The sequence below is a fragment of the Lissotriton helveticus genome, chromosome 1_1 (assembly GCF_964261635.1).
Source record: "Lissotriton helveticus chromosome 1_1, aLisHel1.1, whole genome shotgun sequence".
NCBI classification, from domain to species: domain Eukaryota; kingdom Metazoa; phylum Chordata; class Amphibia; order Caudata; family Salamandridae; genus Lissotriton; species Lissotriton helveticus.
In genome coordinates this window covers 93,374,582-93,662,939 of record NC_136057.1, presented here as the reverse complement: position 1 = coordinate 93,662,939, position 288,358 = coordinate 93,374,582, and the positions used below count along the sequence as shown (strand labels likewise).

The 288,358-nt window shown below is 48.6% G+C and overlaps 2 protein-coding genes across 2 annotated transcripts; one reads left to right on the top strand and one right to left on the bottom strand.

Moving 5' to 3' along the window:
- Nucleotides 1–94,750: 94,750 nt before the first annotated feature.
- On the bottom strand, nt 94,751–177,190 carry LOC144767862 (uncharacterized). Its single transcript, XM_078651224.1, has 3 exons — nt 177,057–177,190; nt 158,173–159,788; nt 94,751–96,884 (listed from the first exon to the last, which is right to left on the bottom strand). Exons 2-3 carry the CDS (start codon nt 159,755–159,757, stop codon nt 95,617–95,619), a joined length of 2,853 nt encoding a protein of 950 aa, XP_078507350.1. The 5' UTR covers nt 159,758–159,788; nt 177,057–177,190; the 3' UTR covers nt 94,751–95,616.
- Nucleotides 177,191–177,355: 165 nt separating this feature from the next.
- LOC144767851 (uncharacterized) lies at nt 177,356–233,352 on the top strand. Its single transcript, XM_078651216.1, has 3 exons — nt 177,356–177,489; nt 212,118–213,398; nt 232,037–233,352. Exons 2-3 carry the CDS (start codon nt 212,150–212,152, stop codon nt 233,113–233,115), a joined length of 2,328 nt encoding a protein of 775 aa, XP_078507342.1. The 5' UTR covers nt 177,356–177,489; nt 212,118–212,149; the 3' UTR covers nt 233,116–233,352.
- Nucleotides 233,353–288,358: the final 55,006 nt, after the last annotated feature.

Sequence of the window (288,358 nt, the reverse complement as noted above, 5' to 3'; positions counted from 1 at the left end):
GGCCTTTTATTTAACAGTTTCTAACATCTTTTTGCAACAAATATCTAACAGTTTTTCCCCCACATGCATCATTGTGTCTTTTTGCATTTCTTAATTTGCGAAAAATAAGGAATCGCAAATTAAGAAATGCAAAATGATATGCATCAATATTTTCGGTATTCTTTTGGGATTCGGTAAAAATTGCGATTTTTACCGAATCCCAAAAGAATACCGATTTCTTAACTTAATTTTCGCAATTCCCATTGATTCCTATGGGCCAAAAGGCCCATAGGAGTCAATGGAAATTGCGAGTGGCACTTAGAAAATTTCATGGGTGCAGGGGGGGTCCAAAGGACCCCCCCATGCACCCCTGAAATGTATTTTTCGCATCATGTTGCACACACACATGTCCTAAGGACATGTGTGTCCGTAACATGAATGGTGAAAAAAAAACATTTTACACATTTTACACACTTTTTCCAAATTTACCGAGTGGTTCAACCACTCGGTAAATTTGGCACCCTATTTGCGAATTTTCACTTTTAAAAAAAATGATGCATTGCTTTTAAGAAATCGCACATCTGCGACTTCTTAAAAGCACCCGCAATTTTAGAATTCGCACACATGTTACGAATTCTAAAATTGCTTCATGCATCCCAAAAAGCACTTTTGCATTCGCAAACGGCCGATTTTAAGGAATCGCACCGTTTGCGACTACAAAAATGCTTGATGCATGTGGGGGTTTATGTTTATTTTTGCACAAGAGGTTTTAAGTTCATTCTTCATGTTTGCAAACATGTTAGCTGCTGCATATGTAGGAGCTACGCACCAAGGTTTGTGGGAAAGGTGATGGTGTGCCCATGTATTATACGAGATAAAGTACCACCTGGTGCATATAATAAGATTATTGCAAGTCACCTCAGAGTTCCAAAACCTTTGTGTATCTGTCTATCATGAGGTGGAGTGCACTTCTGGAGAACCCTGCAGTGACAACAACAGCCCTGGTCAGCCCTGCTGCTGAGGCCGAATACAGACTAGGATTTTTATATCAGGAACTGGAGACGACTGCGTTTTACCCAATGTAACTGTGCAACTGGAAACACAGTTCCTTCTCCAGACTGCACATGTCTGATATTCTCAATGAACACCACATCACTTGCATCCGACTATTACGTGCGATTCTGGCCAGTAAATCCTCACATGACTGGCGCTATTTCCAGTTCCTCAGCCTGGAATGGGGACGAACGACAAGAGCTACTGGCCTATTTGTCTCATGCAGAGTCCCATAACCAGACCTGTTTCTGCACAGGAAGGATGCCATCCTGTATGGAATCAGAGGAGGAGAATGCAGGGACACATCTGCACCCTGTGTACTCATACTCTGGGGTCAGTATGGCTCAGGGGGTTCCACCCAATCCCAAATGATCCCATTGGAGACTTTCTAAAATCTGTCCATACACATTTTGAAGAGGTTACATGTGTTAGTATGCACTCCGAGAGTCCATTTATAGTAAAACACATACCTGGGGTAGCTTCGAACAGCAATAAATGTGATTTTGTATTTCCTCTCTCCATTGAGTCTTCATCTGCAGTATTTGTATCCAGTCCTAAAAATGATGGAGGCGCACACTGACCCCGCTCATCAGGACAGAGCAGTTCTGCCTTGCAGTTCTGATGTTGATGCTGTAATTCAGGGTGCAGTTGTTCCACCGTGTTGTTCTGATCTGGTTTCTGTGCTTCAGGAAGCACCGACTCTAGCTCTTGGTCCTGTGCCGCAGTGTACAGTGGTTCTAGCTTGTAATTCTGATCTGAACTGTGTGCATCTGTACAGGCCGGTTCTAGATTGTCATTTTGATCTGGTTCCTGTGCTTCAGGGCGCATAGATTCTAGCTCATAGTTCACATTTGGATCCTGCGCATAAGGAAGTTCCTGCTTCAAGCATAGGTGTTGCTGGAGGCGCTGGGTTTGTTGTGACCCCAACTCATCCAAGGACAATAGCCCAGACTCTATGTGTTCGTCTGATGACATCTCTTCAGGTGACACGTGTTGTAGGCTGCGGTTCTCCTGGGGATCTTGGAAATCAAAACACATCAATCCTTCCTCTAAGGGATCATCATGTTCCTTCCCATTTGGTAGCGCAGGTTGTATACGGTGGTTTTGCTGTGGTTCATGTCCTTCAGGAAATACTGGGTGTGGGCAGAGGTTCTGTTGAGGTTCCCAGCTATTAGCAGACAACGGGGATGGCTCTGGCTTCAGGTGCCCATCTGGTTTTCTCTCTTCTGGGAACGCTGACTGTATGCTCTGGTCTTGCTCTGGTGCCTGGACAAGAACAAATTCTGAGTGAAGACACAGGTTTGCCTCCAGTGATCTGCCTGGAGGATCCATCTGAGAGCATCTGGATAGAGTACAATCCAGCTGTAGTCCATTTCCAGCTGGAAACCCAGATTGCAAGCACTGGTCCTCCCGTGGGTCACGTTGATCTGGAAACACTGGCTGTAGACAAAGGTTTGGCTCATATGGACGCACTTGAACATCGGTCGGAGAAGAGAGCGTACACTCCTGCTTTGGTGCATGCCCATCAGAAAACACTGTCTGAAGACACAAGCTCGGATCCCCTGGCCTATCAGGCTGAGGTGTCGCAGGAGACTGGCTAACAGTACAATATCTAATGCTCACTGGACAGACCATCTCCAAAGACACCTTATCATTATCTGGGTAACATTGATCCTTTTCTATCCAGATTTTCTTAATCAGCCCAGCGACTCTAGAAGGTACGTCCTCCACAGCATTCAGCAAGTTATCCAGTTTGGCTTCCAACTCCTCCAGCATGGATAAAAGGATAATGTGGGGGAGGTCATCCAGAAGCAGTTCCAGCTCCTGGTCCCTCTGAGCACCATTTCGGGATCCTGAAGTTGAGATGTCATGGAGAGATTCACGTGAACACTGCGCTGTCACTTTCTTTTCTGGAGCCCGTCTTCTGCCCATTCTGGTACTCTGATTTTCAAGTCTCAAGTGTCTACAGAGGAGAGGAAAAGAGAAAAGACAACACGTTATCACAGGACCACTAGGCCAAAATATTCCTTCCTGTCTCACCAACCCCAGTGTGATCAGAGGATATTGGGAATTTCTAAAGCCAGAAAAAAATTCAATCATTAAAATTTAACAATATCCATAACATAGTTCATATATTATGAAAGGCACTGATTTGAAATGCATTTCCAACACTATGTGTGTTCCTTGGTCTGCTCGAATTGCACACTTTTATGAAAATAATTTATACTGTAACAGCCTTGCAGCAATGAAAGGTTTATAATACCCTAGCAGACAAGACTGCTCTATCATTCTCACTTGCACTGTACACCTCTCTTTTGCAATATTCAGTTCAGTGACGGAAGCACGCACCAACATACCAAACCTCTACAGGATCTACAAAACACTTGTTATGTCATTACATGTAAAGAGAGCATGTTCAACCTGGGGTTTCTTGGAATTGAATCAGAAATATGCAAAATAGAAGACAACGAATCAGACCAGGGAAGAATGTGGTATGAGTAGGCTTGTGGACTGTTAGATTTCTGGGAAAACACTTGAAGTTAGATTCAAATGGATTTAGCCGGGAGAGAGCCCCATATGGAAGGAGCTTGTACCACAAAGCTGCGTCCACCTGATCTGATCTTCTGTAATTTCGGAATAGCAAGTAAATTCAAGTGAGATCGTAAGTTTTTTGCGGGTGTATCTTGCAATGAAGTGAGGGGCTAGACCTCTCAACCCATTAGGGCTCAGACAGAGGGTCGTAGACTGGATTTGTTATTTCAATATAGGTGTGACGTGTGCCCACCTCGGTATGTGATGTAGTAAACAAGCTGCGTCGCTGTGAATTACTTGTAGTCTATGAATGGTGTTATTGGGTAATCTTACATATACTCGGTTGGCATAATGCGATCTAGATAGGCCTGCGGCCACCACTATTGCTTTTCTTGTCTGAAGTGGGAGGAGTGGGGTTAGTTTCTGAAGCAGTTTCAGCATAAATCTGCATTTAGATCCTACTGCTCCAGCAGGCTGGTTCTTGCTAAGATTACTATTGATTATCACTCAGAGGCTTTTAGCTGTGGGTTTAGGCTCCGGTTCAATCTCATTTTTGTTGGTGAGTAAAGTTGTTTCCAAACGTTGGTCTTATTCTTTTGAATTGCAATCTCAGTTTTGTCCACATACGGTTTTAGCTGATTCAACCTCATCAAGTAATCATCAAATGGCATCATATTTTGAGACTGGAGTGGTGATGCGGACATTCCATTGATAAGAATTATCTGAGAGCTGGTGTAGTTATAAAGCCTGGAACCTCTTGAAGACAGTTCTCTGACCAATAGTTTTTGCAGGTTAAGGGAGCAGAGGTATTGCCCTATAATTCTTGGTTATATCCGGGACTTCTCCCTGGTTTTTCAGTATCGTGAGCTCTACAGAATTTTGAAACACACTTGGAACGAAAGCTTGAGCTGCTGAATTGATGAAAACGCTCTGCAGGGGATTGCTCAAGATCTCGCTTTTCGATGGAGACACAGCAGCCTCAGCGTCCAGATACCATTACGGGTACACTTTACAAATGTGATTGATTGATTGCTGAAGTCAGAGATTCCATGACTGCTGGAGGGCAAGGGTCATTGGTGACCCGGATTTGACCTTGATCATAAATTCATGAAGCCTGTTTATTTCTTCAAACAAGGATAAGGTGGTTGAGTTCTTTTAGACTTGACATCAGAAAAAAAGCCTTACATAAGAAAGTAAGAGATAAGGAGGAAAATAGGAAATGTAGGAAGCTGTACAATGAAGCTAGAAAAACTGGGATAAATGAAATGAAAGAGAAGGCTTGGGAGAACATTAAAGAAGCTTCAACGAGTAAAAACAGCTCCCTATTTTGGCAGGGCGTGAACGCACCTTTTTTTACTAACAAGCCCGATGCGCCTTCTATTGAGGTAGCTATTGATGAAAAAACTTGGGTGGACTTCTTTTTAAATGTTTACTCCCTACTGGATGCCACAGAGAGGGAAACAGACTGCATGCTAGTGCTCAGGGGGGGTAGGGGGGAGGGCAGGGGGCTGGGGACCACCAGGGTTTTCTGCCTATTGACTTTTATATCATGCTGGAAGATGTAACGATGGCCACAAATGCATACAAGAGTGGCAAGGCCCCAGGCCTGGATGGGGTACCAATTAATGTATTCAGGCCCGGACTGGCCGTTGTGGGCACCGGGCAATCCCCCGGTCGGCCGCAAGGGTGGGGGCCGTTTTTGTTGCAGAGCCGGTTTTGCAGCAGAGCTGCAAAATCGGCCCTGTAACAAAATCGGCTGAAAAGCGTCCCTGGCAAAGCGCTCGCCCCCCTCCTGCCCGGGGGGCGGGGGGCCGGCCAAACACTTTGCCAGGGCTGGTTTTGGTTCCCAGTCCGGCCCTGAATGTATTTAGGTCAATTCCGCAGCTGTGGTCCCCAATATTAACACAGGTTTATGAGCATGCTGTGCAAAAGGATTTATAGATACATGGTGCGAATCGATCATTGTCCCACAATTTTAAGAAGGGGGAATCGGGAAAATCGCGCCTGCTACCGCCCGATATCCTTATTAGAGTCACTTATGAAAGTAGCAGGAAGGATTGTTTTAGATCGGCTGCAAACACGGGCAGAAGAAAATAATATTATAAGTGATGTACACTATGGTTTTAGATCTGGTTTCAGAATCAACGAGTAGGCTCTTAATCTTAGTATTTTAATTGGAAATTACACTCAGGCTAAATCAGGGACATTTTATTTGGCATTCGTCAACCTTACTGCCGCATTTGACTGCATTATACACAGCAAACTGTGGGGCAGTCTTAGTGGTCTCAAGGTCGACCCAATACTAATCCAGTTTCTAAAACAGTAATACTCTGGTGCCACAGCTAAAGTTTGTTATGGACTTAAGGGAGAGTGTACCGCATTGTTCAAAGTGGAGAGAGGAGTGAGGCAAGGATGCGTTTTGGCACCACTCCTGTTCACTCTTTATACCAACGCATTGGAACAGGAGTAGGTGTCAAATGCTAGGGACCCGCCATATGTAAATAAGCGTCCGATAGTCTCCCTTCTCTACACGGATGATGCGTTACTTATGGCACATACACAGATTGGTTTACATGGGGGTCTTACTTTTTATACTAGTGTTATGGACAACCTGGGTTTGAAAATGAATGCAAAGAAAAGCTTTATAATGACTTGTGGGAGAGGGAAACAAAAGTGTAGAAGCTTTCAAACTTCAGGGAGCAGGGTGGAACCTATTAACTATTTTACATATCTGGGTGTCCTATTTAACCGTACTGGGTCTTGGGCTCAAGTGATCAAGAATAGGAGCCTTTTGTTTATGAAGTCTACTGCGGCCTGAATTAATTTTACGAAAAACTGGGCAAAAGGCGGTCCGAAATTCTCCTGAAAATCTACCAGGATAAATGCGTGAGCATAGCAACCTTTGGGATGGGAATATGGGGATTTCACGATTGTACACCAATCCAACATGTCGAAAACGCTTTAAGATTTATATTGACAGTTCCCACCAGCACCCCAGTTTGTAACTGCCACACGAGTTAGGTGTATCATACATCTCAGACTTAATCAAGGTACAACCTGTGCTGCTCTGGCATTGAATTTAGACCTCCACCAGCACAGGCCTAAATAAGGAAATCCTAACTGACGCATTAAAATTAGACCATGCCAGCAAGATTACTTGGCTAAAATACGTAAAAAACTTTATGCAGGATATTGAGCATCCAGAATACTTTTGCCTACCTGAAGCAATGAATTCCATATATCGGAAGGAATTCAAAAAAGCTTGTATGACTTTCCTGGAAGAGAACAGGTTAGCTCTGGAAATGAATAAACGTATGGTGGTTCAGCACCAAATAATTACTATAACGTATGTTAGAAATGGGATCTCTGGCTGACTAGGGCTCGCGCCAAAACCAGTCAGAGACCACCACTCTAAGTCAGGGCAAGGGAGTTACACGCCAAGATAACCCCTGCTCACCCCCTTGGCAAACACATTAGATAAAAACACACACTTTACAATGTGCCAACAGGCACAGGCAGAATTTACAGGGGAGATATGTACAGGACAGGGCCACATGGACCACTGTCAGGAATATGCACTTGTAGATTTAGAATACTTGTAGAAATATCACTTGGTACATAGAATAATAATCACTGTAGTACAAAAATAGAAAATAGGGCACACAACCAGTAGCTACCGGTAACAGGTAAGTACCTCCTACGCAACCCTAACCACCTTAGGAGAATATTACGCAGGGAACCAGGACTTCACTAGCAACACCTGTACTAGGAAGAACAACCACCTAAGTATCACTATACGTTTAGGGGTTTAGGCATGAACACATTACACATGATGCATCACAACATTCAGAGGTGTAGGGAAGAAAACACATGATTCATAAACATACATTCAGCGGTGTAGGGAAAAGCGCATGACGCATAAAAACACATTCAGAGGTGCAGCAAAGAACAATTGCGCGGAAATTACATATACCACAACCTGTGACTGTCCCCAGGTCAACTGACCTCTCTGGGGCTAGGACGCCCTGTGTCCCAAATGTCAGGGCAGGCTTGTGGGCTCGAACAACCACTGGGGCCTTAGGAGCTTCAGGGGCTCTAGAAACAAAATGGCGCCTTCAGGGGAGTCCCTCTCGGGGAACTCGAGTTAAACAAAAATGACCTGAGCCTCTCGTGGGCTCTTTAGAAATGCCTCAATGCCTCCTGAAGCCCTCGTGGGCTAAATCAAGAATGTGCCCGGAAGCCTTGTGGGCTTTCAAAAATAATGTCCCCCGGGATCCTCTCAGGGCTTGGAAGAACTGTCCCACACGTTGGAGTCCCGCTCGGGGGACTCTGAATCCAAAAATGCCCAAGAGCCTCTCCCGGGCTCTGAGTAAAGAATGCCCCCGAAGCTGCTGGGTTCAAGGGGGGGGGGGGGAGCCGCTGTCTTCCGGGGCCGCTCCAGGAATATGCCTGGTCCCCCACGGGGCCTTTTAGAACAATGCCCCCAACGTCAGAAGAGCCTCGACAGGCTCTGAATCACAAGTGCCCTCACACGGAGAGAGCACACTGGGGGGGGGGGGCAGGCAACGGCAATGTGTCCCGACGCCCCCCTCTGCAAATACCAATACTGGGCCCCACTCACCGGTCTTTCCTGGACTTTTCTCGTCCTGCGCCGGCTGTTCTCGGTGGGTGGACACGCGCAGAGCTCAACCGCCAATGCGGAAGCCCTGCCTCCTCTCTCCTTCGCCGGCTGACTTCCTCCTCTCCACACCGGAGCGCGGGGTGGGCTCCCGTCGACTTCCGGTTCTTAGAGGCAGTACTTCCGGGTCGCCGGGGGTAGCGCGGCGGCCCTTCCAGGCACAGCAGGCTTGGGGATCAATCCCTCGAGTTAAATAATAAACTGGGCCACACGAGGGGTAGGCTCCCTCTTTAATTTAAATATAAAGTGGGCTGGCCACCCGCTAGCTAAATTATGCCACGAGCGGCACAAATGCGAGGTGGGCACTCGCTTGGGGGCACAAAGAGGGATCCCCACGCCGGGGAATCCCTCGAGGTAGGGCTTTGCTGCTCCGGGCTACAGGAGCTAACAGCAGCGTTCCTGGGCAGGCAGAACCAAGCGTAGGTAGGAAGCAAAAGTACAGTGCTTCCAAGCGCTAGGGCAAAGTCCAGTAAGGTTTTTAGGGAGGCAGGGGATCACGCAGAGCTTCCTGCAGAGCGCCCCCAGGTGCTACAACTATAAGGAGGTAGGGGCACAGCGCACCCCAGTGCTAGGATGCCCCAAAGTCCAGCAACAAGTCCTTCAGGAGGTGGGGGCAAGACTGGGCCCAGGTGCCAGCTCACAGGGTCCTCCTAGGCAGGGAGGCAATCCCCAGTGGCGGTCCTCCTGGCACCCAGCAGCAGCAGCCCCCCTCTGGAAAAGATTCAAAAAGAGAACATTTTCATGGGGTCACAGCCCCTCTTTTATACACCTTTTCCCTTTGTCTTTATGTGCAGGGTAGGGGAAAAACCAGTCGCAGCTGGTTTTGGAGCACTTTGTTTTCCTCAGCCACCCTTTCCATACACTAGGCAGGCTAGGGTCAATAGACGCACCACAGGGGGCGGAGCCAGCATTGTGTGGGGAAAGCCCAGCCCTATTCAGGTCCCAGGTGTACTCCTCCCTCACATCACTCATGCTAATCTCAACACTCACCACCGTGGCAGACCCATCATGACTCGTGGAGCCAGGCTCACCAACCAGCTCCAACCAATCACAAGCCAGACACAAATTACACAACTTCTAGAAGTTATTTACAACAAGGGGTGGTGATGGACAGAGTCTCTGAATTAAGCAGAATACTCTCACCCAGTCAAGAGATCAGGGCTAGATCCAACACCGTTTTTTAGCTCATTGCACCATCCCAGTTTCAGAAACTGGCTGTATGCAAATTAGTCTGTCCCTGGCCCAGTGCATCATGGGAACAGGGCAGACCAGACTACACAAGCCAATTCTTACACTGGGAAGGAAACAAGCTTCCGGGGACCGGTTTCTGGCATTACAGCCGTCTTCGGCCCGGCTTGCTTGAATCCTGATGGTGCAATGAGCAAGGGACTCACATCTGAGTATACCCTTCCACGCTTAGGGTGGACAAAATTATTTACAACAAGGGGTGGTGATGGACAGAGTCTCTGAATTAAGCAGAATACTCTCACCCAGTAAAGAGATCAGGGCTAGATCCAACACCGTTTTTTAGCTCATTGCACCATCCCAGTTTCAGAACCTGGCTGTATGCAAATTAGTCTGTCCCTGGCCCAGTGCATCATGGGAACAGGGCAGACCAGACTACACAAGCCAATTCTTACATTGGGAAGGAAACAAGCTTCCGGGGACCGGTTTCTGGCATTACAGCCGTCTTCGGCCCGGCTTGCTTGAATCCTGATGGTGCAATGAGCAAGATACTCACATCTGAGTATACCCTTCCACGCTTAGGGTGGACAAAATTATTTACAACAAGGGGTGGTGATGGACAGAGTCTCTGAATTAAGCAGAATACTCTCACCCAGTCAAGAGATCAGGGCTAGATCCAACACCGTTTTTTAGCTCATTGCACCATCCCAGTTTCAGAACCTGGCTGTATGCAAATTAGTCTGTCCCTGGCCCAGTGCATCATGGGAACAGGGCAGACCAGACTACACAAGCCAATTCTTACACTGGGAAGGAAACAAGCTTCCGGGGACCGGTTTCTGGCATTACAGCCGTCTTCGGCCCGGCTTGCTTGAATCCTGATGGTGCAATGAGCAAGGGACTCACATCTGAGTATACCCTTCCACGCTTAGGGTGGACAAAATTATTTACAACAAGGGGTGGTGATGGACAGAGTCTCTGAATTAAGCAGAATACTCTCACCCAGTCAAGAGATCAGGGCTAGATCCAACACCGTTTTTTAGCTCATTGCACCATCCCAGTTTCAGAACCTGGCTGTATGCAAATTAGTCTGTCCCTGGCCCAGTGCATCATGGGAACAGGGCAGACCAGACTACACAAGCCAATTCTTACACTGGGAAGGAAACAAGCTTCCGGGGACCGGTTTCTGGCATTACAGCCGTCTTCGGCCCGGCTTGCTTGAATCCTGATGGTGCAATGAGCAAGGGACTCACATCTGAGTATACCCTTCCACGCTTAGGGTGGACAAAATTATTTACAACAAGGGGTGGTGATGGACAGAGTCTCTGAATTAAGCAGAATACTCTCACCCAGTCAAGAGATCAGGGCTAGATCCAACACCGTTTTTTAGCTCATTGCACCATCCCAGTTTCAGAACCTGGCTGTATGCAAATTAGTCTGTCCCTGGCCCAGTGCATCATGGGAACAGGGCAGACCAGACTACACAAGCCAATTCTTACACTGGGAAGGAAACAAGCTTCCGGGGACCGGTTTCTGGCATTACAGCCGTCTTCGGCCCGGCTTGCTTGAATCCTGATGGTGCAATGAGCAAGGGACTCACATCTGAGTATACCCTTCCACGCTTAGGGTGGACAAAATTATTTACAACAAGGGGTGGTGATGGACAGAGTCTCTGAATTAAGCAGAATACTCTCACCCAGTCAAGAGATCAGGGCTAGATCCAACACCGTTTTTTAGCTCATTGCACCATCCCAGTTTCAGAACCTGGCTGTATGCAAATTAGTCTGTCCCTGGCCCAGTGCATCATGGGAACAGGGCAGACCAGACTACACAAGCCAATTCTTACACTGGGAAGGAAACAAGCTTCCGTGGGCCGGTTTCTGGCATTACAGCCGTCTTCGGCCCGGCTTGCTTGAATCCTGATGGTGCAATGAGCAAGGGACTCACATCTGAGTATACCCTTCCACGCTTAGGGTGGACAAAATTATTTACAACAAGGGGTGGTGATGGACAGAGTCTCTGAATTAAGCAGAATACTCTCACCCAGTCAAGAGATCAGGGCTAGATCCAACACCGTTTTTTAGCTCATTGCACCATCCCAGTTTCAGAACCTGGCTGTATGCAAATTAGTCTGTCCCTGGCCCAGTGCATCATGGGAACAGGGCAGACCAGACTACACAAGCCAATTCTTACACTGGGAAGGAAACAAGCTTCCGGGGACCGGTTTCTGGCATTTTCTGAATTGTTTTTGGCCACTATAGGTGTGGCAGGGTATACTCAGACATGAGTCCCTTTCTCACTGCTCCATCAGGATTCAAGCAAGCCGGGCCGAAGAGGCTGAAATGCCAGAAACCGGTCCCCGGTAGCTTGTCTCCTTTCTGGTGAAGAATTGGCTTGGTAGTTTGGTCTGCCCTGTTCCCATGATGCACTGGGCCAGGGACAGACTAATTTGCATATAGCCAGGTTCTGAGCTGGGATGGGGCAGTGAGATAAATAACGGTGATGGATCAAGCCCTGATCTTTGGACTGGGTAAGAGTGGTCTGCTTAATTCAGACACTCTGTTCATCACCACCCCCTTTTCTGAATCGTTTTTGGCCACTATAGGTGTGGCAGGGTATACTCAGACATGAGTCCCTTTCTCACTGCTCCATCAGGATTCAAGCAAGCCGGGCCGAAGAGGCTGAAATGCCAGAAACCGGTCCCCGGTAGCTTGTCTCCTTTCTGGTGAAGAATTGGCTTGGTAGTTTGGTCTGCCCTGTTCCCATGATGCACTGGGCCAGGGACAGACTAATTTGCATATAGCCAGGTTCTGAGCTGGGATGGGGCAGTGAGATGAATAACGGTGATGGATCAAGCCCTGATCTTTGGACTGGGTAAGAGTGGTCTGCTTAATTCAGACACTCTGTTCATCACCACCCCCTTTTCTGAATCGTAACTTCTAGAAGTGGCACTTCCACACTAGACACAATCATGCCTCACACATCATTGCGCAGCATTTAATCACACGAGTCCGCACATAGCAAACTCGAGCCTGCACACCCCACGCATCAGGAACTACCAGGGACACATACATTCTCCATGCATTCCTATGGGAGGGCAGGCCAATGTCACCGCACGCACTCAGAGTGCGCACGCACTTTCCACTGGGACACAGTGAAAGTGTGCAGAAGCCAAAAATCACTAGCACCAAGTCACATATAATAAGCAAAAAGTTCATGGGTGAACCTGCCAGAAGGGCCAAGTCCAACAACGTATAACATCCAACCGTATTTTTTGTGCTGTATAGGGGGATACCATAGGAACGTGTTAACATGTTTTAGATTTGGGACCTTCCATCGTTTGATTAGTCACCCAGACATGAACAATTGGTCATGGGAATAATGCCCGTGCCCCTGCGATAATATCTCTCCATATACAACTATCCATGTAATCCTATTCTGTAAATTTTACCTAAATGAACGACGTAGATGGATTATACCTCTATTAAAACAGGGGGGATGGAGACAATGCCGTCCAGCTCTTTTGTATTTACAGATGTTGAATAACTATTATCGCATTGGAACAATGGTGGGTTTCCTAAAAAGCATACTGAGAGCAAGGAACATTTTAAATGCTAGGTGTCTGACAGAAAATATATGGGATGTGTTATTTATGTTCACTAACTAGAAATAGCTACAGTAAATGAACTGTTTTATGAACTTGTACATATTTATGTTTACCATTGTATTTTTAGAAGTGAGATGAGATGTTTTTAATTGACTGCTTTTATGATTTTACATTTGCTGCTTGTGGATCAAGTTAGAAAAATCTACCGGAATACGCTGATCAAATACTGATTGGACCATATGCAAGGAGAGATGATTATATTGGATTGATTCAAATTATACGCCCAGATCAGATCTAAGGGATTTTGTTTTATGTGAGCTGAGAATGTAATGTGTTGGTGTAAACTTAACATTATTCACTCAGCAAATTCATTATCTTTAGGGACCGAGTTGAAGTCATCAATTCCAAAATTGAGAAACGGAGCAGATCTACCCCTTCAGTTTGAGTAATTTGATTCAGAGATGTGCGGACCCACTGGTGAATATTTGCTGCTATCTCACCTCTTTCTCTGAGCTCGTTCTCTTTTGGTTATCTTCAGGTATGGCTTCTGGAGATCTGGAGTAGATTCCTCTGACAACCAGGTTTCAGTTAAGAACAGGATATCCGGCATAGGAGATTCTAATAATTTTAGTATTTCCACCTTCTCTTTGCCTAGGGAGGGTGGGTTTAGCTAAGCCGCTTTTAACAACTCCTCAATCTGAGGATGTAGAAGAGTCTTATTGTTTGTTTGTCCGCAGTGAGGGCTGTTGAGTACCAGATTACTCTATATATGTGGCTGGCATACGTGCCATTTGCTTCTATAGTTGAGACAAGCATGGGGGATACTAAAATCTTTGTACCTGAAAGACAATAGATCTCATGCTGAATATGCAACATTTTGAGTATACTACCCGACTCCTGGTCCGAGCGGATGTGGCTAGGAATGCCTGGGAGCAGACAGGCTTGTCTTTGGCAAAATGCTTGCAACACACACACAAAATGTTTGCAACACACACGCACACAAAAAAAATTGCTCTTTAAAAACTCCATTCAACTGTATGCTCACAGATGTGACACAAACTCCAACTCTTCTTGTACAGCCTCACACCTCATTTATAAATGGATTAATGTAACACACCAGATATCTCTCAAACACATAAAAAATCTTCAGTTCCACACAATGATGCACAAAGACATACAATTACACAGGCATTCAGCTCTGCCCTGCACACACATTTCATGAAACACAATTCATACACAGATTGTACCCCAGGCACAAAGACGTACACAGTAGAAAGAAGCAAATGTTTTTATCAGACTGATCAGTCGCTTTCAGACTCATATATTATTTATCCACCCAAGACAACCAGTCACACAAACAAACACATACACAAATCACTTCCATACATTTAGTCACGGAACATTAGGCTCATTTAAGCCATTCACAGCCATCACCTACTCCCAGAGATCTACACACAGGGCGGGCAGAAGGCGGGCACAGTTCTGCACAATGACATGCAACACCCCAAATAATCACGGCTCAATCTTCACACAAAGTTCTTGCAGCCTCTTCAACAGAGCTGTGACATCCCAGAGTCTCTGAGGCAATGTGGAATGCTGTTGAGGGAGTTGGAAGGTGTCAGTATCTGAGGAGGAAGCAGATCTGTGGATGGAGCATTCTGTAAGGAAATAAACTCCTCCTTTCTATCACCACCATGGACACGCGATACTTCATATATTAGCAACGCGCGGAAATATGGAAAAATGTACAGTGCTTCAATATAGCATTGTGAGAGTACTGAGGATCTGTGAATTTTATGTTAAAAAAGCCACCGAAGTGGGTGAGAACACAAAGAAACTTTGTCACTTCTTCAAACACTCCACACATTGCATGTGCGCTGCACTTCACAGTACAAACACAACCTGTGGATTGTGTAAGGATTACTTTATGTATAGTATTTTGTACTGGAATGGTGTGTTCCCAGTATGAATCCTATGCTGGACAGCACACACACCTGTGTCCTACGGTGTAAAGGTTTTGCGTGGCACTAGGTAGACTGTGTACTTGTGCTGGGGCAGTGAGCAGCAGCGTGCAGTATTTTATAAATCTGGCTCAGCGCTGCTTTCTCCCCCTCGCACATCATCGTGCTACAACTAATTGGTGCACTGTGTTGCACTAAAAAATAATAAATCTGCTCAGTAGTGTGCATGTTTGGTCTGCTCAGCCTTAACCCTCACATTTTCTAGTACATGCTTGGTCTGCCCAGCCTCAAACCTCACATTCTCTTGTACATGCGTGGTCTTCCTAGTCTCAACCCTCACATTCTCTTGTGCATGCTTGGTCTGCCCAGCCTCAACCCTCACATTCTCTTGTGCATGCTTGGTCTGCCCAGCCTCAACCCTCACATTCTCCTGTGCATGTGTGGTCTGCCCAGCCTCAACCCTCACATTCTCTTGTGCATGCTTGGTCTTCCCAGCCTCAACCCTCACATTCTCTTGTGCATGCTTGGTCTGTCCAGGCTCAACCCTCACATTCTCTAGTGCATGCTTGGTGTGCCCAGCCCTAACCCTCACATTCTCTTGTGCATGCTTGGTCTGCCCAGCTTCAACCCTCATATTCTCCTGTGCATGCGTGGTCTATGCAGCCTCAACCCTCACACTCTCTAGTGCATGCTTGGTGTGCCCAGCCCTAACCCTCACATTCCCGTGTGCATGCGTGGTCTGCCCAGACTTAACCCTCCCATTCTCTTGTGCATGCTTGGTATGCCCAGCCTTAACCCTCACATTCTCCAGTGCATGCTTGGTCTGCCCAGCCTCAAACCTCACATTCTCTAGTGCATGCTTGGTGTGCCCAGCCCGAACCCTCACATTCTCTTGTGCATGCGTGGTCTGCCCAGCCTTAACCATCACATTCTCTTGTGCATGGTTGATCTGCCCAGCCTCAACCCTCACATTCTCCTGTGCTTGCATGGTCTGCCCAGATTTAACCCTCACATTTTCTTGTGCATGCTTGGTCTGCCTAGTCTTAACCCTCACATTCTCCAGCAGCTAGTGACAATTGCAGTGAAATGAGTGTGTTTTATCACTCTCTCTGCACTTCACCTCACCGTCCCACTTAACATATCTATACTTCTCTGTGTACCTCCACCCTCTCTTTTATCTCTGAAATCTTTAGCTCAGCTTCATCTACCTCACCTCTCATCCAATATATGTCACTCTTTTCACCCTTTGTATACCTCTTTCTCATGCCCCTGCCTCTCTCTCTCTTTAGTCTCTGTACCTACATCTATATCATTCTTAATCCCCGCTCTCTTACTCAACTCCCTCTACCTCATCCCTATCTCTGTACCACACTTATTTTGTTTCTCTATTACATCCCTGTTTCTCTCATCCTTCCATTTCACTTCTCACTCAAACTCATCTCCAGCTTTACCTCACTTCCATCCTCTCTCCATGTCCTACTACATTACCTCCCTTGCCTTCTCTCTCATCCCTTTCCATGCCTCACCATTCTCCTCTGCTCTCTAGCTCATTTCTCTCTGCCTCACCTCTCTCTGCCTCACCAACCCCTCACTCACTGAATATATTTTAGATTTAACTAATTATTAATTTACTACCTAATCTCTCCAACTCCCTTTCTCACCCTCTACCTCTGTTCCATTTCCTTCACATCTCGAAATATCTTACTACTTGCTGGCTACCTCAATTGCTCTACCTCAACCAATAACTATTCTTTCTTTCTCTCTCCATCACTCGCTCTTTCACTCAAACACACATCATTCTCTGGACCTCCTTCTCCATTTCACCTCACCCCCTCCATCTCAACTATCTCTCTCAAACTTTATCTGTCCGGATCGCTCTACCTAACTGTCTCTTCCTCTTTAATTTTGCCACAACTCGATATCTCTATTTTAACATCACCTATCTTTCTCCAGTTCATATATGTTTTCAAATTCCTTGTTTCGCTCTACAGCGGATTCCTCTTTCTACACTTCACCCCTCTCTACTCTTGTAACCTGAAAAGTTGTGCTCTTTCCCTTCTCATTTTGCACTCTCTATTGTGCGTCGTTCACTTCTTGCTGCTTGTACTACTCTCTAATTCACCTTTTATCTACATTGCCTCTCTCTTCACCTCCCCCCCCCTTGGAAAACTGTCCTCTTCTGCCTCTCTACATTACCTTCTCCCTAAACTCTACCTATTTCTCTACCTCTCTTTCACATCTTCCCCTTTCTACCACTCTTCATCATTCCATCCGGCTACCTCACATTTTTCTATATACTTTTCCTCTCTCCACCTCCCATTTCTTTCTACATAATTTCAGTCTCTCGCTTCCACCTCTACTTCATGTCTCTCGCTCTACTGTTCTCTTCAGGGGCCAGATGTAGGTAGGCTTTTACCGGGTGGTAACGGCCGAATTCGGCCGTTACCACCCGGTAAAAGCAATTTGACATGTAGGTCCCTGTAATTTACAGACTCTGTAAATTTATCGGTAGGTAAATTTACCGAGTATGTAAAATACCGAGTCGGTATCATTACTGATTCCGGACAATTGGTATGTAGGTGGGACTCTTCTGAGTCCCACAAGCAGTACCACATCGGTATTTTACCATCAAATACTACTTGATGGTAAAATACCGTTTCTGGTGTGCATGCACATGTGTGCATGCACACCTATGCCATATGACAGGCAGACCTGCCCTTAGGGCAGGTATGCCTGCCACATGGCACCCGAGCCTCTTTTGGGGGTGCCAGAGGGTGTCAAAGTGACACCCCCTGCACCCTTGTGACAGTCGGTATTTTCCGATGTGGTAAATACCGACCGGTATATGCCCAATCAATCCTATGGGCCTCAAAGCCCATAGGAATGCATGGGCATTAACTGGTCGGTATTTACCACATCGGAAATTACCGACTGTTTCCGATTCGGTAATTGCACATCTGCAATTACCTACATCTCGGTATTTTTATTTTCCGACCTCTTAAATACCGAGTCGGTATGACTCGGTATTTAAGAGGTCGGTAAATAAAAATTACCTACATCTGGCCCTAAGTCTCTGTACATTTCCTGTGTCCTGGCCGGTCCCATTATCTTATTCAGCAGGGTCACAGGTAACTGTTTAGCTGGAGAGGTTTATACATATATAGAATTGAAGACGGACAAGGAAGGAGAAGACAAATAAAGGGATAGTTCTTAGATGGGACTGTGAAATCCTCAGAGCATTGCTTTGATTTTTCGTTGCTGTAGCAGGAATGCCAATGGTGAAAGGGGCTATATTTACAGTAACACATTTTCAGCAACTAAAGCTACAATTTCCTGTGCTATATGCATATGTCTTTTTATTGTAATATTATGCACTAGTCCACTAAACGTAGCAGGTTTCCCTGCAATGGGAATAACACGCTGGCTGGATATCCACTTAAAATGTTTTTGCAAGTAAAAGATCTAGACCCAAACTCAAAAATAAATATCTTTATCAATGTTTGTTCAAGCTTCTTTTGATAGTACTTGGCTGGCGGCGTATAGCCAGCTTGGACTTTTAGATGCTTGTGCCGGCCCGGGTTCTGAAGGTTTAACATGATTCAATCTTTTTTGGCATCACAGGGACTTCAATTGAGCCTAAAAGTGGTAATAAATTCAAATGTATTCCAAATAGGGAGCCCCAAATATGTGTTGCCCGGGGTTCTACGATCCCTTAATATCTCAATGAACTGTAAGTTACAGTTTCATATGCTAGTTTGAACAAGCGTCGCCAACTAAATGCAAAACGACTGCCTCAAACTCAACACAGAAAAAACAGAAGAACTGATCTTCGGGAACACCGACTCTTGGTGGTTTGCTGAACTAGGACCTTCACCCTCTCCTACAGACCATGCACGGAACCCCTACATCCTCCTGGACAAACTCACCAAAAAAAACACATCAACGCAGTCTCCTCCGCCTCCCTGTCCCTCACCTCCCTCCCACTCCTTCCTCCTCTGCTCCAGCCCCTCCTCCCTCCTCTGCTCTGGGCTCTCCTCCCACCTCAGCCCTGGGCCCCTCCTCCTTCCTCCCCCCTCCTTTGCCACTCCTCCCAATCCTCCCCCTCCTCTGCCTTCTTCCTCCCCTCATCTACCCCCCTCCTCTGTTCCCCCCTACCTCGGGTCCTCCTCTCCTCACCTTCCTCTGCCCCTCCCCAATCTGCCCCCTCCTCCTCCCTCTCCCCCCTCCTCCCTCCACATCTGCCCCTCCCCCCTCTACCCCCTCTCTGCCACCTCCTCCCCCATCTCTGTTCCCGCTCCCCCTCTGGCCCCCTCTTCCCTCCTCCTTGCCCCCTCCTCTCTCTCCTCCTCTGCCCCTCCCCCCTCTGCCCCCTCCTCCTCCCTCTGCCCCCCTCCTTCCCCCTCTACCCACCACCTCTGCCCCTCCCCCTCTGCCCCCCTTCTCTCCCCTATTGGCGCCCCTCCTCCCCCCTCTACTCCCCTTCTCCCAGCACCTCTGCCAATCCCCCCTCTGCCCCCTCCCCATCTATCCCCACTCCCCTTCCTCGCCCCCTCCTTGCCCCCTCCTCTCTCTCGTCCTCCTCTGCCCCTCCCCCTCTGCCCCCTCCTCCTCCCTCTGCCCCCACCTCCCTTGTCTGCCCCCCCTCCTCCCTCCACCTCTGCCCCTCTGCCCCCTTCTCCCCCCTATTGGTGCCCCTCCTCCCCCCTCTACTCCCCCCTCCCTGCACCCCTGCTAACCCCCCTCTGCCCCCACCTCATTTCCCCCTCCCCCTCTATCCCCACTCCCCTTCCTCACCCCCTCCTTGCCCCCTCCTCGCCCCCTCCTCTCTCTCCTCCTCCTCTGCCCCTCCCCCCTCTGCCCCCTCCTCCTCCCTCTGCCCCCTCCTCCCTCCTCTGCCCGCCCTCCACCCTCCACCTCTGCCCCTCCCCCCTCTTCCCCCCTCCTCTGTTCCCCCCTCCCTCGGGCCCTCCTCTCCTCACCTTCCTCTGCTGTAAGAAACTGAACAGTTTCCCTTCCGGGTCAGCACGCGCTGCTTCTCCCTGGCCTGAGAGTGTAGTAATCACTCCAGGCTTGTTGAGATGTTTCAAGAGTATTTATTGTAGAACAAGAGTTCATCAGTAATACAGCCCCACCAGGAGCAGCCAGCAAGGCGCTCAGCCCTTCTCCAACTGCGGTTTTCATACAACAACATTCCATGTTACATCATCCTTACATGTTCCGCTGGTAGAGAGATGGATGATACAATCTACAAGATAGCTAAAATGTAATCCATGTTACATCATCCTTACAGGGTTCCACTGGTGGAGAGATGGACGATACAAACTACAACATAGCTAAGATATAATCCATGTTACATCATCCTTACAGTGTTCCGCTGGTGGAAAGATGGACGATACAAACTACAACATAGCTAAAATATAATCCATGTGACATCATACTTACAGGGTTCCGCTGGTGGAGAGATGGACGATACAAACTACAACATAGCTAAATTATAATCCATGTGACATCATCCTTACATGGTTCCGCTGGTAGAGAGATGGATGATACAATCTACAAGATAGCTAAAATGTAATCCATGTTACATCATCCTTACAGGGTTCCACTGGTGGAGAGATGGACGATACAAACTACAACATAGCTAAGATATAATCCATGTTACATCATCCTTACAGTATTCCGCTGGTGGAAAGATGGACGATACAAACTACAACATAGCTAAAATATAATCCATGTGACATCATACTTACAGGGTTCCGCTGGTGGAGAGATGGACGATACAAACTACAACATAGCTAAATTATAATCCATGTGACATCATCCTTACATGGTTCCGCTGGTAGAGAGATGGATGATACAATCTACAAGATAGCTAAAATGTTATCCATGTTACATCATCCTTACAGGGTTCCACTGGTGGAGAGATGGACGATACAAACTACAACATAGCTAAAATATAATCCATGTTCATCATTGTAGGAGAGTAGGGTCTGCTATCCTATGGTCACCCCAAATTTTTGCTTTCTGCTTCACTGGTTTTCGACTACTGAGGCTGTGGGCCTGCTGATCAGACCCCCAGCCTGCTGTTCTCTCACTGACCCTGACTTTGTGGACCCTGGACAGATTGTACTAGGTGAAAGTTACCTAGTGACCAATGCAAGCAACTCCACTACTTCCCATAGTGTGGCAGTTGTGAACTTCTCCTGGGGAGGGGTAGATGGCCTAAAGAAAGTTGTTGTGAGTGCAGACCTCCCAGTAGACTGTCTGTTAGGCAATGATCTTGAAAGCTCAGTTTGGTCAGAAGTGGAGTACAGGACTCATGCAGAAATGCTAGGGATTTCAGCTCATGTCCTTGCAGTGACAAGGTCTCAGGCTAAGAAGTGCCTTCCTGAACCAGTGGTGGATCTTGGAACAATAGACCAACCACAACCCAAGAGAAGGAGCAAGAGAGGAAAGGCTGAGCCTTCCACCTTGCCCCAGGTTGAGGATCAAGTTTCAGAGGAAACTGATCCTGCAGTCCAAGAGGAGACTGTCTCTGAGGAACTTGAACCTGACCAGGTTGAGTTTCTGGGGACAGGGGGACCCTCAAGGGCAGACCTGAGGCAGGCTCAATTAGATTACCCTTCCCTTGAACCCCTCAGACAGCAGGCTGCTGCTGAGGCTGCTGGGGATGCCCAAGGTACCCATACTGTGTATTGGGATGATGGACTCCTTTACTCAGAGGCTAGAGACCCCAAGCCTGGTACAGCCAGGAGGTTGGTTATACCTCTGAAGTTTAGGGGCTTCCTCCTTACCTTGGCCCATGAAATTCCCCTTGCAGGACACTTAGGCCAGAACAAGACGTGGGACAGGCTTGTTTCACACTTTCACTGGCCTCATATGTCAGAAAATATCAAGGAGTTTTGTCGCTCCTGTGTCACTTGCCAAGCCAGTGGTAAGTCAGGTGGCACAACAAAGGCCCCCCTCATACCACTACCTGTGGTGGGGGTACCCTTTGAAAGAGTTGGAATAGATATTGTGGGTCCCATGGATCCTCCAACAGCATCTGGGAACAGATTTATACTGGTGGTAGTGGATCATGCCACCAGGTATCCAGAGGCTATTCCCCTGAGGACCACCACAGCACCTGTGGTGGCAAAAGCCCTCATTGCAGTTTTCTCAAGAGTGGGCTTTCCAAAGGAGGTACTATCAGATAGGGGCACACATTTTATGTCTAGCTATCTGAAGGCAATGTGGAAGGAGTGTGGAGTAAACTACAAGTTTACCACACCCTATCACCCACAGTGCAATGGGCTTGTGGAGAGATTCAACAAGACCCTGAAGGGAATGATAAAAGGATTACCAGAGAAGCTTAGGCGGAAATGGGACATTCTTTTACCCTGCTTGCTCTTTGCTTACAGAGAGGTCCCACAGAAGGGGGTTGGCTACAGCCCTTTTGAACTTTTGTTTGGCCACCCTGTGAGGGGTCCATTGTGTTTGGTGAAGGAAGGATGGGAGTTACCTCTCAAAAAGCCCAAACTAGACATTGTGGACTATGTACTTGGTCTCCGCTCCAGGATGGCTGAATACATGGAGAGAGCATCCAAAAACCTGGAGGCCAGCCAAGAATTACAAAAAGCTTGGCATGACCAAAAGGCTGTACTGGTAGAGTTCCAACCAGGACAGAAGGTGTGGGTACTGGAGCCAGTGGCCCCAGCAGCACTCCAGGACAAATGGAGTGGACGCTATCCTATCATTGAGAAAAAGGGAGAAGTCACCTATCTGGTTGACTTGGGAACCCCTAGGAGCCCTCACAGGGTAATCCATGTGAATCGTTTGAAAGCATTTGTGGACAGGGAGGACATGAGCTTGCTCATGGCCACAGGTGGGGATCAGGAGGAAGAGAGTGACCCTCTTCCAGACCTGCTTTCTCAGAACCCTGATGATGGTTCAGTTGATGGAGTAGCCTTGGCAGGCAGCCTCACTGACCAGCAACAGATGGACTGCAGACAAGTTTTGCAGGCCCACAGGCATTTGTTTTCACTCACACCCAGCCAGACTGACTGGTGCACCCATGTGGTGGACACTGGTGACAGTCTGCCTGTGAAGAATAAGATCTACAGGCAACCTGACCATGTCAGGGATTGCATCAAGGCTGAGGTGCAAAAGATGTTGGAGCTTGGAGTGATTGAGCCATCAGAGAGCCCATGGGCCAGCCCAGTAGTCCTTGTGCCAAAACCTCATACCCAAGATGGAAAGAGAGAAACGAGATTTTGCGTGGACTACAGGGGTCTCAATGCTGTCACTAGGACAGATGCTCACCCCATTCCAAGAGCAGATGAGCTCATTGACAGATTGGCTTCTGCCAAGTTTCTGAGCACATTTGATTTGACAGCTGGCTACTGGCAAATCAGACTAGCTGAGGAGTCAAAAGCCAAAACAGCATTCTCTACCCCTAGTGGACATTCTCAGTTTGTGGTAATGCCCTTTGGTTTGAAGAATGCACCTGCCACTTTCCAAAGGTTGGTGAACCAAGTCCTTGCTGGGTTGGATGACTTTTGTGCAGCATATCTAGATGATATTGCTGTCTTTAGCTCCACCTGGGAGGATCACCTGATCCACCTGAAGAAGGTTTTGGAGGCTCTGCAAAAGGCAGGCCTAACTATCAAGGCTACTAAGTGCCAGATAGGGCAGAGTAAGGTTGTGTACCTGGGCCACCTAGTAGGTGGGGGTCAGGTTCAACCACTGGAGAGCAAAATCCAGACCATACAGGACTGGGCTCCTCCAGTTACCCAGACACAAGTCAGAGCCTTCTTGGGCCTGACTGGGTATTACAGAAAGTTTGTGAAAAACTATGGGTCTATAGTGACACCATTAAATGACTTGACATCCAAGAAGATGCCAAAAAAGGTTCAGTGGACAGTTAGCTGTCAAAAGGCATTTGATGACCTGAAGAAGGCCATGTGCTCTGCACCTATCCTGAAGAGTCCTGACTACTCCAAATAGTTCATTGTACAGACAGATGCTTCTGAGTTGGGGGTGGGAGCTGTGCTCTCACAACTTAATCAAGATGGTCAAGACCAGCCCATTGCTTTTATTAGCAGAAGGCTGACCCCCAGAGAGAAACGTTGGTCAGCCATTGAGAGGGAGGCCTTTGCTGTGGTTTGGGCCCTGAAGAAGTTGAGGTCCTACTTGTTTGGAACTCACTTCCTAGTTCAGACAGACCATAAGCCCCTCTTGTGGCTCAATCAGATGAAGGGTGAAAATCCCAAACTGCTCAGGTGGTCCATTTCCCTACAGGGGATGGACTTTACAGTGGAGCACCGCCCAGGGACTGACCATGGTAATGCAGATGGTCTCTCCAGGTACTTCCACTTAGAACATGAAGACTTATCTGGTCAAGGTTAGTTTAATGTCCCTGCGTTTGGGGGGGTTGTGTAGGAGAGTAGGGTCTGCTATCCTATGGTCACCCCAAATTTTTGCTTTTTGCTTCACTGGTTTTCGACTACTGAGGCTGTGGGCCTGCTGATCAGACCCCCAGCCTGCTGTTCTCTCACTAAATTACTGATACATGTGCTATAGGCACATACCACAATTGGAAATGGACTCCTTGTCAGCCCCTGTATAATGCACTATAGGTGCCCAGGGCATAGGGGCCACCAAGGCCTACCAGGGGCTGCAGCATATCTTTTGCCACCCCTGGCTGGTTCTTAAATTGACACAACTTGCTGATCACTCAGCTGGGGTAAGGTGGTGTAATCACCCCTTACTTAGATATAGTATACCTATATCTAAACCTATATCTGGACACATATTAACCTGTGAGCCACTCCTATGGAAGGCCTCATCAATCCTGGAGGCAGAGTGCGTGGTTTAATGTGAGATGGAGCTCTAGCATGAGCTGAGCCTGTCTGCAGCTGTCGGGAACAACTCCCTAAGCTGTTTCAGGATAATGCCATACCATATACTCTTAAGTGCATTATAATCCTCGCGGTTATATAGCAACTTTGGTTTGGCTTTATCAAAACATGTCGTGTAAGGTGTCATACGATTTGGAATACTATCCCCTCGCCAGTTCTGGCGACGGGGATAGCATTCCACCCCTCTAGAGGGGTAAGACATGTTACTTTACTTAAATGCGGTTAATTTCTAAAAGGACCTTGGATCTCAAAATGGATGCCTCTGCCACAGACACGAGTCTGACCCTCTGAAGCTGACCGAAACTCAGCCAAATGGGGCCTGGACAAAGGGTTTCCTGTTGCAGGGAGGTGCTACACCCCCTCAGACAGGAGATAGTGGATTGTAGCGGGGAGGTTTGAAAGAAACCAGACACTGCCTGGGGAGCACAAGGCTGCCCCTTGCATAATCCGGCCAAACCGGTTCTAGGGCACTCCATCCCTCGTGCCAGGGCGGCCTGGATCAAAGGAAAGGGGTGTATCCACCCCCTTCCTGGGTCCCACCCATAGGAGGGGACCTAGCAGGTAATCCAGCCCCCCAGATTCGAATAAGAGTGGGAGCAGTGCCAATGCACTTCAGATTATCCTGACGAAACATAAGAAACGAAACTCTGGACCCTTCGACATCCTACTCGACGTAGAAGCCCGAAGAATCTCCCTTGTGGTCAAGGAGTGACCACCCTGTGCAAACAGGCACCATCCAGCCATCGACGTCTGCTTTGTCGCAGTTCCCGCCGGAACTCGAGCGACAGAGATCTACGAGATCAAGCTTGCCTGCCTTCCAACAGCCCGATCCACAGTCCCTGCAGAGCTGAGACCCGTGGAGGCGACCGGAAGCGTGGGGCACGCCATCTTGGAAAGACCACGAGACGCTGACCGTGCAGCCCACGAGTGACCCTCGAAGCTGTACACCGGGGTTTGAGAAGCCCCAACCCTGAGCCACACTTGCACCGAAGTTCAGCCCTCCACACTCGACGAGTGCTGCGTGGGGCCCTTCTGCTTCTTTTGGCTCAACGCGTTGGCCCGGTCACTTGCCAGCCGGCTAGTGGCCCCTGTGCCGACGAAACTTGAAATTCGACCTGCGAATCTGGTTGCTCCAGATCTGCACCAGCTCCCCTGAAAAGGAGCCCCCACTCTGACCCTCCTGGTTCGAGTGAGAAGCAATCTCCCGGTTCCCCGTGGATTGCTTTTGCCAAGTGTTGTTTGCTCCAATCTTGAAGCCGACAGCGCCGATGGCGAGAACCTGCGTGGGACAGATCGTGACCTGCTCCTGGACGTCGTAGATGCCCCAGAGCCCACGTGACAGCGGAGAGAAGCTCCTCGACGACCACCTGATTGCGCCCGACATTGCCTGGTTCCGTCCTGGTTCCACCCTGGTCACTGCTGAGTGACCCAGACTCTGTCCCCTCTGCTTTCAGGTACTTTTCGACTTGAGTCCACCCTTGGACTCCACCGGACACTTCTCTTTCACCCCGCCTGCAGCCCTTTCAGCTTCAAGCACCAAGAGCCTGCGTGACGAAACCCGACTCAACTTCGACCCTGTGCACCCGCTTCCTGTGGGTGAGGTAACTTTGCTCCGCCGGTGTTCCCACACTGGTACACATCTCTAGGGTCTGTGTCTTAAGTTTTGTTCCTCTAGGTTCAGCGGAAGTGTCCTTAAACTTTAACTTTACAACTTTTACGCACCATTGGTTAACATTGGTGCATGCTTGCGCTTTCCGCACTGCACCCGAATCCCGTGGGCCTCTCCCGACTTCAGCATTGCTTGTCCCGACTGCTCCCAGCGATTCCCTAGGCCCTAGGCCTAACCACTGTTCGATTGGTATCTCTTATACCACTTGTTTAGTATATGGTTTGAGTGGCCCCCCTCCCTCATCCATAATTGTGCAACTTTGTATGTTTAAACTGTGCTTTTGATTTAACGCTTGTGCCCCTTTATTCATAAAGAATACTGGGGATTGTTTTTAGTAATAAATACATATATTTTTATAATATATACTTGTGTGGTGTCCTTTCATTTGATATTACAGGATTGTATGTGGTAAAACAGCTCGCTTAACACGACCTCTTAAGTTAAGCCTTTAGGCTGCTTAGTCCATGCTACCCCTAGGATAGCTTGTCTAATAAGGTTGACTTACAACCAGACACCATAAGGGATTGTTTGGTCTGATAACAGGTGGTTCCAGAATTGGAAACATCACCTATGAGGCCAACTTCTCACATTGGTGAGCAGCGGTGCGGATTTGAGCTTGCTGTTGTTTTACCATTGCAATCTTTTATCAAATTGAAAGATCACATCAAGTACCTCTAGGTACATATAAAATCAAAAGCTTAGCATACTTAAGTTCTACTGAACTTAGTAGTTGTAGATTAAAGGGATTAGCACACCCTGACTACAACTCACTAGCAAGGTACAGTAGGGAAACAATTAGTGTAGGTAGGTGCATCACTTACACCACACTAGAGTCATGTCTGACACAGGAAAAGCCTCAGGGTCTGCTCCTGTGACAGTTGACCTTACCAAGGCAACTTTCAGCTATGACAAATTAACCCGAAAGGACTTGATTGCCTTGTGCATCTCAAGAGGGTTAAAAAGGGGCAGAAGTCCCACCAGTCCTATCCTGATAGCCATTCTAGAACAGGATGACTTAGAGAAGGCGAATGCAGTTCCCTTAGAGTCAGGAGATGGAGTGAACCCCCCTGTAACTGATACCCCTCCAGAGGAGGAAGAGGAGGAGGAGGAGGACTCAGATGTAGAGGACCCAGAGAATCAGGATCAGAGGGGTAGCCAGGTCCTAGTTGCCAGACTTAACCAGGCCAACTTAGACCTACTGGGAAATGGAGATGGCCAGCACCTCCCCAGATCCCACCATATCATTCTCCCAGGCAACAGAAGAGTGAGATCTCCCTCAGGGGACTCTCATATTTCTAGTGCCTCAAGAGAATCTCAGAGAGGTATGACTGCCTCTCAGAAGATAGAGCATAGGGCCAGAATGAGGGCTGTCAAACTCCAAATAGAGAGGGAGGAGGTAGCCTTGGCTCAAGCTAGACTTGCCTTGGCAAGAGAGCAGAAATTGTGTGGCTTAGATGCCACTGGTGGCAGCAATATTCCTAGAGAAAATGACAGGAGCTATGATAATAGAAACCTGACAAAAATCGTGGCCCCCTACAAGGAAGGGGATGACATCCACAAATGGATGACTGCTCTTGAGAGAGCCTGCATGGTACAGCAGGTTCCTCAGGATCAGTGGGCTGCAATTTTATGGTACTCCTTTTCTGAGAAAGGGAGGGACAGGCTCCTCACAGTTAGACCTGAGGATGCCAAAAACTACTCTGTCTTGAAGAGTGCTCTTATTGAAGGGTTTGGCCTAACCACTGAGCAATACTGGTTGTTGTTCAGAGACACCCAAAAAGCACAGACTCAAGACTGGACTGATTTCGTAGATTGTGCCACTAAGGCTCTGGAGGGTTGGTTGCAGGGAAGTAAAGTTTCAGACTATACAGGATTGTACAATCTTATCATGAGAGAACAGATCCTTAATAACTGTACAAACCAGCTGTTGCATCAATACCTTATTGACTCTGATCTGACCTCTCCCCAAGAATTGGGAAAGAAGGCAGACAAATGGGTCAGAACAAGGATTAAGCAGAAACCCCAGAACCAAGGTGGTGACCAGAAGAAAACAGACCAGAAGGGTGGAAATCAGAAAGATAAAGAAAAAGACCAGAAGTCTTCAGGCCCCCAAACTAATAGTAAGGAGGGTGGTTCCCAAAATGGAAACAAGAAAAAGAAGAATAATGGCCCAAAGAAGCCTTGGTGTAATACCTGCAAATCAGTTTCACACTGGGGCAGTGAATGCACCAAGACAAATCCAGTCCCCACCACTGCAGCTCCTAAAGCAACTGCACCCCCTAGTACAGTCAGCAGTGGTGGAACACAGCCAAAGGGTGTAGTAGGGTTGACCCTGGGTACTGAAGTAGGATCTGGCATAGTCAGAATCCCTACTCAGGCAGTTCTCCTATATGATGTGGACCTAGCTTTGTCCACTACAGTGAGTCCCAGTAACCTGGGCAAATATAGGCAGACGCCTTTAATTAATGAGAAACTGGCTCAGGCCTACAGGGACACATGTGCCAGTGTCACAATGGTGACACCTGACTTTGTGGACCCTGGACAGATTGTACTAGGTGAAAGTTACCTAGTGACCAATGCAAGCAACTCCACTACTTCCCATAGTGTGGCAGTTGTGAACTTCTCCTGGGGAGGGGTAGATGGCCTAAAGAAAGTTGTTGTGAGTGCAGACCTCCCAGTAGACTGTCTGTTAGGCAATGATCTTGAAAGCTCAGTTTGGTCAGAAGTGGAGTACAGGACTCATGCAGAAATGCTAGGGATTTCAGCTCATGTCCTTGCAGTGACAAGGTCTCAGGCTAAGAAGTGCCTTCCTGAACCAGTGGTGGATCTTGGAACAATAGACCAACCACAACCCAAGAGAAGGAGCAAGAGAGGAAAGGCTGAGCTTTCCACCTTGCCCCAGGTTGAGGATCAAGTTTCAGAGGAAACTGATCCTGCAGTCCAAGAGGAGACTGTCTCTGAGGAACTTGAACCTGACCAGGTTGAGTTTCTGGGGACAGGGGGACCCTCAAGGGCAGACCTGAGGCAGGCTCAATTAGATTGCCCTTCCCTTGAACCCCTCAGACAGCAGGCTGCTGCTGAGGCTGCTGGGGATGCCCATGGTACCCATACTGTGTATTGGGATGATGGACTCCTTTACTCAGAGGCTAGAGACCCCAAGCCTGGTACATCCAGGAGGTTGGTTATACCTCTGAAGTTTAGGGGCTTCCTCCTTACCTTGGCCCATGATATTCCCCTTGCAGGACACTTAGGCCAGAACAAGACGTGGGACAGGCTTGTTTCACACTTTCACTGGCCTCATATGTCAGAAAATGTCAAGGAGTTTTGTCGCTCCTGTGTCACTTGCCAAGCCAGTGGTAAGTCAGGTGGCACAACAAAGGCCCCCCTCATACCACTACCTGTGGTGGGGGTACCCTTTGAAAGAGTTGGAATAGATATTGTGGGTCCCATGGATCCTCCAACAGCATCTGGGAACAGATTTATACTGGTGGTAGTGGATCATGCCACCAGGTATCCAGAGGCTATTCCCCTGAGGACCACCACAGCACCTGTGGTGGCAAAAGCCCTCATTGCAGTTTTCTCAAGAGTGGGCTTTCCAAAGGAGGTACTATCAGATAGGGGCACACATTTTATGTCTAGCTATCTGAAGGCAATGTGGAAGGAGTGTGGAGTAAACTACAAGTTTACCACACCCTATCACCCACAGTGCAATGGGCTTGTGGAGAGATTCAACAAGACCCTGAAGGGAATGATAAAAGGATTACCAGAGAAGCTTAGGCGGAAATGGGACATTCTTTTACCCTGCTTGCTCTTTGCTTACAGAGAGGTCCCACAGAAGGGGGTTGGCTACAGCCCTTTTGAACTTTTGTTTGGCCACCCTGTGAGGGGTCCATTGTGTTTGGTGAAGGAAGGATGGGAGTTACCTCTCAAAAAGCCCAAACTAGACATTGTGGACTATGTACTTGGTCTCCGCTCCAGGATGGCTGAATACATGGAGAGAGCATCCAAAAACCTGGAGGCCAGCCAAGAATTACAAAAAGCTTGGCATGACCAAAAGGCTGTACTGGTAGAGTTCCAACCAGGACAGAAGGCGTGGGTACTGGAGCCAGTGGCCCCAGCAGCACTCCAGGACAAATGGAGTGGACCCTATCCTATCATTGAGAAAAAGGGAGAAGTCACCTATCTGGTTGACTTGGGAACCCCTAGGAGCCCTCACAGGGTAATCCATGTGAATCGTTTGAAAGCATTTGTGGACAGGGAGGACATGAGCTTGCTCATGGCCACAGGTGGGGATCAGGAGGAAGAGAGTGACCCTCTTCCAGACCTGCTTTCTCAGAACCCTGATGATGGTTCAGTTGATGGAGTAGCCTTGGCAGGCAGCCTCACTGACCAGCAACAGATGGACTGCAGACAGGTTTTGCAGGCCCACAGGCATTTGTTTTCACTCACACCCAGCCAGACTGACTGGTGCACCCATGTGGTGGACACTGGTGACAGTCTGCCTGTGAAGAATAAGATCTACAGGCAACCTGACCATGTCAGGGATTGCATCAAGGCTGAGGTGCAAAAGATGTTGGAGCTTGGAGTGATTGAGCCATCAGAGAGCCCATGGGCCAGCCCAGTAGTCCTTGTGCCAAAACCTCATACCCAAGATGGAAAGAGAGAAATGAGATTTTGCGTGGACTACAGGGGTCTCAATGCTGTCACTAGGACAGATGCTCACCCCATTCCAAGAGCAGATGAGCTCATTGACAGATTGGCTTCTGCCAAGTTTCTGAGCACATTTGATTTGACAGCTGGCTACTGGCAAATCAGACTAGCTGAGGAGTCAAAAGCCAAAACAGCATTCTCTACCCCTAGTGGACATTATCAGTTTGTGGTAATGCCCTTTGGTTTGAAGAATGCACCTGCCACTTTCCAAAGGTTGGTGAACCAAGTCCTTGCTGGGTTGGATGACTTTTGTGCAGCATATCTAGATGATATTGCTGTCTTTAGCTCCACCTGGGAGGATCACCTGATCCACCTGAAGAAGGTTTTGGAGGCTCTGCAAAAGGCAGGCCTAACTATCAAGGCTACTAAGTGCCAGATAGGGCAGAGTAAGGTTGTGTACCTGGGCCACCTAGTAGGTGGGGGTCAGGTTCAACCACTGGAGAGCAAAATCCAGACCATACAGGACTGGGCTCCTCCAGTTACCCAGACACAAGTCAGAGCCTTCTTGGGCCTGACTGGGTATTACAGAAAGTTTGTGAAAAACTATGGGTCTATAGTGACACCATTAAATGACTTGACATCCAAGAAGATGCCAAAAAAGGTTCAGTGGACAGTTAGCTGTCAAAAGGCATTTGATGACCTGAAGAAGGCCATGTGCTCTGCACCTATCCTGAAGAGTCATGACTACTCCAAACAGTTCATTGTACAGACAGATGCTTCTGAGTTGGGGGTGGGAGCTGTGCTCTCACAACTTAATCAAGATGGTCAAGACCAGCCCATTGCTTTTATTAGCAGAAGGCTGACCCCCAGAGAGAAACGTTGGTCAGCCATTGAGAGGGAGGCCTTTGCTGTGGTTTGGGCCCTGAAGAAGTTGAGGTCCTACTTGTTTGGAACTCACTTCCTAGTTCAGACAGACCATAAGCCCCTCTTGTGGCTCAATCAGATGAAGGGTGAAAATCCCAAACTGCTCAGGTGGTCCATTTCCCTACAGGGGATGGACTTTACAGTGGAGCACCGCCCAGGGACTGACCATGGTAATGCAGATGGTCTCTCCAGGTACTTCCACTTAGAACATGAAGACTTATCTGGTCAAGGTTAGTTTAATGTCCCTGCGTTTGGGGGGGGGGGGTGTGTAGGAGAGTAGGGTCTGCTATCCTATGGTCACCCCAAATTTTTGCTTTTTGCTTCACTGGTTTTCGACTACTGAGGCTGTGGGCCTGCTGATCAGACCCCCAGCCTGCTGTTCTCTCACTAAATTACTGATACATGTGCTATAGGCACATACCACAATTGGAAATGGACTCCTTGTCAGCCCCTGTATAATGCACTATAGGTGCCCAGGGCATAGGGGCCACCAAGGCCTACCAGGGGCTGCAGCATATCTTTTGCCACCCCTGGCTGGTTCTTAAATTGACACAACTGGCTGATCACTCAGCTGGGGTAAGGTGGTGTAATCACCCCTTACTTAGATATATTATACCTATATCTAAACCTATATCTGGACACATATTAACCTGTGAGCCACTCCTATGGAAGGCCTCATCAATCCTGGAGGCAGAGTGCGTGGTTTAATGTGAGATGGAGCTCTAGCATGAGCTGAGCCTGTCTGCAGCTGTCGGGAACAACTCCCTAAGCTGTTTCAGGATAATGCCATACCATATACTCTTAAGTGCATTATAATCCTCGCGGTTATATAGCAACTTTGGTTTGGCTTTATCAAAACATGTCGTGTAAGGTGTCATACGATTTGGAATACTATCCCCTCGCCAGTTCTGGCGACGGGGATAGCATTCCACCCCTCTAGAGGGGTAATACATGTTACTTTACTTAAATGCGGTTAATTTCTAAAAGGACCTTGGATCCACAAAATGGATGCCTCTGCCACAGACACGAGTCTGACCCCCTGAAGCTGACCGATACTCAGCCAAATGGGGCCTGGACAAAGGGTTTCCTGTCGCAGGGAGGTGCTACACCCCCTCAGACAGGAGATAGTGGATTGTAGCGGGGAGGTTTGAAAGAAACCAGACACTGCCTGGGGAGCACAAGGCTGCCCCTTGCATAATCCGGCCAAACCGGTTCTGGGGCACTCCAGCCCTCGTGCCAGGGCGGCCTGGATCAAAGGAAAGGGGTGTATCCACCCCCTTCCTGGGTCCCACCCATAGGAGGGGACCTAGCAGGTAATCCAGCCCCCCAGATTCGAATAAGAGTGGGAGCAGTGCCAATGCACTTCAGATTATCCTGACGAAACATAAGAAACGAAACTCTGGACCCTTCGACATCCTACTCGACGTAGAAGCCCGAAGAATCTCCCTTGTGGCCAAGGAGTGACCACCCTGTTCAAACAGGCACCATCCAGCCATCGACGTCTGCTTTGTCGCAGTTCCCGCCGGAACTCGAGCGACAGAGCTCGACGAGATCAAGCTTGCCTGCCTTCCAACAGCCCGATCCACAGTCCCTGCAGAGCTGAGACCCGTGGAGGCGACCGGAAGCGTGGGGCACGCCATCTTGGAAAGACCACGAGACGCTGACCGTGCAGCCCACGAGTGACCCTCGAAGCTGTACACCGGGGTTTAAGAAGCCCCAACCCTGAGCCACACTTGCACCGAAGTTCAGCCCTCCACACTCGACGAGTGCTGCGTGGGGCCCTCCTGCTTCTTTTGGCTCAACGCGTTGGCCCGGTCACTTGCCAGCCGGCTAGTGGCCCCTGTGCCGACGAAACTTGAAATTCGACCTGCGAATCTGGTTGCTCCAGATCTGCACCAGCTCCCCTGAAAAGGAGCCCCCACTCTGACCCTCCTGGTTCGAGTGAGAAGCAATCTCCCGGTTCCGCGTGGATTGCTTTTGCCAAGTGTTGTTTGCTCCAATCTTGAAGCCGACAGCGCCGACAGCGAGAGCATGCGTGGGACAGATCGTGACCTGCTCCTGGACGTCGTAGATGCCCCAGAGCCCACGTGACAGCGGAGAGAAGCTCCTCGACGACCACCTGATTGCGCCCGACATTGCCTGGTTCCGTCCTGGTTCCACCCTGGTCACTGCTGAGTGACCCAGACTCTGTCCCCTCTGCTTTCAGGTACTTTTCGACTTGAGTCCACCCTTGGACTCCACCGGACACTTCTCTTTCACCCCGCCTGCAGCCCTTTCAGCTTCAAGCACCAAGAGCCTGCGTGACGAAACCCGACTCAACTTCGACCCTGTGCACCCACTTCCTGTGGGTGAGGTAACTTTGCTCCGCCAGTGTTCCCACACTGGTACACATCTCTAGGGTCTGTGTCTTAAGTTTTGTTCCTCTAGGTTCAGCGGAAGTGTCCTTAAACTTTAACTTTACAACTTTTACGCACCATTGGTTAACATTGGTGCATGCGTGCGCTTTCCGCACTGCACCCGAATCCCGTGGGCCTCTCCCGACTTCAGCATTGCTTGTCCCGACTGCTCCCAGCGATTCCCTAGGCCCTAGGCCTAACCACTGTTCGATTGGTATCTCTTATACCACTTGTTTAGTATATGGTTTGAGTGGCCCCCCGCCCTCATCCATAATTGTGAACTTTGTATGTTTAAACTGTGCTTTTGATTTAACGCTTGTGCCCCTTTATTCATAAAGAATACTGGGGATTGTTTTTAGTAATAAATAGATATATTTTTATAATATATACTTGTGTGGTGTCCTTTCATTTGATATTACAGGATTGTATGTGGTAAAACAGCTCGCTTAACACGACCTCTTAAGTTAAGCCTTTAGGCTGCTTAGTCCATGCTACCCCTAGGATAGCTTGTCTAATAAGGTTGATTTACAACCAGACACCATAAGGGATTGATTGGTCTGATAACAGGTGGTTCCAGAATTGGAAACATCACCTATCAGGCCAACTTCTCACAATCATCCTTACAGGGTTCCGCTGGTGGAGAGATGGACGACACAAACTACAACATAGCTAAAATATAATCCATGTGACATCATCCTTACAGGGTTCCGCTGGTGGAGAGATGGACAATACAACCTACAACATAGCTACAATATAATCCATGTGACATCATCCTTACAGGGTTCCACTGGTGGAGAAATGGACAATACAGATTACAACATAGCTAAAATGTAATCCATGTTACATCATCCTTACAGGGTTCCACTGGTGGAGAGATGGACGATACAACCTACAACATAGCTAAAATATAATCCATGTGACGTCATCTTTACATGGTTGCCCTGGAGGAGAGATGGATGATACAAACTACAACATAGCTAAAATATAATCCATGTGACATCATCCTTACAGGGTTCCGCAGGTGGAGAGTTGGATGATACAAACTATAACATAGCTAAAATATAATCCATGTGACATCATCCTTACAGGGTTCCACTGGAGGAGAGATGGATGATACAAACTACAACATAGCTAAAATATAATCCATGTGACATCATCCTTACACGGTTCCACTGCTGGAGAGATGGATGATACAATCTACAACATCGCTAAAATATAATCCATGTTCATCATCCTTACAGGGTTCCACTGGTGGAGAGATGGATGATACACCTACAACATAGCTAAAATATAATCCATGTCACATCATCCTTACAGGGTTCCTCTGGTGGAGAGATGGACAATACAAACTACAACATAGCTAAAATATAATCCATGTGACATCATCCTTACAGGGTTCCACTGGAGGAGAGATGGATGATACAAACTACAACATAGCTAAAATATAATCCATGTGACATCATCCTTACTGGGTTCCACTGGAGGAGAGATGGATGATACAAACTACAACATCGCTAAGGTATAATCCATGATACATCATCCTTACAGGGTTCCATGGGAGAGATGGATGATACAAACTACAACATAGCTAAAATATAATCGATGTGACATCATCCATACAGGGTTCCACTGGTGGAGAGATGGATGATACAAACTACAACATCGCTAAGGTATAATCCATGTTACATCATCCTTACAGGGTTCCATGGGAGAGATGGATGATACAAACTACAACATAGCTAAAATATAATCGATGTGACATCATCCATACAGGGTTCCACTGGAGGAGAGATGGATGATACAAACTACAACATAGCTAAAATATAATCCATGTGACATCATCCTTACTGGGTTCCACTGGGGGAGAGATGGATGATACAAACTACAACATCGCTAAGGTATAATCCATGTTACATCATCCTTACAGGGTTCCATGGGAGAGATGGATGATACAAACTACAACATCGCTAAAATATAATCCATGTTCATCATCCTTACAGGGTTCCACAGGAGGAGAGATGGATGATACAAACTACAACATAGCTAATATATAATTCATGTTATATCATCCTTACAGGGTTCCACTGGTGGAGAGATGGATGATACAAATTACAACATTGCTAAAATATAACAGAGAGTAATAAAGACAGAGTCAGCACATGAAGAATTTCACTTCCAGGTCAGCGACGGCAGCGACAGATGAGCTCTCCTCAGGTCTGTGGGTGTGATAGTGTGGGGTAATTTGTGGCAGAGTCAGCACCAGCAGCGGAGGCTGAGCTCCTCTCTTCAAGTCAGTGTGATCGTGTCCGGGTCAGCGGGGGCAGAGTCAGCACCAGCAGTGAGTCATGGCCAGTCCCAGCCTCCTGCAGGGGGAGGGGCCTCTGAGGGTCTATGCCTCCTGCAGGGGGACGGGCCCCTGCGGGTCTGTGCCTCCTGCAGGGGGAGGGGTCCCTGAGGGTCTGTGCCTCCTGCAGGGGGGAGAGGGGCCCCTGATGGTCTGTGCCTCCTGCAGGGGGGAGCAGCCCCTGAGGGTCTGTGCCTCCTGCAGGGAAGAGGGGTCCCTGAGGGTCTGTGCCTCCTGCAGGGGGGAGAAGGGCCCCTTAGGGTCTGTGCCTCCTGCAGGAGGAGGGGCCACTGAGGGTCCTTGCACTTATCCTCATTTTCAGACCCTCACAGACCTCAGACCCCAGGGGGAGGAGAGGGTCTGTAAATGTCTGCTCAGGGAGGAGACTGTCAGCCCCTCCTCTTGAGTTTAAAGAAAAGACTGATTAATCCTTGAGAAAATCTATGAGTGCTGACCCCTGACCTCATGCCTTTGACCCCTAACCTCATGCCTTTGACCCCTGACCTCATGTCTTTGACCCCACTCTCTGTTGAACTGTGCTTAAAATGGCCGCTGAGACTCCATTTTGTGTTGCCATGCTCTCGGCAACCTGGTGATGGATGGATTTCTGTGTCCCTGTTAGAACTTGCTTAGCCCCGGTATATCCACAACTTGCCTCTCTTTCACTTCACTGACTCAAAAGCATATGTTTTAAAATGTATCTTTTTAATAAATGTTTAAACATATCTCCATATACAAGAAAAAGAACAAGAGAAACTAAAGAGTGGCAGTTCCATTTATAAATGTAAATATAAGGAGTGACAGCCAAAGTTGTAAGAAAGATATCCCACTTTCCATCACACTTAATACATCTGTCAGTTTCCCAAGTCAGCCTGCAGTATCAGGTTGGTAGTTTTCTTCTTTAGGGACAGGTGTGGTGCAGCGGCCAGGGCAGCTGACACCGGCGCACAGGGCTCACTGCTTGAGCCCCAGCATTGGCCGCAGCTCAGAATCATGTGACTCTGGGCAACAGCTCACTTCATCTCCCAGACGGCCCCAGCACCTGGATACCCTTAGGGGTGATCAGTCACACTATACAAATCTGCAATTTAGGGACATGCTTGAGTAAAAGGAGGAGTTTTCTGAATTCTTTCATGCTTATGTGCATTTATTTAATCTTGAGGGAAACAGCTTCTGTATTTAATGTTACTGGTGTTTCTTTTTCCTAGGCTGTTGTACTTTATAGGGCGTGGGGGCTGATGGCTTCTTCCACTTATCTTCTAGGGATCAGAGAGTCTGCCTTTCTGTATTTAAAGTAGGTGAAAGATATTCTTTGTTGATTCTGTTTTTCACTTTCGTTTTGAATTTAGGTGCAAGAGTTTTCATGATGTTCCACCAGGGAGGAGGCATTTTCAAGTATCGGCCGTGCCAAGTGCCGTGCCAAGTGCCACCCTAAACTACTCCCTCAGGGGTTAGTGTATCACACCTTTTTAGTATTTCTTGAGGCGTTTTGCTTTCATAGAGGCTTGAGTGCAGCCACCCTGTATTTGTTTAATCTTATTGCAGTCTTGGCTGGGCCAAGAGAGGGGACTGGGTTGTCATGGAAACGTCTTCTGGGCTCAGCTTATTACAACAAAAGGGCATTGTTTCTAGCGCACACGTCCAGAAACAGTAATGAAAGCGTCTCTGATCCTGAGCACATGATCTGTTCCTACCACCAGTCCAGGGATGGACCAACCTATAGGACACTGTGGCTGTGTCAGGACTGGTCCCACAGGTCAGTATGAGAGCCATTGTGTTGACCACTTGTGGGTCTGTTTCATGGACTGGTGGGAAATTTATGTACTGTAGACTTTCCTGATATTATCACATGGACTGCAATTTGTATAGCAACCAGAAGTCTGGTCACCAGCACATTACCTGTATCCATTGGGGTGTTTCAGCACCCCCTGCATGCCTTAATGATTGTGCACCCCTCCAATTTACAGACAGCGAAGAAGACCTACATTGGTCAAATCCAGAGGCTAACATTTCAGCCAACCAGGGCCTAGACACCGCTGGTGCTCCAGATTAAATCCCCCACCCTAAACTACTCCCTAAGGGTTTGTAACAGTCAAACTAAATCAGATACACCAGGGAAGCACACTATTAACCGACCAGGACACTCTTCTATCATAGAATACATCCTACTATGTATCAGCATGTGGCACCGGGTGGTGGAAGTTGCTGTTCTGACCCAACACAACAGCGACCACAATTGGAACTGCCATTTAACAAGGAAGTCTCTGGTCTAAACATACTGAAAGATGACAGATTACCCTAGACCAACAACAGAAGAAGAGTCCGGTGGTCAACCATACAGCAATCCCATGTTAGCATGGCATCCCTATACGACTTAGTGATTCTGTATCTAGTGGCAGCGGAACAGTCCATTCTCAGTGATGGTACATTCATCTCCTTCACTCGAGTTGCAGAGACCTATGAGGTGTTGATTTCCACTCTGGCTGATATATTTTTTCCCCCGTCATGTAAAAAGACCAAACACCCCTGGTTTAAGGACATGTTGTCAGATGGGCAAGTGAGCATTGATGAAGGCAATCAAAACCAGAGATAGACCCCTAATCAGAGAAAAGAGGCAGCTGTATAGAGCTAGCATCACTGAAGCAGAAAAACTGTGGGAGCTGGACAAGTGGGATACTTTGAAACAGGCCCTATCTACCCATGACATGAAGGCTTTCAGGTGTATAGTTAATACAGGTAGCAGGTAAAGGGAAGCAGGCCATCGAACCAAAAATTACAGCCAATGTCTGGAAACAACATATTGAGGCCCTGTATCTTAGGTTGGAGGATGAGGGTACTAGTAAAGTTAAAGATTTTTTTCCACCAAAGGACATCTACTCCGAGGCCCCTTTGATAACGCTTACAGAAGTTATCAATGCCTTAAGCAAAATTGCCTCTTCCAAACTGTTTTATTTTGGCAGTGATCGGTGTTAGAATTTAGCTGAAAACATCTTGTTTTTGACAGCCATCTTGCCTGCCATGTGCTCACCATGTGCTCTGTCCTTCCTTGCTGTCGTTTACTCTTGTACTCTGCTTACAGACAGACTATATTTAGGCTCTGCTACTCTGCACATGTGCAGAAGAAACTGTAACTGTTCATACACCTGTTCTAGTCTGTAAGTGGCAGGGTATGCTTCTTGGAGTCAGCAAACTGCTAGCTCCTCCCTACTGTGACTGTGCATTTCTGTATGACCTTTTATATATGTAAACCTTCTCTTCTTTACTTGTACAGCCTTCTTCTGAGCCCCTGTGTGGTTATAAAAGGACCATGTTCCTTCTGTTCAGTGTGCTACTTCATACACTACCGAAGGGTGTTGTGTGAATGTAGATCCACCTCATGAGGTTAATAAAAAGCTTTGCTTTATATTACAGTCTCCGTGCCAACTTCTATTCTTTTAGTCTGAGGACTTGTGTAGAGAAGGGCGAACCCCTAGCACTGGTAGGCCTAGCTGAGGCTCACATGGCAGACAAGATGGCAGCCAAAACAAGATGGCTTCAGCTAAATGCTAATACAGATCGCTGCCAAATTACAACAGATGACCCTTTTAGCATTAGCTGAAAACATTCATTCATTTAGGAAAGTCCGAATTCACATCTTGCACGTTTATTAGCATAATTTCGGTAATCTCTTTATTCAGCATGTGTTGGGCTTTTATTTCTGCAACATTTCGCTTAGTTGGTGTACAGGCAGTGATACAGATGGAGCAAAGTATTGGACCACATTGTATACATATACAGCATGTAAATAGGATTACAAGTATCACACCTAGGATGGTCAATAGCTTCCAGCCCCAAGTGACAAATAGTGTCCAAAACCAGCTGGCAAACGTCCAGGTGCTAGTCTCTGGGTGAATTTCAGACAAAATAGGTATTAGGTGAGGATATAAAACTGCTGTTATTGTCACCTTCAATAGTCAGAACCACAGTACACTCACTTCTTCCTACTAGAATTCTCCCAACACTGCCTATACACAAGTCTGCTTTTGCTTAAGTAACAAATCACAAATGGTCCATTGTTCTTAATAGTTCTCATATTTGGGAAAACATATGGTGTGGAAATATTTTCAGGTCGATACTCCTCCCATTCTTATTTAGACCCCTCAGCTCGAGGATAACCATCGTCATCTGGATAACACACTTTATTGAGGTGATAGTTAATTAATCTTACTGCCGTACCAGAGATGTTAGTCTTTCCAGAAGCAATTAAAAGCGCAAACTAAGCTTGGCAAGAACCATTGTGCGAGAAAGGAAAAGGAATAAAAGGTGTTCCTCCTTTCTTCTTTTGAGCAGGTATCATCCGACACACCAAACAGTCAGTAGTATTCGTGGCATTTTGAGTGTGATGCAACATCTGAATAAACGTATTGTTCAAATAGGATTGTCGATGCTTCTGCTCATGGTATGGAAGCGTAAAGTAATGATGTTCAGGTGGAACTGGGGTAGTGGCGATCAGCAGTTGCCTAGCAGGAGCCACTTTCTCAACAAACCTGGTTGTCACTGCTGCAACAGCCATAGCAACAACAAATCCTACAGCACAAATAGTCTTCTTGTTACAAATCTTAGCAACAGTTGATCTCCCTGCAGACATGATCACTTCGTCATTGAATCAATCGTTGGAGCTCTAAAGTCCTGGGCAGCCATTGGTTTCTTCACCGAGGGTCAAGACGGGTGTCACTATGTAGGACTGATCCCCCCCTTGCCACATCAGCTTCGTTTCACAAACCCAGGACGGTAGCTCAACCAGTCTTTTTCAACAATGCAGGCTCTTTCCGTGGTCTCAGTTGGTATCGGGATACTCCAGGGATCGTATGGTCCGCGAAGACTTCCTCAAGTTCGTCAGCTGATATAGCTTGGCCTTTCTCTGTATTCAGAATCTCTCGATAGTCAGCCAGCACAGAAGGTTCCACCAAAGTAGGCGACACTCTTTTACAATGAGTGCTGTGAAATCAGTTCTTCCTGTTCGTCACTCGAACCGCTGTCCTTGTAGCTAGGAGCACCTGTTCCGGTCCTCGCCACCTGGGGTCCAAGCTGTTCGACCTCTCGAAGACCTTGACCATTATGTGGTCACCGGGTCGGAGTTCATGGGCCTCACCTGTGGACCTGTCAGGAAGAGCTTCTCGAACCTGTTGATTAATAGAAATCAAACTGTCAGTCAACTGTGATAGGTAGTCACTCATCAAATCGCATGGTACATCATGTATGGGCGTGGCTTAGGGACTCCCCAAATGTTCATATGTCTCCCAAATACCACCTCATATGGTGTAAATCCAGATTGTGAATGTGGCACTGATCCAATGGACAACAATGCCAAGGGCAACGCATCAGGCCATTTCAAAGACGTGGAAGCCTGTATTTTCGCTAGTTTCAACTTTAGGGTAGCATTATACCTTTCCACTAGCCCTGCTGATTGTGGGTGGCAGACTGCATGGAACTTCTGTTTGATCCCTAATCCTTCCAGAACATACTCAACAACTTGCCCAATAAAATGAGGTTCGTTGTCACTCCCAAAAAATTAGCAAATACCAAATCTAGGGAAGAACTCTTTCAATAGAACCTTTGCTGTAGTAATAGCTGTATTATCCTTTGTAGGGTATGCCCCTATCCATTTACTAAAGGCACATACCACCACTAGAACATACTTCATGTTATTGCAACATTCAAGCTGAATATAATCCATTTACAAAACGTCAAAAGGGGCGGTTGGAGTGGCAAATCCTCCTCTAGGAGTCTGTGTCCCTTTACCAGGATTGTACTGCAAACAGATCAAACAGAATTGTACTATCCTTTGAGCTGTGCCGGCAATTTCTCGATGCTCCCAAACTTGCATAAGCAATTTAGTTATTGCTGAAGCTCCAACATGTGCCGGCCCATGTGCCATATGAACCACAGGCTGTAAATAGGCTATAGGCAGTTTCCATTTATCCATCGCGCCAACAGCCCTCATCGTCCCACATTCCCTCTTTAGACCAATGCTCAAGCTCCTCCACAGAAGCAGATCTCTGTATGTCTAGCACTTCTTGTCTAGCATCATGCCAACGCTCAGCTTGTGACTTCACTACGTAGATAGATGTAGTGCTTCGCTGCATCGCAGTCTTGTCAGTCACTTTCTTGTGTGCGCTACACTTGATAATAGCTATTTTCTTCGGATATGTCAGTGCAGTCAGAAGATTATGCACTAGTTCTCCATGCATTATCTGCATCCCGTGGGATGTAAGAAAGCCTCTTTCCTTCCAAAGTAGGCTAAAATCATGGCCTTCTCCAAAAGCAGAGCGGATATCTGTATAAATGTTCACACACAAGTCAGTGCTAAGCTCACACGCTTGTGTCAAAGCTATTAGCTCAGCTGCTTGAGCTGACTTCTGTGGTATACGAGCTGTCTCCACTACTGTCTGAAGTGTCGTAATTGCATATGAAGCTGAGGTCATGCCATCTGGTAACTTCAAACAAGACCCATCAACCCATAGTTCCCCATCTACATCTGAAGGGGGCATATGTTGCAAACCGACACAACCCTTTGTCTGTTCCTCAGTAAGGAATATACAATCATGAGACTCCTGTGACTGAGTCTGAGTCACTGGATACGGCAACAAAGTAGCTGGGTTCAGGGTCGCAAATCTCTTTAGGGTAATGTGAGGAGCTGACAGTGTCAACTCGTATCCTGTCAAACGAGCACTAGTCAAGTGTTGCGTCTTAGTCTGGTTCAAAAGGGCATAGGGTACTAGCACCAACAATTTATGTGACAAAACTATCCCTTCACTCTGACGTATAGATACAGCTGTTGCTGCAACTGAACAGAAACCCCCAGGCAAGGCACGAGCAACGGGATCAAGAACAGCTGAAAAATATGCACAGGGACGCTGCTTATCACCGTGTGTCTGTACTACGACTGACAAGGCACACCCATCTTTCTCGTGTACATAAAGTGTAAAAGCCTGCATGTAATCTGGAGTGCCTAGCACTGGTGCAGAGTAAAGAGCTTTATGTAACTGATGAAAAGCATTCTGGCATTTAGTCGTCCATGGAAGGGGCAATGGAGTATCTTGGGTCAAAAGCGCCAACAAGGGTTTAACAATGTGTGAAAAACCTAATATCCATTGCCTACAAAAAGAAGTAAGACCAATGAATGCACGGACATCTTTCTGAGTAGAAGGTACTGGTGTGTCTGAAATTGCTTGAATGTGATCTGACGTAAGTGCAAGTCCCTCCTTAGACAGAAGGTGACCTAAGTAGGTAGCCTTCAGTCTACAATATTGCAATTTCTTCCGTGACACTTTGTGGTGCTGTGAAGCAAGAAAGGAAAGCAAAGACAAAGTACATTTTTCACACTGTTCCGGCGTATCGGCTGCCAACAAGATGTCATTGACATATTGTATGAAAGCCACTCCCTCAGGCAAAGTGAAAGAATCAAGTTGTCTTTTCAATGCTTGACTGTAAATACGAGGAGTCTCAGTATACCTTTGAGGAATTCTACAAAATCTGTATGGTCAATTATTCAAAGTGAAACCAAACAAATATCGGCTATCAGGATGAATAGAAATCGAAAAGAAAGCATTCTTAAGGTCAATTACAGTAAAAGTAGTCGCTGTCGGAGGAACCAAAGTAAGAAGTGTCGTTATGTCAGAAACTACCGGGTATTGTGGTACTACAATCTTGTTAACTTCTCGTAAATCAATAATGAATCTGTAAATCCTAGTGTCAGTATCTTTTTCCAAAATAGGAAGAATAGGACTGTTGCAAATGTTATAAGGAACTTCTTCCACAACCCCCACTTCAATTGAATCATTAACAATGCGGAAAAGCGCCTCTTCGCCTTCTTGAGAAATGTATTGAGGCAAGTGTGGCAATACCGCGCCCTCCTTGACACTAATGTGTACTGGTGGAATAACCATTTGCCCTACATCGGTGTCTGAAGTAGCCCACAAAGTACTAGGGAGTGAAGCTAATTCAATGTCCTCTTTAACAAGACAAGATCTCTCATCATGGGGTAGTTGTCATTCAGAATAACACGAACACCTTCTGGAGAACATCGTATCGCAGCCCTTAAATACTTGAGCATATCAAGACCCACAATATTGTCCACGGTCTTTCCCCATGGTTGGCGGAAAAGAAAGGCAGGAAATGGATATTGTTGGGGCTACTTAGAGTTGTGCGTTCTTTACCATGATTCCCGTGATTGCTTTTGTTCAGGTGTCTTGTGGGTTCATGTGAGTGCTTGCTGGTCTTTCGGGCGGTGGGGGGGATCCGGGTATCGCCCAGCGCGTGATGGTTCTGAGGTAGGTCCCGACGTCCGGCAGAGCGGGCCCCACCGTCGATGCCTCAGAGCCACAATAAGGAAGGGGGTAGGCTAGTCCTTGGGATATGGCCACTTCATCCCGAAGTTTCACTAAATTATACGATACATGAAGTGCAGGGCCGATCGGGTGGCAGGGTAAAGACAAGGTCCTGGAAGAGCTCATGCCAGGGGTTGCCGCTGCCGCTGTTGTGTGTGTTTCTCTTCAGGGCTGAGCCTCCAGTGGCCTGGCCTGATGGGTATCGCCGGGGGGGTGGGGAGGGATTGGACCAATTCCACTCAACGTCGGGCCTTCTCCACTCGGCCACCCGGGCCACCCCCCGCCACCAGTCAGGGCCGTCCAGGTCAGTCTAGTGACAGCTGAACACCCGGCACAGGATTCAGCTGCTGGAAACCAGGTGCTCCCAGGTCCAAGTCAGGTGTTCGCCCCCAGTCCGCTTTCCTACAGACTGCTGCCTGTAGGATGCGGATGTAAGGGTTAAGGTCCACAGCCTGTAGGGCGTAGAAGGGATGTACTCGGTTCCCCTTAGGCATCCAGAGTTGGGTTGGGGGTTTCCCGGTTGGATAAATGGAGGGAATAGTGAGCGTTAGCCAGGTGAGGATGCCAGAATGTGGAATCTCTGGGAGGTGGGGGGGGCTCCGGCCATGTTGTCGCCGCGGGCTCAATGGGGAAGGGAGGTGGACAGAGGCCCACCGCTGCGTGAGTTCGCAGCCGAAGCCCTTACCTGGAGGCAGTCAGGTGTCGTCCCGCGTCGCTGCACAGTAGGATGACAAAGCACTGGCTCTCCATCCTAGGGCTCACCAGCCCCTCAGGCCCAGGGTGAGCTCCACCATGCCGGAGGCCCCCCAGTCAAGGAAGATGGACTCCCATCCGGATCCGAGCTCCCCGGAGCAGGAGGCGGCAGCTGTCGAGAAGTCCCAAGGAGACTCGACGGTCAGGACAGATAGAAGGGGGGTGTCTTCACCCGAGGCCTCACTGCACGACCATCGCAGCTGATCCTTGGCCTTCAATAGGTGCGGGTGGGTAAGTCTTCAGTCCCAATCTTCCTCAGGGTCAGCTGCGGTGCAAGATTGGGCACCAAGGGCTCGAATGCAGGCCGGTCTATATAGACCCTCAGATGTGATCGCTCCAGTTGTGACAAGCTCCGGCCAGGAGGGCCCCCTCCCTCTCTCCCTTAAGAGAACCGGGTGGGTGGCTCCTGCGTCACACCAGGCCCAGGACAAGGGCACCAGGCATGCCCACTGGGCGGAGCGTAAATCTGGGCCCACCTCGGGGGTCGGGGACTCAACCTCCATGTAGGTATGTCCAAGGTACTCCTGGGGCCTCTAATTACTGCTTATGTTTGATGCGGGGTCCTCAGGAATCTGTCCAGCCTCATCTACATCGCTGTGAGGCAGGAGGGCGATCGCTGACCTTTATGATTTGGTGTGGTAAGTGCCGGCCGCCATTTTGTCAGGAGTGCAGTCGAGAGGCCTGGGGGCGGATCCGACTGCTGCACCTCACGTGTCTTGGGTCTTCTCCACGCCAACATCCGCCCCTGGCTGCGGATAGATGGGTATCTCCGCTGGAAGGGGAGGACAGCTGCCGATGGTGGCCGATACTCGGAGCGGATGACATAGGGGTCCGGAGCATTCTCAGAGTGTGACCGCCATCTTGACACTCCAAACCACGTCCTCCGAGAAATTTTGTCTAAGAATAAATATCTCAAAAACAAAAATAGTACCTTTTGCCTGGAAATTAGGAGGCACTCCAGTAGATACAGCATCAACTTACATTTATTTAGGGAGAGTTTTCTTCCAGTCTATTGGAACTGCCTCGCATTTTCAACAGACAGAATTAAAAATAGTATCCCATGCTAGTGCTATAAAAAAGTTTTATTCCTCTACTGAGAGGCAACATTTTTCAGCCCTCTTGGAAATGTATCGAACAAAGATTCCCCCTATTTTAACGTATGGTTTAGAACATGGGTACTCACAAACTTTCTCTCGGGGGCCAAATTTACATTGTGGTTTGGGTCCGAGGGCTGCACCAGTGGGGGCGGGGTCAGTGGGGGAGGGGGCAGGGCTAGAGCAACAACAAAATACTGTGACCATGAGGTTGAACATATCTCTCTCTCTCTCTCTCTCTCTCTCTCTCTCTCTCTCCCTCCCTCCATCCCTCTCTCTCCCTTTCTCCCTGTCTCCTTCTGTCTCACCCACTCTGACTCTCTCTCTCTCTCTCTCTCTCTCTCTCTCTCTCTCTCTCCATCCCTCTCTCTCCCTTTCTCCCTGTCTCCTTCTGTCTCACCCACTCTGACTCTCTCTCCCTCACTCTGTCTCACTCCCTCTCCTTCCCTCTCTCCTCCCCTCTCCCCTCCCCTCTCCCTCACTCCCCTTCCTCCTCTCCCTCCCTCACTCCCCTCACTCCTCTTCCCTCACTCCCCTACCCCGCTCCCCTCACTCCCCTACCCCGCTCCCCTTTCCTCACTCCCCTACCCCGCTCCCCTTCCCTCACTCCCCTACCACGCTCCCCTTCCCTCACTCCCCTACCACGCTCCCCTTCCCTCACTCCCCTACCCCGCTCCCCTTCCCTCTGTCCCTCCCCACTCCCTTTCCCTCTCACCCCCACTCCCCTTCCCTCTCTCACTTCCCCTTACTCCCCTCCCCTCACTCCCTTCCCCTCACTCTCTCACTTCTGCTTCCCTCCCTCACTTCCGCCTCCCTCCCTCACTCCCCTCCCCGTCTCACTTCCGCCTCCCTCCCTCTGCCTCCCTCACTCCCTCCCTCCCTCCGCTTCTCTCACTCCCTCCCTAACTCCCCTTCCCTCACTCCCTCACTGCCCCTCCCTCACTGCCCCTCCCTCACTGCCCCTCCCTCACTCCCTCACTCCCATTCCCTCACTCCCTCACTCCCCTTCCCCCACTCCCTCACTCCCCTTCCCTCACTTCTGCTTCCCTCCCCCACCTCCCTCACTCCCCTTCTCTTACTCCCTCACTTCTGCTTCCCTCCCCCGCCTCCCTCACTCCCCTTCCCTCACTCCCTCACTTCTGCTTCCGTCCCCCGCCTCCCTCACTCCCCTCCCTCCCTCTGTCGCCCTCCTCCCTCTGTCTGTCTCCCTTTCTCTGCCTCCATTTCTCGGACTCCCTCCCTCCCTTTCCCTCCCTCTCCCTCTCCCTCCCTCTCCCTCTCCCTCTCCCTCTGTCTCCCTCCCTCCCTGTACCTCCCTCGATGTAAAGAGTTTCACTACCTTCAGAATGCTCTTGCCCCATGAATTCCTATTCAATAGGACTAATTCTCAGCAGTGGCTATTCTCGATTCACTTCACTTTCTGGAAGTAGCATCTCTTACGTGCCCTCCCTCCAGACAGAGTGCCACCAACCTTGTGAACCCTGAGGTGTTCCGAGACCCTTGTCACACTATGATGCATTCTATTCTAATGCTAAAATCATTGCATGTCTCTCCAAAAGCAGCGTAGATAAATGCTCTTCTTGGGCACTCCCAAGCAGGATGAAGAAGCGCATGACCCCCACCACCATATCGGAAACTGCCCTTGACTCGATACTGTAAGAACTAGCTGCATTACATTTAGAGCAGTGCATCTCTGTGGTAAAATGTCACCTTGAGTAGACTGCTAACATGACTGTATCTGCCAGGGCTGAGACAGCTTCCCGCTTCCAGTTGCACCCGAGCACTTTACAGGTGTTTAGAAAGACCAGCTTTGTGGAGCTTTGTTGATTTCACCTCTTCTTAGGCCCCTGCAGCTCCGCTCTGCCTATCACTGGAATTAATCACCCGGCCCCCACAGAGCGGAGCTGCAGGGGCCTAAGAAGAGGTGAAATCAACAAAGCTCCACTAACATGCAAATGGTTTTTCTAAACACCTGTAAAGTGCTTGGGTGCGGCTGTGTGTGTGAGAGAGACTCTGCTGCTCTGCCTATCACTGGAATGAATCACCCGGCCCCCACAGAGCAGCAGAGTCTCTCAGAGTCTCGCTGCTGCACACGGCAGTGTTTGCAGACACTTTAAAAATGTGTTCTTAAAACATAGGTACGATGTCTGCGAGGTCCGCGGGCCGCCAGGGCAGGCTTGCCGGGCCGCTGCCGGCCCGCGGGCCGTACTATGAGTACCCCTGGTTTAGAATATATTCCTATAAATCGATGTTTTTAAAAACAATCTCAAGGAGGGAAAACTCTTACATATGCTTACTACTACAAGTCAAGTAACCTTGGGCGCAAAATCCGTTCCGTTTGTGGAATTTGGGGATTTTTGGCAATTTTGCGGTCCGTGAATCCTGTGAGTTTGCCCAAAAATCCGTAAATTCGCAAGCTGGCGGATTTTTTTTGCTTTGTGCCCGCTTGAAAAATACAATATCGCGCGCGCGGCGTTGACTTACTGTGATTCTGTGTTCACCGAGTTGTTTTTCTCCCGGTTTGCGTGTGCTGCGCCATTTTGGATCTTGCTGCGGGATCGCGCGAGAGTTTTTTGACCACAATTACGTCATCGCTGCCCACCATCTTGCACAAATCAATGAACAGAAGAATGCCAGTGCTGTCACAACTAATTCTTTTTTAATTCATCAGACCATAAGAATTGTGCACTATGGTCGAATAACACGCAGGTGTCTGAATGAATCTTTTATTTTATTTTTTAATTTTTGAGCAAGGATTATTGGTTATTATTTCACCAATTCATTATAGATTACACGACCTCTCATCTATATACATATATTTACACAATATTCACAAAAAACACAATATTCACAAAAAACTTTTTTACAATATCAACAATGTCATCATTATTATCCAAACCAATTAGAATTTTGAAACAATCATACCCTCACACATTCTCATCCATACACAACGACAAATGTTATCACAAAACCTGGAATCAAAAATATTCACAGTAAGCCATATACAATAAATTTTCAATTATAAAACTTTTCATGGAAGTTTTTTTATTATTATCACTCCTTTGTTTAGATGGCAAAAAAGTTGTCTACGCGTTTCGAACTCACACTGTTCGCGGAGTTCTCATCAGGACAAAATAGCTCTAAAGTCTAATAGAGCTGTCTAGGGTTACGTGGATCACCCGTCGAAGACACCAGTTATCCAAATCAAACCATCAATTTTTATTTAAGATGGAGGTCGTGTGTGGAGCACGGAGTACGGCCGGTCTTGTCAGATGTATGACCGCTGTCCACAATGGCTAATCTCAGGACACGGGTACTCACTGGTTGACCAGACTTGTAAGTTTCCCCGCTGTGTTGGAAATCTCGGCACTGTAATCAATGGCAGCGCTCTTCCGTGAGATGATTTTCCTATCACCGCTAACCTCGAAGGAAATCACGAGGGGCTTGTAGTCTCCATGTGGTTCGAAGTTTCTTGCTGTCATCAGTCACAATAACGGGATTCACTCTCCGCCGCACTTCCGGTTCCGTGAAACTCCCAGGATCCTTTCACGGAACCGGAAGTGCGGCGGGGAGTGAATCCCGTTATTGTGACTGATGACAGCAAGAAACTTCGAACCAGACGGAGACTACAAGCCCCTCGTGATTTCCTTTGAGGTTAGCGGTGATAGGAAAATCATCTCACGGAAGAGCGCTGCCATTGATTACAGCGCCGAGATTTCCAACACAGCGGGGAAACTTACAAGTCTGGTCAACCAGTGAGTACCCGTGTCCTGAGATTAGCCATTGTGGACAGCGGTCATACATCTGACAAGACCGGTCGTACTCCGTGCTCCACACACGACCTCCATCTTAAATAAAAATTGATGGTTTGATTTGGATAACTGGTGTCTTCGACGGGTGATCCACGTAACCCTAGACAGCTCTATTAGACTTTAGAGCTATTTTGTCCTGATGCGAACTCCGCGAACAGTGTGAGTTCGAAACGCGTAGACAACTTTTTTGCCATCTAAACAAAGGAGTAATAATAAAAAAACTTCCATGAAAAGTTTTATCATTGAAAATGTATTGTATATGGCTTACTGTGAATATTTTTGATTCCAGGTTTTGTGATAACATTTGTCGTTGTGTATGGATGTGAATGTGTGAGGGTATGATTGTTTCAAAATTCTAATTGGTTTGGATAATAATGATGACATTGTTGATATTGTAAAAAAGTTTTTTGTGAATATTGTGTTTTTTGTGAATATTATGTAAATATATGTATATAGATAAGAGGTCGTGTAATGTATAATGAATTGGTGAAATAATAACCAATAATCCTTGCTCAAAAATTTAAAAATAAAATAAAAGATTCATTCAGACACCTGCGTGTTATTCGACCATAGTGCACAATTCTTATGGTCTGATGAATTAAAAAAGAATTAGTTGTGACAGCACTGGCATTCTTCTGTTCATTGATACTTTGTGGCTTAGCCTTGCTGTTGGGGGCCCAGACCCAGTGGTGGTTTTTGATTGGTTCACCATCTTGCACAGCTTTGACAACGCGAGTACGTCATAAGGGCCCGCGATCATGCATCGCGGGAGTAAACAATTGCGAACACGTAGATGCGGCGCGCAGCTGACTTCCTGCGGGAGATTTGAACAGCTCGCTTATCCGAACTTGCAAAAATTGCTATTCTGCACAAGAAATCCACCGCAGGAAGAATAAACCTTCTGAAAATGATGATTTTGATCAAAATAACTCCTCAGATTGACATTTGGCTGCACTTTTTTGTGCAAGGAGTCCATTTATTTGGGGGGGTGTGGGAGGAAGGAAGTGCCCCAGAGTCACCAACTTCCTGTTCCTGTCCAGCAGGCTCCTCCCCGGTGCTTTGTCCATGTCCTGGTCACGTTTGATTTGGATCTGGAGCTAGAAGGATTGCTTTTTGTGGCTGCTGCTGGATATTTGTATTTGAGGACTTTTGGGACTTTGGAGTTTGGATCACTTTTGGATTTGAGATTTTACAAGTAAGTTGGTGTTGTTTGTTTGGGGCACTGCAGTTGCTGCAACTACAATTTTAAAACTTTTTCACAACTTTAAAAAATATATATTGTGGGTAGCCACAGTATCCAGTAGGCCCAGGGCTAGTCATGGGTGCATGATACAACTGTTTCTGTGAGTTTTTTAACTTAAATCTCATTTATGTCATGGAATTTTAGCTCACTGTTATATGTGGATTTTTTAAAATTTAATTTTGGGGTGCCTGTAAAGCCTCACTAGCCAGTAGGCCCAGGGGTAGTGAGTGGTGCATGTACCAAGTCTTTCTGTGGGATGTCTTGACTTTAAACATCCTGCCTGGTATGCAGCCTGTGCCTCTCCTGTTAATAAGGGGGCAAAAATGAAAGGCCATTTATGTTCTGGCCACCCTGACGCTCGAACGGCCCGTACAAAATTTAGTAAAAAAGCGTCTGGGTCCTCTCTTGCACTATACTTCTGTAGGGGTATGGCCGGAAAAGCAGTTTGGGCTCCTGGTTTGTTGGGAACAAGTTTGTTGACATCATCCTCTTTGTCAGATACCCTATATACATTTTCTAGGTGTTGATTAATGGTTCTGCAGAATAGTTCCCTATCAGATTGGGCTGATGACATGTGTCTTTCTACAGCCCATTCTAATTTTTCCTGACATTGTATGAGTTTCTGGATGAGGTTCTCCATTACAGCAGTGTAATGGAATTATCCCACTTCTGACACCATGTGTTGATAATTATGAAAAAACTCGTACTATGAAGTGGTCAGAAAAAGGGTTTAATTAAGGGTATTCTCTAAATCCACACAAATAATATTTGATATCAATATGATGTGTAGGACATCTAACCTGGGCTTCTATTGGAATTCTATAACGCATATTAACAAGCCCATTATCGCCGTTTTAGCGGCAGTTTCCTGCCGCTAAAACAGCGATAATTTTAACAAAGGTCTTGCTAATATGCCCTCATAGTTCTCTCAGAAATATCACCAAGTCCGAGAACACTTTTGCCAGGCACTTATTTGGTCTACCCCTCAGCTCTCCCCTTACACCGCTTCGTTTGGACTTGGGGGTTAAGTCAATTGCAGACGAAATTGCCCTTAGACCCCTGATATATTGGCACCACGTATGGGTAAACCCAGAACTGGCTATGTATAGGGACGAGTTAAAGGAGATACTGGGCCTGCAGGGCGCAGGGAAACTACAGTGGCTAGCGTATGTCAGGAACTCATTTTTGGAGCTCGGCAGAGCGAGATTATGGCATAACTCTGAGGAAGCTTGTACTACAATCGCTAGAAAGGAACTGGTTTGGAGCTACAGGGAGGGCAAACTTGTCTGTTTATGGGGGCGTGGCTTAGCAAACCATCATGGCGGACGTGTGCTGAGCGAGCTCCATCTAGCCCGCTTTTCATCCTGCAATTATCCTGGTTCCTCTGACCCCCTAGTGATCCTGGAGGAGTCTCCACAGTGCTGACTAACCCTGGGCAAAGCACTACGCTACGCTCGCGTAGTTTGCGAAGTTTCCGCTACTTTGCACTATGCGAACTGCACATAGCACAGTGCAAACACACGTAGCGTAGTGAAGCAGTCATTTTGTTGCTTGCTCGCGGTCCTCAATGTCAAGTTGGCGACCGCGAGCAAGCAAAATGACATTCCGGCAAGACTTTTTCCTCGTTCGCGATCAACAACGTCAAGTTGCCGATCGCAAGCGTGGAAAATAAACCTCCCGGTGAGATTCTCAATGCGGGGATGTCAGGTTTCTGATTGCGAGTGGTCTCATATGCTCGGGACCGCTCGCGATGAGAAACTACCAGTCCGCGTTGAGAAAGCTGCTGATCGAGTAAAAACTCGAGCGGCAGAAAACTACAGCTTGCACTGAGCAAGATGCCATTTTCAATGATTGCACAGTGCCGGATGGTTGTATGCACTGTGCAGTCATTGAAAACGGCATCTTGCACAGTGCGAACAGGGTACTACGCAGTTAGCAGAGTGCTCCGCGTAGCTCGTGTAGTGCGAAGTCCACTTCACATAGCTACGGGTAGCGCTACTTCGCCCAGGGTTACTATGCATGCAGGCTGTTGGGTTGAGGATGAGACTGGTGGCTGAGTTTTGTACGGTCTGTGAGGTGTAACGTGTGATGCATGCAGGCTGGTAGGTTGAGGACGAGGCTGGTGGCTACGTTTTGTAAAGTCTGGAGGAGTAACGTGCTATGCATGCCGGCTGGTACGTTGAGGACGAGGCTGGTGGCTGAATTTTGTAAGGTCTGTGAGGTGCAACGTGCTATGCATGCAAGCTGGTGGGTTGAGCATGAGGCTGTTGGCTGAGTTTTGTAAGGTCTGTGAGGTGTACTGTGCTATGCAGGCAGGCTTGTAGGTTGAGGATGAGACTGGTGGCTGAGTTGTGTATGGTCTGCGAGGCATAAAATGCTATGCATGCAGGCTGGTAGGTTGAGGACGAGGCTGGTGGCTGAGTTTTGTGAGGTCTGTGAGGTGTAAAGTGCTATACATTACCCCTGGGCAAAGCACTATGCTACGCTCGCGTAGTTTGCGAAGTTTCCGCAAATTCGCACTATGCGAACTGCAAGTAGCACAGTGCAAACACCCGTAGCGTAGTGAAGCGGTCATTTTGTTGCTTGCTCGCGGTCCTCAACGTCAAGTTGGCGACCGCAGGCAAGCGAAATGACATTCCGGCAAGACTTTTTCCTCGTTCGTGATCAGCAACGTCAAGTTGCCGATCGCAAGCGTGAAAAATAAACCTCCCGGCGAGATTCTCAACGCGGGGATGTCAGGTTTCTGATTGCGAGTGGTCTCGTATGCTCGCGACGGCTCGCGATGAGAAACTACCAGTCCGCGTTGAGAAAGCCGCGGATCGAGTAAAAACTCGAGCGGCAGAAAACTTCAGCTCGCACTGTGCAAGATGCCATTTTCAATGATTGCACAGTGTCGGATGCCTGTACGCACTGTGCAGTCATTGAAAACGGCATCTTGCACAGTGCGACCAGGGTACTACGTAGTTCGCGTAGTGCTACGCGTAGCTCGTGTAGTGCGAAGTGCACTTCGCATAGCTACGCGTAGCGCTACTTCGTGAACTACGCCCAGGGTTAGTGCTGACTCACCCCTGAAGGACGCCCGGTGTGATTTTGAGGCGCCCACGCAGGCTACTGGCGGAGAGATTGCGCCGCATGAGGGACACGGCCTGGTTGCCGCCGGAGGAGCCGGAGCGTTGCGTGGTGATCTCCAGGGGGCGCTGAGTGCCATGTGACTATCTGGGTCCCACCCGCAGGCGGAGTCGACTATCATGCGGGCCTAAAGACATGGGGAGACGGCGGCGGTGGCGGGAAGATTGCCTGCCGTCCTGTGGCCGTGAAGTGAGGCTGGCAGCGAGACTACGGGGAGACGGACGGCGGCCGGATCGGGCCGCGCTGGTGAGGAGAGCTGTAGCGAGGCCAGACCAGCGGCTGTGGCCTGGACCCGATTATCGGAGCACTTTTCAGTGATGCGGGTGCTGGGGGCAGCCTGCAAGGATTCCCCCCCGCCTGGGGCCACAGTGCGGGATCGGCAGCACGGCCAGGCTGCATGGGGAAGGACTGAGTACTTACTTTTGGTCCCCCCTCCTCTCGAGCGCTTCCAGGCCGGGAGCGCACATGGCTGTGGCCTGTAGGATCTTGGCCCCTACCCGCGCATGTGGCGGATCACCCGGGAGACCCTGGACACATCGCAGCCTCTGGGATTGACTGCCACATCTCGGCTCTGTAGTGCGGCCTGAGTAGGACCGGAGAGAGAGGCACGCAGGTGAGTAGAGCGGGGAAGAAACGAGCGCTGTGGCCTGTGGTGGAGTCTTCTGGTGTGGGCGAAGAGACGGCTCGTCGCAGCAGTTCCCCCCCATACGTAGGGCTGCAGGAGGGGATCGGCGGCGTAGCCTCGCAGCGGGGGATCGACGGCACAGCCGCCACGTGGGGTGAGACTGGGTGCTCCGCAATCATGTCCGCAAAACACAAGGGCCCCCCCTCCCCCGTGACACCTACATCAGCGGCTAATCAGACCACAGGGCCCTGGAAATTGGTGGTTGCGGTGATCAATGGAGGCACATGGCCTGGGACGTGCTGGGCCCCCTCCATCTCCTCATAAGTGTACTAACATTGGCGGTTGGTCGAACCGCGCACACATTGCGGGGGCCCCTAGCAGACTCGAGCCCTGGTTCCGCAGCGACCCTCATAGGCACCGAACGGGGATTCAGATCGGACTGTGTGGCCTGCCCTGAAGAAGATCTTCGTGTTTGTGCCTGGCCCAGCTCTTCCCAGGTCTGCGACAGGACCCATGGGGCAGCTATGACAAGGGACAAGGGTGGCAGTGGCTCGACCAAGCATGGGCCCATTGAGAAATTCACCGGTCCGGGAGCGGCGGCTGGTACTGCTGGGGGGCCAACCGGAGGCCGTTCCGGACAACGCAGCCCTCATGGCGGCTATCACCCAATCCAGGGAAATGTTGGATGCTAAAATCGGGGCAGTAGGGTCAGATGTCATGCTGCTGTGACAGGACTTGCGTAATGCAGTGCCCAGTATTACCAAAACTGAGACTCGCATCTCGGAAGTGGAAGACGACGTCACGATCCTAAAGCAGAAAATGGCGAATATGGAGACGGCTCAGAAGGGTCTAGCACTCCGCGTTGAGGATGGGGGCCCGGCATACTAACCTGAGATTTGTGGGATATCCGGAGGGCTCCGAAGACGGCAATATGGAATGTTTCCACATGCAGTGGTTGGAAAGTTGGCTCCCTCCAGAAGCTATGTCACAGTGTTTTCTCGTGGAGCAGGCCCACAGAGCACTCATGCAGAGAACTCCGACGGGGGCTCTCCCAAGCCAGTGATAGCAAAGCTCCTGAACTATCTTGACCGCGATGCCATACTGAAGCAGGCCCGGGCCAAGGAACCTCTGCTCTATGACAATGTGCGCATTTTAATTTTTCCTGACTACACGCGGCAAGTGCAACAACAGCGTCAATCGTTCATGGCTGCAAAGGCCCGCATGAGAGACCTTAAGCTCCCATTCGCCCTCTTATTTCCTGCTCGCCTGCGGGTGGTATATCGTTCCCGCACCCACTTCTTTGACACCCCGAAGGAGGTCTTCAAATGGATGGACAAAACAGTACGAGTGAGGGCGCACATGCCACCCAGGAGAGAGTTGGATTCCTCCTCCTCCAGTGAAGTGGCCCGGAGGGGTCCCCGGGGACAGAAGCAGAGGGGCATTAGACGGTCGCGATCCTGGAGGCACTCCTTGTCCTGCGAGGCCTCCTCTAGGGGGACCCTACTCCTGGGCGCCAGACATTGGAACCCTGACATCCGGGGCTGATGTAGTGCTGTGGAGTTCTCTTTGGTTCAGCGTGTATTCTGATGTATAATTGTCAGGGGAATCTTAATGTGGGCTGGATCTATGCTAGTCTCGTGCTGGTCGGGGTCATGCCCGAAGAACATGGGCTGTAAGTTGGGGATCCATTGGCTGGGGCGGTACTCGTTCCCCCATTGGGAATCAGGACCTAGCCCTGCCGCAATAGATACTTCAGTGTTTTTGAGGTATAGGGTGGGGGGTTTGTTGGGGGGGGAGTTTTTTCAGGTTAAGCGTCGCACTTCCGTTATGGGTCCATTATTCTACACACACACGTCGCCACGGTCTTCTATCGGTGCTGCAGGAAGATTCCCTCCCCTATGGCTAACGCACTTCATAGAGATTGGGTAACCCCGGGTACTCTCCGCATTATAATCTGGAACGTGCGAGGGGCTCTGGACAAAATCAAACGTGGGGCTATACTTCATCAGGCAAAGAGGGCTTGGGCTGACATCCTTATGTTGCAGGAAACGCACCTCATGGGCATAAAGGCGCTCTGCTTGCAGCGTTAGGGGTTTCAGCAAGTGTTTCATGTTGGGTTCAGGAGGGGCTAAAGGGGAGTAGCGATTCTGGTACACCACAGGGTCCCATACATACACGTGCAACAGTGGACCGACACACAGGGACGATACCTGTTTATCCGTGGCAAGATTGGGGAGAACCCCCTGGTTCTAGGCTGTGTATATGCTCCCTCATTACAGTGGACTCTCGTGGAGATGTTACTTGCCCTATGGGCTGATATACCCGATGTGTTCTCCGTGGTGGGTGGGGACTGGAATGATGTTATGGATTTGGCCAGGGACAGATGTGGGGCTGGGGATGGCCCAGGGAGTGGACATCCCACGGAATTACACTCGCTGGTGACAGGCCTTGACTGGGTTGATGTGTGGCGGCATGTCCACGGTGACAGGCGGGAGTACACATACCTCTCAGTGGTTCATAGGTCCTTCTCCAGGCTCGACTAACTCTTTATTCCCAGGGCGATGGTTAGTAGAGTGGCATTGGCTGAGATTCTACCCCGCGCCCTCTCGGACCACTCCCCGGTGTCCCTTGAGCTCCATATGGGCAGGGGGCGACAACCCTTTAGGTGGCGCCTCTCGGTGTGGCACCTACAGAATGACGGGTATGAGACGCATATGAGGGAGGCTATTGCTCAATACCTAACCTCAAATGAGGGGTCGTTGTCCAGCACCGAGATTTTATGGGAGGCTCTGAAGCCCACTTTGCGGGGTGTAGACATATCATGGTGCACGGCGGACCGCAGGAATCGTAAAGAAGAGTGGACTTGGGTGGAGGCCGACATAGAGGCACTTGAGCGCCGGACTCAGGAGGAAGGGGGAGGACGGTATGTGAGACAACTGCTCCTAGCTCAACAGTCCTGTTCCGCTCTCCTGATGGATCAGGCACGGCAAGTTTGGCTAGCGATGTGCAGCAGGATATACCAATGGGGGGACAGGACTGGCAAGATGCTTCATCGACTTTGTCAGGGCAACTTTCACTCTCAGGCCCTTCCGGGTATTTTAGATGAGGTGGGAACACCGATTACTGACCCTACCACTCTAGCAGAGAACTTCGCTACATACTATGTGGATCTATATGCTACCCGAGAATGTCGGCCAGCGTTCACCGTTGATAAATTCTTAGCCAATCTACCGCCCAAATCGGTGTCGGATGAGGTGCTTGACCAATTAGAGCTACCCCTGACTGACGAGGAGCTGGGCACGGCCCTGGGGGAGCTCAATTCCAGAAAGGCGCCTGGACCCAATGGGTTCCCGAGTGAATTCTTCAGACTCTATAATACGCAGCTGGCCCCCTATTATCGGGCAGTGGTAGAGGAGGCCTGGGGAAAGGGCCTGCTCCCCCTGGATTGGAGGCACGCGGAGGTGGTGGTGTTCCTTAAGACCAGCCGGCCCCCGGAACAACAGGCCTAATATCGCCCCATCTCCCTCCTAACCGTAGAGGCTAAAATCTTGGCCAAGGTGTTGGCTAATCGCCTCCTGCCTCACATCTTGACGCTCATACACCCCGATCAGACTAGGTTCATGCCCCAGAGGGCGACCAGGCATAATTTAAGGTGGGCACATGTGGCGGTAGTGACTGTTCGACAGACAGGGGAATCAGCAGCACTCCTTTAGGCCGACATGGACAGGGCATTTGATTCCCTAAGTTGGGTATATTTATTTGCATTACTACGCAGACAACCTTGGCCCACGTTTCCATTCTTATCTAATGCTTCTATATACAGATCTGACGACAGTGGTACGGGTGGCAAGTGCGTTCTCTTCCACCTTCTCCATTCGGAGAAGCACACAGCAGGGATGCCCCCTGTCTCCATATTTATTCGCCCTAGCAATGGAGCCGTTGGCGGCATGGGTGCGCATTGATGCGCAGGTCGGGGTTTAGAGTGGGCTCCGGGTCTGTCCAACAGGATCGCACTATATGCAGATGATGTCCTGTTTTTCCTTATAGATTTGGACAAGAAGGGGCCGCGACTCCTGCGGGTCATTCATTCAGATCTTTGGAGAGATGTCGGGATTATATATGAACCCCCACAAATCTACACTGTGGGTCTGGGCGACAGGGCGACCAAGATCCAGTTGGCTGTTGGGGGTCTGAAATACTTAGGGGTGTTCCTCTCAAACGTGCCAGCCAATTCCTGGGAGCGGAAACTGGCCCCGGTATGGGAGCGAGTCCATGCTGATCTTAAGTCCTGGGCATGTATGCCCTTGACATTATACAGCACATCAGCAATTTTCAAGATGGTGGCGCATCCTTGGCCAGCTACAGAATCACCCATACCCGATCCCGCCCAGATAGATCCGGCTGGTGAATTCTGTGCTTTGGCACTCTCTATGGGAGGGGAGCAAAGTGCGTGTGGCTCTATGAACATGCTTTCTATCCACCTATTGTGGAGGACTCGCGTCCTCACACATTCGCTCGTATTACCAGGCCTCACACCTCCTTGTCCTCAATGAATGGTGGTACGGCGACAGGAGAGACCCGGCATATGCGGTGGAACGACGACTCATGGGGTCCAATACACTGCATACTATCTTGTACTCTGCGCCGCTAGGCGGGATGCCGTCAGCCGCGTGTGTGGTATTCCTGACCTGGAGGCGCCGCATGGGTTGGTGGGATACCCTGACTAGGGAGACCCCCTATTTGGAAAATGGGTGCCTGCCGAGCTGGCGGCCTTGCAGGGCTTCCGGGGATGGGATGATATTGGTATTTCAACTCTGGGGGATGTTATGAGGGGCACGACACTCAAGTCTTTCCGGGACCTACAGAGGGAATTTCTTATACCCCAGTCACAATTCTACTGATACCTCCAGTTTCGCCATGCTCTATCCCCTAGTCTGGAAGGTTTGGAATCTCTCCCTGAATTCAGCCCACTGGAGGCGAGAGTCTTTATGGGGCATATGGAAACCAAAAAGATCTCCCGGATCTATCAACCTCTAGTTACGCATTGTTCCGCCACACTTCAGAAGCTGCGGGGGGACTGGGAGAAAGATGTGGGCACACTGGAGGAGGAGGATTGGAGGGAGGCCCTGGCGGCCCCATGGGGAGCGGCCATAGCGATACGCCTTCGCCTCATCCAGATTAAATAATTTCACAGGGTCTATTTGACCCGGGCTCGACTGTGCCGAGCGGGTCTGATTGCCTGCCCCGGAGTGTCTTAGATGTGGTCGGGAGGAGGGCACGTTCATACATACTATCTGGTAGTGCCTTTCCCTGGATCGTTTCTGGAGGGGGGTGTTCTCCTGCCTGCTGGAGGTCCTGGGGGGGGGAACTCCCACGTACGCCGCTACTAGCTCTGCTCCACGTAATGGAAGGAATAGGGGGTAACATTTACAAACGACATCTCATGAAACTAGGCGTCATATTGGCAAAGCGAGATAGCGCCAAGGCGTTGAAGGCCGCATGGAAGAACGGCTTGGACTTTTGCATGGGGATAGAACAGCCTGTTTTTGTAGCCAGGGGATGTCCACGTAAACATTACAAAATATAGAAACGATGGGTGGATTATCGGGGTCTGTGGCTGGAGCCGCCAACTGTTGTAGAGGCTCATCCATTGGGATAATTTCTGATGTACAGAATTGATTGCCGTTGCACTCTAGACAGTGTGTACAATGTTAAGTAACACAATACAACCAAGCAAATAACAAAAGTGACAGAATTATCAAAACAAAGAACTCTCAATGAGTAGATCTTGGAGTCTTTAATGTTGCGAACAGCCAGCCGACACGTGTTTCATCGCATTCGCGATTCCTCAGGGCTAATTGGCTGAAATCCAGTCAGAAGGTCGCTCAGCTGGTGATACTTCCAACCCAGCCGGGCCCTTGACCACAGATACTTCGATCTAGTATCCGATGTGAGAACAGTTTTCTTCATTTAGCGCCAATACATATCCGATTGACGATCTCAAGTTTTAGGGGTTTCTTTATAGATGGCCCACGGCGAGTAGGGTAATGCTCTCTTGGTGTAAGGTATACTTGATTGCCGTGGAAGCTATCAGTGTGTAACGCGCTTCAAGCTCTATCAAGCGAAGAAGCGGCGTGTAAAGCGTCCGGATCCGACGGCCGTGTTCCTGTTTGGTCCAAACAGGAACACGGCCGTCGGATCCGGACGCTTTACACGCCGCTTCTTCGCTTGATAGAGCTTGAAGCGCGTTACACACTGATAGCTTCCACGGCAATCAAGTATACCTTACACCAAGAGAGCATTACCCTACTCGCCGTGGGCCATCTATAAAGAAACCCCTAAAACTTGAGATCGTCAATCGGATATGTATTGGCGCTAAATGAAGAAAACTGTTCTCACATCGGATACTAGATCGAAGTATCTGTGGTCAAGGGCCCGGCTGGGTTGGAAGTATCACCAGCTGAGCGACCTTCTGACTGGATTTCAGCCAATTAGCCCTGAGGAATCGCGAATGCGATGAAACACGTGTCGGCTGGCTGTTCGCAACATTAAAGACTCCAAGATCTACTCATTGAGAGTTCTTTGTTTTGATAATTCTGTCACTTTTGTTATTTGCTTGGTTGTATTGTGTTACTTAACATTGTACACACTGTCTAGAGTGCAACGGCAATCAATTCTGTTCGTGTAGGGGTAGTTTTCTTTCTACTCTATTGAGTGGTTCAAGGTCTTTCCACTCGCCGTCTTGCACCTTAATAGTCAGCAAGTTTAAACTGATGTGCGTCTATACGGGCTGTGCACCCGGTTCTCTTACTGATTAAAAGCCTCCCTCTCTTGTTAATTTCTGATGTACACATGGATGTGGTGGTGCAGGGCAGGGGGGATCCCGGGAGGTGTGTGCTATCGTGCTAAGACTCTGTTCTTCTGTATAAAGGCTGTGGCCAGGACTATGCGGACTCTGTGCGGCTTCAGGGGAAGGGAGAGGGGGGGGGGAGTTGGGGGGGCTTTGTCGTATTACTTTGTTTATTTTCATTATGTATCTTGATATCACTCACAAAAGTCGGTTGCTCCTGTGGTAATGTATACTTTGATTCTGCAGATGTATCTGGAGTGCAGAGCCCTGCGACGTATGTGCACTTGACAAATAAAATATGTTTTCAAAAAAATAAAAAACGTGCCCGTTTACAGGGGTGCGCAGCATCAGGTTCACTAACAGTTGCATTTCTGAGAATAAAAGACCAGTACATGTTAGAGTCTGCCCTGGATGAGATACAACCTGCGCTAGCGAGGAAACTGTGTATTCAGTTTAGACATGAGGTTCTCCCGCTGCGCGCTTTCTCTACAAATGGTCATGTACACTCTCTCCAGGTTGTCCGGCATGTAACAATGCAGTGGAGTCAGAGCTGCATGTATTCTTTTTCTGCCATGGCTAAAGAAAATCCAGAAGCCATTGGCTGATCCAAATATGTAGAAACCTCGGGACCAAACACTACGTTGAGGCTTTTAGATTGCTGAAATACAAAACTCTATCCTCAATTGTATTTGCGGTGTCACGGTTCCTACTATCTATGTGGTTTATGCACAAGTCACTTCTGAAAATTAATGCACAGGATTAAGCTGACAAGACTCTCTTTTTCTATTTTTAATCGGGCTCCCTCTATCCTTCTTAAAGTAATTTTTTTTTTTGTAAAATGTATTTTTACTCAAAAATTGCAGAAAGGGGAAAGGGAGGAGGAAGAGGAAAGAATAAAGAAAATCATACAGGCGACAATTCCGCCAAAAATCCCTCACAGGGGAAGCTGCAATAAGCACACAAGGATATAAGCGTGAAGTGGCCGGATGAGGTGGCAAGCATAATGACCGAGTCCAGATGCAAGTCAAGAGCGTGCTTGGGAGTTCCCAGGCCCAAATCCAAACTCAGCCCGAGGGCCGGTAGAAGGAGGGTGAAGTAAATAATACAGAAGCCCTGTATCCCCAAAAAGCTAAGTAGCGTCGCAACAGTTAACAAACCCTGTACCCAACTGGTTCCCCCCACCCCCACCCCCCCAGTGGTGACAACACAGACACTCTCGCTCCGTACTGAGCTTCATAGGCATGCAATCCGATTAAACTTGGAACAGGTGGAGTGCACGGAGCGTAGGCGGGCACACCTCGGACGGCAGGCCACTTGACCAGAAACGGACCAGTGGACCCCAACGGAACAGAAAGTTTTTAAAGTTGCCCATGAAGATGTCCGCCATTCTCTCCATGCTCAGTAAGCCCCAGAGTCTCGCATGCCACAATGATGTAGCTGGGGCATGAGGTTTCTTCCATGCTGCCGCCAACGTAAGCTTAGCTGCCCCTAAGCAAAGCCACAGAATGCGTTTATCAGCTTTAGTCTGATACTCCAATATCGGATCTCGGAGACCCAACAGGACATGAGCTATAGAGTCCGAGATCGGATACCCCAAGATATCCTTGATAAGGGAAAGAATTTCAGCCCAGAAAGGGCGAATGACCGGACAGTCCCACCAGATGTGGTGGAAGTCCCCCAATAGGCCACAACCCCTCCAGCATCTATCCGAAAAAGCTGGGAATATACGGTGGAGCTTGGACGGGTAAAGATACCAATCGTGCATGGTCTTCAAGTGGGCTTCCCTAAGGTTCACCGAGTGATTGTGCGTCACGATGTCACTCCAGAGGTGCTTCCATTCTTCGTCAGAGACGTCACGACCCAAAAGGACCTCCCACTGTTCCATATAGCGGGGGCGCGGGGAGACCGCAGGGGCCAGAAGCAGCCCGTACAAGAAGGAGATCGTCCCCCGCATTGTGGAGGTGCGGAGAAGAAAGGACTCGAAAGGGGAAAGTGGTCGGGTAGCGGCCTCACCGATCCCCGTCGACGTAGCCCAGTGGAGAAGCTGGGCATGGCGAAAGCGCTCAGCGACCGGAACCCCATAGTCACGCATGCAGTTGTGAAACGTGAGTGGAGCCACCCCGTGAAACAAATGCATAAGCGCCCTACAGCCTCCCTCCCGCCACAGCCTGAAAGGTCCCTCCTGCAAAGCCGGTGGAAAGGCCGGGTTGAAGTGAATGGGGGTGAAGGGAGACGGAAACTTGGTCCATCGGTCGTCGCCAGTGACTGTGTCCCACACCTTCAAAACCGTGCTAGTAGGAGTGCTAATGTAGGCATTTTTAGGCCGGTCCGCTCTGGGCTTTCAGATCAAGTCCCAAATCGACCTCCCAGCCACGCTCCTATCTATATGCAGCCAGTGTTTCTCTGAGAGCTGCTGGTACCATTCCACTATCACCCGTAGCTGCGCAGCCTTATAGTATAGGAGCATGTCAGGGAACCCCACTCCACCCTCCTTCCTCGGTCGTCGCAGCGTTGTGAAGGGGATACGAGCCCGTCCACCCTGCCAGACATATTTCAGCATCAAAGTCCGCAAGCGGCGAAAGAAGTCCATGTCTATAGGAATAGGGAGGGCCTGGAAAAGATAAAGAAACTTAGGCAGGAGGACCATTTTAAGGGCATGGATCCTGCCAAGCCATGAGAGGAATTTCGGTTTCCACCGGTCCAAGTCAGTCGGTACCGCAGCCAGCATAGGGGTAAAGTTGGCCGCGAATAAGGACCCAATAGTAGGCGTCAGGTGTATCCCCAGATATAATAAGGAGGTAGGAGCCCACGGCAAGGCCGTAAGCAAGCGCACTCGCTCCACTTCCGCCGGGGGGAGAGTTAGGTTTAGTATGTATGACTTGTCAAAGTTGACCTTGAACCCCGCCACTGCCTCAAAGCGGGAGAGCTCCTCGCAGACATGCGGCAAGGAGTGAGCCGGGTCTCCCAATGACAACAGCACATCGTCCGCAAAAAGGGATATTTTGTGCTGTTCCCCCGTAAAAGGAAGGCCCTTGATCTGTTCCCTCTCCCGTATCGCAAGGGCCCAGGTTTCGATACTCAAGGCAAAGAGGAGGGGGGATAGGGGGCATCCCTGCCTCGTACCCCGGGATTGAGGGAAGCAAGCAGATCGGTGTCCGTTAATCAGCACCTGCGAAGTAGGGCTATTATAATTAGCACGGATCATCGTGAGAAACTGGCGCGAAAAACCAAAGGCGGTTAGGGGGCGAAACAGGAATCCCCAATCGACGCGGTCGAACGCCTTCTCTGCATCCAGTCCCACTAGTACCGCCGGAATGCGGAATCTGGTGGCCTTCTCTATCAAGTGCAACGCCCGCCGCAAGTTGTCATGCGTTTGCCGCCCCTTAATGAATCCGGACTGGTCCGGATGTATAATGGCCGGCATCAGATCCTGTAGCCGGAGGGGAATGATAGAGGAATACAATTTAGCGTCCACATTCAAGAGGGCTATCGGGCGGTATGACGCGCATCTGGAGGGGTCCTTCCCCTGTTTGGGGATCACGGTGATCATGGCCTCGGCCATAGTACCAGAGGTCGCCTCAGTGGCCGCCATTTCGTTGAAGAGGGAGACCAAGCAGTCAGCCAGTTCAGACGCAAACGATTGGTAGAAATAAGCAGTATAGCCGTCCGGGCCGGGAGCCTTATTAGGCTTCAGGGCCTTAATCCCCTCTAGTACCTCCTCCCTGGAGAAGGGGGCCGTCAACTGTTCGTTTCGCTCTTTAGAGACCTGCGGGATGGGGAGGCCAGATAGAAATGCGTCCTGCGCACTCTGATCTAGGGGATCACCCTTATAGAGTGCCGCATAAAATCAGCCAAAGATGTCCGCCTTATCCTCATCCCGATGTCGCACGGAGCCCCCCGAGTCCTGAATCCCCCCTATATATTCTTTCTACCTTTTTTCACGAAGTTGACGGGCCAAATGCCGTCCCACCTTGTTCCCCTGCGAGTACGATACTCGTGGCAGTCTCAGGAGAGTGAACTCAGCACGATTGTTGTAATGGGCCTTCAACTTCCCCCTGACAGCCGTCAGCGGTCGGAGTGTCGTTCGAGAAGGGTTCAGCTTGTGCGCCCGCTCCAGGTCCACGAGCTCTGCCTCCAATTTCTCCCGTTCCTCCCTCCTCAATCGATTAAGAGCCGCATTAAGGGCTATGCAGGTTCCCCTCAAGGAAGCCTTACAGGCGTCCCAAGTATGGAACACAGACGTGTCCGAGGTCGGGTTGAGGATCAGGAACTCCCTGATGGCCTTCCTGAGTTCCCTACAGGAGGTATCATCTCGAACTAATGCCGCCGGGAAGTACCATTTCCGAAAGCCATCCCCCCTCACCGACCACCGTAGCATGAGTACTAAGAGGCTATGATCTGAGACAGAGAGCGGAAAGATCTTGGAATCGCGGACATCTCCCCTGAGCGCCTGGCTTAAAAAAATATGATCTATGCGGGAGTAGGTGTGGTGCACGTGGGAGAAGAATGTATAGTCTCGGGCCTGAGCGTGCACGGTGCGCCAGCCATCTAACAGCCCCAGTTCCCCCACCCGGTCCTTTGTTGCAGTGGAAAAGACGCCAGAGTCCGTCCTCTGGGCACGGGAGCTGTCTAAGGTTTTGTCCCACACCATATTGAAAACACCCATGGCAAACAGATGTCCCTCCACAAAGCTTCCCACCTTATCCAATAATCCCTGAAGAAAGCTATTCTGTTGGGCATTGGGTACATACACCACCACAAACGTACACAAACGGCCATATAGCAACCCTTTGACCATCAACCATCTGCCCTCTTTGTCACAACTCACTCCTGGAATTGGAGGGACGCCCGGAAAAGAAGAGCCAACCCCCTGTGCTTAGTAGAGGCAGAAGATCTATAGATGAGGGGGAATTGCCTTAGTCGGAGCCGGAGCTCATCCTTACGTGCTACGTGGGTCTCCTGGAGACCCACCACATCTAAATGATGGTCCAACAAATATTTCCATAACTTTTGGCGTTTCTGTGAGGAGTTGAGACCTTTCACGTTCCATGTGCCAATGCTAAGAGGCATGAGGAAACTGCAAAACCCACTGCTTCACAGCCGCTAAAGCAACACATCTCCACCCCTCCCACACCTCACACGTCCAACCCCCCCCTTCTCAATAGGCCCCCCCAGTGCACACCGGATCAGACCCTCCCCCCCGTCGTCCGTCCCCGCTCCCAGCCCCATGCATCCAACCCCCCGGGCCCCGATCACATATGGGGAGGATTCTATCAGATAACCACCCCTTGGAGCCCAATACGCAGAGAAAAACGCATTCAAGAGCCAGCAAGTCGTATCCCCCAGACGGGTAGTACCTAAAGCAAGCATCCAGCAGTCACCACCACCACACAACCCACCCCAACACCCGCCCCAACAAAACCTCCCCCCAACCCCCCCCTTGCCAATCCCCCTCCCCCTTCACCCCGACACACCAAGAATCCAAAAAACAAAGCAAAACAGTCCTGGATTAAACAAACCCTGAGAGTAACTTCCCAGGGGGCGGGGTCGGGAGCCCAACAAAGGATCTCCCAAGGCCGAAGACCGGGGTGTCTTCTCAGAAAGTACAAACATACCCCCGGTACCTGATTACACGTGTGCTTCTGGCACCATAGGGCCAGCCGCCCGGAGATCAGGCCGCCCCGGAGCTCTGCTAAGAAGACATCAGAGTCACAGAGGCAACGGATGCCACCGCGTTTCCTCTCTCCTGTAGGCTAGTCGTGCGATCAGGCCGTCTGCGACTCGCCTCTGAACCCACTCTGTGCCATGATGAGGATCGACGCCTCCTCCGCGGTGACGGGCTGCGAGGGTCAGGTGCAGGAGTCTCGTCGTCAATACCCAGAAGCTCCTTTGCCTCCCGAAGAGACCGAATCTGTGCCAGCCTATTTTGCCATCGAAAGACTATGCGAAAGGGATGACCCCACGAGTAGGAGATGTTGTGCTCTCGCAAGTAGGCTGTCACCGGACGGAATTCGCGCCTCTTCTGGAGTGTCGTGGCAGCCAGGTCTTGATAGAGTTGAGGACGATGTTCACGGAATTGCAAGGAAGGAATGTCCCGTGCCTTTCTAAGGATTCGCTCCTTGAGCTGGAAGTCATGCACGCACATAAGTATGTCAGGGGGAGGACCACCATTACGCCTGGGCAACCCCACCCTGTGGACCCTATCCATCCTGATTTCTTGCAGGTCCTCTTCGTCCAGTATCTGTAGAAAGAGCGCCTGCACATAGCCTCGGAGGTCCCCAGCTTCGCCATCCCACGGCACCGCCCGTATGCGGATGTTGTTCCTACGGGAACGATTCTCCAGATCCTCCGCGTGGGCCTGTAGGTCTATGATCTGTTCCATAAGACGGAGCAAGTCCTGCTGCAGTTGATGGACATCGTTGGCCATGCTTAGATCGTGATCTTCCAACGTGGCCACACGCTCTCCGATACCGTCGACGTCCCTCCGCAACTCACGGAGATCCGACGCAAGTTGGGCGCGGAGTTCCGAGATATCTTCCTTTATCGAGGCGAAGAGTTCCGTCATGAAGGCCTTGGTGGCCGGGGTCTCATCATCTTTTCTCCCGGGCGAGGCAGTAGGGCCAGGCGAGGCCGGCGGCTGGGAGCCTTTGGATGGAACCTCCTTACCAGGCTTCCCTTTGCGCTGCGAGGAGGCCATCACTGCTCCACCACTCCGTCCGGGGGGGAAGGCGGGAAAACACTGTGCAAGAGAGCGGAGCTCCGTCGGGCCCCTGTAGCTAGTCACAGCGGGGACGCTGCACCAGCGGCCACAGGTAGCCCAATGGGCCTGCGTTGGGCAAGGCAGATCCAGGCACTATAGGTCGGCACCACCCCTTGGCACCAGTACACAGACGAGTCGCGCCGAAGCAGTGGATTACGCGGTGGCTCACAAGGTCCTGACCCACTAGAGGCCAGCAGCGCAGGCCAAGCTCCACAGGGTCTGGAATCCAATCGAGGTGCCTCACGCTCTCCTTCCGCTGGGCCCGTAGCTAGACACCGACCAGTTCCCCTATGTGCAGCGCCTCGGCTCTCAAGTCCGTCCCCCTTCCCCGCTGGCGGGGGTCAAGGCTTGCCCCCAGATGTCGATGGAGTCCTGGCCGCTCAGCCGGGGAGTCTCTTGGAGGCCCCTCACGTCCCTAGCTGGACCGCCTCTGTGTGCCCCGTCGGGCTCTTCGTCGGCCCCGGCAGCCCTCCACATGGACAGGGGAATCCCAGCGGGTGCTCGTGTCTCCGGGCGCACCACTCCCACGCACCATGCGGGGTCCCAGGTCAGGCAGTGTTACAGCCACGCCGGCGATGCATGGGGCCCAGGCCTACGACCATCTGCGGCCCCTCCCGTTTTGCGACTCCTGGGAGCACCGGCCTGGGCAGAGCGTGAGTCCAGGTGCCTAGGCTTTCCGCTGCTCCGCCCCAGCCAGTGCCGCCAGCGCGATCACCAGCGGTCAGGTCCTCCAACCGCAGCTAGGCCGCAATCCCCGGACTTGCGTACCTCACAGGCCGGGTCGGGAGGCGCCGTCGCTTCGTCTCCAAGGCCCCGCCTCCGCTCCAATGTCGGCGGTCTCCACTGCGTCGGGCACAGCCGATGTGGCACCCCTCCGTCCGGCGGCCCGATCAGCTCACCTCAGGGCCCGCCGTGGCCCACAGCCTCCACAGCGCGGCCGGAGCACCCCACGGACGCTCAGTAGCGTGGGCCGGCCTCCCCGCTCGGCCGCTCTGGTCCCGACGGCGATTTCAGGCAGTTCTTCCCCTCGCTCGGTGCTAATCGCCGGCCACGACCCCCAGTGGATCCGGGGCCACCCAGAAAACCGTACAGGAGACCGGGGGTCAAGTGCTAAACAAGGCTGTGAGAGGCCCGGCGCCGGAGGGACAGTGAAACACGTCTTACTCCGCCGCCATCTTGGCCACGCCCCCTTAAAGTAATTTTTATTTGTGATTTTAAAGAGTGCTTTTTAATGTTTTATTATTCTGAGATGTATCAGATCTATTTCTGTGTATTAACTGTATATTTTATTAATAATGCACTACATCCCACCCCCTGCCCCATACTGGCCAGACTCCTGAACTATAGAGACAGAGACCTAATTTTGCAAACGGCCAGGGTGGCAACTCCAATACAGCTTGAAGACTCAGAGGTCAGCTTCTTTCCGGACTTTACCCAAGTGGTACAAAGACAGCGTAGATCATTTCTTGAGATCAAGAAGCGCCTGAGGGACAGAGGCCTAAAGTACGTCATGTTGTTCCCGGCGCTGCTTCGAGTGGAGGCCGGGGGAAAGACCAGGTTTTTTTGGCACTCCGGAGGACGCTGCTGGACGGATGGAGTAATCCGGCAGAACAGGGCTCCCAACGTGATTAGGAGGTACAGAGGCTCTGCTGATTGACTTTTGGGATCATTTGGTTCCGTCGGGGGTGTCTCCCAGTTGTACTCCATATGTAGAACGGGACAAACAGGGAAAAAAATGTAACCGAACGGTACAGGGTATCCATTTCATAATTACCATGGGAGGGGGGGAGAGATGAAAGAGAGTGTACCCCTGATTTTCTTCAGTTAGTCTAGGTTAAAGGGCGACAGGCACTCTGCATAGTTGGTAACATGGGCAGTTTGGAGCCCTGGGTGCAGGGGAGCAGGGAGGGGGCAGTTGGGCGGGGTTCATGTTTAGTTATTTGTTTTTAAGGAATCATCCAGACACCGCAATCCGGTGACTTAAACAGATAGGTGATACATGAATGTCAGGAATGGCGCAATGGGATAAAGGGTTCAGAATGATGAGCTGGAATGTCAACGGCTTAGGGGAAAAAGTCAACAGAACGGTGGTGCTACAACACATCAAAAGGCACGCCTACAAAACTCGCTAGATTTGGTTCCCACCAGCTATTTTAAGGAGATCGAAACCCTACAACGCCGTCTGCTATGGAATGAGAAACCGCGCATTGCGCTATCCAAACTCAACCTCACCTGATAGTACGGAGGGATCGCTCTCCCTGATCTCAAAAAGTACTATTGAGCTGCCCATCTGGCAGCTATCAACCATGGCACATATAGGCAAGCCGGCGACACGGGCTATTCAATGGATCGCTGGATACTACCGGGAGGGAACTATAACCGGGCGCTTTATTCAAAGACCGGGGGGCACCTTGTAACCGGGCGACTAAACAATCAGTACAGGTGTGGAGGGAAGCCTCCAGGAGCATGGGATGGGACAATAAAGTAACCCTTGCAACGACACTCTGGGACTCCGAAAGACTGGGGAACCTATGGTCCACTAAAGGATTTGACAAATGGGACCTCATAGGCATATCGAAAGTAGGCGACCTATGTGTGAATGGGGAGGTCAAGTCATTTTCCACATTACAACGAGAGTATGAGCTTGCCTCCACAGAACATTTTAGGTACATGCCCTGTACTCCTGTCTTCAGAGGGGAGATGCCCTGCCTGACGCGGCACCCCTCGAAGATAGGCTCCTTGATGGATACTTACTGACAAAGACAATCTCGCTCACATACAAAAAGCTTGTCAATCACACAGGAGACCCCTTAGTGAAATTGCAAGAGAAATGGGAAGGGAACGGCACAATTCTAGATGATGAGGACTGGGTGGCGGCACTGTCTTCACCACGAGAGGTAGCCATCGCAGCAAAGTTGAGGCTAGTACAACTTAAAATATTGCACCGCATCTATATCACGGGACCTGGGCTGGTGCTCATGGGTAGGGCAGCTGATGGTAAATGCAGAAGGGGTTGTGGAGGCGAAGGTACGTTCCTTCATATACTATGGGGCTGCCTGTACATCCAGAGGTAATGGAAGTCAATACAGGAGACTCTGAGTGAAGTGTTAGATCAGACACTGGAGGCCAAGAGATGTCTCCTGAACCTCTGGGAACCGACAGACCTGAACAACTCTCGTGTCACCTGGGTTACATTGGGGCTTAGGATCGCTAAACGTAACATAGCCCAGAAGTGGGGGGCAACGCGGACACCGGCTGTGGGTGATTGGAAAAAGGATATGGACTGGTGCATGTTTCGTGAGAAATATGTCTATGTGGCCAGGGGATGTCCCAGGAAGTGGTCCAGAATCTGGGAGGGCTGGAATGAATATAGGGGGAATCCCTGTACCTCGCCGCTGGTGCCAGCTTAAGATGAACCGTTGTAGATATGACATGTATCACCAATAACTACATTGGGTATTTGTATACTGCCTTGTGATTGATTCCTATGGTTAATAAAAAGAATAAAAAATAAATAAATAACGCTCTACGTATGTGTTGTTATGTACCTTACTTATTTATTGGGGTGCGGGATAATAACTTGCGATAGTAATTAAGGGCCATATGTATCAACAAACCCTTTTGCGATTCCTAAATAGCGATTTTTAAGAAATCGCTATTTAGAAATCGCAAAATGGAATGTATGAGGAAAATGGCTATTTTCTAGCGATTTCTTAATTTTCCTTATTTGCGAATTCGCAATTTGCGTATTCTCAAATAAGGAATATTTCCCATGCATTCCTATGGGCCATTAGGCCCATAGGTATGATTGTGAAATAATTCTCAAATTGCAAATTCGCAATTTGCTAATCGCAATTTGAGAATTATTTCAAGGGTGCAGGGGTGTCTCAAAGACACCCTGCTGCACCCCTGAAATTTACATGTGTGTGCATGTGGCACACATACATGCCCTATGGGCATGTATGTGCGTCACATGCCACACTCACAAATGCCAAATAGGGCATTTTTAAAAGAAATCGCAAATTACCATCAACTACTAGTTGGTGGTAATTTGCGATTTCTTAACCAAAATTCGCAATTTATTATTATTATTATTATTATTCTGAGTTTTAAAAATGCTACATACATAGCATTTAAGGAATCGCAAAATTGCGATTCCTTAAATGCTATGGCAAAATAAGGAATCGCAAATTTTTGCGATTCCTTAATTTGCGAATTTTTGATGCATGCCAAAACATGCAAAAAAAAAAACATTTGCGATTCGTAAAGGGTGGAAATTTCTCTTCCACCCCTATTGACTTTCTCTACTGATGAGGGAAGATATCCCGAAACCCGGGCCATGTCCCGGGTCTAGAGATCGTGGGAATAACAAGTATCTACTTGCACCTACATAGGTGAACCACTTACGAACTTTCAGTAATTCTTTGAACTTCAGGCACTGCTTATACCAGAGTGCTTTGGGACCACCCGGTGGAGGGGCTAGCGGTGTGCGGTCCATTGCTGTTTTTTCTATATAAGGGCTCCCTTGAGCCTCCCAAGCTAAAGAGCTTCTGGACGACGCACCCGCGTGCTGGGCAACGAAGCCCGTGACGGTTACGAGGCGGCCTTCTCTTCCACCCCTATTGACTTTCTCTACTGATGAGAGAAGATATCCCGAAACCCGGGCCATGTCCCGGGTCTAGAGATCGGGGGAATAACAAGTATCTACTTGCACCTACATAGGTGAACCACTTACGAACTTTCAGTAATTCTTCGAATTTAAGCTACTGCATATACCAGAGTGCTTAGGTGCGACCCGGAGGAGGGGCTAGCGGTGTGCGGTCCATTGCTGTTTTTTCTACATAAGGGCTCCCTTGAGCCTCCCAAGCTGACGAGCTTCTGGACGACGCACCTGCGTGCTGAGCAACGAGGCCTGTGACGGTTACGAGGCGGCCTTCTCTTCCACCCCTATTGACTTTCTCTACTGATGAGGGAAGATATCCCGAAACCCGGGCCATGTCCCGGGTCTAGAGATCGGGGGAATAACAAGTATCTACTTGCACCTACATAGGTGAACCACTCACGAACTTTCAGTAATTCTTCGAACTTCAGGCACTGCATATACCAGAGTGCTTAGGGGCGACCCGGAGGAGGGGCTAGCGGTGTGCGGTCCATTGCTGTTTTTTCTGGTCTCTATAACATGGTAGAGGAGAGGTATTAGTCAAAGCCAGCCCGAATATTTTGGAGCAGCGAGAATTTGAACCAAATTAACAAAAAAATGAACAGGATCATTGAGTTCCTGTCGCTTGAGCAAACCAACGAGAGAGCCCATCCAATCTCCTAGTTTGAAAGTACTACAATCTTGATAATAATAATAATAATAATAATAATAATAATAATAATAATAATAATAATAAAAATAATCCACATTTTGTAAAGCGCGAACCATCACCCGTAAGGGTCTCTAGGCGCTGGGGGCCGTCGGGAAGATTAAGCAAGCTATTGCCCAGAGTCACATGGTGCTGGGCTAATCTGCCGCCAGCCCCGGGGATCGAACCGTGATCCCCAGAGTCCGGAGTCAGTCACCCTGGCCGCGGCGCCACACCTCTCCCCTATCGAGTACTATGCGGAGGAAGTCTCTTCCCATTAAAAATAGTCCCTTAAAAAACAAAGGCTCGATAATTAACCTCCTTTCTAGGAAAGTAAATAAGCTAACCAGGCTGCAATTTACACATTTCTCTCCCGCCAGGAAGGCCAAAATTTCCACCCTGAAGGAAAGACGAAAAAGGCTCTGCATGAAAGAAAATAGATGAAGAATGGACAGATACTGGGAAGACCTGCAAGAAGCCATTTAACGTAACATAACATACACCTCCCTCTCCGAGTGGGGGTGGTAGTGGAGGTGATCGGGCATTTGAGGGCAGGTTCACGGCTCTGAGTCTGAGAGGGCTTTCTTTGGTCAGCCAGGTCCAAGTCAATTCCAGGGTGTCAAAGAAATATGTATTATTCTGAAAGACAATGCTTAGCCAAGCCGGGATGAGCCATCTATATTGTAGGTTAAGAGTGCACAACGTTTGCTTGACTTCCATGTACAAACGTCTTTGGGTCTGGACCTCCCTTTTGTAGTCTGGGAATATCATAATAGTATGGTTTTGGTAGGATAGGGTTTTCTGAATGAGGGCCTGTCATAAGATCGAGTCACTGTCTCTGAAATTGAGGATCCTCGCAATGATGGGCCAGTGCAGGGCACCCGGAGGGGTTTGATGCCAGGGAGCGGTGGGCCAGTTGATAAGATGATAAAGCGCCTTTGGGCATCCATGAGCTGATCCACTGCTGAACAAAGGACTCCACAGGGCCTTGTTCTTAGCCCTCTGGAAATTCCACCAGGTGCAGATTGTTGCATCCAGATCTGTACTCAGCCCGTTTATGTAGTTCCTTTGCTTCGGTTTGTAGTTGGGTCATCTGTCCTTTCAGTCTCTGGGCGTAGTCTTCAACCGAGGAGATGCGGGATTCAGTTTCAGTAATGCGGGCCGTCGCATTGCGGTGATCCTGTCGTGCTGTCGGAGCAGGACCTTATCCACCTGGACCTCCCGGATCTTATTGCCAACCGAGGCCGGGGAGGCGCTAATGGCTTGCACGATCGTATTAAGTTCGTATCCTGCCGGGGAGGGCCTCTCGGCGGTCTCGGATAGGGGCCTAGCATCGTTGCCAGTGTATTGGTCGATTTTGGTCTGCGTTGCAGGAGGTTTTGGACCGCAGTCTTTCCCCATGGTTCGCGGAAAAAGAAGGGCAGGCAATGGATATTGTTGAGGCTGCTTAGAGTCGGGCGGTCTTTACAGTGATTCCAGTGGTTGGTTTTGTCCAGAATTCTTGTGGGTTCATGTGAGTCCTTGCTGGTCTTTCGGGCGGAGGGGGGGATCCCGATATCGCCCAGGTGGGGCCGATTGGCGGTACTGAGGTAGGTCCCAACGTCAGGCAGAGCGGGTCCCCACCGTCGATGCCTCAGAGCCACAATAAGGATGGGGGTAGGCAAGTCCTTGGGATATGGCCACTTCAGCCCGAAGTTTCACTAGATTCTCCGATACTTGAAGTGCAGGGCTGATTGGGTTGGCTGGGGAAAGACAAGGTCCTGGGAGAGCTCGTGCCAGGGGTTGCCGCCGTCGTCGTAGTGTGCGTTTCTCTTCCGGGCTGAGCCTCCAGTGGCCGGGCCCGATGGGCATCGCCTGGGGTGGTGGTGGGGGGGAATTGGACCAATTTCACTCAATGTCGGGCCTTCCCCACTCAGCCCCCCATGCCTCCCCCACCGCCGGCAGTCAGAGCAGTCCAGATCAGTCTGGTGACAGCTGCACACCCGGCACAGGATGCTGTTACTGGAAACCATGTGCTCCCAGGGCCAAGTCAGGGGTTCGCCCCCCAGTCTGCTCTGCTTGGTGACTGCTGCCTGTAGGATGCGGGAGTAAGGGTTAAGGTCCACAGCCTGTAGGGCGCAGAAGGGATGTACTCTGTTCCCCTCGGGCATCCAGAGTTGGGTTGGGGTTTTCCGGTTGGATTAATGGAGGGGATAGTGAGCATTAGCCAGGTGAGGACACCAGAATGAGGAATCTTGGGAGTTTGGGGGGGGCTCTGGCCCTGTTGCTCAATAGGGAAGGGAGGGGGGACTGAGGTCCACAGCTGAATGAGCTAGCAGTCGATCTCCCTTACCTGGAGGCAGTCAGGTGTCATCCTGCGTCGCTGCACAATAGGATGACGAGGCTGACTCTTCTCCTCTGGCGGTGTCGAAGCCCCTCAGGCCCAGGGCGTGCGCCCCCTCCCGCGAGGCCCCCCAGTCAAGGAAGAGGGGCTCCCAACAGGATCCGAGCTTCCCAGAGCAGGGGCCGGCAGCAGCCGAGGAGTCCCAAGGAGATTTGACGGTCTGAGGCCCCACTGCGCTACCACCGCAGCCGATCCTTGGCCTTCATTAGGTGCGGGTGGGTAAGTCTTCAGTCCCAATCTCCCTCAGGGTCTTCTCCGGCGTATGATCGGGCACCAAGGGCTTGGAGGCAGGTGGTCTATACTGATCCTCAGATGTGATCGCTCCAGTCGTGACAGGCTCTGGCCAGGAGGGCCCCTGCTCCGGAATGTGTGTAGGGCACCATCACTCACAAGTCCGTAAGAGAGGTGGCTCCGGGTGAGGGGCTCCTGCGTCGCACCAGGCCGGGACCAGGACACGGGCATCTCCGCGGGGCAGAGTGCGCTTCTGGGCCCACCTCGCGGGTCGGAGGACTTAATCGTTGTGTCGTTTTGTCCCAGGTACTCCCGGGGCCTCCGATTGCTGCTTATGTTTGATGCGGGGGCCTCAGGAATGTGTTGGGCCACATCTACATCGCTGTGAGGCGGGAGGGTGATCTCTGGCCTTTATGATTTGGTGTGGTGAATGCCAGCTGCCATTTTGTCAAGGGTGCAGTCGGGAGGCCCGGGGCAGATCCGACTGCAGTACCTCGCGTTTCTTGGGTCTGCTCCATGCCAACATCCACTCCTGGCTGCGGTTAGATGGGTATCTCCGCTGGAAGGGGAGGACAGCAGCCGATGGTGGCGGATCCTCGGAGCGGATGACATAGGGGTCCGGAGCCCTCTCAGAATGCGACCGCCATCTTGACGCTCCGAGCCACACACTCCGAGAAATTTTGATCAAGAATAAATATCTTTAAAAAAAAAATAGTACTGTTTAATCTACTTACATTTATTTAGGGAGAGTTTTCTCCCAGTCTATTGGAACTGCCTTACATTGTCAATGAACTGAATTCAAAATAGTATCCATGCAAGTGCTATAAAAAAGTTGTATTCATCTACTGGGAGGCAACATTTTTCAGCCGTCTTGGAAATTTATCGAACAAAGATTATTCCTATTTTAATATATGGTTTAGAATATATTTCTATAAAATCTTTTTATTTTTTTTAAATCTCAAGGATGGAAAACTCTTACGTATGCTTACTACTACAAGTCAAGCCACTCCTGTTCACGTACTCCGACTGGAATTAGGTGTAGTGAGTGCATATACAAGAGCCTTGGCAAACCTTGTCAGGTGGGCTTATAACATATTGCATGCACCTGAAGATACGTTGAGAGCAATTATATGTCAAGAAACTTTAAGGCTGGGCCAGGAATAAATATGTTTAAAGGACATTTAGAGATTGATTTGGAGCACTCCCAGTGCTCAAAGAATCTTTTTCTAAAGTTTTTTCAGAAAAAATCTACTTGGAGATTGAGATATGAAATGGATAAACTTTATTGTCAACAGTTATCGCATTATAAGCAATCACTAGCCAGGGTGGAGTATAAAGAGATCCCAAAATATTTGAGTTTTACACTGGACCATAAGGTTAGGCGTTGCATCCTGATGCTAAGACTGAGGACATTACCACTAAAAGATATAACAAAAAATGGGGCAGTAATTTTGATAAAACCAGCCAATGTGATTTGTGTAGAGGAGAAATCCAAGATTTGGTACATGTCCTATTTGTCTGTCCAAATACCAGCGTGGCCGATGCCCACAATCAATTCTTAAAACCGATTTGCACAAATTATAATATTTTTAGAACAATGGATCTGCCTGAGCTTATAAGACCCCCACCAGATGAATTTGTATGTCACAAAGTTTAATTATTTGAACGTGTTTCTCCCGCTATTTTAGAGATGTTTAAATTAAGAAGAATAATCTCTTTTGTATATAATGTATTTCGTGATATATCGTGGTACTATGGAATTGGAAATATGTATAAACTATTTTAACATATTCTGGATCTCGGAAGAGGTTTATACCAATTAAATTAAATTTAATTTCACTAACACTCCCTAAACTCTCCTGATATTGTCACACCTCTTATACGATCCCACTCCATTCCCCTTCATTATTAGCGCTGGCCGCTCTCATACCACTGCTGGCCTGGACAACCCCATGAGCCTCTGCAGTCTCTTTACACCTTTGACCCACTTGGGCTTTAAAACTTCATGTTTATGCTCTTAACTTCATTTCTCAGAGATGACGTAAAAACCTTAACGTCCCCCAGGTCAGCAGAGCAGTCCCCGTTCACATGTCACATGCTTTCATCCATCTTGCGTTTCCTAAGAGAAAATCGTTTTTTCAGATGATGTGTTTCTGTGTCTTTATTTTCATACAACATATGTCTCTAATGTATTACAAATTGTGAGGTCGTCCCCCTCAGGTCTGGGTGAGCTCAGACTGTGGTTGGGTGTTTATGATGGGCACGATTGAGAATCCGGAGACTGAAGGCTCGACAGGTTTCTCACAGTGCCTGCCAATGGCGCATTCAGACTGAATGCAAAGTTTGTGAATGTATAGGGTGGGTGAGATCCATAACAGGATTGGTATTGTCTAATTTGTTTTGTTAGGTAGAAGTGTGTATGTTGACAATTTGGCTACTAGTAACAGCACACAAAGCACTGAGATCATGGAAGATACAAGACAAGGAATGATTGATGCACACACAAAGCCGCAGATTACACTCCTTACATGGAATGTTAGAGGGTTGAATGACCGTAAGAGAATACGGAAGGCGATAGAATATCTCAAATGCTACAGTGTAGATGGAGCAATATTACATGAGACGCACCAGGCCCCCAATCGTGATGAATTGACGCAACGTAGATTGCCAGGTCAATCAATCAATCAAAGTACTTTACTCAGCTTTTGTATAAAAAACATAAAAGTCCAAGTTAGATTGTAGCGGACGGATCCCGTCCATGAATATCATTGAATAAATAGTTTTAATTCATTATAAAGTACATGAAAAAAAAGCATTTACAATGCAATGGTTTCGCCTTTGGAAAAGTTAGAGCTATTGGCATTGTAAATGACAAAATTTGTATTTATGTGTTGGTTTTGAAAACAGATAAATAAATGGCATTGTCATTTACATTAGCTTAATCTCTGCAGTCACTCTGCAGTCCGTAGCACCCCGGGAATGGGGCAAGGGAGAAAGCCTGGACAGAGAGAGGCAAAGAGAGGGAAGGCACAGCGAGGGAGAGGTGCAGAGAGGCACGGAGAGAGGGAGAGGCACAGAGAGGCACGGAGAGGGAGAGAAACAGTGAAAAGGGCCGGGGAGGAAGAAACAGACGAGGGGGCAGAGGAAGAAAGGACAGCAAGGAGGGGAGAGAACGGGAAAGGCAGAGAAAGTAGGCATTTATGGGTCATTAAATTCAAAGGGGAGACTGGAGGAAACTCAGACAACACTGGATTTAAAGAAAGAGAGGGACGTGAGGTGGAGTGGAAAGAGAGAAATAGGCAGAGGGTGCACAGGGGACAGTTTGGAGAGGCAGAGAAAAGAGTCAGGGAGAGGCAGAGAACAGGGCAGGGGGAGACCGAGAAAGCGAGAGGCAGTAAACAGGCAGTGAGAGAGGAAAACAAGGGGTGTCTGCGGGGGGGCACAGAGAGTAGAGGGGGAGAGGACAGTGAAGAGTATAAGAGTGAGGCATGAGGAGGGAGAGGCACGTTACGGAGGGCGACAGGCAGGGAGACGGGGAGCAGAGAAATGAGGGCGAGGCACAGAAAAGAGAAGAAGGCAAAGCAGGGAGAGAGAGAAAGGGGCAAAGTGAGACAGCAACATCGGGAGGGCAATGGAATGGACGAGGGAAGGAAAGAACCGGCGAAAAAAACACACTAGTGAGAGAAATGTGGAGGGGGTCGAATGATGGAGGAAGAGAGAAGCAAAGAGAAGAATAAGAGAGACACACACCAGCAGTCTATTGAGACTGCGGACACACAGCCTGCTGCAGAGGGCCCCGGGGCCCCTCTCAGAATGCGCGGGAGGTGTCTGCAGTCTCAGCTGAGATGACACCATAAGGGACACACACACACCAGCAGTCTATTGATACTGGGGACACACCGCCTGCTGCAGAGGGCCTGCGAGGGTCCCGGGGCCCCTCTCAGAGTGACCGGGAGGTGCCTGCAGTATCAGCAGATTTTTGACAGCGTTACCCTATTCTGAGAAACTGTTTACAGGCCATTAAATGTTTGGACACACTTTAAAGTGGAATTGAGCCAGCTAATAAGTGAGTTTTTCTCAGGCAATGTAGGCTCAGTGGATATATTCGCTATGGTCTGGGAAACATTCAAAGTCTATATCGGGGGAATGGTTATATCAAAGCACTCAGGGGTACTGAAATCTCTCCGGAGTAGGTGAACACTCCTAGAAAAAGAAATATCAGAGCTAGAAACGAAACATCAATGGTTGGGAGATAAACAAATGTTAAGGTACATCTAGGTCAGTCTAGAAGAGTACAATGAAATAGCAGCCCTGAAGTTTCAGCATATGGGACAGTATGCGGTAGCCAGAGCATACGGAGAAGGGGAACACCCAGGGACCGTGCTAGGAGCATTGGTGCACCCTAGGAGAGAGGTAGAGACTCTGTTGTAAGAGTTAGATGAAGGTGACAAACCTCTACATGAGCAGCACTATATAGCCGAGAGATTTCGCAAATACTATGCTGAGTTATATAGGTCTTGAATAACCCCGGATGAATCAGCCATAAATGACTATTTGGAGCACATTAAAATGATGTGAGAGCATCTGGACTCGGAGGAGATCCGTGCAGCACTGGAGGGTATGCAATCAGGGAAAGTGTCGGGGATGGATGGCATAACTGTGGCTTTTTATAAAGCATATCAAGATGTCCTGATACCACACTTAGTCACACTCTGTGAATAAATGGTACAGACCGGAATAATGCCACCTTTGATGCGCGAGGCCCTCATATTTGGAATACCTAAACCTGGTAAATGTGTGCTTCTCCTGTGGGCCTTTATCATTATTAAATGGTGACGTGGAAATATATGCTACAGTACTTGCCAATAGGCTGGCATTGATATTTTACCAGGGGTGGTGGGGCCAGAGCAGTCAGGATTTGTCCCGGGTCGGAGTCTGCATACTAATCTTAGGACGCTGCAGGATGCACTACAGCTCCTGGATCCCAAAACAGAAGCGGCCGCAGTCTTTTTGGATGCTGAAAAGGCGTTTGACTCGAGTGGGTATTCATGAGAGCAAATCTTTTTATTGGATTTCAATCTAATACATGTCATACAGGAGACACACCGTTTCATGAGAACAAACTTGAGACGAATTGGAGTGGGAGGAGTATTTCAACAATTGGTTAGGACCCTGCACAACAATCTGGTGGCACGTATTCGTATTGGTGCAATAACCACGCCCCAAAGTTCGATTACAGGAGGCAATCGTTAGGGCCGCCCCCTATCGCCCCTGCTATACGCTCTCATAGTGGAGCTCCTGACGTACGCACTCCGAGAATATCATGGTCACAGAGGGCCGCGATCCCCGAGCTACAGACTAGTCATATCAGCATACGCTGACAACATGTTGCTGTATGTTCGGGAACCAGGGGAGAATCTTACGCTTATGTTAAGAGAAGTGGTACGATTTGGGGGTCTTTCAGGGCTAAAGGTTAACTGGGATGAGTCCATCATTTTTCCATTTACCCCACCCACAACGCCACCAGTATTGGAATTCCCCTTGCGCTAGACGACAGAAGCAGTATGATATTTGGGAATACAGATTCATACAGATCCAGCAATAGTCATACTTGAGAACTACGGTAAGGCAATACAAATGTTAGAAGAAGATGTGAACCGCTGGGTCAAATGACCACTCTCTCTCATTGGGCGCATAGCTCTTATGGAAATGGTAGTCCTCCCTAGGTTTCTGTTTCTGAACATACCTATTCTCCTGCCTAAAGCAATTTTTGCCACATTATGCAGTTTTCTGACAAAATTAGCATGGGCGGGAAAGCAGCCAAAGGTTCGGTGGGAGGTCCTCACTCTACCTTATGACATGGGGGGGTCTTAATGCGCCAGACCTAGAATTGTACTATAAAGTGGTGCAAAGCTCCTTCACCTACTACTGGATTCATGGCCCACACAATCTGCCTAATCAGTGCTTGGAGAGAGACGATGCACACCCCCCCACACTCCCACAGTAACCTTTGTGGCTCCAACCCGCCAAATTGGAGTCTTTGATCTACAGAACACTACATCACATGCACGGTGGAGCTTGTGAGATAAACAAGGGGCACACGCTTGTATTCTCACATGTTAAACTAGAGCGGTGCACCTGGCTCTCGTTAGTACTGGTAACAAATATGAGACCTGCCCTGTAAACGCAAGGGGTAACAAAGATGGGAGATCTTTTTGACAAAGTAAAGGTTGGGAATTGGAGGAATATCCCTGAGCAAATCACCCGCCATCAGCTCTGACTCTATCACTGCCATGAATTGAGAGAAGTATTAGGGCAAGACTTGCAAGAGCCACCAGATATGCCGGCACGTTCTGCCCTGAAACAGAAGAAGCCCCAGACAAGTTAGTAAGAGTGCTCTATGCTTACGCACAGGCAGGCGCAGACCCAGTGCGATTGAAGCAAGATCGGACTAGCCGAGAGACTTGGGTAGGCCCGTAGAAGATAAGATATGGCAGTCCTGCTGCGCTAGAATGAAGGAGGGATCTGTAAATGGGGACACCAGTTGATACACTTTAAGTACATAAACCGTGTGTATTATACGCTGGAAAGATTGTACCGATATGGCCTACGGGAATCTGCAAACTGCCTGCGATGCAGTGAGCAGGAAGAAGGGTTTATACATGCTGCTTGGTACTCTCCGGCGATACTTCAATTCTGGTAGGGAGTTTTCCAGGCATTGACGGCTAGAACAGCCTCACTATACAGATGGAACCAATGCTTTATTGGGATACGATAAGGACCTAGAAAAATCGGTCAGGGAGCTAGTAGCTATTGGACTACTATTAGCTAAGCACAGAGTAGCGATGCGCTGGGCAAGGGTCCCAGCTCCAAAATTGGGGGATCGGCACTCGGACATGGCATACTGTAATGAGTAGTTGGACACTTTTAATGAGCTTCAGTCTGTGCAGCACCCCCCTAGGGACTACTGGGCCCTTTATAAGGCATACTTAGCGGACAAAGGCGAAAATGCCGAGGAGGAAGGGCACGCAGAGGGGCGATGCTGGACACAGGATACTAAAAGAGGATTGCAGGGTGCAGCGTGGTGGGCTATGGAATGGGGCTGCGGTAACACCAGACCCCTGCAAAGGACGAACAAATGTATGCAGTTGAAGAATGTACGGACGACAGGTCCTCTGGGGCAGATTTGTGGGGAGAGGTCTATCGAATGAATGTCAGCAGCAGAAAGGTATACTGAAGAGCGCCACTTACCACTGAATGCTTTGTACTACTTTCTGTATCATACAAGAACTATGTTGTGCAGTGGGACTACAAGGTGTTCAAATGTGCATGTGTGATCTTTAAAATGTTAATAAAAATAAAAAAAAAATAAAAAAAAAAAACAGCAGAGAGGAGTTGGACAAGAAAAGAAAGGAATCCCCTGAGAGTGTGAAACATTTTTCTGGACTATACAGCTATTTCTGATATTTCAGGAATTGCCTTAAATAAATGGAAGATCCAAACTACCTGCTTGTGGAACGGTGGAGGATGAGTGGAGCCTGCAACCTGCAACCTGCAACCAATTCTCAATTGCATTTTGTATTTGTTGGACTGGTAATGGTGAGACGCAGCACAGTGAACATGAAATGCAAAGTGCCACAGAAAGAAAGTGCTTGTGTTACTAAAGAAAAAGGTTTAGGCGATCCTCTAAACCAGTGGTTCCCAGACTTTTTGGACCTGTGGCTCCCTTGACCTAATTGGCAGATGGCCGTGGCTCCCCACTGACTTTTTACTTGTGGGCAGGTTATTGGCCCTTATCTGACTTGCGGCCTGAATGCCAGGCATGAGTACATAAAAACGGTAAAAGACGTTTACTTGTCAATAGAGTTATTAGCCATACCTATTGTCAGTTGTAATATTGGCACACAGAAGCATCTGGGTTGACTTCTAGACATTGTCCCTTACACTTTCTGTAAGGAAACAGCCTCTGTTGATGGCATTTATTAGGTTGTTATGGACTGAATTTCAAGGAACGTAATTAAACGGACAGCATCCTCATACTGCACAGGACGTGAGGGAGCACAGCTGGTATCGAGAGGCACAAGGTTCAGGATTGAAGAAAAGATTACAAATTTGCTCATTTGAAATTCTAAGACACTGAGACACGAATTTAGAAAGACTGTGTGCCAGTGATTGTGTGAAGGGACGCTTTACAAATCAGCATATGCGTTTTATTATCCTAGCAAAATACCATGAAGCATGATAAAACAGGCAACATGAATCAAGTGACCTCATCACATTCACCGCAGCAAAGACTCACAGACAAATGACAACACTGAACCAAACACACACAAATGCTAACACCGGGCAGTGTGCAAGATGCCCTCCATCTCTAAATTACATACTTGGGGCCGCAAGAGCAAAAAGTATGGATGTTTTTTGTCAAAACGAAGCATATTACAAATGAACATCAACTGCCCTTTTAACTTACCTTAAGTGGGAAGACTGCAAGCTGTAGAGAATGGCGGGCACTGAAGACGGCGGGCTGCAGAGGACGGCGGGCACAGAAGACGGCACAAGTAACTTCCCCTGCAAAGGCCAGAGCTATGTATGGCAATCATATACTAGTAATGGAGACTACCTCCGACGCCTGTAAAAAGCACGTACGCATATACGTACGCACATATGGTGGCAATGGCAGCAGTGCGTCCTTGGGACAAACCATGTCCCCGGTTTTTGCAGGTGCGACGTGTTTTGGCGGAGGCTGCTTCACTTTTCCCTATTGTGGTCGCGGCGCCCCTGGCTCCTCATTACGGGGCACCGGGGCGCCGCGGCGCACAGTTTGGGAACCGCGGCTCTAAGCCAAAACGTTTGTTGATCCTCAGTTACAACAGACACACATACAGCATTGTTCCTGTGTCTTAGAAGCATGTAAGGTAGCGCAGATGGTTAAGGCATCCACTGCGGACATCTGCAGCATGCAGAGCACAGACTTGAAGCCTTTTAAGATGCAACACGTTCTCGACCCTTCTTTTATGAAGACGTCCCCTCCCTATGATGCGGAATGCTATACAACCCCTGGAGTGGAGTATAATGGACATAAGGTGTGGATATTCTTAAAAGGATTGATGCATGTGTGTGTCTGTTTGTATTTCTAAAACGCTTGCAGGTATAATCCTATGTGCTGTTCATCCCACTAAAATCTAACTTTGCCGCTGCATTTAGGAAGCAAACTGTGTTGTTAAATGAAACATATGGGAACCTTATTTTAGGCAGAATGAAGCCCCGCATGAACCAAGCAGAGGTAGATGAAGGGTTCCTGCCGCTCAGGCGTCGGCACCGCAGTCACTCGTAGTAATGATCATTTTATCTGAGCATGGTCCTGTGAGATCGACTCTCCTTCCAAAGCGTGCAGCCCTCCATCAGCGCTAGCAGTGACGCCCAGCTCGGGTTTATGCATGTTTGTGGAAAGTTCAGGGTGCCATGAGCTCAGGTGCAAGCAAAGGAAATCACCAATTTGACTGTTGTTGGGCTGCTAATATGCGGTAATTTTACAGGGTCAACGGGCTCCTCATAGCCCTGGGCCCCATGCCACTGCACCTGCTGCACCAATGGTAAAGTGCACAGAAGGATAAATAGTCAGAGGCTGTTTACAACGCTAGTTTTTGTGCCCATTTGGATTCTTTGCTGCCTGCCTGCCCACTCTCACGCGGCCCCCGCTTCGCGGGAGCCGCTCGAGGTAATTACCTTCCGGACTCCCTGACCTTGGAGAGGAGCCGTCGAGGGACGCCAACACCTTCTCGGGACTGCGAGGACCAGCGGGCGCTGCGTTCTGAGACTCGCCGCAGCTGGTCCTCTTCCCGCCCCCTCCCGCCTGGATCATAAGAACAGAGGGCTGGCTCTGCCTTGTGCTGTTGACAACACTAGTTTTTGTGCCCATTTGGATTCTTTGCTGCCTGCCTGCCCACTCCTCGCGGCCCCCGCTTCGCGGGAGCCGCTCGAGGTAATTACCTTCCGGACTCCCTGACCTTGGAGAGGAGCCGTCGAGGGACGCCAACACTTTATCGGGACTGCGAGGACCAGCGGGCGCTGCGTTCTGAGATGCGCCGCAGCTGGTCCTCTTCCCGCCCCCTCCCGCCTGGATCATAAGAACAGAGGGCTGGCTCTGCCTTGTGCCTGAGGAGACTGGACTGGGCACTAGATGCTGCCGCCCTTGGGACTTGGGACATTTTATAGCCAGGTACATTCTATGAAAACTACTGGTATACATATTTAGGACAAGGATTTGGGTGCTGAGTGCTGTAGCTCTGTTGTTTTGTTTTGTTATTATTATTCATTGTAACTATTTGTAATATTTTTTCGGAATCTGTACGATTTTAAGCCAGTAAAATGTCTAAGGAGAAATTAGATAAAGGGCCTATGGATAATTACTTAATTCAGAAAATTACCCAGATTAACTCTAATAGACGTGCCTCTCTAGGCCAGGGGAATCTTTCTCTGACCCAGGAGGAGGCGCTCCTAATTGACATATCTTCGCCTAAAAAACCTCCTATTTCCTGTGGAAAAGTAGTCACTGCGTTAGCACAGGTCCATGCTGTTAAACTTGCCGATCACCTAGATATCGTGGAAAAACAAAAACATGCATCACCAGTAAGAATATTCAAAAAGGCAAAAACACGAAAGAGAAGGGGGAAGCAAACTCACAAAGTACAAATAGCTAAAAAAAAAGCACACAAGCGCTTAATATGATATCTAAAAGTACTTGTGCGGGCTATATAGGGTCAGCCCCATCGGTACCTCATATACATAGCAGTGTGGAAGAAAATAGGTCATCCAACTTAGGAGACAGGGGGGATAAAGACAAAGTATCAGATTATTCTACCACTGAGATCTCCATCCTAACAACCCCTGCTAGTTTGAAACCACCCCACATGAGTCTATGTAGTACCTATGTTGATGAAGGGCTATCAAACTCCCCCAGATTTTCTCCGGCATCACTTACAAATACAACCCAGATGTCACCGCTGAAAACTACTACTAATATTACTAAAAAAAGAGGGGGTTGTCCCATGAAGACTAGGGAAGCTAAACTACAGAAGAGGAGTTTGACTCCAGTAGTGACTGATGCGGCTACCTTACCATCCCTTCCAATTTTACCTCAAACGATAACTCACCCTTGTTCTTTGGGTGAGACTGGTTCACTAGTAAAATTAGAAAGTCTGTTAAAAGCGTTAATTCAGCCCCTGTTAGAAAAAATTAATTTGTGTAATACCAGATTAGATCAGTTAGATAAAAAAGTAGGGAAAAATATGTTACTACTAGCTGACCTGGTACAGGAGATGAATCTCATGAAAGCTAGTGGTTCATCCATTCCAATGACGACTGCTCCCAAACCAGCCCCACCTTGCCCAGTACCCCCTACAAAAATTGCTCAAGATGGGATAAAATTGACTGGGCCAATACCAAAAAACGTTCCGTCTATATCTTCGTTAAAAAAGAAGCCTGACATTAAATCTGTGAGTACAGTAGGCGGCCAAGGCGGGGAAAAAATGATGGTAGAAGAAAGGCCACAGATACTCCAACCTAAGGCCACTAAGGAGAATGGTATAGCAAATTCTCATAACAAAAAATGGCATCAACAGAGAACTGTTGACCTACCGCCTGAAGCTGCACCTTACACAATAGTCATGGCGGGTGTCCCCGAGTTACTCACGAACGCTAGGGAAGATCACCGTGCATTAAGAAACAAAGTGACACACTGGCTACATAATAATAGACCCTTGCCAGCGCATATTAATGGAGAAATCCTGACTGCGAGGCGATCAGTTTGGGTGGGTTCTAGACCCAAAGACAAGAAAGGGGATGTTATCATTGTAAATTTTAAAGACCACAGAGCAGTCCGGCATATAGGAGATTGGTATGAGTCAAGAAGCAGCGACTCTATCACTACCCACTATCTTAGTTACTTTTATCCTTATTGTCCAGGGCAAAACCCTGGAGATAGGGATAGAGTAAGGCATCCTGTAGATTGGTCTTCCTCAAATCAACGTGGATATGGTATGATTTAATTATCCCAAACTCGGAGACAGTTTGGTTTCAATCAGAGGCAATTTTTCCAACAACCCCTGGATTAGATTATAGGAATAATAACCTTCTTTGGGAGAATAGAGATTTTTCCCTTCCAGCCTATAATCTACCAACCTATAATAGATTTGATGTCTTTTCGGACCTTGATTATGTCGATTGACAAAAAAAGATAGCCGATCGGACAAACACTCAGAGTTTAGGAGAAGCGGCTGTTCTTAAAAAGAACCGCATAAAGTTCACCTTAGGGGAGGGATGTCAAACAACCCTATCTTCAGAATCGACCCTAAATATAAATTACGGTGATGTTGAAGAGCCTCCTTCTAACATTGTCATTACTCAGAAGGTAGAGGTTGGGGATAACAGTGGAAGAGTTAGCCCTCAATGTAAGGAGATAGACTGTGATACCTCCACAGTAGAAGTGGAAGTAAGTAACAAAAAAGGAAATTCCTGTACATTCCTATCCTGGAATGTAGCAGGTTTAAAGAATAAGATAAATAACCCATCCTGGGAGATAATCCTAAATGAGCGGGATGTCGTGGTCCTTCAAGAAACTTGGACCACGGAACCGGTGTATTTAAGTGGGTATAGAACCTTCTTCCCTTCAGCTGAGGGGGGTCAACATGGACGTGCGAAGGGAGGCCTAATAACACTTTTTCTAATAAGCTTAAATATGAGAAAGTACGTTTTAAGTCTAATTCTAGTTATTATCAACTAATAACCCTAAGCATAAAGGGAATTATTGTAATCCTGATAAATTTCTACAATAATATCCCAAAAGACGAGATACTGAATCCCTTAAGAATACTTAGGGAAAATATACAACATGAAATAGATAAATCAAATAAGGAAATGGTAATTTTATGGGGGGGAGATTTTAATTGTCCACTCTGTACAAAGGGAAAAAAGGGGATTTGTGGCCTAATGTTAGAATAAGATATAAATCTAACACATTTTGATCATTCCTTGATCGGGGATCTACTTAATGAACTAGTATTTATGTATGATTTGGCTTTTGCAAATGAAATAGCTCAGAACCCTACTCCTTTTCAACCTACATTTATTGGCAGAGGAGCCATGTCCACTATTGATTTTATTCTTGTATCAAATAGTTATAGCTATAGGATCAATAGCTTAGAGATTTTGGAGTAACCCCACAAGTGATCATTTGCCCCTATCATTAGAGGTTGAGAACCCTTTTTATGGACATCTTGAACACACTCTTATTCCATATATCGCCTCTGATGTGAGTCTGGGAAGGCAAAATGGGTATACACTAAAATGGGGCAAGGTCATGCCAGAAATGTTTCTTGCAAAGCTGTTAAATACCTGTTCAGATAGCTTCTCTATTTGCCTAGGGGAGACGTCTCACTCTAATCAGATTTTAGAGCATTTTGATAGAATAGCTATCGAAATTAAGAAAAGTCTGTGGGTGGAGTTAAAAAATAATACTAGGCGTACTAAAAGCTGGTTTGATACCGCTTGTACCAGGGCACTAAGTGATCTGAAACATGCTATCCACAGGTCTCCACGGGATCACTTCGCAATAAGAGGGTTAAGGAAAACCTATAACAAGGCCCTGAAAAATAGGAAAAATGCCATAAAAAAGGAGGCCCTTGAAGCACTCTGCGAGGCTGCACAGTCAAAGGATGCATCTGCTTTTTGGAGGGCAGTTAACACTCCCTTCCTCTTTGACAGTCATAAGGCTCGTATAGAGACAGCGATTACCGAAGAAGAATGGGTGGAACACTTTTCAACTTTATATAGCTCGCAGGATGCTCCTTACACTACAAATGTTTTTAAATCTGTGAACGGTGCAATGGGTGAGGAAAAGTTGGTGATATCCCTGGAGGAAGTTTTAATCGGGTTGAAGGCAATGAAGGGTGGCAAGGCTGCCGGCCCTGACGGGATTCCTGCAGATTTATATAAAGCAAATATAGAGATTTGGGGTCCCATGTTGGTACAGCTTTTTAATGCCGCTCTTGCTAATGGCTTGCATTCATCCTGGTTTACCTCGATAATTGTGCCGATTTATAAGAAGGGTGAGAGACAAAATTGTGCTTGTTATAGGCCAATCTCCCTTCTTGATTCATCTGTAAAAATTCTCGGTAGAATAATCTTGGCAAGACTCCAGAATTGGGCGGAGGAAAATGAAATAATGAGCGACCTACAGTACGGTTTCCAGAAAGGTATGGGTACCGTTGAACAATGTTTAAACTTAATGATTATCCAACAAAAATATATAAGGGTTAAAGGTGAACGGTTATATCTTATGTTCGTTGATTTGTCTTCGGCATTTGATTGTGTATCACACACTAAATTGTGGGATATTTTGAAAGGGCTAGGCGTCGATGACGCCATAATTCGCTTTCTGAGAGACTTATACTCAGGAGCCACAGCCTCAGTTCGATATGGCCGTGGGGGAGAATGTACTAGAAGATTTGGGGTGGGACGCGGAGTACGCCAGGGGTGTGTTCTGGCCCCCTTCCTATTTCTTCTTTACATTAATGGACTTGAACATCGTCTCCTACAGGAGTGCAGGGATGTGCCTAGGGTGGGGAAGAGGTTGATCCCTGCGCTCATGTACGCGGACGATGCCATCCTAATGGCTCGTACCCCCTTGGCCTTACAGAAATTGTCATTATCCTTCGAAAAGTTCATGTTGAGCTTAGATCTGAAAATTAACTGTGGTAAAACATACTCCATGAACTGTGGTACAAAATCTGGAAAAAAGTTGAAAAGTATGTTTTTAAACAACGTTCCCTTGGAAAATATGTCTTTTTTCCCCTATTTGGGTATTTTATTTCATTTCATTTCAGGGATGGTTAAGTGCTATAAAGGCTAGAACTCTTTTGTTCCAAAAAACTATAATGGCCCTTAAGACTTTTTTGAAAAAGTTGGGAAATAAACCAATAAAAGAAATCTTGACCATATACAACGCCACATGTACATCCGTAGCCCTCTATGGTGCGGGACTTTGGGGCTTTTCTAATATTGACCCATTACAAACTGTTGAAAACAAATTCCTGCGGGATGTTTTAGCTGTACCGCAGAGTTCCAACTTATATTTGTCATATGGAGCTGGGTCAACCCCACGTATCAGACTTAATTAGAATACAGCCCATTCTCTTGTGGCACAGAGTATGGACTACTAATGAATCTGTAGTTAATCGGGCTGTGATACAGGATATATTGAATATGGAAAATACGGGCACTGTCAAATGGCTAGCATATATTAAGCAATTTATGTTGGATATTGGACACTGCGAATATTATGAGGACCCATCCTCTATGGGAACTGTACCCAGAAGATTTTTGAAAAAACTGAGTTTGGATTACCTCGAGGATAAAAGAAGAAGAGCAGAAGCCAGTAAAAAGACAGTTGCCTCGCATAATTTAATATTGACTGGTGTAAAAGTACAGCCCTATTTGACCCTGTTGGTGTCAAATTATGATTGATTTCTTTTAACCCGCTTCAGATTGAATCTTGTTTTTAGACTCCTGTCCTTCCCAAAAATGAACTTATGGTCGCGAAATTTACCAACCTGCCCCTGTGATGATTCCTCGTCCCAATCCGATATTCACATTTTATTCTTTTGTAAATTTTATACTATGCCTCGCCGAAAAGTCTTAATCCCCTTTCTTAAAGACATGAATTTAAACAGATGTCGTTTAGCTTTCCTAGAATGTCAGAGAATGGATACAGTTTTTACTGTTGTGGTACTTTTAAGCTATTTTAAATATGTTTTGAAATTACGGAAAACTATTACTGTAAATGATATATAATGATACTGTGTGTTTTAAGCTAGATTTGTATATAGTGTATTTTTCATGTTGTTACTTTCATGGTTAATGATTTTAACCGAATAAAGTACTTTCTGATTCTGATTCTGAGTCAGCAAGCACCAGCAGGAGTGTGTGATGAATGGACCAAGAACAGCAGTAGCATCTGCCGTCCGCTGGGAAAACACGAACATGGACTTCAAACAAAATATTATCTCCAAGCCTAAGGCTGAAAGAGATATCTTCAATCATGAGGGGCACAAATAAATGAATGCTTGTTGTGATTATTTAGGTTTTTTTATAACCTAAAGTGCCGGTGCTCATGCCACCACTGTTGCTGCACTCGTGCAAAGCTGGCGCGGCACCATTAGTTTAGTGCCCTATTGGCTAGTTCTCCTGCTGGGGGAGTAAATCATTAGGGGCCCCTTGTACAAAGCATTTTTGCAGTCGGAAACGTCGAACCGCAAAAATGCTTTCATAAATGTACCAAATACAAATTGTGATTCAGTAAAACGCTACCTACTTGCAATTAGTGTTTGCGATTTGGTATTTAAAAGGGGCGTATTTATGGCATTTCTTCCAATTACTGAATCTGAATGGGCTGTATGAAAGTTTTGCGACTGAATTAAGGTCAAGTTTTACTGACTCCCTGCAGGAGGTGGTAACCCATTTGCAAATAGGTACGGGACCTTTAAAGAATGGAAAACAAATATTTTTAAGAGCAGGCGGCTGTCCCTCGGACCCCACTGCCTACTCTTAAAAAATTAAACGAAAAAGCTTATTTTTTTTCTTTTTAAATGCATCCCATTATCCTTTAAGGAAAACGGGCTGTATTTAAAAAAAAATAAACAGACTGCTTTATTTAAAACCAATCATAGACATTGTGGTCTGCTGACCTCAGCAGGCTGCCATCTCTGTGATGGCTGTGATTCCTAATGGGTCTCAAATTGCGACCTACCACACTAATATGCACAAGGTAGGTCTATTTGTCACTCGCTAGCAATCGCTAATGAAACTCAAAAGAGTTTCATACATTAGGATTTCCAATTTCTAAATTGCGACTCAGAGAGAATCACAATTAGGAAAAAGGGTATTCTGTGATGTCCTGATGCTAGTACATCCTGCCCTACGTCATGTTGTATTTTGCATTCTTTGAATGAGGAAAGCAAAAAAGGGCTGGGATGAAAAAAAGAAATTAAAAATCTGTCTGGACACAGTACTTACTCCTTACAAGAGGTAAATCAAGTTATAGCTGGCGGCACTCATAGCTACGGGGCTGCTTGGTGGGTTAGCTGCTTTGCAGTTGGTTGCGGCAGCACTCTTCACTACCGAAGCCTGAGTGCTGTAGAGCTTACAGAGCGACACAAAAATAAATGTGCGCCCTGTAGGAGGGGATCTTAAATGCAAAGAATGCTGACTCGAACCCATTGCAATGCAAGATACAGCAGGATTTATTTAGGAAATGATGTCTACATACATCTGCAATAAACACAGTTCAACTACTAACTCTTAAACATATGTGATAAAAGGTATGATGGGAAGGGAAAAGAGCCCACGTTTTTTTCTGCAGCTCCAACGTTAATCACACACCACAAAGAGCGAGCAGCACCTGGGCTGAAGATGGAAGCAAGTCCGTTCCGAGAGGCGAGTACCTCTGCGCTGCAGAGGGGCATCGGGCTTCGATTTCTTAGGACTTTGGCATCTGCGAATAGGGGGCAGTGCTGAGAGCCCTCGCTGTGAGCTCAAAGTTGTGGTGACGTGTAAGTAGTAGTTTAGTGTGTGTTTTGTAAGGCGGTGTGAGAGCGTTGAGGCTGTGCCCTCATGTAATGCATGAGAGAGGTGGTAAATGAATCCTATATTCCGTTGGTACAATAGAATCAACTAGCAGTGAGAAACGCTCAGCACATTTATAAAGAAATTAGATTAGTTGTTGCGTTTGTAGATTTGCGTTTTGATTGAAGCTCTTCTCGCACACAGTGCAGCGAAAAGGTTTTTCTCCTGTGTGTGTTCTTTGATGCAGTACAAGGTGTGCCTTCTGAGAAAATGTTTTGGAACACTCTGTGCAGTGATAAGGTCTCTCTCCGGTGTGTATTAGTTCGTGCTGTAGTAGATGCCGCTTTTGATTGAAGCTCTTCTCGCACACAGTGCAGCGAAAAGGCTTTTCTCCTGTGTGTGTTTCCTTATAAGCAAAGCGCTGGGAACACTCAGTGCAGTGCTAAAGCTTCTTTCCTGTGTGTACGATTTGATGCCGTACAAGGGATCCCTTATCAGAAAAGCGCTTGGAACACAGAGAGCATTATTAAGGCCTCTCTCCTGTGTGTACACTTTGATGCAGAACAAGGGTCGCCTTACGAGAAAAGCGCTTTGAACACACAGTGCAATGATGAAGTGTCTCTCGTGTGTGTACAATTTGATGCCGTACGAGGCCTACCTTTTGAGAAAAGCGCTTTGAACACACAGTGCAATGATAAGGTCTCTCTCCGGTGTGTATTAGTTGGTGCGTGTGTAGATTTGACTTTTGATTGAAGCTCTTCTCACACATGGTGCAGCGATAAGGTCTCTCTCCGGTGTGTACACTTTGATGCTGTACAAGGATTTTCTTATGAGCAAAGCGCTTTGAACACACAGTGCAGTGATAAGGTCTCTCTCCGGTGTGTATTAGTTGGTGCGTTCGTAGATTTGGCTTTTGATTGAAGCTCTTCTCACACATAGTGCAGTGATAAGGTCTCTCTCCGGTGTGTATTAGTTTGTGCTTTAGTAGAGTTGCCTTTTGATTGAAGCTCTTCTCACACATGGTGCAGTGAAAAGGCTTTTCTCCTGTGTGTATGCGTTGATGCTCATGGAGAATTTGCTTTTGAGTGAAGCTCTTTGCACATACAGTACAGTGATAAGGCCTCTCTCCTGTGTGTACGCTTTGATGAGGCCTCTCTCCTGTGTGTAAGCTTTGATGAGGCCTCTCTCCTGTGTGTACACTTTGATGAGGCCTCTCTCCTGTGTGTACGCTTTGATGAGGCCTCTCTTCTGTGTGTACGCTTTGATGAGGCCTCTCTCCAGTGTGTACGCTTTGATGAGGCCTCTCTCCAGTGTGTAAACTTTGATGAGGCCTCTTTCCTGTGTGTACGCTTTGATGAGGCCTCTCTCCTGTGTGTACGCTTTGATGAGGCCTCTCTCCTGTGTGTACGCTTTGATGAGTCCTCTCTCCTGTGTGTACGCTTTGATGCCGTACAAGGCCTTTCTTATTAGCAAAGCGCTTGGAACACTCTGTGCAGTGATAAGGCCTCTCTCCAGTGTGTGTTCTTTGATGCTGTAAAAAAGTTGCCTTTTGAGTGAAACACTTTTTACACGTTTCGCAGGGATATGCCCTGAGGCTGCTGTGTCCTTTTTTGTGCCTCACAAGAAGTGTCTCATTGATAAATCCTTTGTCACACACATTACAAGCAAAGCTTCTCTCCCTCATGTGCATTCTGCGCTGTTGTTTTAAGTAGATATTTTGAGTAAAATTCATCTTTCCTCCGGAACCTTTATGGCTTTCTTTCCCATTCATACTTTCTAGATGTGATTGTTGTGCTGCAAAATAGAAAAAACATTGAAAATTACATGAAGAAAATATTATTGAAAAAGCTGCATTGTTATAATATGGAGAAGTGAACAGTTACAATTCAGGGGAAAAAGTGTATGTTCTAGGAAAAAGAGTCACACTTCCCTTTGAGACACAAATGGTGGCTAGTCCTCCTCCACAAAGTGTGGTGACCTGGTTCTCCAACAGGAGCATGCTGGGAAATCAAGTGATTCACAAGAACCACTGTTGGACATGGAGTTTCTGGTTGGCCAGGGTAGGCACCTAAGCCAGGCAGTATCCACCACTCTAGTCAGGGTAAGCCAGATACACACCTGAGATAATCTGCGCTCACCATCTGGTAGCTTGGCGCAGAGCAGTCAGGCTAGTTTAAAGAGGCAATGTGCAGAGCATTTGTGCAACACACTCGCGCAGCAACACAGTGAGTAAACCACAAAAGGGAATCCACGCAGGATTATGTAAAAATAGATTCTATATTGTACATCAAACGAGACCAAAATGACTTAAATCACAGTTAGTGCAAATAATGCATGTTTGACAGAGAAAAACACAAATTACTATGAAAACAGGTCACAGCGAACCTGTGCTCCTATTACACTTCATACGGTAACTGTAGTGAACGTGGTTGAAGTGATTGCATTTAGAAACCAAACGTACGGCGCAGGAGCACCTACTAAACGCTGAACAGTAATTGAGCTTGAGTCTTACACCAGTTCTCCTCTTTGGACGGCCCTGCGCCATTCTTGAGGTCATCTCCAGGGCAGAGACAATGCTGAACAAGAAATGCCCCTCACGCTCTTGCGAATTTGGAATCTGCCGGGGCCGCTTGAACCGCGTCTCTTTGCCCAAGGGAAACTAAGCCACCCGTGAAGGAGAGCAGGGCGGCTTTACCCTTCTTCTGGACCCAACCCGCCTCACAGTACCTTTGTGGGTGCAGGGTCACTGTCCTCAGGGCACCTGTAACTTGCTAACAATGTTGTCATGTCTCAGGAGTGGGACAAGACGTTGGAAGCCTCATGTAGTATACGCTTAAAAACCAGAGGGCAAGGCTGGCTGGAATGAGCCTCAGAATGCTGGCCGCCGCATGTTACAGAACAACGCTGTTCACAAACCATTGGAGAGCACTTCGGGGCGCAAAAGGAGGTGGCAGACAGCACATACAGTTAGGTTGCAAATTGGTAGTCCCTCCTGCAGCCCAGCAGCAGTAGGTCAACACAAAAAGGCAGTTAGTTGAAATGATGGTTGCTCCTGGCAGCACAGCAGTCCTCATGGCAATGAGCAGTTTGTAAAGCCAACAGTGTCTGGTTACAAGTCCAAAGGCAAGCCCGTCTGCGCCCGTCCGCGCCTGGGCGTCGCCTCTCGCCAAATCCGCTGGGCCAAAGTCGGGCGACCTTTGTTGCTACGGGAGAGATACTCTTATATCTTTAAATCCAGGTACTGGGGAGTGCAGTAAGCTCACGTCACATATGGGGGGTACAGATCTGAAATGTTTTATCTGCAATTTTTGCACACCTACCCCTGAGTTTGCTAGTGTAGCAGGGAATAGAACCCACCTAGTTCAGCTCAAAATATATCAACTTAACGTGAGGTCGCTGGTCAAACATCACATGGAAATCCATGATTTTATCTCTGAGGAGCTCCCGGATATTCTTTTTATATGCGAAACCTGGCTTAAGGATGACATGATAGCCGTGCCTAACCTTACCTCCCTGCGGGATATTCGATCACTACTATAAACCGGGACTCTAGGGGAGGTGGCATTGCGATAATATATAAATCGCAGTACCCCTGCTCTTTTATTAAGGAGAATATCAGAGATTGTGAATGCGCCCGTTTTAGGGTGGACATTAACGCGCATTTCACTTTCTCTGGATTGTATATTTACCGCCCACCAGGACCGGCTGCCAAGTTCATAGAGGCATTTTTGGATGTGACGTGTGAATTAGTAGGGGGTTCAGCCAACTTTACGATTCTGGGGGATCTTAACCTCCATTTTGATATGCCACAGGACAGTGCTATTGGTACTTTATTAGCGGATCTAGGGGCGCTGCAGATGGAGCAACGAGTGTCTGATGCCACACCCATAGCTGGTCATACACTAGATCCAATATTCTCTAACATCTCAGCCTTGAACATAGCTGTCCCTAAACCCATGGGATGGACTGACCATTTCCTGATAAAATAGGGTTATCTATCCCAGACGCTTATAGACTGGACACTGATAACAGGGTCCTGAAACGCCCATGGCACAAACTAAGATTAGAAGAGTTTCATGCTTACCTTTTGCCTAATCCTCCAGGAGTTATGACTCATCCTGAGGTGGCGTATACAGAGTTTTGCCATTGGATACTAAAGGCCTTAGATTCCCTTATCCCTGCAAAATGGACCAAGGGGCGTATGTCCAAATCGAGCCCTTGGTACAATGAGTCTTTGAGAACCCTAAGGAAAGCTTGCAAGAAAGCGGAACGGGTTTGGAGAAGGGAATACCTAGATGGAGAGAAAATTATCTATTTGTCAAAAGTCAAGCTTTAACATAAAGCAATTTGTGCTGTACGTGCGGCTTTTTATGCGAAGGAGATCAAGTTGAGCCCCAATCCAACTAAATGTATATTTAAAATCTTTAATGAGCTAAGGAGCATTAGAGCGGCCCGTTTGAGTGTTACATCTACACAACACTGTGAGGAACTTGCAACTTTCTTTGTGGAGAAAGTGCAAAAGATCTACCAATCCTTTCCACAAGGAGTCCCAGATACCATCCGCACTTCTGTTAGGGAGGAGATCCGTCCTACGTTATCAGTTATACCAGAGATTTCGGAGATGGAACTCACCAGACTGGGGGGTAGAATTAAATCGGGCTCCCCGTCTGATCCAATCAGGCCGCCACATTTTATAGAGTCATTGTCAATGCTTCGGCAGCCGCTATGTCAAATATTGAATCGGTTCTTTTCCATTGCTATAGTTCCAGCTGCTTGGAAAGAGGCCTATGTGTCCCCTATTATTAAGAAGCCTATGCTAGACGCTTCAAAACCTGAGAATTTCAGACCAATTTCTCTGCTTCCTTGGGCGTCCAAGATAGCTGAAGCCCACGTTAATAACACCTTGTCACAATTCTTGAGTACCCATAACATTCTTGACCGGTCACAGAACGGTTTTCGTCCGGGACATAGCACGGAATCGGCCCTGCTAGCCACCACGGAACACCTTCGGAATGTTTTGGATGCCGGTCAAAGTGCAGCGCTGATACTGTTAGACCTGAGCGCTGCCTTTGACACGGATTCACACCGCATCCTACTCCATCGTTTGGAGGCAGCAGGGGTCATCGGTACGGCCTTGGAATGGTTCAGGTCCTTCCTTATGGAGAGATCCTTCCGTGTGTCGGCCCCACCGTTCCTTTCTCAATCCCACTCTATCGGCCAGGGGGTACCACAGGGCTCAGCATTGAGCCCGTCACTGTTCAACCTTTATGTACAGCCTTAGGCTGCTGTTGCGGAAGGTTGGGACCTGACGATGGTGTCCTACGCGGATGACACCCAGCTTGTTATCACCTTAGCTGAGGGATCATCAGTAGCGGCTACCAGATTCAGAGAAGGGATGACAGCAGTGGCTCAATGGATGACAGAAAACTATTTACAACTGAACGCTAGCAAAACTGAAGTTCTGCTGGTGGGTAAGAAGGCTGCTCTATGAAATGAACACTGGTGGCCGGCGCCCCTTGGTCCTATGCCCAGGCCTAAGGCAGAGGTAAAGAACCTTGGAGTCTGGATGGATGCTACGCTTAGTTTTCAGACCCATACTAAGAGAGTTGCGGCCACCTGTATAGGACTACTAAGAGGTCTTAAACCCCTCTTGAAATTTTTTGACTCAGGAGTAAGTCAGCTCATCGTACAAGCTACCGTTCTGACTCGCTTAGGTTATGCCAGCTCTCTGCTTTTGGGGGCCAATAAAGCAGAGATACGGCGACTACAACAAGCTCAGAATTCGGCAGCCAGGATCTTGGTAGGTCTCCCTCGCCATTGCCCAGCTGGGGCTACAATTCAAGGGCTGCACTGGCTTCCGATTTATAAACGGATCCAGTTTAAAGCCCTCTGCCTATCTTTCAGGATCTTAAAGACGAGTAGCCCAGCGCTTCTGTGTGACTTTTTGATCCCGTATGTCCCTCACCGCCAGTTGCGCTCCTTGGGTCAGCAACTGGTGACTGTCCCGCGGTTCAAACGTAGCAGGGCTGGAGGGCGTTCATTTCGCCATCTGGCTGCCAAGCTATGGAATTCTCTACCGTTATCTATCCGCGGTATGGAGAACTTGCTGGCATTTCGAAAAGCTATTAAAACCTTCCTGTTTGCATCAGTATAGACTATAGGTTTGGGTTTGTCAGCGCTGTGCTGGGTGTTTTTTTTTTTCTTTCTCTTTGGTGTATGTAAATCTGATAGCGCCGGGACGCCCCTTTGCTGGGGCAGCTGCACGCTTTAGTAAATGTCTAACATAACATAACATAACATAACATAACATCTAAAAACATGGGATCAGAACTCCAGTACATATACTCAAAAATGTCTTTGATGAACAGGTTACTTCAAATGAACCCTCAGAAGTGTGCAACAATCCCTTGCAGCCCATTCCTGGCTCCAGACGATCAGTAGGGGGTCAATCAGCCCTTTGAGGGATGGCAGGACACAACCTATTCAAATGAAAGTGTGAATCACCTCTCTCCCAACCGAAGAAGCCTATCAGCGTGCAGATGTATCCCCGGTCACACCCAGCCTCTTCCATTGGGAAAGCTTGGTTGTCATGACTCTTCCAAACATGATAGTTGCAGGGGTTTCCACTGTGGTGAGTGAGGGGGTCAAATGCTAACCTCAAAGAATAGTGTTCAAAACACCTTCGAGGTCGAGCTTCCCCAATGCAGAATGCTGAACAACTTTCTTTAGAGTACTCATGAGGCCTGGGGTCAAAGGGGAGTGCTTTTTTGATGCTTTTTATTGAGGTGTTTTAAAACATTTTTGAATTCTTGACTATTAAAAGGCGGGTCATTGTCAGATTTTAAGATTGCAGGTACAAGTCATGACACAAAGATGCCATCTAGTTTTTGAATAACCCTGCTCATGTGTAGTGGATGAAAGGTCTTCTACCAATGGAAAATGGGAGTATTGATCAACAATAACTAGAAGATAATGTCCATTATCCAGAGGGCCATAAAAAAAATCAATAGCAATTCTCTCCCAAGCATGATGTGGCAATTCTGACATAATCAAAGGTTGCTGACAAACTTGAGATGAAAGACAGTTGCATATGTGACAAGTCTTCAATTCTTTTTTGACCCTTTTGTCAAGATACAGAAACCAGACTCGATCACGGAGAGATCTCTTAGTGGCAACTATTCCTCGATCTCCTTCTTGGTCAAATTCGACTACTTGTTGTCAGAGACTTTGTTGAATAACAATCCATGTACCTTGCAGAATGAGGCCTTCCTGCGTTACTGAAAGTTTATCTCTTACATTTCTGAACTTCATATACTCGCTGTCATTAGTGAGAGGTCTAGAATACTGGTTCCACAACTTTCAATCTTGACATGCCACTACCTTGGCTTGTGGCAGTGACAATTTGCTCTAAAGACATGGCAGTTGGTGTCCTCGATTTCACAATAAATTTGATGTAATCCTCCACTGTCTTAGATGGGGTACCAGGGCATAATCAGCCAGTTTCTGATCTTTCCCTGGACGATGAAGAATCGTTTAGTTGTAATTCTTGTGACCTCAATCCCCAATGCTCAATTCGAGGAGGCATTTTTGCTGTGGGATTGCCAAATACCATCAACAATGCTTGGGGATCAGCCACTAATGTGACGGGCTTTCCATACACAAACACATGGAAATTATTCACAAGCCCAAACCAGTGCCACACTTTCTTTCTCAGGGTGCGAGTAAGCACATTCAGTTTGTGACTGGCTCTTACGGGCATGTACCATGATATGTCGCGGGGAATTTGGCGGTCCCTTGTGCTGTGCAAGGATTGCGTCTAACCTTGAAGGGCTAGCATCAACTACAACCTCTGTATGGAGTTTGGGATCAAAGTCGGGCATTTCAATGGCACTCTCAAAGGCTTGCTTGATTTTTTGGACGCTCTGTTGGCCTTCCGCAAGCTCCTGAAAACCCCTCTCTTCAAGGCATCGCTCTAACATTGCTGTTCCTCTGCCGCTCGGTCCGTAAACACTAGGAGGCCTCAGGGTAGCTACGCGCCATATCAAATTAAATGCATTCATTCATTCTTCTCACACTCATGTGACCAATGAAAAGACATATACTTTTTGGTTAGTTCTGGTGCAATGACCATAGCAAAGTATTGTATAATAATAAAGAAGCTTGTAGAGCGCCTGGTAACGCCATCCCGGCGTGTCCCCGCGCTGTGGAGAGCATCGGTCTACCCATAGAATGAGGAAAGCCCCCGATTTCTGCTTGGCATTACATAGTAAACAGGTGTGTTTTTAGTTGGCTCCTAAATCTGAACTCCGAGGGCTCCAGCCTGAGAAAAAGCGGGAGATTGTTCCAGTATTGAGCCGCCAGGACCCTGAAGGAGCGTCCGTCCATCCTGGCTTTATGAAACCTGGGGACAGCCAGCTGTCCTGACCCCACCGATCTCAGGGCGCTACCTGGTACATATCTGGAGACCAAATCTCCTAATTAGGAGGGAGCCTTATAACAAATGATACGATGGCATATAAGAAGGGATTTAAATAGAATTCGCTTCTTAACAGGGAGCCAATGTAGAGCCGTCAGCGTGGGCTTAGAAGGCACTCTTCTAGGTAGTCTCAACACTAGCCTTGCTGCCGCGTTTTGTAAGACTTGCAGGTGGCCTAAGATCTTTTCCGACGCTCCCAAGTATAAAACGTTCCTGTAATCTAAACAGGACGTAATGAGCGCCTGAGTCATCGTCTGCCTAGCCTCTAGAGGGAGCAGGTCCAGTATTTTGTTTAATGTCTTTAACACACCAAAGCATTTCCCTACCAGCTGCCTTATCTGGCCCTCATAGGAAAGGGCAGAATCCACCCAGATCCCCAGGTTCTTTGCCTCCTTACAGGGGATAGGGGTGGGGCCCAGGCAAGGCGGCCACCAGGCATCCGTCCAGCTAAAAGTGTTGCTCCCCACCACCAGCACCTCGGTTTTGCCTCCATTTAACTTTAGGCAGTTCTTACTCATCCAGGAGGCCAGCTCCTGCATGCATGCCCTAAAGTTGGCGGCCTCAACCGAGGGAGACTGGGATAGGGATATCAGAAGCTGAGTGTCGTCAGCATAAGATACTAACTCCACTCCAAATGCCTGCACCACCTCAGCCAGAGGGGCCATGTACAGGTTGAACAGGGTGGGACTCAGGGCAGAGCCCTGAGGCACCCCCTGTTCTAGCGCGATCTCAATAGATTGAAAGGAGCCCCGCTGGACCTGGAAGCTCCGTCCTGTCAGGAAGGATTTCAGCCATCCCAGAGCGCCACCCGACACACCTCCCTTGTTCAGACACTGCAGCAAGGTTTGTATGTATGTATCTAGAACAGTAATTGACCGTTCCAATAAATAATCATAAGATAGTAATGCCTTGTGGGGGATTTGCAGTAGACAATGCTTGTACTCTAGATGGATCAGGTTTCATACCCCCATCACAAAAGACATGGCTGTAGAATTTCAAGTTTTTCTTGTGGAATTCACATTTGTCAGCATTCAGAGTTAAGGCTGCATCATTCAGCAAACGACATACCTGCATGAGAGTTTTGTAATGCTCTTCTGTGCAGCCCCACAATACCAATATATCACTACAGTTAAATGCATTTACTAAAGGCTATAAGATAAGTCAAATGACGTCTTGGAAAATTCTGCAGCAGAGGATATACCAAAACTCAATCGCTTTTAGCAAAACAAACCAATATGTGTAGAAAAGGTTGCAACGTGTCTGGATTTTTCTTTGAGTTCCAATTGGTGAGATCCTTTATTTAGGTTGAGTCGAGAGAAGAACTCTGCGCCATTCAATTGAGTTATTATATCAGCAATGTGCGGACTGTGAGGTTTCTGTCGCTCAGTTGCCTGGTTGGCCTGACGCATGTCAACACTTATGCGCACAGGTCCTTCACTTTCTCTTTTAGGTACTGTTACAATGGGAGAAAGCCATGGTGTCGGACCACTGGAGCGTTCAATGATGCCATGTATAAGTAACAAGCATTTGCAATGCAATAGGTCTCGCATTAGGAAAGTTTGAGCTATTGGTATTGTAAATGACAAATTTTGTATTTATGTGTTTGTTTTGAAAATAACAAAATTAATACCTTTGTCATTTACAATGCCAATACGTTTAACTTTCGCAAATGTGACACCTATAGCATTTGTAATGTAATATGTGTTGTATTTACGTGACTTAGATGTATTGATATCACAAATAACAATGCCTTCTTTTCTTTTTTTTAAATAATTAATACTTAAATTAAAGTTATTGTAATTTATAATGACAATAGCTTAAACTTTTGTAAATAACTTTTGTGAAGATTATGTTCAGTGTATTTTATTGTGATGATAATCCAAGAACAGAAGTGAAATATTAACATCTTTTTGTGACATTTGTAATAAAGCTTGAAACATTGAGAGAACATATTTGAACCAGTTGTTGTTGAATGGTTGCACAGACTGATGCTGTGGTGGCGCGGAGTGATGTTGTGGTGGCGGCGAGTGATTCTGTGGTGTTCAGTGATGCTGTGGTAGCGCATAGTGATGTTGTGGTGCCCCTGCGTGATGCTGTGGTGGTGCTGAGTGATACTGTGGTGATGCGATAGATAGAGTGAGTGCGATAGATAGATAAAGTAAGGGCGATAGATAGAGGGAGGGCGATAGATAGATAGAGTGATGGTGATAGATAGATAGCTAGATAGAGTGAGGGCAATTGATAAACAGATAGATAGAGTGAGGGCGATAGATAGATAGATAGATAGATAGATAGATAGATAGATAGATAGATAGATAGATAGATAGATAGATAGATAGATAGATAGATAGATAGATAGATAGATAGATAGATAGATAGGTTTAGATAGATAGAGTGATGGCGATAGATGTTAGGGATCCATAAGTAATATGCAATACCACAGCACGGCACAAAGTTATGTTTTCTCGTTCTCTCTCCCGCTTACCTTTCCGGTTCCATCCTTCCACCTTTTGACTTTTTATTCCATCACAGCTGCCAACAATATCCATGAAGTAGCTTTTTGTGCTCTTTAAGAAACTGGCACCAGTTGGATGAGAAGCAGCACAAAGGCAACATTATACCCATACATTATTTGCATTGCGACTGCCAAAATTAGAACAGCACTGAAAAATAGTACCATAACCTCTCTGGCACGCACCAAAAACCTTAAGTGGTAGGGACAACATGTTACCCTACTAGTCACTAAGCTGGCAGACAGTTCTTTAGATAGCACAGCAGAACTCTTACATTTCCAATGACCATGTGTGGGTAGCTCATGAAAGCTTGCTTTTTCCTTTGTATACTGAGAATCATATTTCTATCTGTATAATGTGATAAAACAGGACTTGTCTCATAAAGCATAGTAAAAAAAAACGTGAAGTGAATAACCAACTCATGCATGAACCTGGAAAACTTGGGAGCTCTGTGGAAGGTGGAGGTGGGGTGGGGTGGGAGAGGGTGCTGCTTTAAGAAAGTGGCTTCACTTGTGTACTCGCTGGTAAGTGATGAACTGCACTTTGAAATGGTTTCCCAGCAGTATACGCACATTGACAAAAACTGTGCTCAAACAAACGCACTGTGAAACCACACACTCAGACATATATATTTTGGAACCTTGTTTCATCAAACGGAGTCTGTAGAATGCCCTCAACGTAAATCAGTGCCATTTAACGCAGTTTCTCGCAGCGATGGCGATTTCCAGGTGTGAACGAGACTCCTGTCAAGGAGCTCCAAAGAAAATGGTCAAAGTTGCGGGCTTTGCAGACAAAATGTGAGACTTGTAGGTGTGATGGACTATACAAAAAAGTAGCACACAAAAATATAAAGTTCACGTTTTACTTGGTAAAGACCGTTTTTAAAGTCCTGCAAGATTGGGACGGAGGTAAGGGAGATTATGGCTCAGAGGCCACAGATGGCGAACGGCACTCTGGTAGCAGTGCAGCAGGCAGTGTACAAACACACCCTGCGTATGTGTGGTGGACGTCCGTTTTCGATATCGCCCAAGTCACACATGTGCAGAGTGTGTCTGTGAAGCTGTAGTGAGGGCAAGCAGACGCTACCTGAAGCAGCTGGTTTTCCAGGACTTCGGTCGGATTTTCGGCTCGCCCGGATCTCTGACGTTGCTAAATTCAGAACAGTCTTCTAGTTCTAGGATCCCGCCTCCTCCTCTGACTGGATGACTGTTGATACAGTCACCCTATGACAATCGGAGGCGGGATTTCAAATACTGCTTCCTGCGCCCTCCTTCCTTGAACCAGCTTCAACCCGGTCCAAAATAGAAACCGCGTGATGAAGCTGATAGCTGGAAACAGTGAGTACTTTAATGTGCTTTTCATTTTTTTGCTGATTTATATAGCGCGATCTCGACCTGTAGGTATTGGAGAGCTTTACACGAACGCCAGTTATGTAGCACAAGGACACATTCATTTTTGGTATGCACGGGGAGATAAGTGAATTGCCCAGACTCAGGATGCTGAGCCCACGCGAGGATCGAACCCGGCTCCCCAGCGCACTAAGCTCACAACACCACAAACCTCTGTAGATGATGGTAATTGTCTGTGCAAAAGAGTGCCCCACAGGTAGTAACGTGCAGATAACAGGCACAACCCCACCTGCACATGTTATTCCCCAGTTGTTTGAATGCATGCACCTTCGGTGTTTGTGTGGCCTTTTGTATCCGTACCTGTATCTTCCGACTCTTCTCCCTAGCACTTGTCCTGGTTTTACTCCAGCCCATTTCCTGCATCTGCCACTCCCTCCTTGTTCCTGCTTCAGTGTCTCTGCTCTCAGTGAAGAAGAACTTTTAGTTATAAAAAAAAGAGCCAGGCCTATTGGCATCGGCAGCGCTTGTTCCTCGGGTTGTCATGAAAACGGCAATTAGAGTGTTAAAAGCCGGTCACTGACAGCGTTACATCTCACTGCTTCCCATTTTAAAGTACTGCCTCGGCCTGGACAGCATCGGATCGCTGTGTGAGAGACTAGAAATCAATTCTTTCAGCAGCCAACCGGGCATCGGAGCGCTTTACACGAAAGCCAGTTACGTAGCACAAGGACACATTCATGTTTGGTATGCACGGGGAGATAAGTGAATTGCCCAGAATCAGGATGCTGAGCCCTCACGAGGATCGAACTCGGCTCCCCGGCGCTCTAAGCTCACAACACCACAAACCTCTGTCCCGGACCTTAAGCGGACTTCGACTGCCTCCGCCTGGACCACTGACAGGTATGCCAGCGCACGCAGTGGACTGCTCCTCGGCCCCCCACCCTCCTTGCATCGGGCTGCTCTTTGGCGGTGAAGTGCAGGGTGCATGACGCGCGAGGGTGGGGTGGGTCACTTGTAAGTGCTGCACCCGGCTCACCACTTTAAAAAGTTGCCAACCGCTACTGGTGGGTATCATGCCCCCACAGTCGTCTCCCTGGCAGTGCATGCACGGGGGATGTCAGTCAGCGGTACCTGAGCACGCGCCGCCTGGTTGATAGCATTGTTGATTGGCGCAAATCCGCGGCAGACAGGGCAGGAAGCATGGCGAGGCACCACCCACCGGCAGTAGAAGTCTAGCCGGGCAGAGGCGGCCGGATAGTGACGGGTGCTGCACGAGGACACCAGGGCTGGCGCGCGTGGGACTCCAGGACACCCCGCACCACTGACTGACAGCGGGACTCTGCGGGGCTCATTACAATGCGTCCCCGTCTTCGAACAGGCGGGAGTCACGACGAAAGAGCCAGGTGAGTGGGGGGGGCTGTGTGCGTGCGTGTGTGTGTGCGTGTGTGTGTGTGCGTGTGTGTGTGTGTGTGTGTGTACGTGTGCATGTGCGTGTGCATGCGTGAGTGTTTGCGCACTTCAGGGAATCGGAGGCTGGGGAAGTGCAAGGCGCCGGCCTGGGCATGCGCGTCCACAGAAACCAATCGCCGCTCGTGCCCGACCCCTGTCTCAGATTCCCAGGAGACGGGCAACATTAGTTGTCGAGCTGGACGCAATGCTTCGCATTGCTTTTCTCCAGCTCGACCTAAAAAATGAAGTTCCTTTTCAACAGCTTCTTGTAAGTGAAACACAACTCGTCTGTGTCTTTGATGAAAATTCTCATTTATGTGTAACCTTACTTTCATTGTTTGACTTTTCCCGACCCATGAAATAATGAAGGAAATCGACTTACAATTTCATGATGAGCATTCATAGTGTAGTTCACTGATATCAGTCCCATATCAGCAGCACTATGGAAACTCAGCAAACGCTTGAAGCTGTTCCTTGAAATACATGAATAGGCGCATTCACCACAGTTTTCTTATGTTTCAACGTGGCTACAAATTTTTTATTTGACTTTTGAAGGGAGTTACGGCAGCCCAGGAGTATACTTTAGTCTTTGAATTCGTAAGTTGTGGTACCGGAGATAATTCGTGATACATCTCCAGCGGCATAATATTTATCGACGCACAGCTGTCTTCATGTTGATTTGCCTACACTTTGGATTTTTTCTCACATTTGACTAGCTCCATATGTACATGCCTTTTTGTAGTAAACTTCAATATTGCACAATTGTCCTTGTCCCTTTCATTGTAAACAGACACAAAGGAATTCTTTCTTGACGATTTAGACGATTATCAACTTCATTTTGAGTCGATTTGCCTCAATTGGTGTGACAGCTAAGCCTTGTGGCAGTACGTTGAATGTCACTGATGTAGCGTTTGGTCGGCCATTTTGTCTTCACGCTGCAACGCACCTACTTTTATCTTCGCGTTGCAAGTCATCACAAAATGATTCCCTTTACCACAGTCTATGCATATCTGTCCAAAGGCGGGATATTTACCTTTGTGTGGAAATAACAGTCCATATCTGTAACACATTTTCTTTTTCTGTGAAGACAGATACGTGTGACCCTCGGCCTTGTACCTTGGCTTACTTTTCATGTTTATGACCAACGCACTTTGGGTGCCTACGGCCTCCATGTCAGTCAGACGATAAGCCCGCTTGTCAGCGCAAGCAGCCTTGAGGACTTGATACAAGCTCAGTTTCCATCAGCATTCGTCATTGAAATGCATATGACAGACATCCATTGATTACTCCGAGGAGGGTAGCCTCCTCATCATAAATTAATTGAATTTACAGTGCTTTACCATACATCAAGTCTTTCAACAAACTCATCAATGGTCTTACCTGGTCTCTGGCATTCTTGGCTGAATATGTATCGTTTATAATTCACATTTGTCACTGGCTTAAACTTGACATTAAAGGCCTTTGTGATTTGATAATATGTCTTTTTACCTTCTTGTAAATGCTTTTTCATGGCTTCTTTCACTCCTTCACTGGCCATGTTTCTCAAGACACTTTATATTCTTTTTCATCTATTGCATCTATGAAGTCTTCAAAAGTCTCTATCCATCCATCTATCGCCAATATTCTGTTTTTTTGCACTATCAAATGCAGTTGGCGGTTTTAAGAATGCAGCAGCCGTGTATACATTGGAGGACAGTAGTGGTCTCTCAGGCACTCCCTGTGGAACTTGATCAGACAGAGCTTCTCTAGCGCCTCGCAATGTGCTGGCTTCGGGGTCAGCCTCAATGGCTTTTGGAGCTTGGATCTCGTCCTGGCTCTCCATCAGAGCTCTGTATGTTATGGCTGTCTAAGGAGTTGATCTGGGCACCTTATGCAGCAGCTTTGGTGGTGGGCCGCTTCGTCTGGGGAAACTCGACAAACCCAACCCCGACCCTCTTTCTGGGACTGCTCTCCAGCATGTTGTGAGACGATGATTTGTTGATGGTTTAGAGAAGGAGATACATCTTTGTACACTACAAGTACATGAAAGCAGATAACACTGGTCGATTTTGTGCTTAAATGTTTCTTCACAAACACCTGGTTAATCTCTGCTTCATAGCATGTGAATTTCAGTGTAATGTGTACTGAATTATTTCTGTGTGCTTTCCTTGTCCACCTTTAGTTTTCTTACTCCGCATAGCGTAATGGTATTAATTTGCATAAGGGCGCCATATATTCTATTAGAAGCTGTTTCGTTCAGTTCCTGTCCAGCGACAGGTAGACTTTCAGTGTCGCTTTCTTTATCTTTAAGAATTTTTTGCAGGCTGGCATTACGCTGAGACTCCACCAGTGCCAGCATCGATTCTGCACTCAACTGAGGCACATGTAGCACACACGAGCAGTGTGCTGGACCACGGCAAACTCTCTGGAAGAGCGCTTTCAGTGTACGGGCTTCGTATCCCCTATCTTGTCACCAGTTATAGCTTCCTTCCAGCCCAAATACTCGCCAATAACCAAGCCACACACGGAGAGTAGTTGAACACATCTTGATTACACTGCATGTACGTCAGAACTCAACATTCTACGCCGGCCTTTAACTCGTCTCTCCAGCGCTAACGTCCTTACCGATGATATACCTTGGAAGTCACTTATGAAGGATCGATGCTACTACTGCAAGAATAAGCTTGTTAGTTGCACTTGAAGAAAACAGCTATTGAATTTGTTAGACATGGCCCTCTCTAGAGGGTCACCCCCAAACTGGTGCCTTCACCCTTCCAATTTTTGCTGAATCGGTTTCTGTTGATCTTATGACACCCTCCCGTTCTACGCCACTGAGAACCCATGTGGTACCCTTTGTAAAAGCTCTCAGGACCAACTAGGCTACACCACTGGTACTCCCCAGCTGTCCGCGTCCAAGACCAGGCCCTGTGCCACCCAGATGCCACTGGTCCTTGCCCATGCACAGACTACCCTGGCAGATAGTAGCCATTCTCCACTCTTCCCCTCATCAGGGCAGTTCTAGACTGCCACTGATCCTCCAAACTAGGGTCTGCACCCTCAGGCTGACCAGAAGTCACGGCCGAGGCTCTCCTCCCCCTACCTCTCCTCCTAGGGTTCCGCACTCTGCTCCTTTAAGAGGTACCCTTAGAGCACAACTCTCCCACAAGTTCAGGACCTCTCTCCAGCAACTGGCCTCCCAACCTACGGTCTAAACCCTCAGGTTGCACCGGGATCAGAGGCGTGGGATTCCTCCCTCTGCTCCCCCCCCCAGAGTTCTGCACCCTCCCAACTGGAGCGGTACCCCTGAAAGCCAAACCTGTCACGACACTGGTTACAGATGTCCCTCCATCCAGGTCAGGCAGATCCTGAACCTGTCCTCCCAACCCAGGGACCAACCCCTGCGGTAGAACACTTGCCTGGTACGCCAGGACTTCTGGGGGCGCACACAGCCTCAACCCCATGAGGGTAACACATGACTCATGTGTCGTGTGAAAGTCAGCCTGGCGCAGATCTCCCGACCCCTGTTCATCTGACAGCACGCGAAGATCCCCCAGGACAGAAGTGGTGTCACCATTGCCATTCATCGGTGACTCAGCCCTTCTGGCTGGCCCCTGGTTCTTCCACTGGGGAACCCATCCACCTCTCACCCCTCAATCCGGACTTCTGCACCCTCCCATCTGGAGCGATACTGCCAGACACCAGAACCACTGGAGCTCCGTTTACAGATGCTCCAGGGTCTCCTAACATTAGGAGATCCCCCTCAAATGGCTTCCTAGTAAAGCCTAGGCCCTCAACCTGGTGTTCCCTTAGGGATCCCTCCAGGCCCCGAGACTGGGTTTCAGGCACCTGGGGACACACAGTCCCACACTAACTCCTACTCCACTGAGACAGGATGTGAGCCCCTACACCACTCCCACTACACTGGGACCTAGCTGGGCTACACTGAACCTCTTCCCCCACACAGGAAGGGAAGATACCAAAGCCACTACTTTTGGAATCACTCTCAAATGCCTTGGCAGAACTTCGGGCACTTAGCCAGAAGTCTGCCTCCTGTGCAAGTTCCCAAGGATTAAAGGACCCACACTCCAACAGGTGTTGGCACAAGCCCGGCAAACAACGACTGAGCATGTGCTCTTTGATAACCATCTTGATCAGTCCCTCAAAATCATGCTGCGGGTTAAAAGTCACCCAATCAACCAGTGCATCATAACATTCATCCGCAAACTCCCCCCAAGACTGGTGAGACAGTTTCTTACTGCCACTGAACTTCAACTGTACTCCTCTTCTTGGGAACAAGGTACCATACTTTGGGAACTGGGAATGGGACTTGCTGCACTGGACTCCATCTTGCTGCCACCACTGGACCCCACCCTCACGGGTGAATCCAGAAAACTACACCTGCAATCAGGGGATAATCTACCCTCCAGAGCTAATTTCTCCCTGGCGAAGGCCCTCTCACCCTCTGCCATCTTCTCCTGCGCTAAGACCCTTTCGGTCTCTAGCTTTTTCTCCTCCACCCTCAGCTGCGTTATCTCCTTGGCATGCTCTAACCTGAGCTTCTCCAAAGCCAGCTGATGCTCCCTTTCTTCCCTCCTATCTACCCACTCCTCTGGGGATAGGGAAAGGGATGGGGCACTGCACCCAGCTGGGGACTCCCTATCTCAGACCCTCCAGGATTTCGCGATTTCGCAATTTGAAAAAAAAATAGCGAAATCAGCAGTTTTGTAAAAAAGCCGCGATTTTTACAAAACTGCCTGCGAAATTTCTTTAATTTCCCAACTTTTGGGAAACTAGGACCTCTTGTGGCCATATCGTTATAGCGCTCACATTGATTGTCAGTCACAGACAATCAAAAATTTCTCAGCAGCCCCCTGACTCATGGAGTGAACCAGGACTTGCAAACCCGAAGGAAACAAAGTTCTCACCCGCGTAGCTAGGGGGGGGGGGCGGTCCGCCCCAGGCGGCACATTTGTGGGGTGGCCGAGCTGCACTCGAGGTCCGTTGCGGCGGCATTTATAATTTATTTGGGGACACTCAGTGACAGTAGTGTCAGTGTCCCCAATAAATTATAAATGCCGCCGCAACCAGTGTTGCCAGATTGGGTTTGTTTTTCCCCGCACAAATGGGAATAATGTCACCTATTTGTGCTGGGGAAAAACCCAAATTGTGGGTGGCTACTCTTTGGGCATTTATTGGCCCGTTATCATGTTGTGCTCATTTTTTGAAGCTGGGGCGGCGCCTCAGCAGTGTCTAAATCATCCTTGGCAGCCAGCCCTGAATAGTGGTTGGACACGAAGTGTGCTGCGCAACATAACTAAAGCCTCGAGTAGCCAGTTTGTGTAGCTACTGCATTGCGTGCACTGCCTGAACTTATTTTAAACGTTTTCTATACCTTCCTGTTTGGTTGGATCTCGGGCGTCTGGCTGGGGGCAGGTCGTGTGCGAGTAATACTTTCCCTTTCGATTTCCCTTGTGGTTCGTGCAGATTGCTAAGTGATTCAAGTAACAGCAGGTAAGTTTCCCCCCTAGTTTATACACTATTTGTGGAGGTGGCGGCACTTCTAAAAAGATAAAATGCGCATCACTCTGAGGGTGAGGTTAGGGAAAGAAGGACACAGCCCAGAATAGAAGTGTTTTTGGTGTCATGTGTAGAGAGACAGGGTGTTGCAAGGACAGGGGGACAAACCTTCACAGCTACAGGGGAAGTGTTTTAAATGGGCCTGCACATATTAATATTCTTCTCTTCGGTAGGTAATGGAACGTTATTTTACAGTTTTGTAGCAGTGTAGTTCGCCACTCAGCCGGTTCTTGGATTCCCTGTGAACAATGCGAGGGAGACCAGAGGCGGGCTGTAGACAGTTGGTGAGTGTAAAGTGCCCCTGGGTGTATGGGCGCCCTTCCATAACAGGCCACAGGCGCAGGAGCATGGACAGACACTGGACACCGCGTCCGGTTACGTGCAGTTGACCACGAGCCTTGGTCGTGTTAAAAAGAGAAACATTTGCAAACCTACCTGAAGAAAGAAAGATTAATTGCTCGTTTACTTAAAATCATTACAAAGGTTGAAAATTGGGCAAACGCACAATTACAATTAGTCGTGTATTTTGCTTACTAAAGTGGAATTGCAAACACCATCTAAAATCTTTAACAATTTATCTACAACAAATACCTCCTGCGCCACAGGATAGTGGCACCATGCGTACAAGTAACATTTATGGGAGCAGGGGAAAAAAGAAAAATAGGAGACAAAAAGGTAAACAAGAAAATAAAAGCTTGTGGGCAGCCGCAGCATTGGTCGGGTCTTCAATAGCTGATCCTAGACTACTTTGGATGAAGCCATGGAAACAAGACTCCACTCAGAGGTTTACTTAAAAAATTACATTTTAGAGGCTATGTTTGCTCAAGTCGTCCTATGAGGACTGGACCAAGTAAGCAGGAGGTGACCTCCCTTTGCAGTCTCTCTCACTTATTGGGATCAGTCACTACGATCCTGCATCCTCGGGAGCCTGAGGAAGAGGTGTCCTGCCTCACGGATCCAGGAGGAAGCGGTGCCCCGGCAGGGGTGCATTCATGGGCGCTAGAAAATCCCAAGGAGCTCCCTCCTATGAGGTTAGAACTGGAGATGTGCTTCTGCAGAGATACAGACACTTTAAACATGCCTAATTCAAAGTAGAATACTCTGCTAAATAGTTTCCATTGATTTCAAGCTGAAAATCAATGATTATGAGTAACATAAAGTGACGCAAAATTGCAGCTAAATTTCCATATTTGTGCCGCTAAATTTCCATATTTGTGCCGCTAAATTTGCTAATCCATGCCGCAATATCCTGGGGGGTCTGCTATCTATGGGGTCCTCACTATCTACTTGCGTCCCGGTCCTGTCATTTTCTTTCTCCACTTCAAACTCCACAGGGCCCCCTCAGACCCACCACCATCTTGGCATGCGTCCAGGGTCCTCATCTCCTCATTGCGCAAACGTTCCCATTCATCCTTCTGCCATTCGATCAGGTTTCCCCGAAGTTTTGACGTGGTGTCTGACCTACTCACTGCTATGTCTCTCTCCTCACATAACCCCACCAATTCCCACATACTGTATCCAAACAGACCATAGAAATTAAAGGCAGAATCCATTTTGGCAGGACGCTCAGGGACACGAGCAACACAAGAGACCTAGGTGCAAGAGCTGCAACAGGGGTACGTAATTAAAAATGACACTTTTAGGAGAAAAAATCAAATAAAACTCAGAAACAATAATCCCGAAACACGTGATTATCTAAATGCAGGGTTGTAGAGCAACCAGTTGTCGCTGTGGTACTGTACAAACGCAAGTCCTATCCTCATCGCTGACCACCAATGTTAGAAATGGGATCTCTGGTTGGCTAAGGCTTGTGCCAAAGCCAGGCAGAGACCACCACTCTAGTCAGGGCAAGGGAGTTACACGCCAAAGATAACCCTTGCTCACCCCCTTGGTAGCTTGGCACGAGCAGTCAGGCTGATCCCGGAGGCAATGTGTAAAGCGTTTGCGCAACACACACATACACAGGAGCAACACCCTAGGCACACCACAAAAGGAACTCCAAACAAGGTTATATAAAAAATAGCCTTTGTGTGGTCATAAACACATCAGAAACATAATCACATAATATGTATGTATTGCGACTTATATAGCGCATGTATCACCCGAAGGCATCAAGGCGCTTGCCTTGGGAACCCGTCCTGGCTTTTCCCTGTGAGATAACCCCTACTGGGTATCCCGAGGGTGAAAGCCAGGCATCCCGCAGCGGGTGGGCCACCGTAGTAGAGATTAAGCAACTATTGCCCAGAGTTGCAGCGTGGGACCCCATGGTCAGAGAGGCACCGAGGCGAGATTTATCGAGCCCGCTGACATTGTTTCCGTACCCTACCGCGTCGGGAATCGAACCCTGGTCCCGGGCCGACCTCTGCTTCTGGGTCTGCCGCCTCTAACCGGTGAGCCACACTTCTCCACACTTCTCCACTAGATTCTTCATGGATTCTCACTCCATTGCCTAGTGCCAACTGGCACTAGGCAATATTCACAGGGGATTATATAGAGAACCAGGCCGATCGGGCCCTGTTCATAACCATCAGAACAGGTAAGTAAAACACAAGTAATGAAACAACCAGTAACTACTGGTACCATAATGACCTCAGCATTATCACCTGTAATAAACACATTATGTCTGCATCACTTTGGGCATACACACATTACACTATCTCCTTAGGCATAAACACATTAGGATATTTATTTATTTATTTATTTTTCACATTTGTAAAGCGCACTGTTACCAAACTGTGTCCTGGCGCTGAATGACCACTGGTGTGCATGACAGAAGGATTAGTGTGTGAATAGCCATGTCTTCAGGGCCCTCCTAAAGGGCAGCAGGTCTGAAGTCTGCCTGAGGGCCAATGGCAGAGCGTTCCAGGCCTTAGCTGCTCCAAGAGAGAAACTCCTTCCCCCCCAGCGAGCCTTCCTGACTCTAGGGACTACGATCAGTCCTTGATCGGCAGACCTTAGTGATCTTGTCGGTTTGTACCACTGGAAGAGCGGGGTTATGCAGTGAGGGCCCAGCCCTTTTATAGCTTTGAAAACTACACAAGGTGTGTTAAAAGCTATTCTTTTGCGTACTGGCAGCCAGTGTAGCTTTACCAGATCTTGTGCTACCGAAGAAAATTTAGGTGTGCCCGTAATCAGGCGGGCAGCCGCGTTCTGTAAAATTTGAAGTTTGTTTAGCAGCCACTGTTGGGCATTTAAGAGCAGGCTATTACAGTAGTCTAGACGAGATATTACTAATCCCGTTACCACTGTCTTTCTATGTTCGTCGGGGAGAAAAGGCAAAACTTTTCGTATTGTTTTTAGGACATAGTGGATGGATGAGGACAGGGCGTTAACTTGAGGTCTAAAGGAGAGGGTATCGTCCATCAGAACCCCCAGGTTTTTTACCTTAGTGACTGGAGAGGGGACTATCCCCATTTCCTCAGGCCACCATCTTGGGGACCAGAAATTGTCTTTGGCCCCGAACAGCAGGACTTCAGTCTTTGTTGAATTCAATTTAAGACAGTTTTCTGCCATCCAGTTGCTGACCTCGCGCATGCAGTCCTTAAACCTGTCAGCAGTGTCTTCCACTCCACCCGGTAGCAGCGACACTACAATCTGCGGGTCGTCTGCGTATGATGTTAAGTTAAAGCCGAAAGATCTAATAACTGGCGCCAGGGTGGAGACGTACACATTAAAAAGAGTCGCACTCAAGGATGAACCCTGAGGGACTCCACAGGGGAGTGCAAAAGGGGCCTATTCAAAGTCTCCCAGTGCTACCACCTGAGTCCTGCTGGAAAGAAAGGCCTGCAAGATCTTGAGGGCCTTACCTTGAATTCCGCAGGACCCCAACCGGTCCACCAACAACCTGTGGTGGACTGTATCGAAGGCCGCGGACAGGTCTAGCAGGATGAGGGCGGCTCTGCCTCCTGCATCCATCACTTGTCTTATATTTTCGGCTGATTATATCAGGGTCGATTCTGTACTGTGCCCTGCCCGGAATCCATGCTGAGACGGATCCAGACATTGTTCTGCCCCCAGAAACGCGCTCAGCTGGGTATTCATTATACCTTCTATAATTTTAGCTGGTAATGGTAATCTGGCGATGGGCCGATAGTTGTTCAAATCGGCCGCATCTAGGTTAGATTTTTTTAGAAGGGGTAGAATCGATGCTTGTTTCAGCATGTTATTGAAGAGTGGGGTGAGTCCCGCTGCTATGATAGATGGGACTGTTTTTACAATGGTGGCTGGGCAGGGATCACCCGAAGAACCTGATTTAATCCTCTGTATCCGGTTCTTAACCTCCTCCTCGGTAATGGGGGAGAAGTTAAGTAACCTTTCCATGTACCTATCAGTCTCTGAGACCTCTGGGTTAGTAACTGGAGGATTGACCTTAACTAGGTGATCCAGAGAATAAAAAATCTTCTCGACCTTACCCTGGAAGACTTTGGCCAGATCTTCACATAGTTCCCGACTAGGGGGGGGGCTTCCACTGGTTTGGGGGCTGCTAGAGATGACACTGTGCGGAATAGTTCTTTGGAGGAATTACTAGCTTCCTGAATGCGATTGGTAAAAAAGGCCCTTGTGGCCGATCTGATCATCTCTTTGTAGACTCCCAACTCTGCATTTAGTAGCTTTTTTTCTTTCCAATTTTTTACATTTCACTGTATGATCCCTGATTTGTTCAGAGAACCATGGGGCTGATGGGCTAGAGCGCGTAGAGTGGTAAGTTTTTGGGGGTGCTAATAGCAGACATGCCGAGTCTAGCCAGTTTGTGTAAGTCGTTGCTGCTTCCTCAACAGTTCCTAAGGAGTGCGTCATCGAGGAATCCAGTAGGGTCCCGAGGGCCTCGCCGTCTATACTTTTCCATTTCCTAATCGTTCTGGGTGGGTTCATGACCTTACTGGACCTGGGGAGAGGGACTAGGGTAATACTAAAATGGATAGCGGCATGGTCCGACCAGGGGACAGGATCAACTGCCGTAACCACCAGGTTGGGATGGTTAGAATAAATGCCATCTAGGGTGTGTCCAGCCTAATACTCATAATCATAAATCACCCTAGGGCCTGGTGCCCTACAAACCTATTAGTCCCCCTTGCCAACTGGCCTTCTCAGGGGCTCTAATGCCCTATGTTCCAAATGTCAGGGCTGCTGCCAATGCAGCGGAATTCGCAGTGCGCTCTTGCGCTGGTCAGAGGAGTGCATCTCACTCCTACCTCATTCAGAGATTCCCCCAAAGGAGTGCTGGCCTAAACGTGGCAGCTTCCCTCTACTTGCTGGTCAGCTGTGAAATCCAAAAAGATGGGCACTGGCACCCTCGGTCCCCCACTGGGACTCTAACAAAATAAATGGGCCCAAAAGTTGCAGCTGCCTGCGCTTCGCAGGGCAGCTGTGGGAATGCACTGGCAGTCCTGCCACTCACTGTGCCTCTGGTGCCCAAAACAATGCCCCACAAGCAATGAGGACTGGCACAGTGCACATGGGAGTCCCGCCCTGGGACTCTGAAAATAAACTCTGCCCCAAATGTTGCAGTTGCCCACTGTCATGCGGGGCAACTGTAACGAAATCTTGCCAACAAGGGGAAGAGCACGGTCCTCTCGTTGAAGATTAGACTGGAGAAGGGCCCAAAATGTTGCAGCTGCCCACTTCTTTATTTTTTTCATTTTAAAGGTTTTATATAGCACTGGCTAGACCCGGAGGTATCAGAGCACTTTACATGAGCATCAGATCATAGTTACAGGTTACATCGTTACAAAGGTTACACAGTTTATTAGAGCATGGCAACATAGTTACTTGTAAGGTCAAGATAAACAATAAGCACAAATACGTAAGGGGAAAAGTAGGTGGGGAAAGATTCAGGGAAGGGGAAGGAGCTGGGGAAGTAGACAGGTAACAACATGTAGGGGGCCACTATGGAAGCCAGGGAGGGGACTGGACTGTACACTGGGACACTGGTGGCTATCCTAAGGTCAGGCATCAGGCAGTTAAAGTCAGTATCAGGACAGCAGCCGCCAGAGAATAACAAATGCAGCATGCACACACCATCACACGCACAGACATGCACAAGCACACACAAATTTGAGCAAACACCCTCATATGCGCACTGACGCACGCACACAAGCACATAGACAGAAAACGTCCAAGAACACAAGCACACATAAAATCCTGTGCTCTAATACAAAAACACCCAAATACATGCACACGCAAACATTGTCACATGCACAGACATGCACAAGTACACACAAATATGCTTGCACTCTCATACACGTAGACACGCACACATACACAAGCACACATACAGAAACTATCAAAAACACAAGCACACATACAATCACATGCTCCAGAACAAAAATACCCAAGGATGTACACAAATACATGCACACATCATCACACGCACAGACATGTACAAGCACACAGAAATGTGAACATAGTCTTTCATACCTGCACAGGCGCACACACACACACACGTGCGTCCGCACACACCCCCTCATACACGCACAGACGCACACACAAAAGCACTCCCATGATACATTTCTCCAGGACTACCGCAGCATTGACGGCAAACAATGGCAGGTTTGGACAGACTAATGAAAGAAGGCTAGTTGTACACGCAGGAATCGGTCGAGGCCAACAAGATGGTGGGCCCAATGACTATGTTATTTAGCACCTGACGGAGCGTTGGAGATTATTGCTGATCTATGCTCCTGACTCTATTGTGTCCAGCAACACACAAGCCCTCTCCATGGCGAGCTTCTGGGGCACTGAGGTGGCATTGTCAGTAGGGCGTCATTTTATGCAGGAACCCAGCGCCCAGTTCAAAAGAGCCATGTCTGAACTGGGGTGGCTGAGTGAGCTAAAGAATGGTGTTGGATTAAACCCAGATCAGTTGACTGGGGGTGAGTGTTTGATTTGCTCAAACACTCCGTCCATCTTTCCCTTTTGTATCGCTTTGTTCGCCCTTAGTTGGCATGGTATCCTCAGACGTGAGTCCCTTGCTCACTTGGCCACTGGATTCAAGATAGCCTGGCTGATGAGGATTATGAATCCAAAACCAGTCCCAGGATGCTTGTTTCCGGTCCAGGGAAGACATGGCTTGGCAGTTCGGGCTGGACTGTTCCCATGAGGCACAGGGTCAGACTGATTTGCATATGGCCATGTCTGAACTGGGGTGGCTGAGTGAGCTAAAGAATGGTGATGGATTAAACCCAGATCAGTTTACTGGGGGTGAGTGTTTGATTTGCTCAAACGCTCCATCCATCATTCCCTTTTGTATCGCTTTGTTCGCCCTAAGTTGGCAGGGTATGCTCAGACGTGAGTCCCTTGCTCACTTGGCCACTGGATTCAAGATAGCCTGGCTGATGAGGATTATGAATCCGAAACTGGTCCCAGGATGCTTGTTTCCGGTCCAGGGAAGACATGGCTAGGCAGTTCGGGCTGGACTGTTCCCATGAGGCACAGGGTCAGATTGATTTGCATATGGCCATGTCTGAACTGGGGTGGCTGAGTGAGCTAAAGAATGGTGATGGATTAAACCCAGATCAGTTGACTGGAGGTGAGTGTTTGATTTGCTCAAACACTCCGTCCATCATTCCCTTTTGTATCGCTCAGTTCAAAAGAGCAGCAGGCCACCAGACATCCACACCGCCGCTGGATAAGGGAGCGCTCATCCAGTCTGTAGCACCAGCGGGGGTGGTAGCTTCACGGCTGAGTTCCCTGTTATCCAGCCATATCATCAAGATTCAGGGCAGCAGTCACAGCGGATTCAGATCTGCACCCCATCCTGACCGAGGGGTCCTCTCACCATCAGGTCAGAGGCACTTCGCCTCCAAGCGCCGTCGTCCGCAGGGCACTGAAGACCGGGATCACGTTTCAGGCGATTCTCACCGCAGGAGCGCAGCAGTCGTCCCCGTTTCACTCTCACTGTAGTCTGTAACCTTCGTTGTGGCTTGCGGGGTCACAGCGCTGCTCGTACCTTGGACACAAGATGCATCACACCGCACTCCGGCCCGCTCAGGACTCTAGCTTTCAGCAGTTCCCCATGGCCGCCATGTTTCCACCTCTTTTCTCCTTTTGTTTATTTGCTCCCCAGGCTGCTGTGCAGAGACTCTTCTCTGCAGCCGCACGGGGTTCCAATGCGACGCCCTGCAGGGGCTCCCTCAGCATACGGGAGCCCTGCAGAAACACACCCTGCCTCTCCACTTCACCTGGGTCCCCTCCTGGCACCCGGGACTTCCATTGATACAGTGGGGCTCTCCCTTCTTCATGGGAGCCCTTTAATACCACGAATTACCACGAACACACATGTCCCCCATGCATTCCTGTGGGAGGGCAGGCCAATCTCACCACAGCACTCAGAGAGCGCAGGCACTCTACACTGGGCCACAGCGCTAAAGTGCCCAGAGTTCTAAAATCAATGCCACCATGTCAGAGCTTAAGGCAAAAAGTTCAGGGGTGAACCTGCCAAAAGGGCCCAGTCCAACACCGGTGAAAAGTGGGTGGAGTCTAGGGAAGAGCGAGCACCGCACTCAGCTTTAAAGTTACACATGAACCTTAAACGGCACGGCTGAAGCGGTGAAAGGAGAGGGGGTTGTTTGTAGTGTTGCTTCTGGTATATGCAGCAGAAGGGGGGTAGGGTTGATGTAGCAATAAGATAAAAATGTAAGTAGACTGACAGCAACATACTGGTTACCTTGGACTTCTGTGCATTATATACTAGTATCCCCAAATCTGGGGAGATTGCCGCCAAACAGCATTTTTTTAAAATCGGAGACGCCACTCTACTTGAGCATTCTGGAATGCTAATAGATTTGATTACTGTTGTTTTGGCTAACAATGACTTTATCGGGAGTAGTATGATTTTACAGCAAGTTGCAATAACTTAGCATGGCCAGATTATCAGGCACAATCTGTTTTAGGATCTCACCCGATGCACTTGGCTCTTCACAGGGTATCCTTCAGGACCACAACGGTGTTCTTCTTGTTCTATCTGGTGGTGGTGACTTAACAGCTGCATTTCTTATCCCTATGTCATTGTTACAATTGTGTAAGATACTTTGTATATCCTCTTGCAGCCTTGAAAAAGTCTCTATGACGAAACACTTGACGGCTGCCTGTCTGTAATGGATTTTACGTCTCCAACGCAAGAAAGTGAATAATTGTGGAAACAATAAATCACAACAAACATCTTTGATCTTCCAGTACTTCTTTACGAGCCACAAGGCATGGCCATTGGACTACGCTGAGTGCTTCAGTATTCCTCTGCTCATTTGAAAGTGAGGTGCTGGCAGGATAGGTCTCTTTGACTTAACGAGGGGGAGCAGCTGTCACTTATCACAGTTGCACATCACAAAGGCTCTGCATGAGCACTCTCACAAAGGAGTTATCACTGGTCTTATGTGACTCCAGGCAAGCTGGACCCAGGGCAAGGAGGAACCAGATGCCTGGCACGTCATGGTGGTGGAAGTCTCTAGAAACTCCTACTAGTGGGCGCCAGGTATAAATATTGGACTCCAGACCGCAAAAGAATAAACGAGGTCCCAGTGCCACCCACTGTCCCTTCTAATACTTCATGCCAGTAAAAACAACTCTCAACAAAGTCCCACAAAATTATAGTGTCAGAGACAATTTACATCAATGACACCTAGTGACCCCTCCCAACATATCTCCCCATTAAAATGAATTTTCAACTAAGTTCCACAATGCTAAAGTGCAAGATGTTCTCTTGCGAGTATAATGTGTCTTTATATCTACACTGTTATTCTAAGCCTACATGGGGATTGTTTTGCCCATCTTATTCCAATATTATCTCGTGCATATACTGTTATCTCAAGTTTATGCTGCTTCCTATCCTACCATGTGCCTATAGCAGTGACCCATCCTTTGTGATGTCTACTAGTCTATGCTGATATTGATATACTACCTATGATGTGGGTGTATAACTTGTATATATGCCCTCGAATATAAAGGACGTTTCTGCAGACTGACCAATAAACTCCATCACAACCTCCAGCTCCAAGATACCATGGCCACTAAGAACCCAGTGACATCAACAGGCCCTAGGCGCTTTTCGGCATTCAAGGCCCCCTTTTCCTCAAAGGGATCCTACTAGATCGCTTTGGTGCCCTTTTTCACATGCCTCTGACACTCGCATCCCACTCTTCCAAAGAAGTGCCCACCAACCATTGAAAGGGCCCAATCTCAGCTGTTGGAGGCTGCCTCTTGACCACTATGCACAGCTCTGAATGCTTCTCCTGAAGTCTAACTTTGGTTATCCCCAGAAACAACTTCTGAGTATCACTTCAACTTCGGCAGCGTGGAAAGATACGCCCCCAACTCATTTCTGCAAAACCTCTCCAAACACGCTGCTAAAAAGTACAAACACAAAATCCTTAAAGAACACCCAGAGACACTAATAACAGACATCTTGTACAATCCAACACACGGAAGTCTTAAAATGGACTTCATCTTCTACACTACGAAACCCGCCAAAAGGAGAGAAAACGTCATTCAACACCTTCATGTAACTAATGCTACCAATGTCCCTTATGGATCTAAATAAACTATATCCCTATTCCAGAACTTTAGCGGAGATCGGTCCATAACTATATACAGAAATGGGAACATCCTAATCCAAGCCACTGAACAAAATTATCTATTTTCCACTTTCCGGCTCTCTGTGCCGCATTGCCATTCGCTCCCACCACCACCCCTCCACCCTCTCCCATGCACGCCCTCATCTACTAGCTGAACCTTCTACTTCCAAACCCACTTGCACTGCCCCCACCTCTACCTCCCCTACAGCCTCTCTGATCCCCAGACGCACTGAAGCTTTTGTTTCGATACCAAAACTACTTGCCCCCTCTGCATGGCACACCTCCACTGCCCAGCTTGACTTATCTATCCCACCGGAATCCTCTCAGTCCTCCAACCACAGCAGGCTGGATACTACATTAGCCCAGGAGCGGCCTGTGCAGGTAAGAGCAGTGGGGGGCCGGGGGAATGCGAGAGATGACGACAAGGGAAAATTAAATAAATCAATCCCCCCATCCGGCCCCACCGATCTCTCTCATCGAGTGAGAGAGAAAGAAAGAAAGAGAAACAGAGAAAGAGTGACAGAGAGAGAGAAGGAGAGAGAGAGAGAGAGACAAAGATAGAGAGAAAGAGAGAAGGATAGAAAGAAAGAGAAACAGAGAAAGAGAGGGGGAGAGAGAGAGAGAGAGACACCATGGTTTAAGTGAGTTGCAAATCATTTTTAAAAATAAATTAAGATGTTGAAAGCAATCCTAATAATAAACTTCAACGTGACCTTTGTGCTTTTGATCCAAGGCTACCAGACAGCGCTAAAGACATCTTGGGGATATTCAGGAAGCGTGATAAGCGCTGTTTCCCTCGGGAGCAGCGTCCCTTCAGTGCACTTGGAAGAACGCGTTCTTTAATTGCTTTAATAAAAATTTCTTGAAATCAATTCTTGTGTAATCTTTTTATTCTTTTTCTTTGTTTTTCATATTCCACATTATTCATTCATAATGTAATCTCTCTTGTCAGCCTAATGCATTTCGGGCGTTCGCCCTTCGTCAGGGGACTTAATTCTGAAAGCAACCAAGCGAGGCACACATTTAATATGTACAAGTACATATGCTTATAATTGCAAATTAACATCATGCATTAAATCATGTTTATCGATTTTATCATGCATAAAACGAATATCGGGTTGGATTTTAGTTAACAAATGAATCTCAGTGGAAAGAAACAAAAGAGGAAATGTTAGAATGAAGGAAATTGAAGGAGGGAAAAGGTAGCCAGTTCACTGAAAGAGTGCAGAATGAGAACATAGTTATCCCGGCTAGATGCACCTAGGTGTATGTGAACGTTATACGCTGTGATTGTCAAAAACATGTGACTCATGCGTATGCATATGGAGTAGACCAAGTGAATCCCTTGGGTCTGACCTGTTGCTGTTGCGTAAGGATAAGTTCAATGCTGTATGTGGTTCGTAGATGGAGTCTATAAAAGATGTAAAATCGTGATAAGACTAATACAATGAAATAAGCTGATCGCAGGGGTCGGGTGTTTTAACGCGTGGAGCGGCTTTGGTGCTTACCGCGGGTTCTTGACGATGTGGCGTTTAATCCTCTCCGCACGAATGTGTGAAGACGGAGTGTTAAACGGCTGACGCTGTAATGTAAGTGACTCCGACATGTGTGTTGGATTCTGATTGGGTCAGCGCTCGGTCATGTGACAAGAGAAATGCGTAATCCTTTCCGATAGGCGGAAAAGCGGTCAGAAGGGCTGTTGCTATGGTGATTGCGTTTTTTTGAGCGTGAAACTTTATTATTCAGAAATGAAGATGTGGGATCACATGTTAGAACAGGATGTGTGCAGGAATACTGTAGAAGAGTAGGGTCTGCTATCCTATGGTCACCCCAAATTGTTGCTTTTTGCTTCACTGGTTTTCGACTACTGAGGCTGTGGGCCTGCTGATCAGACCCCCAGCCTGCTGTTCTCTCACTAAATTAATGATACATGTGCTATAGGCACATACCACAATTGGAAATGGACTCCTTGTCAGCCCCTGTATAATGCACTATAGGTGCCCAGGGCATAGGGGCCACCAAGGCCTACCAGGGGCTGCAGCATATCTTTTGCCACCCCTGGCTGGTTCTTAAATTGACACAACTGGCTGATCACTCAGCTGGGGTAAGGGGGTGTAATCACCCCTTACTTAGATATAGTATACCTATATCTAAACCTATATCTGGACACATATTAACCTGTGAGCCACTCCTATGGAAGGCCTCATCAATCCTGGGGGCAGAGTGCGTGGTTTAATGTGAGATGGAGCTCTAGCATGAGCTGAGCCTGTCTGCAGCTGTCGGGAACAACTCCCTAAGCTGTTTCAGGATAATGCCATACCATATACTCTTAAGTGCATTATAATCCTCGCGGTTATATAGCAACTTTGGTTTGGCTTTATCAAAACATGTCGTGTAAGGTGTCATACGATTTGGAATACTATCCCCTCACCAGTTCTGGCGACGGGGATAGCATTCAACCCCTCTAGAGGGGTAAGACATGTTACTTTACTTAAATGCGGTTAATTTCTAAAAGGACCTTGGATCCACAAAATGGATGCCTCTGCCACAGACACGAGTCTGACCCCCTGAAGCTGACCGAAACTCAGCCAAAAGGGGCCTGGACAAAGGGTTTCCTGTCGCAGGGAGGTGCTACACCCCCTCAGACAGGAGATAGTGGATTGTAGCGGGGAGGTTTGAAAGAAACCAGACACTGCCTGGGGAGCACAAGGCTGCCCCTTGCATAATCCGGCCAAACCGGTTCTGGGGCACTCCAGCCCTCGTGCCAGGGCGGCCTGGATCAAAGGAAAGGGGTGTATCCACCCCCTTCCTGGGTCCCACCCATAGGAGGGGACCTAGCAGGTAATCCAGCCCCCCAGATTCGAATAAGAGTGGGAGCAGTGCCAATGCACTTCAGATTATCCTGATGAAACATAAGAAACGAAACTCTGGACCCTTCGACATCCTACTCGACGTAGAAGCCCGAAGAATCTCCCTTGTGGTCAAGGAGTGACCACCCTGTGCAAACAGGCACCATCCAGCCATCGCCGTCTGCTTTGTCGCAGTTCCTGCCGGAACTCGAGCGACAGAGATCGACGAGATCAAGCTTGCCTGCCTTCCAACAGCCCGATCCACAGTCCATGCAGAGCTGAGACCCGTGGAGGCGACCGGAAGCGTGGGGCACGCCATCTTGGAAAGACCACGAGACGCTGACCGTGCAGCCCACGAGTGACCCTCAAAGCTGTACACCGGGGTTTGAGAAGCCCCAAGCCTGAGCCACACTTGCACCGAAGTTCAGCCCTCCACACTCGACGAGTGCTGCGTGGGGCCCTTCTGCTTCTTTTGGCTCAACGCGTTGGCCCGGTCACTTGCCAGCCGGCTAGTGGCCCCTGTGCCGACGAGACTTGAAATTCGACCTGCGAATCTGGTTGCTCCAGATCTGCACCAGCTCCCCTGAAAAGGAGCCCCCACTCTGACCCTCCTGGTTCGAGTGAGAAGCAATCTCCCGGTTCCGCGTGGATTGCTTTTGCCAAGTGTTGTTTGCTCCAATCTTGAAGCCGACAGCGCCGACGGCGAGAGCCTGCGTGGGACAGATCATGACCTGCTCCTGGACATCGTAGATGCCCCAGAGCCCACGTGACAGCGGAGAGAAGCTCCTCGACGACGACCTGATTGCGCCCGACATTGCCTGGTTCCGTCCTGGGTCCACCCTGGTCACTGCTGAGTGACCCAGACTCTGTCCCCTCTGCTTTCAGGTACTTTTCGACTTGAGTCCACCCTTGGACTCCACCGCACACTTCTCTTTCACCCCGCCTGCAGCCCCTTTCAGCTTCAAGCACCAAGAGCCTGCGTGACGAAACCCGACTCAACTTCGACCCTGTGCACCCGCTTCCTGTGGGTGAGGTAACTTTGCTCCGCCGGTGTTCCCACACTGGTACACATCTCTAGGGTCTGTGTCTTAAGTTTTGTTCCTCTAGGTTCAGCGGAAGTGTCCTTAAACTTTAACTTTACAACTTTTACGCACCATTGGTTAACCTTGGTGCATGCGTGCGCTTTCCGCACTGCACACGAATACCGTGGGCCTCTCCCGACTTCAGCATTGCTTGTCCCGACTGCTCCCAGCGATTCCCTAGGCCCTAGGCCTAACCACTGTTCGATTGGTATCTCTTATACCACTTGTTTAGTATATGGTTTGAGTGGCCCCCCGCCCTCATCCATAATTGTGCAACTTTGTATGTTTAAACTGTGCTTTTGATTTAACGCTTGTGCCCCTTTATTCATAAAGAATACTGGGGATTGTTTTTAGTAATAAATACATATATTTTTATAATATATACTTGTGTGGTGTCCTTTCATTTGATATTACAGGATTGTATGTGGTAAAACAGCTCGCTTAACACGACCTCTTAAGTTAAGCCTTTAGGCTGCTTAGTCCATGCTACCCCTAGGATAGCTTGTCTAACAAGGTTGACTTCCAACCAGACACCATAAGGGATTGTTTGGTCTGATAACCGGTGGTTCCAGAATTGGAAACATCACCTATCAGGCCAACTTCTCACATTGGTGGCAGCGGTGGGATTTGAGCTTGCTGTTGTTTTACCATTGCAATCTTTTATCAAATTGAAAGATCACATCAAGTACCTCTAGGTACATATAAAATCAAAAGCTTAGCATACTTAAGTTCTACTGAATTTAGTAGTTATAGATTAAAGGGATTAGCACACCCTGACTACAACTCACTAGCAAGGTACAGTAGGGAAACACTTAGTGTAGGTAGGTGCATCACTTACACCACACTAGAGTCATGTCTGACACAGGAAAAGCCTCAGGGTCTGCTCCTGTGACAGTTGACCTTACAGAGGCAACTTCCAGCTATGACAAATTAACCCGAAAGGACTTGATTGCCTTGTGCATCTCAAGAGGGTTAAAAAGGGGCAGAAGTCCCACCAGTCCTATCCCGATAGCCATTCTAGAACAGGATGACTTAGAGAAGGCGAATGCAGTTCCCTTAAAGTCAGGAGAAGGAGTGAACCCCCCTGTAACTGATACCCCTCCAGAGGGAGAAGAAGAAGAGGAGGAAGAGGAGGAGGAGGAGGTCTCAGATGTAGAGGACCCAGAGAATCAGGATCAGAGGGGAAGCCAGGTCCTAGTTGCCAGGCTTAACCAGGCCAACTTAGACCTACTGGGAAATGGAGAGGGCCAGCACCTCCCCAGATCCCACCATATCATTCTCCCAGGCAACAGAAGAGTGAGATCTCCCTCAGGGGACTCTCATATTTCTAGTGCCTCAAGAGAATCTCAGAGAGGTATGACTGCCTCTCAGAAGATAGAGCATAGGGCCAGAATGAGGGCTGTCAAACTCCAAATAGAGAGGGAGGAGATAGCCTTGGCTCAAGCTAGACTTGCCTTGGCAAGAGAGCAGAAATTGTGTGGCTTAGATGCCACTGGTGGCAGCAATATTCCTAGAGAAAACGACAGGAGCTATGATAATAGAAACCTGACAAAAATTGTGGCCCCCTACAAGGAAGGGGATGACATCCACAAATGGATGACTGCTCTTGAGAGAGCCTGCATGGTACAGCAGGTTCCTCAGGATCAGTGGGCTGCAATTTTATGGTACTCCTTTTCAGAGAAAGGGAGGGACAGGCTCCTCACAGTTAGACCTGAGGATGCCAAAAACTACTCTGTCTTGAAGAGTGCTCTTATTGAAGGGTTTGGCCTAACCACTGAGCAATACAGGTTGTTGTTCAGAGACACCCAAAAAGAACAGACTCAAGACTGATTTTGTAGATTGTGCCACTAAGGCTCTGGAGGGTTGGTTGCAGGGAAGTAAAGTTTCAGAGTATACAGGATTGTACAATCTTATCATGAGAGAACAGATCCTTAATAACTGTACAAACCAGCTGTTGCATCAATACCTTATTGACTCTGATCTGACCTCTCCCCAAGAATTGGGAAAGAAGGCAGACAAATGGGTCAGAACAAGGATTAAGCAGAAACCCCAGAACCAAGGTGGTGACCAGAAGAAAACAGACCAGAAGGGTGGAAATCAGAAAGATAAAGAAAAAGACCAGAAGTCTTCAGGCCCCCAAACTAATAGTAAGGTGGGTGGTTCCCAAAATGGAAACAAAAAGAAGAAGAATAATGGCCCAAAGAAGCCTTGGTATAATTACTGCAAATCAGTTTCACACTGGGGCAGTGAATGCACCAAGACAAATCCAGTCCCCACCACTGCAGCTCCTAAAGCAACTGCACCCCTGTTGGACAGGCCTCGTGGCTAGGCCGTCCCCTCTCCGCCCAACGGGGCCCGGACCCCGGCTCTCCCTGAATCCCCAGCAAGAGCCACCCCGGCAACCCCCCGAGGCAACCCACAACCCGTCCACAACGGGACGCCAGCTCCTGAACCCTCTGGCCCTGGTCCCCGTCAGCACCGTGGCCCCGGCCCAGCCGCCATCTTTGGACACTACAGCACGAGGCCGCGTGGCCTCGACTCGACCCCGACCCTGGGCCTGGCCAGGCCCCGACATCGAGGCACCGACCTCCACACAGGGGGTAAAGAGACCACTTGGCAGGTCAATGGAAGAAGGAGTCGTCAACGGCTCTCCTCCGCCAGGTGTCGATCACCCCCTGCCTCCCTGGCCGCTGGCTCCACCCCCCTGCTGGGTGTCTGGACTCCCTCATTCCGGACCTCCCGACCTCCAGGCGTGAGGGTCCGGACATCAAAGGGGACCAGACCTATAACTGGGGCAGCTCCAGACCAGGAAGGCAGTTGTATCCTGGAGTCGAGAGACACCGAGAAGAACTCATCCTTGACGGACTGCCCGCGCTGCCGCAGCCTTGCCCTGTGAACCCTTCGTCTTGGCCTGCTGGCGCTGCCGCGGCCTACCCTCGTGAAACCACCGCCTTGGCCTGCTGGCGCTGCCGCGGCCCTCCACCTCGTGCAACCATCATCTTGGCCTGCCGGCGCTGCCGCGGCCTTCTGCCACGTGAACTATCACCTTGGCCTGCTGGCGCTGCCGCGGCCCTCTGCAACGGGAACCATCGCCTTGGCCTGCTGGCGCTGCCGCGGCCCCTTCATTGTAGACCTCCATCCTAGCCGGCTGGCGCTGCCGCGGCCCGACCTTGCAGACTCCTAAGCTCGAGGATTGTGAGCTTCCCTCTTGCCACCCCCGGTGCCGATCCGGTACCCAGACTGTCCCGCTACCCCCTTTTCCTACAGAGACTAGAATTGAGGGGACCCTCGAGTCCTGAATCTCCTGTATCGCTGATAACCTTGCCGCAAGAACCCTATATAAAGAGTGTTGATCTCATCCTGGTGTGGTGTCTATCCTTGGGGGGAGAAGTGACTTGTCTGTACGATCGCCGGAGACGGCCCTCATCGGAGGCCTCTCCCCCAGTACTCGGCCGACCCTCCGGGTCCCCGTCTAACATTGGTGGCCAGCGGCGCGATCCGAACCAATGCATAATCGTACAGAGGGTAACTCGCCCCACGACACACAACCACCATGACAACAAAAGAGAGCGGAACAACGGAAAAATTCCAGATGGAAAAGCTAGAAGAATACAACCACAGAGAACTGAAGCAATTCTGCATAGAACTAGGCATTTCAACCAAAGGACTGAGCACGAAAGAGGACTTCAAACAAGCCCTGGAATCGTGGGCGGAGATGGGTACGACCGTACCCCAAACACGAAGCCACGAGACACCCGAAACAAGCCCCACGCCGACGGAAGAAAGAAGATCGGGTCTCTCCCCAGAGGAGGACCGAGAACGGGAAAAAAGCAGGCTCCATGAATTAGAACTGGCGCGACTTCGCTTAGATGGAGAGCTCAAATTGGCGGAACAAAAAATAACATTGGAACACTTACGGCTCCGAGAGGAGCGAGAAGAGAAACAAAGGCAGAGAGAGCTAGAAGAGAAGAAGCTAGCCTACGAACATGAGCGCAACCTCTAAGAACTAGAGATTCGGAAGCAGAACAAGGAGCTCGGGACCCCCGAGCGCACGAACACCCCTGCCACTACAGACCCCAAGGTCCACATCCCCAAAGATGTCGTCAGAGAGTACTACAAGAACGATGATATCCAGCAATGGTTCAAAGCGTACGAGGTAGCCATGACCTCCCACCGGATTCCCCGGAGCGACTGGGGAGCCGGGTTATGGGGGAGGTTTGTCAACGAAGGGCGAGACGCCCTGCTGCAACTCCCGGACCATCTGATGACATCCTACGACCACATGAAAGCCGCCCTCCTCACTCGATACGGACTCACACCCGAGATGTACCGCCAGCGGTTCCGCGACTGCAAACGGATCCCGGGTACAACTTGGGTGGAGTACGTGAACTTCTTTAGCCGGGCCTTCGAGGGGTGGATCAAGGGCAGCAAAGTGACCACCTACGAGCAACTCTTTGACCTTATTGTGTGGGAGCACCTTTCTAACAACTGCTTCATCGAACTCAGGCAGCACCTCCTGGACAGTAAACTAACGGAACCTCGGCAACTTGCCGCCGAAGCTGACCGATGGGAAAGCACCCGAGTTGGCCGAAACGGGCCCAGCAAACCGAACAGAACTGCCCAAGGGCTCCATCGCCCCCGTGGGGGAGGAGGAGGCCAGGGTCGGGGTAGAGACACCGGCCCGGTGACTCCCGCAAGCAACCCCCCGCCCCCGGCCAGCAGGGGAAACCCCCCGATGCGACCAGGCTTCCGAGCCAACATTACTTGCCACCGATGCCAGCGACCCGGCCACTACGCCAATGATCCCCACTGCCCAAAGAACCCGAACACTATACCCCGCCAGGTCGCTGCTGCCGCCCTGGGGGAAGAGCAAACCCCGGAAGACCAAGAAGAGTACGAGACCGACCAGCCGGAATGGGAACCGGCCGCCATGTCCCTGGTTTGCTTAGGGGAACGGGACCTGATCCCTCGGGCCCCCCTTCCCGCCAACACGCAGAAGTACAGCCAGTGGGTCAACATTAATGGCCACCGGGCTGAGGCCCTCCGCGACACAGGGGCCAGTGTGACTGCAGTCCGCTGTCATCTGGTGGCCCCGGACCAGATCTTGCCGAACATTCTTTGCCCTGTCCGGTCGGCCGACAACTCAGAAAGTCTATGTCAAATGGCCTACGTCCCCTTCGAATGGGGAGGAGTATCCGGGATGCTGAAAGTGACTGTCCGCGATGATGCCCCTGTGGATTGCCTCCTGGGGAACGATCTCGAAAGTTCTCCCTGGGCAGCAGTCGAACGGAGAGAGCACCTGGGGATGCTGGGCCTCCCCGAATGGGTCTGTGTCACGACCCGGTCCCTGACCGCCCGTGCCGTCCCCCGTCCAGAGGAACCCGAGTGGCCGGAGCCTCCTCCCGCGATTGCCCCAGAGGAGGCCACCCCAGAAGCAAGTCCTCCGGCCCGGACCGAAGAAGGACTCGGTCGGCTCCAGGACCTCCCCGACCTGGCCCAGTGGCGTCAAGAGGGGGGTCCCACCCAGGAACAGTTCCGACAAGAACAAAGAACCTGTCCCTCCCTGGAGGGACTCCGGCAGCAAGCCCTTACCCAGAGCGCAGGGGACACCTCGGGACCCACTGGATCTACTGGGACAATGACCTGCTCTACAGTGAGCAAAGGATTGCAGAACTGGGGGCCAGTCGGGTGCTGGTGGTGCCCCTTCGCTTCTGAGATTTCCTCTTGAACTTAGCCCACGATGTACCCCTTGCCGGACACCTGGGACAGGACAAAACGTACGACCGCCTGGTGACCCACTTTTACTGGCCCCGAATGCGAAAAGACGTCACCGACCACTGCAGGGCCTGCCCCACCTGCCAGGCCAGCGGAAAAAGTGGCCGAAAAACCAAAGCACCCTTACAGCCCTTTCCCGTCGTCACCACCCCGTTCGAACGGGTGGGAATAGACATTGTGGGGCCCCTGGACCCCCGGACAGCCCAAGGACACCGGTTCATCCTGGTCCTGGTGGACCACGCCACCCGCTATCCCGAGGCCATCCCTCTTCGGACCGTGACGGCACCCGTGGTAGGCCGAGCCCTGATGGGGATCTTCTCCCGGGTGGGCTTCCCCCGGGAGGTCGTCAGCGACAGGGGCACGAACTTCATCTCGAAATACATGAAGTCTCTCTGGCAACAGTGCGGGGTCACCTACAAATTCACGACCCCCTATCACCCGCAGGGAAATGGATTGGTCGAGCGGTTTAACCGCACTCTCAAAGGAATGATCATGGGCCTAGAAGAACCCCTCCGTCGCCAGTGGGACGTGCTACTCCCGTGCCTCCTGTTCGCCTACCGAGAAGTCCCTCAAAAATCCCTAGGCTTCAGCCCATTTGAACTCCTGTACGGACACCCCGTCCGGGGTCCCCTCAGCCTAGTCAAAGAAGGTTGGGAGAGGCCCCCCCAGAAAACTCCCCCTGATATATACAAGTATCTCTTGGCCCTTCGCAACCAGACCCGGCGATTCAGGGAGATCACCCCCTGGTGCCTGCACGATGTGGACACCGGGGACAGCCCCCCTATTGGACACAGGGCGTACCGCGTACCAGATCGGGTGCGCGCCTGCATCCAGACCGAGGTATCCAAGATGCTGGCCCTGGGAGTGATCCAACCCTCTGACAGCCCCTGGGCCAGCCCAGTCGTCCTGGTCCCTAAGGCTGCCGCCCCGGGCGTTGCCCCTGAGCTCCGGTTCTGTGTGGACTACCGGGGACTGAATGCCGTTACCAGGACCGACGCTCACCCTATCCCCCGGGCAGATGAGCTAATTGACCGTATGGGGGCCGCCCGCTACCTGAGCATCTTCGATTTAACAGCGGGCTACTGGCAAATCGGCCTCACCCCCAGGGCCCAAGAGCGATCCGCCTTCTCTACCCCGGACGGTCACTACCACTTCAAGGTGATGCCATTCGGCATGAAAAACGCTCCGGCAACATTTCAACGACTCGTGAACCAGGTACTGGCGGGCCTCGAAGAATTCAGCGCCGCCTACCTGGATGACATCGCTGTGTACAGTCACCATTGGACCGACCACCTCCGCCACCTGCGGGAAGTTCTACACGCCCTCCGGCAGGCCGGGCTCACCGTCAAGGCCAGCAAATGTCAGGTTGGCCAAGGGTCCGTGACCTACCTAGGACACCAAGTGGGAAGCGGTCTGGTGGCCCCCCTCCAGCTCAAGATCGCTGCCATCCAGGCCTGGCAACCCCCTACGACCCAAACCGAGGTCCGGGCCTTCCTGGGACTCACCGGGTACTACCGGCGGTTTGTGAAGGACTATGGCAGCATCGTGGGGCCCCTCACGGAGCTCACCTCCAAGAAGAACCCCAAAACAGTCAACTGGACTCCGGACTGCCAATCGGCCTTCGAGAAGCTGAAGGCCGCCATGTGCACTGCCCCCGTGCTCCAGGCTCCCGACTACGGCCGGGAATTCATTGTACAGACGGACGCCTCCGATCAGGGCGTGGGGGCCGTCCTCTCCCAACTCAACACCGAGGGAGTCGATCAGCCAGTGGCATTCATCAGCTGACACCTGCTGGCCCGGGAACAGCGCTGGAGCACCATCGAGAGGGAGGCCTTCGCCGTAGTATGGGCCCTCAAGAAGCTCCGGCCCTACCTCTTCGGCACCCCCTTTAGGGTACAGACAGACCACCGACCCCTGCAATGGCTGATGCAGATGCGGGGGGAAAACCCGAAACTGTTGCGCTGGTCCATCTCCCTGCAGGGGATGGACTTCACTGTGGAGCATCGTCCAGGCCAGGACCACGCCAACGCAGACGGCCTGTCACGCTTCTTCCGCCTCGGCGGGGAGAGTCCCCAAGAGGATGGCTGACTCTTCCTGCCTTCAGCTGGGGGGACGCATGTTGGACAGGCCTCGTGGCTGGGCCGTCCCCCCTCCGCCCAACGGGGCCCGGACCCCGGCTCTCCCTGAATCCCCAGCAAGAGCCACCCCGGCAACCCCCCGAGGCAACCCACAACCCGTCCACAACGGGACGCCAGCTCCTGAACCCTCCCGTACCGGCTGGCCCTGGTCCCCGTCAGCACCGTGGCCCCGGCCCAGCCGCCATCTTTGGACACTACAGCACGAGGCCGCGTGGCCTCGACTCGACCCCGACCCTGGGCCTGGCCAGGCCCCGACATCGAGGCACCGACCTCCACACAGGGGGTAAAGAGACCACTTGGCAGGTCAATGGAAGAAGGAGTCGTCAACGGCTCTCCTCCGCCAGGTGTCGATCACCCCCGGCCTCCCTGGCCGCTGGCTCCACCCCCCTGCTGGGTGTCTGGACTCCCTCATTCCGGACCTCCCGACCTCCAGGCGCGAGGGTCCGGACATCAAAGGGGACCAGACCTATAACTGGGGCAGCTCCAGACCAGGAAGGCAGTTGTATCCTGGAGTCGAGAGACACCGAGAAGAACTCATCCTTGACGGACTGCCGGCGCTGCCGCAGCCTTGCCCTGTGAACCCTTCGTCTTGGCCTGCTGGCGCTGCCGCGGCCTACCCTCGTGAAACCACCGCCTTGGCCTGCTGGCGCTGCCGCGGCCCTCCACCTCGTGCAACCATTATCTTGGCCTGCCGGCGCTGCCGCGGCCTTCTGCCACGTGAACTATCGCCTTGGCCTGCTGGCGCTGCCGCGGCCCTCTGCAACGGGAACCATCGCCTTGGCCTGCTGGCGCTGCCGCGGCCCCTTCGTTGTAGACCTCCATCCTAGCCGGCTGGCGCTGCCGCGGCCCGACCTTGCAGAATCCTAAGCTCGAGGATTGTGAGCTTCCCTCTTGCCACCCCCGGTGCCGATCCGGTACCCAGACTGTCCCACTACCCCCTTTTCCTACAGAGACTAGAATTGAGGGGACCCTCGAGTCCTGAATCTCCTGTATCGCTGATAACCTTGCCGCAAGAACCCTATATAAAGAGTGTTGATCTCATCCTGGTGTGGTGTCTATCCTTGGGGGGAGAAGTGACTTGTCTGTACGATCGCCGGAGACGGCCCTCATCGGAGGCCTCTCCCCCAGTACTCAGCCGACCCTCCGGGTCCCCGTCTAACAACCCCCTAGTACAGTCAGCAGTGGTGGAACACAGCCAAAGGGTGTAGTAGGGTTGACCCTGGGTACTGAAGTAGGATCTGGCCTAGTCAGAATCCCTACTCAGGCAGTTCTCCTATATGATGTGGACCTAGCTTTTTCCACTACAGTGAGTCCCAGTAACCTGGGCAAATATAGGCAGACGCCTTTAATTAATGAGAAACTGGCTCAGGCCTACAGGGACACATGTGCCAGTGTCACAATGGTGACACCTGACTTTGTGGACCCTGGACAGATTGTACTAGGTGAAAGTTACCTAGTGACCAATGCAAACAACTCCACTACTTCCCATAGTGTGGCAGTTGTGAACTTCTCCTGGGGAGGGGTAGATGGCCTAAAGAAAGTTGTTGTGAGTGCAGACCTCCCAGTAGACTGTCTGTTAGGCAATGATCTTGAAAGCTCAGTTTGGTCAGAAGTGGAGTACAGGACTCATGCAGAAATGCTAGGGATTTCAGCTCATGTCCTTGCAGTGACAAGGTCTCAGGCTAAGAAGTGCCTTCCTGAACCAGTGGTGGATCTTGGAACAATAGACCAACCACAACCCAAGAGAAGGAGCAAGAGAGGAAAGGCTGAGCCTTCCACCTTGCCCCAGGTTGAGGATCAAGTTTCAGAGGAAACTGATTCTGCAGTCCAAGAGGAGACTGTCTCTGAGGAACTTGAACCTGACCAGGTTGAGTTTCTGGGGACAGGGGGACCCTCAAGGGCAGACCTGAGGCAGGCTCAATTAGATTGCCCTTCCCTTGAACCCCTCAGACAGCAGGCTGCTGCTGAGGCTGCTGGGGATGCCCAAGGTACCCATACTGTGTATTGGGATGATGGACTCCTTTACTCAGAGGCTAGAGACCCCAAGCCTGGTACAGCCAGGAGGTTGGTTATACCTCTGAAGTTTAGGGGCTTCCTCCTTACCTTGGCCCATGATATTCCCCTTGCAGGACACTTAGGCCAGAACAAGACGTGGGACAGGCTTGTTTCACACTTTCACTGGCCTCATATGTCAGAAAATGTCAAGGAGTTTTGTCGCTCCTGTGTCACTTGCCAAGCCAGTGGTAAGTCAGGTGGCACAACAAAGGCCCCCCTCATACCACTACCTGTGGTGGGGGTACCCTTTGAAAGAGTTGGAATAGATATTGTGGGTCCCATGGATCCTCAAACAGCATCTGGAAACAGATTTATACTGGTGGTAGTGGATCATGCCACCAGGTATCCAGAGGCTATTCCCCTGAGGACCACCACAGCACCTGTGGTGGCAAAAGCCCTCATTGCAGTTTTCTCAAGAGTGGGCTTTCCAAAGGAGGTACTCTCAGATAGAGGCACAAACTTTATGTCTAGCTATCTGAAGGCAATGTGGAAGGAGTGTGGAGTAAACTACAAGTTTACCACACCCTATCACCCACAGTGCAATGGGCTTGTGGAGAGATTCAACAAGACCCTGAAGGGAATGATAAAAGGATTACCAGAGAAGCTTAGGCGGAAATGGGACATTCTTTTACCCTGCTTGCTCTTTGCTTACAGAGAGGTCCCACAGAAGGGGGTTGGCTACAGCCCTTTTGAACTTTTGTTTGGCCACCCTGTGAGGGGTCCATTGTGTTTGGTGAAGGAAGGATGGGAGTTACCTCTCAAAAAGCCCAAACTAGACATTGTGGACTATGTACTTGGTCTCCGCTCCAGGATGGCTGAATACATGGAGAGAGCATCCAAAAACCTGGAGGCCAGCCAAGAATTACAAAAAGCTTGGCATAACCAAAAGGCTGTACTGGTAGAGTTCCAACCAGGACAGAAGGTGTGGGTACTGGAGCCAGTGGCCCCAGCAGCACTCCAGGACAAATGGAGTGGACCCTATCCTATCATTGAGAAAAAGGGAGAAGTCACCTATCTGGTTGACTTGGGAACCCCTAGGAGCCCTCACAGGGTAATCCATGTGAATCGTTTGAAAGCATTTGTGGACAGGGAGGACATGAGCTTGCTCATGGCCACAGATGGGGATCAGGAGGTAGAGAGTGACCCTCTCCCAGACCTGCTTTCTCAGAACCCTGATGATGGTTCAGTTGATGGAGTAACCTTGGCAGGCAGCCTCACTGACCAGCAACAGATGGACTGCAGACAAGTTTTGCAGGCCCACAGGTATTTGTTTTCACTCACACCCAGCCAGACTGACTGGTGCACCCATGTGGTGGACACTGGTGACAGTCTGCCTGTGAAGAATAAGATCTACAGGCAACCTGACCATGTCAGGGATTGCATCAAGGCTGAGGTGCAAAAGATGTTGGAGCTTGGAGTGATTGAGCCATCAGAGAGCCCATGGGCCAGCCCAGTAGTCCTTGTGCCAAAACCTCATACCCAAGATGGAAAGAGAGAAATTAGATTTTGCGTGGACTACAGGGGTCTCAATGCTGTCACTAGGACAGATGCTCACCCCATTCCAAGAGCAGATGAGCTCATTGACAGATTGGCTTCTGCCAAGTTTCTGAGCACATTTGATCTGACAGCTGGCTACTGGCAAATCAGACTAGCTGAGGAGTCAAAAGCCAAAACAGCATTCTCTACCCCTAGTGGACATTATCAGTTTGTGGTAATGCCCTTTGGTTTGAAGAATGCACCTGCCACTTTCCAAAGGTTGGTGAACCAAGTCCTTGTTGGGTTGGATGACTTTTGTGCAGCATATCTAGATGATATTGCTGTCTTTAGCTCCACCTGGGAGGATCACCTGATCCACCTGAATAAGCTTTTGGGGGCTCTGCAAAAGGCAGGCCTAACTATCAAGGCTACTAATTGCCAGATAGGGCAGAGTAAGGTTGTGTACCTGGGCCACCTAGTAGGTGGGGGTCAGGTTCAACCACTGGAGAGCAAAATCCAGACCATACAGGACTGGGCTCCTCCAGTTACCCAGACACAAGTCAGAGACTTCTTGGGCCTGACTGGGTATTACAGAAAGCTTGTGAAAAACTATGGGTCTATAGTGACACCATTAAATGACTTGACATCCAAGAAGATGCCAAAAAAGGTTCAGTGGACAGTTAGCTGTCAAAAGGCATTTGATTTCCTGAAGAAGGCCATGTGCTCTGCACCTATCCTGAAGAGTCCTGACTACTCCAAACAGTTCATTGTACAGACAGATGCTTCTGAGTTGGGGGTGGGAGCTGTGCTCTCACAACTTAATCAAGATGGTCAAGACCAGCCCATTGCTTTTATTAGCAGAAGGCTGACCCCCAGAGAGAAACGTTGGTCAGCCATTGAGAGGGAGGCCTTTGCTGTGGTTTGGGCCCTGAAGAAGTTGAGGTCCTACTTGTTTGGAACTCACTTCCTAGTTCAGACAGACCATAAGCCCCTCTTGTGGCTCAATCAGATGAAGGGTGAAAATCCCAAACTGCTCAGGTGGTCCATTTCCCTACAGGGGATGGACTTTACAGTGGAGCACCGCCCAGGGACTGACCATGGTAATGCAGATGGTCTCTCCAGGTGCTTCCACTTAGAACATGAAGACTTATCTGGTCAAGGTTAGTTTAATGTCCCTGCGTTTGGGGGGGGGGGTTGTGTAGGAGAGTAGGGTCTGCTATCCTATGGTCACCCCAAATTTTTGCTTTTTGCTTCACTGGTTTTCGACTACTGAGGCTGTGGGCCTGCTGATCAGACCCCCAGCCTGCTGTTCTCTCACTAAATTAATGATACATGTGCTATAGGCACATACCACAATTGGAAATGGACTCCTTGTCAGCCCCTGTATAATGCACTATAGGTGCCCAGGGCATAGGGGCCACCAAGGCCTACCAGGGGCTGCAGCATATCTTTTGCCACCCCTGGCTGGTTCTAAATTGACACAACTGGCTGATCACTCAGCTGGGGTAAGGGGGTGTAATCACCCCTTACTTAGATATAGTATACCTATATCTAAACCTATATCTGGACACATATTAACCTGTGAGCCACTCCTATGGAAGGCCTCATCAATCCTGGGGGCAGAGTGAGTGGTTTAATGTGAGATGGAGCTCTAGCATGAGCTGAGCCGGTCTGCAGCTGTCGGGAACAACTCCCTAAGCTGTTTCAGGATAATGCCATACCATATACTCTTAAGTGCATTATAATCCTCGCGGTTATATAGCAACTTTGGTTTGGCTTTATCAAAACATGTCGTGTAAGGTGTCATACGATTTGGAATACTATCCCCTCGGCAGTTCTGGCGACGGGGATAGCATTCCACCCCTCTAGAGGGGTAAGACATGTTACTTTACTTAAATGCAGTTAATTTCTAAAAGGACCTTGGATCCACAAAATGGATGCCTCTGCCACAGACACGAGTCTGACCCCCTGAAGCTGACCGAAACTCAGCCAAATGGGGCCTGGACAAAGGGTTTCCTGTCGCAGGGAGGTGCTACACCCCCTCAGACAGGAGATAGTGGATTGTAGCGGGGAGGTTTGAAAGAAACCAGACACTGCCTGGGGAGCACAAGGCTGCCCCTTGCATAATCCGGCCAAACCGGTTCTGGGGCACTCCAGCCCTCGTGCCAGGGCGGCCTGGATCAAAGGAAAGGGGTGTATCCACCCCCTTCCTGGGTCCCACCCATAGGAGGGGACCTAGCAGGTAATCCAGCCCCCCAGATTCGAATAAGAGTGGGAGCAGTGCCAATGCACTTCAGATTATCCTGATGAAACATAAGAAACGAAACTCTGGACCCTTCGACATCCTACTCGACGTAGAAGCCCGAAGAATCTCCCTTGTGGTCAAGGAGTGACCACCCTGTGCAAACAGGCACCATCCAGTCATCGACGTCTGCTTTGTCGCAGTTCCCGCCGGAACTCGAGCGACAGAGATCGACGAGATTAAGCTTGCCTGCCTTCCAACAGCCCGATCCACAGTCCCTGCAGAGCTGAGACCCGTGGAGGCGACCGGAAGCGTGGGGCACGCCATCTTGGAAAGACCACGAGACGCTGACCGTGCAGCCCACGAGTGACCCTCGAAGCTGTACACCGGGGTTTGAGAAGCCCCAACCCTGAGCCACACTTGCACCGAAGTTCAGCCCTCCACACTCGACGAGTGCTGCGTGGGGCCCTTCTGCTTCTTTTGGCTCAACGCGTTGGCCCGGTCACTTGCCAGCCAGCTAGTGGCCCCTGTGCCAACGAGACTTGAAATTCGACCTGCGAATCTGGTTGCTCCAGATCTGCACCAGCTCCCCTGAAAAGGAGCCCCCACTCTGACCCTCCTGGTTCGAGTGAGAAGCAATCTCCCGGTTCCGCGTGGATTGCTTTTGCCAAGTGTTGTTTGCTCCAATCTTGAAGCCGACAGCGCCGCCGGCGAGAGCCTGCGTGGGACAGATCGTGACCTGCTCCTGGACATCGTAGATGCCCCAGAGCCCAAGTGACAGCGGAGAGAAGCTCCTCGACGACGACCTGATTGCGCCCGACATTGCCTGGTTCCGTCCTGGTTCCACCCTGGTCACTGCTGAGTGACCCAGACTCTGTCCCCTCTGCTTTCAGGTACTTTTCGACTTGAGACCACCCTTGGACTCCACCGGACACTTCTCTTTCACCCCGCCTGCAGCCCCTTTCAGCTTCAAGCACCAAGAGCCTGCGTGACGAAACCCGACTCAACTTCGACCCTGTGCACCCGCTTCCTGTGGGTGAGGTAACTTTGCTCCGCCGTTGTTCCCACACTGGTACACATCTCTAGGGTCTGTGTCTTAAGTTTTGTTCCTCTAGGTTCAGCGGAAGTGTCCTTAAACTTTAACTTTACAACTTTTACGCACCATTGGTTAACCTTGGTGCATGCGTGCGCTTTCCGCACTGCACCCGAATCCCGTGGGCCTCTCCCGACTTCAGCATTGCTTGTCCCGACTGCTCCCAGCGATTCCCTAGGCCCTAGGCCTAACCACTGTTCGATTGGTATCTCTTATACCACTTGTTTAGTATATGGTTTGAGTGGCCCCCCGCCCTCATCCATAATTGTGCAACTTTGTATGTTTAAACTGTGCTTTTGATTTAACGCTTGTGCCCCTTTATTCATAAAGAATACTGGGGATGTTTTTAGTAATAAATACATATATTTTTATAATATATACTTGTGTGGTGTCCTTTCATTTGATATTACAGGATTGTATGTGGTAAAACAGCTCGCTTAACACGACCTCTTAAGTTAAGCCTTTAGGCTGCTTAGTCCATGCTACCCCTAGGATAGCTTGTCTAACAAGGTTGACTTCCAACCAGACACCATAAGGGATTGTTTGGTCTGATAACCGGTGGTTCCAGAATTGGAAACATCACCTATCAGGCCAACTTCTCACAAATACAAAGAGGGAAAAAGTGGTAGTCGAATGTAATGGGAACGGTAAAGGCAAAAGACTTAAAAGTGAACACCAAGGGCAATAAACATGGTTGTAAACACAATTGGATGAAAACAAATTAAATAAAGACAAGTTTGATGAAAACACTATAGTTCAATAACTGCTAACTCCGGAGTTCATTTATAAATGGCAACTAAATTCCAAACGTTCATTGAGTCCTTTAGGCTGTACTGAAGACAACCGGTGTATCCAGTACAGTTCTCTTCTGAGTAGGTACTGGCTATTGTCACTTCCAGGTAATATTAGTACCATTTCTAGGATGCAATAACGTAGTTGACTGGGGTTGTGATTGTATTCATTAAAATGGGCGGCCACTGTGGATTTTGTTGATTTTAAACGAATGTTACTTTTATGTTCCACTATTCGTGTTTTTATTTTTCTTGCGTTTTTTCCCACGTTATGAGGCCACACGGGCATTTTAACATATACACCAAGTTGGTGCTATCACATGTTCCATTCGTATTGAGTTTGATTTTGGTCCCATGTAGTGGGTGAGTAATTTCATTGCCTTTAATGATGGAATTGCAATTACCACAGTTATGACACGGTAATGTTCCTTTAAATTCTTTCGCGGGAACATTAATCGTATAGTTTGATAGTTCCTTGATGTTTTTAGTTCTTTCATAGGCAAATCTTGGGTTTAATGAAAATATGCCATTGAAGTCTTCCTCCGATGCTAGTAATGGCCAATGTTTTAGAATTGCTTTTTTGATGTATTGGCTTCTGGTGGAGTATTTGGATACAAATACAGCCCTCTGTTCGTCCTTTGCATGGGATGGTCGTAGCAGTTGATCTCTATGTATTCCCTGTGTTCTGTCAATGGCCTGATGCAACGTGGTTTCAGGATACCCTCTGTCTTTGAATTTTTGAATGGTGGTAATTTTCTGTTGTTCATAGATTTCTTGAGAGGAGGCGATTCGCTAGATTCGAAGTAATTGGGAAAACGGTAAATGTTTTTTGAGTGATGGAGGATGGAAACTGTGAAAATGAAGGAGGTTATTTCTGTCGGTTGGTTTCTGGTATACGCTGGTTTGTAATAGGCCCTGGTTGTTGGTGACCAGGACATCCAAGAAAGATAGCTGTGGGTCACTGATGTTGGATGTAAATTGAATTCGGTCATTGACATTGTTGAGATTTTGAATTGCTGTTTGTAACTCGACGGTTGATCCCTTCCATAAGATGAAAATGTTGTCGATTTAACGTTTATATAGGATGAGGTTGTCTTACCACTCCGTGTGCTTAGTATATGTTCAGTTTCGAATTGGTGCATGAAAATATTGGCTGACGATGGGGCCGCACAATTTCCCATGGATGTACCTGAACATTGAGCGTAGAATTGATTTTCCCATTGGAGGTAGCTGTGAAACAGCGTGAAGTGCATCAGTTCCATCAGTAATAATTTCAGGTTTTCCTCCTTGTCGCTGTTAAGCAGTGCATTTTCAATCGCTGTTAGACCCAGATTGTGAGGGATGGAGGTGTATAATGCCTTGACATCAATGGTGCTTAAGATCATATTGGTGGTGAATGATGTTTTATGTTCTTCCAGAATGTTAAAAAACTGGGCGGTATCTTTAATGTAGGTGGGTATCTTTTGGACTAATGGTTGTAAGTGCTTATAGATGAATTTGCCCACCGGTTCATGGATGGAATTGATGGTAGACACGATTGGATGGAATGGAGGAGTGGTTGGATTTTTGTGGATTTTAGGGATCATATAAATATATGGAATGGATGGGTTTTGTTTCACCAAGAATTCTTTGTCCTTGCTGGTAATGACGCCTGTGTCGATGGCGGTGTCGATGATTTTGGTTAGGCTTTTAACTAATTCCTTGGTCGGATCGTTCTCCAATCGCATGTAAGAATCCTTGTCATTGATGTGTTCCATTACATTTTTCTCGTAAAACTCGGTGTCCATGATTATTAGGGCGCCGCCCTTGTCTGCTTGGCGTATCGTGATGTCTTTATTGTTCGCTAGGGTTTGAATTACCTGTCTCTCTTTTTGTATCATGTTGGTGTTTTTGTTTCTTGTAGATTTAAAGATCTTGATGATATCCTGGCCTACTACTGTTTCAAATGCATCAAGTACTTTATGACTGACGGGGGGTTGAAATCTGCTCAGATTTCTGAGTCCCATAAGTATATCCGGTTTCTTTGTTTCCTCTTGGTTCGGTCTCTCAATGATGTTAGTAAAAAAAAGTCTGAGGCGCAAACTCCTTAAGAATTTGTAAACGCAAACTTGTATCTCTAGGATGTTGGAATGATTCGTGGGGACAAAAGATGTTCCTTTTTGTAATGATTGTGTGTTTGGAATCTTGTTATTTCGTGTTTGGATATATTGATTTTTAAGTTCTGTGACTCCTCGTGTTTTTGGAGACTGGTTCTGTTGAGAGTCCTGTTTTTGCTCCTGTTCCTGCCCCTCCTGGTTCTTCCTGGGGTCCTCGGCCTCTCTCTAAAAAAGGTATCGTTGGTTGTTGTCTTCGATTCTCTTCCGTGAGTGTGCCACCCTGGGCCTGTGTTTCTTTTCTTTGAAATATGGGACCTTTTCTGTGATGCTATGAGTCATCGGAGGAAGTATCATCTGATGACCTGTCATGAGTTGGTCTCTGTTGTCGTCGGCGGGCATAAATGTCAGCCCAACTTTATACTTCTCCAGTGCGATAATCAGTGGTATCTCTCTTAAATTTCCTTAGTTTGCTCTCAAAGACATTAATACCCAATTGGACGCATACACTAAAGAAATCAACGAACGCAAACTAAGGAAATTTAAGAGAGATACCACTGATTATCGCACCGGAGAAGTATACAATTGGGCTGACATTTATGCCCGCCGACGACAACAGAGACCAAGCTTTATTTAATTTGTTTTCATCCAATTGTGTTTACAACCATGTTTATTACCCTTGGTGTTCACTTTTAAGTCTTTTGCCTCTACCGTTCCCATTACATTCGATTACCACTTTTTCCCTCTTTGTATTCCTGCACACATTAGGTTCTAACATGTGATCCCACATCTTCATTTCTGAATGATTTATTTATTTATTTACTTATTTATGCATTTTTATATAGCGCGGACTTTACCCGAAGGTGTCAGAGTGCTTCACAATAGGAACAGAACTGATACATGAGAACATTACAAGTGAACAAATTACAAAAGCAAAAGTTACATTACATGAGGCAAAAGAGACAATCGTGAGCCAACAAAATACAAGAGGTAGCAAACGGTGCAATCACAGGAGGAAAAAGTGACATGTGTGCAGGTTACAAAAGCGTCAATAAATGGAGGACACTCAAACAAAAAACAAACATTCAGTAGGCAATGGTGGCACTTGTGCAAGAATCGAAAGCAAACAAAATGTAAGAGGTAGCAAACAGTGTGATACAAGAGAAAAGTGATGTGTGCATGTTATAAACGAGTACCAAACATAGGTAGAAGGATAAAGTTTCACGCTCAAAAAACGCGGTCACCGTAGCAACAGCCCTTATGACCGCTTTTCCGCCTAGCGGAAAGGATTACGCATTTCTCTGGTCACATGACCGAGCGCTGCCCTAATCAGAATCCAACACACATGTCAGAGTCACTTACATTACAGCGTCGGCCGTTCAACACTCCGTCTTCACACATTCGTGCGGAGAGGATTAAACGCCACATCGTCAAGAACCCGCGGTAAGCACCAAAGCCGTTCCACGCGTTAAAACACCCGACCCCTGCGATCAGGTTATTTCATTGTATTATTCTTATCACGATTTTACATCTTTTATAGACTCCATCTACGCTCTACATACGGCATTGAACGTATCCTTACGCAACAGCAACAGGTCAGACCCAAGGGATTCACTTGGTCTACTCCATATGCATACGCATGAGTCACATTGTTTTGACAATCACAAGCGTATAACGTTCATATACACCTGGGTGTATCTAGCCGGGATAACTATGTTCTCATTCTGCACTCTTTCAGTGAACTGGCTACCTTATCCCTCCTTCAATTTCCTTCATTCTAACATTTCCTCTTTTGTTTCTTTCCACCGAGATTCATTTGTTAACTAAAATCCAACCTGATATTCGTTTTTTGCATGATAAAATCGATAAACATGATTTAATGCATGATGTTAATTTGCAATTATAAGCATATGTACTTGTACATATTAAATGTGTGCCTCACTTGGTTGCTTTCAGAATTAAGTCCCCTGACGAAGGGTGAACGCCCGAAATGCATTGGGCTGACAAGAGAGAATACATTATGAATGAATAATGTGGAATATGAAAAATATTGAAAAGCTAAGAAAAAGAATAAAAAGATTACACAAGAATTGATTTCAAGAAATTTTTATTAAAGCAATTAAAGAACGCGTTCTTCCAAGTGCACTGAAGGGACGCTGCTCCCGAGGGAAACATCGCTTATCACGCAATTCTCCAACCCTCAGCACAGGGGGTTTTACTTCTATGCACCACCCAACTTATGAACTGATTCCATCTTCATTTAACTCGTGTGCGATTTCCACACCCCATTTCTTGGATATGATATTCAGGAAGCATCAGTGGGAATACATTCCACCCATTCCTTACCATGGGATTTGTGGTTTGTAATTCACATCCGTCCCACAAACACGCTTTCTTTAAAAAGGCCGTTAAATCTTGTTTTTATCTGGTCACATTTGCTGTGCATTCAAAGACAGAGGTCAAATGTCAAGCTCTCTCTTTGAGAAAGCTTGGTGTTTACTTTTCTTCCAATGACTTCAAAATGAGAAAATGTATGTGACAATTCTGCTGAGTATCCACACAAGAGGAGAAGGTGTAAGATGGTTTTCCTAGCACACAACCAAAAAACAAGCACTGGCAAAGCCAATTGGTCTTGCCTTGCAAACCTACTGACTTTGCAAATGACTTTTAGCAGTGTCCCACACCATCAGTTGAAAAAGAAATATCCTACTGCATTTTGCCGGGTTACAAAGAGTTCAAATGTGGTGGATATGATTAATGAAAATAGAATGCCGGGAACAGAGAGTTATTACTGTGCCATCAATAAGCTCCTTAGGTGCTGCACCTAAAAATGCTGATATTACATTTTTTTCAGAACGCCGGGAAAGGGGACTAGTAGTCTGATAAGAAGCTACAAATGGTTGCTCTCTGTTTCAGGGAATCCCAGCCCACAATCAGAGCCTGAGAAGTCTCTCCCCAATGTGAGTAGGTTATTTTTGAAAAGTAGTTTGGCCTCGTCGCCGGTATTTGATTATTTTCCTGAAGATACCACTAGCAAAGTGCCCAATAATTTCCAAATCAGCCTACGGGCTTGCTGTCTTTCACAGTATTGGGTGTAAATGCCTGAGATGTCCTCTGGTTTTCTGCTTCAATATGGCCACCACGCAGGCAGCATCGAGGGTGCTGGCATTGCAGGGCATGAATGTAAATTTTCAGCCCTCACACACCTTCTTCACAGCAGGCACCAGGTGCGTGTGGGGGGGATCTCCCCGCACTCAGGTGTGTTATTTATTTATTAATTCAGTGTTTTATATAGCGCAAACGTGACCCAACTGGGTATCAGAGTGCTTCACAATTCTATAGCACTGTACTTCTGACATTGGGTTTGATTAGTCCATTAAACAAACTACCAAGTATATATATTCAATTTTAAGTGGAAAGCATTTCTACTTTACAAATAATACATGTCCTAAACATTACTAGAGATCAACTTGCATTACAATAGTATGTGTCCTAAATATTACAACAATTGACATTTTAGAAATACATGTACTAAGAATACCTCATATCATTTAGTACAGTGGATTGTACGCAGCAAGCAACTGGTTACAGAATATATAGCTATTATCCTATACTGCTTTCGGCCCGGACACGTTGTACAGATGGGGCAGGGTCGCGTCATGATGCTGCTGGTGAAAGCTGCCAGAAGATGCTTCAATGGCATGGCCCTCTGTACATGCCAATGTCCCCTCCACCACAAGCCGTCCTTCCAGTACCTTAGGTGCCAACTTTACAGCCGACAGTGAAGTTTCTGGTCGGCAGCAGTAGACATGAGCACTTTAGTTGAAAAGGCTGCTACCATTATGCGAAGGGGAGGTGGGGAAGACAAGAAAATGAAGTAATTTGCTTTTGTTAATAACAAGCAAGAAGGGGCAAGCAGCGATGAGTGAGATGGTGAGGAACTGGCTCTCTTACTTTGAAGTCAGAGAAAGAACAGGCATTTGAACTCGGTCTGTGAATGAACAGCAAATGTGACGAGATATGAACAAGAATTACAGCCGTTTACAAAAAAGCTTGGAGCGGGTAAAAAAAGTGCTCATATGAAGTGCTCTTAGACAAAGAAAAAAGAAAAAGTTCTAAAGCAGTTGATAATATGGGACCATTGCAAAGACACAAGTAACGGGACGGTGCTCCGTGGGAGGGAACAATCTACAAAAAGGAGGGACAAGTAGGAAAGATTAGCCATTGGGAAGCAAGGCTGTTTAAAGGAGATTCAAAGAAACAAATAAAAAGCAATGAGTGGGCAGTAAGCCCACAAAGTTAAGCGCTTTTGCGGCAAGACCTAAAGAAAAGAACTGTGCTGATGTTTCAGAATATATCAGAATTAGTACAAATGAAGCACATTATTTGAATAAGATTGAAACACATTAATACACTAGGGGATGACATTTGCAAACATTATCATTGATGTGCAGTAAAACCATATTTCGGTGTAAATGTAATGACCATTTCAATTGAAAATGTGTTGTCTGTAATGGCAGTGTGCTACCACACCAAGTATACTCCACACTACGCCACTCATCTCCACACCACTCCACTCCAATCTATGCCACTCACTCCATGAAACAACACTCCACTCCATGCTCCTCTATTCTATTAAATTCTATTAAAATTATTTGTACCGCGCGCTATCACCATAGGTTTCTTGGCGCTCAAAACAGTAACCAGTGACCTAGGGAGGGGAGTTAGTCGAAAGCAGCTTGAAAAAGCAGAGTTTTTAAAGATTTTTGAAACAGCTCATATTTAGGGCAGAAACGAAGAAAAGGCGGCAAGGAATTCCAGGTCGATGGGGCCAAGACCGAAAAACTCAGACCACCATGTTTTTTCCTTTTAAATCGGGGGACATCCAGAAGGTTGAGTGACGCAGAGCGGAGAGCTCGAGAAGGGATGTGACGAGACAGAGTTGAGGATATGAACAGAGGGGCTGCGTTCGAAAGTGCCTTAAAGGTGGTGCATGCTAGTTTGAAAGTGCAGCGCTTCGAAACGGGGAGCCAGTGAAGGGAACGGAGAAGGGGGGTGACATGTTCATATTTGGGCAGACGGAAGATCAGCTGGGCAGCCTGATTCTGCACCAGCTGAGGTCGGTGGAGGTGACAGGCGGGGATTCCAGCATACAGGCCATTAGCATAGTCAAGCCTGGAAGTTATGAGCGCGATGACAACTTGAATTAATGCTTCTTTAGTAAGGAAACGGCTGATCTTGCGAATTCGCCTGAGGTGAAAAAAACAGGCAGATGTCACCGCGTTAATGTGCGGCTTCATGGAGAGATCATTGGAGATGATCACCCCCAGGCTTTTGACAGAGCTCACCGGAGTGGGTGCTGACCCCAAAGTGGTGGGCCAGAAGGTGGCATTCCAAGGATGCGAGGGTCCTCCTACCAGGACAAGCTCTGTTTTTGTAGGATTTAACTTTAAATGACTGTGATACATCCACTCCGCAATGGACAGCATAGTGGACTGAAAATCGATGCGGGAAGACGGATGAGAAGTGATGGGGAAAATTAACTGAAGGTCATCAGCATAATTAAGGATTGTGACTGGGGCGTTTCGAAGGGAGGCTAAAAGTGGCTGGAGATACAAATTAAACAAGAGAGGGGAAAGAGCAGAACCCTGGGGTACACCACAGGGAAGGGAAGTGTAAGGAGCGGAAAAAGTGGAAAGATGAACAGATTGAGAACGCTGATGAAGGAAAGATCTGAGCCAGTCAAGGGCCACTCCCTGAATGCCAGCGTTATGGACACGGTCGATCAAAATAGTATGATCGACCGTGTCGAATGCCGCTGAGAGATCCAGTAGGACAAGGGCTTGAGAGATGTTGTTATCAGCACCCTTCCTGAGAGTGTCCATGACTGCTACTATGACCGCCTCGGTGGAGTGGAGGGGTCTAAAACCTGCTTGTTGAGGATCCAAGAAAGAGGATGTCTCTACAAACGAGCTCAAGCAGCGGGTGACATAAGTCTCCAAGATCTTTCCTAAATATGGAAGGAGGGAGATGGGTCTGTAATTACTAAGTAGGGTAGGGTCAGCATTTGTTTTTTTTAGAATCGGTAGGACTGCAGCTTGCTTGAAGGAAGATGGAACCTCCCCAGAGGCAAGAGAGTTGTTTAACAATGCTAGTGGGGGACCTGGGCATGCTAGAAAAGCCTCTTTCAAGACTTGCGGAGGACAGCAGTCACTGGGGGCGCCAGAGCTGACTTTGTGGAGGAGAGAGACAAACTCTTGATGCGAAATGGGTGGAAACTCCGTCAAGGTACTAGTGTTGGTAGGGGGGAGAGGGGGAGAAATGGAAGAGGCCGGAATCGGTATGTTGTTTTTGATTATTGTTATTTTCTCTGAAAAATAGGTGTTGAGCGAATCACAGAGTGTTTGGGTAGGTAAAGGTTGGGGGGTGACTCTGTCTGGGCGGGACAGCTCATTCACGATTGAAAAAATATCCTTCGATTTATTATTAGACTTTAAAAAATTTTGAGAGAAAAATGCCGTCTTGGCTGCTAGGATGGATACTTTATAGGTTTTTAGAGTCTCCATGTAAACGAGCTTAAGCTGAGGATCGTAATGGCGCCGCCATCGGCGCTCCGATTGCCTGAGCGCAAGTTTGGCTGCTTTAAGTTGGTCAGAAAACCAACATTGAGCATCATGGGGGCGCTTGGTTTTTATTTTCTTAAAAGGGGCTACTTTATCGCTGGCCTGGTGTAGCCAATCATTGAGATTATCAGCCTGATTCTCAAGTGAAGTATACAACTCCGGAGCAGTAGAGACCAGCGACTCGTGAAAGTCAAGCAGATTGGCCCTTTTCCAGTTGCGAGCTGACAGATTTTTAATGCGAAGTGGAGGGCACAAAGTGTGAAGGGGTAGCTGAAACGAAATGAAATAATGGTCTGACCAGGAGCAAGGAACAACTGAAGGAGGGGAGATGTCTAAGTTAGAGGTCCAGACTTGGTCAAGGATATGACCCAACCGATGAGTGGGGATATTGATGTGTTGAGAGAGGTTCATGGTTTTTAGAAGTTCGGAGAATTCAACTGACGTGTTGCTTTCATGGGCATCAAAAGGCCAATAATTAAAATCACCGATTACCAAAATGTTGGCATGGTTAATTACAAGCGGAGCGATGGCGTCGCTAAAGAGTTGGGGAAACAGAGGCATATGATGGGGGGGCCTATAAACAAGAACACAAATGAAGGACGATTTAGGGGAAATAAATTTTATTGCCAAATAGTCGATTTTAGGGATGGGAATTACCGTAATCTCGGAAAAGGTATATTCATAGCGGATTATTGCCGCTACCCCGCCACCTGACTTCCCAGCAGGTCGGTTAGCGTGAATGATGTAATATCCCGTGGGGATAGCTGCCAAGATGTCGGGGGCGTAATCTTCGTTAATCCAAGTTACAGTTAACAGAAGGACATCAATTGAACTCTGATGCAACAATTGAAAGAGCTCAAGCTGATGACGAATAAGGGAGCGGGTGTTGAGGTAATAAATCGATAGGGACGAGGATGTCTGGGGAGCCAGGGGGGAAGGGTCAAGGGAGCAGACCTGTTGCAGAGAATCTGATGGAGCCAGGATATCGCATGCCAGAGCCGCTTTAACGGCACGGGCAGGAATGGGTCCAAAAGATTTGAGTCTCATGAGATCGTCCGAGGAATAAGAATAAAAATGGGCATTACGACGAGGCCCTAGGCCCGGTCGGCCGCGCGCAGACGGGCTTGACTTAAGCGCGACTTCGGCGCAAAGTCGGCGCTCCCGCTGCGCTCGTCCGCTGCGCTTCCTCCATGCCGTCATTAAGTACTGAAGGGGGAGGGAGTACTAGACCGCTAACCTGCGGGGCTTCTGTGCAGGGCGGAAGTGGTGTCACGAACACAAAGTGACTGCTCCTCGGACTGACCCTCCGCGCAAACGGCACAAGCCGGGGCGGAACGGGGCCACGAGGGGAGAAGGAAACAGGTAAGAGTGACTGTGGCAGGCTACAAATGCAATGTGCAAAATACAATTTTTAAAATGAACTCTGCGTGCTATTAAAATCAGCAACAGAGTCAAAGTGCAAATATACAATTTTAAAAATGCAATAAAGTGCGTGCTATTTGGTCAGCAGCAAGATTTCCGACAGCCTGCTACCACAGCCTAGGTCGCCGTGTATGTAACTGAGGCCGGGAGCAAAGAGGAAGTTAAATAACAAAAGGGCTCGGCAGCACTAGACCGCTAACCTGCGGGGCTTCTGTGCAGGGCGGAAGTGGTGTCACGAACACAAAGTGACTGCTCCTCGGACTGACCCTCCGCGCAAACGGCACAAGCCGGGGCGGAACGGGGCCACGAGGGGAGAAGGAAACAGGTAAGAGTGACTGTGGCAGGCTACAAATGCAATGTGCAAAATACAATTTTTAAAATGAACTCTGCGTGCTATTAAAATCAGCAACAGAGTCAAAGTGCAAATATACAATTTTAAAAATGCAATAAAGGCTCCTCTACTCCACACCACTTACCCCACTCCAATCCACCCCACTCCACTCCAATCCACCCCACTCCACTCAAAAGTACCCCAATCCATCCCACTCCAATTCACCCCATTCCAATCTATCCATTCCCAATTTACCCACCGCAATCTACCCCACTCTAACTCAATCTACCCTATTCCACTCCAATCTACCCTAATACACTCAATTTAACCCAATCTACCCGACTCCACCCCAATCTACCGCACTCCACTCTGATTTACACCACTCTGCTCCAATATACCCCAGTCTACACCACTCCACTCAAATTTATCCCACTCTACTCCAAAGTACCCCAATCCATCCACCTCCAATTCAACCCATTCCAATCTATCCATTACCAATTTACCCACCGCAATCTACCCCACTCTAACTCAATCTACCCCATCCAGCTCAAAACTACCCCACTCCACTCAGATTTACCCCACTCTGCTCCAATATACCCCAGTCTACCCCACTCCACTTCAATCTACCCCAACTCTAATCTACTCCAATCTAACTGACTTCACCCCAATCTACCTCACTCTACTTCAGTCCAATTTACCCAACTCCATTTCAATTTATCCAACTGCAATCTATCCAACTCATCTACACTCCTACCACAATCTACCCACTCCAAACTACCACAATCTATCCAACTCCAATCTACCATAATCTACTGCACTCCACTGTAATCTACCCCACTCCACCCAATCTATCCCTCTCCACTTCATCCAATCTACCCCATTCCACTCCATCCTAATCTACCCCACAAAACTCCACTCCAATCTAACCAATTCTACTCCACCCAACTCTACCCAAACCTACCTCATTCCAGTCGAATCTAATCCACTCCACCCTACTCCAATCTACCCTACACCACTCCATCCTAAATTTACCTATCCCAATCTACCCCATCCAACATACCCCACTCAATTCTACTCCCATCAATTCCACCACACTCTACCCCACCCCAACCCAATCTACCCTAAACCATTCTATATAACTCCACTCCATTCTACTCCAGTCAAATGTACCGCAATCCAAACTACCCCAATATACTGCAGTCTAATCTACTCCACTCCAGTCTTCTCCACTCTACTCCAATCTACCTCATTCCACCCCACTCTTTCCCAATCTACCCCACTCCAATCCACCCCGATCCATCCTACTCCACCTCAATCTACTCCACTCCACCCAAATCTACCTCAATTCAATCTACCCCACTTGACTCCAATCTACCCCATTCCACTCTACCCCAATCTATCCCCCTTCTAACTACCCCACCAACCTCATGCCACTAACTTTTAGCCATGTCGAACAGCAGTCACACTGGTGTACATAATGGCTAAAACTCGTTGCCAAAGCCAATAGCTTTCGGATAGGAAACACCTATTTGTTTTGACAGTGCTTGTTTTCAGTGGGTGTTTTTTTCATCATATTCACATGCAACAGTTCCCTACAGCCAACTCCAAGCAGGCACAGGTGTTCAACTGTGCCTGGGCACAGCAGGGGATTCCCTAAAGGGCCTGGCTTATGTTTCTATATTTTTTATTTTTAAGGGTTCCCAGACACTTTCTTGGGGTTCTCGGACCCTTGCAAACGTGTGTATCCTTATTGGATATCGATAGGGTTTCAGACCGAGCAGCAGGTCTCCGAACATCACAAATGTCCACCAGGGTACAAGGACAATTACTGTGCCTGCTCAGACACCTGCCTAAGGTTTGCGGACCTCAAGGGTCATGATGTGGAATCCAACCTCTGTTCAAAATCAGCAATTTCTTTCTACATTTTAACATTAGGCAGCCCCTGTGCCAGGGAGAGACAGGACGGCACCACGGCTCTTTATGGCTTCTTTAGTATTTTTACAGAATCCGGGGAACAAGTCTCTTCATCATGTAATGGTTCAAGATGTAGCCAGCCAATCAGGGAGCTTCAGTTCCACAGACCCAACTTTGGGTTTACGTATCCGAAACGGATGGGTGAAAAAGCTCCCTCATCCAATCGGATCCAATATATTTTTACATTTGGGTCCACGAGTCCAGATGCACGGACCATTCATGGGCTAAAGGTCCAGCTAGCTCCATCTTAAATGACTAGTGGCTTAATTTGAAGACCACAAAAAAACACTGCATGAAACTAGCCATGCAAATCCCAAATAGTTTTGTGCAGATTCATTTAACTGTACCAAAGTTATTATATGTGTATATATATAATTATATTACATGGGATTCTGTAATCCCTGTATAAATGGCGGCCTCTAATTTCTTTACAATCAGGAATTTGTGATGCACCAAGTTAGTGATTATGAAGAAAAGACGTCAGAACTCAGCTTTTCTAAGTTATTACAGTCGAGTTCTGTGGGCACAATGCCTGCTGCCAGCGCCAGCAGCTGATGTGAAAAGAAGGTCAAGTCACGAAGCATAATTAAAGCAGCTGTTTAAAGCAACAAACAGAACTTTGCTTTTATTACTTCTGCTGTATGTTACTAGCTTACTATGAGAAGCAGAGGGAATATGTTTATTAGTTTCCTTAGATAAAGAAAGGGTGGAATCTTTCTGCATGTTTCTACACATTCCGAGCTACTGCAGCTTTTTTTTTTCAATGGACATTTATTGAACTGTTTCTAACATCTTTTTGCAACAAATATCTAACATTTTTTATTTTTACTTTTGCACAAGAGGTTTTAAGTTCATTCTTCATGTTTGCTGCATATATAGGAGCTACGCACCAAGGTTTGAGGGAAAGGTGATGGTGTGACCATGTATTATACGGGATAAAGTACCACCTGGTGCATATAATACGATTATTGCAAGTCACCTCAGAGTTCCAAAACCTTTGTGTATCTGTCTATCATGAGGTGGTGTGCACTCCTGGAGAACTCTGCAGTGACAACAACATCCCTGGTCAGCCCTGCTGTTGAGGCTGGGGGTCAGTATCGTTCAGTGGGTTCATTCCAAACCATAATCCTCCCTTCAGAGACTTTCTCAAATCTGCCCTCACGCATTTTGAAGAGGTTACATGTGTTAGTATGCACTCCGAGAGACCATTTATAGTGAAACACATACCTGGGGTAGCTTCGAACAGCAATAAATGTGATTTTGTATTTCCTCTCTCCATTGAGTCTTCATCTGCAGTATTTGTATCCAGTCCTAGGAATGATGGAGGCACACACTGACCCCGCTCATCAGGAAAGAGCAGTTCTGCCTTGCAGTTCTGATGTTGATGCTGTGATTCAGGGTGCAGTGGTTCGAGTATGTAGTTCTGATCTGAATCCTCTGCATCAGTACAGGGAGGTTCTAGCTTGTACTTTTGATCTGAACCATGTGCATCTGCACAGGTCTGTTCGAGCTCGTCGTTCTGATCTTGTTCCTGTGCTTCAGGAAGCACTGACTCTAGCTCTCGGTCCTGTGCCGCAGTGTGCATTGGTTCTAGCTTGTAATTCTGATCTGAACCATGTGCATCAGTATAGGCCGGGTCTAGATTGTCATGTTTGTCTGGTTCCTGTGCTTCAGGGCGCATAGATTCCAGCTCATAGTTCACGATTGGATCCTGCACATAAGGAAGTTCCTGCTTCAAGCATAGGTGTTGCTGTAGGCACTGGGTTTGTTGTGACCCCAAATCATCAAAGGACAATAGCCCAGACTCTAATTGTTCGTCTGATGACATCCCATCAGGTGACAGGGGTTGTAGGCACTGGTTCTCCTGGCGATCTTGGAAATCAGAACACATCAATTCTTCCTCCAAGGGATCATCAGGTACATTCCCATCTGGTAGCGTGGGTTGTATACAGTGGTTTTGCTGTGGTTTGTGTCCTTCAGGAAATAGTGGGTGTGGGCAGAGGTTCTGTTGTTGGTCCCAGCTATTATCACATAATGGAGATGGTTCTTGCTTCAGGGGCTCATCTGGCTCCAACTCTTCTGGGAACGCCATCTGTACGCTCTGTTCTTGCTCTGGTCTCTGCCCATCAACAGATTCCGAGTGAAGACACAGCTTTGCCTCCTGTGATCTGCATGGAGGATCTGTCTGAGGGCACCGGGATAGAGGACAATCCTGCTGCACTCCATTTCTATCTGGAAACCCAGGCTGCAAGCACTGGTCCTCCCGTGGGTCACGTCGATCTGGAAACACTGGCTGTAGACAAAGGTTTGGCTCCTCTGGACGCACTTGAACCTCAGTTGGCGAGGAGAGCGTACACTCCTGCTTTGGTGCATGCCCATCAGAGAACACCGGCTGAAGACACAAGCTCTGTTCCTCTGACCTGTCCAGTTGAGGTGTCGCAGGAGACCGGCTAACAGCACAATCTCTAATGCTCGCCGGACAGACCATCTCCAAAGACACTGCACCATTATCTAGATAACCTTGATACTTTTCTATCCAGATTTTCTTAATCAGCCCAGCGACTCTAGAAGGTACGTCCTCCACAGTATTCATCAAGTTATCCAGTTTTGCTTCCAACTCCTCCAGCATGGATAGAAGGATAATGTGGGGCAGGTCCTCCAAAAGCGGTTCCAACTCATTGTCCCTCTGAGTATCTTTTCGAGATCTTGAAGCTGAGACATCATGAAGACGTAAAGATGGGACTGTGGCTCTTACGGATTCACGTGAACACTGCGCTGTCACTTTCTTTCCTGGAGCCCGTCTTCTCCCCATTCCGGTTAATTGAAGTTCAAGTCTCAAGTGTCTGCAGAGGAGAGGAAAAGAGAAAAGACAACACATTATCACAGGACAGTTGGGTCAAAATACTCCTTCCTGTCTCACCAACCCCAGTGTGATCAGAGAACATCGCTCATTTCTAAAACCAGAAAAAAATGAATCATTAAAATGTCACAATACCCGCAACTTAGTTCATATATTATGAAAGGCAAGGATTTGAAATGTGTTGTCAACACTATGTCTGTTCCTTGGTCTGCTCAAATTGTGCACTGTGCAACCACAAAAAAGAGAATATTCTAACTGCCTTGCAGCAATGAAAGGTTTATAGCACCCTAGCAGACCAGAGTGCACTATCATTCTCACTTGCACTGTACAGTTCTCTTTTGCAATATTCACTTCAGTAACTGAAGCACGCGCCGACATACCAAACCACTACAGTATCTACAAAACGCTTGTTATGTCATTGCATATATAGAGAGCATGTTCAACCTGTGGTTTCTTGGAACTGAATCAGAAATACATTAAAGAGGAGATAACAAATCAGACCAGGGAAGAATCTAGTCTGAATAGGCTTGTGGGTTGTCAGCTTTCTGGATGAAAGGAGCATGTTCCAAAGCTGCGTCCACCTGATCTGATCCTCTGTAATTTTGGAATAGAAAGTAAATTCAAGCGAGGAGATCTCTGCTTTTGTTCGGGTGTATGCATTTCCACCTGGTTTGCAATGAAGTGAGGGGCTTGACCTCTCACCCCTTTAGAGCTGAGGCAGAGGGTCTTAGAGGGGATTTGTTATTTCAATATAGGTGTGGCGCGTGCCCACCTCTGAAGATGATGTAGTACACAAGCTGCGTCGCAGTGAATTACTTGTAGTCCATGAATGGTGATATTGGGTATTCTTACATACACGGTTGGCATTATGCGATCTAAATAGGACTACAGCCCCTGCTATTGACAAATACTAAATCTGGAGTGTTTAAGGATTACTCTATGTATAGGTTTTATACTGGAATGGTGTGTTTCCAGTACGAATCCTATGCTTGACAGCACACACACCTCTGGCTTACGGTGTAAAGGTTATGTGTGGGACTAGGTAGACTGTGTACTAGTGCAGGGGTAGTGAGCAGCAGCGTGCTGTATTTCATAAATCTGGCTCAGCGCGTCTTTCCCCCCCTCGCACATCACAGTGCTGCACCTAACTGCTGAACTATGCTGCACTAAAAAATAATAAATCTGCCCCGTAGTGTGCATGCGTGGTCTGTCCAGGCTCAACCCTCACATTCTCTTGTGCATGCGTGGTCTGCCCGGATTTAACCCTCACATTCTCCTGTGCATGCTTGGTCTGCCCAGCCTCAACCCTCACATTCAACTGTGTATGCGTGGTCTGCCCAGCCTCAACCCTCACATTCTCTTGTGCATGCTTGATCTGTGCAGCCTCAACCCTCACATTCTCCTGTGTATGCGTTGTCTACCCAGCCTCAACTCAGAGTTGAGTTCTGTGTAATTATAAGATAAACCATGTCATCTGTAATTCTACGCGCTTGGTCACCAGCACTAATGATTGAATGTGTTTTACACCAAGCGCGTAGAATTACAGATGACGTGGTTTATCTTATAATCACAGTGAACTTTCGCCAGCACTTATTTGGTTGGAAATAACAAGGTGCCGCACATGACGATGCAGAATTAATGCTTTTCGCAAAAGCACGTAAAAAACTCAAGAAAAATGTTTAGGTTAACAGCAATGACGTAATGTTTAATTTACATACTGCATGATGATTTTAATGCAATGTCTCACGATGTATCTCCCAACATTGACTAAACAAGTCTGTTTTTCCAGCTCCGAGGACAGTCAAACACCTTGAATCTGTTGTCACTGTCTATTACGTAGAGGTGTGTCACATGATATTGTATAAACACTGTGATTTGCATTGCACTCGTACTCGTGAACCAGGAGGTTTCCTCCGAAATGAGCAGAGTGACTTGGCTTAAATAAAAACATGCTGAAAAGGAACACTTGTGGCCCTGGCATAGTTTGTGGGATACCAGCAAAACGATTGTTGAGATTTGGGGTTCGCGACCCCGCCAAGGCCCGCCACTGAAAGCGGCTGGGGTTTCTGCGCGAACATTTAGCTGTAGGTTTACACATATATAGAAGTTGAGATGGACAAGGCAGGGGAAGAGAAATAAAGAGAAAGCTATTCTATTTTCACAAATGCGATGGCGAAAATCCTCAGAGCAGCGCTTTGATTTTTGGTTGCTGCAGCAGGAATGCCAATGGTGAAAGGGGATTTATTTGTAATTACAAATATTCAGCAACTAAAGCTACACTTTCAAGTGCTATATGTATGTCTTTTTATTGTAATGTTATGCACTAGTCCACTAAACTTAGAACACATTACGCATAACAGGATTTCCTGCAATGGGAGTAACAAGCTGACTGGACAGCCACAAGGAAAAAATCTAGACTCAAACGCAAAAAGAATATTTATCAATGTCTGTTCAAGCTGCTTTGATTGTACTTGGCTGGTGGACTATAGCAAGCTTGGGCTTTTAGATGCTTTTGCCGGCCCCGGTTTCTGAAGGTTTAACACGATTAAATATTTTTTGGGCATCACACGGCCTTCAATGACCTTAAACGCTGTAATAAATTCAAATGTATTCCAAATAGGGAGCCCCAAATATGTGTTGCCCGGGCCCCACAAATCATTAGGTATATCAATGAACTAGAAGTCAGCTTCATATGCTAGTTATGAATAAAACAACCACCTTACTTTAGGGAACAAATTCCGGATATCAAAGGGTTCAATGTACAGAACTGTGGACCAAGGCGCTTAATAAAGACATGTATTCTGAGAGAAGAAACTAATATTATTCTGTAAAAATATGCTTTTGTTTCCTCCTAGCATACCTCTTAATCCATTGCAGAGATAACCTCCCACTGAATACAAACATCAAAAAACAAGGTCTGAGCAGGTGTTCATGAAAATGAGTAACAACTCCAAACGGACCCATTCTGGACGAATGTATGACGTTACAACGCATTCATTTACAACGCATGCACTTACAACGCAGTGTTTACATCACAAAATCAACTACAACGCATTGCATTACATCGCATGACACTACATCGCATTTAAAAAAACTACCTTTATAACGCATTTCATTACATCGCATACTACCTTTACAACGCATATCATTACAACGCTTATCATTACATTGCATTTAAGGTAAGTATTGGATAGTATGGGTGTTAGACCCGTCTGCTTCTGAGAGTCCCCTCACCACTATGATTTCTTTTGTTCCCCTGTACCTCCCAAAATTTGTCGCTTTTTATTTGTCTACCAGGACTTTTTATGTGTTGTTTCATGGGGTTAGATGTTCCTTGACGCCCAGTTGCTCACAAGGTTTGTGGCACCTATTTACAAGGCGCCTGGCCCAAACCTGTGGCATTACAAGCTGGGGTAGACAACCTGTGTAAATTAACTTAAAATGGTGGACACCCTTTTTCCTCATGTGAAGTGACTCCCATTGGAGCCTTCACGAACCCTGGCCTTTTGAGGTTTTGGCGCCCTTTGGTTGGCACGCATTTCTGACAGGAATTCCTTTATTTTCCTCAGGTACACAAAATGGCTGCTCTAGAACCCCAGTACGGTGGCTGTGAGTGTCCTAAATACCCCTCAAGAGTGCCATGTCATTGTCACAGCCAGAGAAGGTTCTAGAACCTTCTGGCTCGTGCCAGTACCCCAGGGCACTGGCTATATAAGGCCCAGTCCCTGGCGGCCATTTTAGAGAAGATGATGAAGATGATGAAGTTCAGATTAGAGAAGAGATTCTAGACTTGACACCAGATTGACACCTGCCCTGTTGACCCCTAAGGTGGCTGGTAGCGCAGGCAGTAGAGCAGCAAAGGGTTGCTGGTGTTGTGTCTGACTGGCGTTCCAGTCAGCCACGTGAGAAGTGATCTAGCGCGTACAGCGCCTGCCCAGCGAGTACCTCATTGCCCCCAAAGACTGTGGCCAGATTCGTGTGCCTCTCCGCCCCCCCGGTGGTGAACTGTGATCGACTTATCGAGTCGCGAGGCGAGAGCAAGTTCGCCGCGACCGCGATCGTCAGCTGTGCCCCCTTCGCGTCAGGTGCCTCTAGAGGGGAGCTCGGACGTCTCCGAGCCCCACCAGCGTAGAGCGCTTCCTGCGCAGATAGAAGGTGAGGTGGTGCGCCGGGGCGGGGAAAGGCCGGCCTTCGTTGGGCGGGACTAGCGTCTCTGCCACTTCCCAGTGACCCGGGAGCTGTAGCTGTGGGCGGGAACCCCCCTGTATGCGGAAGTCGGAGGGAGGTCCGTGGAGCCCCTGAGAGCCCCGTCGCTAATGAGAGGAGTGCTGTGCCCGACTGAATCGTATCTTGACTGCAGCCGATGTGAGGTGGGCCCGTTTCCTCATAGTGAATGCAGCGTTGTGAAGGAACTGTGAACCGGCATTTATTTGACTGTGCGCGAAGGTTGTGTGACCTCTCCGGCAGCCCGTTCGTCAGTCTAATGACTTTGAACTGGTGCCGCCTGTGCTCAAGTGGTGCTAAAGCCCGTAGGCACGCATAGACTTCACCGGCAAAGCAGAGATCCTATCCCGGTGACCGCTGAGTGCAAATGATGTATTTACTGTGTTTCCTTGCCTTCTAGATATACGCGCATACGCCTTGAGTGATTATTAAAGAGTCCCAAACCTTATTTTGTGCTCAGAGAAGCCGTATACCTGGTCATTGAAAACAGCATAAACTGTAAGAGTTATCTTTCCCATTTGAAACGTATTGCAGATGTAATGATTCGAAAGTATTTAATTGGTGGCAGCGATACCAGAAGAAAAATGTGGTTGTTTATTTAAATGAACCAATATTTATTCTGATATTTATTCTGATATTTATTGTGATATTTATTGTGATACTCATTCCTGAAGTTATTCTATTTATTAATACTATTTATTACCAGAACTGTATGGAATGGAATGGAATGGAATGAGGATTTGTAGTGCGTGATGGCTACCCAGGGGCGTCCCAGCGCTGTAGGGAACTTGAGCTAATCCGGAGGGGTAGGAAGAGGGAGGCTAGGTTTGGTTTTAAACAGAGGTTTTGCTGAATAACCAGGTTTTGAGAGTTTTTCGGAAGGTGAGGAGGTTGGGTTCGGATCTGAGATTGAGAGGGAGGGAGTTCCAGATCGTGGCCAGGTTGTAGGAGAGCGAACGACCCCCACATCTGGCCTTCCTGATGCGTGGTACTGAGGCGAGGTAGGAGGTCGCAGATCTGAGAGAACGAGTGGGCTGGTAGGTTTTCACAAGGGGAGAGTTAATGGGGGGGCCTGTTCCCCAGTAAGAGCGTTGTGCAATGCACATGCTCTTAAACTCGATTCTAGATCTCACCGGGATCCAGTGAAGATCTCTCAGTCTGGCTCTTACTGACGTTCGGCGGGGAATATCCAGAAGAATTCTTGCTGCGCAATTTTGAATAACCTGGAGTCTGTTGATTGTGGATTTGGGTGCTCCAAGATATAAGGCATTTCCACAGTCGAGGCGGGAGAGGATCAGTCCTTGAACCACGATTCGTCTTGAGTGGAATGGAAGAAAAGGGAGAATTTTGCGGAGCAGTCTCATCAGGCCAAAACAGGTCGCAGCTAGCTTAGTGGCCTGATGGTTGATGGACAGAGTGTGGTCAAGCCAGATGCCCAGGCTCTTGATTTGCTCCTTGGGTTGCGGGGGGTTGCCTAAGCAGGAGGGCCAGATGGGGTCGATGGTTTTGGCGATGTTATTACCCAGGAGCATTATCTCAGTTTTTTCCCCATTAAGCCAAAGACAAGAGCTGGACATCCAGGTGGCGACTGCTTCCAGAAATCTGTGTAGGCTGTGTTGAGAGTTTAGGGGGGGGTCCAGAGATACCACTAGCTGCGTGTCGTCCGCATAGGAGACGATCTTTACACCAAATGGGCGGACGACATCAGCTAGGGGGCGCAGGTAGACATTAAAAAGGGGTGGGACTCAGGGACGAGCCCTGAGGCACTCCACAATTAAGTGACCAAAAGAAATGTATATGTGCTTTCCCAGACAACCCTATTTACAACAAAGAACTTTTATATAAAGGAATCGTATTTTTCTACAGCAGTGGTGTGGTGTCCTTCTTTTTGGTGTGGATGTACAAGGAGTTATTATTGGGTCAGAGCCGGCTTAACACTACAGCCTTCACTTGCCTTGTCACTTGAGCCAAGCTACCCCCTTTGTGCTGGGCTTGCCCATCGCAGGTCCAACATAAAATTGGTGCTCAGCGGGTGGGATTGCGAGCCGTGCTTGTTTTGAACCCCATAATAATTCAGTGTGCACCACAGGAACACACCCGGAGTTTTCTCCTAGCGGCCCTCAAATTCAACGTTTTGCTTTTTCCAAATTCTTTCCTGGAGGTGGGTGGAAGTGACCCTCAAAGTTCTTATCCTGGTCACCTACTTCGGGGTGGTGGTCCACACTTTTCACCGACAAGATGGAATTCGAAATGTCAGAGCTGGAGACCTATACTGTGGCACAGCTCAAGGATTTCTGTCAGGAGAGGGGAGTGTTTGTCAGGCGAGGGGCCAAAAGAGAGGAGCTCCGTACTAGTCTGCGAGCATGGGTGGAAGCACACACGGAGGGAACGGTGGAGGAGGAGGAATCGGACAGAGGTACTGTCATTGATAGGACTGCGGAATGTCCCCCGGGGGTGGGTGAGATGTCAATCAGCCCCAAGGCAACCTCACGGGAGGGCAGCAGTGTGTCATCGAGAGGGTTGTCAGAAACCGAGTTAGCTGACAGGAGAGAGGAAAGACTGTTAAGGTGGGAAATAGCAAAAATGGAGTTGGAAGAAAGAAGGGAGGGGAGGAGGCTGGAACACGAGTTCAAGCTACGAGAGCTCGAATTCCAGGCCCCTAACATCACTCCGAAGGGTGTCGAGTCAAAGGAATTTGCCAGGGAGCCCAGGCCCCATTTACCCAAGGACGTAGTCGCCAGTTATACCGCTGGAGATGACATAGCCAAGTGGCTGGCAGCCTATGAGGTCTCCTTAAGAGCCCATGGGATCCATGAGAAGCATTGGGGTGGTGGATTATACCGGTACATGCCTCCGACAGGTAGGGATGCCCTATTGGCCCTAGACCGGGAGGAACAGGTTAATTACCCCGCCATGAAGGTGGCGCTCATCAGGAAGTTTGGGTTGACCCCCGAGAAATACCCGCAAAGGTTTAGGGGCAGCCACAAGCTGAGCTCCCAGAATTGGGTTGACTTCCTGGATTTTGCCAAGAAAGCCCTGGATGGGTGGGTCCAAGGTAATGAGGTGGAGGACTATCGAGGGTTGTACGACCTGATACTCAAGGAACATCTACTTGAGAAATGTCTTCCCGAGCTGAGGCAACACCTGGTAGACAGCAAACTTACTTGCCCCCGTAAGCTTGCTGAGGAGGCGGACATTTGGGCAAGTACCCGAGTGTCCACGAAGGGGACGGGAGGAGATTCTCAGAAGTCCGGACAGGGCGCTCCCCAGAAGAAAGAGGGGGGAGATAACAAGAAGCAGGAGTTCTCCAAAGGCCCCCAAAATACCTTTAAGGGGAAAAGTTTCTTCTCCACTTCTAAGGCTAACCCGCAGAAAAACCCTAATCCTGGCCAGAGTCAGCAGCCAAGGGTTATCCATTGCTATGAGTGCGTTGGTATTGGACATTATAAGGGAGACATGAAATGCCCAAAGAGACCACCCCCTCCCACTGGAGGAAAGGCCCCGGGAGTCGCTAGTGTAGCGCTCGGGGAGGAGATGCCCTTAGTTAAGGGGGGGGAGTGGGCGGGTGTCACCTTTGTGTCCCTGGGTGATCGGGAGGTGGTTCCAAAGATCAAGGTGCCCTCAAATACTACCAAGTATGGGCAATGGGTCACCATCAATGGCCATAGAGGGGAAGCTCTGAGAGATACAGGAGCCAGTATGACTATGGTAAGGAGTCATCTGATGTCCTCAGAGCAGGTGATTCCAGGCGTACTTCATCCAGCCGCGATGGCTGACGGCAGAATGGGCCACTATCCTGTGGCCGAGGTTCCCTTTGAGTGGGGAGGGGTTGCAGGTTCACTTCGAGTTGCCGTAAGCCCCGCCGTGCCAGTCGATTGTCTGCTGGGCAATGATATGGAGCACAATGCTTGGAAGGAGGTGGAATACCGGACTCATACTGAGATGCTGGGTACACCTGATTGGGCCTGTGTGAGTACCAGGTCTGCGGCTGCTCGGGAGGAGAAGTCGCGTGGGTTGGAGCCTGGAACAATGGCCCACCCAGCTGCTGATGAGGGAACATTTCGAGGACAGGAGGAGCCTGCCTCGATGTCCATGCCCCGTGAGACGGATAGGCCACCTGTAGAGGTGGACCCGGAGTCCGCGGAGGAGGACATGGTTCCGTTGGAGGACTTGCCTATCCCCGCTGAGTGGCGAGTGGAAGGAGGACCATCCAGGGAGGAACTGAGCAAGGGACAAAGGGAATGTCCCACCCTCGAGGGTCTGAGGCAACAGGCTGAAGCCCAGGCAGCAGGTAACGAGTCTGGGAACTATCGTGTTTACTGGGAGGATGGTCTCCTCTACAGTGAACCCAGGGCGCCAGTGCACGGATTGTCACGGGCCCTGGTAGTCCCACAGTGTTACCGAGCCTTCCTATTAGAGTTGGCTCATGAGATTCCCTTGGCAGGACACTTGGGTCAGGACAAGACCTTTGCCCGGCTTGTCCCCCACTTTTATTGGCCTCGAATGAGGGTGACATCCGACACATACTGTCGGTCGTGCGTGTCATGCCAAGCCAGTGGGAAAACAGGGACGAAGCTGAAGGCTCCTCTGGAACCACTTCCCGTCGTTGGCACCCCCTTTGAAAGGGTGGGCATCGACATTGCTGGGCCCCTAGATCCACCTACATCATCCGGTCACAGGTTTATCCTGGTCCTGGTGGATCACGCCACAAGGTATCCAGAGGCAATTCCTCTGAGAACCATTACTGCACCAGTAGTGGCCAAGGCCCTGATGGGGATCTTTACCCGAGTGGGATTCCCCAAGGAAGTTGTGTCCGACAGGGGGACCAACTTCCTGTCAGCATATATGCGGGCCATGTGAAAGGAGTGTGGAGTGACTTACAGGTTCACCACTCCTTATCACCCACAGACGAATGGTCTTGTGGAAAGGTTCAACCAAACCTTGAAGGGTATGATCAGAAGTCTACCCGAAAGCCTGCGGAGGAAATGGGACGTCCTCCTACCCTGTTTGCTCTTTTCCTACAGGGAAGTGCCGCAAAAGGGAGTGGGCTTCAGCCCCTTCGAGCTTTTGTACGGGCACCCTGTACGTGGACCTCTCAGCCTGGTGAGGGACTCCTGGGAAAGGTCTCCCCGGAAAGTTCCCCAGGATGTGGTGAGCTACATGCTGGCCTTCCGAAGCCAAATGGCTAAGTTGTGGAAGCAAGCTTCTGACAACTTGGAAGCCAGTCAGGCAGTTATGAAAGCGTGGTATGACCACAACGCTCACCCAGTGGAGTTGGAGCCTGGCCAGAAGGTGTGGGTGATGGAGCCTGGAGAGCTGAGTGCCCTCCAGGATCGTTGGGCAGGCCCCTACGAGGTATTGGAGAAGAAGGGCAAGTCTACCTATCTGGTGGACGTAAAGACCCCTCGGCATCCGCATCGGGTGTTACATGCCAATCGCCTCAAGCCCCACTACGAGAGGCCCGAAGTCATGTTGGTTATGGTGACTGACGGATCGGAGGAAGAGGACACGGAGCCTCTCCCCGACCTTTTTGCATCTCAAGAAAAGGATGGGTCAGTGGACGGAGTGAAACTCTCGCCAACCCTGACTCCTGAGCAGCAGGAGGAATGTCGCCAGGTCTTGGGGTCATTCGCTCCTCTGTTCTCCCTTGTCCCGGGTAAGACCCACTTGTGTACCCATGACGTGGACACAGGGGACAGCCCACCTGTGAAGTCAAAGTCTTACCGTCTGTCTGACAAGGTGAAGGCCAGTATCCAAAGCGAAGTAGCTAAGATGCTGGAGCTAGGAGTCATCGAACCTTCAAGTAGCCCTTGGTCTAGCCCGGTGGTGTTAGTTCCTAAAGCTGCCCCACCTGGCACCACCCCAGAATTGAGATTCTGTGTGGACTACCGAGGACTAAATTCGGTAACCAAAACGGATGCTCATCCGATCCCTCGGGCGGATGAATTGATTGACCGGTTGGGAGCTGCCCAATATCTCAGTACCATTGACCTCACTGCAGGGTACTGGCAGATTCCCATGTCTAATGGAGCCAAGGAAAGGTCAGCCTTCTCCACACCTGATGGACACTACCAGTTTTGCGTCATGCCCTTTGGGCTCAAGAACGCTCCTGCCACTTTTCAGCGGCTGGTAAACACGATCCTCACCGGGATGGAGTCATTCTCTGCTGCTTACTTGGATGACATAGCTGTCTTCAGTAGCAGCTGGGAGGATCACTTGCAGCACTTGCAAGCCGTTCTCCAAACCTTGGAACGGGCTGGCTTGACGATCAAGGCCAGCAAATGTCAGATTGGACAGGGGTCGGTAGTGTACTTAGGACACTTGGTGGGCCGGGGAACGGTGCAGCCCCTTCAGGCGAAGATTGAGGCAATCATGGCCTGGAAACCCCCCAAGACCCAGACTGAGGTCCGAGCCTTCCTGGGCCTCACAGGTTACTACAGACGATTCGTGAAGGGGTATGGCACTATCGTGGCACCCCTTACAGAACTCACGGCCAAAAAGCAACCCAGGGGAGTCATTTGGACGGAGGCTTGCCAGCGAGCCTTCGACACTCTGAAACAAGCATTGTGTAAAGCTCCAGTCCTGAAGGCTCCAGATTTTTCAAAAGAGTTCATTGTCCAGACAGATGCAGCCGACATTGGCATTGGGGCGGTGCTATCGCAACTCAATGAAGAGGGTCTGGATCAGCCCGTGGTCTTTCTGTCACGAAGACTGCTTCCCCGGGAACAGAGGTGGAGCACCATCGAGCGGGAAGCCTTTGCGGTGGTCTGGGCACTGAAGAAGCTGCGACCATATTTGTTTGGTTCATACTTCCTTGTTCAGACAGACCACCGACCCCTTCGTTGGCTCATGCAAATAAAGGGGGAAAATCCCAAACTGTTGAGGTGGTCTATCTCCCTACAGGGAATGGACTTTCGGGTGGAACACCGGCCCGGAGTTGACCACGCCAATGCAGACGGTCTCTCCAGGTATTTCCGCCTTAGTGTTGAGGACTCCCAAGGGGTTGGGTAGCTCTCCCCACTTTCAGCTGGGGGGGACGCGTGTTAGACCGGTCTGCTTCTGAGAGTCCCCTCACCACTATGATTTCTTTTGTTCCCCTGTACCTCCCAAAATTTGTCGCTTTTTATTTGTCTACTAGGACTTTTTATGTGTTGTTTCATGGGGTTAGATGTTCCTTGACGCCCAGTTGCTCACAAGGTTTGTGGCACCTATTTACAAGGCGCCTGGCCCAAACCTGTGGCATTACAAGTTGGGGTAGACAACCTGTGTAAATTAACTTAAAATGGTGGACACCCTTTTTCCTCATGTGAAGTGACTCCCATTGGAGCCTTCACGAACCCTGGCCTTTTGAGGTTTTGGCGCCCTTTGGTTGGCACGCATTTCTGACAGGAATTCCTTTATTTTCCTCAGGTACACAAAATGGCTGCTCTAGAACCCCAGTACGGTGGCTGTGAGTGTCCTAAATACCCCTCAAGAGTGCCATGTCATTGTCACAGCCAGAGAAGGTTCTAGAACCTTCTGGCTCGTGCCAGTACCCCAGGGCACTGGCTATATAAGGCCCAGTCCCTGGCGGCCATTTTAGAGAAGATGATGAAGATGATGAAGTTCAGATTAGAGAAGAGATTCTAGACTTGACACCAGATTGACACCTGCCCTGTTGACCCCTAAGGTGGCTGGTAGCGCAGGCAGTAGAGCAGCAAAGGGTTGCTGGTGTTGTGTCTGACTGGCGTTCCAGTCAGCCACGTGAGAAGTGATCTAGCGCCTACAGCGCCTGCCCAGCGAGTACCTCATTGCCCCCAAAGACTGTGGCCAGATTCGTGTGCCTCTCCGCCCCCCCGGTGGTGAACTGTGATCGACTTATCGAGTCGCGAGGCGAGAGCAAGTTCGCCGCGACCGCGATCGTCAGCTGTGCCCCCTTCGCGTCAGGTGCCTCTAGAGGGGAGCTCGGACGTCTCCGAGCCCCACCAGCGTAGAGCGCTTCCTGCGCAGATAGAAGGTGAGGTGGTGCGCCGGGGCGGGGAAAGGCCGGCCTTCGTTGGGCGGGACTAGCGTCTCTGCCACTTCCCAGTGACCCGGGAGCTGTAGCTGTGGGCGGGAACCCCCCTGTATGCGGAAGTCGGAGGGAGGTCCGTGGAGCCCCTGAGAGCCCCTGAGAGCCCCGTCGCTAACGAGAGGAGTGCTGTGCCCGACTGAATGGTATCTTGACTGCAGCCGATGTGAGGTGGGCCCGTTTCCTCATAGTGAATGCAGCGTTGTGAAGGAACTGTGAACCGGCATTTATTTGACTGTGCGCGAAGGTTGTGTGACCTTTCCGGCAGCCCGTTCGTCAGTCTAATGACTTTGAACTGGTGCCGCCTGTGCTCAAGTGGTGCTAAAGCCCATAGGCGCGCATAGACTTCACCGGCAAAGCAGAGATCCTATCCCGGTGACCGCCGAGTGCAAATGATGTATTTACTGTGTTTCCTTGCCTTCTAGATATACGCGCATACGCCTTGAGTGATTATTAAAGAGTCCCAAACCTTATTTTGTGCTCAGAGAAGCCGTATACCTGGTCATTGAAAACAGCATAAACTGTAGGAGTTATCTTTCCCATTTGAAACGTATTGCAGATGTAATGATTCGAAAGTATTTAATTGGTGGCAGCGATACCAGAAGAAACATGTGGTTGTTTATTTAAATGAACCAATATTTATTCTGATATTTATTGTGATACTCATTCCTGAAGTTATTCTATTTATTAATACTATTTATTACCAGAACTGTATGACCAAAAGAAATGTATATGTGCTTTCCCAGACAATCCTATTTACAACAAAGAACTTTTATATAAAGGAATCGTATTTTTCTACAGCAGTGGTGTGGTGTCCTTCTTTTTGGTGTGGATGTACAAGGAGTTATTATTGGGTCAGAGCCGGCTTAACACTACAGCCTTCACTTGCCTTGTCACTTGAGCCAAGCTACCCCCTTTGTGCTGGGCTTGCCCTTCGCAGGTCCAACAATGGGGACACAAATTACTAATCTAACTACAGGGGGTGCAACAGTAGGGTAAGTTTTGGATAGTGTAGGGGTAAAAATTACTATTCCAACTCCAGAGGGTGTAACAGTAGGGTAAGTGTTGTATAGTGTAGGGGTAAAAATTACTATTCTAACTCCTATGGTATCGTTTGTAATGGTATGCGTTGTAATGCCTGTGAAGTAGTGAATTGCGATGTAGTATCATGCGTTGTAATGCCTGTGTTGTAGTGTCATGCCTTGTAAAGGATGTTGCGATGTAATGCCTGCGTTGTAAGTGTATACAGGAGTTAAGACCACACACTGAGACCACACTAAATCTTTGATGTATTATAACAAGGTGACAAAGTGACCCCCTTGCACAGTACGCCTCAAGTCCTAAATTTTAGCACGGATACATAGCATTCGGGGACATGTAGCTTGGATCTAAACACTGTTAATATGGGTGTTTACATTTCATAATGCAATGTTCTTTAAAGAGCCGTGGCTAAATGAAGGGATTCATTTATAACAGTGGGCCATGTAGTCTCACAATTATTAAACATTACACATACACCTGCCGGCTGCATCCCCTGATGATAGTGTGAGACCTGTACATCTTCCCCCTACATCCCCTGATGATGATGTGAGGTCAGTACACCTGCCCCGTCTCCCCTGATGATGGTGTGAGGTCAGTACACCTGCCCCCTCTCCCCTGATGATGGTGTGAGGTCAGTACACCTGCCCCCTCTCCCCTGATGATGGTGTGAGGTCAGTACACCTGCCCCCTCTCCCCTGATGATGGTGTGATGTCAGTACACCTGCCCCCTCTCCCCTGATGATGGTGTGAGGTCAGTACACCTGCCCCCTCTCCCCTGATGATGGTGTGAGGTCAGTACACCTGCCCCCTGCCCCCCCTGATGATGGTGTGAGGCCAGTACACCTGCCCCCTGCACCCAAGATGATGGTGTGAGGTCAGTACACCTGCCCCCCCCCCAATGATAGTGTGAGGTCAGTATACCTGCCCCCTGCACTCCCTGATGCTGGTGTGAGTTCAGTACACCTGCCGCCCGATGATGGTGTGAGGTCAGTACACTTGCCCCCCCCCCAATGATAGTGTGAGGTCAGTATACCTGCCCCCTGCACTCCCTGATGCTGGTGTGAGTTCAGTACACCTGCCGCCCGATGATGGTGTGAGGTCAGTACACTTGCCCCCTCCCCCCTGATGATGGTGTGAGGCCAGTACACCTGCCCCCTGCACATCCTGATGATGGTGTGAGGTCAGTACCCCTGCCCCCCAATGATGGTGTGAGGCCAGTACACCTGCCCTCTGCACCCCCTGATGATGGTGTGAGATCAGTACATCTGCCCCTTGCATCCCCCGATGGTGGTGTGAGGTCAGTACACCTGCACCCCCTGATGATTATGTGAGGCCAGTACACCTGCCCCCTGCACCCCCTGATGTTGGTGTGAGGTCAGCACACCTGCCCCCTGCACCCCTGATGATGGTGTGAGGTCTGTACACCTGCCCCCTCTCCCCTGATGATGGTGTGAGGCCAGTACACCTGCCCCCTGCACCCCTGATGATGGTGTGAGGCCAGTACACCTCCCCCCTGATGATGGTGTGAGGTCAGTACACCTGCCCCTGAACCCCCTGATGATTGTGTGAGGCCAGTACACCTGCAGGCTGCGCCCCCTGATGATGGTGTGAGGTCAGTACACCTGCCCCCTGCACCCCCTGATGATGGTGTGAGGTCAGTACACCTGCACCCCGATGATGGTGTGAGGTCAGTACACCTGTCCCATGCAGCCACTGATGATGGTGTGAGGTCAGTACACCTGTCCCATGCAGCCACTGATGATGGTGTGAGGTCAGTACACCTGCCCCCTGCATCCCCCGATGATGGTGTGAGGCCAGTACAACTGCCCTCTGCACCTCCTGATGATGGTGTGAGGTCAGTACACCTGCCCCCCAATGATGGTGTGAGGCCAGTACACCTGCCCTCTGCACCCCCTGATGATGGTGTGAGGTCAGTATACCCGCCCCCCACGATGATGGTGTGAGGCCAGTACATCTGCCCCTTGCATCCCCCGATGATGGTGTGAGGTCAGCACACCTGCCCCCTGCACCCCTGGTGATGGTGTGAGGTCAATACACTTGCCCCCTGCAGCCCTGATGATGGTGTGAGGTCAGTACACCTGCCCCCTGCACCCCCTGATGATGGTGTGAGGCTAGTACACCTGCCCCCTGCACCCCCTGATGATGGTGTATTGTATTGTATTGTATTGTATAGCCCACTTATAAAGCTCAGCTGTCACACATCTTTCATGGCCTGAACACAAGAAACATTACAATCAGCAGTCACTACAATGTCCTTGGAAAAAGATGAGTTTTTAATCCCTTTTCAAAGGAAGAAAGATCTTCCAGGCTTCGGAGAGACAGTGGCAACGCATTCCACAGCCAAGATGCTGCGTAGCCAAAAGAGCGGCCACCCATCCGAGTCCTCCGGATCTTGGGTACTACCACTAAATGAGCCGTCGCCGAGCGAAGAGGTCTGGTAGGGTTATACCGGAAGAACAATTCCCGCAGAGGAATCGGTCCCTGGCCATGAAGAGCCTGAAAGACCAGGCATAGAGCTTTAAATTCAACGCGCTGGGAGATGGGCAGCCAATGGAGATCTTTAAGTGCCGCTGCGGAAGAATCGAGACGTCGGCGAGAGAGCGCCAGTTTTGCGGCAAAATTCCGAACCCGCTGTAGTTTGCCCAGCAGGGTAATAGGGGCCCCCAGAAGCAGTGCGTTGCAGTAGTCAAGTCTGCTCAAGATGATACTCCACACCACTTCTGGTCTGGCATGGGTAGGGAGCAATGGGAGGATTTTCCGCAAAGAGCGCAGCAGCGCCATGCAAATGGACACTGTTTTGTTAACAAAACCCTCCAGTTGTAGATTGGGTTCCATCATCACGCCCAGGTTACGAACCGAGCCAGCTGCTGATGCCGTACCCTGAAAGATACGGGGCCCAAAATCTTGCGGAAGTGGACGCGGAATGCGATCTGCTGAGCAGTGAGGCCAGTACACCTGCCCCCTGGACCCCTGATGATGGTGTGAGGCCAGTACACATGCCCTGCACCTCCTGATGATTGCGTGAGGCCAGTACACCTGCCCCCCCAATGATGGTGTGTGGTCAGTACACCTGCCCCATGTACTCCCTGATGATGGTGTGAGGTCAGTACACCTGCCCCCCGATGATGGTGTGAGGCCAGTACACCTGTCCCCTGCACCCCCTGATGATGGTGTGAGGTCAGTACACCTGCCTCCCCCCCCCCCTAGATGATAGTGTGAAGCCAGTACACCTGCCCCCTGCATCCCCCGATGATTGTGTGAAGTCAGTACACCTGCCCCCTGCTGATGGTGTGACACCTGCAGGCCGCTCCCCCGATGATGGTTCTGAAGCCAGTACACCTGCCCCCTGCACCCTCCTGAAGATGGTATGAGGTCAGTACACCTGCCCTCTGCATCCCCCGATGATGGTGTGAGGTCAGTACACCTCAGGCTGCACCCCCTGCTGATGGTGTGAGGGCAGTACACCTGCCCCCTGCTGATGGTGTGAGGTCAGTACACCTGCCCCCTGCATCCCCCAATGATGGTGTGAGGTCAGAACACCTGCCCCTCCTGATGATGGTGTGAGGTCAGTACAGCCCCAGGCTGCACCCCCTGATGAGGGTGTGAGGCCAGTACACCTGCCCCCTGCACCCCCGGATGATGGTGTGAGGTCAGTACACCTACCCCCTGCACCTCCTGATGATGGTGTGAGGTCAGTACACCTACCCCCTGCACCTCCTGATGATGGTGTGAGGCCAGTACACCGGCCCCCTGCACCCCCTTATGATGGTGTGAGGTCAGTACACCTGCCCCCCTCTTACCCCCGATGATGGTGTGAGGCCAGTACACCTGCCCTCTGCACCCCCTGATGATGGTGTGAGGTCAGTAAACCTCAGGCTGTATTCACACCTCTTGGTTGTGAGAGGTCTCACTTACCCCTGATGAAACTGAAGGTAACTGCAGCCAGGGCTCCTCCTTCCACAGGACAGACAGATAGACCCTCAGGGATCCTCTCCTCTGCAGCAGGCTTGGGCTCACTGCTGGTGCTGACTCTGCCCCCGCTGACCCGGGGACTATCACACTCACAAGCCTGAGGAGAGCGCAGCAGCATCTGGTACTGCCGCTGACTTTGCCGCCCCTGACCCGGTAGCAGACATTACTGAGAGGGCGGGGACGGGGTAAAGGTATCCTGAGAGGAGGCTTCTTTCGGCCTCCGCTGCTGGTGCTGACGCTGCCCCCGGTGACCAGGATACTGTTCGCCTCACAGGCCTGAGGAGAGCTCCATCGGCTCCGTTGCTTCTGCGAAGTGAAACTGTCCATTAGTTTCCTACAGTGCAGGAGAAGAGACTCAGGAAAGAGGAGAGAGAGGGTGAGACTGGTGGGGGGGGGTGAGACCAGGGGGGGAGGGGAGGTGAGACCAGGGGTGTAGGGGGAGGTGAGTCCAAAGGTGTAGAGAGGAGGTGAGTCCAGGGGGTGAGAGGGGAGGTGAGTCCAGGGGGGAGGGGAGGGGAGGTGAGTCCATGAGAGAGGGGAGGTGAGTCCAGGGGGGGAGGGGAGGTGAGTCCAGGGGGGGAGAAGGGAGGTGAGTCCAGGGAGGGGGAGGGGAGGTGAGTCCAGGGAGGGGGAGGGGAGGTGAGTCCAGGGGGTGAGAGGGGAGGTGAGTCCAGGGAGGGGGAGGGGAGGGGAGGTGAGTCCAGGGGGGAGGGGAGGGGAGGTGAGTCCATGAGAGAGGGGAGGTGAGTCCAGGGGGGGAGGGGAGGTGAGTCCAGGGGGGGAGAAGGGAGGTGAGTCCAGGGAGGGGGAGGGGAGGTGAGTCCAGGGAGGGGGAGGGGAGGTGAGTCCAGGGGGTGAGAAGGGAGGTGAGTCCAGGGAGGGGGAGGGGAGGTGAGTCCAGGGGGGGAGGGGAGGTGAGTCCAGGGGAGTAGAGGGGAGGTGAGTCCATGAGAGAGGGGAGGTGAGTCCAGGGGGTGAGAAGGGAGGTGAGTCCAGGGAGGGGGAGGGGAGGTGAGTCCAGGGGGGGAGGGGAGGTGAGTCCAGGGGGGGAGGGAAGGTGAGTCCAGGGGTGTAGAGGGGAGGTGAGTCCAGGGGGTGAGAAGGGAGGTGAGTCCAGGGAGGGGGAGGGGAGGTGAGTCCAGGGGGGGAGGGGAGGTGAGTCCAGGGGGGAGGGAAGGTGAGTCCAGGGGTGTAGAGGGGAGGTGAGTCCAGGGGGTGAGAAGGGAGGTGAGTCCAGGGAGGGGGAGGGGAGGTGAGTCCAGGGGGGGAGGGGAGGTGAGTCCAGGGGAGTAGAGGGGAGGTGAGTCCAGGGGTGTACAGAGAAGGTGAGTCCAGGTGGGGAGAGGGGAGGTGAGTCCAGGGAGGGGGAGGGGAGGGGAGGTGAGTCCAGGGGAGTAGAGGGGAGGTGAGTCCAGGGGTGTACAGAGAAGGTGAGTCCAGGTGGGGAGAGGGGAGGTGAGTCCAGGGAGGGGGAGGGGAGGGGATGTGAGTCCAGGGGGGAGGGGAGGGGAGGTGAGTCCATGGGGGAGGGGAGGTGAGTCCATGGGTGTAGAGGGGAGGTGGGTCCAGGGGTGTAGAGGGGAGGTGAGTCCAGGGATGTAGAGGGGAGGTGAGTCCAGGGATGTAGAGGGGTGGTGAGTCCAGGGATGTAGAGGGGAGGTGAGTCCAGGGATGTAGAGGGGTGGTGAGTCCAGGGGTTTAGAGGGGATGTGAGTCCAGGGGTTTAGAGGGGATGTGAGTCCAGGGGTGTAGAGGGGAGGTGAGTCCATGGGGGAGGGGAGGTGAGTCCATGGGTGTAGAGGGGAGGTGGGTCCAGGGGTGTAGAGGGGAGATGAGTCCAGGGATGTAGAGGGGTGGTGAGTCCAGGGATGTAGAGGGGAGGTGAGTCCAGGGATGTAGAGGGGTGGTGAGTCCAGGGGTTTAGAGGGGAGGTGAGTCCAGGGGTGTAGAGGGGAGGTGAGTCCAGGGATGTAGAGGGGTGGTGAGTCCAGGGGTGTAGAGGGGAGGTGAGTCCAGGGGTGTAGAGGGGAGGTGAGTCCAGGGGGGAGAGGGGATGTGAGTCCAGGGGAGTAGAGGGGAGTTGAGGCTAGAGGGGAGCTCTATTGACTTAATTAACTAAAAGGCAGACGGGTTGAGAAAAGCCCAGATTGTGAAACAACTGTTGTTCCGACTGACGATGCTTGTATGCTGGATGTCATGTAGCAGATCTTTGGTTATAAGAGCTTAAGATCTAAGAGGTATTTTCGCCTGAAGGGATGTCTTTCCACATTTCTAGATAGAATATCACCTTTCCTAAATGTTTCATATTTAGGTTTTCCTAATGAGCCTACATTTTGTGTTGTACAATGTTTGAAAGCGTATGAGCTTTGCTCGATGGGATTCAAGCAAGATGCTGAAGGCCATTTGTTGATTGCCAAAAGCCATATGGTCCTGTCAGATCAGCTGATCTGGTCAGATGGGTTGGGCATTTTATGGCAGAAGACGGGGTTGACATGAGTAAATTTGGGCACACTCAGTCAGGGGCTCAGTGGTGTCCAAAAAATTTTTATTATGCGCCAGGTTAGATGATCTAATGATTGTATAGATTGGTCATCTGATTTTACTTTCAAGACATTTTATTATAAACCAATATCCAATGTGCCATCTGTGCTCGTTGACCAGCTTTAAACAAGCATAATCTCAGCCTCCGGTCCGGGCACAGGATGAGGATTATCCCAGTGTTAGTCAACATGTGCATTAGATGTGAATTAGGTCCTGAATATTATGTTGGTGCTGCGTATACTCCATCACAAAAGTGACAGAATATGCATACCGCCAACATTAGGGTCCATCTGCTTGATTTAAATGCAGGTGAGCTTTCAGTGTGTCCCTAATGAGACTACTTTGTCTCCGCCGTGGCATAACTTCTCCAACAGCCCTCAGGAGTAAGAGCCATTGGAGAAATGGATACATGCCCGTCCAGTTTAGATCCTGGACATGTAGTAATTGTATGCTGTTTCTTACTGCCAGAAGGAACAATAAAAGCATTATAATGCTCCACTCGCCATGGGAGAAGACTCTCATGGCGAAAGGAGCATTATATTTTTTGTTTACAAAAAGAAAATCTAGTTTCAGGATTTTCTTTTTGCAAACAATAAACAATTACTCCATGCTACAGGGCTGCGTCCTGCTGGCACAGCCCCGTAGAAGAGAGTAATACACATTGCCAGGAACCGCCGTCATATTTTGATAAATGACTGCCTGCTTGGTGGTCATTTATAAATCAGGTGGACGGCTCTCCACCATGGGTATGAAGTAATATATTCTGTTCCATTGGCAAAACTGCAGGCCATCCTCCAAGTAATAAATCAAGCCCTTAATCTTATATTCCATAATTGTGTCTTGTTTGAATATGTTCATTTGAAGTCCCTCTCTATTCTTTGAATGTTCTGTTTTGGGTTGGACCTTACCTTGTTTGATGTATTGAGCATTAGTGCAGGAAAGGCCTCTTTAGGAAGGGGCCAGGTCTTATAGGTATTGTGCCATTAACAGGTTGGATCTGTGATTCATCTAGAGTTGCTGTCTTTAGTGACAAAAGTTTCACTTCCATGACCTCCTGGAGGGTTCTGCTCTATAGTGGAAATCCGGATCGTTAAAATTCTGTTTGTTTACAGTGACTTTTTGTTCTTCTGGAAGTGAAGTTCCAAGTTGTTGATCTTTTGGTCAATTGAGCACAGAGAGAAGAATAGTTTTGGTGCCTCTGATTGATAAAGGGACATGTATGCTCTGATTAGTCACTGAATTGATGGTAAATGTAGTTTTTGTGTTTGACTGTCTTAATGGCTGCTGCGAATATTGCAGCAAAGATTGAGAAGCATAATCCTCACCTTTGTATAGTTAAGAGAATTGATAGTTCTTGACACAAAACTTGCTTAACATTTTATCCTTCAAAATCTTCTGTTACGTTGTACACTCCAGTGCACATGAACAGTTTCAACTCACAGAAAGCCCTTTAAATGTTCAATTATGGCATCCACTCCAGTGAGCGAGAACAGCTTCCGGTTTAAGATGCATGTATGATACCCCTCCATCTCTAGGACTCGCTGAGGCCACATGTCATGTGTTACTATGTACTGCAGGAGAGGGATTAGTTTATAATATTCTTCAGCCAGACAACCGTCATCGCAAATGTACTATAAAAAGTTCCCATGCTTCTCTGTTTTAAAAAAACATATTTTATTGATTTTTATGCTGAACAATCCAGCGAGACAGCGAATCATATGTAACAAAATACATATCAGAGTTTCCTACTGTAATCAGAGGGCGATCATTACAACGTACTTCTATTCTGTAAAGAGGTGTTACCACCGTAGAAGATGCAGTAACTGTGTTGTAACTCGTAGTAGCAGTACTGCTGTCACTGTTATATTCATTCATTCTACATCAACTTATCATACCCCCGCCTTACTGTAAATTACAACTAAACATTCCCATCCCCTTCCTTCCCTAGACTCTCTCCTGTCCTCCCATGGGCCGATAAATAAATGGTTTAGTCCCTGTTCGTATTTATATTTCCAATTAATTGGTTTACAGCTGTGCGTGTATCTGGTTAGTTCATGTCTGGGGGGATCTGTTTTTGGTTTTCTACGTTTTGTATTGGTGGGTGAGTATCTAAACTACAGCGTCTTAATGTAATGAAGCATCAGAGGATTTTAAAGAGTTCAAGCACTGCGGCCCATTCTAGTGAAATAGGGGTCTTTCTTAATCCCCTGGTTTCCTCCCTCCTTATTGCCATGCTTTCGGCCCTTCCCCATCTGACTACTTCTCCATGCCAGGTCAGCATTGCAGGGGGCAATGCGGATTCCCACCTCATAATAATTGAGGGGTTTTCCAATATTAGGGATAAGTTCGCAAATCAGGTTGCACTGTTTGTTTCTTGCGTTTACGGCGCAGTCCTAGTATACAGTATTCTGCGGTGTGTGTCCCTATTATGTTCGTAACAGTTCCATAGACCTTCATCACATTTGCCCAGAAGGGGAGCAATCGAGGACAAGCCCATAACATATGTAGCAGATCAGCAGTCTGTGCAAAGCATTGGGGACAGTGATCTCCCACCTCCGGGTACATCTTTTTTTAATTGGTGCGGTGTCAGGTAGGCCCTTTGTAACACCATGTGTTGAATACGTTTTAATTTGGCATTGCAGGATACTTTTTTGGGGTATTCTAATTTGATATCCCATTCCTTGTCAATTGTTTCTTTACCTATATCAGTGCTCCACTTTTCTCTGAGCGCCTCCAGTGAAACTGCTGTGTGGGAGCGAATTCCCTTGTTCAGCCATAGAAATTCCTTCCATTGCCCATAAGGTGTAATGTATGCACTAAATTGTGTGTGGGGGGCTCTGCTATCTAGTGCCCAGTTCCGTCTAATGTACCCACTGATGCTCGCATGTAGAATGTAAAGTGAATTTGGTACCTCTTGCTTTCCAACAAAGTTCTCATGGTCTAATAAAACACTGTCAGCGAACAGCATCCCAACAGTGTTCACACCTTCTCCTGTCCATCCGGAGATGCTTCTAGTTTTTATTACTCTTGTTTGTGTGGGGATCCCTAACCATGGAACATTAGGGGCGTAGGGGAGTAACCTCTTAGTGTATTGGATTGTTTTTTTCAATACCTGAGGGCTGTTTTCAGCAAAGGGGGAGCCGCTATTGGGGTCCTTCCTCCAGGGTATGGAGGGTCCTCTGCTCTGGTGTCTGTTGCGTCATCCCTGTCTCATGGAGGGTCCTCTGCTCTGGTGTCTGTTGCGTCATCCCTGTCTCATGGAGGGTCCTCTGCTCTGGTGTCTGTTGCGTCGTCCCTGTCTCATGGAGGGTCCTCTGCTCTGGTTGCTGTTGCGTCATCCCTGTCTTATGGAGGGTCCTCTGCTCTGGTGTCTGTTGCGTCATCCCTGTCTCATGGAGGGTCCTCTGCTCTGGTGTCTGTTGCGTCGTCCCTGTCTCATGGAGGGTCCTCTGCTCTGGTTGCTGTTGCGTCGTCCCTGTCTCATGGAGGGTCCTCTGCTCTGGTGTCTGTTGCGTCATCCCTGTCTCATGGAGGGTCCTCTGCTCTGGTGTCTTCTGTTGCGTCGTCCCTTTCTCATGGAGGGTCCTCTGCTCTGGTGTCTGTTGCGTCGTCTCTGTCTCATGGAGGGTCCTCTGCTCTGGTTGCTGTTGCGTCATCCCTGTCTCATGGAGGGTCCTCTGCTCTGGTGTCTGTTGCGTCGTCTCTGTCTCATGGAGGGTCCTCTGCTCTGGTTGCTGTTGCGTCATCCCTGTCTCATGGAGGGTCCTCTGCTCTGGTGTCTGGTGCGTCGTCCCTGTCTCATGGAGGGTCCTCTGCTCTGGTGTCTGTTGCATCATCCCTGTCTCATGGAGGGTCCTCTGCTCTGGTTGCTGTTGCGTCATCCCTGTCTCATGGAGGGTCCTCTGCTCTGGTGTCTGTTGCGTCATCCCTGTCTCATGGAGGGTCCTCTGCTCTGGTGTCTGTTGCGTCATCCCTGTCTCATGGAGGGTCCTCTGCTCTGGTGTCTTCTGTTGCGTCGTCCCTTTCTCATGGAGGGTCCTCTGCTCTGGTGTCTGTTGCGTCGTCCCTTTCTCATGGAGGGTCCTCTGCTCTGGTGTCTGTTGCGTCATCCATGTCTCATGGAGGGTCCTCTGCTCTGGTGTCTTCTGTTGCGTCGTCCCTTTCTCATGGAGGGTCCTCTGCTCTGGTGTCTGTTGCGTCGTCCCTGTCTCATGGAGGGTCCTCTGCTCTGGTTGCTGTTGCGTCATCCCTGTCTTATGGAGGGTCCTCTGCTCTGGTGTCTGTTGCGTCATCCCTGTCTCATGGAGGGTCCTCTGCTCTGGTGTCTGTTGCGTCGTCCCTGTCTCATGGAGGGTCCTCTGCTCTGGTTGCTGTTGCGTCGTCCCTGTCTCATGGAGGGTCCTCTGCTCTGGTTGCTGTTGCGTCATCCCTGTCTCATGGAGGGCCCTCTGCTCTGGTGTCTGTTGCGTCATCCCTGTCTCATGGAGGGTCCTCTGCTCTGGTGTCTGTTGCGTCATTCCTGTCTCATGGAGGGTCCTCTGGTCTTGTGTCTGTGGCGTCGTCCCTTTTTTTTCATGGAGGGTCTGCTGCTCTGGTGTCTGTTGCGTCGTCCCTGTCTCATGGAGGCTATGACCTGCAGTCCAGTATGATAGCCTTTAAAGTTTACCCGCATAGCAGTGTGCCACAAAGTCCGGGACCCCAAGCCTCCCTGGTTAGTACTCAGCTGAATTTTCAAGAGCCCCACTCTCCTGCGGCCCCACCCCATATTAATTCTAAAAGCAGCATGTTCAAGGTCTTGAAGCTGTTTTTTGGTACTACTACTATGGGCAGATTTGTGAAATAATATAGCAGTGTTGAGAGCTGTTGGACCCGGCCTCGTGGCGTGGTCCTACCCCTCCCGCATGGCGGACCCTGGACGACATCGGCCCTCCTTCGACCCGCTGTCGCCCCTCCGGACACCACCCTCAACGAACTCTCGACGAGAGCCGCCCCTGGCAAACCCCGGCTCTCCCCCTCTGGAACCCGGCGAACCCGGTTCGCCCCAACTCTGCAGGTCCGGTCACCACCCCGGGCCACCCTCTCAGGCCCGACTCCATCTTGGGCCCATCACGTCCCGAGCACGTGGCCTCGGCCCAACCCCGGCCACGGCCCAGCGAAGCCCCGACATCGTGGCACCAAGATCAACCCAGGTGGTAAAGTGGCCACTTGACGGATCCCGGAGGAGAGGAGTTTCGATGGCCCTCCAGTCGTCCCCGGACGCCTGGTATCGATCGCCCCCCGGCCTCCCTGGGCGCTGGCTCCACCCTCCTGCTGGGTGTCTGGACACCTTCATCCCGGCCCCTCTGACCCCCAGGCGAGAGGGTCCGGACATCAAAGGACTCCAGTCCTATATCTGGGCCAGCCCTGGATCAGGAAAGCAGTTGTATCTGGGAGTCGAAGCCCTGCTGACGCTGTGCGGCTCTACCAAGCTGAACCATCCGCCGAGCCCTGCTGACGCTGTCGCGGCTCTACCAAGCTGAACCATCTTCGGAGCCCTGCTGACGCTGTCGCGGCTCTACCAAGCTGAACCATCCGCCGAGCCCTGCTGACGCTGTCGCGGCTCTACCAAGTTGAACCATCCGCCGAGCCCTGCTGACGCTGTCGCGGCTCTACCAAGCTGAACCATCTTCGGAGCCCTGCTGACGCTGTCGCGGCTCTACCAAGCTGAACCATCTTCGGAGCCCTGCTGTCGCGGCTCCCGGCACCCCCCCAGCTCGAGGATTGAGAGCTGTGCGCAGGGTTGCCCAGTACCAGCTGGTACCAAGACTGTCCCGCTACCCCCTTCCCCGGACATTGAGACTTTGTTGGGATCCCACGATCCCCCTGTACATATTGCTGCGGAATCTTACCTTTATTCATTATATAAAGACTCTTAAACCTACTCTGGTGTAGTGTCTCTCTGTGGTGGTGTGATTGCTCGGCTGTTACAATAGTAGGAGAGGAGCCTCGCCAAGGAGGCCTCTCGACGGCGCTCGGCCAATTCCATACGGAAAGGTGGGTTTCGGGGCGGCAGTCAGACATCTTCTGTCTCCCCTGGAATCGCCTTTCTAACCTTGGTGGCAGGCGACGGGATCCGAGCCGACGCATATCGTACAGCGAGCAACTCGCCCACTACTAACAGAGACCACAGCAACCATGAGCGATAAAGAAGCCGGAACGACCGCAGAGTTGCAGAAGGAACTACTGGAGGATTACACACATAAAGAACTCAAACAGTTCTGCAAAAACTTAGGTATCGCTACCACCGGACTAAGTACCAAAGAAGACTTTAAGGAAGCGCTGTAAACATGGGTGGAGGCCCGAGAGACACCACCCCGACCGGAGGTGAACCGGTCCCAGACGTGCACCAGGGGACCTCAGCAGCCCCCGTAGAGGAAAGAAACACCAACCGAGATCCGGGCCTCTCCCACGAAGATGCCCGAGAACGAGAGAGAAGCCGGCTCCACGAGTTGGAGCTCGCCCGACTCCGGCTGGACGGAGAACTCCAGCTAGCGGAAAAGAAAATCGCCCTTGAGCAACTAAGGCTGCAAGGAGACCTAGAGGAAAGACGGAGACAGAGCGAACTAGAAGAAAAGAAACTCACGTTCGAACGCGAGCGTGGCCTCAAAGAGCTGGAGATCAAGGCCAAGAGCGAAGAAGCTGGTGCCGCGGTGCTCCGCAACCCCCCGCCTCCTGCCGACCCGAAGGTCCACATTCCCAAGGATGTCGTCAAAGAGTACTACAAAAATGACGACATCCAGCAGTGGTTTAAGGCCTACGAAGTCGCCATGGCCGCGCACCGCATACCCCGAAAAGATTGGGGTGCCGGCCTATGGGGGAGATTCGTCAGCGAAGGAAGAGACACCCTGCTGGACCTGGCCGACGACGTGATGTCCTCCTATGATCACATGAAGGACGCCCTGCTCACCCGGTATGGACTCACCCCTGAGATGTACCGGCAAAGATTCCGAGACTGTAAAAAGATCCCCGGTACTACGTGGGTGGAGTACGTGAACTTTTATAGCAGAGCGCTAGAAGGGTGGATAAAGGGCAGCAAAGTGACCACCTACGAGCAGCTGTTCGACCTCATCGTATGGGAGCACCTCTCCAACAACTGCTTTGTCGAGCTCCGACAGCATCTACTCGACAGCAAGCTAACCGAGCCACGGAAACTCGCCGTCGAGGCCGATCGATGGGTGAGCACCCGGGTCCCCCAGACCCCGATAGGAGAATCCGGACGGAACACGCAAGGGCACCCCCGCCAGCGAGGCGGCGGAGGAGGCCAGAACCGGAGCCGAGACTTCCCGCCGGTGCCGCCCCGGAGTCCCCCCCGGGGGTCGCCCCAGAACAACACTTCACCATCCCTGACCCGAAGAGGGGCATCCCCAGCACGACCGGGGCCCCACCCGAACCTTACCTGCCACAGATGCCAGCGGCCAGGTCACTTCGCCAGTGACCCCCAGTGCCCCATGAACCAGCGCACCGGCGTGGCCGGACCTCCAACCCGCCAAATCGCTGCCACAGCCCTGGGGGAAGGAGGAGAGGAAGAAGAAGAGGTCTACAACGAGGACCAGACCGAGTGGGAGCCAGCCGCCATGGCCCTAGTCTGTCTGGGCGAGAGAGACATGATTCCCCGGGCTCCACTCCCTAGCAACACCCAAAAGTACCGTCAGTGGGTCAACATTAATGGGCGCCGGACCGAAGCACTCCGTGACACTGGAGGCAGTGTGACAGCCATCCGCTGCCACCTGGTGACCCCCGAACAAATCCTACCGAATGTGCTGTGCCCCGTGCTGGCCGCCGACAATTCCGAGACCCTGTGCCAGATGGCCCACATCCCCTTCGAGTGAGGAGGGGTGTCGGGCATGCTAAAGGTGACCGTCAGGGACGACGCCCCTGTGGACTGCCTCCTCGGAAACGATCTCGAGAGTTCTCCCTGGGCCCAAGTCGAGCGGAGAGAGCATCTGGGGATGCTGGGGCTACCCGAGTGGGTTTGTGTGACAACCCGATCCATGGCAGCTCGGGCCCCGGCGCCGGCGGAGGCCGCCCGACCGAAGAACAGGAATGGCCCGCACCTCCGCCACCCACCATCGATGAAGAAACCAGCCTTGAGCCCGGGCCACCAGGGCCCACCCGCGAAGACCTCGCCGAACTCGGCGACATCCCGGAACTAAGCCAATGGCGCCAGGAAGGTGGTCCCACCCGAGAACAATTCCGGCAGGAACAGAAGACCTGTCCCTCCCTCGAGGGGACCAGGCAGCAAGCCGCCGCTCAAGCCGCCGGGGACACGTCGGGGTCCCACTGGGTCTACTGGGACCACAACCTCCTATACAGTGAACAGAAAAGTGCGGAACTGGGGGCCAGCCGAGTGTTGGTGGTCCCCCTACGATTCAGAGACTTCCTCTTAAACCTGGCACACGACGTGCCCCTCGCCGGGCACCTGGGGCAGGACAAAACTTACAGCCGCCTGGTGACCCACTTCTACTGGCCTAAGATGCGCAGCGATGTCAGCAATCACTGCAGGACCTGTCCGACCTGTCAAGCCAGCGGGAAGAGCGGGGGGAAAAGCCAAGGCCCCGCTCCAACCCTTTCCCGGGGTGACAACCCCCTTCGAGCGAGTAGGGATCGATATCGTGGGGCCCCTGGACCCCCGCACCTCACAAGGACACCGCTTCATCCTCGTCCTAGTGGACCATGCCACCCGCTACCCAGAAGCCATCCCCCTCCGGACCATAACGGCCCCCGTGGTGGGCCGAGCCCTAATGGGAATCTTCTCCCGAGTGGGATTGCCCCAAGAGGTCGTGAGTGATCGGGGCACGAACTTTATATCAAAATATATGCGGTCCCTGTGGCAACAATGCGGGGTCACATATAAGTTCACCACCCCGTATCACCCACAAGGGAATGGACTTGTGGAGCGGTTTAACAGAACACTCAAGGGGATGATCAAGGGCCTAGAAGAACCCCTCCGCCGCAAATGGGACGTCCTACTACCATGCCTCCTGTTTGCCTATCGGGAGGTACCTCAGAAGTCCCTGGGGTTCAGCCCCTTTGAACTATTGTATCGACACCCTGTCCGAGGTCCCCTCAGCCTGGTCAGAGAAGGCTGGGAGAATACAGTCCGAGATGCCCTGCCAGATGTCTACCGGTACCTCATGACCCTCCGGAACCAGACTCGGAAGTTCCGGGAACTTGTCGAGGCCAATCTAGAAGCCAGTCAGGAGGAGATGAAATGCTGGTATGACCAGAACGCCTCGTCCATCGAGTTCGAGCCGGGCCAACAAGTCTGGGTCATGTCCCCGGTCGAACCCTGTGCCCTCCAGGACAAATGGATGGGGCCCTTCAAAGTGGTGGAGCGCAAGAGCCCTGTCACCTATCTGGTGGACATGGAGTCCCCCAGGAACCCCCTCCGGATCCTGCACGCCAACCGGCTCAAGCCTCACTTTGCCCGCACGGAGCTGAGCCTGCTGCTAGCTACAGATGACGGGGCCGAAGACGACTCCGAGCCCCTGCCCGACCTCCTGAAGTACTCTGAAAAAGATGGCTCCGTCGAGGGAGTTCCCCTCTCCTCCGCCCTGACCCCCGAACAGCACCAGGACTGCCAAGAGCTGTTGGGGCAGTTTGCGGACCTATTTTCGCTTACTCCTGGGGTCACACAGTGGTGTGTCCACGATGTCGACACCGGGGACAGCCCGCCCGTGCGACACCGGGCCTACCGAGTTCCCGACCGAGTTCGGGCCTGCATCCAGTCCGAAGTTGCCAAGATGCTAGCCCTAGGGGTGGTCGAACCCTCAGACAGTCCCTGGGCCAGTCCAGTTGTCCTGGTCCCTAAAGCCGCTACCCCCGGCGCCCCCCCGGAACTCAGGTTTTGTGTCGACTACCGGGGGCTGAATGCCGTCACCAGGACCGACGCCCATCCCATCCCCCGGGCCGATGAACTGATCGATCGCCTGGGGGCCGCCAGATACCTCAGCACCTTCGACCTCACGGCCGGGTATTGGCAGATCGGCCTCACTCCTGGTGCCCAAGAGCGATCTGCCTTCTCGACCCCCGATGGCCACTTCCAATTCAAGGTGATGCCCTTCGTCATGAAAAACGCCCCCGCTACCTTCCAGAGACTAGTGAACAGAGTGCTGGCGGGGCTAGAAGAGTTCAGTGCCTGGACAATATTGCGGTGTACAGCCTCCACTGGAGCGAACACTTGAGACACCTCTGGGAGGTCCTGACGGCCCTCCGGTGGGCCGGACTAACAGTGAAAGCAAGCAAGTGCCAGATAGGCCAAGGGTCCGTGACCTATCTGGGGCACCAAGTGGGGAGCGGCCAGGTGGCTCCCCTCCAACCCAAAGTCGACGCCATCGTGGCCTGGGAGCCCCCGGTCACCCAGACAGCAGTCCGAGCCTTCCTGGGGCTCACTGGATATTATCGGCGCTTCATAAAGGACTACGGGAGCATTGTGGGGCTCCTCGCTGAACTGACCTCCAAAAGACTACCACAGAAGGTGCACTGGACCCCCGAGTGCCAAGCAGCCTTCGAGACTCTAAAGACTGCCATGTGCACCGCCCCTGTGCTCCAGGCCCCCGACTACAGCCGAGAGTTTGTGGTCCAAACCGACGCCTCGGAGCACGGCATCGGGGCGGTCCTGTCCCAAGTCAACCCCGAGGGGGTTGACCAACCTGTGGCCTTCATCAGCCGGCGGCTGCTGGCTCGAGAGCAACGATGGAGCACCATAGAAAGAGAAGCCTTCGCCGTCGTTTGGGCCCTAAAGAAACTCAGGCCCTACCTCTTCGGCACCCACTTCCGGGTCCAGACCGACCGCCGGCCCCTGCGGTGGCTGATGCAGATGCGTGGCGAGAACCCGAAGCTGCTGCAATGGTCCATCTCCCTGCAGGGGATGGACTTCACTGTGGAACATCGGCCTGGCAACGACCACGCCAACGCTGACGGCCTGTCCCGCTTCTTCCGCCTCGACGAGGAGAATCCCCAAGAAGATGGGTGACTCTCCCCGCCTTCAGCTGGAGGGGACGTGTGTTGGACCCGGCCTCGTGGCGTGGTCCTACCCCTCCCGCATGGCGGACCCTGGACGACATCGGCCCTCCTTCGACCCGCTGTCGCCCCTCCGGACACCACCCTCAACGAACTCTCGACGAGAGCCGCCCCTGGCAAACCCCGGCTCTCCCCCTCTGGAACCCGGCGAACCCGGTTCGCCCCAACTCTGCAGGTCCGGTCACCACCCCGGGCCACCCTCTCAGGCCCGACTCCATCTTGGGCCCATCACGTCCCGAGCACGTGGCCTCGGCCCAACCCCGGCCACGGCCCAGCGAAGCCCCGACATCGTGGCACCAAGATCAACCCAGGTGGTAAAGTGGCCACTTGACGGATCCCGGAGGAGAGGAGTTTCGATGGCCCTCCAGTCGTCCCCGGACCCCTGGTATCGATCGCCCCCTGGCCTCCCTGGGCGCTGGCTCCACCCTCCTGCTGGGTGTCTGGACACCTTCATCCCGGCCCCTCTGACCCCCAGGCGAGAGGGTCCGGACATCAAAGGACTCCAGTCCTATATCTGGGCCAGCACTGGATCAGGAAAGCAGTTGTATCTGGGAGTCGAAGCCCTGCTGACGCTGTCGCGGCTCTACCAAGCTGAACCATCCGCCGAGCCCTGCTGACGCGGCTCTACCAAGCTGAACCATCTTCGGAGCCCTGCTGACGCTGTCGCGGCTCTACCAAGCTGAACTATCCGCCGAGCCCTGCTGACGCTGTCGCGTCTCTACCAAGCTGAACCATCCGCCGAGCCCTGCTGACGCTGTCGCGGCTCTACCAAGCTGAACCATCTTCGGAGCCCTGCTGACGCTGTCGCGGCTCTACCAAGCTGAACCATCTTCGGAGCCCTGCTGACGCTGTCGCGGCTCCCGGCACGCCCCCAGCTCGAGGATTGAGAGCTGTGCGCAGGGTTGCCCAGTACCAGCTGGTACCAAGACTGTCCCGCTACCCCCTTCCCCGGACATTGAGACTTTGTTGGGATCCCACGATCCCCCTGTACATATTGCTGCGGAATCTTGCCTTTATTCGTTATATAAAGACTCTTAAACCTACTCTGGTGTAGTGTCTCTCTGTGGTGGTGTGATTGCTCGGCTGTTACGATAGTAGGAGAGGAGCCTCGCCAAGGAGGCCTCTCGACGGCGCTCGGCCAATTCCATACGGAAAGGTGGGTTTCGGGGCGGCAGTCAGACATCTTCTGTCTCCCCTGGAATCGCCTTTCTAACAAGAGCATATCCATTTTTGAAATGGCAGCTCTCCCCGCCACTGAAAGTGGTAATAAGGTCCAGAATGCGATCTGATTTTAAGTGCCTTGGTTGCACGTAATAGGTTACCGTCCAGTAGTTCCTGCGTTCCCCTATATATTTGTATGCCGAGTTATTTGAAAGTAGTAGGCTCAACTGGGAATGCCCAGGGGCCAAAGTGGATCGGCTCTACCCGTGCTGTGTCATTGAACTAGTAGGCATACGATTTGGGCTCATTCATGGAAAGGCCTGAAAGACTTTGGAAGGGAACAAATATACTTGAGATGGGCTCAAGATCACCCTGTAGGTTGTTTAAATAAAGAATAATATCATCTGCGTATGATGAGAGAATATGGTTGCTGTTTCCGATCCTAATACCCTTTTCTGTTGCAACGGAGCGTAGTTTGATGGCTAATGGTTCGAGTGCTAATATGAACAAAAGCGGAGACAGCGGGCATCCCTGACGCGTGCCACAGGCTACCGCATAAGCCTGTGAAATGTGGGCACCCGTGCGGGCCCGTGCAGTAGGTGCCGTGTATGATAAGTTAACCCATCTCACAAACTCCCTCTGGATAACAAATTTCAAAAGGGCAGTTAGCATGTATTTCCAGCTTAGTGTGTCAAAAGCTTTCCTCAGGTCTAGGGAGATTTAACCAACTTCAGTGTTATCCGCAGTTGTAGAAGTCAATATGCGGTATAGTCGCCTAATACTGAGGGAGGTGTTTTGGGCAGGCATGAAACAGCATTGATCTATGTTTAGTAGTTTTGGCAAATATTGAAGTAGTCTACGGGATAATATTTTTCTTAATATTTTATATTCGGTGTCTAATAAAGAGAGAGGTCGGTATCCGGACATGTCCCTGGGGTTCCTGCCTAGTTTTGGGAGGGAAGTGACCAGTGCCTGCCGTGAAGTAGGAGGGAGGGACCCTGTGTCTAGTGATTCCTGGTACAGGCGCCCTAATTGGGGGACCAGTACCGTGAGAATATCTCATAAAGCTCCACGGGAGGCCGTCCAGGCCCGGGGTTTTGTTTCTTGGGATGTTCTTTTATAGCTTCTGTAATTTACATTTTTGAAATGGGTTCTTGTTAGAAATGGGATTTTTGGTTGGCTAAGGCTTGCGCCAAAGTCAGGCAGAAACCATCATTCTAAGTCAGGGCAAGGAAGTCACCCGCCAAGATAACCCCTGCTCACCCTCTTGGTAGCTTGGCACGAGCAGTCCGGCTTATCTCAGAGACGATGTGTAAAGCATTTGCGCACGCACCCACCAGCAACAACATCCAAGGCCCCCCACAAAAGGAACTCCACACAAGGTTATATAAAAATAGCCTTTGTATTATCAAAACACATCAGAATTATAATCACAGGATGTACATTGTGCCAACTGGCACGGGCAAGATTTACAAGGGATTATATGTACACAGGACAGGGCCACACGGACCACTGTCAGGAATAAGCACTTGGTAGAACTAGAACATAGAACAAGCAGAAGCTTCACACATGATGCATAGAAACACATTCAGAGGTATAGGCTAGAAGCTTACACATGAAGCATGGAAACCCATTCAGAGGTATAGGCTAGAAGCTTTGCACATGATGCATAACAACACATTCAGAGGTGTAGGGAAAACACATGATGTATAAAAACACATTCAGCGTTGTCAGTGAAGACACATGACGCATAAAAACACATTCAGCGGTGTAGTGAAAACACATGACTTATAAAAACACATTCAGAAGTGTCAGTGAAGACACATGACGCTTAAAAACACATTCAGATGTACCAGAACACACGGTGCGCAAAACATACAACACATAGTACATTTCCTAGCACCCTACGAAGCACATAACTCACAACAAAGTCCAGGTTGCGCCACTGCGCCAAACACCTAAACGTAGCAGCTGCCCAGTACTTGCTGGGCAGCTGGGGACAGGGACAGAACACGGCCTAAATGCTGCAGCTGGCACTAAGTGCTGCGCAGCTGGGGAAGGCCAATGTAGGGATGAAGGTGTGCGACTCACTCCTGAGTCAAAGTACATGTCCCTAGAAAGAAAAGAACCTAAATCGAGCAGCTGCCCACAAAGTGCTGGGCAGCTGAGGTCAAAACTGCGTCAGGGGGCTCTCGCTAGCCCTTAGAAACAAATTGCGCCAACATTGGAGCCCTCTAGGCTCTAGAACACTACATGTGCCCTCTGGCTCCTCAAACACAAAGACTGCGCAAAACTGAGCCATCGGGCTCTCTAGATTACCGGGGCCTTGGAGCCACCGGGCTCTTTAAAGAAATACATGCCCCCAAGTTGAAGCGGCCCGCTGCCATTGGGCCGCTCTGAAAACGGGCACTGCGCTGGTATGGGCACGGGGGGGAGCGGGCACCGACAACGTGCCCGACACCACCACCCCCATAAAACAACCAAGTGTGGGCCCCTCTGGGCCCGAGTAGGCACTTGTACCAAATGATGGTGTTCTCAGGCTCTAAAACAAACATGGGGGCGGAGGAACTACCTCGGCTCCTCGAACAATCATGCCCGCAAACGTTGGAGCAGCCCTCTGCCAAGTGGGGCTGCTCTGAGGGAGTCACCGGCATGGTGCCTTCGTTTTGCTTACTCTCCCCCGGCTCTGAACACTCACCGGGCTGCTCTGTCCTTCTCCGGCGGCGGGGGCATCTACGCGCTGGCACTCTGCGGGGCTCTCTCAATCGGGACCCCGCCTCTGCAAGGCACCTGCTTCACTTTCCCTTGGTGGCGGCCCCAGGGCTCTCCATAACTCACCGGAGCCCCGGGCCGCGAGAAGCCCTCCCTCGGCCGGCTGCTTCTTCCTGGTGCCAGCGTCACTTCCATTCGGCGGCCCCGCCCACAACCAGGTGGGCCGCGGCGGGAAGACTCCGAAATGAGGGGTGGGCACCCTCGGTAGGCACATAAAATGTAGACGCGAGGTGGGCACTCGCTAAGGCACACCTAAACGGGGTGGCACCCGTGTTAATTTAAATAAGCACACGGGCAAGGAGAATAATATTGGCACGGCGGCCATCATGCAGGGTGGGCACCTGCGAAGGGCACAAAGAGGGGGGGGTCCCCAGACAGGGGGACTCCCTCACACACAACGCAGCCCAGCGCTGCAGGGTTCCCATGGCGTGCTCCCAGAGGGAAAAACCAAGCGCTCAACAGGCCAGCATTCCCAAAGGAAAATACAGCTCTCTCATGCTGCAAAAGGCTTGCAAAAGTCTAGTGGGCAAGAAAGAAAGTCAAAAAGGGGTCCAGGAGTAAGGAAAAGGAGCAGGCAGCTCCCAGCAAAGCAAGTCCCCCAGTTATCCAGCATCCAGGGGCTGGGCAGGGCCCAGGGAGGCAAGCCTTCCTCTGGGCCCCAGCAGCAGCATGCCCCTGGTAGATTCATGTAGGAACACAAGAATCTTTTACAAGAGGTCACAGCCTCTTTTTATACACAAAATCCCTTTGTCTCCAGGGTGTAGGATCTTAGCAAAACCAGACGCAGCTGGTTTGGGAGCACTCTGATGGGCTCGGCCCCTCTCACTATTCACTGGCCAGGCTAGGGTCATTAGATGCACCACAGGGGGCGGAGCCAGCATTGTGTGGGGAAAGCCCAGCCCTATTCAGGTCCCAGGTGCAGCCCCTCCCTGCCATCAACATGCAGATCTCCCCATTCACCACCAGGGCAGACCCACCCAGACTCCAGGAGCCTGGCACACCAGCCAGCTCCAGCCAATCACAAGTCAGCACATTCACTGCACAGACAGGCCAACTTCTAGAAGTGGCACTTCCACACTAGACACATGAACACCGCACACATAATCGCGCAGCATTTAATCACACGAGTCCGCACATACCAAACTCGCACCTGCACTCCCCACGCATCAGGAATTACCATGGACACTCGCATTCCCCATGTATTCCTATGGGAGGGCAAGCCATTCTCACACACGCACTCAGAGAGGGCACACACTTTACACTGCGCCACAGTGCTAAAGTGCGCAAAGACCAGAAATCATTCTAATTATGTAACACTAAAAGGCAAAAAGTTCAGGGGTGAACCTGCCAGAAGGGCCAAGTCCAACAGGTCTGCTAACTCTTTTTGGTGCGCTTCTAGTAATTGGGGTAATACGAGACCATATAGGAACGCCTCCAATGCATGTTCCTTGGGATCGCTAGGTGATGCATATCATTTCATAGTTTCATAATACTTCATAAATGCTGTATTTATGTCCGATTGCGTGTTTACTGTGGTTCCTTCAATCATATTGCTCTCTTGTATGGGGGTTGGAGCAGCTTTCAAAGTCCTGGCCTGGAGAGAGCCAGCCTGATCTGCCTCTGCATGTTGTTTTTGTGTATATGTTCGATAATCTATGACTCGTAGTCACTTTAAGAGACCAGCATGTGTGATGTGAGCCTCTTGTAGGGCCGGTTCCTTTGAGGTCTCAGTGATTGTTGTCTGCTCCAGTCTACTTTCTATTTCTTTTAGCTGTCTATTAATCGTTTGTCGGGCTCCCACTATTGTGCTGATAGCTACACCTCTAATAACTGTCTCAAATGCCTTCCCATTCTACTTGACGTGATTCTGTAGTATCTGCATTTTCTGAGAAATAATTCGAAATAGCTGTGGCTAGGGTGTTGCGAAATACAGAGTCTTCTAGTTTTTGGGGCTGCAGTTTCCATGTTGGGATTGAAGTAGGAATTTTCCCCCAGGAAAATGTAACCTCTAGGGGGTTGTGGTCCGACAGCGTTTTCGCGAAGTATGTGGTTTGGTCAATTTATGCAACTAGGTGCCAAGAGCAAAATATCCTATCTATTCGTGTATGTAACAAATGTGGGGGAGAGTAAAATGAATACTCCCGACCGCTCGGGTTTTTATTGCGCCAAGCATCAGTTAGTGTCCATCCCTTCGTCCATCTATGCAGAGAGGCTTCTTGTTTCTTGGCGCCTGCTCCCTGCAATGGTGGGTGAGAGCGATCGAGGTCTATATCAAGGATTGCATTGTAATCTCCTCCCAGAAGCCAGGGGTATTCTACCCAATCAGCTAGGATATTGTTACGTGTACCTAAGAATGTATCCTGCTCTGCAATTGTGGTGCATATGCTGCCAATCAGTATATGCATATCGTCTAGTGTACCGTGGATTAATACATATCTACCGTTCACATCCACTCTTTGGTCTAATGCAACAAAGGGAGTGCCGTTTCTGATCCATACAGCAGCTCCCCTTGCAAAGGCAGAGTATGTTGTATGGTATATTTGACCCCTCCATTTTTTCTGTAGCTTGGTGGCCTCTGAGTTAGTGAGGTGTGTCTCCTTCATTAAAACAATATGTGACTTCCACCTATTAAATTGAGCATATATTCTGTGACGCTTAATCAATCAATCAATCATGGCATTTATAAAGCGCACTACATAGCCGTGAGGGTCTCAAGACACTCGGGGTGGGGGACACTGCTACTGTTCGAAGAGCCAGGTCTTGAGGAGTCTCCTGAAGGATAGGAGGTCTTTGGTCTGCCACAGGTGGGTGGGGAGTGTGTTCCATGTCTTGGCGGCGAGGTGGGAGAATGGTCTGCCGCCGGCGGTCACTCTTTGAATGCGGTGGACGGTGGCGAGGGCGCGGTCTGCGGAGCGAGCTGGCAGGTTGGGGTGTAGGGGCTGAGTCGGCTGTTGAGGTACGCTGGTCCGGTGTTGTGGAGTGCCTTGTGTGCGTGGGTGAGGAGTTTGAAGGTTGTCCTCTTGCTGATGGAGAGCCAGTGCAGGTCTCTCAGGTGGGGTGTGATGTGGCTGCGGCGGGGAATGTCGAGGATCAGGCGTACAGAGGCGTTCTGGATGCGTTGGAGCCGCTTCAGGAGTTTGGCCCGGGGCTGCTGCGTAGTGTGCGTTGCCATAGTCCAGTCTACTGCTGACGAGGGCCTGGGTGACCGTCCTTCTAGTTTCGGTGGGGATCCACTTGAAGATCCTGCGAAGCATTCAAAGGGTGTTGAAGCAGGAAGTGGAGACAGCATTGACCTGCTTCGTCATGGAGAGGGTGGAGTTGAGGATGACCCCTAGGTTGCGTGCGTGGTTTGTGGGTGTGGGGGGTGCTCCTAGTGCAGTCGGCCACCAGGTCGAGAGGGTGGATCCGAGGATGAGGACCTCGTCTTGTCTGAGTTCAGCTTCAGTCGGCTGTTTCTCATCCAGTCAGCGACGGCCTTCATTTCTTCGTGGAGGTTGGTTTTGGCGGTGTGGGGTCTTGGGTGAAGGAGAGGATCAGCTGGGTGTCGTCGGCGTAGGAGATGATGTTGAGGTTGTGCTGTCGTGCGACGTGGGCGAGTGGTGCCATGTGGACGTTGAACCGTGTTGGGATGAGCCTTGGGGTACGCCGCAGATGATCTCGGTGGTTTCGAAGCGGAAGGGGGGGGAGGCGAACGCTCTGTGTTCTGCCGGAGAGGAAGGAGGTGGTCCAGTCCAGGGCCTTCTCTTTGATTCCGGCATCGTGGAGGCGTGTTCGTAGTGTGTGGTGGCTTATGCACAGATCCCTTTCATCTAACATTCCAGGTTGTTATTGTGTACTTTCCTAACGTAGCCATACTTTTGTGTGTTTTGTCTTACGACTTGTCATTCCTTGACAGCTTGTATACTTGGTGGACTTACCTAGGAGTGAGTCAACTGTATGAGCACCCTTAACATTACCCAATACAAGGTCTGTCCGAAGAACTATGGTGGACCAAACTACAAATAAAAGTTGACTATAGTACAATTTGAACTTTGGTGCAGTCACAATGGGGGAGATGGGTTCCATAGTCTGCCATGTTTCTATGGGCAGAGTTCTCTCAGCTGCCATACAGCTGGCTGGGCACAGGACTTTTGTAAGGTTGTGAATATATTGCAAGGCGAAGAGAGCATATAGCTCAGTGTCTCGTCTACCTTACGGTATTTTTCTAAGGCCTGATTGACCTCGAGTCAAGTTATTCATCCAAGGTAATCGTTTAAAAATTGTGGGGTGATGGACGGGAAAAGAGCCATACTGTTCTCAGAGTCTGAATGCAGGTTAGTATCTTCGGATGATTCGATTGACTCAGCCAGGGAGAGAGTATCTTGGTCGTCAAGTGCTGTTATTAGTGCTGATTTTAGGCTTTCTATTACTTGTTCTGGAGATGGGCTTGTCTTTTGTCTGTACAGAATGGTTTTCTGCGGCCTGATCTTTCTTAACGTGATTCATGTGACTTTTGTGATTTCTGTTTGTGGGACTGTGCCGACCCCTGCAATGTGTCAGGAGCCAGTGTGACCTACGTTCATTCCACAGTCGTCTCTGGGTTTTCAAAGAAATAAGAATTCTGTTCATATATCACTTTTAGTCGGGCCGGGAATAGGAGGACATATTTGAGATTGTGAGCTCTGAGCATCTTTTTGACCTCCTGGAAGGAGGCTCTTTGGTACTGAACTGCCAACGTAAAGTCTGGGTATAGCGAGATTTGTTTGTTCTCAAATTGAATTGAGGCCTTCTCCCTAGCAGCTCTAACTAAAGTGTCCCGATCTTTATAATTAAGTATTCGCACAATTATTGGCCTGGGTGGTGTCCCTCCTATCGGTGGTCTCTTGGGGATTCTGTGTGCCCTTTCCCCGCTGAAGGATTGGTTTAGTCGCTCCGGGCGATCGTGTCTTGTAGCCACTGTTCCACAAATTGCATTGGGTTTGTTCCTTCACTTCGTTCTGGAAGCCCCACTATTCTCACATTGTTCTGCCGTGAACGGCCTTCGGCATCGTCCACCCTATCTTGCAGGCTGGACACCTGGCACCGCAGTAGTTCTATCTGTTCTGCGCGGGCTTTGTGTTGTGGTACCATTTCAGTGAGGAGCATTTTATTGTTTTTCACAGTTGTAGCTCTTTTGTCATGATCCGCCATTAGGAGCTTGAAGCCTGTTGTTAGTGTGCTCATTTGTTGCTCAATCACCTTCCTTGATTCCCGGACTTCCTGTAGGATAATATCTAGTTTATCTTCAGGGTCTTCGGTGGCGGTTGGCGGAAGGCCTTCTGGATCAGGTACTTGGACTGCTACGTTCTGCTCATTATGTTCTGCTCCCCGATGAGAGTGGGTCTGGTTGTTTCCCCCTGTACGGCCCATCATTGGTTATGCAAGGGCGTGATTGAAGAGGTGATTATCTTTTACGTCACTGTCACCTTCTTTCACATGTAATTTTCAGCGTCTTTGCACCTTGCAAGCAGTGTGAGGTAACTTGCCGGATAGTCCCCATAAAAAAGCAACAAGGTCACTATAGGGTGGTGCGGCCTTACTCACGAGTCACCACTACTTTTGGAGTGCGCTGGTGCCAGTTCTATGGTGCATGCCATGGGTGTTCCTTGTATTTGTACCTGTATTTTATTGGGCAGATGCAGTTCTAGGTATGGGCTACTGGCGCAATACAGCCTTACAGACGCGCTGCACTCACTGCTTATCGGGGGTTTGATGAGGGGCAGGTGATGAGTGGCACTCGTTGCTTGTTCAGGGCCTGCTGGTTGCCAGACTCCAGGGCTAGCCCAGGCCTCTAGGGATCGAGTCTTCATGCTTGTTCGAGTTAGGTCTGTCCACCTGGTACCTGAGCGGAGAGGCCCGGAGCCCAGGGTGCACTCCACACTCACAGTTCTCTTATTTGCTCTGACTGTAAAGGGGTCTGAGTGGATTTGGGCCAACGTTAGATCGCGGCACAGCCAGGGCCCGGTGAGCCCGGCGCACCCGTTGTTGATCGAGGCCCCTTAGTTTTTCGATCACTTGATAATGACCAGGTGGAGACCATGCCACATAGGCCTGTTTACATCTAGACTGGATCACCTGTTCCTCTGTTTTTAAGCTGTAGACCGGACCCTTTAGCAGAGGCAACTGATGTGTTCTGTCAAGACTGGAGGCAGGCGCTTAGTTATGCATGTCCCCTGTTCTCCATGCCCGTGAAGCTTATGGCACAGGTCAGGAGACAGAAGATGAACCTGTTGTTATGGACACTGGGTTGGAGATTGCAAGCTCGGTTTCCAGTTCTTCTTGACCTTTCTTTGGATTCTCCAATCCATGTACCCCAGACTCAAAACATTCTAAGGGATGTCCACGGAAACTGCCACCTCTTGGTAGAGAAGGTCATTCTCCACTTCATGGCAAGGAAGGTTACAGGGGACGCATCCTCTGGTATGTAGACTTCTCAGAGAAATCAGACTTTCACTTCCTCCCAAACCTAGATATTCACAATTGTAGGACATGAATGTTGTTCTGCACTTTTTGGAATCTTGGCAGGACAACCAATTTATTTCCAGAAAGGAATTGTTGAATAAAATAGCTAGTTTGTTGTGTCTTATATCAGGTAAATGGGTCTCTGATGTCAGAACCCTGGATATTTCTTTCAGAGTGTACACCCTGGAAGGAGTTACCGTCACAGTGTTAAGAAATTCCAAATCGCATTGACAGGCAATCCTAAATTGTCCGTAACTTGTGCATGGTATGTTGTTTACGAGGTTATGAGACCATAACAGTGGAGGTGAGACTCCTTGGGACAAAACAGCTGCTCACTGCAATCAAGAAACCATTCAAGCCGGTTCCCCCAGCAACAAATGCACAATTGTTTCGGTGGATTATGACCAAGGATGGAATCGGTGTCTCCATCTTTTGGTTGCACTCGGTGAGGGGTTTGATGGCATCAAAAGCATATACCTTGGGTACCCGTCTTGAGGATAGTTTGAGGGCGGCAGCCTGATCCTTGGACTCCACCTTTTAAGAAATTCTGCTTCAAACCAGTGATGGTGGTGGCACCAGTGGTGGTTAATAAGCGTTAAACTTGCATAATCTGAGTCTACGGTGCTAACAAGGAAAGTATTTATTGCTCGCAGCATGTAATTGACAAGCAGGACTGCCCGGTTGCAGGAAGCTGTGCTGTTTTAACGTGTGTGTGTGTGACCTTGAGCGCTTTTTAAATCTTTGGCATCAGAGTCTGTGCTGTACCTGTATTTTCTCGCTGCCATAATCTGTGCACCATTGGCGTGGGTCTCCCTTCCATTTTTCGCTGTTGTCTCCTCTGTTTTTTCTGGTATCAGCTGCTCTGGGCGCTGTGCCACTGACATTCAGTGCCACAGCGCAAATGCTCCCTGTGTAAATATAACTGTGAATTGGTATATCCCTGATTGGCTTATTTGGTTTACCTGTTAGTCCCTAGTAGTGTGGCCTGTGTGTGCCCAGGGCTGGTAACCCAAATGCTGCTGGTGGGCATGCAGCGCTGGTTTGCGCCACCCACAAAAGCAGCTGGTAAAGTGTTCCTCAGACCTGCCACTGCAGTGTCTGCGTGCAGTCTAGAACTGCCATCTTGACTGTGAAGTGCCCACACTTCCCAGCCCCTGAACCTTCCCTTAGCAACATGTCAGTCACCCCTATGGTAGGTGCAGTGTGTGCATAAGGTAGGACATGGCTTGATATGTGTAGCATGTCCTGGTAGTGAATCACCCTCCATTTTGGTTTTCACTGCTGCAAGGCTACCTGTTTTCCATAGGCTAGAATGGGCAGACTGGCTATTACATCTTATAGTCCTATCTGACTCAGGGAACATGGTAGAAATTCGAGTTTAGTATGCCTGAGCTCAGAATAATAAAATACATCTTGTTGGACCTGGCCCTCCTTAAAGGATGACCCCTGAGCTTCTTGCTTCACATTTACATTTGTTTCTCTGACCTAGTAATGAATTACAGCCATTTTCGTTTTATCACTGTAAGCATACCTGCCTCCAATAGACCAGAATGGGCAGGTTTGATTATTACATCGGATGATCTATCTGACCCAGAGAACCTGGTAAAGATATAAGACTAGCAGCCCTGAAATCCGTATTTATTAATACCTTCTTTAGGATGGATGATTTCTAGAATTCTAAGTTGGAAGTATTACTTCTAGGTAGTGACTGTTTCCTCATCCAATCTTGCTGTGTGCTGCTGCTGGAATGTGTACCCGATCGGCCGGTACGCCTCGTACTGCCCACCCGCACAAGTTGTATGCAGCCTTGCCTTTCTACGTCGCCCCAGCTGAAGGGGCCTGGCCATTTGTTCAATGTCGCCCCAGCTGAAGGGGCTTGGCCTTTTGTTCAACGCTACCCCAGCTGAAGGGGCCTGGTCATTTGTTCAACGTCTCCCCGGCTGAAGGAACCTGGTCTTTGGTTCAACATCGCCCCAGCTGAGGGGGCCTGGTCATTTGGTTCAACGCCGCCCCAGCTGAAGGGGCCTGGTCATTTGTTCAACGTCGCACCAGCTGAAGGGGCCTGGTCATTTGTTCAACGTCACCCCAGTTGAAGGGACCTGGTCATTTGTTCAACGTCACCCCAGCTGAAGGGGCCTGGTTCTCCGTTATTTCCCAGTTATCTTGAGACACTGTGAGTACAAGTGGCGCTGCTTAAAGACTTACCCTACCCTGACGTGAACTAAACCAACCTAGGCATTTTTTTGTATATATATATATATATATATATATATATATATATATTAGTGGTGTGGCTCACTGGTTAGAGGCGGCAGACCCGGGAGCAGAAGTCGGCCCGGGACCAGGGTTCAATTCCCGACACGGCAGGGTCGTGGACCAGGGTCAGCGGACTCGACAATTCTCACCTCGGTGCTTACTCTAACCTGGGGTCCCACTCGGCAACTCTGGGCATTTAGCTTGCCTAATCTCCACAACGGCCCCATCAACGCCGGGGATGCCTGGCTCCACCTTGGGGATTCCCAGTAGGGACCATCCCACAGGGAAAGCCAGGACGGGTTCCCCAGCGGTATACAGCGCCGGGACGCCCCTTTGCTGGGGCAGCTGTGCGCTTTACAAGTATACGACATTTAACGACATTTATATGACTCAAACCCCTTTTTAATATTGTGGATTGACGTTAACGTGATTCGTCTTGTGATAAAGTTATATAAAGAAACAGATATTTTTACATAAAACCTTTGTAGTGTCCATCTGTAGTGGGTCTCTTGTATTACTGTATGTGGTCGTAAATGCTTTACACACTGCCTCTCAAGTAAGCCTGTCTGCTCGTGCTACGTTACCATAAGGGTGAGCAGGGGTTATTTCGGGAGGGTACCTCCCCCCTTTCCTTGGGAGTGGGGGTTCCTGCTTGGCTTCGGTGCAAACTCCATCCAACTGGGAATACCATTTCCAACACATCTTTTAGCAAAGTTGGTTTTAATATTCTGTGTTTGAAAATACCACTTTTAGAAAGTAGATATTTTCTTGCCTAAACCTGCTCTGCTGTTATGTGTATTGACTGTCTGAGTTTAGAGGAGCAAGGCAGGCTGAGTCAGACCTGGGTTGAATAGAGAAATCTGCATTGAGTACTGGGGAGGGGTAGCTCCTTGACCTGAATAGGGCTGTGCCTGGCAAGGTGAATGCTGGCTCCACCTTCTACTGTGCGTCTGATGGCAGACCCCCCTCTTCCTGAAAGGAAGGATGCAGCCTGGTAAACACATTGCTCCAGGTCTGAGAAGAATTGGTTCTGGCTGGGTTCAGCGACTAGAGACTTTTGAGAAAAAAGACTTTGGGGTATAAATATCTGTGCCCAAACCCCTGATTTTGGTATTGCTCCTGGATGTCAAGAGGAACCTCTGTTCGTGTTACTGAAGGAATCTGCAGGAGAGGACTGTCCTTGTGCTTGTGTGCTGTTTCTTGGATTGGCCTGCAGTAGTTCCCCTTGGACTTGGAAAAAGAGGGAAAAGGACTTTTGAGATACTTTTATTTTACTAAGCAATCACCCAAGGGCTAGAAGAGAGCTAGCCTCCTGCTGAAGTCGCAGGCCCATCTGACTCCCCCACCAGCCTCCTGATTCCTTCCAGCGAGGATTTCTATCTGCAGGTGAAGCTCCTGTGAGTTCCAGGGCCTCTAGTTCTACTACAGAGAAGAGAGTGCTGAAATTGTCGCTAAAGCCCGTTTGCGAGCCGCCGCAGCTGAAGAGCGTAAGAGAATTTATCTCGCTGCTGCCGCCGAGCGCTCGCAAGCCAATGATAATCGCATCGCTCGCTTGCGAGCCACAAAGTGCTCGCTAACCACAGAGATCATCGCATCGCACATTTGCGGGCTTTTCGAAGGCTCACTAACCCCGGATCATCGCACCGAGGTCATTGCATCACGACATCGCAGAGCGGGCGCCGTACGTCCGCCATTTTCCTCGCATCGCACCCGGATCGTCGCTCCCTCGCGGGGCGCCGTTTTCTTTCATCGTAACAAGACACACACAACAGGATCAGCGCATCATCCTCCCTTGCGGCGAGGATTCAACGCATCGTTGGCCTAGCGTGAAGAAGTCTGTCGCTTGGTCCCGCACACACCCGCAGACCGGCGCATCATCCTCCCTTGTGGCAAGGATTCAACACATTGCTGGCCAAGCGTGGGGAAAATCATCGCTACAGCTTGTTTGCGACATTTTGCTTGTTTTGCTATGAAATCCAGGTACTTTGTAAGTAAAAGGGTCGCAGAGACCCCTGCTTTGAACTGAACCCCTATTTGAACACTTTGAACTCTTTTTCCAGCTTTCCAAGAGTACCCCCATTTTTCAGTATTGTGGCTTTTTACCGTTATTGGTCTTGTGTTAAGTCTATATATAAAGATACTTATTTTTTATAACTACTTGTGTGGTGTCCCTTTGTAGTGCCCTTCACTGTGTTACTGTGTATGATCATAAATGCTTTACACACTGCCTCTGAGATAAGCCTAGCTGCTCGTGCTACGTTACCACAGGGTTGAGCAGGGGTTATTAAAGGGTGTAGCCCTCTTACTCTGACTTAGGAAGAAGGGTCCCTACTTGGACTGTGGCCAGCCACTGCCAACTAGAGACCCCATTTCTAACAATCTGTCTTTTAAAAACTTAGGCAAATTGCACAAATTACTCGCTGCTTTCTCCCTATCTGCACTCACCGTATCTGAGACTTGAAATCCACCAATCCCTCCCCGGTCCACCACCAGCCATTAGCGGGCTGTTTGTGTGGAGGGAGTTGAGAGTGGCGGATACCCACTTCAGGTGTGCCGCGATCCTCTGCCATTTTGGGTGAGGAGACGATCTAGTTGCTCAAAACTCGGCACCAGCCCAGTGAAAAGGGGCCGATGGTGCGGAAGCGCACAGCGGGTGCACCAAAGGCAAGTCCGTCTGCGCCCGTCCACGCCAGTTAGTTGCCAGACGCCAGGCATGCTGCCTCCCCCACTAGAGATAGGCTCTTCTATTCTCGGAATAACCTAAAAATCAGGAACTCGGTGAGCAATTGTAGACAGTCCAATGGGGACACAATTGAGGGCCTTTTCTGCTGTATACAATGCGGCATCATTACTGTACTAGCCCCATCCCATGCTGATGCTACCTCTCCCATCCCAGTAAGCATCTTAGAATCCTCAATCTGAACTGTCACTCCTTATCCAAACACTTCGCTGATATCCATGACATATTAGAGGACACCTCCCCTGATGTGCTCTTCCTTACCGAGACGTGGCTCTCTGATGCCATGATAGCCGAGCCAGGCCTTGCGCTTCCTTCTGGCTACTGCATCCTTACTTTAAATAGGGAGTCCAGAGGTGGAGGCATTGCGATCATTTTTAAATCTTGCTACACGTGTACTTTTGTAAAACAGGAGTCACCGGATGCGAATGTGCACACTTTAAGATCTCACTGAGCCCCAACTACATGATGTTGGGGCTCCTGGTATACCGGCCCCCTAGGCCATCCACTGACTTTAGGACTGCCCTCATGGAGACGGTCACCGTATTAGCAGTTAACGCCGCTAACTTTACAGTCTCTGGGGATTTTAACCTCCATCTGGATAATTATGATGACACAGACATAGCTACCTTTGTAGCCGATCTCGCGGCTTGTCAGCTTGTGCAATTGGTATCGGGTCCGACGCACATTGCCGGCCACCTGTTAGACCCAGTCTTCACGAACATACCCTCACTTACAGTGCACCCGCCCATCCCCATGGGATGGTCAGACCACTACCTAATCCGTATGTCACTCCAGGGTATAACCCCGGTACGTAGTACGGATCGTTCGGTCTCCCTCAAACGTCCATGGTACAAATTGAACTGGGAACAATTCGACGCATGCCTCTCGGTTACCTGCCCGAGGCTGCTGGTTGACGCCAACAAGGCATACAGGGTATTCTCCGACTGGATCAGGTTTCCGTTAGACAGCCTAATCCCTGAGAAATGGTCTATTAACCGCAAATCTAAAACTAGACCATGGTACAAAGGCTGTAAGCGGCTGGAGCGTATATGGAGAAGGGATTTCAATACCGCCACGAAGGACTTTTACCGGGCGGCGATTAAGAGGTACCACATGGCAATTCAGTTGGCCTGAGCGGCATTTTACAGCAATAAAATCTGCAAAGAGCGTGTTCTCAATACTCTCTAGCCTTCAATCCCAGCGGACTGCCGCTGAGCCAACCATCAAAGTCCAATGAGCAGTGTGAGGACCTTGCCACCTTAGTTAGGAAGGTGGATAACATCTGCAGGTCCTTCCCAACAACACATAGTAGCGAGCAAGCGGCAAGGGGCCCTCAAAAGGCGAATACTTTAGACATACTTCCGCCTATCCCTGCCGACCAGCTGCGAACACTGTGTCATAAAGTCAAGTCTGGATCTCCAGCAGACCCGCTCATACCAGACCAATTCAGGAAAGTGGTTCCTGCTATCTTATCCTCCATGGGTCAGGTGATAAAGGGATCACTTGCCACGGCCACCGTTCCCAGGGCATGGAAACAGGCCAAAGTGATACCCCTGCTTAAAAAACCTTCCCTCGACCATGCCAAGCAAGAGAACTATCGTCCTATTTCCTTGCTCCGCTGGGCGACAAAGATCACTGAGGCCTATGTTAACTCCCTCCTATCTGACTTTCTGACCAGGAATAACATGCTGGACCCCTCCCAGAACAGCCTCCGACCAGGTCACATCAAGAAGTCTCCTCTGCTGGCTGTGACAGAGCATCTCTGGTCCGCACGGGATGCCGGTAAAACATCGGCGCTGATCCTGCTGGATCGGAGCGCCGCGTTTGACACTGTGTCCCATGCCATACTGCTGTGCCGCCTGGAGGAGGCAGGAATCACTGGTCCGGCTCTGGAGTGGCTTGCCTCTTTTCTTCATGCGAGGTTGTTTGTGCGACCGGGTTCCTCCTCAGCCCCCTGATATTCAATCTTTACGTCCAACTCCTGGCCGCAGTAGCTAAGAGCAGAGGACTGACCATGGTCTCCTACGCCGATGATACACAGTTGGTGATGGCGCACTCGAATAACACTGAGCGGGACGCCCTCAAGTTTCAGGGTGACCTAGCAGCAGTTGCTGAATGGATGGCCACCAACTGTCTCCAGCTGAATGCCAGCAAGTCAGAGGTGCTGCTGGTGGGCAAGGCCATGGTCAGTGAAGTGTACGCTGGTGGCCTGCAAGCCTTGGTAGTGCCCCCTGCCCGCCAAGCAGGTTGTGAAAAATCTAGGGTTGTGGATAGACTCAAATCTCAACTTCCAAGCCCAAACCAAAAAAGTGGCAGGACACTACTTTGGATTACTTCGGGGGCTTCGAACCCTATTGGGTTTCTTCGATGCACCCACACGACAGATCATCATTCAGGCGTCTGTAATGTCAAGACTGGCCTATGCCTGCTCTCTGTATCTAGGGTCCAATAAGGCTGAAATTCTGAGGCTATAAAGGGCACAGAACGCAGCAGCAAGGACCCTGCTAGATCTGCGCAGGTCCTGCCCGGTTTCCAACGCCATCCTGCGCCTTCACTGGTTTCCTGAAGCCAGGCGAATTGAATTCAAGGCTTTATGCATCGCCTTCAAAGCCTTGAGACTGTCGTCCCCTAACATCTTGGCCAGCATCCTCTTGCCTTATGTTTCCTCACGCCGTCTTTGCTCACAGAGTCAACACCTGGTAGTGGTCCCCCGAACAGAGAAAGTCTGCGCTGGAGGCCGCTCTTTTCGCAGCAGAGCGACCCTCCTCTGGAATGCACTTCCAGCTCACATCCGTTGCCTTAACAACTATCTAGATTCAGGAAGGCCATTAAAACTCACCTTTTCCCTGCACCACAGTCCTTCCCTCAGTCCCACCCTTACATGTCAGTTGCTCTGCTGTCAGCGCCGGGACGCCCCTTCGCTGGGGCAGCTGTTGCGCTTTACAAGTTGTGGTAGCATAACAAAACCATATTTCCAAGCTGTCACGAAAGAAAATTAAACTCTATTAATGTCACGGAGGCGAGAATTTTCCCACCCTACGCACAACTAATACTGCACCCACTCAAGAAGGAGAATGGAAGCTCATTGAGGATAGGTACCTTTCTTTAGTATTGAGCGATCTTGACAAATCTGCTCCAATTCTATTGATGATTGTAAGAAATACTTTGAGCAATGTGGACGATTCTACGGTGGCACAGGGTCAACGAATGACGTGACTCACAAGGGGTTTTCCTTTCAAGTTCTGACCAGAAACATTATTACCAGTGGAGGAATGACAAAGCAGAGGGGATTTTGCACAAATAAAGAGGAAGTGCTTCGCCTTGTGCCTGTTTTACGTGGAAAGCAGGGGCTGTTTTTTTCTGAGCATGGGACCCATTGGATAATACGAAGAGAGAAATGCGTACTCCTTACATCTGTGTCCTTAATAGGATAGAAACCTTTCTGCACAATAGCTAAGAAATCTCAGGTCTTTCTATTAGGGTTCCATTAATAGGTCTTTTCCCCATGATGATAAGCAGTTGTCTCCAGCCGTTCATAGTGTCATAGCCTCGTCATTCCCAGGCCTTTTCATCTCTAGTCGAGGATTGTATGCAACATTTCTCTAACATGTTTACTTGTCTTCCCCTTCTTCGCGTATATATACTCCTCGATCCTGATATTATTCCTTTACTGAAATATTATATTTATTTTCCCCAACTAAGTTATATGACGGGGTTATTGTTCTAGCTCAGAGAATCTGTTTGTTTGTCGCCTCCTACAATGACTTCATCTTGTCATCCAACTCATCCGTGTCCCTTTGTATGTCAGCGTCACAGAAACGTTCAATTTATAATTCACTCTCACACTGTTGCACCAACTGTGCGACACAACAAAATTAAAACCTTAATGGGGAGATTGATTCACGTACCTTTCCCCGGTAGAGACCACTTCAGCACCTAGTATTATTTGACAACGGGAGCTCTCCTCTTTATACCCTGATACTTCTGCAACTTCCTTTTGGGGTGACTAAATCTGGTTAGCTAAACAATGTCAATCCTGTAACAAATTTCAAACAACTGAATCTCTCAGTTGGACCAGTACCTCTGCCATTACTCCCCACTTAGTTGTTATTGGTATGGTTCCTGCTGCTCTTAAAGACACCACAGCGAATCCCTTGTTCTGGAAGCCAGGAGCAGATTCCTTGTTTTTTAAAAAGTTATTACCGATATCGTTACTTTCTTTTGCTCTTAGCTGGTGGAAAGGTTTGTAGCAAAACGACTTTCTCAAGGACACTAGGGCAGGATTTCGGCCATCACACAATACAAAGACAGTGCCTCTACCAATTATGGATGAGCTGAAATGGGAGCAGGAGCCAATGCTTTGTTCTCATTAGATCTCTCTGCTGTCGTCCCACAGTTGAGTACTCCATCTTGGTGAACCATGTTGAGGCTTTGGGCATCGGGTGCTAGGCGCTAAAGAGGTTCATATCATTCTTTACAGGCTGAACATGTATCTCCAGATTGGGCAACTTTCCGTCCAACACATTGCATGCAATTTCAGAGTGACACGTGGGTCCTCAATCTCGCCCCATTTGTTCACCAGCTATGTAATCCCGCTTGCTGAAGCTTTACTTGAGAAAGGTGTTAGAGCATTTATGTGTTCTGACGACACCCAGATCTTGCTGTGTATAGACAGTTAACTCTCTTCTCGCCGCACATTCCACCAAACAATGCCTGTTCTATGGCAGAGGCTCGGTTGCAATAAACTAAAGTGAAATGTAGCGAAGACAGAAGTTCTGCGTGTTAATTGTCATAATGACTATTGGCTTGATGCCTACTAGCCTTCGGAGATGGGCACTCTTCCACTGTTTGCTCAAAACGTGTAGAGCTTGAAAGTAAAGATCAACAGTTCTTTCTCGGTCTGGCAAGTTCTGTCAGTTGTGTCATTGTGCATGTATCATATTAAACACCAGAAAGAGATTGCCTCTTATTTGACACTAGAAAGCAGGCACCTTGTAGCAGCTGCATAGATTGGGTCCAGTTTGGACTAGTAGAACATCCTCTACTTACAGTTTCCTACACTCCACAAGAGTGTTTATTTTGAGAGCCCAAAGGATGGCCAAGGCCTCCTTCTCAGTAGTGGAATGTCTACATTCAGCCTCCGGCAAAGCCCTAGATGCAAAGGCTTTCCGATCATGCCGCTGTTTCAGTTCCACTCCTGGCCCTTGTCTCTGGCGTCCGTAACAACACAATGGGGCAAAACTATGCAGACTGTGAGCATTCACAAGACTCTCCTTAACATCTGCAAATTCTTCTCGCATTCCCTACTCCACACATAGTCTGCACCCTTCCACAGCAGGGCTCACATGGCACAAGTAAATTAGGTACAAACTGAGAATAGAAAGTTTCTCACCAAAAACGTGAGTGCTTCTTCTTTCTTTATGGGTCTAGGTATTTCCTGTGTGGCTTTAATTGATTCATCTTTGGGCAGACCCCATCAACAGAGATTACGTGACCTAGGTAGCTCAATTCCTGACCAGAAAATGTGTATTTTTATCTGGGTTTTTAACTCTATTATTTCTCAAGGCTCAATTTCATAGGGAATATCTATTATGGTAATGCTTACCACATTTTAATAAAAAAAAAATAAAGAATGACAAAAACGTAATAAGTCTGTTAAGTTATAGGGTTAGGTTTGATAAGGACATACTGATACATTTTGAAGCTTAACAGATCAGCTCTGGATAGCGAGTCCTCTCTGGCAGGGCAGAGCGGACCTGCATGAAATCTCACCATATCACGTAAGGGCAGCACTGAGCGGGGTTTAGATGTGTAGGAGGGTAACTCCTGATGTCCTCAAGGACAGCCTGACCTTGAGCAGGGTAGATCCTCTCCAGCTCTTGAGACAATTTAGTTCTTTCGAGCCTTAGCTGTGGTGAGACAGGAAGGAGTATTTTGACATAATTGTCCTGTGATAATGTGTTGTCTTTTCTATTTTCTTCCCCCCTTCACAGACACCTAAGGACTTGAACATCAGAATTTCAGAATGGAGAAAAGGCAGGTTCCAAGACAAATAGGAGAAGTGCAGTGTTCACCTGAACCCTTAAGAGCCACACTCCCATCTTCTCCTATCCATACTGTGCCTTCTTCAAGATCCCAAACTGATGCTCAGAGGGACTGTGAGATGGAAGCCCCATCAGGGAACCCGCCTAACATGATCCTTTTATCTATGTTGGAGCAGTTGGAAGCCAAAGTGGATAACTTGCAGAATACCCTAGAAGACGTGCCGTCAAGAGTCGCTGGGCTAATGGAGCAAATCTGGAAAGCAAAGGGTCTAGATCACCTTGAAAATGGGGCATTGTTTTTGGAGAGGGTCAGTCCGGTGGTGGTTAGAGATTGTCCTCTCAGCAGGTCCCCTCCGATCAATCTTTCAGTCAGGGCCAAGGAGGTGAACCAATACCCTCAATCTACATCTTCACCTGGTCGTGAACCACAGCCGAATCAGTGTCTTCAACCTCTGTCTCCTCATGGTCATGAACCAAAGCAGAGCCAGTGCCCCCAAAATCTGACTCCGACTGGCCCTGGACCACGGCAGGACTGTACTGGCTCCAGGTGCCCTCCTCCAGATGCTCAAGTTATCCCAGGTCTTCCACCAGTGTTTTATGATGGCCATGAACCACAGCAAGACCACTGCATGCAACAAGAACCAGAGGAACACAGGAAGAAAGAACCATTGTATGCAGATAGTTGGGGCGCACAGCAGAACGTCTGCCTGCAGCCACTGTTTCACAAGGGACATGAGCTACAGCAAAACCAGTGCAGACATCCAGTGCTCCCTGGTGGAGAGGGACCAAGTGAACTCCTAAAGCAAGAGTTGTTGTGGTTTGATGGTGACGGTCAACGGCAAAACCTCTGCAGACAACCAGCATTTCAAGAAGACCAGAGTCTGCAGCTCAACACATGCCTGCAGCAGGTGCTCTCTGGTGCACATGAACCACATCAGAACTGCAAGACCGAACCAATGCACCTTGAGGCACTCAGTCCAGATCGCGGCTATAAGCGAGAACCACTGAGTCCTGAGGACTACGATCAGAACTACAAGCAAGAACCACTGCACCCTGAGAACCGAGATGAGAACTCTGACCTACAACCAACATGTGCTGATGCGCAGGGCCCATCTGGAGCCTCATCATTCCTGCCACAGAATGCTCCTGATACTGATGGAGCTATCACTAGAGACCCACTGGAGAGAGGAAATACAGACGCAGATGGATTGCTGCTCAACACCATCCCAGGTATTTGATTCGTACTGAATGACCATGCAGAATGGCGAGTAACTTGTACAGTTCTGAGGGAATGTAGCATAAAATATTTCCAAAGTGGATCTGCCCAGATTTTTAGTAAGACCTGCAGGGGGCCAAATCTGAGTTGTGTGGACTGGTATCTTTTGGGGCAGGGGCATTGAGTACACCAGAAGCAGTTATGTACCTGGTATCTCCTTTATTTTCGCAAAGGAGTTTCGCCTTCCCGTTCAGTGATAGGCTAAGAATTGGGACTCTGGAAAAATGACCTGAAATCTAGTCCGTGCATGAGACGCCCATTCCGGGCTCCGGACCTCTGAGGAATTATGTGGCAGAATCTGTGATTTCAATCGAAGCTCCGCGATACTCACCATCCCCTAAGTGTGAGATGAAAGTGAGGTGTTATTCACCGAGAGTAACAGTTCCCTTTTTTGTTACTAGTGCACACTAAAGCACTTTAGAGATGGGACTGGATCTATGTGATGTGTGAGTGCACAGAATAAGAAGATTTCTGGGTTAGTCAGGGTCTGCCGCTTAGGAGGAGAGGAAGGCAGTGTGAAGAGGAAAGGTGATCTGTAAGTCAGGTCTGTAGTGGTGGAATGGGTAGGGTAAGGTCCGCTGCACCCCAGAGCCTTCGGTAAGAAGCGGTCTTTTTTATGAAGTGTGTAGGTACTTGTACATAGAACTGTGGGGCCTGCAGGTCAGAGAGGGCCGGCTGTATTATAACATACTACAACATGTAGAACAACGTACAAGGTCAAGGGAGGTTCAAAATTAAGTGTTGTCTGTAGGGTTAGGTGCACAGTACAAGGTGTGGGGTGGCTGTCTGGTTAGAGGTGGCAGACCCGGGAGCAGAGGACGGCCCGGGACCAGGGTTCAATTCCCGACGCGGCAGGGTCTTGGACGAGGGTCAACGGACTCGATAATTCTCGCCTCGGTGCCTACTCTAACTAGGGATCACACTCGGCAACTCTGGGCATTAGCTTGCCTCATCTCCACAACGGCCCCCCACATATGCCGGGGATGCCTGGTTTCACCTTGGAGATACCCAGTAGGGACCATCTCACAGGGAAAGCCAGGACGGGTTCCCCAGCGGTCTACAGCGCAGAGATACTCCTTCGGGAGTCGATTCTAGCGCTTTAGAAACCCACAATCAATCAATCAATCAATCAAGGTGTTCTGAATATCAAGCTGGGTTAGTTGTATTACAGTATACATGATAGGGTGATATATTTTATTATGTTTATTTTATCTAATATGGGCCCCACTATAAGGCGTTAGCTATGTCTGCCATTATGTCTCCTATTACATTTCCCTCACTTTTCCTCCCTCCAAGTCAGCAATATCAGCGATAAAGGAAACTCTGCTGAAGGGTGGGTGAAGTAAATGGTGATTGCTCTGAGATATATGGAATTACTGTGGAAATTTGGTTCTGAGATATGTGGAATTACTGTGGAAATTCGGCATCTGATTCCCCCAGTCATTCCAGAGTACTGTGATTGCATAAGTTTATTATTGCCTCTGTGATCATGTTTATGCGAACAATAGCTTTACAATATCACAGGCATCTTTTGAAGGTCCATTCATCTTTCTTCCTTCTTTAGACAGCTATTGTGTCTTAGCCCCTCTTTAGACACTTCATTGCATATTACGAAGTCCAAATCATGTAGGTTTCTTCCTCTCTGCACAAAATGGTGCAGTGCTGTGTGTTGCTATAAGCTGTAAGCATAGCCCTGACAGCATCTTCCACTTTGATACCGCCCATGAAAAAACCCTGATTGACCAATCTGTTCATCCTCTCTACCTGGCCATTATTCTGTGGGTGATGAAGACTAGCACATTTATGCTTGATACCAGTTCCATCCAAACGCTGCTTCTTCTCCCTCAAGACCAATTATACACCATTATCCGAAACCAATTTACCCTGAAAACCCTCTCTGACACGTACAAACCGTACTTGCAACCAATTTGACATGTAGTCTTCAAGCACAATGGCAAATTTCTGATGCACAGGAAGCATCTGAAACAGACCTAAAACAATCATTACATTCATGGTCCCGTACTGTCAGGAAAAACCACTTCTGTCATAAGCAGAACTGTGTATATCAGTGTTTTATCATTTTGCAAACAACTGGTAACTCTCTCTAATGAATTTTTCCACATCCCTGTCGATGGCAGGTGACCAGTATTGCATTGTCAGTCGGTTGTTTTTCGATATCACAGCTAAATGTCTCACCTCTGACAGTATGAAAATTGCTATTGGTCTGCAGTTTTCACAACAAATCGTTTTTCTTTTGGCCATTCATTCCTCATGAAATGAATCACTTTCAATAAAGTAGAATCTTCATCCAATGTCTTTCTCTCCCTTTGCCTCCACACACACACACAGACAGACAGTCTTTACCCGGCCAAAAAATACTTGCTGCAGTATATTCCACATTCTCACAGTCATTCTCTTTGTTCTTATGTTCCACATCTTTCTGCCCTCAGGGCAGTCGGGGCAAGCAATCAGTATTTTTGTTTCTCTCTCCTTCAGTGTGTTCAACCTCAAAATTATGTTTCAAAAGTTTCAAACTTAACCTCACCAAGCTGGCAGTAGCCTGCTGGTTTTCGCATTAATACCATTCAAAAGAGGTTTATTATCTGTTCATATTCTGAACTTGGCCCCACATAAGGATGACTTGAACTTTTCAGTTGCCCACGTGCAGTCCAACATCCCACGCTCAATGGCCAAGTATTTACGTTCCCGTGGTTGCAGTGTGTGTGATGCCATTGCACATTCCTCATTTTCTTCGCCTTGAATCACTACAGCGCCAATGCCAATGCTACAAGTATCTTCAGTGATACAGCACTCATTGCTTGGTAGAAATAGACTCAGTAGTCCTGCATTTAGCAGTTTTCCCCTAATCTCTGCAAATGCACCTTCCTGTCCCCAAATCCCTCAAGCATTCCCTTTGAAAAGGTTGTGAAGTGGTTCAGCAATCACCGCAACATTTTCAGTACATTTTGAATAAAATTCATAAATTTCTGTGAGGAGGACCCCGAGAGTAGGGCCCTGAACCCCCGGTACCCATCCTGGAAACCAGAAATACCACGGAAAGCCGGGAGTTGCTCCCGACCTCCTCCTTGCAGGAAGGAGGAGGTGGCATTACGGAGAAGGACCAAGCAGGAAGGCCTACAAGAAAAGAAAAGGCGGAGACGGAAGACGCGGAGAGACCCAATGAGGAGGTGGCTTTACAGAGAAGGACCAATCAGGAAGGCCGACAAGAAAAGAAAAGGCGGAGACGGAAGACGCGGAGTGTGCATCGAGTTGTAGCAGCAGGATTCCAGAGGAGAGAGGAGGGAAGAAACGTTGAGAAAACGGGACGACGACGGCAATGATTACCCGGATGGAGGAGAGGAGTGGAGCAAGGATTGGTGGATCTCCACCTCCCCCAAGAGGTGCGAAAACGCCGCCGCAGCTCAGGAGAGCTGCAGCTATGACGGTGAGTGAACCGGGTGAAGTGAGGGCATCAAGCTAGCAGGGGAGAGCAAATTGAGGTACAGGGAGGCAGACAAGGGGTGGTTGTACTGCACCAAAGTAAGCCACATATTTTCTTTTCTTTCATGAGGATATTTCCTTGGTGTCTGCCTTTATTTTTCTTTCACCATTTACAGATGTCTTGGGCTAATACTCATCTCTGGTGATTCTCTTCCTATAACTCCTGAGTGACTCTGCTTGAATTACCTACACGGGGAGGAGGGCCACGTTAATTAGGCATTAACCCCCTCTTCATGCACAACGTGGTGTGGTGACGGACACAATCCCATGTCCTGACCTAAGACTTTTGCGAGAATCCGAGTCTCACCATCCTTTTTTGTTCTTTTCCTTTCAAGCCATCTGGGAGACGGACAGCAGAAGCTGATATCGGGAATTACCAGGAAACAGGAACACACACCAGAAGAGACCCTCCGACCACCCACCAGGACAGCAGCTCAAGAAGAACTCTTGATTTTCTCTACAAACTACAAATAAACTGGAACAATTGATAAACTCCTAAAGCCTCCTAGATTCTATTTCCGCCCATCCCTCCCACAATTTCCTTAAACTCAAGTTGTTGGCCACAGTGTTTTGGAACAGGTATTTCAGTGACTGTCAACAGGCCTGGCCATATTGAAATCTCTTTAGCTGAAACCACATGCCCAACATTTTCAACCAATCATACATGAATCTCTTTTTTTTTTTAAATCTCAATCCTCTTTTCAGGAAGGCTCTCAAGATATTCTAAGTGTACGCAAATGCTTATCTAAATCAAAAATCAAAGCATTGTTTTGGAAACCAAAACTTCAGAGAGACCATTCACCTCCTCTGCCATCCTCCTGTAGCAGGGTTTCTGTTCTCCCACAGAACTGTCCACAGAGGATTGGAACCTCGGCGAATTAGGGTGAACCAAAACTCACCTCAGTACCCAACAAACCCCTTACCGAGCTAGCTACAGTGTCTCATTGGTAATAACAAACTCCCAATGTTTAGACAAACCAGAACATGAACTTACAGTACCTCAGGATACGTGGAACACATGAGCACTCTTTCGTTATACAATCATTTCAAACCAGAACATGGAGTAAAGAAGAACACATGAGCATTTGAAATGTTTATTTACTAATGCCGTCTTCTCAAGCGCAGTATCTTAGATAATACAAGTAAACATATTATCAGAAGCAAAGTTACCAGCATAGTTACTAGTCCATAAAAAGCGAATGGTGACAGCATGTTAACATGCTGTAAATGAATAAGGGTTAACAACACTTATTTCTCACCCTCCCTAACACACATATTATATTATTAGCTAAGAAGGTCTCTTTGGGTTGTATTAGGGCGGGCCCATACCTCAGTGTCCTAGAATGAAGGGATCACATCAGCATACACCAGCTCTCTCTGCATGCGAACAGCATCAAGTGTGTTTTTGTGCCTCAAGCAAAGCAATATAAAACCCGCCTCAAGCCCAAAGTTGGCAGAAGCTGCACTTATGTTATGTCTATGAAGGCGCGAAGATCAGACCTCATAACAATTCTGTATCGTGTTGTTCCTGAAGCTTCAGCACTCTCTGTACAGACATAGTTTATTAAGCAAAGCTGATATCAGAGTAATAACATATTATTCTCATGTAAACCACAACGAACTACTAGGTTGAAAGCTAAATCAACAATTAAGTGTCGTGTGCAGAAGCAGCAAAAGGAAAAATGGCGTTTAAACATTTAATGAGCCTATGCTAACTTAACACATTATAAAGATATACAGTAGCTATATTACACTCCTTTGGAACATGGCTGCTGCAGGGGCGAGACCAGATGGCATCGTGTAAAACTGATCTACTACATCAGGAGCCACAAATGTCCTCATATGTCTTGACTCCTTCCTCAATAGCTCTTGATGATACCCTGAGGCCATATCCAATTTTGAGAAGATTTTTGCTCCAGCAGGTGTTGTCATTTCATCTTTTATGGGTAAAGGATGATGTACGACAGTGCCCTTTTTGTATGGCTCCACCCCACCCACACACTTTTTCCCCAGTGCTGATGGTTTTGACTCAGAAAGTGCACCGAGACCTGCTAACCAGACCCCTGAGCCAGTGCTCACTCCCAAAAACTGTGACATGTGAATTGGTAATCCCAGTTGGCAAGGACTTTAACCCGCTTATAAGTCACTGGTATGTGGTACCTGTGGTACCCAGGGCAGGGCTATTAAAGGGATCATTAGGGCCTGAAGCTCTGTTTGTGCCACCCTGAGTGACCCAACTAATCCGATGTTAGCAGGTCTGCCATTACAGACTGCGGAAGCAGTGCAAACCTCTCAAACTCGACTTTGTTTTCCATGGCATCTTTCTTTCTCTGTCTCTGTTGGTCTTTTCTGCCGTCTGCCTCTATCATTTCCACTAATTTTGCATCTCTCTCTTTTCCATAACTTGTCTCTGCCTCTCTCTGTGCCCCAGAATCTGTCTTTTTCACTGCGCCAGTGTCTGCCTCTTTTCTGCTTTTCCACTCTCTCTCTTCCACTGATGGTGTAATATAATGTAATGTAAATTAGAATTTCTTAAGCGCAAGCTGTCACTCCGCAAGGAGTATCCTGGCGCTGAGGAGTGAACGATGAGTGCGGGTCCTATCGCACACCAGCTTATGTTACTACTAGATTAGTGCAAAGCAGCGGGCATCGGTAATGTTGTATATCCAAGTCTTCAATGCCTTCCTGAATTGAGATTCAGTTTCTGTAGTCTTAAGTTGGTTGGACGGGCATTCCATGCTTTAGACCCCAGGATGGCGACAGTCTTCCCTCCTTTAGCAATCAATCTGAAGGAGGGAGGATTCAGAAGGTTGGCTGTGGATGACCTGAGATTCCTAGTAGTGAAATATGGTGAAAACCGCGCAGAAAGATACTTAGGGCCACGTTTAAGCATGGCTCTATCAGTGATTAGAAGAATTTTAAAAAGAATTATTTTATGAATCGGCAGCCAATGCAAAACTTCAAGCGCTGCTGATATGGACGCTCTGCGTGGAAGCCTCAGAACAAGGCGTGCTGCAGCATTCTGGATCACTTGTAATTTTTTTATCTTAGCTTTATTCGCTCCAGCAAGGAGGCTATTGCAGTAGTCCAAACATGAAAGGATCAGGGCCACTGCTATGGATTTCCTTGCAGGAAGCGGAATCAGACCAAAGAATTTCTTTATTAAGCTAAAACAGGTCCCTTCTGTAGCTAATGCATGCGGCAAAAAAGACAAAGCGGTATCAAATTGTACCCCTAGGTTTTTTTGCTTCTTTGACCGTGTCTGGTGAGCGTAGTTCCCTCTGCCCACCACACCTTTGGAGCGAAGGTTACATCTCTCCCAATGGGCAGAATTTCTGTTTTATCAGTATTACATTTCAGATGATTATCCCTCATCCACTGTATGATTTCTGAAAGACAGCGTTTGAACTTCACCTCGGCATCTGTATTGTTGTTATCAAGGGATACAATCATTTGAGTATTGTCTGCATAGGACGTTACTTTAATTCCAAAGGAACTTATGAGAGATATGAGAGGGGCCATATAAATATTGAACAACAAAGGGCTCAAATAAGAACCTTGCGAAACTCCTGTTGTTAAGGTTTTCTCTGTTGAGAGAAAGGTACCAAAGGTCAAAGCTTGTCTCCGATTAGAAAGGAATGATTTGATCCATTTTAGAACTGTGCCTGAGATGCCGCTGCGCTCGAGTCTCTTTAAAAGGATGTCATCGAACGCAGCTGACAAATCGAGTAGGATCAAAACTGCTTTCTTACCCTTGTCTGCTAAGTTTTCTAACGCTTCAGTAACCTGCCTGGTGTCTGCCTCTTTCAATGCCCCGGTCTTTGCCTCTCTCTTTATCTTTCATTTATGGCCGTGGCGTAGCCTGCCAGAACCAAAAACAAACCACATAAATATTTCCTTGCAGTTAAACAGCACTCCCATGCAACAACTTCACGTCGCACAAACGAAAACACGCTGGGGTTAGTTCCAGCAAACGAGAAGAATATCCTCTTGTCAAAATCAAGGCCTATTTATAATTCTTGGTTTGTGGATTTAGCACTTCATTTTGAAAATAATTAGGAAAGTAGCAATTTAGTGAAAATGCAATAAAAGCAGGGGGTGCAAAGTCAGATTTGCTTGCCTGAAAAAGAATTATTTTTAATAGCCCAAACAGCTGTGTCAAAGCTTTTCCTGTTGAGTGAAGAGAAAATAAAATGTGAAGATCAAATTTTTTTAAGTAGCTTTTTTTAGTCTATGCTGACCAGCATTAGTAAATCCTTTTGGTCCAAACCGCAAGGCCTATTGTCTGTGCCAGCGCTTGTTTTAATTGGGCTCTGGATCTGCGGATCTCCACTGATTCACGTGGGGAGTGCGCGCTCAGCGGCGTGGTGGATCCTCCTGTAGCAAAAGTACAAGTTTTTTTTGGACAATTAATTTCCCAAGAGGGGTCCCCCACAGACCTCTACATCTGCGCAACGTCAACAATCTCTCCCTCAAGACTGCGACCTTCCCAGAGAGCTGGAAACGCGCCGAGATCAACGCCCTACTCAAAAAACCCATGGCAGACCCTAGAGACCTCAAGAACTTCCAGCCCATCTCTCTGCTCTCGTTCGCCGGCCAAGGCCATCAAGAAGATCGTCAACAGACAGCTAACCCGATACCTCGAAGAAAACAGAATCCTGGACCCTTCCCAGTCCGGGTTCCGCAGCAACCACAGCACCGAAACCACCCTCCTCGCCGCCACTGATGACATCAGGACCATGCTGGGCAATGGTGAGATCGCAGCCCTCATCCTCCTCGACCTCTCCACCGCCTTCGACACCGTCTGCCACCGCACATTACACGCACGCCTCCACGCCGTAGGGATCCAAAACAAAGCCCTGGAATGGACAACCTCCTTTCTGTCCGGCAGAACCCAGAGCGTCCGCCTCCCCCCTTCCGCTCCAAAGCCTCTGAGATCATCTGCGGCGTACCCCAGGGATCCTCCCTCAGCCCGAAACTGTTCAACATTTACATGGTCCCGCTCGCACACGTAGCCCGACAGCACGACCTCATCATAATCTCCTATGCCGACGACACTCAGCTGATCGTCTCCCTCACCAAGGACACCATTATTGATTGATATAATATATGAGGTCATAAGCATTGCATGGCGGGGCTCAAGTTATAGTTTGGGTTATAGTTGGTAAATATTAGTGTCTGTTTTGGTTATTTAACATTAGTTTTTGTAGTATTTCAACACCTAATTATAATGTTACTTTGAACCTTAAGTCAAACGGGACTTGAGTTATTAGTGATACAAAAACACTCTTCCTGTGGATACTCTGACCCAACTATAACAACTGTCACTCCGCTGTGTGTGTGCAGACTCTTATATTTCCTCAACTCCCCACAAAAGAGGTCCAAGCCAGTACTCCTGGATGCCTAATTTTTGTTCAGCAAGTGTCGTAGTGATGTGTTGCCCCTTAACAACAAGCCTTTGTCTACCTCAAGTGAACTGCCCTAATCTCCATAGATCTGCATCTATTGGTCCGCGATATACAATCAATACTCATTGCCTGCTCCTTTTCACATCATCAATCACAATCATTTTTAGGATGCATTTTTTGTGCACCAATGCACCATACTAAAAACAGGTTCATTATAATCATCTTTGTTCATTCCTAGAGTGTTTAGAGCTTTACATTCATTTTCATGGTATTTGGTACCAACTTTGGTTCTGTCGTTAGTGAACATAGAAATGGGACTTAAACTCGACCTGTCACAAATGTATAATTAAATTATTGTTTCTATAGCATCCAGCAATTTGTTGTTACTATGTAAATGCATGTGGGTTCATCGGTTTATGTCATTCTTTTGTGGTGGATCATAATGAGTCCAAGCAATAGAGCCTGGCCCTTAGCAGCTAAGCAAACTAGAGGGGAAGGGGTGAAATGAGAACTATGGCAGGCAAGTATCACAATGTATTATTCGATGCTCTATTCCATTCCAGAAGAGTATAACCCTATCTATGAATATATTGCTTGGGACTCGACAGTGAGGGTATAATTATACAATGCAAGTCGTTGCGGTAATACCAGAGCGAGAACCCCAGTGGGCATATGATTTCCTACAATCACATATTCGCCCACATTTACACAGTATTCATACTGGATCAGATCCTCTGATATATTCAGTTTCACAGACCCAGTGGGCTCTATTCCCGAAAGCAGGCATTGCTCAATTAATACGGAGTTTGTATAGTGCAGCTACTCACCCCTGAGGGTCTTAAGGCACTGAGAGGAGTGGGGGAGGGGGGCTACTGATCCCTCTGGGCGTGGAGGTTCGATTGAAAAGCCGGGTCCTGAAGTCCTTCCTGAATTGGATCAGCAACGGGGATTGCCTGAGGTGGAGGGTGTTCCATCTCTGAGCGGTGAGGTAGGAGACGGCTCTTCCTCCGGTTTTGGTCATGTGGACCTGTGAGATGGTGGCCAGGGCATGTTGGGTGGAGTGAAGTCGTCTGGCGGGTACGTGTAATGTTAGACTGTGGTTCAGGTATGCTGGTCCTATGTCGTGGAGCACTGTGTAGGCATGTGTGAGGAGCTTGAAGGCGATTCTCTTGATGATTAGAAGCCAGTGGAGTTGTCTGATGTGGTGTTTTATGTGGCTGCAGCAGGGGATGTCCAGGACCAGTCTGGCTGTGGGGTTTCGGACGTTCTGTAGTTTCATGAGCTGTTTCTGGGTGACGCCGACGTAGAGTGTGTTGCCGTAGTCAAGTCTGCTGGTGATGAGTGCATGGGTGACGGTCTTTCTAGGTTCTGTGGGGATCCATCTGAATGTCTATTGAAGCAGGATGAGGATACAGCGTTGATTTGGCGTTTCTTTATGAGCGAGGAATCGAGTATGATGCAGAGGTTGTGTGCATGGTCTGTGGGGGTGGGAGGGGTTCCTAGTGTGGCGGGCCATCAAGAGTCGTCCCAGGCTGAGGGGACGGGTCACAAGAGGAGTACTCCGGTCTTCTCTGAGTTGATCTTGAGGCAGCTATCTTTCATCCAGGTGGCAACAACCTTCATTCCGCTATGAAAGTTGAATCAGGCGGCTGTAGGTTCGTTGAGGATGGAAATGATCAGCTGGATGTTGTCGGCTTAGGAGACGATGTGAAGTCTGTGGTTTTTGAAGATGGGGGGGACATGTAGACGTTGAAGAGGATGGGGCTCAGGTAGGAGCCCTGGGGCATTCTAAGGCTGATCTTTATAGGTTCTGAGAGGAACTGGATAGTTTGACACTCTGTGTTCGGCCAGTCAGGAAGGAGTGGATCCAGTCCAGTGCCTTGTCATTGATACTAGACTGTTCCCATTGGGCGCAGGGTCAAAACTAATTTGCATATGGCTGGGTCCAAACTGGAATGGCATGGCGAGCAAAAAAACAATGGATTTAGGCCCAGATCTCTGTACTGGAGTGAATGTATGATATTGTTCTGGAATCTGTCCATCAACTGTTGTTTTTGCATTTGTCACTCTGAGAGGGGTGGGTATGCCCAGACGTGGGTCCCATGCTCTCCAGGTCACTGGAGTCAAGCTATCCTGGATGATCAGGGGTGAAACCCCAAAACCAGTCCTAGGATGCTTGTTTCCAGTCCAGGGAGGACCTGGCCTGGCAGTTCCGGCTGGACTGTTCCCATTGGGCGCAGGGTCAAGGCTGATTTGCATATGGCTGGGTCCAAACTGGAATCGCATGGTGAACAAAAAAATTATGGATTTAGGCCAGACCACTGAACTGGGGTGAATGTATGACATTGTTCTGCATTCTGTCCATCAATTGTTCTTTCTGAATTTGTCTTGGATACCAGCGTCCTGGGATCTTGTGATTAGGTGCGGTGGGAGATGTTGTCGAAGGTGGCCGAGAGGTCCAGTAGGATGAGGGTGGGGGGTTCGCCCCAGTCGAGTAGGGCGCTGATGTCCTCGATGTCAAGGAGTCCGGGCTCGGTGCTATAATTGCCTTGGAAGACGGATTGGGAGTTGTTCAGGACATGGTTCGCTTCGATGAACTTGGAGGGTTGGGTGTTGATGGCCTTTTCGATGACCTTGGCAAGGGAGGGGTCGAAGCAGATAGGTCTGAGGTACTTGAGGTCTGTCGGTTCAGTAGGCGGCTTCTTCAGCAGGGGGTTGATCGTGGGGTGTTTTCAGGCGGCAGGGAAGGGGGCAGTTTTGATGGGGTAGTTGATGGTGCTTCGGCTGCTCAATGGAAGATGTGATAATGGCAAGGATCCTGTGGGGCTCTGGAGTGGATGCTCTTCATGGTCTTGAGTGTGTCATCTGTGGTGAGTAGAGTCCAGTTGAGCATGATATGTTGAGGTAAAGCCTTGTTGTGTGCGGTGGTGGCAGGCATTGTAGCAGGGTCTTGGGTGTCAAAACTGTCGTAGTTCTGCCTTGTGGTGAAGAATGTGCTTAGTTTGTTGCAGAGGTCTTAGGGAGGGTGAGACGTCTGTGGTCTCACTGTTGGGCCTAGCGAACTCCTTGACGATGGCAAAGACTTCTGTGCTGTTGTATGCATAGGCGCTGATTCTGTCCTTGATGGCCGTTTTCTTTGTGGTTTTAAGTAATAGGTGGTGTGCGTTGACAGTGGTTTTGAAGGTTGTGTGGGTTTCTGGGATTTTGTTATTCCTCTATCTCTTGTCGAGTTGCCTGCTGATACGTCTGGACTTGTGGAGGGCTGAAGTGAACCAGATGGCTTTCTTGAAGTTTTGCCTGCCTGGTGTCTTCTTGAGGGCTGCTCGTGTGTCGGCTCAGTTGGAGATCTATAGGTGAGGGTTGTGTGCTGCAGTGTTGGAGTCTGCTGGTGGTACGGTCATGCTGAGAAAGTTGACGAGAAGTTCTTTGGTGGCCTTGTTCCAGCTACAACAGATGGGGCAGAGGGGGGGGGGTAAGGGTGGTAGTGAACGTTGGGAATGGTGAAGTGTACACAGTGCAGGTTGGTCCAGAGGAGTACGTGGTGTGGCTGTAGGTGATGTTCCCGCTGACGGAGAAGACGAGGTCTAGCGTGTGTCTGACTGTATGGGTTGATGCGGTGACTAGCTGCTTGAGTCCGATGTTGGTGAGGTTTTCCAGTAGGGATTCAGTGTTTTGGTCACTAGGGTTGTCCAAGTGGAAGTTGAGGTCTCCGAGTGGGATGTAATCGGTGGATGCTAGAGCCTGGGGTGCGATTGGGTCTACAATGGCGTCATTTAAGGGTGGGGGCCGGGGGTCCTGTAAATTAGGGAGCCACGGAGGGTGGTGTTGGGGTTGCTCTGGATCTGGAAGGGGAGGTGTTCCATGGTAGTCGTTGAGTCATTCGAGTAAGGGGTCAGTTGGTGGGTGTTCTTGCGGATGATGGCTTTGCCTTCTCCTGGACGGTCAACGCTGTATTTGCGGGTGATTTTGTAGCCGCAGGGTCTCGCGGTGGCATCACTGATTTTAAGTCCAACTTTATGTGTCTTCAGTGGGCATTATCAATATAGTATGATTGTGAGGTATAGCCCCCTTACCCTAAGTAGTGCACTGAGAAATGTAAAGAAATTCTATATTTTTAATCTTGCAAGGAAATGATGGCTTTTTTAACATGTGTTCCAGAGAGTGTCAGTAGTGGGAAAGTGTGCAGATTCGACATCAGTAAGCATCCTATGTGCCCGTGTAATTCCTGATCTTTATTCAGGCCCTTGACTTCCTCGGTACCCAGCTCTGTATTAGATCTTAAATCCATTCTTTTCAATTTCTTCTCTTGATCACCTCCTCTGATATAAGGCCAAAGAAACCGAGCGCGTCTACAATGATATCATGGCATTTTACAAAATCTCCAGACGCTGGTGAATTTAAGTCAGCGTGTTTGATGCTTCTCATGTGCTCCATCGCTTGCTAATGGGGAAAATCAAGTTGGCCGCATATTGTTTTCTGTGTGTGCATTCTTTCACATAAATATACACAGAAATCTGTGCTACAGGTTATGAATTGATTGCTTTTCCTTCCTGTTATGTAGAATAACCTCTTTTATTTTGACACCAGATTTGCAAGTCATACATTTCCCTCATTTTCTGAAACCTTTTAGGTTAGATGGCCCCTTTCTCTCATTGGACTATCTATATAGCTATGGGCTTGTTTGTCCTTTAAGGATAGGGCTTTACGATACGTGATGGAGGGATGTGAGGTAATATCGTGTCCAATCACCTGATCAGCTTTTAATATTTTCCAATGTTTAGAATTTGTCTTGCTGCTGTGTACCTTGTATTGTATGTAGTGATGAACCTTACGGTAATATCAGGTCTCTCCTTTGGTGTCTCTGATTTAAAAGTAGTTTATTCATGTTCTGGGTTCTCGCTTGGCTGCTGGCCGCTTACTTTTTTCTTCCTTCTCGTACACTTCTTGGCTATCACATTTCTACGGGTCCGTAGCATTTCACCATAGGGGATACTTTTTATCAGTTTCTGTGGATGCACGCTATTTACAACTCCCTGCTTTTTCCTTTCTATGTAGGCTTTTGACCATATGTGCTTCTCTAGCTCAGTATGGATAGCCAGGTCATTTATAGATTTATTTCTTATCTAATGAGTGAATTTTTGGTTGAGATCCGTTTTTATCTGTCTCTGGATTAATCTTTTAGACATTTTCCTACTTCCATCCCACAGCAGGGAAAGGTCATCTATATCCCGATCCAAATCAGCGCATGTTATGTCATGTTTTCATTTTGTGATGTCCAGACCACCTGTTATGTGCCCGGGCTAGGGCCATGTAGCGATGTAGCTCATTTCATATATTGTCCTATTTTTTAGAGTAACATTTCTGCTGTGACCTTTTGCACATATTTGCATGCACGACAATGTTGAATTACTTTCTCTGAGACTACTTTGTTTACACATCTAGCTTCACACAACATTATCACGATGCCTCGAACACTAAGTACAAGGCCTCTTGACGCACTATGTACAAATGTCGTATCTTCATCCACAGGGTGACAGGGCTTTCTACATATCTATAACATTGTCTAATCTATACATACATCACAAAGATGGTATCTATTATAAATTGTGACCATACCAATAGATTAGTAGAGGAGGCGCTACAGCTGACACCGAGGGTCCGTGCAGGCTGAGACTTGACTATGCAGCAGTTTGGCATCTCCGTGGGGGGGGGTTCAGTTTGTAACCAATACAGGGCCTGCATTCTTTCCTGTCAGGTAATGGGGTGGGATCTTCCTTTAGTGGGGATTCTTGGCTTTACACCCACACACTCTAGGTACACACAGAGTAGGGAGTGCATAGTAGGAGTACGCTTGATTACTGCCTTGTTTATATGCCTGCATATATATATTGTTTTAGCACCATGGTAGAACTATATCTACTATTTACGTGCTTGTAATCACTTTCAGCTGCTTCGGTCTACTGATTATCGCAGCACATGTATTCTATACAAGAATAACGTTGGTTCAATAAATATATTGAAAACGTCCCACTGTGTATTCTCTGTATATTTTTCTGAGAGCAAGTAAGCTTGAGTGACTTGAGTGACTGAGCAAAAGGTTCTGTTTTGTTTCCAAGATCCCTGAGGGGTCAGGGTTGTCACGTTCAGAGGTTGCCAGAAACCATTCGCTTCCTGTTAAGGTCAGGGAGTCTTATGGTGGTACCGTGAGCTAGCTGGTCTCTAGGCCAACTCATCTCGAGTCTAGGCACCTCATCTAAAGTTTATGTTGTCCAACAAACGCGCAGGTCCTACGGATTAGTGGGAACTACACGACACACCTGTTCCTTCCATCAGACCACAAATACATTTGCATAGCTGGGAGAGTAGGTGCCCATTGCTGTTCCTGAGATTTGTCTGTAATATCTATCTTTAAATATGAAAATATTGTTATTTAGGCAAAAGTCATGGTCCTAAGCATCCATGTATAGTCATATAGAGATATTGGTCTATTGCAAAAGCGTGTTCGTATGCTCTTAGACCTTGCGTGTGTTTTGCACATAATTAGCAAGATCACATCCTAGGTAGTTGTCAAATATGATTGTCTCCTGTGTATATCTTTTGTAGAAAATTCTCTCTATCTATACAATATGATGGGAGGCTCTCCACAAGAATCAGCAATAAATGGTTTTAGTTTATTGCTGTGTTTTCCAGTAAACTATTGTTGGAGGGCACTATATGCCCCCCTTGTTCTTGCATACATTTGTTAGAAGGTAAAAGCATTGTACAGTAGAGGGTAGTGTTTTACACAAATGAAAATGTTGCCATTCCCATTTCACAACAATCCGTATTTAATAATTATTGAAAAGCCTTTTGTTCATAATTGCAAACAATCATTAAAACCACATTCTTGCCCGTTATCGGATGGCATTGGTACTTATGTTGTCATTACGTAATGTGTTAATGGCCTCCCTTTGTCAATTACTAAAGTTGGGTCTGATTCTTCCCTTCTTGCCTTGACTGGTGAACAATTTATTTGAACAAGTCTTTGGCGACCGAGTCACTAAAGACATCCAGATTATCATGAGGCAAGGAGGAGTTGTATGCAGCTTGCTTTTTTAAGTGAGTTAGGCTTCCCTGATCTATCTGTGCCCCCTTTCCGAGCAACGCTTCCCGCTCTTTCGTTGCACATATATTTCCATTATCCAGACCAGCCAATGTCATGAAGTATCAGCGTCTCTTGAACACAAGTCATGTTTTCTGTATTGGGCTTCCCTATTCTCATGTTCATTGGCTTGGGTCTGATTTTATGTTGATATCTTAGAAATGGAAATATGTCAGCTCTACATGAACTGTAATCTAAGTCCCTACTGGGGCAGAATTATTACCCAAGGTTATGGATATTTAGTTCATCCATTATCAGTTAATGTTGTGATGAGTTAATAATCATATCCCGCCTTGCTCTATCACATTTCTCTTCCTAAGGGATGAGTTATCTTTTTGTCTTCCATTTGCTCTTTCCTGTCTTTCTCTTCCTCTGTTTGTGCCTCTTGCTTTTGTTTTTCCTTTTTTATAATATTCTATTGTCCAAAAAGTGGCAAGTAGTTTTTTTTCTAGGTAGTTGCTAACAGAGCCATCTGAGTCACCTTCTGAGCTTGATTCCTCTGTCAGAACTTCATGTCGTCTTTGTGTCAATGGAATTTTGACTGCTCTCCTTACTTATTCGTATCATCTTACAAAGTTTAAGACTCTTCCAGTACAGTAGTCTTGCTTTTCCCTTTTGAATTTCCTCTTTTGTAGCTTTTACCTCTTTCTTACCACTTGTTTGTCATTCTCGTTGTCCTTAAGTTCAGCTCTTAGTTTCAAGTGTAACAAATGTGAGGTTGGAGAGCTCCATCGGACTGCAGACTTAGAACTGTAACAAAGAAAAAAAACAAGTTAGCAGGCCTTTGCAATCTATAAATTCATGATCTGGAACAACATTCCTGTATCCATCAGGACCGCCCGACATTGCTCCCGTTTAGGAAAGAGTTGAGGACTCACTTCTTTAAAAATAATGTATGCTCATCTTTGGCCCTAGCTTTAGGCTAGGTTTGTAGTATAGAAATAACATATTCATACATACATAAAGAAGCTGGCCTAGCCTACACTAAAGTTTGAATACTTTTGAAAAAACTCTTGTGAAAATGTTCATGGGAGAGTTGAGAATGGTTCTCACCAGAGCACCCCTGGCATCCAGTTAAGATTTTAATGTTGTCTTATCAAGAGTAACAAGTCCACCTTTTAAGCCACTACATCACTGCAAGCCTTAATGTAGATTGTTGTGTACCTAGTAGCAGTCACGTCCTCCAACAGTTAGCAAACTACACGCCCCATAAGTAGATGAACAGTTCCTGCAAGTTTACAAAGTTAAATATGCATCCAGTGTTAAACATGCACTCACGCTCTACATTATCAGAATTGAAAATGTATGAAAAATAAGACAGTTTTTTGCACCGGCACAATTTGGCATATGGTTTTCCACTCGTGCGGAGACTAGAGGTGGGCGGAATTTGCGTAGTCGTGTTACGCAAAGCTCAGCGTAAAAAATTTCCGTGAGCACGCAGAATTCTGCAAACACGCGGAATTGCTTCTTCCGCCCGTTCACAATGCTTTTTTCCTGTTCGCGAACGCTGTTTGCGTGCTCGGGGGGAAATATCTTGCAAACACACATTTTGAAAGTATGAACAAGCAAAAAATTGTACGAAGGCGCAGATCGCTGAGGTTTTGGCAATTCCACTTTCTCCGCAGAACGTGAAATTACCCAAATTCCACAAATTCCACAAGTGGAACTGAATTTACCGCCCAGGCCTAGTGGAGACACCACATAGAAATACCACAGGCTGAGTCCACGTGTGATAAAGATGCAACCATGGCTTTTCTACCCAACATACCTCTAGTAGATATTTGTAAAGCAGAAACATGTGGTTCTGTGCATCCTTTCATAAAATATTTCTCTGGTGACATCAACATATTCGGTGGTTGAGGTATGTGGGTCCGATGTTGTTGCGGGATTTGTAGGAGCGGGTGAGGAGTTTGAAGGTGATCCTCTTCTCGACGGGGAGCCAGTGGAGGACTCGTAGGTGTTGTGTCATATGTTTGTGGTGTGGTGTCCCTAGAATGAGACTGGCTGCGGCGTTCTGGACCTTACCAATTCTTTTAAGCTATTGTACAACCTGTGATGTGCCACAGCATGCTGCAAATGGAAAATGTTACTCTCTTGCAAATACTATCAACGTGTCATGTTGCAGGCTCACATGCATCACCCACTTGCTGTATGGTTGGAAAGTATATAGGTTGCTCAGATTAAGCAGTTTATTTTTTTATTTTACACATATAAGCAGTTGTACTCCGATGGAGAAAACAACACAATGATTTTAATTGGAGTCTGCACGCTGATGCATTATGCCTTTCTGGTATGGGATTACGAGTCGTTCTCCAGATGAAAACTCAATATTAAATTAATTATTTTTAGTAGTCAGAACCCAACCCATGAGAGGTCACCATATGTGAACTGTAGAACTACAAGCAGCAAATGATTGTTTACAGGTAGTAACATTTTCCTTCCTTCCTAGATATTACTGTCCACCTTTCTCATATTATAACCGTGCATTTCTTTCAAGAAATATTTCCCATGTATAATTCTCAGTGTTCATTTCATTCTGCAGCACAGCAGTCGCAGACAGGAAGTATGAATGGGAAAGAGAAACCTAAAGCTTCCGGAGGAAGGAAGAATTTTGCTTATAAAATGAATGAAGGAAAACACCAAGGAATACAGAGGAGGGAGAATTTTAACAATAAAACACTTCTTGCAAGGCAGAAAAGAATATGCACCAGCCTAGGAGCTTATGCCTGTAAGAAGACATTTACTGGAAAGATGCATCTTTTACTGCACGAACAAACACACACAGATCAGTATCCCTACACTGAGCATGAAATGAGGTTTGCTGATAAGGCAACACATGAAAAAACTCACAAAGGAGAGCAGCCCTTTCACTGCAAAGCCTGTGAGAAAAGTTTTACTCAGAAGGGACTTCTTCTACAACATCAAAGCGTACACACAGGAGAGAGGCCTTATCACTGCACTGTGTGTTCCAAATGCTTTTCTCAGAAGGCGACCCTTGTACGGCATCAAAGAACTCACACAGGAGAGAGACTTCATCATTGCACTGTGTGTTCCAAACCCTTTTCTCAGAAGGCACACCTTGTACTGCATCAAAGAACTCACACAGGAGAGAGGCCTTATCACTGCACTGTGTGTTCCAAGAGGTTTTCTCGGAAGGCGAGCCTTGTACGGCATCAAAGAACTCACACAGGAGAGAGGCCTTATCACTGCACTGTGTGTTCCAAACCATTTTCTCGGAAGGCACACCTTGTACAGCATCGAAGAACACACAACGGAGAGAGGCCTTTTCACTGCACTGTGTGTTCCAAAAGGTTTTCTCGGAAGGCGTACCTTGTACAGCATCAAAGCGTACACACAGGAGAGAGGCCTTATCACTGCACTGTGTGTTCCAAGGGCTTTACTCTTATGGCAGCCCTTGTACGCCATCAAAGCATACACACAGGAGAGAGGCTTTATCACTGCACTGTGTGTGAGAAGAGGTTTTCTCAGAAGGGGACCCTTGTACGGCATCAAAGCGTACACATGGACCAGAGGCTTTATCACTGCACTGTGTGTAGCAAGAGCTTTAATCTTAAGGCAAGCCTTGTACGCCATCAAAGAACACACAGGCGACAGCCATGACACCGTACAGGATATGGAAACTGCTGTAAACAAAAGATGGTGCTCAGCAACCTCAAGTAACACATACAAGATGGAAGCCTTCTCGAAGCACTGCCAAAAAACCTTCATTTAAAAAAAGAAATGTGATCTTTTACATCATCTAAGAATCTACAGCTGAAGTTAAACCTCCATGACATCTAACAATCCTTCCGGGGTGAGATCCTCCCTTTCCTCTGAATGTCAGAAGAGCTTTGAGTTAAAGGACAAACTCTATCGTTCGCAGCGTCTCTAAACAGAATGTAGATTCTTCAACGTCACTAACATCCCTTCACCAAGCAACAAACTTCACAGAGGCTGCTTCACTGCGAATTAAACCTGTCAGACGCCCATGAAATGTGTGCAGTATTGAGGACCTGTTACCAAGTGTGGATCATAAACTATCCTGATAGACATAACTTCTGGGATTCAACAAAAAATTATTGAAAGACCTGAGCACATGGGAAAAAGAAACTAGGAGAAGAAATGGGAATCAATAACCACTTGAGGGCAAAAAATATAAACTCCTTTCATCACTAAAGCAGGAACATCTACTCCCTATAAGTATCTTCAGACCGGCTGTGTAAATATTCTGTACAACCCATCCAGGCTAAGAGATCAAAAGAGGATTCATGGCTGTCCAGATTCTAACAACTTGCAAAGGTGGCACCAACCATATAATTCTGCAGTTTCAACTGCCGAGACTGTGACACATTTCACAATGTTTTGAGATGGTTTATTCGTGTGAGAATTTTCTTTTATTTTGATAATCAATTTTATGATCATTTTGAAAAGAAAAAAAAAGACAGCATATATCTTACACAGTAAAGCCAATTCCATCTCCAACAGACAGTAAAAAAAACACTGTGTGGGTAGGAGTATTTATGCAAGCCACCCAAGCTGGAAAGCAGCACCCCATTACATGGGACAGCCAAAGCTGGCAATTTAAAACAGTAGGTTCAGCCATTTGGCACCTCGTGGGACTGCCATGTTTGTTAGAAATGGGATTTCCGGTTGGCTGAGGCTTGCGCCAAAGCCAGGCAGAAACCACCACTCTAGTCAGGGCAAGGGAGTTACACGCCAAAGATAACACCTGCTCACCCTCTAGGCAACGTGGCGCAAGCAGTAAGGCTTATCCCAGAGGCTATGTAAGTTAAGTCTTTGCGCACGCACCCCCAGCAATAACACCCAAGGCCCACCACAAAGGAAACTCCACACTAGGTTATATATAAAAATAGCCTTTGTATTATACCAAAATCATTAGATAATATATACACACTTTACAATGTGCCATAGGCACGGGCAGAATTTACAGGAGATGTATGTACAGGATAGGGCCACATGGACCACTGCCAGGAATAAGCACTTTTAGAACTTGTATACTTGTTAGAAATAGCACTTTGTAGGAATAATAATTCTTGTAGGAATAGGAAATAGAGCACACAACCAGTAACCACTGGTGAAAGGTAAGTACCATCTACGCAACCCTAACCACCGTAGGAAAATATCACGCAGGGAATCATGATCTCACTAGTAGGACCTATATTAGGAAAAACAACCTCCTAAGCATCACATACATTCAGATGTATAAAACATTACACATGATGCAGAAATCACATCAGGCAGGTCATCACAAATTGCGCAAAAATCACATAGGGCCAGAACCATGGACCCCATGCAAGGGCACATCACCAGAACTGTCCCCCAGGCCAACTAGCCTCTCAGGGGTTTACACGCCCTCTGTCCAGTAAAGTCAGGGCAGGCTGCGCAGGCAGCCAAAAGAAGAAGGGTGCAAGAGTTTCCCGCCTAAACGTAGCAGCTGCCCACTAAGTGCTGGGCAGCTGTAAGAACTGAGCGTGGCACCAGCGTGCCTCCTGGCTCTCTTCTGGGGGCTCTAGAAATTAACAATAGCTCCAAAACACAATGTGGGAGCCTCGTGGGCACTGGAAATGAAATGCGCCCTGGGAGCCTTGTAGACTATAGCTACCAATGCTGTGGGAGCGGCCCACTACCAGCTGGGGCCGCTCTACCACCAATAGAAATGCCCCGGAGCCTCTCAGGGCTCTAAACAAATGCCAACCCGGTCCATGGAGCCTCGTGGGCTCTAATCTCAACATTGGCCCCCGTTGTTAGAGCTTTGTGAGAGCCTCGCAGGCTCTCAATAAACAAATGCAGGTACCACTTTAGCAGGAGGGGGGCGGGCACCTGCAATGTGCCCCGACGCACCCCCTCGAACGACGATGGCCCCTGGAGCCCTCGTGGGCTAAGTAGAGAATGCCCCCACGTTAGAGCGACCCGCAGGTCTACTCCTGGAAACCTGGACAAAGGAGAAGGAGCCCTTACTCACCGGGCTCTCCTCGGCGCTGCTTCTTGGTGAGGGCGGCGCCCTCCCTTTCACCCGGTCCTGCTCCTGGGGCCGGGTGTGGACAATGGCGGCGGGTGGGGCTCTCTTCCTCGGGAGAGCCTCGCTTGGGAGCCAGCACGCTTCCTCTGTCTGGTCCGGGGCCCGCCTTGCTTCCTGGGGAAGCCCTCGTGCCAGGAAGCAATCCCAGCGCGGCCTTCCTCTGACGCGTTGGGAGACCTGGCAAGCTGGAGCCAATCAGGGCGCGGGGCACCTAGGACGGCGCCGGGACCCCGAGTCCTGTTTCCTTTTGCGAACCCAGCTGGCGGCGGTGAGCTCAGGGGTCCAAACGAGGGGTAGGTTCCCTCCAAGTTAAAATAAACAACGAGGTGGGCACTCGTATTGGGATCGGCAAAAATGCGGCAATGAGTGGGGTAGGCACCCGCGCCGCAGAGCTCAGCAAAACACGGGGAAAATACCGGGTGGGCACCGGCCTTGAAGACCAGCAACAAAGGGGATCCCCACGCCGGGGAATCCCTCTAGGGAGGAATCACCTGCACCAGCGGCGCAACGCGCTATTTGGAGGGGGAGGCCAGCAACCCCAGGCACTGGGAGACCACCCAAGTCCCCCAAGGTACAGCAAAAGTCTTTAGGAAGGAAAAAGCAAAAAAGGGGGCAAAGGCTGGGCCCAGGGGCCAGCTCACTGGGCCTTCCAGGCAGGAAGGCAATGTTCCTCCTGGGCCATGCACAAGAATGTCTTATTTTACGCTATAAAACTTTGCTAATAAACCAATCTGCCTGCCTGTTTCATGTGGCGGTGAGACTGGAGATACTTCAAACTCATCAGGGCGTTCAGAGTGTCTGTTTTCTATCTTGGTGATTAGTCTGTCACGGAAGAGGGTGAGGAGGAGATTATGCTCCCCTGCATCCCTCCAACCACCAGCCCCTCAGATCTGAGGCATTCCAGGGTGTAGTTCACTGTATCACTGTGTTTATTAGAGTAGTGCAAACGTTACAAGTACATTTGCACTGTTGATGTTTCAGAAGACAACCTTTAAAGTTTAATAGTGTAATTGCTTTGATAACACCTTTGTCCCTTGGACCTTTTCCTTCACTGAGCGTTTTGGTTGGCTTAAAATAGTCCGATTACTCTGGACCCTGTGCCATCTGTGAGCGCACAAGGCTTGCCTCCAAACTATTATATGGAAGCAACAGCACTAGTGTATGAAGTCTTGAAATATCCTGTTGAATGTTGTGTGACCCCCACAAGATCCACCCGTAGTCATCAGTGACCATGAAGCAAGGGACAGACAGATGCCTGGTGCGAGGCTGCTCTGGGGTCACACAGACACCAGTGCCCACGTCGCCACCCCTATCCCGACAGTGTTTAACATCTACGTCTCTCCTTGGGCCAGACTTATCAGGAGGTATGGATTTGCCCTGGTCTCATATGCTGATGATTCTCAGCTTGTTATCTTTATCTTCTATCAGTCTGAGACCACTGTAGTGTAGTTCCTATTATCCCAATAGGCTCTGCGCATTGGAATAATACCTTCAATAGTATAGGCCTAGACCAGACGTTAACTAGGTCTTCTATTGTCGATATTAGACTTAAAGTTTTGGGTTTGCCAGCTAGCTCAGAGTTCACTAGAAACTTTCTCGAATAGGCAAGGAGGAGTTGAACCTCCCTGGATAGACAAGAAGGGATTTAGTTTCTGACAACCATAGAACATGACAACTTTGCTCTCCCCTAATCAAGAGTGTATCTCTAGAGTCGTGTGAAAACAAAAGACAACTTATTTTACTCAGTCAGTACGTGCATTCTTAGTCTCACCAGATTGTAGAGAAAAGTAAGAGACGGGCGTGTTCAATAAAAGATGTTATTTATTGATCAGTCTCTTTTTTCATACAAGAGAAATGGATCGATATTATCGCAATACTTATGGTTAAGTAAAGTGCATACAATAAAAGCAGAAGTATAAAATAATACTGTAAAAACATTTATATGGTTTCTAAGCCATAAGGTGGTTTAAAATGGATAAAATAGATACATACACATATACATTTGACTAATCGTACTCAACTGGTGTTTCTAACTACGCCTACCCCGGTGTACCTGACCTAAGCCTAATACGCGGGCGGGAATAGAAAGTAGCAGTTTAAGTTAAGTTTGTTTTGCCAAGTGACTGACTCAAGAATTCTCTGCAAGGGGTTATTCAGTTCTGTACCTGGAATCTAGGATGAATGAGGGATGGTATCTCTCGTCTCTGGTCTCGATATTCCAGGCTGCCTGCGAGGGCTACCCGGAAGCGCCGGAGCTGGATTTCTCGGCAGGAGAAAGCAGCGTCTCGTTCTCAGCGCGTCAGGAAGGCGGGGCTGCGCCAGCGGGGTCTGCTCTGCTCTGGGCTTCGGCAAGTCTGGCTGCTCCGATCTCGTCACCACCGCGTGTGTTTGCTTAAGGCAATACCGGTAATATTTATACCTGTAAGGTGCCGAGATTGACGTAAGGATGGACATAGATACGTCAATAAGGATGTCATACGACTTGGTCGTTAGCACATTCTTTTGCTGAAGTTCTCGATGAAATAAAAACAATGGCCGCAGGGTTTTTCCCAGGTTGTCATAGGTTTGATTTGTTTTGAGAACTCCGTATGCCTTATCAGGGGCTGGAGAAATATCGCTTGTCTAATTAGATGGCAAGCGTTATGACCTAATCAGATAACACGTTCCTGTGCCGTAGTGTGGCTTAATCAGATAACGGTTTCTGCATCATGGGATGGCTGCTAGTTAACTTGTTAACCAGAACAGGGTCAGGAATAGGGGGATCGATACAGAACCTATAGGAATACATCACACCACAGCCGCCAGGTTTCATGTTTGTCTCACTGAGATCATGACCTGGATGAACCAGAGCTTCCTGAAAATGAACACTGACAAAACGGAGGTGATAGAGTTTGGCCCTGGCCAGTGCCTGTGGAATGACTCCTAGTGGCCGGTTGAGGCCGGGGAATGCCCGTGTCCTGTCCCCAAGGTCAGGAACCTCCTAGTCCTCTTCGATGACCAGTTTAATTTTTCTGCCCATGTAAACAGTCTCACTTCCTCCTGCTTCTTTTTACTCTCACAAGAATTGCAAAAGACGCTGGTGGTGGCGCTCTTCCTATTAAACTGGACTATTGCAATGCCCTTTTTTTGGGCATTGATAAGACCCAGCTGAGAAAACTGCAGTCTCTACAGAACACTGCAGCAAGATTACTTCTAAACATTCCTAAAGGATAATCAACCTCGGCTGGAATTAAGTCACTGCACTGGCTTCCCATGCAGCAGTGGGTGGAATTTAAGGCCTTAGGGAGGGCATGGACCAAAACAAACACCAGGCCCTGGTGCTACTCGATCTCTCCGCCGCTTTTGACACGGTGGACCATTCCATCTTGCTTTCACGTGTCAGAGCGGCGGGAATCGGGGGCTCGGCCTTGGTCTGGCTATCGTCCTTCCTGACGGACCGCACCCAGGCGGTCCGGTTGGGGGATTTCTCGGCCACCCCACTTAAGGTCACATGTGGTGTTCCCCAGGGTTCTTCTCTCTCTCCTCTTTTGTTTAATCTTTATATCTATCCTTTAATCTTCGCGCTCCAGCAGCTGGAGGTCACCGTTTATAATTATGCGGATGCCCTCCAGCTCATCTTTAACCTATCTTCTTCTTCCCATTCTATTTCCAACTTTCAGACTACTATGATTTTTATTAGGGACTGGATGAACCACAACCATCTGAAGTTGAACCCGGATAAAACTGAGTTGCTTCTCACGGGTGGTTCTTCCAGTCCCTGGAACTCTTTATTTTGGCCTTCTTCCTTTGGTCCCCCTCCCACTCCCTCTTCCTCAGTCAAGACTTTAGGCATCCAAATTAACAATCATCTTACCCTCCACTCACAAATTAGCTCTGTTGTTTCTTCCTGTTTTCTTACCCTTCGCACTATTTGTGCTGTTTCTCGTTTTTTTTTCTCCCCTGGAACTTAAACTGATCATGTCCGCCTTGGTGATCTCCCGGCTGGATTACGCTAACGCCCTGTACAACGGCATTCCGGCATACAGCCTACGGAAGCTCCAACTGGTCCAAAACCAGGCGGCCCGACTAGTGTACGACCTTCCCTGCTCTCACCACTCAACCCCTTTATTGAAGGCGCTCCACTGGCTGCCTGTCAGGGAGCGATCCCTTTTCAAAACAGGTTGTATGGTCTTCCAGGTGCGCCAGGGCTCAGCTCCCGCCTTTATTGCCTCTTTGATAAGGGAGTATATCCCCGCTAGAGAGCTTCGCTCATCATCTCAATCACTTTTGCAGGTACCCCGCTACAAGCGCAAAAAGTGGGGAGGAGCCAACTTCTCATTTTTGGCACCCTCTTTTTGGAACTCCCTCCCCGACCACCTAAGGTTGGCCAAGCACTATCCTATTTTCCGTAAAGACCTCAAAACTTTCCTATTCAATCAGGCTTTCCCTCTGTAAATTGTCCTCATATTTTTCCTTCTTTGTACCTGCTCCTACTGCCTCTCCTCTGCTATTTTAGCCTCCATAGCGCCAAGAAACCGCATGGTGAATGTAGCGCTTTATAAGTATTTTAAATTCAAATTCTTATGCCTGGTGCACAAAGCACTTTATGGTGGAGGTGCTGAGGATCTCCAAAACATTTTCCTACCTTATACCCCCCAAGTGCCCTTAGATCTTCTAATTTGGGCCTTATCCAGATTGCTAAAATCAGACGGGAAAGATGGGATGGCAGGACTTTATCAAGTTGTGCATCAAAGTTATGGAACAAAATGCCTATGGCCATGAAATTTCAATCTAATCAGCAGGTCATTAGGAAGGACTTGAAAACATGGCTGTTCACTTCCACATAGTCCCCCGGTAACACAGGCCATACTTTCATTCTACATACACTAGCGCTAAGACGCCATGGCAATCGAGCGGTCTATAAACCTATATCCTATCCTATCCTATTTGGGCAAGTGCCGGAGCTTGCTGTGGCTGGTAGCAAACCCTGGATCTGCAGTGACATGTGGATCTCTAAGAATGAACTAAGTAGCAATGGTGGCATGTATGTGTGTGCAATGATGAGACGCCCTGGGGGCTAAGTGAATGATGAGACTAGGAATTGGGGGCCTCAGCTGAAGCTGTGCTACTGGATTATTGTCAAGAGCAAGCCAGCGGGTCCCAAGATTGTTACAGCTGCGTTGGCACATTTACGGCATATCAGCCAGACATAAAACTTTATTCGGCTTACATAGGCTCTGAAAGTACAAGTTACTAGCATATTAGACTCAAAATTCATTTGCTAAAACACAGTGATTTTATGGCGCCAGATGTTTGTCCTGTGCAGTGAAATCAGTGCGAACAGCACCACACACAGTGCAAGAGGGCGCTGCATTTTTCCACCGCTTGAGTAGAAGTTCTACTAGAGCGGCAGCTTACTCAACGTGAATGGAATGTTTCTCGACATGAGTGCGAGTGCCCATCCCCAGGCAGCCGCATTGAGAAATCTCGTTGGTAGATGGTCTAGTGCTGGATTTTCCTTTCTCGCACTCTCCAATTTAACGTTGGTGAGCACAAGCAAGGAAATGTTTTTCTGAACTCTGAGTGCTCTGCGGAGTGCGAAAAACTCCACAAAGTCTACGAACGGAGCGGTGTTCACCACCCAGACCTAATGTTTATGTATCTGTATATAAGTGTTGAGAGAAATTTTATTTGAGCTATCACGTCAAGAATAAAAAAATTTATTAAGCACATATTGGTGGGAATAATGCTTCTTTTTCTATTACTGAATTTGCACAGCAACCAATCAACAGTACACTTAAAAACTACATTTCCCATGATGTCAGTAACCACAGTCCACAAATCACTGCCCATTATGCTCAGGTATGGCTAGCACCATCTTATTACCTTGTATTTGAGTATGCTCAGTTTCAAACAGTTCAACCACAATATCCCGGTCCTAGATGGGATTACCTTCTTTGTCTAACCTGGAACACTGCAATAGTTGTATAAACGTCACTCAGCTGAAGAGCTGTAAAGCTCCAACTTGAAGTCTGTTACCTTGTCTAGTATCCAGGTGTCTTGAGACAACATGTCCCAGTTGTTAAAGAAATATCTTACTTTTCCCCCCACCCAAATGTTATTTGACATGGAATGATCTATACCCTGAAAAATAAGCATGGAGAGAGGTCTCGTTCTGGGCGGTCCCCCCTTAATTGAATTATTGTAGTCCTTCTCAGTGGTAAGGGCATCAGGGGCTTAGTACCCTAGTGCTTGACAGCTACTCTCTGTAGAGAAATAGTTTTGATCTTGCTGGTGCAAAATCTGGCCTTATTTACAAGAGGCCTGACCAGCTGGAGCGTCACTTTTTTTTTTTAAAGCTCGTGTGGTGCAGGCCTCTGAATCATATCCACAAGGCGACGCAAAACGCTTCATAGATATGGAGTAAGGCTAGGCAGCGCAAAGCGCTGCGTTGGCTTACTCTGCATCAAGGAGGTGTTCCATGGGTGTTGCTGTGGGTTTTCCCAGGAAACACCCATTTATTTTGACACTACCCAAGATTTAGACACTCAAGTAAACTTGGGGCAGTGCCAAAACCTTACACCTCCCCAAAGCAGGCAAAATGAGGGGAAATGTTTTCATTTCTCCTCTTTTATTCCTCTTTCCATGTGTGCCACGTTCTTCAGCAGACATAGACCCCAGTGCACCATGGTGCAAGGGTGTCTGTGTTGGTGCTCGGCTGCAAAATGTGCGTCTGAAAGGCCCGGAATGCACTGTGTCCAGTACGGTGCATTCCTGCCCTTTCGATTGGCATAGAGCAGTGCACCAAAAAAGACTTGCAATGCTGCTGTATGCCAATTCTTGGTAAATGAGGCCCTCTGTATTCCCCGATCAGTGTATGAGGTGGTATTGAACGTGTCTTGTGGGTCTAATTATCACAGCTCGGCCATGGGCTTATCGCTCATGCAAAGCAGAGTGGGCACACTGGGGTACGTGCATCAAAGCAGGCAGTAGAGGGTTGAGCTCCTCCGATCAGAGAGGGTGCAGTCTGACCCAAATCAACTACTCCACAGATGAAAACGCTGTGGCAATTACCCACCGATTGCATCGCTCGGCAGACAAGTGTAGCAGCTTCTCTTTCAATTACATTAACAATCGAATAAAAGAATCAATCAAGAAGCAAACACCATACATAAGCGTATAAAAGAAGATCTGACCACAACCAGATATATGAATGATAACTATAGGAAACTGGCTCTTTATATAGTATACCAAAAAGAGGTCTACTGTGCATGGAGTCCAGGGGTTCCCTTATGAGTGGACGGGGTTTGCTTTAGGAATCTCAAGTTGCTCTTCTACGGAGTAGTGAGGTCGAGCAGCCTTAGGCTTATCAGAGAGGAGTGTTAGACATCTGCGATACACGCACAGAGTCAATAAATGGTACACACGACTCAATAAGGAGAGCCACACCAATTTATAAAAATAACACATATCTTGATATATATTTAGGCGCCAGAGACAATACGATCAAGTAACAGTGCAATTTTCATAAGCGTCAATGCTATCCTATGGAGGAAAAACAAGCATTGCATACAAGTTCTTTACAGCGACTCACCTGATAACTCTTTTGGACTTAAGGTGAGTATGGGGCAATGTCCAAGGCAGCATCAACAGGGGCACTAGGGCGGCTGGGTGCAGTGGTGCAATACAGCATCTGATGCCGAATGTTAATCTACGGGGATCGGTCTGGTTGAAAAAAGGCTTCGGGTTTGGACTGGGAGGCCAGTCAGGCTGAATCAGCAGGTGGACTCGGCTCTTATGATGCTCCGGGACACATTTGGTCCTCTTCGCCAACGGTGCATGCCGTGTTGGGTTTTTGGTGTCTGGAGTCCTCTCAGTCCTGTTTGGGTGCCTGTAGGATGCAGTGAAGCAAGTCTGCTGCTCCATGGGCGATCCTGGTTCGTGGGTGAAGTGCTGGCACTTCTCTCAGGTTTCTGGAGACACGGCAGCTGCAGGAAAAGTGGTCTTTATCACAGTTGTCAAGGACAGCAATCCGGTTAGCGCCAAGTCAGTTAGTGTCTTCAGTTCCTTCTTGCAAATCTTCACAACCGTCTTCTTGTTTCAGGTCATCAGGATCTCATTTCATGGTGCCGGGGGGTCCCCTACATACTAGAATTAGGGGAGTGAAGGGTAGTAGCCAAAGAGTCCTGAGGGAAGTGGGCATTACCCTGACCCAGAGTTCCTAATTCTGTCATCACAAAGATGACTCTGAGATTTCACGTTCACTCAGGCAGCCCATCTTAGGGGTGGAACTATCCTGAAGGTGAACACACCTGTCTGACTACTAATGTTCCCACCTTGTCCAGGCGCCGAGCAGACCCTGGCCAAGGGGGATCAGCATCCTCTCCTGTGAGCGAAGCCAGGTTCCCAAAGGCGGTGGGCGCTTTGAAGCTCCCTGCCTTGGAATGCTAATTCAGAGGTCAGGGAGGGGTTGTAAACACCCTCTGCCTAAGCAGACTTTGTTTCGGACCTCCTGAGAGAAAGGCCGTCACCCTTGAGTTCCAGAACCTTGTCTGTGGTAGGCTGGCTAGGACCAGTCAGCGTAGCACACTGGTAGTTGGCAGGTTTTCTAAGGTGCCCTCTGGGTGCATGTAATAATAAATCACCACTGGAATCAGCGTGGGCATACTAATACGAGATGTTTGATACCATCATGTAGTTGGGGAACTCCTTTTCACCAGTGTTCTGCACATGCACTTAAAACGGCTTCCCTGTTCACTTTTACTGTCAGTAATGGAACGGACCAACACAGCGCCATATCTGCTCATGCAGATATGTCCAAACATGTAGCGTAGTGCTCCCTGCCTTAGGGCTGTAAGTCCTGCTGTAGGGGTGACTTATCCACACTGCATGCAGGGTATGCTGGCATGGCACACAGGGAGGTGAGCGATGTGGAGTTTTCACTTTTGTCTGCACCAAGACATGCAGCCTGCAGTGGCAGTGCGTATGTTTTTGCTGAGGGGTCCCTTAGGATGGCACAATATATGCTGCAGACCTTAGGTACCCTCTTTATCCTCCTTGCCCTAGGTACATGGGGTACCATTTACTAAGGACTTACAGAGGGTGCTAAAGATATTGCCATTTGTGGAAACAATTGAACAGTTTTGGGAAAGGTATTTGGCAATGGGAACCTGGTTTGCAGAAACCCATTGCACTTCCAGTCAAAATCGCATCAAATACTAGATGAAGTAGGGGTGACCATGTCAAAAAGGCTCTCATTCCTTCAATAACGTCTGCACTCAAATACTCCTGCATTCATTTTGGCTGCTGAGCAGCAAAAAAAGAGGTAGTCAAGATGATGCCGGCCATATTTGAGAAGAATAAAGGGCAGTGATTGGTAGGCAGTGGTTACTGATATATAGTATATAAATCTTGTTTTTGAGATTACTCCTTTGTGATTGGCAGCTGTGAAAAATCAGTAAAAAAAAAGAAGCATATTCTGAGCCCCGGGCCTCACATTATTGCTCTCAGGTTCCAAATTATCATTTTAGAACATTTCAAACACTAACTCTTACACTAATTATCTGACCCTAACTCTTACACTATCTAACACTAACTAACACTAACTATCTAACCCTAACTCTAACACTAACTATCTAACCCTAACTCTTACACTAACTGTGCTCTATACACAGACACACCATAGATATCTGGAACCTGCTCACCACCCTCTCGCCAGAAGTCGCCTTCTTCACAGAAACACTGACCAATGCCTCCTCTGCCCCTGTCATCGCCACCGGCATCCCTGACAGATTCAAGAATCAGAGAAAGGACCTCCCCCACCGCCCAGACGGAGGACTCGCCATCGCACACAAGAGATCCATAACAGCCCCAGAACCACGCTGCACGGGACCCTCGTCCACAGTCTGCCCGGGCCTCATGCCTCTTCTGCCACCACCATTGCTGACTTCACCGCACCCCACACCATCGCCTACATGGACCACATGCTCATCGGAGACCTGAACTTCCACGTCAACAACCACAGCGACCCCGATTCCACCACCCTCCTTGACAACCTCGCCAACCTCGGACTGAAACAGCTGGTCAACACGCCCACCAACAGAGCCGGACACATCCTCAACCCCATCTTCGCAGGAGGGACAAACATCCACTTCAGCCACACTACACAGCCCCTCTGGGCAGACCACCACTGTATACACTTAACCTTCAACACCACCACCGCACCCAAACCCGCCCTGTGCCTGCCGCGCAGGAACTGGAGTAAGATCACACCTCAGCACCAACCTCCTCCACCAACCCCCTCGCCACAACCAACGCCAACTCCGCAGTCAAATAACTACACCGCTGGATCTCCAGCTGCACAGACAAGCTCGCACCCCACCGCCACCCTGTCAAAGAATGCCCCCTGAAGGCCACCTGGCTCACCTCTGACCTCTAAGAAGCCAGGCGCTCCTGCAGATGCCTCGAGAAACTCTGGAGGAACAGGAAAACCACCAAAGATCAGAACACCTACAGGAATGCCATGACTGAATACCACCAGCGTATAAGAGCCACCAAGTGGACCTTTATCAAGAACAAAATCCACACCAACGCAAGTAACGCAAAAGAACTCTTCAACGTTATATAGCAGTTTACCAAACCCCCCTGCGAAGCCACGGATGTCTCACCATCCCAGGCCCTCTGCAACATGCTCATCTCCTAATTCCACCTTAAAATCAAGGCCCTCTATGACAACATCAGCGAACAGACTCTAGACACCACCCCCCTCCCCACGACCAACAACCAGCCCACCATCACCACCTGGAAACCTGACACCGCCATGACCATGAAGAACACTCACTCAGGAGCCCCACAGACCCCTACCCACCGCATATCTACCACAGAGCAGCCGCCACCATGGCACCCGAGCTAGGCCGGACCATTAAAGCCTCCTTCAAATTTGGCATCTTACCCAACATCTGGAAGCGGGCAAAGGACAAGCCCCTCCTCAAGAAACCCTTGGACGACCCGAGGGACCTAAAGAACTACTGGCTTATCTCTCTCCTTCCCTTCGCAGCCAAAATCACAGAGAGATCCATCAATGCCCAGCTAACCACCTTCATCAAAGAGAACGCCATCCTCGACCCCTCCCAGTCTGGAATCTGCAGCAACCACAGCACGAGACCGCCCTCTTTGGCGCCACCAGCAGCATCCGCATGCTACTCGACCAAGGCCACACTGCGGCTCCTTATCCTATTAGACCTCGCTGCAGCCTTTGACACCGTCTCTCACCGCACTCTCGCAACCAGACTCCACAACGCCGGTATACAAAGAACCTCCCTCGACTGGATCCGCTCCTTTCTCTCTGGCAAAACCCGAAGGATCAAACTCCCACCCTTCCTGTCCGAACCCACAGAGGTCAGCTGCAGAGTACCCCAAGGATCCTCGCTCAGCCCTAGGCTCTTCAACATCTACATGGCCCCCCCATGCCACCATTGTCAGACAGCAAAGGGTCACCATAGTATCTTACGCCGACGACACCCAACTCATCCTCTCCCTCATGAAGAACTCCTAAGACACGAGACTATGCTTCCAGGAAGGAATGAAAGACGTCACAGCCTGGATGAACAACAGCTGCTTGAAGCTCAACTCGGAGAAGACAGTGGTCCTCGTCCTTGGACCCTCTATCAGGAAATCCTGTCACACTATCCTTGGCTCGCCATGTGTTATTTGCCAACATACATGTGGTCAAAAGATTAATCATGTCTCAGTAATTCAACAAACCAGTGACCAGTGGTTTCTTTCATTATTCATTTGTTGCTGTTTTCTGTGACCAATGCTTATTTGTATATTGTTTTCTTTTTGACATTTGTTTTTGCCAATGCTTGTTGAAAGTAAGGAGATAGGAGAGCACGTGTATTTAAATGAGACAGCTGCTCTGTGCAGCTTAAACATGTGCTTGGTAACTGAATTGACACGTTGCCAGAACATGCCCAGACAAAGCCCAGCATCCAGGCTATAAATAGCCTTGCTCTTCAAAGCACTGGTTGCTTGGCTTTTTTGATTCCTGCACTTCGTTCAAGGATTCCACAGAGCCCTTCATCATTCAAGCCTTCAAGGAAAAATTCCCCAGAGCCTTCTTCTCTTCAGCAAGCACTGTGACTCAGCCTGCAGGCATTTCTCCCAACTTCAAGTTCAGACAGAGTTCAAGGACATTGCAGAGCTCGTGAATCACTCGGAAGAGCTGCGTTTTCAATCATTGTTTATTTTAACTTCGTCTCCTTTCCACTTCAGTTATCTCTGTGTTAATTGCTTGGGACTTTACAGGCATTTTTGATGAGTGGACGTTTTGGGACAATATTGATCTTGTTAATACTATCCTTTATGAGGACAATAATTATTTCATTTTTATGACTATTGCCTAATGTAAAAGTACGTTACTGGGCTGAGAATAGGCAATCATTATTCTTTTTCTTGTAAAGTGTGTAACCCTGTTTGTACTCGTATTTGGCAGTGGGGGTGCAGAGAACAGATCTTGTACAAGTCGTCTGATTTAGACATACATGTTTTTTGTATGTTTTAAAAGTGACTTTTTATAAAGGCGCAAGTAACTCCCTCTAAAGGTGCGCCATCCCCAAGTTGTTGGAGAATCCTGGCAGCATATTAAGGACACTTTGGCCAAAGCATTACATGATTGACATTAAGAAACTTCTTGCATACATTAAGGTGAGATCATAGGGTGAAATAAATCTATTGCATACATTCTCATGTAATGATCTAGATTACTCAGCCTAATACAATGCCTGTTTATGTTATAGAAGCAAACTGTATATACCATAGTCTTTACTGAGAGACAAACTAGTTGACAAGGCATCACACAAAGAAAGGTAATGTGCACATTAACCCAGTGTATGTTTTACATGTAGCCCAACGAAATTGGGGAATGCAATGCTTATGCACTTTGTGTATTTTTAGTATATATCTCAAGTAGCTTGCCGAGTAACCTTCCAGAACCTGGCTGGCCCAGACAGCACAGCCTCCCTTTGGTGAAGCACAAAGTGTAGCAGTCTCTCTCTCTTTGTCTCTCATCCCCAATCCCCTTCCCTCTTTGGGCACCTGCCAGGGTTTCTGTTTTTATCAGCAGCACTGAGAGGTGCTCAGGGTGGGTTGAGGAATAGTCATCGCCCTTGCAGACGGACCTGGTTTTCAGGTGAGTTGCTGGACTCACATCTTACACCCTCCTCCACTACCTGGGACAACACCTGGTGGTCTCCCGCCCTCGGAAACCCACCCACTCTATCAGACCATGCTTGTAACCCATGCATCATTCTAGACTCCTCCCTCTCCATCACCCAACAGATCAACGCCGTCACCTCCACCTGCTTCAACTCCCTCCACATACTCCGCAAGACCTTCAAGCAAATCCCCCCAAATACAGAAAGACCATCACCAATACACTTGTAACCAGCAGACTGAACTACAGCAATGCCCTCTACGCTGGAATAAACGGAAACCTGCTTCACAAGCTCCAAACCATCCAAAACACCGCAGCCAGACTCGTCCTCAGAACCCCTTGACAAGAGCACATGACCCAGCATCAACAAGACCTCTACTGGCTCTTTGGGAAGAAGAGAGTAACCTTTAAACTACTCACCCACGCTTACAAATTCCTCCACAACATCGGACCAAATACCTCAACGAGAGAGTCACCTTCCACGTACCCAAAAGGAACCTCCGCTCCGATGACCTTGCCCTAACAGTGACCCCCACGCATCCGCAGAACTCAAGATGGTAGTAGAGCCTTCTCCTACGTCGCTGCAATGACCTGGAACGAGCTCCCAGTCAACATCCGATGGTCCCCTACTCTGCACACTTTCAGGAAGAGCCTCAATACCTGGCATTTTGACTGATCTGGAGCTGCACCCCTCCATCCCAGCGCCCTGAGTCCTTCGCAGGTGAGTAGCACGCTTTAAAAAAACCCTGATTAATTGATTAACGCTAACTTACACTAACTATCTAACCCTAACACTAAGTATTTAACATTATCTCTTACACTAACTATCTAACCCTAACTCTTACACTAACTATCTAATGCAAACTTACACTAATTATCTAACACTTACAGTAACTATCTAACGTAAATTCTTACACTAACTATCTAATGGTAACTCTTAGATTATGTATCTAACGTAAACTATTACACTATCTAACCCTAACTCTTACACTAACTCTGACCCTAACTCCTACACTAACTAACCCTAAATCTTACACTAACTATCTAACCCTAACTCTTACACCATCTAACCCTAATTCTTACACTAACTATCTAACCCTAACTCTTACACTAATTATCTAACCCTAACTCTTACACTAACTATCTAACACTAACTTACGCTAACTTCTAACCCTAATTCATACACTAACTATCTAATCCAAACTCTTACACTAACTATTTAACGCTAATACTTACACTATCTAACGACTTCCAATAACTGTCTAACCTTAACTCTTACACTATCTAACCCTAACTCTTTCACTTTCTAACCCTAACTCTTCCACTAACTATCTAATGTTAAATCTTACTCTATCTAACGATAACTCTTACACTAACTATCTAACGCTAACTCTTACACTAACTATCTAACGCTAACTTTTTTGGAATGCTGATATGGGATGCAATACAATTACCTCTTAATTCCATTGGAATACCTCAATACAGTATTATCTTGCCATTTTAATCATGAACAGAACATAGGGCAGGGCGCAGTGTATTTAAATAGTTGGAGATGTACTTTAAAGTTTTACATTTCCTGGTAGTAGAAAACCCACAAATTCATTTTTTCACCACAGTGAGGCCTACCTCTCACAAAGGATAAGATTGGATTACCATTTTACCTTAAATAAGAGACAAGGTTTGTTTGGGAGCGGGTAGTGTTGGCATGCTTGGTGTGTGAATAATTGTATTTTAAAACCCTCTGTAGTGGTAAAGTCAGATTATAAGACACAATTCTAGAAATGGCAATTTTAAAAAGTTGCTATGCAAAAACTGGTTCTTTAGGGAAGAGAACAATTTATTTCAAGCTAGAGGATTCTGGTCCTTATTAACTAGGATGTGCCAAATAATGGTGTGACAGAAAAATGATTTTTAAACACAGCAAATTAAATTAATATGCACCACAGACTTAGAAAAACGTATTATCTCAATAAATCTGACCTCATGCGATTTCTTCTTCAATGGTTCCTTTTTAGAACCCTTACAGAACTTGGACACACTTGATCCTTTGTCCACCTCTTCACTACGTGGAGGAGTACTTCCCAGTTCATACTTTGATGAGAACCTCAAGCAACACGATGTTCGTACTTTGACTGGGCTGTATTAATTTTTTCTAGTCCTGAGGATAACCAGTTGTGATGTTTATGAAAAAACCTATTTCAGGTGGTCAAAACGTCAATGATACAAATAGGTGGTCCATACCAAAACCTTACATATGTACTGCCAAAAAATTAGGATGTGTTTGAACAGACTAAAGAGTTCTAAATGGACACCACATTAAGTGATTTTTGTTCTTGTATATTGTCAATTGTTTGTTATGTGGTATTACTTTTTATGTGACCACATTTTTCGTATGGTACTGATTTATGTTTATTATTATTATTTTTTCTGAAAAACAGTCCTGTGTCTGTGATGTGTAGCACTTTGCATTTCTGCATTATGTGAATGTTATGCGGAAAGAATAATTTTTTTCCTTGTCTGTGGTGCTTAGTAACTTAATTTATGTTTTAAAATCCTGCATATGCCATGCCATTCATTGGCACATCCTATTTAATCAAGATCCAAATGCTCTAGCTTAAAATAAATTGTTCTCTTCACTACAGAACCAGTTGCTGTTGTATAGCACTATTCTCCCAGGTTAAGCAGGATACAGGGTTTACCCATTAGAATTCATGGACCTTCAGAAAATTGCCATTTTGTTGTCTCTTCTGGGTCACTAGACTAGGTGTTGTTGGCAGTTGCCCTTTGTGTATTCCTCTCAGACAGCGACACAACAGAGGGCCTGGGTGTTGGCAGGTTGGGCCACCCAAGGCAGGATGGGGAGGCGGAGCTGTGAACAGCCCTAATTACACTTCAAAGACACTGCCTCAGCTCAAAACCAAGGAACTTTGCACTAGCCTATGTTGCCTGCAGACAGACTGGGGCCAGGGCAAGGGCAATAACTTCCAGACACCTTCCAGTGGGGAAGGCTCCAGAAGTTTCTCCCACTTTTAAGTGGATACCAGGTATAAACAGGGACCCTCAAACCCACTCTTCAGTACACTCCTGAACCTGTGGATACTACAGAAGGAGGACTGCTTGAGGCCTGCTCTACTCTCTGGGAAGGAAGACTGGACCTGCATCCTTCATCCCAGGCTACTTGAGTGACTCTAAGGGCTAGTTAGTTGGCTGGCTGTTCTGAGCTACAGGAACACAACAAGCTCCAGTGGTCTCCTTTCAACTGCCCATCTGTCCTGTTGCACTGAACCTGCGTACCCTGCTGGCCTCTGTTCGAGTGAGTTCCTTATCCCAAGAGGTGCCTCCCAGGTCCTGGCCTTTTGGCGTGGCATTGGTTGAGGTCTTCCTAGTAGAAAAGGAGAAATACAGAAGTTTTGGGCTCTTTGAGACCAAGATCTTGCTAACCACCCACATGAAGCTCCGGTGAACCTGACTCTTCACGCTACAGCGACTGCCATTGATGACTGGATACGTGAGAGCTGCACTTCGGCTATAGCATCGACAGTGCACAGTGACCACCAAGATACAACAAAGACCATCTGTGACGTCCAACAGCTACAGTGTCACCCGGACTGCTTATGGTTGCCTACATTGACGACTGTGCGGAATGCTGTTCCTTGTCCCTGTGGCCTTTACTAACACGAACAGGACTCTTAATGCTTAACTTTAGAAGATAACCTTTCCAGTAGGTCTAATCTGGTCCCTCTATCCTGCCTGGGCTCCAACATGGTTGGCCTGAATTTGTGACTTTCCCCCGGTCTTGCACGACCAGATACCCACGAGTGGCACTTTGTGCTTTGAGGCTCTGTACCTACCTTACATCTTTGAAATTGCATATCTCCAGTTCTTCCTGTTGGATTATTATATTTTGGTGTTAAATCAATAGAAACATATTACTCCATTTTTGTCTATATTCAGGTGGGAGTTTTTTTGTGTTTGTGTTTTTACTTTATTACTGTGTGAGTGCTGTGTTGGACTTGGCCCTGTTTGCAGGGTCATCCCAGAACATTTTGCCTTCCTCCTGTATGTTTTTTAGGTCAAGGACCGTCACACTGCGTAGCATTGGGCGGAGCCAAAGATTTTATTTTACTTAGAGGGGGCTTGGAACCCGCCCCTCTTCTCCATTGGCTGGCCTAGTAAATGCTGGCCAGCCATTGGAGGAGAGGGGCGTCAATCCCTTTAAGCCCCGTCTTTTTGCGATCCGGGTGCGTGTTTTTTAGGTTCTCTCTCGATCTGTGACGTCATTCAAACCTAAAAAACACGCCCCCAGTCGTAAAATGGCGGCACGTTTCTCTTAGGCATTTCTGCCTCGCCTCGGAGAAAGATGGTCGTGTCATGGCATTGTCTGGCTGCGCAACAGACAGAGACTCCCCCACCCCTGAGTAGGGAAGTTTTATGGGTCTGTTCCCTCATGCTTTCTGCCCCCCCTCGTTGTGCGTCTGTTCCGCTTATCCTCCTGCAGGCTCCCCTTTCCTTCTTTACCCCGCCCAATGCATGGTCTCTGCCTCTGATGATGCACCTCAGGCACGGGCTCACAGATGTTATTATTCACACAGCTGTGATGATGCACCTCAGGCACGGGCTCACAGCTGTTATTATTCACACAGCTCTGATTATGCACCTCAGGCACGGGGCTCACAGCGGTTTTTATTCACACAGTTTTGATTATGCACCTCAGGCACGGGCTCACAGCTGTTATTATTCACACAGCACTGATGATGCAATCCAGGCACAGGGCTGCCTGCAGTTATTATTCACACAGCTCTGATGATGCACCTCAGGCACGGGGCTGACGCTGTTATTATTCACACAGCTCTGATGATGCACCTCAGGCACGGGGCTCACAGCTGTTATTATTCACACAGCTCTGATGATGAACCTCAGGCACAGGCAGACGCAGTTATTATTCACACAGCTCTGATGATGCACCTCAGGCACAGGGCCGACAGCTGTTATTATTCACACAGCTCTGATGATGCACCTCAGGCTCGGGGCTGATGCAGTTATTATTCACACAGCTCTGATGATGCACCTCAGGCACGGGCTCACAGCTGTTATTATTCACACAGCTCTGATGATGCACCTCAGTGTTGTATCCTCGTGATAGCTCCTCGCGCTCGCCGCGTGCACTGGAACTTGGAATCCAGGGTGTTGGCATTCCACGTATGGCAGTGCAGCGGTTGGCGTGGGCTCCTGTACATGTTATCTCTCTCTGGTAAATAAACCACCATAAATACAACCTCCTCCGTGTTCCACGTATCTTTCTTACATGGATTCTTCACTGGCGACGATGGAGAAGTGAACCTACGCGATTAGGGAGCCCACAGCCCCGGGACCTCCGGACCAAGATTACCGTTGCGAGGGTGGCAGATTGAATCTCCTCCGCAAACATTTCGGAAACACCATCATCATCTACTTCATGTATTTGTGAAAATCCCGCTCCTTCCTGTTAAGCGGTGAGACTTTTATCCCTTTTTCTTCATTTTTCTGAAGACGCTTCCGTTTCTGTGCGTGCGCACACGCTCAGAATTCTAGTTAAAACGCGCGAGTTGACGCATGCGCACAAGCGCGCGCTCAATATTCTAATTAGAACCTGCAAGCTGTGTCAGCACAAGCACATTCTTAAGCTGCCAGATTTCCAAAGCGTCACTCGTCTTTATGACATCATAAAAGACTATTTCAAAGAAGTTCCTGATCTACTGAACAATGGACTGTGTCTACATCATAATGAATTTCTCTCTAATACAATTTTAAAGGAATTTGACTATATCAAATTGCTTCCACAGTTGTTTATGACATCATAATAGTTGCTACAAAGGGAATCTCTTTGTCTAAACCAAGTATTTTATCATTATTATTTTGGTATCTTTCATTTATTATTATGGAGAGTTTCAACGCTCCTCCTCCATTTTTGGCAAGCCCAGGTGAACCGCCCTTAGAGTGGAAACAATGGCGTGAAGGCTTTGAAGCATATCTAGAAGCCATTGGTGGTGAGAATTACACAGATAAACGTAAGCTCGCCATTCTTAAACATTCACTTGGCGCGGAAGGAAGACAAGTTCTTTCTCACCTTCCTCCTCTGACTTTAGACAATTCCTCCGAAGAAGATACTGATGTTTATGAAAACGCCATAATGCAGCTTGACAAACAATTCATCAAGAAAGTCAAGGAAGTTGTGGCACGGCATAAATTTCTGAGTAGACAACAACTGCCCATTGAGCCCATCGATTCCTTTGTGAAAGATTTAAGAATTCTCGCTGCCAAGTGTAACTACCAACAGTTCCATGATCAGATGGTGAGAGACCAACTTGTACATAATGTTTCAGATGTGAAACTTCAAGAAAAATTACTCGATGCAAAAGATTTGTCTCTTTCAAAAGCTCTTGACATTGCACACCGTTTTGAAGACATGAAGTTAGGCATTAAAGAGTTATCCGATAAAAGACCGAAAGAATCTCCCAATGTTCTGGATAAACCCAATGTCTCTCTGGTTCAAACTGTCAAGAAAAATCCAATTGAATCTACTTCTAACAGACCTACACTACCTTCTTCATCATATCAGGGTTTCAGGAAAGAAGTAGTTTGCTTCAAATGCGGTTTTCCCGGACATGTCGCAACAGATAAAAGGTGTCCGGCTATAGGACAATTCTGCAATTATTGTAAATCTAGAGGTCATTTTGCGAGGATGTGCAAGAATCGCAACAAATCAAAGAACTTTTCTTCAGATTCTAGACGCCCCAGATATTCCCAAGTTCAAGCTGTAGACATGGATGATGACGTATATGATGATGTATGCACCATATACGAAGTAGGAGAAGACAAAAAGGATTCACCTTTCTGTATGCTTCAGATCGGATCTAAATCCATAAAAGTCATGGCAGACTCTGGTGCAAAGTACACCTTGATTGGTGACGATGTTTTGTTGAAAGAATTTCCTGATGTTATATCCTTATTTCCTTCTGACATAAGGCTACGTGGTTATGGTAAAAAACCTATCGATGTATTTGGGTACTTTCATTCCACTTTATCATTTAAGGGCAAGTCGATTCCTGCAAAAGTATATGTTGCCAAAGATGGGTCGTGTTTATTGGGTTGGCCACAACAAAGAGAGTTAATGATGAAACTTGATCCCAACCATCCTGATCAAGTTCTGGGGTATTCTGATTTTGTCAATTCTGTTGATGTGCCTTCTGACAACAATTGGGAAACACTTTTTCCACAGGTTTTTTCCTCCAAGTTGGGTTTGCTAAAAAACTTCAAACATAAAATTATTCTTAAACACAATGCTGTTCCCAAGGTACATAAGGTACGCAATATTCCTTTGGCTTTAAGAGAATCTGTTAAGAAAGAACTTCAGAGATTATGTGACCTGGATGTAATTGAGGAAATTGAATCCTCTGAGTGGCTCTCTCCTGTAGTCGTGGCCCACAAGCCTAATGGGAAAATTCGTCTTTGTGTGGATATGCGCGATTTAAATTCTAATGTGTGGGTTGATAGGCATCCTTTGCCCAATATTGGAGAAATGTTCTCAAAACTCAAGGATGCATCGGTCTTCACCACATTGGATTTATCTAACGCATACCATCAGATAGCTCTTCACGAGGACAGTAAGCATCTTACATCTTTTATAACCACTGAGGGTGCTTACAGGTATAAGAGAATGCCTTTTGGCCTAGTGTCCGCGTCCTCAGTGTTTCAGAGAGTCATGCACAACATGTTCAAAAATGTCTCTAATGTATTATATTTTCAAGACGACATACTAGTTTTCGGTAAAGATGAATGTGAACATTCTGAAATTTTATTTAAAGTTCTATCCATATTACAAGACAACGGTCTTACCCTTACCAAGGAAAAGTGTAAATTAAAAAAAAATTCTGTAGATTACCTAGGCCATTCCATCAGCAAAGAGGGTATTTCTCCCAAATTGAGTTTAGTTAAGGCTATTGAAAATGCTCCCAAACCAGTCAACAAGGATCAGCTCAGATCCTTCCTCGGTTTAGCCGAATACTACGCAAAGTTCATTCCTTCCTTTTCTGATAAAACTTCTCACTTACGGAATTTGATGAAAAACCAACAACAATTTATTTGGGATGACAATTGTAAGAATCAATTTATATTTGTAAAGAAATGCATTATTTCTGCTCCTGCCTTATCCCCGTTTGACACCAATTGTAAATCATTTATTGTGACTGATGCAAGCAATGTTGGCATTGGGGCGGTGCTGATGCAGAAGCAAAATTTTAGTTTTGTTACCATTGCTTTTGCATCAAGACCGTTACGTGGTGCAGAAACTAAATATTCCACTTTGGAGAAAGAGGCTTTGGCTTGCTGGTGGGGTATTGAATATTTTCGCAGATATGTATATGGTATAGACTTTGTTGTTCGCTCCGATCATCGTCCTCTGGTGGATCTTTTCACAACTAAAGGTTGTGGTAAAGCCACTTCTAGGATTGCCAGATGGCAATATAAATTGCAAGACTTTCATTTTACAGTTGAATACATTCCAGGAGCAAAAAACGTGCTAGCTGATTTTCTTTCTAGGCTACCTGTAGAAGACGACAATCAAGTTGCTCCTGATGATGATCCTGATAAAGTTGTGTCAATTTGTGAGGTGTCCAATGGTTGCATCCGTGAAGATGATTGGGTACTAGCTTGTGTTGAGGATCGTGATTACCTGGATGTTTTGTCTTTCGTTGAAAATGGTTGGCCTCCCAAGAACAATCTATCTTCTAGTATTTTACCGTACTTCCATGTAGCTCAAGAGCTATCCATCCAGGGTGAAATTTTGTTGAGGGGTTTGCTTTTGGTTTTACCACACGGTTTGAGGAACACCATTCTAGACATGGCACATGAGGGTCACCCGGGCATGTCCAGTATGAAGAGGAGAATAAGGAGTGAATTTTGGTGGCCTGGGGTCGACAGGTTGATTGAGGAAAAGGTAAGGTCTTGTGTTGAATGTTCTGTGAGTGATAAATCACAGAAACCCATAAAATATCAACATGATTCTGTCTCGAGACCTTCAAAGCCCTGGGAGTGCGTTTCGGTAGACATTGCTGGTCCGATGTCTTTAGGTCATAGTCCGGTTTATGCCATAGTGTTGATAGACCAGTTCTCCAGTTGGCCTGAGGTGAAATTTGTGCCCCATGTATCTTCTAGGGTAGTTATCGATTTTTTAAATTCAGTTTTTGAAAAAGAAGGTTTCCCTACTTCCATCCTATCTGATAATGGCACACAGTTCACCTCTGCGGAGATGAAATCCTTTTGCAGCAACCATGGTATATTACACAAACGTTCTTCAGTATATTATCCTCAAGGTAACGGCATGGTAGAAAGGTGGATCAGGGTGCTCAAGGAGGGTTTACAACTTGCTGTGTGCAACGGGGAGAATTGCTACGATGCTGTTGGAAAACTCTTGTGGAGTTATAGGAACACCCCAAAGTCTGATGGAGATTTGTCTCCTTTTGAAAAAATGAGGGGGAGAAGGGGTGTATGTAATATGAGCCAGCCCTGGATGAGGGATCTGCTTGTCGGTAATTACGGGAAACGTAGTTCTCCTGTGGTTTGTGCTTCTAACAACAATCCGTGCAAGGTTGGAGATTGGGTACGTGTGAGAAAGTCCGGCTTTATTAGATCTGGTGTGTCACGTTTCTCCGACCCCTTGCTGGTTGTTAGAGTGGATAGACAAGTTGTACAATTGTCGGACGGAAATGTTTGGAGCCTCTCCAAGGTTGTTAAAGTTCCTTCTATATGTATGAGAATGTCACCTTCAAGTGGTCCTACCTCTTCTAACCTATCAGGAACCCCTCTTTCTCCCAATTCCTGTCATTTTCCCACAACCTCTCATTCGCTCCTGCCTGTTCCCATTTCTTCTCGCAATGTGTGTAGTCCCCGGTTTAGGAAACCCCCCACTTGGCACAAAGACTACAATGTTGGAAATTAAGTTCATCATATCGAACTGTTAAGTTACTTTTATTCATTGTATGATTTTGCTTACATCTTTCATGTTATGATACTTTCTTTTTCTTTTCAAGAAAGGAGGATGTGTTGTATCCTCGTGATAGCTCCTCGCGCTCGCCGCGTGCACTGGAACTTGGAATCCAGGGTGTTGGCATTCCACGTATGGCAGTGCAGCGGTTGGCGTGGGCTCCTGTACATGTTATCTCTCTCTGGTAAATAAACCACCATAAATACAACCTCCTCCGTGTTCCACGTATCTTTCTTACATGGATTCTTCACTCAGGCACGGGCTGACGCAGTTATTATTCACACCGCTCTGATGATGCACCTCAAGCACGGGCTGCCTGCAGTTATTATTCACACAGTTCTGATGATTCACCTCAGGCACGGGCTCACAGCAGTTATTATTCACACAGCTCTGATGATGCACCTCAGGCACGGGTTGACACAGTTATTATTCACACAGCTCTGATGATGCACCTCAAGCACGGGCTGCCTGCAGTTATTATTCACACAGCTCTGATGATGCATCTCAGGCACAGGCTCACAGCAGTTATTATCCACACAGCTCTGATGATGCACCTCAGGCACAGGGCTGCCTGCAGTTATTATTCACACAGCTCTGATGATGCACCTCAGGCACGGGGCTCACAGCTGTTATTATTCACACAGCTCTGATGATGCACCTCAGGCATGGGGCTCACAGCTGTTATTATTCACACAGCTCTGATGATGCACCTCAGGCACAGGCTGACACAGTTATTATTCACACAGCTCTGATGATGCACCTCAGGCACAGGCTGACGCAGTTATTATTCACACAGCTCTGAGGATGCACCTCAAGCACGGGCTGCCTGCAGTTATTATTCACACAGCTCTGATGATTCACCTCAGGCACCGGCTCACAGCAGTTATTATTCACACAACTCTGATGATGTACCTCAGGCATAAGGCTGACAGCTGTTATTATTCATACAGCTCTGATGATGCACCTCAAGCATGGGCTGCCTGTAGTTATTATTCACACAGCTCTGATGATGCACCTCAGGCACGGGGCTCACAGCTGTTATTATTCACACAGCTCTAATGATGCACCTCGGGCACAGGGCTGACAGCTGTTATTATTCACACAGCTCTGATGATGCACCTCAGGCACGGGGCTCACAGCTGTTATTATTCACAGAGCTCTGATGATGCACCTCAGGCACGGGACTGACACAGTTATTATTCACACAGCTCTGATGATGCACTTCAGGCACAGGGCTGACGCTGTTATTATTCACACAGCTCTGATTATGCACCTCAGGCACGGGCTCACAGCTGTTATTATTCACACAGCTCTGATGATGCACCTCAGGCACAGGGCAGCCTGCAGTTATTATTCGCACAGCTCTGATGATGCACCTCAGGCATGGGCTGACAGCTGTTATTATTCACACAGCTCTGATGATGCACCTCAGGCACGGGGCTGATGCTGTTATTATTCACACAGCTCTGATGATGCACCTCAGGTACGGGCTCACAGCTGTTATTATTCACACAGCTCTGATGATGCACCTCAGGCACGGGCTGACAGCTGGTATTATTCACACAGCTCTGATGATGCACCTTAGGCACTTGCTGACGCTGTTATTATTCACACAGCTCTGATGATGCACCTCAGGCACGGGGCTCACAGCTGTTATTATTCACACAGCTCTGATGATGCACCTCAGGCACGGGACTAACGCAGTTATTACTCACACTGCTCTGATGATCCACCTCAAGCACGGGCTTCCTGCAGTTATTATTCACACAGCTCTGATGATGCACCTCAGGCACGGGGCTCACAGCTGTTATTATTCACACAGCTCTGATGATGCACCTCAGGCACAGGGCTGACAGCTGTTATTATTCAAACAGCTCTGATGATGCACCTCAGGCACGGGGCTCACAGCTGTTATTATTCACACAGCTCTGATGATGCACCTCAGGCACAGGACTGACACAGTTATTATTCACACAGCTCTGATGATGCACCTCAGGCACGGGCTCACAGCTGTTATTATTCACACGTCTCTGATGATGCACCTCAGGCACAGGCTGACACAGTTATTATTCACACAGCTCTGATGATGCACTTCAGGCACGGGGCTGACACTGTTATTATTCACACAGCTCTGATTATGTACCTCAGGCACGGGCTCACAGCTGTTATTATTCATACAGCTCTGATGATGCACCTCAGGCACGGGCTCACAGCTGTTATTATTCACACAGCTCTGATGATGCACCTCAGGCACGGGGCTGATGCTGTTATTATTCACACAGCTCTGATGATGCACCTCAGGCACGGGCTGAAAGCTGGTATTATTCAGACAGCTCTGATGATGCACCTCAGGCACGGGCTCACAGCTGTTATTATTCACACAGCTCTGATGATCCACCTCAGGCACAGGCTGACACAGTTATAATACACACAGCCCTGATAATGCACTTCAGGCATGGGGCTGATGCTGTTATTATTCACACAGCTCTGATGATGCACCTCAGGCACGGGCTCACAGCTGTTATTATTCAAACAGCTCTGATGATGCACCTCAGGCACAGGGCTGCCTGCAGTCATTATTCACACAGCTCTGATGATGCACCTCAGGCACAGGCTCACAGCTGTTATTATTCACACAGCTCTGATGATGCACCTCAGGCACAGGGCTGCCTGCAGTTATTATTCACACAGCTCTGATGATGCACCTCAGGCACGGGCTGACAGCTGTTATTATTCACACAGCTCTGATGATGCACCTCAGGCACGGGGCTGATGCTGTTATTATTCACACAGCTCTGATGATGCACCTCAGGCACGGGCTCACAGCTGTTATTATTCACACAGCTCTGATGATGCACCTCAGGCACGGGGCTGATGCTGTTATTATTCACACAGCTCTGATGATGCACCTCAGGTACGGGCTCACAGCTGTTATTATTCACACAGCTCTGATGATGCACCTCAGGCACGGGCTGACAGCTGGTATTATTCACACAGCTCTGATGATGCACCTTAGGCACTTGCTGACGCTGTTATTATTCACACAGCTCTGATGATGCACCTCAGGCACGGGGCTCACAGCTGTTATTATTCACACAGCTCTGATGATGCACCTCAGGCACGGACTAACGCAGTTATTACTCACACTGCTCTGATGATCCACCTCAAGCACGGGCTTCCTGCAGTTATTATTCACACAGCTCTGATGATGCACCTCAGGCACGGGGCTCACAGCTGTTATTATTCACACAGCTCTGATGATGCACCTCAGGCACAGGGCTGACAGCTGTTATTATTCAAACAGCTCTGATGATGCACCTCAGGCACGGGGCTCACAGCTGTTATTATTCACACAGCTCTGATGATGCACCTCAGGCACAGGACTGACACAGTTATTATTCACACAGCTCTGATGATGCACCTCAGGCACGGGCTCACAGCTGTTATTATTCACACGTCTCTGATGATGCACCTCAGGCACAGGCTGACACAGTTATTATTCACACAGCTCTGATGATGCACTTCAGGCACGGGGCTGACACTGTTATTATTCACACAGCTCTGATTATGTACCTCAGGCACGGGCTCACAGCTGTTATTATTCATACAGCTCTGATGATGCACCTCAGGCACGGGCTCACAGCTGTTATTATTCACACAGCTCTGATGATGCACCTCAGGCACGGGGCTGATGCTGTTATTATTCACACAGCTCTGATGATGCACCTCGGGCACGGGCTGAAAGCTGGTATTATTCAGACAGCTCTGATGATGCACCTCAGGCACGGGCTCACAGCTGTTATTATTCACACAGCTCTGATGATCCACCTCAGGCACAGGCTGACACAGTTATAATACACACAGCCCTGATAATGCACTTCAGGCATGGGGCTGATGCTGTTATTATTCACACAGCTCTGATGATGCACCTCAGGCACGGGCTCACAGCTGTTATTATTCAAACAGCTCTGATGATGCACCTCAGGCACAGGGCTGCCTGCAGTCATTATTCACACAGCTCTGATGATGCACCTCAGGCACAGGCTCACAGCTGTTATTATTCACACAGCTCTGATGATGCACCTCAGGCACAGGGCTGCCTGCAGTTATTATTCACACAGCTCTGATGATGCACGTCAGGCACGGGCTGACAGCTGTTATTATTCACACAGCTCTGATGATGCACCTCAGGCACGGGGCTGATGCTGTTATTATTCACACAGCTCTGATGATGCACCTCAGGCACGGGCTCACAGCTGTTATTATTCACACAGCTCTGATGATGCACCTCAGGCACGGGTTCACAGCTGTTATTATTCACACAGCTCTGATGATGCACCTCAGGCACAGGCTGACACAGTTATTATTCACACAGCTCTGATGATGCACTTCAGGCACGGGGCTGACACTGGTATTATTCACACAGCTCTGATTATGCACCTCAGGCACGGGCTCACAGCTTTTATCATTCATACAGCTCTGATGATGCACCTCAGGCACAGGGCTGCCGGCAGTTATTATTCACACAGCTCTGATGATGCACCTCAGGCACGAGCGGACAGCTGTTATTATTCACACAGCTCTGATGATGCACCTCAGGCACGGGGCTGATGCTGTTATTATTCACACAGCTCTGATGATGCACCTCAGGCACGGGCTCACAGCTGTTATTATTCACACAGCTCTGATGATGCACCTCTGGCACGGGCTCACAGCTGTTATTATTCACACAGCTCTGATGATGCACCTTAGGCACGGGGCTGACGCAGTTATTATTCACACAGCTCTGATGATGCACCTCAGGCACGGGCTCACAGCTGTTATTATTCACACAGCTCTGATGATGCACCTCTGGCACAGACTGACACAATTAATATTCACACAGCTCTGATGATGCACCTCAGACACGGGCTGCCTGCAGTTATTATTCACACAGCTCTGATTATGCACCTCAGGCACGGGGCTGACGCTGTTATTATTCACACAGCTCTGATGATGCACCTCAGGCACGGGGCTTATGCTGGTATTATTCACACAGCTCTAATGATGCACCTCAGGCACGGGGCTTACGCTGGTATTATTCACACAGCTCTAATGATGTACCTCAGGCACGGGCTGATGCTGTTATTATTCACACAGCTCTGATGATGCACCTCAGGCACAGGGCTGACAGCTGTTATTATTCACACAGCTCTGATGATGCACCTCAGGCACGGGCTGACAGCTGTTATTATTCACACAGCTCTGATGATGCACCTCAGACATGGGGCTGACGCTGTTATTATTCACACAGCTCTGATGATGCACCTCAGGCACGGGGCTCACAGCTGTTATTATTCACACAGCTCTGATGATGCACCTCAGGCACGGGCTGACAGCTGGTATTATTCACACAGCTCTGATGATGCACCTCAGGCATGGGCTGACAGCTGTTATTATTCACACAGCTCTGATGATGCACCTCAGGCACGGGGCTGATGCTGTTATAATTCACACAGCTCTGATGATGCACCTCAGGTACGGGCTCACAGCTGTTATTATTCACACAGCTCTGATGATGCACCTCAGGCACGGGCTGACAGCTGGTATTATTCACACAGCTCTGATGATGCACCTTAGGCACGGGGCTGACGCAGTTATTATTCACACAGCTCTGATGATGCACCTCAGGCACGGGCTCACAGCTGTTATTATTCACACAGCTCTGATGATGCGCCTCTGGCACAGACTGACACAATTAATATTCACACAGCTCTGATGATGCACTTCAGGCACAGGGCTGATGCTGTTATTATTCACACAGCTCTGATGATGCACCTCAGGCACGGGCTCACAGCTGTTATTATTCACATAGCTCTGATGATGCACCTCAGGCACAGGACTGCCTGCAGTCGTTATTCACACAGCTCTGATGATGCACCTCAGGCACGGGCTGACAGCTGTTATTATTCACACAGCTCGGATGATGCACCTCAGGCACGGGGCTGATGCTATTATTCACACAGCTCTGATGATGCACCACAGGCAAGGGGTCAGATCTATTATTTTTCACACAGCTCTGATGATGCACCTCAGGCACGGGCTGACAGCTGTTATTATTCACACAGCTCTGATGATGCACCTCAGGCACGGGGCTGACGCTGATATTATTCACACAGCTCTGATGATGCACCTCAGGCACGGGGCTGACACAGTTATTATTCATACAGCTCTGATGATGCACCTCAGGCACAGGGCTGATGCTGTTATTATTCACACAGCTCTGATGATGCACCTCAGGCATGGTGCTGACGCTGTTATTATTCACACAGCTCTGATGATGCACCTCAGGCACGGGCTGCCTGCAGTTATTATTCACACAGCTCTGATGATGCACCTCAGACACGGGCTGCCTGCAGTTATTATTCACACAGCTCTGATGATGCACCTCAGGCACGGGGCTGACGCTGTTATTATTCACACAGCTCTGATGATGCACCTCAGGCACGGGGCTTACGCTGGTATTATTCACACAGCTCTGATGATGCACCTCAGGCACGGGCTGATGCTGTTATTCACACAGTTCTGATGATGCACCTCAGGCACAGGGCTGACAGCTGTTATTATTCACACAGCTCTGATGATGCACCCCAGACATGGGGCTGACGCTGTTATTATTCACACAGCTCTGATGATGCACCTCAGGCACGGGCTGACAGCTGTTATTATTCACACAGCTCTGATGATGCACCCCAGACATGGGGCTGACGCTGTTATTATTCACACAGCTCTGATGATGCACCTCAGGCACGGGGCTGACGCTGTTATTATTCACACAGCTCTGATGATGCACCTCAGGTACAGGGCTGCCTGCAGTTATTATACACACAGCTCTGTTGAGGCACCTCAGGCACGGGGCTGATGCTGTTATTATTCACACAGCTCTGATGATGCACCTCAGGCACGGGCTGACGCAGTTATTATTCACACAGCTCTGATGATGCACCTCAGGCACAGGGCTGACAGCTGTTATTATTCACACAGCTCTGATGATGCACCTCAGGCAGGGGCTGAGTTAAGTCCACAACGGCCGGTTCCTCCCCTCCAGAGAGAACGAGGTCTTGAACAATCTTAAGGACCTTGTCCTGAAAATAGACCTTAATCTTATCACCAAATTTTTGGGAGGGGTTCAGCAACTGTGTACTCGGTGTCTCAGATATCTCCTTCATGACTTTAAAAAAAATACTAATGGAATTGTCAGCCGACTTGATCTCTGCTTTCTTTTTTCACCGGGGCAGAGGTTAGTATGCCATTTCTGTTCTTGTCTTTGGCATTCTCGCCTAAGGGATATGGGGCCAGATGTACAATGTTTTTTAGTGTGTGCAAACAGGTTTTAGACCAGTTTGCACACACTATAAACCTTGCGCGTATTTACAAAACTTATTTTGCGAGTCGCAAAATAGGTTTTCTGACTTGCTATTATGAAAGGGTGTTCCCTTCCTAATAGTGACTCATGAGGCATGTATGAACATTTTGCAACTGCAATTGCGGTCACAAAACACTCGCAAATTACAATGTAATCGCAAATGGAAAGGTTGCAAATGCATGCAAAAATATTGCATGCCCTTAAAAAACAAGCATTTGCAATGCTAATCGGTCTCGCCATTAGGATCTTATATGTATTTAAGTATGCAGCATAGTGACAAGGCTGGGTTTTAATTCTCACCCAATAATTTGATCCAATTTTTGTGCTTGAAATGTCCGGCTTAACTTTCCTTTGACCATTCTTACCTTGATTCAGCTAAGAATCTGGTGCACATCTACGAACAGTGCAGCAGGTGCAGTGGCACCAGAGACTAGGAATGTTGGTGTTGGACCCGGCCTCGTGGCGTGGTCCTACCCCTCCCGCATGGCGGGCCCTGGACGACACCGGCCCTCCATCGACCCGCTGTCGCCCCCCTGACACTACTCTCCATGAACTCTCGACGAGAACAGCCCCCCCTGGCAACCAACGGCTCTTCCCCCTGGAACCCGGCGAACCATGCTCGCCCCAACTCTGCAGGTCCGGCTACCACTCCGGGCCGCCATTTCAGGCCCGACTCCATCTTGGGCCCATCAAGTCCCGAGCACGTGGCCTCGGCCCGACCCCGGCCGCGGCCCCAGCGAAGCCCCGACATCGAGGCACCAAGATCTGCCCAGGTGGTAGAGTGGCCACTTGACGGATCCGGGAGGAGGGGAGTTTTGATGGGCCTTCAGCCGTCCCCGGACGCCTGGTATCGATCGCCATCCGGCCTCCCTGGGCGCTGACTCCACCCCCCTGCTGGGTGTCTGGACACCTTCATCCCGGCCCCTCTGACCCCCAGGCGCGAGGGTCCGGACATCAAAGGACTCCAGTCCTATATCTGGGCCAGCCCTAGATTAGGACTCCAGTTGTATCTTGGAGTCGAAGCCCTGCTGACCTCGTCGCGGCTGATCCTGATAAGAACTCTTGTGCCTGGAACCTGGAACCTCGGAGCCCTGCTGACGCTGTCGCGGCCCGACCACACTGAACCCTCCTCGGAGCCCTGCTGACGCTGTCGCGGCCCGACCAAGCTGAACCATCCTCGGAGCCCTGCTGACACTGTCGCGGCCCGACCAAGCTGAACCATCCTCGGAGCCCTGCTGACGCTGTCGCGGCCCGACCAAGCTGACTATCCTCGGAGCCCTGCTGACGCTGTCGCGGCCCGACCAAGCTGAACCATCTTCGGAGCCCTGCTGACGCTGTCGCGGCCCGACATCGCTGAACCAACCTCAGAGCCCTGCTGACGCTGTCGCGGCTCCTTGCACCCCCCAGCTCGAGGATTGAGAGCTGTGCGCAGGGTATTCAAGTACCTGTTAGTACCAAGACTGTCCCGCTACCCCCTTCCCCCTGATACCGAGACTTTAAGGATCTCTCGATCCCTTTGTACATATTGCTGCGAGAACCTGCCATTATTCCTGATAAAGACTCTTAAGAATCTACTCTTGTGTGGTGTCCCTTTGTAGTGGTGTGATTGCTCGGCTGTTACGATTGTAGGAGAGGAGCCTCGCCCAGGAGGCCCCTCAACGGCGCTCGGCCAATTCCATAAGGAAAGGTGGGTCTCGGGGTGTTCAGTCAGATATCTTCTGTCTCCCCTGGGATCGCCCTTCTAACAGTTGGCTATCGACCCCAAATAGGGCTGTGTTATTAGAAACTGTGCGGAGCGGGTGGGTGGCGGGAGTATTTTCACTGTTTGCAGGCGGGCCCATTGACCCTTTGCTATGCCACTGCTGAAAATTCAACATTAGGTTTTTAGACTGATGTCCACAGTGCTGACATAACCTCACACGTAGCTATGTGCTTAAGACCATTGAAAGCCTTAAACAAACAAAATGGTGCTATGAAAGAAGACAGTCGGTCATCAGTCACGTTATAAGACTGAAGCTGTGATGACTTACTTCCATATAGCAAACAGGTTTGCATTCCTAATTGCAAAGCTGTCTGTTCACAGGTGAGTCGGTGCAGTATAATCACCTGTCTCTCCCATACCTTTCTTGTTCTGCTCGGCCAAGCTTCTTAGGCCATGCGCCTAGATTTACTAGGATTGCGCAAGCACTTGTGCGCTGATACACAACTAACGCTGCATTTTTAGGCCTTTTTAATGGTCAGTAAATCGACTAAATGCTTTTTGTCACTTTGCGCCATGAGAACACCCATGCAAAGCCACTGTAAATAACTCAGTTGGGATGTTGGTGTGCCACTGTGCACCTGGGTTGGCATGTAGTGGTAATGAGCTGCATAGGGCGAACGCTGGTCCAGGCGGGACATCCGACTTTTGCCTTCATTATGAGCAACAAAGCATGCATCAGAGTTGACTAAATTACGCGGCAAGAAAAGTCAAAAACAAGTAAGTTACAACCAGCGCCACTTGAATGATATCATTTTGTAAATGCCGCATTTTCCGCATAATTATGGATAATGGATTTACCACATTGACACATAACCCTCCGTTTACTAACTTGAAGATGCCAACAAAAACGAATTTTAGCTCACACAGATGAAAAGTTTCCAAATAAACGAGAACACCTAGACGCTTGTTTTTTTTCCATTGCTGGTCATCATATTTATAGCCAGAGTGGTTCTACTGCTGTGAAACCTTTACTGTGAAAATAATAATGTGCATTAAAATGATAAAATAAATGAATGATGCTACTATGGAATATGCCACATTATTCCTCATATTTGCCTTTTCTTGCTGTGTAATCAACCTGCTGAATAACTTGGTCGTCCTTTGCCACATAACTCCAGTGGCCCTGCTTGTAAATCCGCTTCTACAACAAACCTACGACCTGTGTATCTACATGATGTGGCTGCCGGACTCCTGCTTCTCAAGGGAATATCTCCAATTTAAACAATATGCTTTCACAAGCGCTCACAAGTGCATTCACAAGCGCTCAGAAGTGCTTTCACAAGCGCTCAGAAGTGCATTCACAAGCGCTCAGAAGTGCATTCACAAACGCTCAGAAGTGCATTCACAAGCGCAAACAAGTGCATTCACAAGCGCTCAGAAGTGCCTTCACAAGCGCAAACAAGTGCATTCACAAGCGCTCAGAAGTGCATTCACAAGCGCTCAGAAGTGCATTCACAAGCACAAACAAGTGCATTCACAAGCGCTCAGAAGTGCATTCACAAGCACTCAGAAGTGCATTCACAAGCGCAAACAAGTGCATTCACAAACGCTCAGAAGTGCTTTCACAAGCGCTCAGAAGTGCATTCACAAGCGCTCAGAAGTGCATTCACAAACGCTCAGAAGTGCATTCACAAGCGCAAACAAGTGCATTCACAAGCGCTCAGAAGTGCATTCACAAGCGCTCAGAAGTGCCTTCACAAGCGCTCAGAAGTGCATTCATAAGCGCAAACAAGTGCATTCACAAGCGCTCAGAAGTGCATTCACAAGCGCTCAGAAGTGCATTCACAAGCACAAACAAGTGCATTCACAAGCGCTCAGAAGTGCATTCACAAGCGCTCGGAAGTGCATTCACAAGCACAAACAAGTGCATTCACAAGCGCTCAGAAGTGCATTCACAAGCGCTCAGAAGTGCATTCACAAACGCTCAGAAGTGCTTTCACAAGCGCTCAGAAGTGCTTTCACAAGCGCTCAGAAGTGCATTTACAAGCGCTCAGAAGTGCATTCACAAGCGCTCAGAAGTGCATTCACAAGCGCTCAGAAGTGCATTCACAAACGATCAGAAGTGCTTTCACAAGCGCTCAGAAGTGCTTTTACAAGCGCTCAGAAGTGCATTCACAAGCGCTCAGAAGTGCATTCACAAGCGCAAACAAGTGCATTCACAAGCGCTCAGAAGTGCATTCACAAGCGCTCAGAAGTGCATTCACAAGCGCTCAGAAGTGCATTCACAAGCACAAACAAGTGCATTCACAAGCGCTCAGAAGTGCATTCACAAGCGCTCGGAAGTGCATTCACAAGCACAAACAAGTGCATTCACAAGCGCTCAGAAGTGCATTCACAAGCGCTCAGAAGTGCATTCACAAGCGCTCAGAAGTGCATTCACAAACGCTCAGAAGTGCTTTCACAAGCGCTCAGAAGTGCATTTACAAGCGCTCAGAAGTGCATTCACAAGCGCTCAGAAGTGCATTCACAAGCGCTCAGAAGTGCATTCACAAACGATCAGAAGTGCTTTCACAAGCGCTCAGAAGTGCTTTTACAAGCGCTCAGAAGTGCATTCACAAGCGCTCAGAAGTGCATTCACAAGCGCAAACAAGTGCATTCACAAGCGCTCAGAAGTGCATTCACAAGCGCTCAGAAGTGCATTCACAAGCGCTCAGAAGTGCATTCACAGGCACTCAGAAGTGCATTCACAATCACAAACAAGTGCATTCACAAACGCCCAGAAGTGCATTCACAAGCGCTCAGAAGTGCATTCACAAGCGCTCAGAAGTGCATTTACAAGCGCTCAGAAGTGCCTTCACAAGCGCTCAGAAGTGCATTTACAAGCGCTCAGAAGTGCATTCCAAAGTGCTCAGAAGTGCACTCACAAGCGCTCAGAAGTGCATTCACAAGCGCAAATAAGTGCGCTCAGAAGTGCATTCACAAGCGCTCAGAAGTGCATTCCAAGCGCTCAGAAGTGCATTCACAAGCGCTCAGAAGTGCATTTACAAGTGCTCAGAAGTGCATTTACGAGTGCAAACAAGTGCATTCACAAGCGCTCAGAAGCGGCCCTCGAGGCTCCCTGCTTTATTTATCCTTTATTTCCAACGGGTCACATGGATTGATCCCGGCTGAGATTTTCAAAGACATTTGTTGCAAGCAGACTGTTCTCACAAGAGTTCCCACAGGGCGAGAGATGCTGATTCTGGATGGAGATTGATGCTAGTAGCCTAACCACAGAGTGACCTCTGAGAGTGGTGCCCGGAGAGGCGGTTCATGAATGCACCTTTCTGCGGACTGCACGTTATGTGAAAGACAACAGTGGCTTCTGCAAAGCTCCCCTAGAGATGTGTGCACCAGACTCCTATCCGTGCATCATCATATGCACCAGTACTCGGGGTAAGATGGGAGGCGTGTGCAGCCCCGCCCCCTCCAGGGTCAATTTAGACCTTTTCAATTGAGAGAGTTGACAGAAACTGACTGGAATACAGCTTGTTTTTCCAGAGTGTTGATTCAATTATGTGTTTCTTCTTTCCGACTGCCAGTCTTTTGCTTGCCGTCCAAAACAGAAAAAGGTGCACCTGAAGGTTCCCTCTAAATCAAACAAATTGCTTGACTTACTTTAACCATTGGCTCAATACCAGTCGAGCCGTGGATGAAAGAGGTCCACAAGTGGGACCAGTGGAAGCTGCGCCGGCGGAAGCATCACCATTCACCGGACTTTAAATAGAGCAGGTGAACTAGGAAGTTTGATAGACAGGGTATACTGTCGCGTCTGCCCACCCAATCCTAAATAAGGCTCTCCATAAACTGGCTATACATTTGATCCCAATAAACATGGGAACGATATAAATCTGGGCCGCCACTGCTGCTGTTAATAAGAAGATGGGGTTCAGGGCATTGCAAGCTGTGGGCCAGCCTGAGCCCTTGACTGATGTGATCCGGCATATTGGCTATTTAACATAAAACCTCATACATCAGCCACAGCGCCCACTCTGGCAATGCAGGAAGTGGGCGTGGGAGTGCGGAGAGACAAATAAAACAAGCATTGGCAATGCAATAGTATGGGGGTGTGAGGAGGCATCTGAAGAAAGTAATCTGTGAAGTAAAAATGTAATGTAATGTAGTATACTTGTAAAGCGCACAGCTGCCCCAGCAACGGGGCGTCCCGGCGCTGTATAACTCTGGGGAACCCGTCCTGGCTTTCCCTGTGGGATGGTCCCTTGCTGGGAGTCCCCAAGGTGGAGCCAGGCATCCCAGGAATTGGTGGGGCCGTTGTGGAGATTAGGCAAGCTAATGCCCAGAGTTGCCGAGTGGAACCCATGATTAGAGTAAGCACCGAAGCGAGAATTATCGAGTCCGCTGACCAAGGTCCACGACCCTGCCGCGTCGGGAATTGAACCCTGGTCCCGGGCTGACTTCTGCTCTCAGGCCTGCCGCCTCTAACCAGTGAGCCACACTACTCCACGGGGGGCCAATAGCTGTGGAAGGACACAAATGAAGACATGTCCATCATAAGGAGGGACTAACAAGCCTACAACCAATCGGAAGGCACCATTTAAGACACCAGCCATGTCTCCCCTCTTTTTACTGCACGCTTATTTGTTTTTGTATATAGTGTACTGTCTTTATCACCAACCACCACGTGTCTCTTTTTCACCACAGTCACATATTCCATATTGCAATTGAAATTGTAAATTGCAACAGCCATAATTATTTGATATTTTTTCTGAATAGACTATTGAATTCTAATTTTGGTGTGTGTTATATTATTTTCTCTTCTTTCGCAAATCATGGATATGTGTTATAAGTAAGCTGTAGCTACTTGCTCAAAGCAATTAGAAACCATGACAGAACCATTTTTCTAATTTAATTAAAATAGGGAAAGCATGTCGCAATAGCTAAGGAATTAAGTACTATACATTCTTATTGCTCTTTGATCTACCTGACTTTTTAAATCTATTCAAATTATGGATCGTTACCTAGAATTTTCAGATCAATTTATATATACTTTTCAAATAATCTGGAGATTTGGATGGACGGCACTGCCTTATCCTGGTTTGCTTCATTCCTTGATGGTCCCACTTTTCAAGTCTTTTCTGCTAAGGCATCATCTAAGATCTGCGTATCAGCATATGGAGTCCCACAGGGATCCATTTCAAGCCCCCGGCTCTTCAACATCTATGTCAGACCTCTGGCAGAGATTGTGGAAGAGGTGGGTCTTTCCCTATGCTCATATGCGGATGATACGCAGATTGTCTTTTTGCTTTCCACCACTGAAGACGCTACGACATCTGCCCTTCAGTGCGGCCTACGGCAAGTGACAGAGTGGATGCGCCTCAACTTTTTGAAGTTAAATGGGGATAAGATTGAGGTCCTTATCCTGGGCAAGCACAAGGACCCATGGGCCCCTCACCACTGGCCTCAGGAAATGGGTTCCTTTCCCCTACCTGTCACCCATGTCTGTAATCTGGACATCATTATTGATGATATTCTCTCTATGAGACAACAGGTGGCAGTGTTGCTGCCATCTGCTTCACGATCTTGAGGTGGCTTCGTAAGATCATTTGGATGCTTCCTGTCTCAACCCAATGCACGGTAGTCCAGGCACTCATCACCTCTCGCCTCGATTACGGCAATGTTCTCTATCTCGGTAGCTGCCAAACGGTATTGAGAAAGCTACAGGTAGTCCAGAACCCTGCAGTACGCCTTCTTTGTCAAGTTTCTAGACAGGCTTCCACCTCTCCATATTTACGTGACCTTCACTGGCTTCGAATTGATCAAATAATTCAATTTAAAACCCAGTGTTACATCTTTAAAATCAAACAAGGTGTGGCACCAGTGTATCTGCAAGAGCTCATCCATCCTTCCATTCCTTCTCATCCCCTGCGCTCTACAGCCCACGGAGACTTTGTGATTCCCAGATTTAAACTTGCAAGAATGGGAGGCCGTTCCTTTTCTTGTCTTGGCCCCAAAATCTGGAATACTCTTCCGGTGTCCCTGAAGAATAACCTGTCCTATCTCAGCTTTCGAAGAAATCTTAAAATGTGGCTTTTTTAGTAGCAAATGGTTCTTGACTGCTCTTTCTCTACCAATTTGTGTGCTAGGCGCCGGGAAACCCTTTTTGGGTAGCTGCGTGCGTTACAAAACTAATTTAATAATAATAATAATGATGATGGATAGTGGATTTTTGTTGTTTGTGTGTGTTTTTAACTATGCACTTTTATGGTTGTACTTTCCTTTTCACCGAATAAAGTTTATTATCTGAACTGAGTTCCCCAAGGAATGTGTTGTTCAGAGATAGTATCTGTTCTTCTGCAGTATAGTCTTCTGTTTGCTGGAAAACCCATTTTAAGATTAGGTGGATGGTAGATACTGTGGAGGTAATGAGAGAGTGAGGATGCAACTTTGAAGTATTTGAAGATAAATGAGTCAGGTTTTGGCACCGCAGTACAATCGAAGGGCTTTTTGTGTAGGTTTCCCCCATGTTTGAAGAGTCTATCTTTGTAAATGATCTCACAATTTGGTTTCAACAAAACAATCTGCCAGTACTGCGTGATGGTTTCAGAAATTGCACAAAACAATTATTAAAACAATTGTTCTGTAAAGACCACTGATTCCGTCTGCATAAATCTTAGAATTGGATTATTTTATTTTTAGCAATTTTTTCAAAAATTATTTTTTGAATATTAGAGCAAAATAGAAAGACAGTCTATTTACAGATTATGTCCTTATATTAGAAAAGGAATATGTACAAGACATTCAAAAGAGAAAGAATTAAAGTTTCTTTTAGAAAAATAAACATAAAAAGTAATTTGTCCCATCCACAATCATTCCGTGTTGCTTTCATACACATACCACCGTCATTCACTCAAAATTGCAAAACAAAGAAAAATAGAACAAAGTAAAGGGAAGGAAGAAGGGGGAGGGTACCTCACCTAGAAATTATTCCTTTTCTCATTGGGCTCATTTTCAGGAAATGTTTGATAAATTACATATTTGAAAGCTCATAGAGCCATACACATTGGTGAAAGCTGGAAGCACTACCTTATGGCTGGTAGAGTGAGGTGAAATAAAGTGGCAGAAACGCCAGAACTCCTGATGCAGACTCTAAAAACTTGGCAAACTGAAGATTACTTCTTATTGTAATTTTAGAGTAAACTCAGCACGAGGGCAGTGATTATGTGAGCACCAGTTACATTAAAAAAGATCAAATTAATGTTTATTTTAGACCTTAAGCAATTAGGTTATTTTCCCAGAATCACAGCATGTTGCGTTGAGGCTGGGACTGGAACCTATTTCCAAATTCAGCAGCGCTGACCCTAACATTACATCCTCTTAATTTTTCTAGCTGAAGATGCCTCACAGTGAGGCCTATCAAAACATACACCCGTCCGTCTACCAAGACCTGAAACACTCTGGCACTAAGGTGCCAACAATAGGCCCCCAGTGGTGCCCTTCACTTACCCTTCAAACTCCCCAGCCAAGTATAGCCTCAGGGCGATGACATAACAGGGAGGGGTAGAGTATAGTACAAAGCTGCGGCTGCTTCATGGAGCTGAGGTGATAATGGCCCACCGGCCGCATTACCTGCTCCCAGCCAGGCGCCTCCGTTTAACAGCACAGCAGGGAAGTGAGACACTGCTTCTGAGCATTTACCCCGGCCCCACGGGGGCCAAGCTAAAGTCTGCAGGGGCAAGAATACTGACCGAGGGATGTTGCTGCAAGCTACCCCTCTGATGCTTGCTCCACATAACAGTGGCTGGGCTGGGAAGAGGCAATAAGGCACAGTGGGCCGGTTGATTGAGCTAACAAAACCTGGCCCACAGGTGACCCCTATGCACCAGCCCATCGGCCGATGCCGACTGCCCGCCTTCCCAATCCGATGCTGCTCCCACCCGCTGACTATCATTTGCCCAAGCCCCGACCTGCATCCCAAGTGTGCCAACTCCCCACTCCCTGCCCTGCCTCCCTTGAAGGCTACCACCACCTGCGCCAAAAACCCCCGGACCTCTCCGCAATTACTCCTTCCCCAGACCACGCCCCCCAATGTGTCCGTAGCCCTCGTAGGAATCGCCACCAACCCACTGGCCTATGGATCACGTCTTCCGTTCCCGACCCCCTGCCGCTATTACTGAAATCCATAAACCCCATGTTTGCTTTGAACCCTTTCCTCGACTGACATTTCTCTGTACGTCCTTAAGCTATTAAATCAATAGCTATTAATGCAATAGCTTAAGCAAACGGTGGCAACATCCTGCCACTCCTGCCGGCTCAGTAAGGCTGTTCTTGGGCTAAGTCTCCGCCGCCGCCGCCGCCAACAGTCTGTGGGATTTATCGGTGTTCGGCCCTTTTAATTTTCTTTTCCATTCCCATTAGGATGGATCTGTTTTCTACGCTGGGTGATTTCCACTCTGGCTGATATATTTTTTCCCCGTCATACCCAAGTGTATGTAAAAGGACCAAAGGCCCCTGGTTTAAGAACAGTTGTCGGATGGCCAAGTGAGCATTGATAGAGGCAATCAAAACCAGAGATAGACCTCTAATCAGAGAAAAGAGGGTGCTGTACAGAGCTAGCATCACCAAAGCAAAAAAAACTGTGGGAGCTGGACAAGTGGGATACTTTGAAACAGGCCCTATCCACCCATGACATGAAGGCTTTCAGGTGTATAGTTAATACAGGGAGCAGGTAAGGGGAAGCAGGCCATCGAACCAAACATTGCAGCCGATGTCTGGAAACAACATTTTGAGGCCCTGTATCTTAGGCTGGAGAATGAGGACACTAGTAAAGTTAAAGATTTTTCTCCACCACAGGACATCTGCTCCGAGGCCCCTTCAATAACGCTTACAGAAGTTATCAATTCTATAAGCAAAATTGCCCCTTCAAAGCTCCAGGTCTTGACAGGATCCAAGGAGAACTTTTTCACACTGAGCCTACTATCTGGGGCCCTATTTGTGGACCTGGTTTAATGCCGTACTGCAGGGAATGGCAATCCCAGCAACGTGGACTTGTCTGGTAACTTTGCCAGTTCACGAGAAGGGTTCTCCACTTTTCCCCTCCAACTACAGACCCTTTTCTTCAATTGACGTTAGCCAGAAAATCTTTGCCTGGGCACTGTTGGATCGTCCCCAGACCTGGATGGAAAAAATTTAAAAGATTAAGCCCATTCCAAGCTGGCTTTAGGAAAAACTCGTCCACTATAGACCAAATATTCAGGCTCTAACTCTTGTCCAGGAAATCAATGACCATAGGGGCCTCTATCTGATCTTTGTGGATCTAAAATCCGCATTCGATCTGGTACCAAGACTGTGGGCTGTCTTAAGGGATCTGTGAGTGGTGTCCTATCTTTGTTATATGTTTAGGTGTTTGCACGAAGGCAATTATGCCCAAGTCAGGTTCAGCAAACAGGGTGAACTTTCCACTCCCATAGCTATAGATGGAGGGGTAAGACAGGGATGTGTGCTAGCGCCCACTGTTTATTTATTTATTTAGAAAGGTTTATATAGCGCTAGCTAGACCCGGGGGTATCAGAGCGCTTTACATACACAAAGAAAAAGAAAAAGTTGCACTACATCGTAGGACATGAGGATGCATAAAATAAGCAAAGACATCACACTTAAATATACATTGAAGGAGTGAAAAATGCAGGTGGTTGAAACAGCCAGATAACCCCCCTCCTTGAAAGTCTGAGTGAGAGGGGAGACCATTAGTCTGTTAATGCCTAGGTTGGTTGAATTGATCAGAGAAGTATTGGTTGAGGAGCAGTAGTTTCAGGTCCTTTTTGAAGCGAGGGAAGGAGGTGTTGCATTTTTGTCTATTTATAAATAGACTTGTAGATCCATTGAATGCGAGGAAGGATGGATAATGATGCACCCAAGATAGCGAACTACAAAGTACCTTCCATGATGTTTGCCGACGTCACTCTCCTGCTTTCAAAGTCACCGATGGGTACACAGATTCCTCGACAACTTCAAGGTTTCTGTGACAGTAGAGGTCTTGTGATTAACTTCCAAAAGACCAAATATATGGTCTTTAATCCCACTAGCTCAACTTGCCCTAATCCCAGCTTGCACGGTATCCCACTGGATAGGGTCTCTGTATTTGAGTACCTCGGGGTCACTTGGACTGGGAGGGCGCCCTAATCGATAAAAGAAGTCTGAAGCTAGCGCAGAACACAGGAGGGTTGATGTAGATATTCAGGAACTCCTTCTATAAACCTATAGGACCACTTTTGGAAATCTATAAAGTGAAAACAAGAGGCGCTGCAATGTACGGGATGAACTCTGGGGATACAGGGGCATATTAGCAAGAACCTCGTTAAAATTATCACCCCATAGTTCTCTCAGAAATATCACCAAGTCCAAGAACACTTTTACCAGGCACTTATTTGGTCTACCCCTCAGCTCTCCCCTTACACCGCTTCGTTTGTACTTGGGGGTTAAGCCAATTGCAGACGAAATTGCCCTTAGACCCCTGATTTATTGGGGTCACATATGGGTAACACCGCAAATAGCTGTGTATAGGGACGAGTTAAAGGAGATACTGGGCCTGCAGGGCGCAAGGAAACTACAGTGGCTAGCGTATGTCAGGAACTCATTTTTGGAGCTGGGCAAAGCGGGTTTATGGCATAACTCTGAGGAAGCTTGTACTACAAACGCTAGAAAGGAACTGGTTTGGAGCTACAGCGAGGGCAAACTTGCCCATTTACAGAGCTGCGCAGCAACAGGTTCACTAACAGTTGCGTTTCTGAGAATAAAAGACCAGTACATCTTAGAGTCTGTCCTGGATGAGATACAACCTGCGCTAGCGAGGAAACTGTATATTCAGTTTAGACATGAGGTTCTCCCGCTGCGCGCTCTCTCTAACAAATGAAGAAACAGAACGAAGTGGCTTGCCAGGAAACTTTTGAATCCTAATTACAACCCCCACAGCCCATAAGTACTGCGTGGCCAGGCTAATTATTTAGCAGAATATTTAATTAGTTTTACATTCAAATTGCAAAATTCAAGAAAACATGTCATCCAAAAAGAAAACACTGTCATAAAACAGCCAAGTCAAATACAAAAACAAACATTTGTGTGCACAATAGGTCCAAAAATTGCAGACATGGATCCTAAATCATCAAAGAATTACATGACACCAAAATGCTACTTAGAATACAATACATACATATCAAATGAATTAAAATTGGAAAGCATTTAACATATAAAAAACAAGCCAGTCCTATAAACTGAAACACCAGTGGACAGGCGGAATTGAAGATGGGACAACTGCCTGCCTGTCTCACAGAACCTGTGGCTTAGGTATTAAATCTGGTTGCACGCAAGGGCCCACACAGGTGGAATTATTTTAATCCCTAGCTGCACCCCTCTCTTTTAGCACAGGCTGGGGGTCAACGCGTTTCGAACCAGGATAAATGACGGTTCTCCTCAGGACGGGGACTGGATACAATCTTCGCTGAAAAAGATTAAACAAAGGGGGTGGTGTCAAACCAGTAGTGTCACAAGTGAAGGGACCTCTCTGTCTAACCACCCGTGCATAAAGCAGAAAATTACCTGCACCACGAACAAAGGGGGTTGCAGGAATGGAATGAAACTGTAGAGTAGTAGTTCTGTGAAAGAAATGAATAAAGGAAATAAATAAAATGAGTGGCAGAGGGGGCGAAGGAAATAATACTTTGAGCACCCTCACCGAGTTCCTATGTTTAGGGTTACAAAGTGAATACCTGGATCACGTTGTAAAGGTGTCCAACGGCAAAGCGCCCGCAACGCGGTGCGCCGTGGAGGGATGACAAGGTTCACATTCCTTGTACAACTGGGAAGAGAAAATAATAAAAGCCCACGAGTCAGCGAACTGCAGTGATTAAAAAAAAAAAAGTGTACATCCAACAGGCCATGTGCGGGGTTTCTCCTACCTGCACACTGTACATTAGAAGAAACGGCTGAAGAGAGAATAAATCACGGAGCCTTGCACAGGTTTAGTTTGTGGCGGGAGGGTTTCTGCTGCACGAAGCCGCTGTGGGAGACAAGAAAGGAGCGGATCACCTTGCCTGGTACAGCGTGTGGTACATCTGCTGCGTTAGGCAATCGAGCTCGGGAACAGCACTTACTTGTGCACGAAGGATTTAATCCAGGCGGCTGCCGGACGCATTCAATGTTCCGTGGACGCGGGTTTGAATGGAACTGAATCCTTGACTGATAGGAACTCGGAAAGCAACGAGGGACAAAGGAGGGTGCTATGAATGCTGGTACTTGGAGTCCTACCGGTTAAGCTTGTGATCTACAGCTGCTGACTACGTGAAACGGCATCACCTCCTCATTATTAGTCTAATACAAAGGGGATCTGAAACTGCTGGCTACGTGAAACGACATCCCCTACTCATTATAAGTATAGTTCACAGGACACTGGCATAATGTCAGCACAAGCACCAGTAGTTTTAACATCATAATTGAGCACAAAAAAAGCATTGGCAAATTTGTACAAAAATACTTGGCAAATTCACAATCACGTTCTATATGCGACAGGCACCCATGATAGTTTGGACTAGTTCTTCAGGGACCTCCTGAGTGTGTACAGGGACAACCAGGAATCAGTCCATGCTGGCGAAACGACAACAAATGGGCAGCAGAAATCACAAAAGCCGTTGGCTGACCCAAATATGTAGAAACCTCGGGACCAAACACTGTGAAGAGGCTTTTAGATTGCTGAAATACAACCCTATATCCCTTATTGTATTTGCGGTGTCAGGCTTCCTACTCTCTATGTGGTGTATGCTCAAGTAACTTCTGAAAATTAATGCACAGGATTAAGCTGACAAGAGCTTCTTTTTTTATTTTTAATCGGGCTCCCTCTATCTTTCTTAAAGTAATTTTCATATGTGATTTTAAAGAGTGCTTTTTAATGTTTTATTATTCTGAGATGTATCAGATCTATTTCTGTGTATTAACTGTATATTTTATTAATACGGCACTATGTATGTGTTGTTATGTACCTGCTTATTTATTGGGGTGCAGGATAATAACTTGTAATAGTAATATAGGACCCTGAGGCCTTGTGTTTAGGCCCTGGTGGATGCTTGTATTATAATTTTTATGCACTTGCATTTTTATGGTCTAATGACCACAATAAAGTATTTGGATTGAATTGAATATCAAGTCTTTCCACAAATTTGCTGATCGTTTCACCAACGTTCTGTTTTTCTTGCCTGAAAATATATTGCTCATAATAAAAAATTTGGCATTGGATTAAATTTTATATTGAGCACCTCTGTGATTTGCTGGTAAGAAGCCTCGTTCGCTTGTAATATTTTCTTTATCCGTTGCTTCACTCCTTCACCTGCAAGGTTCTGAAGTATTTGATTATATTTTTGTTATCTACTTCTTCCAGCGCATCAATGAAATCATCAAATGTTTCAATGCAGGCAGTCCACAATGCGTCAATATTTTGTTTCTTGGCTGTATGAAATGGAAGCGGTGGTTTTAGGAATGCATTTGCTGTTCAGTGTAACCTGGGACTGCCGGATAAACTAATAATAAACATTAAGGTTGGAGGAAGACGGATATGGAACCAAGATGATGAAAACCACACATGTACCAGTCAAAATCACAATGTATGGTAGTGGTTTCCAAACAAGTTAAATGGACACAAACATGAAAAGACTGCCAAGCTTGCTTTTTAGCAACATCTCCACTATCGTCTCGTGGAACATAGCGGGTTTAAACCTTGATAAAATACCTTGGTTGCTAGGTATCCAACCTTCAATAGTATGCCTACAGGAAACTTGGTTAGTCCTTCTTTGTCTTCAAAACTCCAGCCACAAGGACCAGACGAGGAGGCCTTGCTATCCTGTTATCAGAAGAATTAAGCTGGGACCTTGAAATAATTCACCTAACTAGCCCTAATGTACAATGTCTTTACCTAAAGCACTTAGATAAAAATACTCATGCTAAGTCAATATTTCTGTTTAACATTTTTGTTCCTCCTGGGTTTGAACATGATACAATACTCTTATACATATTCAACCAAATAAATATTACCCTAGGTTCAAATGAGAATGCACAGATACTCCTAACGGGTGATTTTAATGAAAACATTTCTAATTCTTTACCTGTTGCATATCGGAATTCCGCCTGCTCTATCCCAGCGGCAGTTTTCCCAGACCATGTCAAAACTAATAAAAGAGGGAAAATCATATTGGAACGAATCAATGAAATCAACGGGATAATTTTAAACGGAAGAAAGAGAGGAGATGTGCCAGGTTCATATATGTGGAAGGGTCCATCAGGGCCATCTAGACTGGACTATATTATTAGCAGTTATGACTTATTCAATACATTTCGCAGTTTATCTACACAATCTGTCCAAAGCAGTCACCACACAATACTTCGTCTGGAACTAGACCTCCATCTTCAGCCAGTTTCTATGTGGTCTCTATCACATGGTAGAGGAGAGGTATTAGTCAAAGCCAGCCCGAATATTTTGGAGTAGCGAAAATTTGTAATCACATTTTTTTTATAATCAACTTTATTGGCTTTTTTTTAAAACAAATAAATTCATTGGTAGCAGTTCAAGCGTTGTAATTAGGGAAATTCGATCACATACATTCGGCAAACAGTGCAGTCGGCCCAGTTGGACTGGATGTGGCAATTACAAAACACTAGACACGTACAAGTGCAGTTGGACCCTCACACAGGCAGCATATTGAACCATTTACCCCACACCTAACTGAATAGTTCAGGGCATCCCTGGGCCTCGAAGAGAGGCTCCTCCTGCCCTCCACAGCAATCCACCCCCCTCCTCCACCTCCTCACAGTCGGCGCCTTAGCCTGGGACCAGAGCGCGGCTATATCCCTCTTCGCCACCGCCACCGCTGTCCCCAGGAAGCGCTTGTCAGCCCTGAAGCCATCGAGGCCATCAAACACTCCCATCAGCAATCGCTTCGGGTCATGGGGAACCTCCCATCCGAGGGCCTGTGTAAGTTCGAGTTCTACCCCTCTCCAGAACGGCGCCAGGGCACTGCCATACCATGTGATAGAAATCTGCTGGGACAGACTCGCAGCGCGCGCAGGTTGGGGAGGGCTGCATACGGGCCCGTAAAAGGCGCGCCGGAGTGAGGTATGCTGAATGGAGGAAGTAAAGTTGGACCAGGCATAACTTGGAGGATGTTGTCATGGTTTTGGGTGCCATAAGGGCATCCCGCCAATCCGCCTCCTCCAAGGGACCCACCTATCCCACCCTGCGATCCCGAAGCCGGTCCAGGGACGCAGGACCTTTGTTCACCAATGACCGGTGTATTCGGGAGACCCCCCCCCCTTCCCCAGGTTCCCCATCATCACCTGGGCCTCCAAGGGACTGAATTCTGGGAGAGAGGTGGGGGATGGAATGTGAGTGTGGAGGGCGTGTCGGAGTTGGTGGTACTTATAGTATTGGGAAGGAAGAAGGGCGTGACATTGTTGTAGGACAGCAAAGGACCGAATGTGGTCTCCCACCCACACGTCTCCCAGTAGCGAGATCCCAACTAGGTCCCATCGACGGAAATCCTGCAAGGACGAGATCTCTTGCAGCCATGCACCACTCCACAGCGGCGTTTGCCTAGTAAGCCTCCGGTCCCATTGCACATGATAAAGGGCAATACGCCAGGCCGTGAGCACCGTCTTGGTGACAGGGGGAAGAGCCTGCGGCACCGGGCTACCATATAGAAATGCCTGGATCTGCGTGGAGTCCATTGCCCTGAGTTCCACCCGGTATGCTGGGTCGGACCAGCCGCCCGCAAACCAGTTGTGGATCACGATAAGTTTTGTGGTCAGGTAGCAGAGGTGGAGATTGGTCACCCCATGCCCCTGTCAAAGGGGGGATACGACAGTGTGCCAGGGACATTCGCGGCCTTCCTCCTTCTCACAAGAACCGGGTAAGAGCACCGTCCAATTCTCGGAACCAGCTACCTGGGAGGTGGATGGTGACATTTTGTAGAATGTAGAGAAAGCGGGGGAGGATCATCATTTTAACCCCTTGCATGCTGGTGACGAACCCCAGCCGTCACGCTCCGCGGTGCTCGTGTGCTGATGACGGCTGGGGTTCGTCACGGCCCCGCCCTGTTCGTTTGTTTACCGCACAGCGGCGGAAACGGGCCAGCAGCGAAGGGGTTAAAGAGCGCACTCCTGCCCTGGGGGTTAAGGGGAAGGGTCTGCCATTTCTTAAGGTCTGCCTTCATCCTACTGACCAATGGTGTAATGTTCAGGGCCCACTCGAGCTCGGGCAGGAGGGTAACCCATAAACCTAGGTATTTAAAGGATTGCCTTCAGAGCGGGATAGTCGTCTGCCAGTCAAAGCATGTCCGAGAGGGATGCAATGGGACCAGGGTTGATTTTTCCGGGTTAAGTCGCAGCTCAGAAACCCGCTCGAAGGCAGAAAGGGCCTCTAGGCATCTGGGGCCATAACGGTCCGGGTCCGCCAGAAAAATCAGGACATTGTCCGCATAGAGGGCTATCTTGTCAATCGGACTCTGATCCCAGGCCCAGCCTCGGATAAGAGGATCTTGGCGGATGAGCGCTGCGAGGGGCTCCATCGCCAGCACGAATAAGAGCGGCAAGAGCGGGCACCCCTGAGGACACGGGCAATGTGGTTGCTGTAGAGGACTCTGATCAGGCTGCGGAAGGGACAACCAAATCCCATCAGTTCCAGCACCTCCTCAAGGTAGCTCCAGTCCACCGTATCAAAGGCTTTTTCAAAGTCGATGAATAGGAGCGCCAGATATGGGGTCAGGTGGTGACGGTGAGCCATAGCCAGATGGAGGCGCCGAATGCAATGCGGGTACTCCTGGCGGGCATGAACCCACACTGATCAGGGTGGACCAAGTCTGGTAGGAGTGGGCGGAGCTGCTGGGCTATCACGGTGGCAAAAATCTTGACCTCTGTATTGATCAATGAGATCGGGCGGTAGTCCGCATATTCCAGGGAGGGCGGTTGCGTCTTTGGGATGACCACGATAGTGGCCACGTCGGTTTCAGGTGGGAAGCACCCCTCTTCCACCACATGATTAAATAGCTCCACTAAATGGGGAACCAAACCATCGCGGAAGGCCGCGTAGTATTCTTGGGGGTAGCCGTCAGGCCCGGGCGTCTTGCCTGGGTGTAACATTGAGATCGCCCCGTGTATTTCTTCCGGGGTGAAGGGGTGGTCCAAGGTATCAGCGATCTCCCGGGGGAGACACGGTAGCCGAGTACCGGTCTCCTCCAGCAAGTCCGCCAGGGGAGTACACGGAGGGCGAGCGTAATATAGGGTTGCGTAGTAGCCAGCAAAGGTCTGCGCAATGGCAGCGGATGTCACCTGGTGAACCCCAGCGTCCGTCCGAATCTCTGGAATAATGCTGTTAACTTTGGGATAGGACACTAGGTTATGGAGAAGCTTGACATTTTTATCGCCCCATCCATAAATACGTGCCACCGAAGAGCGCCAGAGCATTTTAGCGGACTCCATCGAGATCCGGCGAATCTCTTCGCGGACCATTGGAAGTTGTCGAGAGGAGCCATCGCCGTCATCGGTCAATTGGAGTCTTTCCAACTGCTCTGCCTGAGCCTCCAGCTGCGCGAGCTGGGCAGAGTGCTCCACACGTTTCACGTGAACCAGCCCTCTGGCAACACCCCGCACGACTGCCAATTTGAACCAAATTAACAAAGAAATTAATAGGATAATTGAGTTCCTGTCGCTTGAGGAAACCAACAAGGGAGCCAATCCAATCTCCTAGTTTAAAAGTACTAAAATGTTGATATCGAGTACAATGCGGAGGAAGTCTCTTCCCATTAAAAATTGTTCCTTAAAAAAGAAAAACTTGATAATTAACCTCCTTTCTAGGAAATTAAATAAGCTAACCAGTCTGCAATTTACAAACTTCTCTCTGGCTAGGAAAGCCGAAATTTCCACCCTGAAGAAAAGACAAAAAAGGCTCTGCATGAAAGAAAATAGAAGAATGGACAGATACTGGGTAGATCTGCCAGAAGCAGTGTGACAAAAAACACCAAGCCCTTATGGGGCATAATTGCAGAAGCCAGTGTAAATAAAATATCCAACTGTAACTCCAGTCGGACAAAAAGAATGGATTGCTAACTTATCCAAACTGTATGGAAAAAATCTATCAACTATCCACATAGGGAAATCTCTATGGGATGGAACCTGCAGCAAGAACGATCAGCAGATAAAGTTGCCACTGAAGACCAAATTGCCGTATATATAAAGAAAGCGAGAGATACAGCAGCAATGGGACCAGTCAGGATCCTGGGGAATATCCTAAAGGAAAACATCGAAGGATGGAGTCAATTCTTGTCCCCTCTATTTATGGACTGCTACCAAACTGGCCCAATTCCGAGCTCATGGACGGGCAGTATAGTGGTTCCTCTTCTGAAAAAAGGTTCCAGTTTTGCCAAAAATAATTATCGCCAAATTGCCCTCCTTGATGCTACAGGAAAAACATTTGCGGTCAGCATTTTGAACCATCCGAACGACTGGGCCACAGCCAGGGGGGTAATTCCTATGGTCCAAGCAGGCTTCCGTCGAAATCACTCTAAGATTGATAATATTGCTATCCTGAAAAATATTATTGATAAATATGTAGTAAAGCTCAGGTTGTCTATAGTTTATTTGTGGATTTCTCTACAGCTTTTGACAAGGTGGATAGGCCTTCCCTGTGGAGAAAATTACAGAAGTTATGTGTTCCTTATTAAGAATAATAGTAGCGCTTCATACATCCACATGGTGTAAGGTACAGATGGGAGGAGATAAGGGTTTAACTCAAGAGATTTCCACAGAAAATAGTCTTAAACAGGGATGTTTACTTGCTCCCATCCACTTTTCACTATTTCCTAGCGACTTACCGGATTGTTTCCAGGAGGTAAATCATTTTCCACTTCAATTAGCATCACAAAAAATCCATATTTTAATGTACGGTGATGACGTGGTTATATTTGACTTAACCCCAATTGGGCTGCAACGCAATATGGAGGCTCTTTTTAACTACACAGAGAATTTCTTTTTTTTTGAATGATCAATGTTAGCAATGGGATCCCTGGCTGGCCAAGGCTTGCGCCAAAGTCAATCAGAGACCACCACTCTAAGTCAGGGCAAAGGAGTTACACGCCAAGATAACCCCTGCTCACCCCCTTGGTAACGTGACACGAGCAGTAAGGCTAAACTCGGAGGCGATGTAAGTTAAGTGTTTGCGCGCACACCCAGCAACAACACCCAAGGCCCACCACAAAGGAAACTCCACACAAGGTTATATATAAAAATAGCCTTTGTATTGTAGCAAAACACATTAGATAAAACACACACTTTACAATGTGCCAACAGGCACGGGCAGAATTTACAGGGGATATGTACAAGACAGGGCCACCTGGACCACTGTCAGGAATAAGCACTTTTAGAACTAGAAATACTGTTAGAAATAGCACGTGTAGATCATAGAATAATAATCACTTTAGCACACAACCAGTAATCACTGGTACCAGGTATATACCACCTACGCAACCCTAACCACCTTAGGAGAATATTACGCAGGGAACCTGGACTTCACTAGCACACCTGTACTAGAAAGAACAACTACCTAAGTATAGGCATGAGCACATTACACATGATACATCACAACATTCAGAGGTGTAGGGAATAAAACACATGATGCATAAACATACATTCAGCGCTGTAGCAAAGAACAATTGCGCAGAAATCACATAAGCCAGCAACATGTAACTGTCCCCAGGCCAACTGACCTCTCTGGGGTTAGAAGAAATGCGCCAGGCCTAAACGTAGCAGCTGCTCACTAAGTGCTGGGCAGCTGTAGAACGGATGCTGGCACTCTTCTGGGGCTCTCAACAACTATGCCACCACTGAGGGAGCGGCCCGCTGCCAGCTGGGGCCGCTCTACCACCAGAAATGCCCCGCTCGGGGGACTCGAAATATGCAAATATGCCCCCTGAGCCTCGTGGGCTCGAACAAATGTGGCCCACAACGTTGGAGTCCCGCTCGGGGGACTCAGGTCAACAATTGCCCCCTGAGCCTCTTGTGGGCTCAGATTACAATGTGCCTGTCATTGGAGCCTCTTGGGCTCTGTGCAAGCATGCCCCCGGAGCCCTCGTGGGCTAAGTAAAGATTGCCCCCTAAAGTCTGGAGTCCCGCCCGGGGGACTCGTTAACAAAAGGGCCCCCCAACTGCAGCAGCACCACTGTGGGGGGGGGGGACCAGCAATGTGCCCCGATGCCCTCCCTCTTCCCCAAATCAATTACACGGGCCCCCACACACCGGGACCTGGGGCGGGGGCTCCTCCTCGGCGCCGCTCCTCTGCTGATCACTACGGTGCTCTCCCTGGCTCTCGGGAGCCCCGTGGGAGACGCCGGCTTCTGTGGTGACGGGCCGAGGGATCCAATCCCTGCTCTTCTTCCGGTCTCCTGGCGGCCCGACCACGTCCTCGGCGGGGCTGCCTG

Coding starts and splice junctions, on each gene's coding strand:
- LOC144767862 (XM_078651224.1), bottom strand. CDS start 159,757: ATGGGGAGAAGACGGGCTCCAGGAAAGAAAGTGACAGCGCAGTGTTCA. Junction 96,885..158,172: donor GCTGTTCGAAGCTACCCCAG/GTATGTGTTTCA, acceptor TCTATTTTGCAG/CACAACAATCACATCTAGAA.
- LOC144767851 (XM_078651216.1), top strand. CDS start 212,150: ATGGAGAAAAGGCAGGTTCCAAGACAAATAGGAGAAGTGCAGTGTTCA. Junction 213,399..232,036: donor GCTGCTCAACACCATCCCAG/GTATTTGATTCG, acceptor TTCATTCTGCAG/CACAGCAGTCGCAGACAGGA.